Source organism: Acomys minous (assembly GCF_964271855.1).
Source record: "Acomys minous genome assembly, chromosome: 12".
Lineage (NCBI taxonomy): Eukaryota > Metazoa > Chordata > Mammalia > Rodentia > Muridae > Acomys > Acomys minous.
Window position 1 is genome coordinate 94,663,319 of NC_140493.1, and position 270,196 is coordinate 94,933,514.

At 48.4% G+C, this 270,196-nt stretch overlaps 7 protein-coding genes and 2 long non-coding RNA genes across 22 annotated transcripts; 4 read left to right on the forward strand and 5 right to left on the reverse strand.

Moving 5' to 3' along the window:
* Positions 1-9,039: 9,039 nt before the first annotated feature.
* Positions 9,040-17,690, reverse strand: LOC311578280. The gene is made up of 3 exons (XR_014772809.1): positions 17,616-17,690; positions 10,388-10,509; positions 9,040-9,606 (listed from the first exon to the last, which is right to left on the reverse strand). It is a non-coding gene; the product is annotated as an uncharacterized lncRNA (long non-coding RNA).
* On the forward strand, positions 11,876-21,792 carry RUNDC3A (RUN domain containing 3A). Of its 4 annotated transcripts, none has more exons than XM_084748080.1 (11): positions 11,876-12,238; positions 16,859-16,974; positions 17,372-17,520; positions 17,674-17,759; positions 18,437-18,526; positions 18,625-18,705; positions 18,857-19,022; positions 19,132-19,289; positions 19,934-20,071; positions 20,165-20,271; positions 21,217-21,792. In XM_084748080.1, the coding sequence occupies exons 1-11, from the start codon at positions 12,132-12,134 to the stop codon at positions 21,357-21,359; spliced, it is 1,341 nt and encodes a 446-aa protein (XP_084604206.1). In that variant the 5' UTR covers positions 11,876-12,131; the 3' UTR covers positions 21,360-21,792. The 4 variants fall into 4 exon arrangements, with proteins under 4 accessions (XP_084604206.1, XP_084604207.1, XP_084604208.1 ...); XM_084748081.1 differs by having other exon boundaries at positions 17,384-17,520; XM_084748082.1 differs by having other exon boundaries at positions 17,387-17,520.
* Positions 21,793-22,524: 732 nt separating this feature from the next.
* On the reverse strand, positions 22,525-26,842 carry SLC25A39 (solute carrier family 25 member 39). Its single transcript, XM_084748105.1, has 11 exons — positions 26,685-26,842; positions 25,833-25,932; positions 25,634-25,696; positions 25,452-25,496; positions 25,136-25,269; positions 24,207-24,274; positions 23,809-24,107; positions 23,437-23,546; positions 23,179-23,260; positions 23,019-23,099; positions 22,525-22,906 (listed from the first exon to the last, which is right to left on the reverse strand). The coding sequence occupies exons 2-11, from the start codon at positions 25,915-25,917 to the stop codon at positions 22,791-22,793; spliced, it is 1,083 nt and encodes a 360-aa protein (XP_084604231.1). The 5' UTR covers positions 25,918-25,932; positions 26,685-26,842; the 3' UTR covers positions 22,525-22,790.
* Positions 26,843-51,163: 24,321 nt separating this feature from the next.
* GRN (granulin precursor) lies at positions 51,164-57,620 on the forward strand. 3 transcript variants are annotated; one of them, XM_084748060.1, is made up of 13 exons: positions 51,164-51,483; positions 53,879-54,023; positions 54,143-54,271; positions 54,385-54,469; positions 54,868-54,977; positions 55,070-55,205; positions 55,287-55,396; positions 55,589-55,712; positions 55,841-55,968; positions 56,068-56,313; positions 56,511-56,744; positions 56,841-57,065; positions 57,164-57,620. In XM_084748060.1, the coding sequence occupies exons 1-13, from the start codon at positions 51,452-51,454 to the stop codon at positions 57,299-57,301; spliced, it is 1,842 nt and encodes a 613-aa protein (XP_084604186.1). In that variant the 5' UTR covers positions 51,164-51,451; the 3' UTR covers positions 57,302-57,620. The 3 variants fall into 3 exon arrangements, with proteins under 3 accessions (XP_084604186.1, XP_084604187.1, XP_084604188.1); XM_084748061.1 differs by having other exon boundaries at positions 55,290-55,396; XM_084748062.1 differs by lacking the exon at positions 51,164-51,483 and adding an exon at positions 51,504-51,527.
* Positions 57,621-57,704: 84 nt separating this feature from the next.
* On the reverse strand, positions 57,705-68,656 carry FAM171A2 (family with sequence similarity 171 member A2). Of its 2 annotated transcripts, none has more exons than XM_084748045.1 (8): positions 68,382-68,656; positions 64,705-64,932; positions 64,377-64,469; positions 60,785-60,943; positions 60,513-60,692; positions 60,223-60,339; positions 59,989-60,094; positions 57,705-59,644 (listed from the first exon to the last, which is right to left on the reverse strand). In XM_084748045.1, exons 1-8 carry the CDS (start codon positions 68,497-68,499, stop codon positions 58,198-58,200), a joined length of 2,448 nt encoding a protein of 815 aa, XP_084604171.1. In that variant the 5' UTR covers positions 68,500-68,656; the 3' UTR covers positions 57,705-58,197. The 2 variants fall into 2 exon arrangements, with proteins under 2 accessions (XP_084604171.1, XP_084604170.1); XM_084748044.1 differs by having other exon boundaries at positions 59,989-60,115; positions 68,382-68,655.
* A 3,586-nt stretch (positions 68,657-72,242) lies between these two features.
* ITGA2B (integrin subunit alpha 2b) lies at positions 72,243-90,292 on the reverse strand. The gene is made up of 30 exons (XM_084748033.1): positions 89,750-90,292; positions 88,191-88,312; positions 87,998-88,095; positions 87,729-87,891; positions 87,471-87,520; positions 87,200-87,245; positions 86,954-87,079; positions 86,605-86,652; positions 86,435-86,478; positions 86,220-86,273; positions 86,012-86,064; positions 85,669-85,880; positions 82,523-82,705; positions 82,218-82,263; positions 82,014-82,118; positions 81,871-81,926; positions 81,630-81,781; positions 81,373-81,498; positions 80,985-81,052; positions 80,714-80,861; positions 78,762-78,854; positions 78,466-78,545; positions 78,101-78,181; positions 77,607-77,706; positions 77,350-77,502; positions 77,122-77,250; positions 76,371-76,487; positions 76,023-76,124; positions 75,702-75,818; positions 72,243-72,479 (listed from the first exon to the last, which is right to left on the reverse strand). The coding sequence occupies exons 1-30, from the start codon at positions 89,935-89,937 to the stop codon at positions 72,423-72,425; spliced, it is 3,117 nt and encodes a 1,038-aa protein (XP_084604159.1). The 5' UTR covers positions 89,938-90,292; the 3' UTR covers positions 72,243-72,422.
* Positions 90,293-98,692: 8,400 nt separating this feature from the next.
* On the reverse strand, positions 98,693-169,635 carry GPATCH8 (G-patch domain containing 8). Of its 8 annotated transcripts, XM_084748023.1 has the most exons (11): positions 169,340-169,635; positions 155,667-155,741; positions 149,155-149,172; positions 145,845-145,917; positions 137,839-137,907; positions 129,275-129,319; positions 127,225-127,292; positions 126,529-126,615; positions 122,210-122,353; positions 109,006-109,136; positions 98,693-104,763 (listed from the first exon to the last, which is right to left on the reverse strand). In XM_084748023.1, exons 7-11 carry the CDS (start codon positions 127,249-127,251, stop codon positions 100,869-100,871), a joined length of 4,284 nt encoding a protein of 1,427 aa, XP_084604149.1. In that variant the 5' UTR covers positions 127,252-127,292; positions 129,275-129,319; positions 137,839-137,907; positions 145,845-145,917; positions 149,155-149,172; positions 155,667-155,741; positions 169,340-169,635; the 3' UTR covers positions 98,693-100,868. The 8 variants fall into 8 exon arrangements, with proteins under 8 accessions (XP_084604149.1, XP_084604148.1, XP_084604150.1 ...); XM_084748022.1 differs by lacking the exon at positions 137,839-137,907; XM_084748024.1 differs by lacking the exons at positions 137,839-137,907; positions 169,340-169,635 and adding an exon at positions 154,102-154,136.
* Positions 169,636-169,716: 81 nt separating this feature from the next.
* On the forward strand, positions 169,717-173,542 carry LOC311578279. Its single transcript, XR_014772808.1, has 3 exons — positions 169,717-169,760; positions 171,657-171,752; positions 173,347-173,542. It is a non-coding gene; the product is annotated as an uncharacterized lncRNA (long non-coding RNA).
* A 37,487-nt stretch (positions 173,543-211,029) lies between these two features.
* On the forward strand, positions 211,030-213,343 carry FZD2 (frizzled class receptor 2). The gene has a single exon (XM_084748065.1). The coding sequence runs from the start codon at positions 211,501-211,503 to the stop codon at positions 213,211-213,213; it is 1,713 nt and encodes a 570-aa protein (XP_084604191.1). The 5' UTR covers positions 211,030-211,500; the 3' UTR covers positions 213,214-213,343.
* The last annotated feature ends 56,853 nt before the right edge of the window (positions 213,344-270,196 follow it).

Here is a 270,196-nt window from a genome sequence, read left to right on the forward strand (position 1 = left end):
GCCCCCTGAATCAAGTGTCAATTGTCACATCTCCTTTGTAGTTAAGTGAGCCAGTCCAACAAGATGCTATTCAAAGTCCCATGGATAAATCAGACACTTTTATAGATACCAGATGACATTTAATGGCCAAGCTATCTTGTCCTCATGACTGACCTATGTCCCTTCTGCATAGAATTCTTTTTTTTCTTTCTTTCTTTTTTTTTTGTTTTTTTGTTTTTTTGTTTTTTTGAGACAGGGTTTCTCTGTGTAGTCTTGGCTGTCCTGGACTCGATTTGTAGACCAGGCTGGCCTCGAACTCACAGCGATCCACCTGCCTCAGCCTCCTGAGTGCTGGGATTAAAGACGTGCGCCACCACGCCCGGCTCTCTTTTTGTTTTTCAAGACAGGGTTTCTGTGTAGCCTTGGCTGTCCTAGACTCGCTTTGTAGACCAGGCTGGCCTCGAACTCACAGTGATTCGCCAGCCCCTGCTTTCCGAGTGCTGGGATTAAAGACATGCGCCACTGTGCCCGGCCTGCATAGAATTCTTACTGGTGGGTACCGATGTCTGACACGTAGACCTTCAGACTCTGTGCTAGCTCTAATCCACCCAATCCATTTGTTTGCTCTCCCTACACAAAGTCCTGTCTTGTTTCTTCCCATCAGACAAGACAGCGGCTACTGCCTGTTGTTTGTGATCTGTCTGTCTTTAGCTCAGACCACTTTGTCCTTCTGCCCTGTGCTGACAATCAGGTACTATTGCTTGAAGTCCGGTCCCCCAGGGGATTTCTCCTCACCACTGCCTCTTAGGGCAATCCGAGTTGTCGAGTTGTCGATGAGGGTCCTTTGAGGTCCACACCCAACTCTTTGAGCCTTTTTTTGTGTGAAGCAGACCTCTCTCTGTCAGCTGTTACCAGAGAATTCCCCAAGCAGCCAGATGAGAGAGAGAGAGAGAGAGAGAGAGAGAGAGAGAGAGAGAGAGAGAGAGAGAGGAGCAGGCCCAGCAGAGGATGTGGTCTGGGGTCTGGCTCCCTGTTCATGGAGTTTGCTTGTGCTCTCCCCACTCACTCAGGCCTCATATTGGATGTGACATGTGACCGCCAGACCTTGTGACTTGGTGTTTCTGAAACACACGGCTCGTTATGGGCAACTCCAGCCACTTCTACCTGAGCAATGACTGGGTCTCAGCAGCATCGCAAGTATATCAACTTGCTTGCTTACTTGCTTCCTTCCTTTCTTTCCTTCCTTTTTTCCTTTTCTTTCTTTCTTTCTTTTTTTTTTTTTTTCTCGAGACAGGGTTTCTCTGTACAGCCTTGGTTATTCGTTATTCTGGACTGTCTTTGTAGACCAGGCTGACCTTGAACTCAGAGATCCTCCTGCCTCTGCCTCTTGAGTACTGGGATTACAGGTGTCCGCCACCACGTCCGGCTCTTTTATATTCTTATAATTATTTGCTTTTCCAGACAGGGTTTCTCTGTGTAACAGAGCCCTGGATGTCCTAGAACTTGTGCTGTAGACCAGGCTGGCTTTGAATTTATAGAGATCTGACTGTCCCTGCCTCCTGAGTGCTGGGATTAAAGGCATGTCCCTCCACCGCCTGGCTCTTCCTTTCTCCCTCCCTCTCTCTCTCTCTCTCTCTCTCTCTCTCTCTCTCTCTCTCTGAAACAGGATCTTGTTATGCAACTCAATACTAGCAGGCAACCCACAAGGCTCCTGCCTTACCCCTGGGAGTGATGGGATTTACAGGCGTGGCCAAGCACATCTTGGCTACACCAGATTTTTTTTTCTCTTTTTTTAGTACTCTATCACTGCAGATGGCATGGCCTTGCTCCAGAGCCTCATAGGCTTGCCAAAGACTCCCCAAAGCATCCATATGAGTCAACGCTAGGTAGCATCTACTGGATTACAAGGACTCATGAGGCAGAGAAATAACATCTTGACCCACACCTGAAAAAAACGCACTTGTTTGGGGCCTCAGTGAAAGCCAGCAGACTTTTGAGTTACCCAGTCGGCAGGCAGCAGCTATATTTTCACGTATAGCCCTGTTCTAGCTCAGAGTCCTGAAGGAGCGTGCTAAACTTCCTTAATGGTAGGAAATCCATGATGGTGCCAACCCACCAGACCCCTGCGAATTACACAAAGACCCACGACTCTTGGCAGCAGGGCTGTGCCCCTCTAGCAAGCAGAGGCCTTGTAAGAGCATCTAGAAGGCCTCCTGCAAGACAGGCCCAGGCCACTCATCACCAGCAATACATGGCTGAGGAAGGTGTCCAATGGAATACCAGAGTGGTCCAGGGTCCCCCTTGGGCTTTCTTGAGGCAGAAAGCAGGAAAGCCTCCCAGGGGAAGTCACTGTGAATCCCTCCTGGTGTCTGCCCCCCCCCCCCCCCCCAGGGAAAGAGAACTGTTTAGAATCTTCCATCGCCAAATTAACAGGCACCTGCTGCTGACTTGGTGGCTCAGCTGGGGCTACTGCTTGGCTGTGCTCACCTCACCTGCAGCCACTTATCTGGCTTTTATAAGGTTGAAACTGGATGGGTCAGTTAAACAGAGACCTTGTAGGTGACATCGCTGCTGTGTCCCTGAGAATAGCAACTACCACTGCCTTCCACGTGAGACGGGGAGTTGTTTCTGATTTACTATTTCAGCAGGAGGGGCTGGCTTCCCATGTGTCCTTTCCTATTAATTTTTTAAAAATTATATTTGTTTTGTGCATGAGGGGCACAAGCCTGTCACCGTGTACATGTGGAGTCGAGAAGACAATTGACACCATGTGGGTTCTGAGGATTGAACTCAGATTGTCCAGCTTGCCAGCAATCCCCTTGATCTATGTTGTCAGCCCCTTTTACCTTTTTTTTTTAAAAAGATTTACTTATTTATTATTATGTATATGATGCTCTGCCTGCATGTACACCTGCAGGCCAGAAGAAGGTGTCAGATCTCATTATAGATGGCTGTGAGCCACCATGTGGTTGCTGGGAATTGAACTCAGGACCTCTGGAAGAGCAGTCAGTGCTCTTAACCTCTGAGCCATCTCTCTAGCCCCCACCCCCACCCCCTTTTTAACTCGTATTTCAAGAAACAGATGAGAAGTTTCTAGTAGCTGCTAAACACATTGATTCCAATTTTGTTTCAGGACCAAAGAAACATCCATCAAGTGAGTCTGTGGTCAGGTCTCTTCTGATGACCTCCCTCTGTAATATGTCCCTCTCGGCTGCCAAGTGTCTGTGACGGTATGTTGGTCCCTCAGTCTCGGATTCTATACTCAAAGCCTTGTAAAGTCTGGATAGTCTGAGCTGGGCGGTGGTGGTGCACGCCTTTAATCCCAGCACTCAGAAGGCAGAGACAGGTGGATCTCATTGAGTTCGAGGCCAGCCTGGTCTACAAATCGAGTCCAGGACAGTCAAGGTTACACAGAGAAACCATGTCTCAAGAAAGAAAGAAAGAAAGAAAGAAAGAAAGAAAGAAAGAAAGAAAGAAAGAAAGTAGATCTGGATATTCCCCATGCCCACTGTTCAGATAAATGGCCAATTGCACCTCAGGAGAACAGTGGGGTGTTAGCAACTTACTATAGTATTGGAACATTCCAGATGGGAACTCCTTCAATCAGTAGGCTGTGCATCTGACGCCTGGCATGGATCTGGCAACCAGGAGGGAAAGCTTGGGATTCGCCTTGGATTGCTGTCAGCATTTTGGTCTCTCCTGCTTGCCTACTTTAGATTATGTAAGGAAAGAGACCCCTTCTTTGGCAGTCCACCTGTTCCAGAAGGCATAGCCTCTTAGTCATGCTGGTCAATGAGTGTGTGTTTGTGATGACCACATGCTGTTTGCTGGTCTCTGTTCTGAGTCCCTGTCATAGCCACTGACTCCAGGAAGCCAGGGGCCCAGCAGCTCCCACTGCCACCTGCAGAGGACAGTTACCATGGAGCTGAGGATGCCAGTCGCCCTGCACAACTTATAACTTTACTGCAAGGAGTTTTTCTGAGTTCTTGTGAGAAGCACACTAGACAACAGGGCTCTCTGGTCTTATGTGATACCAGCTGTGTGGTGCACGCCCACCTCCCCTGCAAGAGCTAGAACCTCCCTAACTCATTAACTAACACTAGTGTTTTAACAATGCTACCTACCCAGGGACATACAGCAGCTGGCTTCAGGTGTCCTTGTCAAACCTTTAAAGTGTTATATCTAAACTTGGGTGTAGTGGTGCATTCTCTCTCTCTCTCTCTCTCTCTTCCTCTCTCTCTCTTTTTAAAAATATTTTTTAAAGATTTGTTTGTTATTTATACAACATTCTGCCTGCATGTACACCGGAAGACCAGAGGGGGACACCAGATCTCATTATAGATGATTGTGAGCCACTGTGTGGTTGCTGGGAATTGAACTCAGGACCTTTGGAAGAGCAGACAGTGCTCTTAACCTCTGAGCCATGTCTCCAGCCCATGGTGGTGCATTCTCACTTCAATTCTCTCTTACTGAGCCCCGTGTTCCACCTTCTGACTCCAGTCCAGCACTCCTGAAGTCCCTATCTGAGCTCTTCTGCTCTTCTGATGTCTGCTGGGATGTTAGTCAGTTCTTGCAGTGTGTCTGTGTTCCCACATCTGGGAAAGTTCCTCAACACTTGGCCCATAAGACATGGCCATAATAATTGCTCTAGAGCCAGGGAGCCAGGAGTCAGGTCTTGAAAATGGCAAGTATTACCTTGTGAGGCATCTTCCACCAAGGAGGAGGGGCCACTTCTTTGACTCCAAGGATTGGGAAGAAGCCTTGCTCAAGTAGCAGAATGTATAGACCCATACCAGGTCTTACAGTAGAGTCTGCTCCTTCTATTAGTCGGGTGTGCTGGGCGTGGTGGTGCACACCATTAATCCTAGCACTCAAGAAGACAGAGGTAGAAAGATCTCTGTGAGTTCGAGGCCAGCCTGGTCTACCAAGTGAGTCCAGGACAGCCAAGGCTACACAGAGAAACTCTGTCCTGAAAAACAAAACAAAACAAAAAACCAACAACAGCAACAACAACAAGTAGGCTGTGAGCTCCTGGGGTCTCATACTTTCTTTCTTTCTTTTTTTTTTTTTTAGACAGGGTTTCTCTGTGTAGCCTTGGTTGTTCTGGACTTACTTGGTAGACCAGGCTGGCCTTGAACTCACAGCAATCCACCTGCCTCTGCCTCCCAAGTGCTGCGATTAAAAGCATGTGCCACCATGCCCGGCTAATCCTAGCACTCAAGAAGGCAGAGGCAGATAGATCTCTATGAGTTTGAGGCCAGCCTGGTCTACAAAGTAAGTCCAGGATAGCTAAGGACACACAGAGAAACCCTGTCTCAAAAAACAAAACAAAACAAAACAAAAAACTAACAACAACAACAAAAGTAAGCTGTGAGCTCCTGGGGGGGTCTCATACTTTCAAAAATCAGATTACAGGATTAATTTTCAGCACATTCTGCTCCCATAGATGTATTTTCTTCAATTTTGCCATTGAGATTTATTATAGATAATTTATTAATACAGGAGGCTTTTCTATTCACCCATTCTAACTCCCAAATAAAAGACACAAAGATGTACTATATTTATTAATAAGCTATAAGCCCAATAACTATTCAGATTTCCCTTTATACTAATCCTTTAAGCTAGTCTGGCTACTTCCCAGGCACACACCCCAAGTTACTTGCAAATATTGGTCCTCTCAGGGCTGCATCTGCTCCAGAAGGCCGTGGTGTCTTTTCTCTCTTTCTTCTTCTCTCTTCTCTCACCTTGTGGTCCCTACTCAGACCCCAAGGCCAGGAACAGAAGCTCCACCTCCCTTTCTTCTGCTCAGTCATTGGCTGTCCAGCTTGTTGTTAACCAATCAGAGATAATTGGGGAGCAAAGTTAATACAACACAGATTGGTATATGTAAGAATTGAATGCAATCAGATCTTGGGGCCCAGAATTTAGCATTTGTATACATAGAGGAGAGAGAGAGAGAGAGAGAGAGAGAGAGAGAGAGAGAGAGAGAGAGGTGCAACAGATCTGATATGGAGATATTTATTTGGGGGAAGGAGAGAAGAGAGGAGTTAGGGCCTGAGTGGGCCATGAGGGGAGAGAGAGACACACAGAGACAGTGGAAGAGAGAGATAGAAGAAGGAAGAGCATGACAGACAGACACAGGGAGGGAGAGAGAAAGAGAAACTGGCTGTGGCTGGTGATGACATCAGAGGCAGACTAGTGGGGTTGCTAGACGCTAACAGTTGCCTCTCTCTATTACATGCCAACTTGCCATGGGTAAGGGTCCCACACTCCAGGGGTGCTAGCATACCATTTATCCCAGCAATGGAATTCAGATGCCATATAGATGATGTGTGATCCAATCCATAATTCTGTTCTGAGGGTTTTCCACTAAGACAACTTTGGATATCAAATGCTGTCATTTGGGTTTCCTCCTAGAAGTAGCATCTGAGCCAAGGAATCAAAGGCAAGTATTTACTTGAAAGTGATGTTCAGAATGAGACAGGAGCTGGGCGTGGTGGCATACGCCTTTAATCCCAGCACTCAGGAGGCAGAGGCAGGTAGATCGCTGCAAGTTCGAGGCCAGCCTGGTTTACAAAGCAAGTGTAGGACAGCCAAGGCTACATGGAGAAACCCTGTCTTGAAAAACAAAAAACAAACAACAACAACAAAAAAGAATTTGATAACTAGGGCTGAAGAGATGGCTCAGAGGTTAAGAGCCCTGACTGCTCTTCCAGAGGTCCTAAATTCAGTTCCCAGCAACCACATGGTGGCTCACAACCATCTATAATGTGATCTAATGCCCTCTTCTGGCATGTAGGAGTACATGCAGGCAGATCATTGTATGCATAATAAATAAATAAATCTTTAAAAAAATAATTTGATAACTATATAAATGCAGTTGAGAGTATAATAAAAATAACTAGTACATCTGGGAGTGGTGACGCACGTCTTTAATCCTAGCACTCGGGAGGCGAAGGCAGGTGGATCCCTCTAAGTTCGAGGCCAGCCTGGTCTATAAAGCAAGTCCAGGACAGCCAAGGCTACACAGAGAAACCCTGTCTCAAAAACAAACAAAACAAAACAAAACAAACAAACAAAATAAAAGAAACGAGGATTGGAAAGGCTATGGGGATACTCTTTTTTTGTGTGGTATCTGAGAGAAACAGCATGCATATGTTGTGAACATGGAGAAATGGATGTCTCCCTCACCCACTCCCTTTTTTTTTTCTTTCGAGACAGGATCTCTGTGGTGGTTTGAATAGGAATGGCCCCCCATATACTCACGGGTATGAATTCTTGGCCCATAGAAAGCGGCACGATTAAGAGGTGTGGCCTTGTGGAATTAAGTGTGGCTTTGTTGGAGGAAGTACTATGTCACTAGGAGGAGGGCTTTGAAGGCTTCTGCTCCCCTGCAGATCAAAATGTAGAGCTCTCGGCTCTTTCTCTGGCACTGGCACCGTGTCTGCCTGCACGTTAATGGACCGAACCTCTGAAACTGTAAGCCAGACCCAGGTAAATGCTGTCTTTGTAAGAGTTGCCATGGAAGCCGGCGGGCTGGGCCGGGGGGGGGGGGGGGGGCCGGGGGCGGGACGCACACCTTTAACCCCAGCACTCAGGAGGCAGAGGCAAGTGGATCTCTGTGAGTTCCTGGAGTATGAAGTGAGTCCAGGACAGCCAGGGCTACAAAGAGAAACCCTGTCTCCAAAAAACCAAAACCAAAAAACAAAAAACAGACAATATCTCATTGAATATGGAGCTTGCCAGTTCCACTAGACTATCTGTCCAGCAAGACCCGGAAGTCAAGTCATCCTGTCCCCATCTTCCCTCCTTTCACCAGAAATTAAAGGCATGTGCTGCCAGCTCATCTTTTTCCATGAGTGCTGGAGATCTGAACACAGTCCTCTTGCTTGCACAGTAAGTACTTTACCGACCGAGCCACCTCCCCAGGCCTGCGCCTGCTTCTTCTTCATAGTGTTGTATCCTATATTCTCTCTGAATATTAATTTTTCCTCTCACACTTGACACAAGGGCTGATGTTGGTATTTATCTCTGCAATGTAGCCATTGGGTTACAGGATCCTCTGAAGAAAAAGAAAGTATCAACCCCCCAGGGAGATGGATACTGTTGCTGTTGAGACTCTGACAGGATTGTTGGCTGAGGCACCTCAGCATCTTCAGGAAGCAGGACACTACATGTGGTGTCTTGTCAGGCAGAATCATGGCCTTGTTCTTGCTCCAACAGGTATGGAGAGCCGCTTGGAGGCCGATTGAGGAAAAAGGGCAAAACTTGCTTCCACGAGATACTGACCTTTCCCTCCAAATGTCTCTGGTGTACAGCCGAGTTACGACCCTGCTACCTGGGTCCTCAGACTCCACCACTCCCCCCCCCCCTCAGATTCTGCTGAAAGGAGACCGGAAGGCAAGGGGAAAGCAGAATTAATTTAGTTAGCCACCATTTATTCTATCTTCAGAGTTACTCTAGCACTGGACCTAGTGTCCAGTCCTGGGCTTCCTTCTGTCCTCTTGGAACCGTTGGAGACATCTCTGAACAGGAATGGTAGCTTCTCCTGAGAGTCTCAGCCATGCAGGAACCTCTGGATACGGTTCCCTGGGCTCCTTTGGTCTGCCTGGCTGCCGACTGCCGTTACTCCTTGTGCCGTCTCAGCCATTCTCTTGTTGTTCTTTCTATCTTCCAAACCCCGAGGAACCAGTTTCCTGTATTTACATGCCCTCTGCTGAGACACACAATGTCCCTCTGCTTTCCTGCCCCATCTCTTTTATACAAGATTATCATGGTAGAGTGGACACACATCCCATAGACACACACTGAAATAACACAAGAAAAATGCTGGGCGCAGTGGTGCACGCCTCTAATCCCAGCACTCAGGGAGCTAGAGGCAGGCGGGTCACTAGACAGCCAAAGCTACACAGAGAAACTCTGCCTCAAAAACCAAACCAAACCAAACCAAAACAAAACAAAACAGCAGCTGGGCATGGTGGCACATGCCTTTAATCCCAGCACTTGGGAAAAAGAGGCAGGTGGATCTCTGTGAGTTTGAGGCCAGCCTGGTCTACAGAGCAAGTCCAGCCCGTGCTACACAGAGAAACTCTGTGTCGGAAAAAACAAAAAAGAAAGGAAAGAAGGAAGGAAGGAAGAAAGAAAGAAAGAAGCAATCACTAGGTAGGTATAGTATCACAAGCCTTTAATGCCAGCACTCAGAAGGCAGGGGAAAAGCAGATTTCTGAGTTTGAGGTCAGCTTGGTCAACATAGGAGTTCCAGGATAGCTGGGTGTGGTGGCTCACGCCTTTAATCCCAGCACTCAAGAGGCAGAGGTAGGTGGATAGCTGTGAATTCGAGGCCAGCCTGGTCTACAAAGCAAGTCCAGGACAGCCAAGGCTAACACAGAGAGACCCTGTCTCAAAAAAAAAAAAAAAAAAAAAAAAGCAAACAAACAAACAAAAAGTGCCAGGACAGCCAGAGCTACATAGTGAGACCTCGTCTCACAAAAAGGAAGATGAGGAAGAGGAAAAATGAGCCACAGGAGGAAAACGTAGTCATAGCTTCATTCATGCTTTTCTTCAGTTCCATGGAGTATCAACAGGGAACGCGGTTCTGTTTTCCTGTGGAGCACATAGGTGATACGACTATAGAGAAAAGGAAGGAAGCTGTTACCATAAGTCGGCAGATGACAAAGAGCTGGTCACGCTTCAGTACAGAGCTGGGGTGCTGCCCAGTGGTGAAGTACTTGCCTTAGCTGTGTAAGGTCCTGATGTCAAACCACAGCACAAGGGAAAAATGTCTTACTAGGAACCTTCACTCATCAAAATGTGCAACGGGTGTAAAGGCAGACATATAGACTGATGGGCAGAGTAGGGGGCGTGGCTAGTCACTGTGTAAGACTGAGACCTCCAGAGAGCTCTCTAGTCTATTCCCGGAGTACCCAGAGAGAAACGGAGTCTGATGTCGATGCAATACACACAGGAATTTTATTGAGTCAATGTGCATCGAGGTCTGACAAGCTCTTTCAAGCTGCCGCCCTCCAAAAGCAGGCAGAAGTGTTTTTTATATCTTTTTGTAAAAGCAGAATTTAGCAGGCTAGCTAGCAGGGGTAAGTACATTCCAGGGGTAGGGGTAGTGGAATATTTTTAGATACAGCTGGACCCTCAGCGTAGGTTGGCTGGCCTTGAGTCAAGCTGGACCCTCAGCGAAGGCTGGCTGGCCTTGTGTCAAGCTGGACCCTACAAGGGGGCCAAACAGCTACAGAACACACATAGTGATTTGATATTGATACCTTGGTTCAACATCAATATTGCTTCCTGGCCCCTCCAACTGTTGGATATATGTTCAAATCATTTTGTGTGTGCACGGCAAGACCAGTCAACAGGGGAAAGATAGTATCTGACACTATATCTGAAACTCACTTACAGGGGACTACAGGTCTATGAATAAGCCTTTACAATTCTTCAAAGAAGACAGGGCATCTGGGGGTGTGGTCCCTGGCAGAGCACTTGCCCAGCAGCCGCAAGCCCGGGCCTCACTTCACAACACTGAAAACAGAGAAGAAAAAAGTCAGCCAGGCACAGCAGAAACGGCAGGATCCAGAATTCAAGGTTATTCTTGGCTTCATGTCAAGTTCCAGACCAGCCTGGGCTACGGAAGCCTATCTCAAAACATACAAAGGGGCTGGGCATGGTGGCACATGCCTTTGATTCTTGGTCTCAGAAGGTGCAGAAAGGAGGATGTCAGTGAGTCTGAGACCAGTCTGGTCCTACAAACAGAATTCCAAGCTAGCCAGAGCTACATAGTGAGAGACTGTCTCAGAACACGACACAACCACACCAAACCAAACCACACAAAAGCATTCAAAGGCGATGATTTCTAGGGTTTAACACCAAAGACACAGACAACAACAACAACAACAAGGCTGGATTGTGCTTAATGGAAAGTTAATTTTTTTGAGGATCCAATGACAGTATTGACAATTTTAAAAGACAACCCACAGAATGGAAGAAAATAATGCAAACCAGATCTGATAAGACTTTGGCGCATTCCACAACAGGAGCTACCCAACGGGCGGTGCTCAAATCCTGGAAATGCTTTACCAGGAATGGAGCAGGCGAGCAGGGACGCGAAGAACAGCATGGAAGCCAAAGGTAGCACAGAAGACAAACTATGCCTTCAGTTCTGCCCAGCTAAAAGCTAACCATCTTGACGCCCCCTACCCTCCCCGATGTCTGCAGCAATATAGGCTGCCAAAGGGTTGATCTTACTTAAACCCTACCGGTCATTGGGGTGACTGCCGCTGAGAACCCCCATGTAATAACTGCCAGGAACTCTAAATTCCTATCCTGAGTAGTTCCAGGCTCTGGCCTCAAATGGTTTCGCTGGGTTCCCCTCCTCCACCCCGAGAGAGATTGCCTTGCTTGGCTACCGCAGACCGAGTGCAACCCCCCGCAGACACAGGCGGACGAGGCCGCTTCTGTGGCTGCCTTTAGTTTCTGGGTTAGCACCTTAAAGCCACCTGCAGTCTCTCAATGTGGCCTAGCCCTGGCTGAAATGAATGGATAGGGAGCAGGGCTGGGATAAGGGCGCAGGAGGTGAGGGTCTACATTCTTTAAGCGACAATGGGAAATCAGAAATAGACACCACCGACATCAGGTCAGAAACAAGGGAAAAGAAGCGTCAAAGCAGAGACGCCAGGCGAGGATCCCCCAGCCTTGAGTGTGGGGGTGGAAAATACAATAGGGCCCTTCTCTACACAATCGTTGTCTCTCCAGGGGACCCCCTCAGCTCTCGCAGGGACCTCAGTCCTTCCCCTCCCCCAAACCCTGCGCCCTTTGCGGATTGGTCCTGGGCTGCCAGGGGGCGGGGTCCTATGTCCCTGACGTCACCGGCCGAGGAGGGGGGGCGGGCAGCTGGGGGAGGGGGAGGTGAAGAGCCCCGGCTCAGCACCTCGGAGAGCTCCCTCCCCGGCCTTGTTTTGCTCCGGAATCGCTGCCGGGGGAGGGAGCGAAGGGGCCTGGCACCAGGCATCGAGGCCGAGAGATGGCAGTGAAGAGGACGAAGGGCCCCTGGGGGCAGAAGGCACAGCCGTGATCCTGCGAGGGGGACCGGGGGACCGGGTGGGGTGGGGGGCAGCGGGTGGCGGCAGCAGTGGCCGCACATCTGGATGGAAGCGAGCTTTGTCCAGACCACCATGGCTCTGGGGCTGCCCTCCAAGAAAGCATCTTCCCGCAACGTGATCGTGGAACGCAGGAACCTGATCACTGTGTGCAGGTGGGCGCCGTTGGCGGTCGGGGTGGGTTGGTTAAAGAGACGGGTTGGGGCGGGCTGAGAAATCTAAGGGTTGAGCATGCCACCCCCCCCCCCCCAAGGATGCTCTGCAGTCGCTGAGAAATGGCCAGGCAGCGAGGGTTAGAAGGATTATGTTCTATTCTTCCCAGACCGGGAACCGGGAGGCGGGATGGACCGCTAGTTCTTATTCTTCTTGGCTAAGCTAGGCCTATGCCCGGCCTGGGGCATGGTGGTGGTGGTGGGGGGGGATGGAGAGAGTTTAATTGGCACTGCAGCTTCCTGTGAGAACCAGGAAGTGACATTGTGTGTGAGAGGGGGAGGGAAAGGAAGGCTGGCTCTCTTCCTGGCAGTGGGGGCAGGGTGGGCAGAGGGGGCGCAATGGGGTTGGGGGTAGATGTCCCCCAATTCCCCTCTTGCCACCCCTGTCAGCGTGGCTTCTTGGGATAGAGCTTTCCTAAGAGACTTTCCTGTGCTCAGCCCTCCAAGAACCAAGGACGGTGGCATTTCTAGACAGCTGCAGCCTGTAGCAGGATCGGCTGGGCACAGCAGCAAAGACCCCGAAACCCATCCAGTGAAAGTTGAGGGCACTACCCAGTCGTAGGGAGCATTCAAGGCCTAAGTGAAGAAGCTGGGGGCCCCTGAGTCCAAGTGAAGATTGAGAACCCAGATCCCTAAACCTCTGAGGGTGGGGCTGCTGTGAAAATTCTCATCTTTCTTGGCCACCAGGAAGGAATCCTTCCCACTTCAACCCGGCTGTGACTCACCCTCCCTGCCCTGCTTTGCCCTGCCCTGCCCTGCCCTGAGGACCAGAAAGCTCCCAGCTGTGCAGGCTCTCTCCTAAGCCCCCAGCTGTCCTTGCCTCTCCCTCTGGGGTCTCCATGCCAGCTGCCTTCTGCACCTGCAACCCCCATGCCTGCCATGTCCACCAGGTGCTGCACTCTCGGCTCACAGTGCCCCTGGGATTAGGACTGAGTTGTCCTTTATTGCCAGTCAGTCCCAGTTGCCTGCACATAAACCTCAGCTCCGATCTGTCTCCCAGGAGTCATGCCCACCTGATGCCCGGCCTCCCAACACCCAGGGTTCCTTTGGATTTCTGGACACACACCCAGCCTCGTGGCCTCTGTCTCAGAGCATCCCTTTCTGAGTGTCTTGAAAGCGCTGTGCACATCAGGCCCTGTAGGAAGGTGGCTGTGAGGTGTGAGAGGAACGTGTGCAGCCGTGACCTAGCCCAAAGCACAGCTGCCGGCTCTGCCCTCGTGCTCCAGATCCCTGCCAGTTGTGGTGTCAAGAGATGGCTGCCCGTGCAAGCACACAGCTTTTGCTTTAGTTCTTAGCTGGGCAACCTTGTGGCACTCTCTTAACTATTCTATAAGCCTTTGGTGCCTTTTTTTTTTTTTTTTTTTTTTTTAGCTTTTACATCTTAAGTGTAAAAGCCACACCAAAGAATGGGTTATGGTGTGTGCCACATTAGATACCAGCCAGTGCCTGGCACACAGAAATGCTTTATCTCAATGATACCCTTCTTGTCCCTCTCTTGGCTCTTGGCCATCTGGGTGCACCTTTCTCTTGCCTGCCAGGGTAGCCGGAGCTTTGAGTGTGTGGGGAAAGGAGGGGGTGCCACTTAGCTCGAGCTGGAGAAACGGAGGTTCAGGTGACTTGGACGTAGCTCAGACAAGGGACAGTTTAGGGGCCTAGGGCCCCCAAGGACCTGCTGCCTCATCACCGTCACATGGTTCTTGCAGCTCCCTTTAGCAGGCTCTGGGCTCCCCTGGGCCCTGGCCTCCCTGTCTCCATGGTAACCCACAGCAGCTATCCTCCTCCTAACCAGGCCCAAACCATGGGGTTCCTAGAGGCTCTGACCAGCTTTCAGCTCCCCCCAAGGACAGATGGCAGATGGCTGCCCTGCTGACCAAGCCCCAAGGCCTTTACTGCAGTCTGACCCGGAGGACCACAAATTGATGGTGTGCATGATAAGACCCCAGATAACAGCCTGGTCCCCGTCCTCACAGGCTCCCTCCTAGCCAGGCCAGGGTTGTCTTCTCACTTGGCCTGGGCCCAGCGATCCATACTCTCTCACCTTCTCCCATCCTTGTCTGGGCTCTGGACCAAAGCTGAATGGGGGGGGGGGGAGTGCTGATCTTTCCATTTGTGCCCAAGGAAAAGGGCTTTGAACCCAGCAGCCTGCCTCCCTCTAGCACAGGCCAACACGACCAGCCAGGTTTCAGCCTCCACTCCCTGATAAGCCCAAAGGAAGGGGATAGAGAGGGAGCCTTACTGGCCAGTGCTTCATGGCTGGAGGCTTCTAAAGCAGGTGATGGAGGGCAGAGGTCACTTAGAGCCTTAGTATTTGTATGTTTGATTTTGTTGTTGTTGGTTTGTTTTTTCCGAGACAGGGTTTCTCTACAGCCCTGGCTATCCTGGACTCGATTTTGTAGACCAGGCTGGCCTCGAACTCACATAGATCCTTCTGCCTCTGCCTCCCAAGTGCGGGGATTAAAAGCAAGTGCCATCACACCCAGCTCTGTGTGTGTGTGTGTGTGTGTGTGTGTGTGTGTGTGTGTGTGTGTGTGTAATTTATTTATTTTTACGTTATGGGCATTGGTGTTTTGATTGTGTGTCTGTGTGGGGGTATCAGATCCCCTGGAACAGGAGTTACAAACAATTGTAAGCTGCCATGTGGTTGCTGGGAATTCAACTCAGGACCTCTGGAAGCAGCCAGTGCTCTTAATCACTGAGCCATTTCTCCAGCCCTCCCACCCCACCCCACCTTTTTTTTTTTTTTTAAAGATTATGTCTCTCTATGTAGTCCTGGCTGTCTTGGAATTTACTATGTAGAACAGGCTGTCCTGGAACTTACAGAGATCCTCCTGCCTCTGCCTCCAGAGTGCTAGGATCAAAGACATATGCCATCATCCCTGGATAGTACTTAAAAAAAAATTATGTTTATTTGTCTGTGTATTTTGTGTGTGCGTGTGCCACAGTGTGAGTGTGGAAGTCAGAGAAAAACTGGTGGGCATGGGTTTTCTCCTTCCACCATGGAGGTCCTGGGATTGAACTCAGGTGGGCTGGGCTGAGTGGCATGCGCCTTTATCCACTGAGCCAGCTCCTTAGCCAACCCTTAGGAATTACAGCAGCCACGAGGAAGCCATAAAACAGAACAGAAAGACAAGGATGGAGAATTGGCCCAGTGCTTGCCTCCTGCCAGTTACATGACTCGGTTAGCCTCCTTATCTGTAATATAAGGGAGGTCGGCATAAGAGGACCTCCCTCCCAGGGCTGTGGTGAGGACCAGTGGGGTGCCACATACGGCAAATGGAGACTACAGCTCCAGGAGGCTTAAACGGGGGCTGCAAACAACAACGGGGGATGCTTGGATCCAACCCCTTGGCCTCACTTGCTACCTCTCTCCCTGAGAAACCAGTGCCTGGGTCCCCAAAATCCCTCCCAGGGACCCCTTGCCAGAATTCCTTCCCACCCAATGTATGTCAGACCCACACCCTGCGTTCTCCCCCACGCCCGAAGCTCTACCCTGCCTAGCTCTGGGCAGCTGGTGTGTAGGTGGGCTAGCTGAGAAGAAGGGGGAGGGGGGTTGCCAGAGTTGAGTGTCCACCTGGCCACACATGTATGCTGACCTTCCATGTGCTGCTCACATGTTCAGGGACAGGTGACCCACCCCCCACCCCCACCCTCCACCCCCCACCCCCCATTCTCCACCCCCCACCCTGAGAGATGAAAGCTCATTCCAAGAAGGACTGTTTCAGGGCATGGGTTCAAACTGGTTTCTGACTCTTGGTTGAACCTCAATTCACACACATGATAAATGCCACTCTGACCGGGCGTGGTGGCGCACGTGTTTAATCCCAGCACTCGGGAGGCAGAGGCAGGAGGATCTCTGTGAGTTCGAGGCCAGCCTAGTTTACAAAGCGAGTCCAGGACAGCGAGGGCTACACAGAGAACCCCTCTCTTGAAAACAAACAACCAACCCTCCTCCTTCCCCCCAAAAAAAGAAAAGAAAAGAAAGAAAAATGCCACGCTGAAGGATGGTAGGGACAAAGGGTCTAGGGTCTCTCCTTTGTCTTGTTTTTTCTTTTTCTTTTTTCTTTTTTTTTGGGGGGGGGGTTTTTTGTTTGTTTGTTTGTTTTTGGTTTTTTTTTTTTTTTTTTTTTTTTTGGTTTTTCAAGACAGGGTTTCTCTGTGTAGCCTTGGCCGTCCTAGACTTGCTTTATAGACCAGGCTGGCCTCGAACTCACAGCGATCCGCCTGCCTCTGCCTCCCGAGTGCCGGGCGTGCACCACCAGGCCCGGCTGGGTGTCTTGTTTTTCTACATTTTGTTTCATCCTGTCTCACACTGAGTCCCCGAAGCTTCCTTTCTCTGGCTAGCATCTCTTCCTTACCCACCCTGCCACCCTCCCTCTCGTTCCACGTAGTCTAGAATCTTCTGTGGCCACTCTGGTTCCACCTGCCCCCTCATTACACCCACACCCTTCATGCCCTCTTCTCTATTACTTCCTCTCTGACACCCTTCCTCTATCGCCCTGTTTGACCACCCCTCACCCCCACCTCCCCACCCCCCGCACCCTCACTTACCTCCACCCACACCAGGTTCTCTGTGAAAACCTTGCTAGAGAAGTACACGGCAGAGCCCATTGATGACTCATCAGAGGAGTTTGTTAACTTCGCAGCCATTTTGGAGCAGATCCTCAGCCACCGATTTAAAGGTAGGCCATCATCGCCTGCCCCTTCCAACCCCGGCCTGGAGCTTCTAGCCACCGCCCTGCTTGTAATATCCTCTATGGATTTCTAAACCCCATCCCTGGATCCAGGGCCTCATTTCTGGGCTGTTCAACGAACCTAAAGCACAGTACTGGGAGATCGGGGAGAGGGTCATCTGCCCACAGCTCCAACATTGGACATGCACCTCTCTGCTAGCAAGCCTGCTGCTTATGCTGGGGGAGGCAGTGTGTGTGTGTGTGTGTGTGTGTGTGTGTGTGTGTGTGTGTGTGTGTGTGTGTGTGTGTGTGTATGCTCATGCGTATGCATGTGAGTGCTTTATGATGACATGGACCCTTTCCAAACTCCTTGCTATCGCTGTGTCCCCTCCCTGCCCTGGCTCAGCTTGTGCCCCAGCAGGTCCAGTGAGCTGGTTCAGCTCGGATGGGCAACGAGGCTTCTGGGATTATATCCGGCTGGCGTGCAGCAAAGTGCCCAACAACTGTGTGAGCAGCATTGAGAACATGGAGAATATTAGCACAGCTCGAGCCAAGGTGAGGGGCTATAGCCGGTCAACACAGTGACTCCTGCTCTAGACAGGGGCCCAATCCTTACCCCTTGCCCGTGGGGCTCGGAAAGGGGATCATACCTGATGCCGGATATATAGGTCTCTCTGCGACAATTAAAAAGGTGATCGTGTTCTCCAGGGCAGGGCATGGATCCGGGTGGCTCTGATGGAGAAGCGTATGTCAGAATACATCACCACAGCTCTCCGGGACAACCGAACTACCAGGTCAGACCTCTCAGACAGCAGTATGCACGTTAATTGCCTTAAGTGCCCGCAGCGACCTTCAATACCAGGACTACAAGTTCCAGCATGCACCATGTCCCAGCTGACATGGTAACCGGACTACAGAAGCCTCAGTCACATACCATTTTACTTGGCCTTATGCCATGACCTACAACACACAGCCGTGCCAGCTCTGCAAATCTCTCTTCTTGGGTTCCCATATGCAGAGCTTCAGTGCGTGGAAGTTGAGTCGTGAGGTTCAGAGATCACAAGGCAGAATGTGTCAGTGCTGGGGGTGGGAAGCTACTAGGGCCACTCCCCCCAACCTGGTTATTTTCTTTATTACATTCTATCCCTCGTCTTCATGTTTCAGAGTAAGCTATCTGTGACCCAAGGTCTAAAGCTTTGCTCTCTGATTTAAAGGATCCGTGTAACCCAGTGCTTCATAGGTGCTGTTTAGCTTAGAGAACAGAAGAGGGTCGCTTGCATTGTGAGCGGTGTGGGGGCGGGGTCAAGTGTGGGGGCGGGGTCAGGCGCTAGTTTTCACTGAGTGACAGTCGAAGCGGGTGGTGAGCTGGAAGGAGTCATCTCCTTTCTCCAGGAAATACTAAGTAAGCCACGCAGAGGGTCCTGGGCATGGGGAGGCCCGTTGGGACTCCCTATGCTCTTCTCTCCTGCAGACGGTTCTATGACTCCGGAGCCATCATGCTGAGGGAGGAAGCCACTGTCCTCACGGGGATGCTTATCGGGCTCAGCGCCATCGACTTCAGGTGGGGTCTGCATGGCGGTGGTGAAGGGGACTTTCTCACCCACAACTGTCCAACGCCCCTCATTCCCTCCCCCCACCCCTGTGGCTCTTCTGCCCCAGCTTCTGTCTAAAGGGCGAAGTTCTGGACGGGAAGACCCCGGTGGTCATCGATTACACGCCCTACTTAAAATTCACCCAGAGGTGAGCAGCCCAGTTATTGGAGTGAGCGCGGAGATGGGCACCGGGAGGGCTCTGAGTGTTCTCCTGATACCGCTGCCCAAGGGTCGGAATTGGGGTGCTAGTGGGGCGAGGCGGGGAGGAGCCGGCACCACCCACTGCTCCCACTCCTAAGCTACGACTACCTGACGGATGAGGAAGAGAGGCACAGTGCAGAAAGCAGCACCAGCGAGGACAACTCACCTGAGCATCCCTACCTGCCTCTGGTCACCGACGAGGACAGTTGGTACAACAAGTGGCACAAGATGGAACAAAAGTTTCGCATCGTCTATGCGCAGAAGGTGCGCGGGGGCGAGAGCGGGGAGCTGAGAGCGATCAGGGCAGCAGGGGCTGGGCTGGGACTCCAGCTAGGACCCCTTTGGGCGGTCGAGCTGAGCCGACGCCCCGCAGGGATACCTGGAGGAGCTGGTGCGCCTGCGCGAGTCGCAGCTGAAGGACCTGGAGGCGGAAAACCGGCGGCTGCAGCTGCAGCTGGAGGAGGCTGCGGCACAGAATCAGCGTGAGAAACGGGAGCTGGAAGGCGTGATCCTGGAGTTGCAGGAGCAGCTGTGAGCCCGCCTCCTGCCCTGACCCCTCCCCCCACCCTTGTGAACCCCAATACGACTCCATTAGATGGCAGTGCTTTCCTGACAACATCCAATTTGCATCAGCCCGACCATCCCTTCACCTCTCTCAAGGTCCCGTGGTTGCAAAACTTTACCCCCACAACATTAAGACCCCGTAGCCTCCAGTACCCATCAGCCATTGCTACAGGGACCGCATGAATCACAGAGCTTGAGCAGCCTTCGGTTATATTACATGGTCCCCGCTGCTCAGGCATCACCCCAGTGACCCCTCTCCCTAACCCACAGTATTTCTCTTTCCTAAACCTGCCCCAGCCAGCTGGCACAAACCCCACCGTCCCTTTCCACTCCTCCCCACATCATCCCAGCAGGGCCATCATGAGAGCACTGATCATGGCCACCCTCTGCCCCCTTTTACAAACATGGCCATATTTCGGAGCCAGCCTCAGACTTGTGATCCTTCTTGCCTCAGCCTCCTTGGGCTGTAATTCCTGGATATGTGCATCATCCCTGAGCAGCATATATTCCCACCTCCGACTACTCGGGTTTCCTTTCTAGGCCCTGGCCCCCACCTTTGCGGAGTCTTGCTTCCCTCTCCTAGCCAGGCCTGATCCCCCTCCCCCTCCCAGGACAGGTCTGATCCCGGGTGACCATGCCCCCCTGGCCCAGGGTTCCAAGGAGCTCACCACACCCCTGGTCAACCAGTGGCCCTCCCTGAGTACACTCAATAGGGCTGAGGGTGCCAGCAACTCCAAGCTATATCGGAGGTAAGCCCCCAACCCAAGTGCTACCCCCAAATCCCAGTCCCAGGAAGCAGGGTTTGTGGGCCACTGTCTGCGCACTTTTCTGTTCTGCTCTAGACACAGCTTCATGGGCACCGAGCCGCTGTCCGCTGAGGCCAGCCTGAGCTCAGACTCCCAGCGCCTGGGAGAGGGCAAACGGGATGAGGAGCCCTGGGGCCCTATCGGTGAGCACCCCACACACACCTTGGCACTTGGAACGCTGCAGAAAAGGGAAAGGGGCGCTTAGTCTGGCCACGGCTGAAGCCCTCGTTTTTCTCAGCCCTTCCTGTGGAGCTTGGTTTGTCCCCTTGCTAACCCCTATTTCCATCTGTGAAATAGGAATATTGGTTTTAAAAAGAGCCTCCATTGTCCATGTATGGAGAGGGCTCAGCGGATTCTAAGTCTCAAGGGCTCCCTTGGGGGGAGCGGGGGAGCTTCTCAGCTTAGTTTGCTCTTACCACACATACAATGTGAACTGCCTGTCTGACCAACGTTCCCCCTCTTCTTTGGCTGCCAGGAAGCTCAGAACCAAATTAGTGGCTTCCTCCGAGTGAATGCCCAGGACTTCAACGCATGCATTTTGTGTTGACCCACCCACCCACCTCCTGGCCCCACCTTGGTTTCTCCCTAGTTTTCCCCTATGCCTGGACCTCTTCTTTTCTTAAAAAAAAAAAAAAAAAGACATATAACTATGCTGTATCAAAGAACATGGTTTTGAGACCAGGCAGGCTTTGGACATGTAATCCACCACACTGTGTTTGTGACTGTGTGTGTGTGTGTATGTCCCACCAGACTGTGAGCTCCATGAGAGCAGGGACCATGTCTTGTCTGTTCTTGTAGCCCAGAGTGTGAAATAGCAAATGCTCACTGTGTGCTTAATAAATGGACAGAGAGAGGCCGAACCTCAGGGGGAGACAGACATAGACTGATGAGTGGCTCATGTCTGGTGCAAGGTGTAAGGCATGCTCGACCAAGGTTTACTTAAAAATGGCAGACGCTCCACAAGAGGCCCAGCCAGAGTCTCCTGGGGGTGACCTGAGAACTGCCCCTTTACCGCCCATTCTTGAAGAGGACCTCCCCACACACACACAGCCTGGCTGCCCCCGGCCTTACCCACCCTCTCTCCCCAGGGAAGGACCCCACGCCTTCCATGCTGGGCCTCTGCGGCTCCCTGGCCTCCATTCCCAGCTGCAAGTCCCTGGCGAGCTTCAAATCCAACGAATGCCTGGTGAGCGACAGCCCTGAGGGCAGCCCAGCGCTTAGTCCCAGCTGAGGAGCAGCACAGGCAATGCCAGCCCCACCTGCCAGGGGCCATGGACTACTGCCACCCTTGAGTCCCCCAACCCAGGCAACCCTTCAAGAATGCCATCCACTTTGCCTCGGGTCTCTAGGGAAAGACAACCCAAGCCTCTTTCCTGCTCCAGCTTTCTGCCAAGTAGGCAGGAGCTGCAAGGGGAGGAGGTGGGGCTAGGAGGGACACCCAGGCCACAGGTCATCAGTCCCCTGGGGGAAGCCTCTCCACTCTGGTGGTTCTGAAACCTGCCTGGCTCCCTTTGCTCATCTTCCACACCTGCCTCAGGAGCAGGTGGTCCAGCCCTGGCATTCCTGCTGCCCTGCCTCTGGTCTAACTTGTGTACCCTCTGAAGTCACCCATCCTTGGTACCTATGTGGGGAAGAGATTAGGCAAATAAAAGCCAGAGGACTGAGGTGGTTTCATCTGTTGGGGGGCGGGGTAGGGCTCCATAACAGGGTCTCGTAGCCAAGGTAATGGTGCAGCAATTAGCATGTGCCCCGTGGGAGCACATGGGGGGGGGGCATAGTTCAGGGCGTGGGTGGGGGTGAAGCGGCGCTTCTGTAGGGCTGCCCGAGCTCTCAATCTGACCCCTCTAATACTTGCTCAATCCCTAGCAGAACCCTCTGCCACAGGCCTACCCAACTCCATTGTGATCCAAAGCTGTAGCTCATCCATTATGCCAGAACTGGCAAGTAGGCAACTCTGCCATGCCACCACCTTGGGGAGACGGCTCCTTGCTCTCACTCCATTCAGCAGGTCCACCATGAAACGTCCTTACTACCACAGAGGCAACCTCTCACTCTCATCCTTATCTGACTGGGTAACCCCTGAAGGGGGAAGCTTTTAAGACAGGGTCTCTGGCTGAACGGGAACTACATTGACCAGGCAGGCATCAGACTCAAGAGATCTGCTTGCCATCAACTCACTAGTGCTGGGATTAAAGGTGTGTCCCACCATGCCTAGAGTTGGTAGCTTTTTTTCCCCTTTGAGACAGTATCTTGCTATGTCATCCTGGCTGACCTGGTATTCGAGGTACACCTCCTGCCTCAGCCTCCCAAGTGCAAAATATTAAGTGTGGGTCACTGTGTCTGACTGGAGACCCCTAAACATACATACATACCCCGAAACACCCCAGTCACAGCAGTGCACAGAAGGTCATCATCTTTAGACAGGGAAAATACTGCTTGGCCCGAGATCTTGATTCCTCGGGGCCAAGCTACAACAAACATAAAGGGGGTACAGAGAAGGGGCAATTGTCAGATTTGGTCTTGGACTTGGAGGTGGCCGAGTGGTGGCCCTGGCAACAGCAGGAATCGCATGTGAGGACAGCCTGGACCACAGGATTGGGAAGGAAGGCACTTGGCTCAGTCTCCTGTTCCCACCCAGGCAAGAGCTGCCTGTCCCTCGGCTTCAGCGGCCCAGAGGCTGCTCCTGGTTGAGCCTCTGGAAAAAGCTTTTGCCAAACTCGTAAGTGCTGATCATGATGGCGCACGACGGCGCAGCCTTGATGATCCTCGGGAGGAAACCTGTGATGGGAAGATGGAGCCCGGTTAGGGGGCCACGGTTAGGAGGCCAGGGCCCCTCACACACACACACCACAGGGATATGCACATTGCATGTGCAGAGACAGGCACCCACCTGCAAACAGTCCCCTGGTGCCAGATTCGGCTTGGATTCTCCGAAGCAGGAGCCAGGTAGAGTCAAGTCTTGGAGGCCTCACTGTGGATTCAATGCACAGCTCAGCAGGAGCCAGCTCTGGGCCCCTGCCTGCCCTCCACCTTCACCAGCCCCAGCTCACCTCTTACAGCCTCCACTGCTCCTAGTGCCATCTGTCGCTGTGTCTTCACCACATCAAAAGGTAGAGTAAGGGTGGCAGCCACCTGGTTGAGCAGGGAGAGGGGCTCAGCTTCATTCCCAGACCCTAGGAGGCACTCGGGCATCTCAAGGGTGGCTGAGGAAAGGCAGCAAGCTCCCCCAGGCGGGCGACTCTACTGACTCTCACTCAGGGTCCCCTGGGACACCTCTGGTGGCCTCACCCCCAGTGCAGTCAACTTACCATTCCTGAGATGCCACCAGCCACAAAGCTGACGCCCACAGATGTCTGGTCTTTTGGTCTTAGCCCATTTAGCCAGCTCCTCACCAGCTCATAGTTGAACCAGTACAGAGCTTAGAAGTAGAGACAATCGTTACAGGAGGGAGCCAGGGGAGGTGGGCTCCAGACGTCTCCCCTCCCACCCACAGCCACAGCACCCCAGGTCCTCTTCAGGACTTAGTTCAGGGACACCTCGGCAAAACCTCCTCCCTGCTGGGCCCACCCTTATATAAGGAGGAACCCCTCGCGTCCATCAGTAACAAAGGAGGGACTTGGTTGTAGACCCCTTGATTATCCAAGGGGTCTTTTCCCTCTGCCCTGACCCTGAGCACCTACCTGAGAAGGGCACATCTCGAAGGGCTGTGGGACCCCAGCCCAGCCACAGTGAGCGCCAGCCCCCCTGAGCCACCGCAGCTTGGACACAGGTAGCCAGTTCCCGGTATGACACGTGCTGAGCCTGCAGCTTGGTCCGCACAAGCTCCAAGGGGCTAATCACCGTCACAGTGCCCATGCGGGCCAGGGCACCAGCCACCATGGGTGCGTAGAGGTCAGAGGTCAAAGACTGACCACAGAGGAAGGCCTTGAGCTGGTCATAGGCAGTGAAGTAGACGGCGGTCGCCGGCACAGTCATCACCCTGAGAGCGTAAGGAGAGGCCAAGCCTTTGGAGCAACCCCTTCCCAACCCTGGCACTAGGAGTCAAGGTCAGCAAACACCCCATGACTGGGATACTTACAAGGTGGCTGGGAGGCCACTCCACAGGGTCCTAGTGCCCTCGTGCCTTACAATCTTCACAAAGGCGTCCTGACAGCGCCAGCACCAGGCCAGAGGAAAGGGACATGAACAAGGTCTGTGACCGACTGGCCCGTAGTTCTCAGTCCTGAGAAGAGCCAGCTAGCCCCACACACGCAGATCCCCATTTGGTTATAGGCAGACTCCTAATCACCCCTTAAAACCTTAAGGAGGTAACCAGGAGTTAGGAGGCAGAGGCAGGCGGATGGATCTCTGTGAGTTCGAGGCCAGCCTGGTCTACAAAGTTGAGTCCAGGACAGCCAGGGCTACACAGAGAAACCCTGTCTCTCCCCATCGCCCGCCCCCTAAACACCTTAAGGAGGGCCAGGGTGCAATTCAGTAGCAGAGCACCTGACTAGCATGTATTGAGAAGGCATTACGAGGGCTGGGGAGATGGCTCAGCGGTTAAGAGCACTGACTGTTCTTCCAGAGGTCCTGAGTTCAATTCCCAGCAACCACGTGGTGGCTCACAGCCATCTATACTTGGATATGATGCCCTATTTTGACATGTAGGTGTACATACAGATAGAGCACTCATACATATGTAAAATAAATAAATAAGTCTTTTAAAAAAGAAGGTATTACATATGCCAGGCATGGTGGTTGCACACCTGTAATCCCAGCACTCAGAAGCAGAGGCAGGCGGGTCTCCTGTGAGTCTGAGGCCAGCCCAGTCTACAGAACTAGTTCCAGAACAGTCAGGGCCACACAGAGAAACCCTGGCTCAAAAAAAGAAAGCAAAACAAAACAAAAAAGCCTCCCGGGCAAGCCCCTCCTGCACTGCGCAGCCCCTCCCCCCATGCGTTGCGTTTCCCTTGCCTACAGCCTAGCCAAAAGCAAGTCCCTCGGGAACCCATCAGTGCCGCTCCTTACCAAGGTGCCAGTGAATCGAGTAGGATCCTGAAACCAGGAGGCACAGCGAGTACCGTTTGGGCACAGGTACAGGGGCTCCAGGACACCATTGCAGTAGAGGAGGCACTTGCCAGGGGCTTGCAGCGTGGAGGGTGCTGGGAAATGGAATGCGCATTAGGACAGGAGGGCCTGGCACCCGGCTGGGTGATACAGTTGGGTCGCTCCGTGACTAAAAACATGTCCTAGTCTATGACCACGGGTACCCCAGGAACTCTAGGGACACTGGAACACTTCCCTGGCTCTATCTTCCCAGCTGCCCGGGGCTTGGGGCACTCACATTTGGTGTAGCAGAGACTCCAAAATCTGGAGGGAGGTGTCAATTCTGAAACACAAGTCAGCCCTGGCGGTCAGAAGTGCACCCCCACCGCCCCACCCCACCCCCCACGGATTTCCATCTCTGGAAGATCCTTAGTTTGTCAGGCAGCCCCCCTCAATCTGGCTCCTGGCTCAGGTACTCACCTCCAGCTACTACGGAGGGCCTCTGAGACTGAAGGCGAACCTTCACCACATCCAGGGGTGTCACTGGGGAAGGAAGTAGGTCTGAAGGTTCCTGCAGGACCCCACTCACCATCTTCTTCCTCAGGACCAAACTGCCTCCAACCTCTAGCCCACATCAACTCCCAGCTGCCCACACCCCATCCGTCTCCCCATCTCTTACTGAAGAGGGAGGTGACCACAGCCCCAGCTCCTGAGGCCACCAGCTGCTGAAGGGGGCTAATGCCCCCAGGATCCTGATTATCCATCTTGGAGTTTCAATCCTGAAAAGAAACCACAGTCAAACGGGAGTTTACCTCCAGACACAAAAGGCCTGAGGAGGGGGGCTCAGCATGAGGTGAGGCGCTCTCCCGACATCACCGACAGTGCACTCATGGCTCACCCACAGCTCGCCTCCATAGCCTTTGAAATCTATAGAGGTATTCACTTTGTCAGGGGGAAACTAAGGCTCAAGAGATACGGTGACCTTCAAGGTTACGTCATTCGTTTGGAAAGAAGCTGGAATAGCCGTTGGCCAATGGCGAGTGGTGGCCAGTGCTATTTCCTCAACCACATGCTTACTAGGCACCTCCGTACTTCAGAGGCCAAAAGATCGAAACACCTTGCCCCTCCACCCAACATCTGGGCGGGCACATGAGCACCTTGGCCGAGGAGAGGTGGAGTTGGGCACGGAGAGAACGTGTAAACAAATCTGCTGATAGGGAGGAAGGCCCATCTTCCTCCCAGAGATTACTGACCCTCCCCCACTGCCAGCCCGGGCCCGACGAGCCATGAGCCGTGAGGCCTGGATGGGAGGACATTCTCTCCGCCTCCTCTCTCTTAAATACAAGCCGCGGGCTCAACAGAGGCGGAGGTAGAGGCCAGGTAATAAAACCTCGCTCTCCGAGACTCGGCCGCATTTCACGCCCAGGCCCAGCGAAAGGGACGCCCGGCAAGGCCCACCCCTTCCCCCAGCCTCAATTCGTCCCCCAGCCACGGAGCCTCGGAGAACCCACTCCAGTCCCAGCCCGCCAACCTGGCTCTGATCCGGTGCTTGCGCCGCGCCACGCCAGGGGCCTGGCGGGCCCATAGCGGCTCCGCGGCCGGTGCAGGGTCCGCGCGCGCCCGCTTCGCACAGCGGCCGCCGGGGAGAGCGGTGGAGCCGGCCCCGCCCCCGGCAGAGCCAAGCCCCGCCCCGTGGCCGACTGGCCACGCGCACGGAGTGCAACGGGGCCCGCCCACTCGCGGCCCTCCCCCTTCTCCCCCCCTCCTCCTTCCACCGGAGTCCCGCCCTTGCGCCGCGACCGCGTGGGCGGGTCCCCGCGGCCCCGCGCTCTCTGCTGCCCGCAGGTCAAGGTCGCCGAATTGAAAAGCGCGTGCACCGGGCTGCAGTAGCTCCTACCCTGCGCGCTCCCCGCAAGTGCGCTCCCCCCGGGAGTCCCAACCTGGGATCCCTGGAACTTCCCAGACCGCGTGGATACTGCTGCCCCGCGTCTTTAAAAAGGCGGTGGCCGCGGAATTGGGCTTGGGGGGGGGGGGGGACCGTCGCTTTTAATCCCAGCACTCGGGAGGCAGAGGCAGGCGGATCCCTTGTGAGTTCGAGGCCAGCCTGGTCTACAAAAGCGAGTACATGACAGCCAGGGTTACACAGAGAAACCCTGTCTCGAGAAACAAAAACAAAACAAATAGGCAGTGGTCACGGGGGTCGGCTCTTCAAGGTCATCAGAGAGTGCGACAGCAATGGGAAACATTGACCCACTGAGCTCCGTGGCGGGAGTTTACAATTTATGGCGTGTGTGTTGGCAGGAATTACCATTCCCCTAATTTACGGATGATGAAACGAGGTTGCAACCCCAGAACGCTTTATAAACTGCAGGGCAGCCGTGTTAGCTGACCTACACCTGGGCCCCTGGGCAAATCTGGAGGACTCGGGGGACACAGTAAAAGCCTAGAACTGGGAAGGAAACCACATGTTTCGCGACAGATCTCAAGACTTTTACGTTCTTTAAAGCGCAAAGCTTTAAAAAAAAAATAGTTATGATGACGACCTATGTCACCTTGGCTGTCCTGGAGCTCCCAATGTAGTCCAGAACGGCCCCTACCAAAACTTTTCATCGTAAGTCATTACTGACATAGGCGCCCGATTTTACAGAAAATGATACTCAAAAGTTAAAACCTCCCCCGCCTTCCCAGGTGCTGGGTGGGCTTGCGTGCAGAGCTGTTTCCGAGCCGCTCAGCACGGGAAACCCCACCGTCCGCTTCGCATTTGAGACTTTTCACAGTAGCGTGGCGCTCGTTCTACCAGGAACGGGAGCACGCGGCCGTGAGCCTACAGCTTTAAGGAGAATGGGCCGCGGCCTCGACGTCACTACCTTCTCCGCCCCTCGAGCCCCAACTGGTCGCAAAGCGCTCTGGGGCCGCCCAGCCAGCCCGGCTAGCACGTGGATTCCAAGCGGCCAACCATAATTGTTCCCTGAGAAAAAATCTTTCCGGCGTTTCCAGAGCTCGGAACCTCCAGCTTTGCGGGGCGGAGTGAGAGCAAGCGGGAAGTTAGGAAGGCAGCCAATGAACGAGAGGCTGAGGCGGGAGTCGCATCACGAGTTCAGGGTCCGGAACAGCCTGGGCTGCATAGTCGACCCTCCCTTGTCCTTCCAGTGCGCCTCTTACCCCAAACCTGGTTTAAAAGTGACACGAAAATCAGTTTATAAGCCAAATGGAAACCCCAACCCCTGCTAAGGCCCTCTCTCTCTCTCTCTTTCCCCTGCCTCCCTCCCTCTTCCCCCCCGGCCCCCGCCCCCGCCGCAGTCTCATTTATGATTTGGAGTTTTGTTTTCTGTTTTGGCTTGAAACGGGTCTCACGTAGCCCAGGCTAACCTCAGGCTCCTTGCCTCCCAAATGCTGAGTTTTCAGGCATAGAGGACCATAGGTCAGCGGGGGTTTTAATACTTTCCTCATCCTTTGCCCCAACTTCCAGCAGTTTACAGGTGACAGAGAGTCCCCTGAAATTACTCAAAAAGAACCTGCTCTCCATGAGGTCGCTCCGCCCTCCCCGGCGTGCTGCACCACTCTTAACGACTCGAAGTCCTTACTGGCTTACAATGTCTGCCGCCTGGAGAGGTTGTTCGTGGGTGATCAGCGAGCAGACTTGAGGTTCCCTCCCGGAAGGTTGGCAAGGTGAGACTAGAAGCTCGGCTGACCTTAGAAAGGCCCAAACCCTGGCTAGAGCAGGAAGCCTGCAGACCTGAGGAGGCAGTGCCTGCTGGCCAGGCTGCCTGAGTGAGCCACACTGTGTGCCTATGGGGGCCCTGGAGGCAGCCTGTGGCCATCGCTCAGAGGAAAAGGCCCAGGCAGTCCCTTTGCACCGAGCAGGCTGAGGAGAACAGGAGCAGATGGTGGTGAAAACGTGTCGAGCCAGCCAGGCAGCGGTCCGACACGCCCTTAAGCCCAGAAGCCCTGTCTCTTTTTTGTTTGTTTGAGACAGGGTTCCTCTGTGTAGCCCCTGCCTGTCCTGGAACTCATTCTCGAGACCAGGCTGGCCTCCAACTCACAGAGATCCGCCTGCTTCTTCCTCCTCACCAAGCGCTGGGATTAATGGTTTGCACCCAGCTGAAATCCTGTCTCAAAAAACCCAAAACAACAACAACAAACAAACAAACAAAAAAACTGGTATTAATCTTGCCTGGGCAGGAGGTAGTTTGCTGGGAGGCCAAGTTCCGACTGTGTAAACTCTGGTACAGACAGGAGCAGAGACCCCTCCAGTTTGCACCCACAAGGCTTGTGGAAACATTTATAGGTTGAGGCGGAATTTGGAGCAAGACCCCCCACCAGCACCTTTCTGTCTTAGGCCAACACTGTCCCTGTCTGGTGGAGCCTCCCAGCGGCACAGTGCTGGGCTTCTGTCTAGCCACTGAGTTCTGCCCACCCTCCCAAGGGAACCCCAAATTCCAGGCCCAGGGAGGGCTAACTGTAAAGTCTGACCAGTGGAAACTGAGGGAGCTTAGGGGCGCCAGAGGCACAGGGAGATGGACAAAAGTGGGTGCAGGGCTGTGTTCATGCACTGCAATATTGAGAGCAGCGGCCTCAACCTCTTGTTTGTTTTTATTTGTTTGTTTTGGTGTTTTGATAGAGTCTCTCACAACATAGCCCTGGCTGTCCTAGAATTCACTATATACACCAGGCTGGCCTCAAACTCACAGAAATCCACCCACCTCTATCTCCTAAGTGCTGGGGGTTTAAGGTATGAGCCAGCATCCTTGATCTTTTTTTGAAAACTATTTATTTATTTATTTTGGTTTTTTGAGACAGAGTCTCTCTGTGTTAGCCTTGACTCACTTTGTAGACCAGGCTGGCCTCGAACTCACAACGATCTGCCTGCCTCTGCCTCCCAAGTGATGGGATTAAAGGTGTGCGCCACCACCACCCTGCTTAAAAAGTATCTAAACCATAGAATCAGAAGTAATACAGAGTTGCTTTTGCTTAGTTTATTTTGAGAGAGAGAGAGAGGATCTCTCCTTGTAGACCAGGCTAGCCTAGAAGTCATTATGCAGACCAGGCTGGCCTTGAACTCTCAGAGAGCCATCCTTCTGCTTCGGTCTCCTGAGCGCTGGAATTAAAGGCGTGCGCCACCACACCCTGCACCCAAGGATGATTTTGCTTTGAGATTTAAGGCAAATGTTCATCTAAGACTGTAGCTCAGTGTTAGAGCATGCACTCAGCCTACACAAGAGCCTGGGTTCAATCCGCAGCACTACCAAACCAACAAACCAAACCAAAACAAAAAATGTTATTACGCAGCTTAGACCCACGGGCAACAGGCTTTCCTCTCACTCTGCTGGTGGCCTGAGGAGGTGTGGTGTGTGTGGCTGGCTCCCCAGTACTTCCTCTGAGAGACTCTACTCGGAATGTGGTCTGCAGAGGCTGGACCCCAGCAGGGCCCTGAAGCAGTCCTTCCGGGACTGGCCTCCACCCTGCTTCCAGCGTGCTGCCTGCCGGAGGGCAGATGTACCAGTGTCTGCTGTACCAGGCAGTTTAGGGGCATCTAATGACTACCAACATTCTGAAGGTCTAAACCCCGACCCAGCCAAGCCACTTAATTTCTTCGAGCCAAGCCTCACAGGAGCAAAATGATAGAGTTGTCCTCCATCATCGAAGCCTTGTTTGCAACAGTCAAAAATTACAGTAGCCCGGTGTGGCCCTGCACGCCTTTAATCTTAGCACTCGGGAGGCAGAGGCAGGTGGATCTCTGTGAGTTCCAGGCCAGCCTGGTCTACAAAGCAAGTCCAGGACAGCTAAGGCTACACAGAGAAACTCTGTCTAGGAAAAAAAAAATCAGTCTGGAAATGCTAAGTGCATGATCAAACTCACACACTGTGAAAGGCAGTCAGAGATCTGCATCCTGACGTAAAACAATATCAGAGGTAAAATGTTGGGGCTGGGATCGTGGCTCAGTGATAGGGTGCTTGTGAGGTCCCCGTTCCAAACCAGCATTGGAAACCAGAAAGTTAAACAAGCAGGATACCTTAGCACTTGCACTTAGCAGGAACGCCACCGCCCCCTAGGGGACATTTTTGAAATATATGAGGCTAAGTGCCGCGTTGGATCATCAAAAATATTGGAATTTTGAAATGTCCGGTAGTGTGTAGAACATTCTGATACAACATGAAATCTAAACAACAAAAACTCACATCTCTAAGTTTTCCTTCTTCTAGACAATCACATGCGTGAGAAACTTGTTCATAATTTTCAGACATAGATGACAATTTCATCCCAGCTTTTTGTGTGTGTATGATGTATGTGTGTGCAGGTGTGTGTGTATGATGTATGTGTGTGCAGATGTGTGTGTGATGTATGTGTGTGCAGGTGTGTGTGTATGATGTATGTGTGTGCAGGTGTGTGTGTGTATGATGTATGTGTGTGCAGGTGTGTGTGTATGATGTATGTGTGTGCAGGTGTGTGTGTATGATGTATGTGTGTGCAGGTGTGTGTGTATGATGTATGTGTGTGCAGGTGTGTGTGTATGATGTATGTGTGTGCAGGTGTGTGTGTGTATGATGTATGTGTGTGCAGGTGTGTGTATGATGTATGTGTGTGCAGTTGTGTGTGTATGATGTATGTTGTGCAGGTGTGTGTGTATGATGTATGTGTGTGCAGGTGTGTGTGTGTATGATGTATGTTGTGTAGGTGTGTGTGTATGATGTATGTGTGTGCAGGTGTGTATGTATGATGTATGTGTGTGCAGGTGTGTGTGTATGATGTATGTGTGTGCAGGTGTGTGTGTATGATGTATGTGTGTGCAGGTGTGTGTGTATGATGTATGTGTGTGCAGGTGTGTGTGTATGATGTATGTGTGTGCAGGTGTGTGTGTGTATGATGTATGTGTGTGCAGGTGTGTGTGTGTGATGTATGTGTGTGCAGGTGTGTGTGTGTATATGTGTGCAGGTGTGTGTGTGCAGGTGTGTGTGTATGTGTGTGCAGGTGTGTGTGTGTATGATGTATGTGTGTGCAGGTGTGTATGTATGATGTATGTGTGTGCAGGTGTGTGTGTATGATGTATGTGTGTGCAGGTGTGTGTGTATGATGTATGTGTGTGCAGGTGTGTGTGTATGATGTATGTGTGTGCAGGTGTGTGTGTATGATGTATGTGTGTGCAGGTGTGTGTGTATGATGTATGTGTGTGCAGGTGTGTGTGTATGATGTATGTGTGTGCAGGTGTGTGTGTGTATGATGTATGTGTGTGCAGGTGTGTGTGTGATGTATGTGTGTGCAGGTGTGTGTGTGTGTGCAGGTGTGTGTGTATGATGTATGTGTGTGCAGGTGTGTGTGTGTATATGTGTGCAGGTGTGTGTGTGCAGGTGTGTGTGTATGTGTGTGCAGGTGTGTGTGTGTATGATGTATGTGTGTGCAGGTGTGTGTGTATAATGTATGTGTGTGCAGGTGTGTGGGTGTGTGTGAGTGGAGGTCAAAGGTCAGCCAAGGATGTCGTTCCCCAAGTATTGTCTGCGTTATTATTATTATTTGGTTATTCAAGACAAGGCTTCTCTGTGTAGCCCTGGCTGTCCTGGATTCACTTTGTAGACCAGGCTGGCCTCAAACTCAGATATCTGCCTGCCTCTGCCTCCCAAGTGCTGGGATTAAGGGCATATGACACCACACCCGTCTTTTTTCAGTGTTGGAGAGATGGCTCAGCAGTTAAGAGCACTGGCTGATTTTCCCAGAGGACCAGGGCTCGGTTCTCAGCACCTGCACATCAGCTCACAACATCTGTAACTCCAGTCCCACGGGATCTGACACCTTCTTCTGGCTCCATGGACAACACACACCTGTGGTGCACAGGTAAAAAACCCAGACACACAAATAAAATGAATATGTTTGAATTATAATAAAAATTTTGTTTGCTGCTCATTGGATTTTCCAGGAATAGAACCACTCTGGACCTTAAGAAAATAGTGACTATTCTTTTTTCCCTTTACATTATAGCTTGAGCTTTACTCTGGTCTCTAAGTGTTAGAACTATGAATTTCATGAATGAGTGTTGTTTTGTTTGGGGAGACAGGGTGGCCTAGAACTTGCTATGTGGCTGAGGCTGTCCTTGAACTCTGGTCTGCCCTATTCCTCCTTTGCCGAGCTGTGGGATTGTAGGCATGTGCTACCTTGCCTAGCAGTTCACTAATGAGTGTTAAGAGCACTGGAGAGCAGGAATTACCAACAGCAGGCTCTGGGGCCTGGAGTGCGGCAGGTCCCTCCCTGCCCCACACAATGCTCCCAGCCTCTGGGAACAGCAAGTCCAGTTTAGCGGTGCGTGAGGTCCCATCATGCGTTTAGCAGTTCCTTTTCCGAGGGCATTCTGCTGTCATAAACAACGCCTCTTGAATAAGGTAGGAGGCGGCCAGTCACCATGGGCGAAGAGACAGGAACTGCACCTCTCACAAGAGTTGTGTTGAAGGAGAGCTTTCGAGAAAGGCTGTTGTGATGAAAAGCAGTTATGTATTAGTCCGGCATATTTGCTGTTCTACTTGGTTTGGCTCTGAGGTTTTTGTGGTTTTTATTTTTTTATTTTTCTTTTCGAAACAGGGTTTTTTCTGTGAAGCCCTGGCTGTCCTGGACTCGATTTGTAGACCAGGCTGGCCTCGAACTCACAGTTATCCACCTGCCTCTGCCTCCCAAGTGCCGGGACTACAAGCGTGCACCACCACGCCCAGGCCTGAGGCTTCACAGAGCTTGATCTTTGACCTCTCCTTGCCCTTCCCACTAGACTGAAGCCAGACTTTGCATATGCTTGGCAAGTGCCTCTCCCCCTGAGCTACAGAACCCCACTTTCTTCAATGGATGGAAATACTGATGCCCCTGAGCCATGCTTCCTTCTTGGGGTTGCTGAGGTCTCAGTGGAGAATGCTGGCTTGTGACCTGGAAAGGTGCCCTGTGTGGACAGCTCCTGGTCACATGCCTTCAACCTTCATTTCTCTTCTCAGTCTGCCCTCCTGGTGATGCTGCTGAGGTCTGGGAAAAGGCGGCTTCCTTGCCTGGGCCCCACCATTGCTTCAGAGATGGAGCATCAGGTTAGTCACAGGCACCCTTTGATGTCCTAGAACAAAAAATTCCCTCTGCTTTTAATGTGCTATTTTACAAGATTTCTTCACACCCATTATCCCATTTGAAATTCACATGACTGTGTGGAGGGTGTGCCAAGGTTGTTGTGTGCCCATTCCAGAAAGGAGGAAACTGAGCTCCCGGGGAGTTAAATGGCGTTGCGTAACAATTTCCTCTGAGTTGAAACGCTCTGGAGGCTCCCTAAGACTCGGGAAGTGTAAACACGGAAGTTCTATTTTTTTTTAAAATATTTATTTATATTATTTATTTTGGTTTTTCGAGGCAGGGTCTCTCTGTGTTAGCCTTGGCTGTCCTGGGCTCACTTTGTAGAACAGGCTGGCCTCAAACTCACAGTGATCCACCTGCGTCTGCCTCCTGAGTTCTGAGATTAAAGGCGTGCGCCACCATGCCTGGCTATTTATTTACTTATGTATATAAGCACTCTATTTGCATGTGTGGCTGAATAACAGACAAAGGCATCAGATCCCATTATAGATGGTTGTGAGCCACCATGTGGTTGCTGGGAGTTGAACTCAGGACCTCTGGACAAGCAGCCAGTGCTCTTAACCTCTGAGCCATCTTCTCCAGCCCTAAAGTCTTCGTATGTCTCAGGAAGTCCCGGAAACTTACCAGATTCACAAAGCTCCTTCCTCCCTAAGATTAAATAAGCAGTAAGGGCTGCTGAAAGGAGAGGAGGGGAAAGGGGGGGGGGGTTTGGAACAGAGGGAGGGGAGGGGACGAGGAGATTCAGCTTCAAACTGCCTTTAAGCTATACCGAGAGGTCCCTGGATCCAGCTTTTGTGAGTCATCCCCCATGCTGGGGCAGGCTTTTGGTGATGCAGCTGAGACATCCGAATCCTGTCAGTGACTCCTCCAAACTCATCGGTTTCCCAAGCTGTGCATGAGTGTGTTGTGAGTCCCCTATTCAGGGGGAGTAGATGTTTCCTTACGTCTCTCCAGGACTAGTGTCCCACAGCAACGACGATGCCTGTACTGGAAGGACCAAAGATGAGTTTGAGAGGGGCGGTTGCACGGCCCCTCCCTGCTCTGGGTACTGAGACACACAACTGAAGCCGGTCCATGTGAGGATGGAGCGTCTCCTGGGGGAAATCCTGATGTAGTCTGGGATGAGGTACCTACCTCCTTGCTATAGTGGTCACACACACCCTGTGATGGATGTAAGGGCCATGCAATCAATGCCTCATGAGCTACGAATAAAATGTCTGTCGACTGAAGCCAGAGATGGCCCTCGCCCTCTGCTTGATATGGGATGGCACGCCTCCTCCGTGAGTAGGGCCCACCTCATGAAGGCTGGGATGTCTCTGAAACAGATGATGAAGTAAAGAATGCATTACGGTCCCCAAAAGCAACACATACAAGAGGTGAGGGCGGCCAGCAGGCTGTGGCAGCAGTTGTGTGACCCCTGTTATGGACGGAAGGCGTTCAGCTGAGGCTAAGCTATCTTCCCAGAAGGGAGGAGCCACAACAGGAGAAGGACATAGACTTGTTACCCTCCACGTTAGCTTCTTGTGTGGAAAACAAAGTAAAAGGTGATGGTGGTGAGGTTAAGGTGTTGGCTTAATGCTCGCACCTGGGAGGCTAAAGGTGAAGAGAACGCTGCTTTGATGTTAAAGAGCCTTTCCTAGGATCCCAAGAGTTGGAACTTGGTGGGACGAGGCAGATGATGAGGAAAAAGAGAGGGGGGTAAAGGTGACATGAAATCCTGTCAACCTGGGTCAGCGTGCAGACTGAGGCAAGAGAATAGTAAAAAAAATAGCCCGATACAAGACATACCACAAAGTCAAGAGTGTTCTCTCTCTCAGTTGCGTGAGTTGAAAGAGTGTGGAACAAACAGTGAGGGGACTCTGTTGCAGCCTGGTTCGTGAGGCTGAAGGGTTTGGAGTGTCCTACTTAGGGTTTTTATTGCTGTGATAAAAACAAAAACAAACAAACAACAAAAAAAACCCACCACGACCTAAGCAAGCTGAGGAGGAAAGGGGCTGTTTGGCTTACACTGCCACATCACTGTTCATCATCAAGGGAAATAAAGACAGGACCTCAAACAGGGCGGGGAGCTGGAGGCAGGAGCTATGCTGCTAACTAGCTCGCTCATCATGGTGTGTTTTGATTTCTTGTTTTTGTTTTTGTTTGAGACAGGGTTTCTCTGTGTAAGAGTCCTGGCTGTCCTGGGCTCTCGCTTTTGTCGACCAGGCTGGCCTCAAACTCACAGCAATCCACCTGCCTCTTGTCCTGATTTCTTATAGAACCCAGGGCCACCAGCGCGGGGATAGCAGCACCTACAATGGGATGGGTCCTCCGCCTTCAATCACTAATTAACAAAATACCCTAAAAGCCAGGTAGGTGGTGGTGCACAACTTTAGTCCCAGCACTTGGGAGGCAGAGGCATCTCTGAGTTTGAGGCCAGCCTGGTCTACAGAGTGAGTTCTAGGAGAACTAGGGCTACACAGAGAAAGCCTAGCTCAGGAAAAAAAGAAAGAAAGAAAGAAAAAGAAAACAAAGAGAAAGAAAATCCCTTACAGGCTTGCCTACTGCCCGATCTTATGAGTTTTTTGTTTGTTTGTTTTGTTTTGTTTTGTTTGTTTTTTTTGAGACAGGGTTTCTCTGTGTAGCCTTGGCTGTCCTGGACTCACTTTGTAGACCAGGCTGGCCTCGAACTCAGAGTGATTCGCCTGTCTCTGCCTCCTGAGTGCTGGGATTAAAGGCATGCGCCACCAATTTTAGCTTGTGTCAGGTTGACATAAAACTAGCCAGGACTAGTGGCGTGCTTGCACACGCCTTTAATCCCAGCACTTGGGAGGCAGTGGCAGGCCGATCGCTGTGAGTTCGAGGCCAGTCTGGTCTACAAAGCGAGACCAGGACAGCCAAGGCTACACAGAGAAACCCTGTCTCGAAAAACAACAACAACAAAAACAAACATTTGATTTTTACCAATAAAGACTTGGTAGCTAGGTGCTAGCATGAAAGCCTGCTAGCTCAGAGAGGCAGAGGAAGCACCCAGCTGACCCCTTCCTCCTCCCAAAAAACAAGTTTCTTTGGTTCCTCCCTTCTATTTCCTGTGTGTCTCTATCTGTCCTGACTTCCTCTTACTCTCTATAAGTTTTTCCTGGGTTCGCTAGCTGTCAACTGGTTGCTTGCTCTGCCTCTTTTTTTTTTTCTTTTGGTTTTTTGAGACAGGGTTTCTCTGTGTAGCCTTGACTGTCCTGGACTCACTTTGTAGATCCGCCTGCCTCTGCCTCCCAAGTGCTGGGATTAAAGGCATGCGCCACCATGCCCGGCATCTCCTTCACCTGTGGAATGGAGCTCATGTTTCACAACCTTACAGGAGGTCTCTGCTGTGGTGCCGTACCGGCATTCACAGACCATACCTGAGTCTCATCTCTCTATGCCTCCTCTCAGCTGCTCTCAGCCTCAGCCCTATACTTAGGAGGACGCCACTGTCCACCATCTAGGTTACTCTCACCTCGGGGGACCACTCTGGCCACCTAGACCACGGCGGGGCTCCAAGCCTAGAGTCCACAGCAGTTCAGAGACGTGGGGTCTCAGCTCCCCTCAACAATCTTCACATTCCCAAGGTGAGGAAAATGTTCAACACACCCACGAAATTCATGACACAGGTAGGGACTTCCATTAACGCCTAGATCACTGATTTAGTAGGGACCACATTCTAGAAAAGAGTGTCTGTGTTTTGGTCAGAGTTTGCCGCCACCCCCCCACCCCCCACCCCCGCCCCTCAAACTTTACTAGAATTGGAGTTTACATCACTAAGTTTGTAGCATTTAATCAGAAAAATCTCTCTGTCCTAAATAAGTGCCATTTGCTCATCAGGCCGGGGAGAGGTCGGCATACCTCCAGGCTTTAGAGAAAGGGTGGAGCCTTCTCCTTTGGCCCTTGCCTGCTGAAATGGAAGGACAAGGGTACAGCTTTGGGTGCCACTAGAGTTCCCACCAGGTGTTCACACATGACAGGAGGCAACCCAGCACTTAGGCACTGCGGGTACAGTCATGAGTTAAAGTTAGGTAAACATGGCTGCCACTCTCACCATCCAAGATGGCGGCTTATGCCTGGACAGGCATATTGATCTCCTGACCCCGTCTAGTGCCCACATTCCCAGAGTATTTCTGTGTCTGGCCCTAGCCTGGTTACTGAGCTGCTCCCCACCTCACTCCAACCCAGTTCTGACATCCTTTCTTCCTAAAGAGGACCAGCTTTCTACAGCAGGGCTTAAGGTCAGAGGTCTTGGGAAGAACACAGCCTCTCTTTTCCTTCTTGCTTCGCCTGTTAGTCCTGTGGGGAGCTTGGTCAGGCTGGGGTAGTATCTGTCAGGTCTCTTCCCCACCCCCCACCCCCCCCACCCCCGCACCCACAAGAGGCTCCAGTGTTGACGGCTTGCTCCTTAGTTGGTGGTACTTGCTTTCTTAAGAGTTAATCCACGGGCTGGAGAGATGGCCCAGCGGTTAAGAGCACTGACTGCTCTTCCAGAGGTCCTGAGTTCAATTCCCAGCAACCACATGATGGCTCACAACCATCTATAATGTGATCTGATGCCCTCTTCTGGCCTGCAGATGTGCAGGCAGAGCGCTGTATATATAATAAATAAATTAAATAATTTTGGGCCGGGCGTGGTGGCGCACGCCTTTAATCCCAGCACTCGGGAGGCAGAGGCAGGTGGATCACTGTGAGTTCGAGGCCAGCCTGGTCTACAAAGTGAGTCCAGGACAGCCAAGGCTACACAGAGAGACCTTGTCTCAAAAAAAAAAAAAAAAAAAAAGAGTTAATCCACATCACCCGGCAGTTTAAGCCCAACACTTAGGAGGGAGAGGCAGGCAGATCTCTGAGTAAGAGGCTAGCCTGGTCTACAGAGCAAGTCGAGTTCCAGGATAGCCAGGGCTACACAGACAAATGGGATCATAGCTGAATGAATTATTAGCAGGTACGGTCCCCCCTCCCCCCGCCCTCTCTCTCTCCAGGGTCTCTCTGTGTAGCCTTGGCTGTCCTGGACTTGCTTTGTAGACCAGACTGGCCTCAAACTCAAAGAGATCCACCAGCCTCTGCCTCTCGAGTGCTGGGATTAAAGGCGTGCGCCACCATGCCCGGCTTTTTTTTGTTGTTGTTTCGTTTTTGTTTTTCTTTTTTCGGTCAACCCACAGCTTCTAAGGACACTGTACATCTCCTGAGCTCCCCAGGCCTTGCCCCGAGTCTCTGAGAAGTGACTTTCCTCGCCTGTGAAGTGAGGGGGAACCCTGGACCCCAGTCTTCCTTCCAAGCTGACTTTCTGAAAACATCTTCCGGAATCTTAAGTTTCCTTCCCTTCCCCTCCGTCCTCCCCTACCATGTGACTACATGACACACTTCATACGAAAGATGCAGAGTTCCCTGACTAGCTAGCCCTTTGGCTGTGACCTGTGCTACCCTGCATGCCCTGGGGCCAGGGCTGGAAGGCAGCTGTCTCGGTGTCCCATGAGGACAGGCGTTGGGGAACCAGGACAAGAACTGCTCACGACTCACATGACTCAGGCGAGAGAGGCCCAGTGGGGGATGGGAGGCTGCTTTTGTTCTCTCTCCAGCCTCAGCCTTCCTCAGTTAAGCTGCTACAGAAAATAAAAACACAAAAACCAAGCCAGGTACTAGGGGAGGCAGAGGCAGGCAGATCTTTGTGAGTTCGAGGCCAGCCTGGTCTACAGAGTGAGTCCAGGACAGCCAAGGTTATACAGAGAAACCCTGTCTCGAAAAACAAAACAAAACAGGGAGCCAAAATAATTTTAAATGCTTCAGATTTCTTCCTGTTGCTATGCTATTGTTGTATTAACTGTTTAGAGCTTTGGCATTGGAGCTCTAATTTATTAATCTAACTCTGGGTAAAAAAAAAAAAAATACCACTATATGATTCACTATCCTTTGGTTTGTCTTCTAAATATAGACTTCAAATGTTTCCCATGCTTGAATTATATACATCCAGTCGTCTGAACAGAGGGAAGAAGGCTCTCTTTCGTGATGTGTACTGATGCTGAAAATTAAGATCAAGTGAGTTTTGTTGTTGTTTTTGTTTTTTTTTTAGTTTTTGAGATAGGGTTCCTCTGTGTAGCCCTGGCTTCCTGGACTCACTTTGTAGACCAGGCTGGCCTTGAACTCACAGAGATCTGCCTTCTGAGCACTGGGATTAAAGGCATGCACCACCACTGCCGGGCCTGAAGTGAGCTTCTTCTATTTTTTTTAAAAAACAGATTTATTTATGTACAGTGTTTTTAACCCGCCGGTTCCCCTGCACGCCAGAAGAGCCAAAAGAGGGCACCGGATCTCATTATAGATGGTTGTGAGCCACCATGTAGTTGCTGGGAATTGAACTCAGGACCTCTGGAAGAACAGACAGTGCTCTTAACCTCTGAGCCATCTCTCCAGCCCCTCACGTGAGCTTCTTCTTCTTCTTTTTTTTTCTTTATTTTCTTTCTTTCTTTCTTTATTTTGGTTTTTCGAGACAGGGTTTCTCTGTGTAGCTATGACTGACTGCCCTAGACTCACTTTGTAGACCAGGCTGGCCTCGAACTCACAACAATGCTCCTGCCTCTGCCTCCCAAGTGCCATGCCCGGCTCTCAAGTGAGCTTCTTATACACACCAGTGTAGGCTCAATTTTCTTAACAAGTACACTTTATTATGGACTCACTAACAGAGCGCACCTCGCTTACAACCCAACTAACCCAAACAATAGGAAAAGGAGATTAAAGAACACAATAATGAAACCTTAAAGATATCAGTTCCAGGGAACAATTCTCCCAGAATAGTCAGCAGGCCCTCAGCAAACCCCCAAATCATCCAAGGTTGCTGCTGGGACCTGGAACAGCAGCTGCGGCCCAGAGCCTCAGCCGGAGCCCAAAGCCTTGAGCGTCTCTTTCAAAGTGTTGATGTCTGTCTTCTCTGAAGCCTCTTGTTTTGGATATATATATATATCCATATCTCCTCTCACAGTCTCTTTTAGGGTGTTTTCAGCTGGCAACATCCAAGCTCCCCCCATAAAGTGGTTCAACTTCTAAAGAGATAAACATCCTGCTCCCTCACTAGTCTGTTCCTCATCCCACACTTGGGATCAACACAAAAAAACATGTTTATCTCTCCTACACACCAGAAAAGGTTTCAACCTTGTGCTCAGACCAAGTGAGCTTTTGCCTGTCTGCTCTACAGGAGGTTTCTATCCTCCCCACATTACTGTTCCACAGATGTCAGAAAGATCCAGAAGTCTTCTGCCTTTCCTAAGCTCACCTCAAAGAATATTCATGCTTTTAACTCAAAGTTTCCCCCCCTAAGCCTCTGCTATGCTGTGGCACAAAGGTACATGTCTACTGCCTTTTCCTACAATGTATATTTCACTGAAAACTACAAACAGCGGTGATGCTAACGTGTCTAAAATGTATCTCCTTCTGTAAACTTTACAAGATTCTTCTAAGATACAGGAATCCGCCTCTCAGGTCAAGTGGGATTCAGGTAAGTACTGCCAGTCAGCAGCCTACCGTTTCCCGCCTACGGCCAATCTCAGAGTGTGGGGTCCTCCCCTTCTCCCTAGGCTTGAGACTCCCCTAACTACTCAATTACTACATTCTTGAGTCCAACACTGTCTGATTCTTGAGCCTTCCCTCCTGGTTGACATAAAATGCTTCCTACTGGGCTGGAGAGATGGCTCAGTGGTTAGGAGCACTGTCTGCTCTTTCAGAGGACCCTGGTTCAATTCCCAGCATCCACATGGCAGCTCACAACTGTCTGTAACTCCAAGATCTGACACCCTCACACCAATGCACATAAATTAAAATTAAATAAAATATCTTTTAAAAATGCTTCCTAGTGTCCTTGCCAACTTACATCTAAACCCTTCACCCAGGACCTTCCCCCTTGGGTGAGAGCTCCCTCTACCAACACGGTGCCCCCTCCCTCCTCCTCACATTTGTGTTGGAAGTCTCAGTGCAGGGTGACGAAGTCTGCTCGGGCCTCGTCCTTGGTCTCTGACCAGTGCTGACAAGCTGCTGAAACAGACTGCACCAATTTTGTGGAGTCAATCCTTGCTCTGAGGGGACTCCCCACCAGGTCACTGACTTCTACTGTTTCTGTGGGAATAGTTCATTCACCGTCCCTCCAGGCTCCTCTCTGGGATGCCTTCTGGAGAATTTCACATCCCCACACCTGCGCTAAGGGTTGCTAAGCTGACACGCCTCTGCAAGCAAACCTGGCCTTAATATCCCTTAAGTGACAGATCCAAAGATCCAAAATGAAACTTCTTAACTACCACCAGCATCATCAGGCAAATGGAACAAGACAATGTTCAGGTCTTTTCTCTTCTTTGCTCTCCCAAAGGTTTCAAATGTACACCTCAGGGAAAATGGAAGGAAGCGCTTCATGTTCAAGCTTTTCTGTTCTTAGCTCTAAAACTTCCCTCTCTGTTTTCTCTCCCAAAAGTTTCACATGTACACCAAAAGGGAATTTTCTCCACCCTACTTTGTCTTCTGTGTATATATATACACATACATATATATAACACACACATATACATGTGTATACATATATATATATATATATCCATATATAATGTATCCAGTATCCTGCTAGATTCCCTACATCCAAGACAGCGCCAAAGCAGCTACCCACAGTCTAACCTCACAGATCGTGCCAGCTGGACCTGCATTGTCCCTCCCAGCTGCAGGTGTTCTCAGATCCTGGACAGCAAATACAACAGCCTACTCTTCCCGGACCTGGTCAACATTTCAGCCTTTGGACTCTCTATTGCTGCCCCAGTGTCAGCAGAAAGCAGTCAAAGACGATTGACTTCTGCACCCCTCGTCCATTTATGATCAACAAAAGGCTGGAATGATGGGTTTCAGGCCCAGGACAAACAGCTCCAGATTTTCCCAGCATTCCTCAGTCCCTATCTGCTGCAGGGCATGGCTGACATACCCTGCCCACTACACCCAATGCTCCAAGGTAGAGCCTTTTCCTTTCCCTTCACCATGTAATCTGGCCATTTTTGTTGCTCTTGCTTTTTTTCGTTCTCTCTTCTCCCCTTACATGTAGCCAACAGCTGTTTCCAATGAACCTACATTTATATACTATGATCTACCTTACTGAAAAGCAGTACAATTTTTTGTGTTTGTTTTTTTGTTGTTGTTGTTGTTGTTTTTGTTTTTTGAGACAGGGTTTCTCTGTATAACAGCCTTGGCTGTCCTAGACTCTCTGTCGACCAGGCTGGCCTCGAATTCACAGAGATCCACCTGCTTCTGCCTCCCGAGTGGAGTGCTAGGATTAAAGGTGTGCGCCACCACCGCCTGGCTTGTCCTCATTTTTTTAATTATAGGAACAGGAAGGCATGCTGGCATGTTAGTGGGCTGCCTCTAGGCTGCCTAGCAACCTCTGACATCACCTGCTGGCCAGGTGTGTGCCAGACTATAAAAAGGCCAACCTGCTGGGCACGGTGGCGCACACCTTTAATCCCAGCGCTCAGGAGGCAGAGGCAGAAGCAGATAGATCTCTGTGAGTTCGAGGCCAGCCTGGTCCACAGAGCAAGTCCAGGACAGCCAAGGCTACACAGAGAAACCCTGTCTCTGGAAACCAAACCCCCTCCCACACACAAACAAAAGAAAGAAAAGAAAAGAAAAAAAAGGGTCGACCTGCCACCTCTCTCACCCTGTACTTGCTCTAAGGGTGCCCCTGCACTGCCCTGTCTCTCTCCTCTCGTGGCTTATTCAGGCCCTCACTCCTGTCCCCTTCCTATTCTCCACAAGTAAATCTCTCCATATTCACATCTGTTGCATGCAATCTCATTTTAAATATTTCCTTTGGCTTTTTTTTTTTTTTTCCGAGACAGGGTTTCTCTGTGTAGCTCTGGCTGTCCTGGATTTGCTTTGTAAGACCAGGCTGGCCTCGAACTCTCAGAGACCCACCTTGCCTCTGCCTCCCAAGTGCACCACCATACCCGGTTATATTGTCTTTATTTTTATTTTTGTGCATGAGCCATACTTACACTAAAGGAAATTTACTTTTAGAATTGGGTATGGCAGCACACACCTTTCACTCAGGAGGCAGAGGCAGGTGGATCTCTGTGAGTTTGAGGCCAGCCTGGTCTCCATTGTGAGTTCATGGCCAGCTAAGGCTACATACATCGTGTAACCCTGTCTCAAAAACAAATGAATGAATGAAAAATTCAATTTAACTGGATATTCTTCATTTTATATGACGCATCAAAATGCTAGGGGTTGTGGGGAGCTCCCACTCTGGTATAGAGACCGTTGAAGAACCAGGGGATGCTGGGAGAACGGGAAGGTCATAGGATGGAGGGCTGCATGGCCCTTACCTGGCCAAGCAGCTCTGAATGCTATGCTGTGCTGGCCTACAGGAAGCAGAGAGGAGAGGGGCGTGACCTCCATCATCCAACGCAGGATCACATTTCATCATCCTAGCATTTGTGCAGCCTCACTCCAGCATCAGGCTGGAAGTGGTCAGGATGTGCTAATAATGACAGAATCAGGACCGCATATTCACTAAGCATGCACTTGACATGGAGCCACATCCAGCCCCTATTTATAGATTCTGACCAGGCAAGGGGAAATACACAGACACACACACACACACACACACCCAAAAAAAGCAGAAGCCACAAAGGAAAGATTGATCAATAGATTTCAGACGAAGTAATGCCACAGAAACACAAGTGACAGGCAATGTCTACAAAATATGGAATACCCAGAGTACATAAGCACATTGTACATTAAAAGAGAAAATGCAGCCGGGCGGTGGTGGCGCACGCCTTTAATCCCAGTACTCGGGAGGCAGAGGCAGGTGGATTGCTGTGAGTTCGAGGCCAACCTAGTCTGCAAAGTGAGTCCAGGACAGCCAGGGCTACACAGAGAAACCCTGTCTCAAAAAAAAAAACCAGAAAAGCAGAACGAGAGAGAGAGAGAGAGAGAGAGAGAGAGAGAGAGAGAGAGAGAATGCAGGAACACAAAACAAAGGGTAACGTAGTGGTGGTTAACTGTGTGTACCACTGGATGTGCATTTTGAATGATGTTAAAATTAGGTTATTGGTTTCTGGGTAGAACAAATTGCCCTTTATCATGCAAGTGAGGCTCACTTAATCCCTGGACAGCCTTAACCACTCAAAAAGATGGGCCTGGATTTTCCCTCTACCATTAGCTTTCCTGAGATTTGAACCTCACAGCCCATGCTACAGGGTTAAGATGGGGACCGGCGATGTGGCTCAGTAGAAGAACATGTGCCCAACATCTCCCAGCACTATTAAAAAAAAAAAAAATATATATATATATATATATATATATATATCTCCAGGTGTGGTGGCGCACACCTTTAATCCCAGCACTCAGGAGGCAGAGGCAGGTTCATTGCTGTGAGTTCAAGGCCAGCCTGGTCTACAAAGTGAGTCCAGGACAGCGAAAGCCTGTCTCGAAACACACACACACACACACACACACACACACACACACACACACACACAGGCATACAGAAGCTCAGTGGGTCAAGAGCTTGTTGTGCAAGTGTGAGGCCCTAAGGGGTGGCTCTGCACATGAGTGGCAGTGAGGGAGGGAGGGAGACAGGTACATCCCGGCAACCTGCTGCCAAGCAAGTCTGGCTGAAATGGCTGCCTACTGGTTCTCTGGGAGATTAATGATTTATGAAAAGATTAGGTAAAGCTGAGCACAGTGCCACATCCTTTCAATCCTAGCACTTGTGAGGGCAGAGGTAGGTAGATCTCTGTGAATTTGAGGTCAGGCTGGTCTACAGACGTGAATACAGAAGTCAACACATTAGACCTGTCTTTAAAAAAAAAAAATGGCGACAGGTGTGGTGGCACACGCCTTTAATCCCAGCGCTTGGGAGGCAGAAGCAGGAGGATCACTGTGAGTTCGAGGCCAGCCTGGTCTACAAAAACGAGTCCAGAACAGCCAAGGCTACACAGAGAAACCCTGTCTCGGGAAGAAAAAAAAAAAAGAAAATGGATGAAGAGGATTGAAATTCTCACATGTTTGTTGCTGGTGGGAATAAAGTCACTTTTGAAAATGTTCTGATAGTCAAAAAGGTTCAACACAGAGTTACTATGTGACCTCAAGATTTTTCTGCTACCTAGGAGGAGAACAACACACACACACAAAGGAATACTCATAGCAGTGCTGTTCCCGATAGCCGAGACAGCCCAGATGTCCGTCAGTTAATGAGTGAGGTCTAGGAAGGACCAGCTGCCCTGATGGATAGCTTGAATACTTGAGTTTAATGGTTGCTTATGGGAGTGTAGGTGACTCAAAGACAACTGAGTCACCAAAAAGGCTACCCCAGTGTTTGAAACCCCTCAGGAAAGCCACACCTCTAGAGCTCCATGGTAGCATGACCTTGGGGAAGAATCCTCTGAATCTTGTAACTTTCAGGAATTTCCTGGGTCTTGTAATTTGTATTTTCTTCCTGGGCATCAGTCCGTGTTTATTCACTTCTCAAGTCTTCTGAGCTTTCTGTTTTCTTCTAAGAAGTGATGTTTCAGAAACCGGGAAGTAGCTATACAACATCCCAATAGTTTGGTTTTTAGCAATATTTTTATTCTAATCTATTTTATTTAAAATAGGGGTTTTTGTTCTTGTTGTTGTTTGTTTGCTTGAGACAGAGAGTTTCTCTGTGGAACAGCCCTGGCTGTCCTTGACTCACTTTGTAGACCAGGCTGACCTCGAACTCACAGAGATCCACTTGGCTCTGCCTCCCAAGTGCTAGGGTTAAAGGTTTATGACACCATGCCAGGCAAAAATATGCTTTTTATTTTATTTATTTATTTATTTTTACCTCTTTTTCGTTTTGGTTTTTTGAGACAGGGTTTCTCTGTGTAGCCCTGGCTGTTCTGGAACTCACTCTAGATAAGGCTGGCTTTGAACTCAGATCTGCCTGCCTCTGACTCCTGAGTGCTGGGATTAAAGATGTGCACCACCACTGCCTGGCTTAATTTTCCATTTTCCACAAGCACTTACAAAACCTGTATAAAACTAGAGCTCAGGGCTGGAGAGATGGCTCGGTAGTTAAGAGCACCGCCTGCTCTTCCCGAGGTCCTGAGTTCAATTCCCAGCAACCATACGGTGGCTCACAACCACCTATGATGTGATCTGACGCCCTCTTCTGCAGATAAAGCACTCATATACAGCAAATAAATAAATAAATCTTAAAAAAAAAAAAAACTAGGGCTGGAGAGACAGCTTAGCTGTTAGGAGCACTCCAGAGAGGCAGAGGCAGGTGAATCACTGTGAGTTTAAAGCCAGACTGGTCTACAAAGTGAGTCCAGGACAGCCAAGGTTACACAGAGAATCCCTGTTTCAAAAAGCAAGCAAACAAAAATTTATGCAGGTATAAATACATATAAAAATTTTTTTAATCTTTTTTTTTTTTTTTTTTGGTTTTTCGAGACAGGGTCTCTCTGTGTAGCCTTGGCTGTCCTGGACTCCCTTTGTAGACCAGGCTGGCCTCGAACTCACAGTGATCCACCTGCCTCTGCCTCCTGAGTGCTGGGATTAAAGGCGTGCGTCACCACTGCCCGGCAATCTTTTTTTTTTTTTTTTTTTTTTGCAAAGCTTACAAAAACAATATAAGTTCTAGAATATTTACTGACAAGATGGCAACCTGGGTACAGTAGCTGGAATCTGAAGTCCCGGCACTTACACTGGATTGGCAGGATCACAGTCAGTGAGTTCAAGGCCAGTCTGGGATACAGACTGAGTCTGAGGCTAGACAGACTCTGTCTGGGGTGGGGGTGGGGCAGAGCCTGTTGGTTCATGGCTATAATCCCAGCAGCTCTGGAGATGCAGCAGGAAGGGTCCAAGTTTAAGGTTTACATGGGGTACATCGTGAGTCAAGGGTCACCTGGAAAACTTAGGGAGACTCATTTCAAAATAAAAAGTATAAAAAATAAAAATAAAAATAAAGGACTTGGTAGGTGTGTGTCGGGGTGGGCAGAGGCAGGCAGATCTTAGTGAGTTCGAGGCCAGCGTGGTCTACAAAGTGGGTCCAGGACAGCCAGGGTGACATAGAGAATCTTGAAGTCTCAAAAAAACCAAATAACGGGGCTGGAGAGTTGGCTCAGTGGTTAAGAGCACTGTCTGCTCTTCCAAAGGTCCTGGGTTCAGTTCCCAGCACCCACATGGCAGCTCACAACTGTCTGTAACTCCAAGATCTGACACCTTCACACAAATGCACATAAATTAAAATTAAATAAAAATATTGAAAAAAAAACTCAAATAACGAAACAAAAACCAAGATAAACTGTGTAAGGTAACCCAGACCCAGAAAGACATACATGGTGCGTACTCGCTTATAAGTGGATATTAGTCATAAGTACAGGATAAACCATGCTTACAATCCACAGAGCCAAAGAAGCCAAGGAGGATGCTGAATATCAGAACAGGAAATAAACATCTCAAGTGGAGGGAGGGAGGAAACTGGGTGGGAGAGTGGGTGGAGAGGGTACCAGGGATGGAGAGCAGGTGTGTGTGTGTGTGTGTGTGTGTGTGTGTGTGTGTGTGTGTGTGTGTAGGACCCAGAGGGAATGGAAATCGATGGTGGGGGGGGGGGTAGGGGAGCATCTCTGCATGAGGGGAGCCTCCTGGGAGTCCATGGGGGTGACCCTAGCCCCGACTTCTAGCGGGGGTGGGGGGTGGGGGTGGGGGTGTTAAGGAGCATGAAGTGGCCACCCTCTGTAGCCAGGTGGGATTTCCAGTGGAGGAGGGGGACACAAACCCACCCCATAAAATCTTCGACCCAAAATTTGTCTTGCCTACAAGAAGTGTAGGGGCAGAGAGCGAGGGAATGGCCTACCAATGACTGGCCCAACCTGAGACCCAGCCCATGGGAGAGAGCCAACCCCTGACACCAGTAACGGCACTCTGCTGTGCTCGCAGACAGGAATCTAGCCAAGCTGCCTTCTGAGAGGCTTCATTACGGAACTGATGGAAACAGATGGAGAGACCCACGGCCGAACAGTAGGCTGAGCTCAGGGAGCTCTGTGGAGGACCAGAGGGAGCCAAAGGGGCCAAGAAGACCTACAGAGTCAACTAACCTGGGACCGTGGGGGGCTCATAGAGACTGCACCACCAACCCCAAGAGCATGCATGGACTGGACCTAGACCTCCTACATATATGTAGATGTGCAGCCTGGTCAACATGTGGGTCCCCTAACGACGGGAGTAGGGCCATCTCTGCCTCTGTTGCCTGCCACTGGATCCCACCTCCCTAGCTGGGCTGCCTTGTCAGGCCCCAGTAGGAGAGGATGCATTTAGTCCTGCTGCTGCTGCTGCTTGAGGTGCCCCGGTGGGTTGATACCCCTTGGGGGGCCTCACCTTCTCTGAGAAAAAGGAAAGCGGGGGAATAGAGGGAGAGAACATGAGGGTGGGACTGAGAGAAGGGAGGGGCTCATGTCAGGCTGTAAAGCTCCAGAGTCTTGTTTTATTTACTTCAAGTGAGGCAGAATGGGAGTCCGTGGGCACACTCGTGCCATGGCGCATGCGCAGAAGTCAGAGGCCGCTTCTGGGAATCATTTCTGCCTTTTACCTTGTGAGTCATAGGGGCCAAACTGAGGTTGTCGGGAAGTGCCTTTACCTGCTGAGCTTGCCAGCCGCCCCCCCCTTCATTTTTCTTACGAGCCAGCTCAGTTGGTAGCTCTTGCCCAGCATGCGCAAGGCCCTAGGTTTAATCTCAGCACCACAGAAACTAGGCGTTACCTGCACTACGGTCTGTTTGGGGGATACCATTATGAATGTCATGCAACACTATGGGATGTCATCAGGGAGCAGGACTATGTTAGCTTCTCTGAATCAGTTTTAACTTTTTGGGGCCCGTGCTAGGTTCAGTGTAAGAAGCCCACCATGAGCCGGGCGGAGGTGGCACTCGTCTTTAATCCCAGCACTTGAGTGGATCATCGCTGTGAGTTCGAGGCCAGCCTGGTCTACAAAACGAGTCCAGGACAGCCAAGGCAGTTACATAGAGAAACCCTGTCTTGAAAAAAAAACTAAAAAAAAAAGAGCCCACCTTGGAATTCCACAATTCAGTCCCACGCCTCTATGCAAGAGGCCCACTGTCCCGCTATGTACGAATGTCCTCATGGCCCTGGCTGGCCTCCTAGTCAAGCTCTCTGCTCCTCGTGGGGGACCTATCTTACCACTCTGAAAGCAAACACAGCTTTTCTTCCAAGGCCCAGCCTTGGGCTTTCCTAGAGCCTCTTGGCTCGTCTCCAGTCGCCCGCCTCTGTCTGGCCCAGGCCCTTTGGCACTGGGCAGTCTGGCTCTTGTTTCTGGCGAATCTGCTCTGCTGCTAAAATGTCTCCATTCACCCACCAAGACAATTCCTCGAAGGTGGGGCCAGCTGAAACGAGGAAGCTCCTTCCCCCACCACCAGCCCATGCCACACACTTAGCTCAAGCGCCATTGCCCTTACCTTGAGGTGGCTTTCAACCTTTACTAGAGGCTGCATTTCCTATCTGTACCTCTGCCCCGCCCAATGAGCCTCTTACAATTCTCCCAGCTTCAACCTAATGCACCGATTTCCCAAATCCAGATTTAAATCTCTTCTTCTCCCACCTTGAGCCAATCTCCTGCCTCCTCCCTGCAACCACATCTCTAGCGCCTGGTAATCGCCCCTGAACCTTTGTTAGATTTAGTCTAAGCCGCTCTCCCCACTCAACCAGCGGGACTGTTTATCTTCAGCCTCACAGCCCTCTTTCAACCTGTCCTGGCTGCCTAGCCTGAAAAGACAGGGAGTGTTCAAATGTCGCGATCCAGAAGCGGATGCTCTCCAATAAACGACCTTGAACGCGCGCCCTCGGGGCAGCTCTCTTTAACTGTTGGTGGCCCCAGGCACGTGGTGCCCCGTCTCTAGAACACCCCGCCAGGCGCCGCCAGGACCGGGAGAGAAAAGCAACCGAACAAGCAGGCGCAGCCTTGGCGGAAGGCGGGCTATGGTGTCATATGATTCTCTAATCACATGATCCCTAGAAATGGGGTGTGGGGAGAGAGAGGAAAGGGAGGAGGAGTGTGAGTTGAGTAGAAAAGAAACACAGCATTCCAGGAGAGTCCCGCCTCTACGTAGACGAGTAACCAATGGAAGCCCTGGATCTCCGACCCAGGGCTAATGGAAACTGAGGTGGGCGGGCCATCGCGCGGCCGAGCCTTAGTCCCGGAGCTGACCGCCAGATGCCTCCCAGGGAGTGCGGACCCCAACGCAGGTAGGAGGACCGCTTGCAGACGTCTCCGTGACGACTGTCCGAAGGTCTGGCCAGGCGGTTGTGCAATTGGGGTGTCCTCCCGGGTCTCAGCCCAGAGACAAGAGAAAACCTGCCTTTTGAAACTCCTCTAGGGGTTTCTGATGCACCAACAAGGGTTTATTTTTTTTTGGAGGGGGGGGGGCGTTGCTTCGTTTTGTTTTTGGAGGGGTGGGAGCAGTTGGTGTCGAGACACCCCCTCCCCCCCCCCCCCCAGTAAGAGGCTCGTCTTGCCCAGCATGTCGGAAAGCTACAGGCTTGTCTCCAGAGCAGGAACCACGCCACTCTTGGGCCAGCTTCTCTCTCCGTCTGAGCCTCCCACCTAATTAGACGTCTCCAGGTCCCGGCTCTTTATTTCTGGGGCTGCGAGTGGTCTCCGCGTCGGCTTGCAGTGGGTGGGGAATCTCCCGCCCTTGGTCCCAGAGCTCCGACCGGTTGAGAGAAGACCTGGGCGTGGTGGCTGAATCCCTGGGTTGTGTCAGCCTTACTTCCTTTCTTGGGGGCGAGAGAGCTAACTTCCGCCTCTCCCCGCCACTTTTCCTTGCTCCTTCTCATCTGGGTTGGCTCACCTTTTTTGGGGAATGCATCTCCCCTTGACACTCGGAGTTGGGGGTTGCCACCTAGTGGAAGATTTCGGAGCTAGGGTCTTCAAAGGCAGAGGTGGCCAGGGGCTCACCACTCTCAAGCTCTAATGAGAGGAATTGCGTCTCCCCTACCCCATCCTGGCAAGGTGATAGCCGCCGGGTCCCTTGAGTTAGGGAAAAGGACACTTGAAAAGACCTAGAGAGCCGGGCATGATGGCGCACGCCTTTAATCCCAGCACTCAGAAGGCAGAGGCAGGCGGATCTCTGTGAGTTCGAGGCCAGCCTGGTCTACAAGCGAGTCCAGAACAGCCAAGACTACTCAGAGAAACTCTGTCTCGAAAAACAAACAAACAAACAAAAGCAAAAAAGAAAAGACCTAGAGAAGGAAAGAGAGAAAAAAAGATCCTTCTATGTAGCCCAGGCTGGCCTCAAATTCACCCTGTAGCCCACTTGCAATCCTCCCACCTCAGCCTCCCAAATGCTGGGGTCAAAGGTATGGCTGCCACGCGTGGGTGGGATTTCCTGTCCTTCATGGCCATCGGTGTCCACACAGATTGCTGAATTAAGACCCAGAGAACCATCTCCGAGGCCCTCAACAGTCAATCAAAGTGGCACTTCCAGGACTAAAACCCAGCTGGGGACTAGAACTCAGCCCTGTTACCCATCCTGTTTCTATCCTGCGTGCTCCCCCCTGCCAGGAAATGCTCCCTGTCCAGGAGGGACATCTGTTGGCATCGGAATCCAGGCCCGGTATCCTCAGTCTGGTTTGATACTTGGGCGTGAAATTGAAAAGTGAAAGTGATTTTTAAAAAAAAAATAATTACTACTTTGCATCCTTGTTGCAGAGAAATACAGTAAAGAAAGGGAAAATGGCTCCCTAGAGGGTCTTTGAGCATTGCTGGCTTTGCTGCCCCCAGGCAAAGCAGTCATTCTGGCTTGCTGGGGGAGCCAGCTGAGCTAGGCAAAGGCCCGGTTAGGGAAGTGAGAGGGTGGCTTCCTGCAGCTGAGGCAGTGAGGCAGAACACTGATTTGGTCTTCCCACTTGCAGCTGAGTTTCGATTTCTGCGTTAGGGAGAGACAAAAGGGCCCTGGTGATGTTGGGGAGGGTTCATTGCAAGGTTAGCTTTCTGAGGCCGGCCCAGCCTCTTGTGTACCCTTCTTCCTGGGTGGGGAGGGCACAGCTGTGGCCGGGCGGTGGGGAAAGCAAGCCATTGGGCGCTGTACTTCTGTTATTCACCACTTTCTCAACCCCTTGGTTTCCCATATGATCATGTGACTGCTGACTCTGTTCTCCCCCCAAGGCTTTTAAGAGGTACAGGTGGGAGTTCAACACCAGGCCTGAAGATGGGGGCTGGCTGTCCTCCTGTGGCTACTTGAAGTCTCCCCTGCCTCCCAGTTAGCCTACCGCGGCCACCGCCCCCTCCACTCACCCCTGTAGACTCAGGTGTTAGGCAACGAGTTGACGCTTGTGTTCTTGTCCGCGTTCGTACTCACACTGTGTGCACGCTCGCACTCACTCATGCTCACACTGTGTGTATGTTCACACTCATGCCCACACCGTGTGCAAGCTGGCGCGTGCGAGATGCACACCGGTAGGACGCCGGCTCAAGCGGGCGCATCTACTTGCTTTCCCGTTCCCTTTTGTGGAGGAGATTCAATAAATCCAAGGCGTGACATGCCTCGGCCTGGGCACAGGGGGAGGAGGAGTGCATGGCCTTAGCCTAGGAAGTGGCACAGGCTTAAGATGGCTGCCAAACTTTTCTTGGCATTTGCAGGCCGACCATGTGGATCCTGGTGAGCTGGCTGGCCTTAGCGGCAGGGTCGGTGGCTGGAACATGGTGTCCCAATGGTCAGTTCTGCCCTGTTGCCTGCTGCCCGGACCTGCAAGGAGCCAACTACAGCTGCTGCAACCCTCTTCTGGTGGGTGTCTCGTTTCCTCGCTGGCAGCCTGGGCCTTCTGGAAGGCTAGCTACCTTGTTGTAACTGGCCAGGAAAGGACTGGCACAGGTCCTTTGGTTTATGTCACCTCTTCTTTCCAGGACACGACGTTGCCTACGCTAATGAGCCATAGTCTAGGTAATCCCTGCCAGATCCATGGTCACTGTCCTTCTGGCTACTCATGCCTCCTCACCGTGTCTGGGACTTCCGGTTGCTGCCCCTTCCCTAAGGTGAGGATGAAGGGGGAGGGGGGTTACTTAAGCTCTACATTTCCCCCTTTCCTTCCCTCTTCCAGTTGCAGCCAAAAGGGTCTTGCCTGTCTAAGTTTCTCTGTGTCCCATAGGGTGTGTCTTGTGGTGATGGCCACCACTGCTGCCCCCAAGGCTTCCAGTGTAGTGCAGATGGAAAATCCTGCTTCCAAAGATCAGGTGCTTTGGGTCACAGGGGATTGGGGGCAGGCAGGGAGGGGCAGGTGGGTGGGCATCCTGTGCTACCTGTGAAGTGCCCAGGAGCCCAACTGCCTGGGGTGGTGACCCAGATTCCTGAGCAGAGGGGCCCAGTTCTGGGAGTAGGGAGGGGGGGACAGACAAGGATGCAGAACTCCCGGTGTTGCAGGACATGGAAAGGCCGTGCTGGAGTGTTTTAACGCCCAGCCCACTTTCACTGGATGCCTGTAGGGGCTAGCTTGTGGGAAGGGGTGGGGGGGGGCTTGTGGGATCCTGGGAGATCACCTAAGCTCAGGTACCACCAGACCCCCTGCAGCTGTTCCCGTAGCTCCTTTAGTGATAACTGGATTTATGGAATCCTGGACTCTTTCCACCTGCAGATAACCTTGTGGGTGCTATCCAGTGCCCGGGTAGCGAGTTCGAATGCCCGGACTCCTCAACTTGCTGCATTATGGTAGATGGTTCCTGGGGATGCTGCCCCATGCCCCAGGTACAGATGTGGGGAAGTGGTGGTAACCAAGGGGTAGAGGCCTAGAGCTGGGGCTCCCAGAGGTGGAGTCAGAAACATCTGTGTCTTCTCAGGCCTCTTGCTGTGAAGACAGAGTGCATTGCTGTCCCCATGGGGCTTCCTGTGACCTGGTCCACACACGGTGCATTACATCCACGGGCACTCACGCCCTATTAGTGAAGTTCCCTGCGCAGAGGGCCAACAGGCCAGGTGAGGGGGTGGGAACCCCCCCTGGGAAAAGTTCCCCTCCACTTTGGCATCCCCTCCCCTCACACCTAATTCTTCTTTCAGCAGCTTTGCCTCTTTCCGTGGTGTGCCCTGACGCACAGACCCAGTGCCCTGACGATTCTACCTGCTGTGAGCTACCCACAGGAAAGTATGGCTGCTGTCCAATGCCCAATGTGAGTGAAGGGTTGGAGCCAGTCCGGCCTTACATTGGGCTGTCTGGAGATGGGGCTGAGCCGATCGTTTGGAGCCTCAAGGCTCGTGCTGCCCCCTAGTGGGGGATTGGAGCAATATCAGTCATCTGCCTGGCTTGCTTCCTGTGTTTGTTGGATACTGGAAATCAGAGACCTGTCCTTGTCCCGTGCTAGGCCATCTGCTGTTCCGACCACCTGCACTGCTGCCCCCAGGACACTGTATGTGACCTGATCCAGAGTAGGTGTCTATCCAAGGGCTACAGCACACACCTCCTGACCAAGCTTCCTGGACACCCAGGTACGGGGGGCACAGACTAGACCCCATTTCAACTGCCCAATAAAGATGACCTCTGCTCGGTTCTGGAATGGATATCAGGTGGGTTGAGATGGCTCCCTGCTGCTCCATTCTTGGCCGTCTTGTTCCAGTGCCTTCTGTGACTTCTGCCTACCTCCCAGTAAAGGAGGTAAAGTGTGACATGGAGGTGAGCTGCCCAGATGGATACACCTGCTGCCGCCTCAACACGGGGAGCTGGGGCTGCTGTCCTTTTGCCAAGGTACCTGGGAGCCGTGGACACACGGGTCCAAGCAAGAGGTTGGGGGACCTGGGACTGGCTTGGCTCCAGTTCTCATTGGCCTGTCTCTGCGCACCTTAGGCCGTGTGTTGTGAGGACCATATACACTGCTGCCCGGCAGGGTTTCTCTGTCACACAGAGACAGGAACCTGTGAGATGGGAGTCCTCCGGGTACCCTGGATGAAGAAAGTCACAGCCCCCCTCAGCCTGCCAGACCCACGAGTCTTGAAGAGTGACATTCCCTGTGACAGTTTCACTAGCTGTCCTCCTGACAATACCTGCTGCAGACTCAGTTCTGGGGACTGGGGTTGTTGCCCTGTCCCAGAGGTACATGGGTAGGGGGGCGTGGGGGGTGGGGTTGGGGCACAGCAGTGTGGAGGTGAGGACAGCATCTTGGCCTGGGCACTCTGCCTAGTCCAGGGTGGTACCCAGTGCTGTGACTTGTCTCCTGAAGGAGCTATGAGTGGGAGAGGGTGGACTCCCCAGTCTATCTGCAGGAACATTCTTCCTCTGCCCACCCCTAGGGCGTCTGCTGCTTGGACCACCAGCATTGCTGCCCTCAAGGCTTCACATGTACACCTGAGGGGTACTGTCAGAGGGGAGACACGATGGTGGCTGCCCTGGAGAAGACGCCTGCCCACCAGACCTCCTTGCCCCAAATAAGAGATATCGGTTGTGACCAGCACACCAGCTGCTCAGTAGGGCAGACCTGCTGCCCAAGCCTGAGGGGAGGGTGGGCCTGCTGCCAGTTGCCCCATGTGAGTCTCCACCCCCCCCACCCCCACCCCAGGAGAAGGGAGCTGTGTTCTTGGGATAGGAGTGTGGTGCTATTCGTTCCTTCCTTCACTCAACAGGCTGTGTGCTGTGAAGATCGGCAGCACTGCTGCCCGACTGGGTACACCTGCAACGTAAAGGCGAGGACCTGTGAGAAGGATGTGAACTCCCTGCTGTTGTCTATACGCCTGACCTTTGGTCCTAAGGCTGGAGATGTGGAGTGCGGGGAAGGGCATTTCTGTCATGATAACCAGACCTGTTGTAGAGCTAGCCAAGGAGGCTGGGCCTGCTGTCCCTACCTAAAGGTCAGTGCTACACCCCCCCCCCCCCACCCCTGGGGCTGAGTGTGGCCGAGGGCTGAGATCCACCTTGGGCAATACTCCACCCTCCTTTGACTCTCCAGGGCATCTGCTGCAGAGATGGACGTCACTGTTGCCCAACTGGCTTCCACTGTTCAGCCAAGGGAACCAAGTGTTTGCGAAAGAAGATCCCTCCCTGGGATATGTTTTTGAGGGACCCAGCCCCAAGACCGCTGCTGTAAGGAAGGGCTACAGACTAAACTCCACAGCCCTGGGGACCCCGTTCAGAGGGTATCTACCACTCAGGCCTCCCTAGCACCTCTAGTGATCTCCCTGACCTACTCACCTGTCACCAGAGGAGGTGGGGCATCAGACTAAGACCTTCTTTTATGCAAAGAAGGCTGTGACGAAAGCCCCATTCCAAACTGCCATTTCTTCCTTCTGATTTCTGTGGACCTTGTGGCCAGGTGCTCTTCCCGACCCACAGGTATTGTGTGTGTCTGTGTGTGTGTATGTGTGTATGTCTGTGTGTGTTTGCTGCAATAAAGTTTGTACACTTTCTTAGCAGTGTCTGATTTGGTGTGCCAGGGTCCATTCAGCGCCATTCCCCCCCCCCCATAGAAACACACACACATACACCTTTAACCTCACCAGCTTTGTATTTTTTGTTGTCCAGAGAGTCACCGTCACATTAACCCCTAGTCCCCAGGACCGCTCCAGCCACCAGCCCTGTGACATCCAAGCAGCACCCCTCCCCTCCCAAGGGTCGACAGAGATTGCCCCTCCCTTCCCAGCCCTCACCCTAAGCAGCTGAGGCTGGGTTGCCCCTCTGCTCTCCCACAATAGATCTTTCTATATACAGCCACGTTTATACAGGCACTGCTCCCCCACCCCAGCCCTCCTCCCCAGTCCCTATCATGGGGGACCGGGCCCCTCCCACCTCCCTCTTCTCGGAGGCCGAGGCCGATCCAGGGTCCCTTCCCAAGACACTTCCCCCAGCACATACCACAGATGGGCCCAAGCAGGCTCCTGAGCCCCTTCTCCTGGCTAAGAGTGCGTTCCCCCACAGTACCCTGGGCACACACTCTGGGAACCTGCACTGGTCACCGGGGAGGTGGCAAACCACCCCCAGGCCCGACTACTTGACGTTGAACACCATTAACGGCCGCTCCTCCCGCCGCTGCCAAGGGCTCTTCTTGTCGCCAGCCTCGTCCCCCACCTCCGCCCCCAGCTCGTCCTCCGGGCTGGTGAGCGAGTCGCGCCGCAGCTCGCTGGCGCTGCTGCGGGAACTGTCTCCACGACTGCGGCCCCGACCCCGAGGTACCGTGGCTGCCCGGCCCTCGGGAGCCACCACCTCGTCCAGCAGGGGCGTTAGCGAGTTGTCCTCTGGCGAGCAGAGGCCGGTGCGGCTCTCGCTGCTGCTGGGCTCCGTGTCCTCGCTAAGCGCCAGGCGCGGGGGTGCGGGAGGCGGCGGCACGGGCTGCTGCGCGCGCTCCCGTTCCTCCCTCGGGGGCCTGCGGCGCGCTGGCCGAGCCTCGTGCACGTCGACGCCGGAGTCCAGGCTGGCATCAGTGCTGCGGCCGCCGCCGCCCGCCTGCAGGTCGATGTAGGAGTGGCGCACTTGCGAGTTGGAACGCCCGTCCAGGGACACGAACCAGGCGCGCGGGTGAGGCTTCACGCCCAGTTCCAGCAGCTTCTTCTCCGTCAGAGCCTGCAGCTCACCGTTGAGCTGCGCCATGGTGGATTCGTTGAACAACACCGGGATGGTGACCGAGCCGCTGACGGGTGCCGAGCGCCCGCCGCCCCAGCCCTCGCCGCCACCGCCGTCACCCGCCGCACCCGCGTGGCCCTGCATCAGCGGGCGCTGGGGGTCGGGTTGGGGGAAAGGGCGTGCGGGGCCGGCGGCAGAGCCCTCCGGCGGGGTTGCCTCGTCGCCCACTGCAGTGGCGCCCGCCTCGCCGCCCAAGCGCACGTAGTGTGCGGGGATCACCAGGGTGGGCATGACGTTGCGGTACACGTTGTCCTTGAGGTGGTCGATGGAGCCGCAAAAGATGAGCTGGCCGGGCTGGCTGAGGGATGGCGGCCGAGCCAGCTGGTCCACCGACTGTGACAGCAGAAAATCGGGGGTCTTGCTCTCCGCCGCCCCCTTGTGGCCCAGGTAGTGGTCAAAGGACGGCGGTGGCGAGGGAGGCTCATGCAGGAAGGCCGCAGCCCCCGCAGGACCCCGCCGGTATTCATCCAGGCTGGCCTCCAGCCCGCTAGGACCCTCGACGGATCGGGCGCCCTTGAGCCCGGCACCCTCACCGCTGCGGGCACCAGGAGGCTCGGCGGTCGGTCGGCTGGTGGAGCGTGGTTTGGCACGGAAGAAGTCATCCCGGGAAGAAGCTAAGTCGCGGGAGCTGGAGAAGGCCGAGTGTAGGGAGCCTGGGGGTGGGGCCTCCGGGTCTCCAGACGAAGTAGGCTCTAGGGGTCCGCCGCAGATGAGATGGAGTTGAGACATCGACGTGGCCTGATCACGTTTGTTGTCCGAGGGGCCGGAGAGCTGCAGCTTGCGGTGCTGTTGTCTCGGCTTCAAGCAACGTCTCCTGGAGAGAAGGAAAAAGACAGGACCTCTGGAATGCTGAGGGCAGAGGGGAACTCTGTAAGCCTCATGGTTGCCAACACAAGGGATGAGGAGACAGCAGTGAGGTGGAGACTGGAGGATGCCCGGAATGGTCAAGAGAGATGATGGGGAAGCTGTTTGCAGAAAGACCTTACCATGTTCCCCCTTTCTCTAAAGCCCCTAATTTCTTAGCTCTTGCATTGCCGTTCTTTCCTAAAAGCACTTTGGGGGGATCTTTGTGAGTCTTTGGGACTCCAATGCAGAGCACAATAGCAGGCCTAGGGATTCAGTGACAGAAGGCAGGGGGTGGGTCCTAGGAGCACTCACCGGCAGTAGTAAATCAGTAGACACAGCAGAATAAGTACCAGCAGGGCCAGGGCTGCCAGGATGGTCAACAGGAAGATCGTGTGGTAGGTGCCAATGTCCTGGATGCCTGAGGTGATGGTAACCAGCCCTGTGCCAGGCAAGGGCTTAGGATGCCCTTGTCTTTACAAGGCCTGAGCTCTCTCAGCCTTCCCCGCCCACCACTGCCCTCTTCTCCCACTGCCCCACCAATCTCACCAGATGTAGGGGAGGCCATGGCAGCTACCCAGTACCCCAGCTGCGAAGAGATAAAAGTCCAGTAGAGCTGCCGGCCTTCCTTCCTAATCACGCCAGTGCCATTTCGTACCCACAGCCCTGGAAGAGGTCAGAGGAGCTCATCAGACTTAATGTTCTGTCACCTCTAACCTATGTGCGCTGCTCCCCACCCCCATCCCTGCCTCCCCTCGGGCGCGAGGGGGGGAGGGGGAGGGGGGAGGGGCGTTCTTTCCCCCAACCTCTAGCACTTGCACCCTGCTGCTAACACTTACCACTCTTGGGGTCAAACCTCCAGGCTGGAATGCTGGTGCCCACAGCCAGGGCACGAGGTTCTGAGGGCACTGGCAGGGACAGGTGAATGGGGCCCGAGAGTGGCACTTCTGTCCCATTGCCTGTCAGTAGGTGTACACTTACAGCAGCCAGGGGTATCAGCTCCAGCCAGGAACCGTTGCCTGTGAGAAGAGGACACTGGTCCTAATGGCTAAATCCCTAAGGAAGGAAATGGTCTCCCCCTCTACCTGCAGTAAGTAAGCACATGGCCTACCTGAGCTGGAGGCCTCAGTTCCCAAGAAGGCAGGGAAAGCCCGCATTTCCTGCTGGGTGCTGGCTGGTGTGAGGGAAGCCCAAAGCTGGCTGTATGTAGAGCTGACGGGCAGGCGGGCAGCTCGGCGCTGGAACTGCACCCAGGGCTGGGAGCGGGCACCTGGAGGGGAAGTAGGCACTATGGTAGCCTAACTCTCTGACCAAGTATCCAGAAGAGAGCCGGGTGGTGGCGGTGCACACCTTTAATCCCAGCACTTGGGAGGCAGAGGTAGGTGGATCGCTCTGAGTTTAAGGCCAGCCTGGTCTACAGTGTGAATCTAGGACAGCCAAGGCTATTCAGGGAAACCCTGTCTTGAAAAACAAAAACAAAAAACAAAACAAAACAAAACAAAAAAGGACCCAAAAAAGAGAACCAATGAGTTAGGCCAATTGAAAAGGAATGGTGGCAATATAGAGAGAACTGAGTAGCCACGGATTGTTAACTTAAAGGGATTGTGGTACTGAAACCTCCAGTCCTGGAGACCATATGACCTTCCGCAAATTACTCGCTTTCTCTGAGATTTCCTTATAAACCTCTGAAGTGACGTGCATCATGGGGCTGAGGAGAAGGAAGGCACGGTGGTTTAGAGGGTTCCTGTGATGCCAGCATCTACATGGCAGCTCACAACCACATACAACTCTGCTTCCAGGGGACCTAATACCCTCTTCTGTACATGGCACACAGACACACACTGAAGCATGTACGCGTGCATGTATGCACACGCATACACATTCGTGATAGTCGGGTTCCTGAGATAACAACAACGTCTTCTGAGTGGCAGGTGTTGGCTTAGGTCCCAGGATGCTGAGACTGAGAGAAGACCCCGGCCTTCATGCTCACGGTCTACGGTTCTTTATTCTTCTTCTTCGTTTCTCTTTTCATTTTGTTTTTGTTTTTTTTTTTCCAGGACAGGGTCTCACTATGTAGCTCTGCCTGTCCCGGAACTCAACAGAGATACGCCTGACTCTGCTTCCTGAGTGCTGGGATTAAAGGCATGGACCGGGCTGCATGGGCTGGGTTTTTTTTGTTTTGTTTTGCTTTACAGTTTCTCTAGAACCTTCTGCTATGATGGAAAGAAGGGTTTTGTCTGTGTCGCCCATCCACTGCCCACTGGATACGTGTGGTTATTGAACCTGGCCTGTTGGCACACGCGTGCACTTCGGCACATGAGAGCCTGGGGCAGGAACTGGGGTCTCAGGCCACAACTCTGAACTGCAGAGTTCTGAGATATTGTCTCAAAAATGAAAGAAAAAGTAGCTGAGGAACTGAATTTATCTTTTTTAAAAAGATTATTTATTTATTTATTTATTTATTTATTTAATGTGAGTGCTCTGCCTGCATGTACACCAGCAGGCCAGAAGAGGGCATCAGATCCCAGTATAGGCAGTTTTGAGCCACCATATGGTTGCTGGGACTTAAACTCAGGACCTCTGGAAGAGCAGCCAGCGCTCTTAACCTCTGAGCCATCTCTCCATGCCTCTGAATTTATCTTTTTAAAATCATTTTTCCTTTATTTTTCCTTGTATGAGTTTTGCCTGTGATGTATGCCTGTGCACCACAGGTGTGTAGTGCTCTTAGCGGCCAGAAGAGGGCATCATCAGATGCCCCAGGACAAGTTAGTCTGTGAGGCACCACGTGGGTGCTGGGAGTCCAATAGGACCCAAGTACTTGGAAGTGCTCTTAAGCACTGGACCATTTCTACAGCCCCAAAGCATTTTCATTTAGATAGACTCCATTAGCTTACAGTGGTGTGTGTGTGTGTGTGTGTGTGTGTGTGTTGGCCGGGACTGAGGGAGCAGATATATAAACAGAATTCCAATCCAGTGTGGTCATAGGTAACATTTATTAAGCTTCAAAATATGCTGGATGCTGTCCTAAGCAGTCTATGTATAGTAACCCCCTTAATTAGCCTAAGGCCCCTGAGGTATCAACTCCATTTTATAGATGCATAAATGGAACCAGAGCTTCAGCCACATACCAGGGGCACCATCCTGGAGCCTGGCCCTGTCACCCCACCCTCCTCCACAGAAGCCGGTCTCACTTTATTTCTAAATGTGGGGAGCCTGGCCCACCCTATGGGGGTTTTTAGGGTAAGGGAGAAAGAAAGTGGGAGTGACATTTCCGGACATGCAGGAGAAAAGGACCCGAGGTCACAGGCTACAGTGGGGTAGTGGCTGCTGCATCCTGGAAAGTATCAACAGCTCTCCCAGCGAGCTCGGTGCTTCCCACTGAGAGCTGTGCTAGCCGCCAGAGGGCAGCAGCAAGCACCGGGGCAACAAAGGTCCATTTGGCATTTTAGGTTCCTGGGAGGCATTGGAGGAGGCCTCCGGTCTGGCCTGAGCAAGATAAAGATGGCAATCAATTTGCTAATGAGGACTCAATAAGAATTTAAATTGAAGCCCAGCTGCGGCGGCAGCAGCAGTAGTGGCACTCGCCTTTAATCCCAGCACTCAGGAGGCAGAGGCAGGTGGACCTCTGTGAGTTCAAGGCCAGCCTGGTCTACAAAGCAAGTCCAGGACAGCCAAGGCTACACAGAGAAACCCTGTCTCAAAAAATATATATATATATATTAAAGTGGGCAGAGGACGTCACTGCTCCAAACCCCACTGTGGCTCAGTACTAAGGGTCAAACACCTTATATACAAACCAGGCCAGAAAGTGCCCTGGCCCCTCACTGCTCCCTTCTGTCTGTCAGCTCCACCCACCTCTCTCTCTCCCGAGCCAGTCTGTGCAGCCTGCTGCTCTCTTCGTTAGCCCCACCACACTTCCCCTAGAGGTGAGGGACATTTCTGCCACTGCCCCCCCTCCCTTGTTCCGTGACTCCCCCAGGATCTGCAGTGCTGTTTGTCTGTGTTCTCACTTGCCCATGACCACAAGGCAGGCTGTGGGTCTGTTCTTCCTCACCCTCATGCCCCCAGCCCCGGCCATCCGCATGGCACAGAGCGCATGCAAACTGTGAACGGGGACGGAAGGTCGGTGCGCAGGGACCACTGAGGATTGCTGCAAACCACGGGACAGGTGTCCAGTTGCCGTGGAAAACACAGCTGCCTCAGAACAGTCAGGCACCCAGTAGGTATACAACAAACAACATGCATATCCTCTGAAGATAATCGGGAAGTATTTATTGAACACTTGTTTTTTTTTTTTTCTCTCAGCACATTTGAGGTAATTTTTAAACTTTAATTTGATGAAGTAAGTATTGTCCTTCCACTTTCTCTCTCTCTCTCTCTCTCTCTCTCTCTCTCTCTCTCTCTCTCTCTCTCTCTCTCTCTTTCTCTCTCTCTCTCCCGGAGACAGGGTTTCTCTGTGTATCCTTGGCTGTCCTGGACTCACTTTGTAGAGCAGGCTAGCCTCGAACTCACAGAGATAGAGATCGCCCTGCCTCTGCCTCCTGGGTGCATCCTTCCATATCTTATACACGCATAAAGTAAGGTCCAGAGGTCAAGTGACTCGCCCCAAGGACACCCAGCTACCGTATGAAGAAACAGAGGGTTCTGCATTCAAGGTCAAGGAAGGGGCGGAGCTACAAAATACAGGGCAGGGTGGGGCTTACCTGGAGACCCTAAGAGGATGTGCACAAGTTCCTCATAGAGGATGAGGGTGGCAGGCCGCTCCGGGAGCAGATAGAGGCTGACCGATGCATACACTGTAAGACGGGTGGCCTGTCAGCTCTAGACGAAGCATTCCCTTGGTGCCCCCTTCATCTGCATCCCGGTGGCTTCATCTTCCCGCAACCCCCTCTGTACGCCCCAGCCCAGGCAGCAGCTGCTGGGAAGCTGACCCCTCCACCCCCAGGGACTATTTTGGGAAGGGGCTGATGGTGGGTCAGCTGCTGTCCTATTCCCCCGCTCCCCTCCGCCTCCACCTGCCCCTACACTCACACGGCAGCTTGTCAACACGCCACGGCACGGAGTTGGTGAGGAAACCGGGGCGGGCAGCGGTGACCAATACCCAGGTACCCAGGCGGTAACTGAGGGGTAGTGTGGCCACGCCCTCTGAGTCCGTAGTACCAGCAGCCAGCAGAGTGCGGTTCCCAAACACGTCTACTGAGGCCCGGGCCAGGGGCACTAGCTCCCCGCTCACATATACCTGTACCTTGATCAGGATCTCTGTGGGAAGATGGGGTGAAAGTGAGGAAGGAGGCTGCTGAGAGAGAGAAGATTAGGGGCTGACTCCAGCACAGTGCTGCGGGATCAAATCCAGGCTCTCTGTCAGTGGCATTGTGCTCTCTGCCAAAGCCCGCGGGAGTCGGGGCGTGAGGAGCTGAGGGGGTTACTTCTGTCTCATTTTTGCCCATGCAAAAAACCTTCATGCTTTCACATTTCTAAACTCAGGCGAGGCTATGATTGGTGATGTCATCGTTACAATTGATAGCACTTTTTTTTTCCCATTCTTACTGGTTCACGAAATAAGAATGCGTCTTACAGCTAGGAAAATGCAATATTTGCTAAAGTGTACCCATTTTACAGATAAAGAAAGTGAGGCTTGGAAGGGGTTAGGTTCTTACACTACAGTTAAGTGAGAAATCTGAGCTCCAAACCTAGTAGTCTACTCTAGAAAATAAAAATTTAGCCAGTTGACCTTAAGAGAACAGTGTCTTTTTTTTTTAAAATATTTATTTATTTATTATTACATATACAGTGCTCTGCCTGCATGTACAACTTCAGTCCAGAAGGGGGCAGCAGATCACATAGATGGTTGTGAGGCACCATGTGGTTGCTGGGAATTGAACTCAGGACCTCTGGAAGAGCAGACAGTGCTCTTAACCTCTGAGCCATCTCTCCAGCCCAAGAGAAGAGTGTCTTAAAAAACAAAACAAAACAAAACAAAACAAAACAAAAACTGTCTGTGGAGAGGAGAGAGGCCAAGAGAGAATAAGTCAGGGGAGAATGAGGTGGAGAGGGAGAAGGCAAGATCAAGTCTCCATTTGAGTTCTCAGGAAAGGGGGAAAAAAAAAATCAAAACCCTAAGAGCCGGTCATCCATGTCACTCACCCTCTTTCCTGGATCCCTTCCAAAATCTCTTTCCCTTCAAATTTAGGGATCTGCCCCAGCACCTAAGCCTAAAGGAATATCTTGATCTCTCTCTCTCTCTCAATGTCTAGAGCTGGTCAGCTACAGTCAGTCACCATGGCAACGCCCTCATCCCTCTCAGGAGATCAAGCAAGGAAGCAGACCCAGGCCCAAGGGAAAATAGTGTGCTGTGCGGGGGACTGGGAGGTATAAAACTTGTAGATTCCCGGGCTATCTGTGACCTCCACCTCCTGGGTATCCTGGCCATGCTGGCCCTACAGGTGGCGTGCTCTGGCCTTGGATGGGGTAATGGGGACTTTAGTTACTTTCACGGATCTCTGGATCTCCGCAGTTGGCTTCTGCCATCTAACCCTTCCTTCTCAGTACCAGCTTCTCCCTCAAGACCATGCCTGGCCTCTGCCTTCCTAATGAGTGGCATAGACAGCGAGGTTCAGTCTCCCAGGAGGCAAGTGGGGAATACACTGGGTGCTGGGGGCAAAACTCCCAAGTAGAGACGGAGCCTGGAGCTGAGAGCAGAAGGGGCAAGGGGGAGGGGTGTGGACAGCCACAGAACCTCAAGAAGGCCTTTCATGGAGCCTGACACTCAACAGTGACAGGTGTCTCATCTCAGGCTTCCAATGCGAAATCCCACGCCTGGCCCTGGTATCCCTTCCAGCTGTTCCCAGAGCCCACTTCCCTCTCCAGGCTAGGCCAGAGCTTCTCTCTTCAGGGTGGGGCACCCACTCTGCCCACTCCCACACTGGCTCTAGAGCAAGGAGTGGCAGCCTCCTGCCTCAGGAGGAATTCTGAGAAGCTAAAAAGGGCCTGACTGCTCCCAGCCTTATCCGAGGCGAGGAACAGCTGGAGAGAGCAGCTGGGCAGAGGGAGATCCAGGAGTCTGAAATTTCGTCACTTGAGGGAAGCCTTTGGGCTCAAGGGCCAAAGCCTCAGAAGAGGGGAAGGAGCCTGGGGAAGCGAAACAGAGGTGGGCAGGTAAAGCCCGAAGGAGCGCCAGTGCCAAGCTGGGAGGTGGGGCAGGTGTCTCGCTGACTGTTTCCCTTCCTCCCTACAGCCTGGGCTCCCAGCCAGCTGCCTGAGAGAGAGCCCCCTATTCCTGGCTCTATCCCAGCTAATTCCCGGGGCCCTCCCTCCCCTGGGGTGCAGAGCTTCTGGGGGGAGGAGCTTCCTAACAAGCTTGGACCTCTTCTCTGGGCAATCAGGGGAGACTGAGGCACAGGAAGAGCCCCTCTCCACCCTCGAAGGCTGACAGTTCATGCAGTGTTTGCATCTCTTCACTTTAGGCCTGGCTCATTCCAGGAGGAAATCCGACCTCCTCCCTTCCTCCGGACCCTACTTCCCTCAACCAGAACCAACCCCCCCAACCCCCACCCCCGCGTGCGCCTTTCCTGCCGGCTTCTGGTGGGGGCGGGGGCAGGGGGTTGGGAGGGCCGTGTAAGGAGCAAAGAACACCGTTCCGGGATGGAGCCACAGGCAGGGGAAGAACAGCAGTAGTGGGGTGGTGGCGCAGGAACCTGAAAGATGGGAGAGGGAAGCAGGAATGAGGAGGGTGGAGGCCCAGAGCATCAAGGAGTGAGTGAGCTGTTAAGTCAGGGTCTCCGGCTCCGATGGCAGGGGCTGGCTCTACCCCCACCTCGCACACCCATCTGGGCCAGGTTAGGCGTTAGAAGGGTCAGGGTCTCCTCCTTTGACGGTAGGGGTGTATAAGTGAAATGAAGAGAAGACCTGGAAGGTGGTAGGAGAGAGTAGTAGCAAGAGACGGGCTGGACGAGGACGCAGACACCTGCCCTCTCAGCTGGTACTGCCCACAGCTAGCCAGCCAGCTCAGCATGGCTCCACGACCACAGCCCTGCCATGCGCCTTGAGCTGGGAATCAAAATTACCTCTTTTCTCAGCAACCCCCTTTCACTGGAGCCCCTCCCTCCCGCATGAGCCTGATCAGTGTTTATTTGGTGCGCCCCAAATTCTAAACCTGGGGGGCTGGCTGGAAGCTGTCAGGCTCCTGGGTGAAAACCCCATTCGAGCAGTCAATCCCGCCCACAGCCTCACCCACTCCCCCCTTCTCCCCTCCCCCCCCGCCTTGCAGCCCGGCACTAAGCTCCCAGCCCCCGTCCGGCCCATGGTGGCAGCCGATGTCTGCGCCCCCACCCAGCCTGGGTCGCAGCTAGGGACCCGCGGGGGGCTGCGGAGCCGGCGCCCGCCCCAGCCCGCCCCTGGGCGGGTGTCTTCCGCAGACAATAGCTCTGGCTGCAGCGCCTCGCGGACTAGGAGGGAGAAAAACAAGTCGGAGGAGGCGGCAGCGCCGAGCCTGGAGACCCTCGCCCTCCCCATTGTGTCTCCCCAAGACCCCCACATCAAACAGCCCCCCGATCTCTCCCCCAGAAGCACCGATCTCAGGCCGCCTTCCCCCCAATCCCGGGAGCAGAATACACCCCAAAATCACTAGCACCATGAAGAGAGGGGCCAGCGGTGGCAGCCGATCACGGGGCACAGGCCCACGATCGCCCACCATCGCGGCTGGGACTCACCCTGCGGGCTGGGGGGCTCCGGTGGAGACTTGCCGGGAACCCGGGAGGCGCCTCCGAGCAGCAGCCCCAGCAGCGGCAGCAGCCGCGCGAGGACACCGGGGCCACTCGGCGGCGGCATCGCGGGGCTCGGCCGGGCCCTAGCGGTGCATCGCTGCCGCCCGGCCCCGCTCGGCCGGCCCCGCTCAGCCCCAGCTCTGCACCGCTCCGAGCGAGCGGCTCGGGCTTGGGCTCCCGCTCCGGCTGCGGCGCCCGCTCGGCGCGATTGTCTCCGCCCGGAGCGGCCGCCAGCGCCCCCTGTAGTCGGCGCCCGGCATGGCCGGCCTGCGGGCACCGCCCCCTCGCGGCCCGGCTCTGCCTGCAGCCCACCCGGCGGCCCCCACCCGGCAACTCAAGACTCCAAACAGCAATGGAGTGCTGTGATTAGGGGACAATCACCCGGGTTGGGCTTCGAGAGCTCTTGAGATGTGGTGTCAAGTGGGGGGGGGGGAGTGTAGGAAAATGGCTATTGCATGCTCCTAAGGGCTGTTATTAAAGAGAGAGAGAGGACCCCCTTCCTCTACTGGGAAAGCTCGGTAGTGTTAAGGAGGCTGCAGTCTCCAACATTGGAAAGCCGATGATCTACCGCTGTGTCTGACCGCCCCCCCCTCTCTGTCTCTCTCTGTCTCTGTCTCTCTCTCTTTCTCTCTCTGTCTGTTGCTCTCTCATACCTCACTTTCTAAAACAGGCTAGGGCAAGACAAGTTCCGTACAGCTTTCCGTCCTCACTCCTGTTTTAAACAGGATGCTCTGAAACTCACTAAATAACCCAGGCTGGCCTCGAATTCATGACCATCTTCCTGCAGTGCTGGGTTTTCACATGTGAGCAGCCATGCCCAGCCTCACTTATCCCTTAAAATGGCAAGTATAATAATCTACACCTAGGGGGCTGGAGAGATGGCTCAGAGGTTAAGAGCACTGCCTGCTCTTCCGAAGGTCCTGAGTTCAATTCCCAGCAACCGAGTGATGGCTCACCACCATCTACAGTGAGATCTTGAGAAGGCAGAGCTCTATGAGTTCAAGGCCACCAGTTCCTGGAACTCTAATGTAAGTGTGACAGGAACAGCAATGCAATCAATGGTGCTGTTGTTGGCTGGGGCAGGGGCTCAGCTTCCCTGGAGTAATAAGACCCTCTTCTTCTGGAGGAGTCACCTGGCTAGAGAGGTCTTGGGGAAGCAGGAGCAGCTGCCTCTGCCACAGAGAATCCCATTGGCTCCGGCTTCATGAACGACAAACTACATCTTTCTTAGCCACGAAACCCCACATTGGAAGACTAGCGCCTAACAGCCTTTTTCTCATCATTTCTGGTTGTCACCATCCCTCAGCTTCTGTTTCGCATGAGCTGGTCCTCCTCCAACCGCGCTCTTAACCCTCTCTCCGTTTTCTTTGCCCTGTCACCTCTTCAGCACAACCTACCTAGGAAGGGACCTGGGACAAGGACAGCCCCCCCCCCCCCCAGAGGACACAACAACAGGCTTCCCTCTGGTTAGGTCTCTCTACTTAATGGGCAAACCCACCAGGTCTTTCCCTCCCTCCCTCCCCCCCCTTACTTCCTCTTTTCCTTCTTTCCTCCCCCACTTCCATCTGCTTCCCTCTTCTTCCTCCTCCTTTTTGTCAGTGTCTCACTATTAAGCCTAAACCATCCTGGAACTCGCCCCCACCCACATACACACACCTCAGACTCCCTGCGTAGCTAGCCATGCGTAGCTGGGGTTGCATGTTAGCTCCTCTTTTTTAATAGAAATTTCCATGTAGCCACATTCCCCCGGTCCTGTGCTTATGTAACGACTTTTTTTTTTTTTTTGGAACCTAAGCACAGGCTTTAGCACTCATCCTTGCTGAATTTCATCCTGTTGGTCCCAACCCAACTTTACAATCTGTCAGGGCTGCCTTGAATCTGCTTCACTCACCCATTGCATCACCACTGTGGCCGCTGCAGCCAGGAGCCATCTGTGGGGCAGAGAGGGTTCTGCTACTTCCACTCCCCCTAGCCCTCTGCCCCCTTCCCAGTCTTATCAAAATCATCCAGGCCTCAATCCCAGACCCTACAATGCAGCTCATATTTCCCTTCAAACGCTTTGCTGAGTCAAGGCAGGTGGTCTGAGCCATGGAGCTGTAATGCCTGACTTGAGAGGGAATTTGGCTGGGGTTCAACGATCATGGCTTAATCTTTACTTAAATATTCACAGTCACCCAACTAGAAACCTGTTCTGGAACTTGCCGGGCATAGATGTCAAATCGATGTTTTCAGAATTCACTGTTCACCCTTCTCCGCTCTGGTGAGGCGAGTCTTATGCCCCTGTGAGTTCCCTGGATGCAGCATGGGTTGGGTTCAGTGTTCGAGGCACAGCGGTGGGAGTGTGTCTGCTCACCTGCCGCCCTGCGCCTCCAACAGATATGCACCACAGGGCCCTCCCCACCCAGCTACAAGCCACAGTGGGCCCCTCCTTGCCAAACTTGCTCCCTTGTCACCGGCCGAACTTTCAGAACACTTTGCCTCATGTAGGAGTGTGGCTCCTTTACTCCTCAGACCCCTGACTACCTGACTACGCTGGACAAGTTTAGAAAATGGCAACTCCACCAGCACCCACATATGTTTCCCTCTCTCTCTCTCTCTCTCTCTCTCTCTCTCTCTCTCTCTCTCTCTCTCTCGTTTTTCAAGACAGGGTTTCTCTGTGTCTCTCTGGATATCCTGGAACTCACTCTGTAGCCCAGGCTGGCCTTGAACTTGTGACCCTCCTGCCTCTACCTTCAGAATAGCTGGGATTACAAACCTGACCCTTTTCCTCCATTTTCATTCACAGCCTGGGCCACCAGTGACTACACTTTTATTTCTTGAATGTAGGTCCCATGGGATAGAGACTTAGCTTTATTTACTGCTCATCTCAGCTTTGAGATAGTCCTAGCATGTGGATCAGCAAACCCCATGGGGCTCCGGAGGAGAGGCTGACTTCTGAACCCATCTCCAACCCCCAGAGCTGGAGAGCTGCCTTCTACACCTCAGCCCCTTTCCTAGCAGAAGACCTGTCTCCTGGCATCAGGGTGGCTGCAAGGACAACATCTGCTGTCCCCTCTCTGGTGGGACACTGTCCTCCTCAAGCTGAGCCTGACTGGCTTTCTTCTGCCCCTTTTCAGAACACTTTGTAGACTAGGCTGGCCTCGAATTCACAGCGATCCGCCTGCCTCTTATAGGGGGAAGGAGAGGCAAGAAGAAGCAAATGTCATTGTCCCAGGTCTTGGATTATTTTGAGGTTTGTCCCTCCAGGCACAGCGGCACATGTCTTTAACTCCAGTACCTGGGAAGTTGAAGTAGATTGATCTCTCTGAATTCAAGGCCAGCTTGTTCTCCACAGGGAGCTCCAGGCCCGGCGGGGCTACATGGTGAGATCCTGTCTCAAACAAACCAAAACAAGAGCCTGGCGTGGCGGCGCACGCCTTTAATCCCAGTACTCGGGAGGCAGAGGCAGGCCGAGCTTTATGAGTTCAAGGCCAGCCTGGTCTACACGGCGAGTCCAGGACAGCCAAGGCTACACCGAGAAATCCTGTCTCGAAAAGCAAAACAACAGATACAAAGCTGTCCATCAGAGACCAAGCATTTCTTCTCCTGTGCTCCTAACCCCTATCTCACTGGCCACTGAGTTTCACGGGAGGCCCCTCCCACCGTTCCTCCCTTGCTCCCTTCCGCATGCCACCCCACGCTCTGTTCCCTGGCAGCCACCCTGTTAGTGTAGATTCACTGCTCAAACGACCTCAGCCTCAGTCCCCACAAACATCCCTTCAACTCCCCCACTATAGTAGCCTCAGACGTCAAGTCAAGGTAGCATGGTGGGTATGGAGATCAAGCTCTTTATTAGGCAGTAAGGAAAGGGGGCGTGGCCAGCCTGCTGGGAAGGAAAGGCCCCATGGGATGGTTTGAACCCATGGAGTTCTGAGCAGAGGCAACTGGCTGGAAATGAGAGGGGAAGCAGGCACCCAGCCTTCCCACCAGGACCGAGCTCTGATGTCATCACTCTTCCTCTTCCTCTTCTTCCAGAGGTGGTCGATTCCGCTTGAAGAAGCCAGCCTGGAAAGTGGGGGAACACAGGAGCTGGGGTCAGGCACAGGGTACGAACCCCCGAGACTGGAAACCTGCTGCCTTGAAACTCAAGTGGGATTTTTATTTATTTATTTATTATTTTATTTATTTATTTACTTATTTTTGTTTTTTGAGACAGGGTTTCTCTGTATAGCCTTGGCTGTCCGGGACTTGCTTTGTAGACCAGGCTGGCCTCGAACTCACAGCAATCCTCCTGCTTCTGCCTCCCAAGTGCTGGGATGAAAGGCATGTGCCACCACACCGGGAATTTTTTTTTTTAATTGGGAGATGTCGCCTCCATAAATTAAAAATAAATGATATTTTATTTATTTATACATGTGCATGTTTCAACTTCGAAGAATTGGTTCTCTCCACAGGTGGTGGCACTGCACGCCTTTCATCCCAGCACTTGGGAGGCAGAGGCAGGTGGGTCTCTCTGAGTTCAAGGCCAGCCTGGTCTACAAAGCAAGTCCAGGACAGCCAAGATAACACAAAAGAAACCCTGTCTAGAAAAACTACAAAACAACAACAACAACAAAAACCAATTGGTTCTCTCAGCCAGGTGGTGATGGCCCACACTTTTTGTCCTAGCACTCAGGAGGTAGAGGCAAGTAAAGTTCTGAGTTCCAGGACAGTCAGGGCCACATAGACAACTCTGTCTTGAAAAACCAAAAATGCCTGCTGGGCATGGTAACACACACTTTTAATACCATCACTCAGGAGGCAGATGCAGGGGGACCTCTGGTGAGTTCGAGGCCAGCCTGGTCTATAAAGTGAGTCTAGGACAGCCAGGACTACACAGGGAAACCCTGTCTCGAAAAACCAACCAAAACAAGCAAGCAAAAACAAAAAACAAACAAACAAACAAAAAACCAAACCATAAAAGAATTGGTTCTCTCCTTCTACTATGTGGGTCCCAGGGTTAGAACTCAAGTCATTAGATTTGGTGACAAGTACCTTTATCCCCTGAGCCATCTCAGCAGCCTCTGTTTTGTTTTTTGAGACAGGAGCTTGCGTGTAGCTTGCACTCCTAAACACTTAGGGTTACATTTTTCTCACCATGCTTGGCTTTAATTTTTCCATCTCTTCATAACTCACACCTCTGTTCCTCAGCACATAGAAGCAAGGGACCCTCTCAAGAATCAGGGGCAGGGTCAAGATCAGAGGCCCTTAACCTGTGGGTCACAACCCCTTTGGAAATCTAATGACCCTTACACCTAAGGGTCACCTAAGACCATCAGAAAACACAGATATTTACATTACAATTCATAACAGTGGTGCCGGGCGTGGTGGCACACGCCTTTAATCCCAACACGTGGGAGGCAGAGGCAGGCAGATCTCTGTGAGTTCGAGGCCAGCCTGGTCTACAAAGTGAGTCCAGGATAGTCAAGGCTACACAGAGAAACCCTGTCTCAAAAAACAAAAACAGGGGGCTGGAGAGATGGCTCAGAAGTAAAGAGCACTGACTGCTCCTCTTCCAGAGGTCCTGAGTTCAATTCCCAGCAACCACATGGTGGCTCACAACCATCTATACTGTGATCTGGTGCCCTCTTCTGGCCTGCAGGTGTACATGCAGGCACACATTCAGCAGAGCAATGTATAAATAATAAAATAAAAATCTTTAAAAAAAAAAAAAAACAACAAGGGGGCTGGAGAGATAGTTCAGTGGTTAAGAGTGCTGCCTGATCTTCCAGAGGTCCTGAGTTCAATTCCCAGCAACCACATGGTGGCTGAAAATCATCTATAATGTGATCTGATACCCTCTTCTGCAGATTAAAGCACTCATATACAATAAATAAACAAATCTTTAAAAAAACAAAAACAAAAAATAATAATAACAGTGGCAAAATTGCAGTTACGAAGCAGCAACAAAGGTAATTTTATGGTTGTGAGGTCACCACAACATAAAGAACTATATTAAAGGGTGGCAGCATTAGGAAGGTTGGGAACCACTGCTCTATGTCCCTGAGCATCCCAGCTCACTGAGGGGAATGACAGTGTGCAATAATGTCACAGTCAGCTTAAGCTGTCACTTTGACACAAACTTAAAGTCATCTGGGAAGAGGGAGCCTTAACTGAAAAAACTACCCAGGTTAGTCCGGCATGGTGGCACATGCCTTTTATCCTAGCACTCATGAGGCACAGGTAGGAGAATTCTCTCTCTGAGTTTCCAGGCTAGCCTGGTCTACAGAGCAAGTTCCAGGACAACCAGGGATATACAAAGAAAACCATGTCCTCAAAAAACAAAACAAACAAAATCACCCAGGTCAGATTAGCCTGTGGCCATGCCTTTGAGGCGTTTTCTTTTTATTGCTGGGTGGTGGTGGGCACGTGCCTTTAATCCCAGCACTCGGGAGGCAGAGGCAGGCAGGTCGCTGTGAGTTCGAGGCCAGCCTGGTCTACAAAGCGATTCCAGGGCAGTTAAGGCTTCACAGAGAGACCCTGTCTCGAAAAACCAAAATAAATAAATAAAATAAAATAAAATAATTACATTTTCTTTTATGTGCATGGCCTTTTGATTTTGCCTGCACACTACATGCATGCTTGGTGCTAAAGAAATTTGAAGAGGCTGTCAGATCCCCCTGCAACTGGAATTATATCGCCACCATGTGGGTGCTGGAACAGAACACTGGGTCCTCTGGAAGAGCAGCCAGTGCTCTTAGCTCATCCTTACAGCCCCTGTGAGACATTTTCCCAGGTGCCAATTGATGGAGGGGTCCAGCCCTCTGTCAGTGGTTCCGTCCTGGGGCTGTTGGGCCTGAGCTGTATAAGAAAGCAGGCAAGGAAGCGAGCCTGTACGCAGCTATCCTCCAAGGTCTCTACTTAGTTCCTTCCTGCCTTGGCTTCTCCGGTTGGCTGTAAAGTGTAAAACCAAATAAGCCCTTTCCTCCCCAGGTTTCTTTTGGCCATAGTGTTTTATCGCTGCAACATCCCTGCCCATAGCAGCCAGGAAGTTCAGAGGGAATGTCTCAGTTTCCTCTGACTTCCTTACAGTGGGGGAAGGGGTCCGAAGGCCTGGGGATTTCAGGCGTCCTACGTGGGGGTTGGATGGGTGCGGGGGTGGGGGGTGGGGAATGGGAAGGGATGGTACGTGTCCAGCTCAAGTCCTCAGAAACATGACGTTCTAATAGTGGATATGGAGATCAGACAGGTCCCGTGGCCTCCTGTGACCACCTGGGAACTCTTGTGTCTCCTCCCTTCCAGCCTCACCTTCCACATGGCCAAAACTAGCAGAGTCAGCAGCAGCAGACCGCCCAGCGCGCCTACCAGGATCCACCAGAGAGGAATGGCCCCGTCCTCCAAAGCCCGAAGCACCTGTGTCTGCACCTGAGGGCAAACCGGATGTCACTTCAGGGGGCTTGTGACCTGGGAGAAGGATGCCCAGCCAAGCCATTGCCTAGTACCAGAGAGACCCTGCCTCTCAACCTCAGATAGACCTCATCCTTCAATCCAGGGAGGCCCCGCCCCTCAGCCCTGGAGAGGCCCCGCCCCAAGCTGGCTAGGCGCTGACAGAGATCTAGGGTTGCTCACCAGAGCTTGCCCGCTGGGCAAACTGAGCACTGGCACCGAGTAAGGTAGGGAGGAGACGTTGAACCAGGCGTGCGACCGCAGCACAAACTGCTCCTGCGGCCTCTGTTGGAGGGTAGGGGTGACAGTCGCTTACCGCAGCCACTCGAGGCCTGCAGCTGGCCTCAATCTAACCCCACACCCCCACCCCGGACTCCCCGATTCTGAGTTCCGCCCAGGCTTTACAACGCTCCCGCCCCTAAGGTAAATCACCCCAAGGCTTGTGTGAACCGGCTCAAGCCCAGAGCAAACTCCTGTATCGCCTCCACAGGCCCCGCCCCTAAAGGCCCCGCCCCCAGCATCTAGCCCCACCTGGCGGAGGCTGGGCATCTGCAGCAAGGCGTGCACGGTGACCATGGCCCGCTGCCCGCGCACCATCTCCCTCAGCTCACATTCCACCACCGTACAGGGCGCTGAGCCGTTGCAGCTCTAGAGGGACGTGTCATAAGTCCTTAGTAGCCCCTGCCAATCATCCCCCATCAATCAAGGACCCAACAAAGAGAGGCCAGGAGGATCAGGGAGCGCAGGTCCCTTGGGGGAGCTTCTACAGTACGTTTGTTCAACAGCCCAAGGATACAGGGACGAAGCCTGAAGGCAGCGGTCAGCTGCGGTACTCGGTGGTTTTGTGACGTGGCTTTGGCATTTCTTTTTCTTTCCTTTTTTGTTTTTGTTTTTGTTTTTTTCTTGTTTGGGACAAGGTTTCTCTGTGTATCCTTGTCTGTCCTGGAACTCACTCTGTAGACCAGGCTTTTTATTTTTGGTTTTGGGTTTATTTTATTTTTTGAGACAGGGCTTCTCTGTCCTGGACTCCCTTTGTGATCCTCCTGCCTCTGCCTCGCAGAGTGCTGGGATTACAGGCAGGCCTCTTTTTTTTTTTTTTTTTTTTTTTTTTTTAGAGAGAAAGAGAGACAGACAGACAGACAGACAGACAGACAGAGCAGCCCACGTGTCCCCTAGCCTACTCTGCCAATCATCTCTCCCGCACTGCACCGCACCGCTCTCCCTGCCTCCCATCTCCTCGGGCTCCCGAGGGCCCCAGCTGGAGCCGGCTGAGCCTTCTCACCACCAGAACCGGGTCCCGCTGCCCTGGCTGCTCGGGCCCCTGCAGGACCGCCTGCCTGCGGTCGCGCTCGCGATTGTGATGGACCGAGGGAAAGGGAGAAGGGCTGGGAGTGGGTGTCCTCCAGACCATCTGGGGGGACAAGGGCACAGTGAATGCGCTTCCAGGGCCTGCACCCCACAGCCTGCTCTTGCCCTCTCACAGCTCCTTCCCTCGCCCCCGGAGCCTCACCTGAAGGGGATTAGGGGAGGGCTGTGAGGAGCAAAGGAGACCCCCCTGGGGCTGCACATCCAGGACGTAGAGCAGGTCCGAGGGCTGGGAGTGGCCTGGCAGGTGGATGACTAGTCGTAGGTCACTCACAGTGCCAGGGCCATCGTTGTGAAGCTGGGGGTGGAGACGGGGGGGGGGGGTGGGTGGGGTGGGGGTGGGGGGCTCAGCCGCCAGCCTGCATCTCCCAGGACCTTCGCACCCTATAGGCTCCGACCTACCTCATAGGTGTGGTCCACCCTGAGGACCGTACTGTTCAAGCCGTCCTGCTCCCTGTCACCTTCTTCTGCTGCCACCAACAGGGAAGCAGGGAAGGAGTTCCTGCAGGAGCCCAAGTCCCCAGAGTGCATCCAACTCCCCGAAGGACCTCCAGGACCCCCCCCCAACTGTACCCTTTTCTTTCTTTCTTTTCTTTTTTCTTTCTTTTCTTTTTGGTTTTTGTTGTTGTTGTTGTTGTTGTTTTCTGGTTTTTTGTTTTTTGTTTTTGTTTTTCGAGGCAAGGTTTCTCTGTGTAGCCTTGACTGTTTTGGACTCCCCTTGTAGACCAGGCTGGCCTCGAACTCACAGCGTTCCGCCTGCCTCTGCCTCCCGTGCGCCGCCACACCCGGCTTGTACCCTTTTCTTTTATGAGATGCTAGTCATGCTAGCCAAGCCACACCCCCACCCCCTCCTCGGAACAACTGGGTTCCCTCCACCGTTTCCCCACTGCTCTCACCCTCGAAGCTCCACTGAGGCCTTAGCGAAGACCGCCACAGGCAACAGCAGAACCTTGCTGTTCGGATTCTGGCTGTTCTTGCTGGAGGAGAAAAGGGTGAAAAGAAGAAACTGACGGGCCCGAGGCTTTTAGATGGCTCAGCGAGCGTTATTCCCACACCAAACAGCACACCATACTGAGCTTTGACCTGAGAAAGACCGTCCTCTAGGCCTTCTGGGCCCGCACGGGGGGGGGGGGGTGGGGGGGCAGGGGGGGAAGAAGGGGACAGCGCTCTTGGGAACGTCTTTCTATTGTGAAGGGTTTCTTCACGGACGGTCAGATGGAGGAAGCATGGTAGGAGGCCGCCATGCTGCCCAGCTCAGTACCTCCTGACCTGCAGCTGGAAGGACACGGACTCTCCCGCTTCTTCTAGGTTCTCCACACTCACCAACATCGTGATTCCCATCTGGAAGAGGGAAAATCCGAAGTCACTGCCCCAGGGTCCCCCCGGGCCCATCCCTCCTGCCCCAAAGCCACCGTTATTATCTCCCACCCATCTTCACCCCCCAAAAGCCTACCCACCCTAGCATGCAGCTAGCGTTAGAAGGCCTCCTGCCTCCCACTTGAGCCCCTGTCCTCCTGCCCCGCTCTGTCCCTAGGTCCGCGTCATTGGAGCCTTTACCCGGGTGTCCTTTTTCATGGGGTTGCCCAGCTCGCAAAGTGCCAGCCTGGACTCATTCTCCTTCTTCTGAATGCAGACAAGCCTCTCAAAGCCCTGGGGGAGAGGTGCAGAGACAGGTGGGACAGAGCGGCGTCGGGGTGGGGTGTCCTACATGTCCGCAGAAGCCTTGATGGCCAGTATTGGGGGAGGGTCCTGGGGGGATTTCAAGGGACTGCCACCTTCTATTTTTATATTGCTGTGTCATTTTACTATTTTTTTTAAAAAAGGATTTTCATTTTAGAAATAAAAACAATCTCACCCAGAGTGACCTGGTTGCTAAAAATTACAGGAACAAAAGCTAGACATGGTGGCGCACACCTTCAATCCCAAGACTTAGGAGGCAGAGGCAGGTGGATCACTGAGTTGGAGGCCAGCCTGGTCTATAGAATAGTTCCAAGATAGACAAAGCTACACAGAGAAACCTTGTCTCAAAAAACAAAAAAACAAGGGCTGGAGAGATGGCTCAGTGGTTAAGAGAGGTGACAGCTCTTCCAGAGGTCCTGAGTTCAATTCCCAGCAACCAAATGGTGGCTCACAGCCATCTGTAATGAGATCTGGTGCCCTCTTCTGGAGTACAGGTGTACATGCAGGCAAAACATTGTATACATAATAAATAGATAAATCTTTAAAACAAAAAACAAGGTGGGGTTGGAGAGATGGCTCAGAGGTTGAGTACTGGCTACTCTTCCAAAGGTCCTGAGATCAATTCCCAGCAACCGCATGGTGATCTATAATGAGATCTTCTGGTGTGCAGGTGTACACTGTATGCATAATAAATAAATAAATCTTAAAAAAAAAACAACCGCTGTTTAAAAAAAAAAAAGGTGGCACATACCTTTAATCCCAGCACTTGGGGAGGCACAGGCAGGCGGATCACTGTGAGTTCAAGGCCAGCCTGGTCTACAAAGCAAGTCCAGGACAACCAGGGATACACACAGAAACCTTGTCTTGAAAAACAAAAAGCAGAACCAAAACCAAACAACAAAAAATCCCCAAAAAATTAAAAAAACAAAAACAAGATGAAAGACACATGACTGACATACACCCTTGCACAGTTATGCATATACACACACAGAAATAGTGAATTTAAGTTAAATAAAATTTGTTTCCTATAAGTGCCTACCAACATTAGGGGGAAAGACTAAGCCTACGAATTGTATGTGGGGTGTGTGTGTGTGTGTCTGTGTGTGTGAATGTGGGAACCAGAAGTTAATATTGGGTATCTTTCTTTCCCCAATAGCTGTATAGTTATTGATTGAGACAGGGTCCAATGGGTGTGGCTAGCCTGCCTGGCCAATGAGCTTTAGGGATATACCTATCAGCAAATCCCTACACCAGGGTTCCAGGTTCACACAGCCATGCCTGGCTTTCCCAGTGGGTTCTGGGGAGCTAAACCCAGGTTATTCTCTTGGGTGAAAGGAACTTTAGCAGCTGAGCCATCACCCCAGCTCCTCAGCAGATATTAACATGATTCTAATTAACATTTGCTCCCCCCCGCCACCCCCCCCCCAGACAGGGCTTCTCTGTGTAACAGCCCTGGCTGTCCTAGACTCACTTTGTAAACCAGACTGGCTTCGAAGTCACAGAGATCCACCCGCCTCTGCCTCCCCAAGTGCTGGAATCAAAGGCGTGCGCCACCCCCACCCCCCACCCACCTGGCGCTGCTTCCTGAGCCTTTCGGTGATTTTGTAACAGGGTTCTAGACATTTGAACCACTAGCCAGTGTGTTTTTCATACGCACACCACACCTATATAATGTTGCTGCATCTAAACGCTGAAAACTTTCATACATCTTTAGAGCAAAAGCATGAGAGCAGCAGAGCTCTGGGTGGTGGGAAGCTGGAGGGAAGGCTCTCACACCTGCTGCCTGCAGGATGGAGGGCTGACAGCCGTGGCTCAGGGTGGTGCCTCACCTCAAGGTTGCTGAGAGCCTGCATGTAGTGGGCTCCTGGAGGCAGGTGCACAGCCAGCTCTGCCTCATAGGCCCCCTCGCCCTCATTGGCTGCATCAATCTTCAGCTCCAGCACGTTGTCGGCGCCAATTAGAAGTGGGGAGTCCCCCCTGTATGGGGGATGGGCTTCGTTTGGCACCAGAGGCCAGAGGTACAAGAGGGGACTCAGGTAAGGAGCGGGTCTCCTGGGGGCACTGAGGGACGGGGTGGATAGAGTGGGAGACCCCTCTCACACAGTAGCTGTGAGGTTGAGCTGCGGCACACACAGGTCATCTTCCCCGCAATCCAGGATGATCCGGGTCTAGGGGACACAACGGGATATGTGGGTGAGCTGAGGACTTATGAGGTCTCCGGGTCACCTCAGAGCTCAGAGAATAACCATGGCTCCAGGGGTCTCTTCAGACCTTAGAGAGTCGGGGATGGAGTGTGCCCGAAGGTTTGGGGTGATGCCAGAGGTCTGGTGATAGTAGGGTTTATGTGTCTACAACAGGGTTTGGGGGAGACTGAGATTTGGGGAATTTCATCAGGACTTGGGGGTGACCCCCAGGTTTAGGATTCATGCCTACGGCTCCTTCCTTACCAGGGATCTTACACCCTTCTTGCTTGTCCCACTGTCCCTACCTGTTCCTGGACATGGGTCTCTCCATGCAGCACCACGGCAGGTGTTACATCAGCCTCTTTTATGGGCAGCGACACGTTGAGACTCAGCACGATCGGGCTCAGCTTATCCCGGAAGTCGGCCTCATCCTACCATAGATGGCAAGAGCCTAGCTATCCTGTGGCTGGACCCACACTCTTTGCTGGGATCCTAGGGCTCTTTGAACTGCCTCCAGGAGAACCCTGCACACCCAGCTCCGCCCACCCTAGCCTGAGCATACTCGAAGGAAGGCCTTTACGGTGCGGCAGACGGGTCTGTCTCTTCCGCCCAGGTCCAGATCCAGGGTGAGGCTCGACTGTTGAGAGGTCAGGAGGAGCACCCGGCGGCCCTGCCTGGGCTTCTGCAGGTCCAGCTGCAGCTGTGCTTTTAGCTCTGCAGGGCAAGCAGAAAGGAGCCAGCTCTCCCTCTAGTGGAGACACCCAGACCTCCCTTCTTCCAATCCTCCCTCGGGGGCCACTCACGGAGCTTCTGAGGAATGTTGTGCCCTGTGGCTCCCACACACATCTGGATGTCGAAGCTGCAAAGACGGGGGTAGGTTTGTGGGTTGGGGACCTCTCTAAGGTCCCAAACCCTGCCAAGTCTGTGACGACTTCCACCTCCTCACCAGCTGACTGGTGTCTGGGTCTTTTCCAGAAGACAGTTCTTCAATGTAGGATTCAGGGAGTCTTGAACCATCAGATGGACCGTAGCCACCGCCACAGGCTGAGCTCTGAGGGGATCGGAGGAGGAGGAGGCTCACCACTGTGTCCCTCTTGACCCGGCTTCCTCTGATGAGGTGGCCCTTCCTACTAGCCAGTACACAGCTTACCTGTACACAGCCACCTTGCTAACACCATATGCTCCCACTATCAGGTCTATAGACATAGGGAGAAGGGTCAAAAGTGGCCATTAGAATGGGCATAGAGTGAGTCCTTATCCCCTAAAAAGTTCACCATCAGTCCCTGGAGGTTCAAGGTGTCCTGCCCCCAAACCCAAGCATCCCGGCCACACAGACAAGTTAGAGCCCACAGCTGGCACCAGGTCAAACATGGACCCCCAACTGTGTGTCTTTCCACATTCCCGAAAGCGCTCAAAGGCCTGTCTTGACTGGCTGGAGGCAAAATCCACAGGCACCTGGGTATCCATTGTCATCAATGTCTACAGCACCACGAAGGGAGAAGCCAAAGCAGGAGCCTGTGGGGAAGGGGCTGTCCAGGACCTGGGCGGGGCGTGGATGCAGTCCCTCACTGTGACCCAGGAACACCAGCACTTGGCCCTGACCACTGGGACCCCCATAGGGGGCAGCCACAGCAACATCTGGAAAAAGAGAGAAAGAGTGTGGCTGCTTGTGATTGGGTCTCCCCGGGGGATTCTGCCAATCTCTCCACAGATGCCTCTCTAGGAAGGTCCTGGGAGACCAGGAGGAGAGAGATTGGCCAAGTATGAACAACAGATTGTTATAAAAAAAAAAAAAACGCTCCAGCAGTCCTCATTGTCAAGGGAGATGCACTGATACGGTTCCATTTGCTCAGCCGGGTGGGTTGTGGTGGTGACACACACCTTTCCCTCCAGAGGCAGAGGCAGGTGGATCTCTGTGAGTTGGAGGCCAGCCTGGTCTACAGAATGAGTTCCAGGACAGCCGGGGCTACACAGAGAAACCCTGCTTTTTTTGTTTGTTTGTTTGTTTTTTAGAGACAGGGTTTCTCTGTGTAGCCTTAGCTGTCCTGGACTCACTTTGTAGACCAGCCAACAACAACAACAACAACAACAACAAAACAAAAAACAAAAGAAATAGAGGATTCTGACGCCAGGGGTATCCTCAGGTCCCATGGCCTCCTCTCTGTCCCAGTCTGTCTCACTCGGGCCTCATGGATTTCCTGACTGTTTGATTAATTGTTCTTGAACATTCTTGTCCCATGGCCAGCTTGGGGTCAGCCTGGCAAGACTATGTGGAGCTAATTCAGCCCAGGGTTGCAGGAGACACAGAACAGAGGGGGGCACTGTGACTTCCTACTATCCAGCTTCCCTGGGACCCTCTCAACTATCTTGCAGATTTCCCTATTGCACCTGTTTCTCACTTTCTCCATCCTTCCAGGCTGTTCGCCCACTTCCTTCGGGAAGGGACCCCCCGCCCCCTTTGCCCTCTTTCTTTCTGCTTTCCCCACGTGGCCTTTGACTCGGTTTCTTGTGCCTCTGGATGGCATGTCTGCATGCCCAGGCCATCATAGGGACCTTGCTCTGGACGACCCCTCCTGTTCCCCACAAGACCTTTTTCCTTCCTATTTATTACACTCCCCACCCTTCCAAATTAAAAAAGAAAGAAAGAAAGAAAGAAAGAAAGAAAGAAAAAGAAAAACACAATCTTTCCATGGCCCCCATCCTCATTTCATGGTGGTCTTTCTTGTCCTTTCAGAGTCATTGGTAAAAGAGTCATTGGCATCGGCTGTGGTGGCGCACACCTGTAATCCCAGCACGCGGGAGGCAGAGGCAGGTGGATCGCTGTGAGTTCGAGGCCAGCCTGGTCTACAAAGCGAGTCCAGGACAGCCAAGGCTACACAGAGAAACCCTGTCTCGAAAAACCAAAAAAAAAAAAAAAAAAAAAAAAAGTCATCAGCAATGACTGCTGAGTGTTTCATCTCTGTTCATACCCTGCCCCACCCCCACAGCCCCAGTGGTCTGGTTTATGTCCCTAAGCTGCCCTTCACTGGTTGGCTTTGTTTTTTGGCTTTTGGTTTTTTTTTTTTTTTTTTTTAAGAGAAGGTTCAATGTATCCCAGGCTGGTCTCCAGCCTCTCATTTAGCAGAGAAGACCTTGGACTTCTGTTCCTCCTGCCTCCTCCACTTCCTGAGCACTAGGTTGACTGGTACGCACCACCATACCTGGCCGGGGTTGGTTCATGTCACTGCCACCAATGAGCTCATTCTTGCTAAAGCCCGTGATGTTTATCCAGTCCCACCTAACTGTACCTTTTAGGAGTAAAGGGGCCACCAGGACCATCCCTTCCTCCTGCTCAAATTACTCTTTTAGAGTTTTTGGGCCACCAAATGTCCTGGTCTCTCTCTCCCACCTGTCTGAACATTGTCTGTTTCCCAGAGTCACCTTTCCTGGGTGTTTCCCTAGCTGCTCTTGCTTCCCAGGGTTCAATGCTGGGCCTCTCATATTTCACAGGCTGCAGGTCGCATCCATTCTTCCAAGTTCTCTATCTCACCCTCAGCCCTCTTTTGGGGAAGTGGGGAAAGTCAATCCAAGCAGCTCTCAGGATGGTTCCACTTAATACTCGCAAGCCCTTCAAGCTCAGCTAGCCCAAGACTGACCTAAAGACCTCCCTGCTCCTCACTCCCACTCAGGGTCCCTTTTCTTTCAGACTCTATATTTCATTTCCCACCCAGACCTAATAGTCTAAGCCCTAAATATCTGTAAAGTCACTGCAGGCATAAGGTCATTGTGAGCTGTCATGTGGGTGCTGGGAATTGAACTCCAGTCCTTTGGAAGAGCAGGCAGTGCTCTTAACCACTGAGCCATCTCTCCAGCCCCCAAATGCTGATTTCTGTATGGCCCCCTGTATCTGGTTGCAATCCTTGTTCTGAGACTCTCCTGTCTCACTATTGTATACACACTGCTTACCAATTGTCCCCTGATACGTCAATAAAGCAGTTTATAGCCAATCGCTGAGCAAGGGAGAGAATAGGGCGGGACTTCCTGCCAGTCAGGGAAGGAGGAGTTAGGAGAGGAAGTAGGGGATTTAGCAAAGGGAGAGGTACAGGTGACTTTAGGAGAGAGCTGGAGCAGAAAAGCTACAAGGTGCAAGTATTTCTAGGATGTAGGCTGGGAGGAAGCCAAATTAGCTTAGAGGGTTAAGAATGGAGTAATAACTGCTCAGTTATTGTGTTGTGAAGCTTGCTAAAAATAATATAATAGTCTGAATAATTTGTGCAAATAGGTTAAGAGGGTAGCTGGGTTAAGAGAAACTGAGAAAAAAGCAGTTTTGTAAAAATAACTTTAACAAGGTCATGGTATCTCTTAACGCCATTCTCCAAATGTTTATGCAGGGTCATCATGCTGGGGTCTAAACAAAGCGTCCTAATTGGACGCCTCGAACTCTGGTGTCCACTTTCCACTCGGCAGTCAAGCCTTTCCTAGCTCCTGCTGCCCAAAGTCTCCCTCTGTGTCTCAGCCTCCTTCTCACTGGCACTACAGGTTCCACCATCTGGCTTAAGTCTATCATTTTTTCCGGGCCTAATTCACCCTCTTATAGGCAAAGGCAGCTCCTCCACACTCACCATTATAACCATCTCGGTTGAGGTCACCCAGGGGTGCAATGGCGGAACCAAATCTCCCATAGAGATGAGTGCCAGTCAGCAGGAGAGTGGGGGAGACCAGAGTATGGAGGTTCGCAGGCTGTAGAAACAAGTATACCCGGCCCACCTCGGCCAGCTTGCGGTCTGCCCTGCGCTCCATGTACAGCGGAGCCCCCACCAGTAGGTCATGTTTCCTGTGGACCAACCAGATGGGTAAGGTTAGGTGCAGCTGAGGTAGGAAGATGCTGTGAATGAGAGGAATGCTTGGCCACCCTTGGCAATTGAGAACCCAGCTGGCTAAGGGCGGGGCGTGCCCTCTTCTCACCCATCCCCGTTGACATCAGTGACTGCCACCGAGTGCCCGAAATACGAAGCCGTCTACAAGATGAAGAGTATTTTAGTCTGTGCTTCTGCACACAGCATCTCTGTTAGACATCACCCTCAAATCCCATGAACTATCTGGGAGCGTGTCTTGACTTTGGCCACTCCCATGGGGCCACAATCCCCACCCACCCACCCACCCACCCACCTACCTGTTCTCCGGGCAGCCAGTGCAGATTCCGCAAGTTGGAGTTCAAAATTTCCACCTGCATGGAGGAATGCACTCAAGTGTATTGTTCATGCTCCCTCATGATCCTCCCATTCTCACTGAGAAAGGGTCAGGCAAGTGTGGGGGGGCTCAAACAAGAGGACTAGAGACAGGGGCCTCAGAATGTCAAACAGTGAAGAGCCGCCAGCCAGCACTCACCGCTCCCAAGGTCCAGCTCCAAGTAGGGGCACCCAACACGTACTCTGGGGAGAGCAAGGCTCGGCACATCAGATCCTTAGTACCCACTTACTCTAACCTCCCGTCAGGACCCAGGGGGCTTGCTGGGAGGTTGCTACTGCTCCGGGGGCTCCCCCACCCGTATTCCTTGCCTGTTGTGCTCGGATCCCCATCGAATTCGCCCACAGCCACCGAGTACCCTGAAGACACAGCACAGTTTTAGCAACAAGGAAGACCTCACTCGGGGAAGGGGTTTCAAAGAGTACCGAGGTCATAGTATAAACTGCATCCATTGTGCAGGAGGGGAAACTGAGGCGTACCAAGGTGAGAAGGGCGAGCCAGTGTGGATGGGAATTGGACATGTGTGGGGGAAGAGGCAGGAACAGAGGGCAGGGTGCCTTTGTGCTGGGGTTGACTAGCTAAGTTTGGCATAGAGGCTCCAACAGGGGCAGGACCTGATTCAGGGTTTTGGGAAGCCTGGAAAGGAGAGGTCAAGGTTACCCCGGTAGCCGTCAAACACTGGACTGTTGAAGTCGAAGGTGAAGCGCTGACCGGAAGCATACCACAGAAGCGTCCCCGGGCGGTAGCTAGAGATGATACTCGAAATTGGAGCCCAAGTCAGGAGACCTAGGAAGGACACAGGGTCAGGAGGTGTGGGGGTCCGGATGCCCGGATGCCCGGATGCCTGGGTCTCCGGGTCTCCTCAAACTGAGAGATAGGAGGTGGGCTGGATTACTGAGCACATACCTAAGAACATGTAGCCGCCAGGGGCCCCAAGCACTAGCTCCCCAGCCTGAAAGGGAAGTCCTGGTCGTGAGAGGGTCCCCTATTTCGGAACAACCCTAAACTGCTTTGCCTGCGTGATATTTTCATATTCATTTGTCCTCATTCTCCCCACCCCACCCCATCTCTTTTTAAGAGAAGGCTCACTTTGTAACTCAGGTTAGTCTCCAACCTCGCCATCCCCCTGCCTCAGCCTCCAGGCTAAGCTATCTATCGGCTTTTGCCCGCGACTTGCCTGGGTCACCGCCGAACTGAAGCCAGCTTCACAGTATCTCTTGTCTATAGCTACAGGAGGCAAGAGGGGAGGTCAGGCAAGGGGTCCGCTCCAAACCAGGAGCCCCGTTTGGGCAGGCGGGACTCTGCTGGAAGGGGCATGAAGGCGGGGCCCAGGGGACGTAGTGTAGCGAGGGGCGGGTCTCCCAGCGTGCGAGTTGGTGGCGGGGCGGGGTTTGCAGCGATCGGTGGGTGGAGCCAAAGGCGAAAGGGCACTCACTGAAACTGTTCTCGTAAACCGAGTTCGTGATGATGGAGCGGCAGGGCGAGTGCTGTGCGCGGGCGCCGCTTTGGAGCTGAGCCACGAAGCAGCCACCTACGGGGGTCTTCCCTGCTTCATCGTCCTGTTCTAGGACATTCCAGTGCTGCCAGGGGGCGCAAGCCTAGAGCAGAGCCACAGGAGAGTGGGGAAAGGACGCGATATTCGGGCTTCCCTCGAACGTGCCCCTGCCCTGGCCTTGCTCCCTTTGACCTGTCCACAGTGCCCACCACAATGACGTCATTCCAGCTGACGACCGATGCTCCAAGTCCTTGCCCGGTCTTGAAGGTTTGGAAAGATCGGGGACCTATGACTTGGGTCTCATCCTCTGGAGGAGAGCACAAGAAAGAGTGATGATGCTCTGGAGCTGGGCCTATCCACTTCTACTTGACTCCCCCTTTCCCCTCCACGCCTGAGACTCACTGAGGTCGAAGAGCAGTGAGTTGCACTCGCTGCCATTGGCCTTCCAGGGACACAGGAACACGCCTCCAGTCTCCACCTGACTTTCGCTCAGGGCCCTGGGGGCACCTACCACGATGGACACTCTGTGTAGGAAAGATGGGTGAGCACCGCTAAGGGTCTTTATCCTGCTAGGTGCCCACTACCCTAGCAGTACCCGGAAGGATGTGTGGCATAGGAGAAACTGGACCACTTTTCCTCACAGATAATCCCTTAAGGCCAGCCTCTTCATTTTAGGGGCAGCTGAAACTGGACTCTTAGGAAATTCACGGGGGGAGGGGGAGGAGGGGGGCAGACTAAACCAGTTGGTTTGGTTGGGCTAGGAAAGCTTTAATAATCCTTACAGAAAACACCTTATGCTTCAAACATTGATGCCCTCTCCCACTCCCTCCCAACAAAAACCAGACAAAATGTCTGCCTCGTCAAACAGACTAGATCCCTTAGTGAGAACAGGTTTGAATGGTGAGGATGGGGCAAGCTAGAGTGGGGATGTGTGGCGCTGAGGGAGTTGAGGTCCTAGCGGACCTAGGCTCAAATCAGCTCTGCCATATGTAAAATAAGGGTAACAGCAACCGATTATGCTGTTGGAAGAGTAAATGCAATAAATGTATAAGAGGTATTTAGTATGCCCTCAGCCATATGCTTTTGTAAAAATGTGTAAAAATGTGCATACTCCAGGATGCTTATTAAATTGTGCCCATGTCGGGGCTGGATAAGAGCACTGTCTGCTAATCCAGAGGCCCTGAGTTCAATCCCCAGCAACCGCATGGTGTCTCATAACCATCTATACGGGACTCTGATGCCCTCTTCTGGCATATAGGTGTATATGCAGATGGAGCACTCATACATAAAATAAGTAAAGTCTTTAATTTAAAGAAAAAAGAAAGAAAGAAAGAAAGAAAGAGCCAGGCGTGGTGGTCCTCTGCCTCCCATTAAAAAGGGATTAAAGGCATGTGTGCAGCGTGACACCCAGCCCAGGAGTTTCTTGTAATGTGGCTCTGGGTATTTAACTTGTGGTAGTCCTCTTGCCTCAGCTTCCCACGTATTGGGTTCACAAGGATGTGCCACCACACTCAGCCACAGACCGTACCTTTACGGTGTAAGCAACCCTAAATCCCTCCCCCCCCTTCCCCAGAACAGTCAGTACCACCACCACACCCCCCCCATTTGGACGGGGATGAGGTTGGAATGGAGAAAAACAGTGTGCATTGCATTGCAATAGGCACTTGCAACTTTGCCAGTCAGTTTAAGATGAGGAGAGAAGGGTAAAGCGAGTCATATCACTGACGCTTGGGGAAAGAGAAGACATCACGTTTACGTTTACCTTTGTTTGTTCGGCGTTCATCTTCTCCTTGCTAAATCCCGCCCTCCTCGCTGGAACCTGTTCTTTCCCCCAGCACTCCTGACCTCCACTCAAAGGGACCCTAGAACTCACCTTGCTCAGCTAGGTGATGAGAGAGGCCACAGAAGCAATGACAGGGGGGCAGACCTGTCTTAAGACCCACATCTCCTTCAGTGCTCACCTCCCGTGGTTGTTCTTATGAAAGTCCACAGAGAATCCAAAGTGGCTGCCATTGGGGCCCGTATAGACAGTCAGCTTCACAGGGTCCAGGTTCAAGGCCCGGGCTGGAGGAGCAGCAAAGGGTACCAGGAACAGTGGTGCCCACTGCAGAAACCAGAGGGCTTGCCACGCGCACGAAGCTCTGGCCATCTCCCTTCTCCCAAACCTCCGAGGCAGGAATGGGCCAGCTCTGTCCCCTTCCCCAGAGTTCCCCACCACAGGAAGTTTCTGCTTATCAAACTGGAACTCGAACAGAGTTACCGGCAGAGGGCAATAGCCCCTGGATCACGTGGTCTCCAGGGCTGCTAGGAAAGGGGGAGGGTCCACTCTGAGGATGGATGCTGATGGCTCAAAGCCACTGCTCTTCCCTTTTCTCCGGGACTGCTCATCTCCCAAGTCCTGTTGTTTCTGCTTCTCGGCTGCATGCATCTCTTACAGTCTCTTTCTTCTCCACTGTCACTATGCTAACCCATCCACGATCCTTTTCTACCTGGGAGAGCATAACTGGCAACTAGCTGGCCCGTCCTACTTCACCACGGCCCACAGCTGTACAGCGCTCCCCCTCTCGCGCCCCCCGCCGTGCAGGCCAACCCCGCCCCCCCCCCCCCCCCCGTAGCTGACTAGTCTGCCTTGAACGCTGTGACTTGGCCAGAGGTGAAGGAAGGAGTAAGGAAACTGCTCTTCTCTGATAAGACCTGAAGCTGCCATCGGTTCTGAATATGACAGTTGTCCACTTCCTCCTCCTAGAGCCTTTGGACAGCCGCAGCCAGCAGTATTTGTCCATCAGTTTCCTCACTTTTTCATCTTGAAGCAAGTTTCAGTGTGGCTATCCTGGTGCCTTCAATACTGGGGGGGGGGGGGGGAAAGGTCACAAATGGATGGATCTTGAGCTAAGTGGGGAGGAGATGGGGCTAAAATGGCATTCTGAGGTGTAACGTTCGCAGTCCCTGAGATGGAGCACAGGCTGTTCAAGCGAACGGCTTCACTCCTTCCTGAAGGACAGTGTGTATCTAACTGTACGTAAATAAATAGTAAACATAAATATAACCACCATCCAGAATTGGTTCTGGATAGAGTCACTGTCTAGGAAAAACCTCCCAAGTCCTCACGTTGGCACCATGGTATACCCACACAGGTACAGTCCCTGATGATACTTCTTACTGAATTGAGTACCAAATCCTTTGAGAGCGAGGGTCCTTTCTGCTGTCAGGGCCTAGCCAAGAGCCCAGCATGCAGTGTTGCTGAAAGACTGAAGTCTTCCTAAAGGATGGAAGAAGCAAACAATGACAAAGTGAAAAGGGTCAAATCCTGAGTAGGCGGGACCGTTTCTACGGATGTGGAGGGGATGCGGCGAGACCTGTTGGCCTTGCACGCCTCTTGCCCCAAAGCAAAGAGATAAAGGGACATAGCCAAATCTTCCTTTTAGTCTGGTTTTGTTTTTTGGTTTTTTTTTTCCCCAGTGCTAGGGACAGTCTCATGAATGTGGGACAAGCGCTCTACTACCGCTGAGCATATCCCCCAAGCTTGATCTTTACTTCTGATTAAATTAACCACTGCCTTATCCTACGTGACCACCCTATCCCATTTTGAGGAACTATTTTTTTTTAAACTCCTCCTGTTGTTGTTCATTTTAATTATCAGTATTATTAGGCCCTACCATGTTGGGTGCCACTTGTTGCTGTTAATTTATCAGTACAGCCTACTGTTCGTTATCGGGCCTATACTTATTATTACGGCAGGATTTTCTAACCAACCCGCTAGCAATCAGTGACGACACAAGACACCTGTTATATTTTAACATAGCCTTAGTTAACCTGGAGCAGGGCAGACACTAATACCCTAAGCTCCTTCCCACAGTGGGGCAGGTATCCGATCCCTGTCCCAATCCCATGCCATCTCCTTCTAATCATTTCTGTCCAGCTACCTCCCATCCATAATCCCTTATACTGGCTAATGTTCTTCATCTGGGCCAAATCCTCCATCCACACTGGCCGTGTGCTTCTCCTCCACCTAATCCATGGTGGCCTCCTTCTCCTCCCTTTTCCTCCATCTAACTCATGATGGGAAAGCTTTCTTCCCTCTTCTCCTCTGGTCTCTCTTTTTCTTCTTCTTCTTCTTCTTCCCAAGATTCTCTCTGTCTCCCCAAGCCCGGGGACCTTAGTCATGCCTATCTCATTTGCCCTGCCCAGATGTGATGGCTTTTTATTAATAATCAAAATACATCAGAACAACCCCCCAACAACCCCCCGGATCCCATTTGGAAGAACTATTTTTTAACTCCTTCCTTTCTGTACCTCAGCATCCAACTAAAAATGTTATCCCTCACTAAGTAAAAAGCTCCTTGGGTTTTATTCAGGGCTTTCTTCACTGGTGTGTTCCCACTGCCAAGTTTCTGATGGGTATGCAGTGCATGTACCAGCGTCTGCAACCCTCGGTCTTCCCACTGTCTTCAACTGAGTGGTTCTTGAGTTGCTGCTAGGTGTGTTCTGTGTAGAGCAATATGAACTGCTACCACATTGTAGTTGTTTTGCTTTAAAAAAAAATTTTAGCTAGGGCGGTGGTGGCGCACTTCTTTAATCCCAGCACTTAGGAGGCAGAGGCAGGCGGATCACTGCAAGTTCCAGGCCAGTCTAGTCTACAAAGCTACTCCAGGACAGCCAAGGCTACACAGAGAAAACCTGTCTCAAAAGGGGAAAAATAAATTTTTTTTTTTTTTTTTTTTTTTTAGAATCATGTCACCAGGTGCATATATCTAATCCCAGCACTTGAGAGGCAGAGGCAGGTGGATCTCTGTGAGTTCCAGGCCTGGTCTACAAAGCAAGTCCTGAACAGTAGAAACCCTGTCTCGAAAAACCAAAAATAAAATAAATAAAATAAAATAAATAAAAATTTAAAAATCACAGTTTAAAAATCTATCTTGTGTATATATGTGTGGGCATGTGTGTCAAAGCATGAGTATGGAGGTCACTACTTTTGAAAATTGGTTTTCTTCTAGCATGTGGGTCTCAAAAATCAAACTCCAGTTATCACAACAAGTGCCTGCACTCATTGAACCATCTCACTGGCCTTGTTCCCACTCCTACACACCCCCTTTTTGGCATTTTATTTATTTATTTATTTTTGAGACTAGGTTTACTAGGTTTCTCTGTGTAGCCCTGGCTATCCTGGACTCTCTTTGTAGACCAGGCTGGCCTCGAACTCAGTGATCTGCCTGCCTCTGCCTCCTAAGTGCTGGAATTAAAGGCGTGCGCCACCACAACTGGATACAGTCAGTGTTCTTAACCTCTGAGCCATCTCTCTAGTCTTCTTTTGGGCCTTTTTAAAAATAAGGGTCTCTGCCGGGCATGGTGGTGCACACCTTTAGTCCCAGCACTCGGGAGGCAGAGGCAGGCGGATCGCTGTGAGTTCGAGGCCAGCCTGGTCTACAAAGCGAGTCCAGGACAGCCAAGGCTACACAGAGAAACCCTGTCTCAAAAGACAAAATAAATAAATAAATAAATAAATAAATAAATAAATAAATAAAAAATAAAAATAAGGGTCTCACTTAGGCCAGGTTGGACTTAAACTTCTGATCTTCCTGCCTCTAGCCCTGTAGTAATGAGATGACAAGAACGCCATCACTAACCCTGGTTTAAGCACTAGAGTAGTTTTTGTTTGGTTTGGTTGTTTTTCAAGACAGGGTTTCTCTGTGTACCTCTCGCTATCCTGGAACTCACCATGTAGATGAGGTTTATATCAAACCCAAAGCCTCTGTTTCCAAAGTGTGGGTACTGAGAGCCTGCACCTCTATGATGGGCTTTTTGACTGTTGGTTTTGGTTTGGTTTGGTTTTAGTTTTTTGAGACAAGGTTTCTCTGTGTAGCCTTGGCTGTCCTGGACTCATTCTGTAGACCATGCTGGCCTCGAACTCATAGTCACCTGCCTCTGTCTCCTGAGTGCTGGGGTTAAATGTGTGCACCTCCACCACACCTGGTGACTGTTTTTTTTTTTTTTTTAAGATGTGTTATTCGACAGGTGTGGTGGCGCACGCCTTTAATCCCAGTGCTCAGGAGGCAAAGGCAGGCAGATCGCTGTGAGTTCGAGGCCAGCCTGGTCTACAAAGTGCATCCAGAACAGCCAAGACCAACATGGAGAAACCGTGTCTCAAAAAAAAAAAAAAAGATGTGTTATTCGTACATGTGTGCTTATCTGAAACATGTGTGTACAGGTGTCATGAAGGCCAGAAGGGATTGGATCACCTGGAACTGGGGTTATAGGCAGCTACGAACTGCCTGATATGGGTGCAGAGAACTGACTCTGGATCTGCTCTCAGCTGCCGAACCATCTCTCCAGCTCCACGCACCAGAGTTTTAGACGAGTCCTTCTTCTGTTCATGGTATAAAGGCTACAGAGACATCAGGTGAAGGTTCCTCAGCTTAGCCCCAGAGACAATAAAGCCCAGAACATTCAGGACTGCTACCGGGGACAGCAAGTATTCCTCGGAAAACAGAAATGAAGAAGCAACTCTATGAAATGGATACTACTTGGACTATTTCATAAGGGCAAAACCCAGCAGGATTCTGGGTAAACTGTCTGTGTGTGTGTGGAATGCCAAATGGCAGCAGAAGTAGGATTCAAACACAGGCTGCTTTGTCCTGTTGACACTGCAAGCCACGAGAGCAGAACAGGGCAGAACAGGAATGAGAAAGGGTAAGAGGACTAAGTGAAGAACGCTCATAAGGGCAGATGCCGTATGAGGGCAGGAAAAGCAGACAGGGAGGGACTCACATCACTGGAGGGTACACTAAGGAATTTGAACTTCAACCCATCAGAGATGGAGAACCTTAAATGTCCTCTAAATAGTCTCTCTAGGTCAATCATTGGGGAACTAGCTGGTTAGACTGCTACCGTAATACTTTACTGTATTAATTAATATAGAAAGATTATTTCATTTTTCTATACCTAAGGATTTTTGAGACAGGGTTTTGCTATGCGGACCAGGCTGGTCTGGAATTCAAGAGATCTGCTTGCCATTGCTTCCTGAGTGCTGGGATTAAAAGTGTGTGTCAACATGCCCAGCTATCTAAATATTTTAAAAGTTAGGAAATAAGCCGGGTGTGGTGGTGCACGCCTTTAGTCCCAGCACTTGGGAGGCAGAGGCAGGTGGATCGCTGTAAGTTTGAGGCCGACTGGTCTACAAAGTGAGTCTAGGACAGCCAAGGCTACACAGAGAAACCCTGTCTCGAAAAAACAAAAACAAAAACAAAAGTTAGGAAATAAAAGATTGAATCACCAGGTTTAGCGAGACGGCTCAGTAGGGGCAGAGGCAATTGCTTGTGGGCTAGATGATGTGAGTTCCATTTTCAGACTGTATAAGGAGGTAGGAGAACCAAGTCCTCTGACCTACATATGCTTGCTAGCATTCAAGTACAAAATAAAATAAATCAGGAATGAGATTGTGCTGGCTAGTTTTATGTCAATTTGCCACAAGCTAAAGCCTTAAGAGAAGGAAATGTCAAAGAAGAAAAAAATGACTCCATTAAAAAAAAAAGCCTCCATAAGATTAGACTGTAGGCAAGCCTGTAAGGAATTTTCTTAATTAGTGATTGATGAGGGAGGGCCCAGTCCATTATGGGTGGTGCCATCCCTAGTCTTGTGGTCCTGGGTTCTATAAGAAAGCAGGTAGCTGGGTGGTGGTGGCCCACGCCTTTAATCCCAGCACTTCGGAGGCAGAGGCAGGAGGATCTCTGTGAGTTTGAAGCCAGCCTGGAGTACAGAGAGTTCCAGGACAGCTAGAGCTGTTACACAGAGAAACCCTGTCTCAAAAAACCAAATCAAACCAAACCAAAACCAAGAAAACAGGCTGATCTGGGGGCTGGAGAGACGGCTCAGAGGTTAGGAGCACTGACCGCTCCTCCAGAAGTCCTGAGTTCAATTCCCAGCAACCACATAGTGGCTCACAGCCATCTATAATGTGATCTGATGCTCTCTTCTAGTCTGCAGGTGTACATGCAGAGTACTGTATACACAACAATAAATCAAAAAATCTTAAAAAAAAAAAAAAGGCAGGCTGAGCAAGCCTGTTACGTAGCAACCCTCCATGGCCTCTGAATCAGCTCCTGACTTCAGGTTCCTGCCCTGCACGAACAGAAAGTCAGATTCCCTTTCTTTTTTCTTTTTTTTTTTTTTTAAGATTTATTTATTTATTATGTATACAGCATTCTGCCTGCACACCAGAAGAGAGCACCAGATCACGTTACAGATGGTTGTGAGCCACCATGTGGTTGCTGGGACTTGCGCTCATGACCTTTGGAAGAGCAGTCAGTGCTCTGAACCTCTGAGCCATCTCTCCAGCCCCCAGATTCCCTTTCATGATGAACTGTGGAAATCCATTCCTCCCCAACTTGCTTTGGTCTAGGTGTTTCATCACAGCAGTAGAAACCCTAAGGCAGATTCAATAAAGAGCTGGGTTCCAATTTAGAATATGACCCTGGAGTCAGGCGTGGTGGCGCATGCCTTTAATCCCAGCACTTGGGAGGCAGAGGTAGGCGGATCTCTGTGAGATCAAGGCTAGCCTACCAATAATGCTGAGTCTAGGACAGCCTGAGCTGTTACACTGGCTGCCAGTGGTTAGAAGGGGACTTTGTGGAAAGGCCAGCTGGGTATGGCAGCATGCTGGGTTGAAGGTGGGGATGGCCTGAGCCAGGTACTGATGGTAAGAGTGAGACAGCACAGATGGGCAGAGTGACAGACTATAATCCATCAACTGGGAGGACGAAATCGGCAAGATGATACATCTACACAGCAAGCCAACACCATCCAAGGTGACACAGCAAGACTGTCTCCAAAAGCCAAGAGAAAAAACCAGCAGCTAAGAACAGAATCAGTACCCAGAAGTGGTCAAAGGTAATCCAAGAGGGTTGGTCCTTGGCTGGCTGGCAGACTGCTACCATTAACTAAAACACATGGGGGGGGGGGAACTGAGTCCTTTGGTGTTCAAACTGGGCTATCTTCCTACTGAACGTAGGTTGAGGATTGGTAATATGGCCACTTTACTATTCCATTAGCCCAGTGGTCCCAGAATCCCTGTGGCCCCATTCTGTTGAGGCTTCAGTTGATCAGCAACCACCAGGCTTCTATCATGGCCTGCACTGACCAAGGTAATATAGAGTACCCCGCCGGGCGGTGGTGGCGTGTAAGGAGCCAGCCACGATTGTGCCAGCCGCACCCAATAATGGCGCTGGTCTGTGTGCTGCTACCTGTAAACAATTGCCAGTACGCATGCGTTTGCTAGAGCTATCTCTAGTTGCCCCTCCCGTCAGGGGGACTATGCTAATTGCAACTACGCTTGTGTAGCTGTTGACCTATCTGCATTCATATGTTAATTAGGCATTCTGCCTGAACCTGTGAGGTGTTAACACGCCGCTTTAGATGGTATTTAAGTTCAAGCTCTAGGGGGGTTCGGGGTCTTTCGCTTCAGCTTCAAGGGGCGCTCCCAATAAAACGTGTTTGAGAAGGATCCTGTGTCAAGCGTCTTTCCTGCTGGCAGGAGGTCGCGTCAGTGGCGCATGCCTTTAATCCCAGCACTCGGGAGGCAGAGGCAGGCGGATCGCTGTGAGGTCGAGGCCAGCCTGGTCTACAAAGTGAGTCCAGGACGGCCAAGGCTACACAGAGAAACCCTGTCTCAAAAAACCAAACCAAACCAAACCAAACCAAAAATATAGAGTACCCGAAGTTGTTGGGTTTTTGTTTTTATTGTTGTTGTTAAAGGAGAGAGAAGAATTAGTGTCAGCCGGATGTGGTGGCACACATCTGTAATCCCAGCACTAGGGGAGGAGGCAAAAGCAGGCCTATCTCTGAGTTCAAGCTCTACAAACTGAGTCCAGGACAGCCAAGGCTACACAGAGAAACTGTCTTGAAAACAAAAAACAAAACAGAATAAAAGAACTAGCTTATCTTCTCAAGGCTTGCAATTTTACTGTAAGTAGCAGACATAAAATGAATGGTACTTGGGTTCTGAAAAGCTGGGAGGCTTACATGGGGCAGGGAGTTAGATCCTAATCAGGGAAGCCAGGCAGGAAAATGCTGCAGTTATCAACTATGAGCTGGTATGGGTGAGGTGGAGCTTTCTGTGGTAACAAGAAAAACAGTTGACAATGTTTCCATTAGTCAGTCATCAAGGGTGTAAAAGAGGGTGCACTTCCATGTTTCAAGGCTAGATGGCTAGCCAGCTGTGGTGGCACACTCCTTTAACCCCAGCACTCAGGAGGCAGAGGCAGGCGGATCTCTGTGGGTTCCAGGACAGCCTGGTCTACTGGGCTACAGAGTCTCAAAAAACAGAACAAAACCAACAAAAGACTAGATGGCTGAGCCCTCATCAGAACCAATGGACTTCACACTGCACAGGCAGTGCATACCTGTCTTTCCCACTTGCCACCTTCCTCTCAGAAATTTACTTCTCATTTAAACTGTTTCTTAGAGCACAGATCTTCCAAGCATACAACAGAATCCAAAGAAGGGAGGGAACAGACATCACTTAGCGCTGAAGGCCTGAGAAGAGGGAAGCCATCACTGGATGGCTTCCACGTCAGTTCTCCCTGCCCTGATGTGATGATTTCTTGGTGTGCATGAAGGCTTGTGCTGGCTTAAGGCTCATGGGCCAGGAGGAGGCACTCCAGCATCATAGTGGAGGTTCAAGGATTGAGGGTGGTAGCTTAAGCCTGTAGGTAAAAGACCAGGCATGTGCCTAAGACTGGGAAAACCATACAGAAATCTTCCTCTTGAGGTAAATCCTGATCCCTGGGCAACCTGAGCTCTGGCCTACAAGGATCTGTTATTTGATAACTTCCAACAGGGGTCTGTTTATAACCCACACCCCCACCTGCCCCAGCCTGAGCAAAAGAAGCAGCAATCACAACAGACTCTGCTGAGTTTCCACAAAGCATCGGTTTATTAGAAAGTTCCTTTCCCTCATTTTACAGCATATATATCTCTATCATGTGATAAAGTTAATACAATCTGTTATGCTTGTAAGGATAGGTTATTTTGTTTTTCCTCCCCCCCCTTAAGTTTTAAAATTACTATTCTGGAAGTTAAAGAAAACGGCCTCCAGGAAGGCAGAGAGGTGGCCAGAGCACGGCTCCATCTACAACCTAAGAGGAAGCAGCACAAAATGTTAATACTGTCTTATTTAAATATTTACACGGGCTGAAAGCAAGGAAAATGAGTCCCTTCACTTCAAACAAAATGACCTCATTTTTCCAGGACTGGTTATCCAAAAAGCTATACTTGTGAATGAGACAAGGAACACTGAGCAGGTGGGAGGGCTCAGCCAGGTGCCTCGTAACAGCCTCTTCCTTTTAGGGATCTGAGAAGGCATGAATAAGAGAACCTTAGCCTAGGCCACTGGGGTTTTCTGTCAGTTGACTGCTTAACCAGTTCTAGTCACAACAGAACTAACAAAGGAGATGAGACTGCATTACAAGCACCTTTGGGTCAGTGTTAGCTAGGGCTGAGAGCAAAAGGGGGAGACAGCTGGATGCACTTCTTCTGGTCAGTGTCATGGGAGAAAAGAAAGAAGGGGGAGAAAAAAAAAAAGGAACCTCTACTGCTGAAATCAAGCATAGGCCTGTGAAGCCGAGGACCTTGAAATATCTGCAAGTGTGGCCACCCCAACAAAAAGAGGAGAAAACTGTCCCAACTCTATTATCCTCTGGTCTACTTCTATTTTAGTTTCTAGCCAACCCAAAAGGCACATTAAAAAAATTGTCAGAGGGGGCTAAATACTAGGAAGGCAAATAAGACTGCCCGGAACGAGCAACCCAGAGAAACCAAAGGGTCCCTCTTCCCAGACAGTCACGAGTGTCACTGCTTCCAGAGAATAAAGCTGTTGAACCAATCCTCCCCTCTTCCATGGGCCACTGCAACTGAGCATCCTCCTGACCCTGCAGTGGTGTGCTGCTCATTAACTCAAAAACCCTAGTGCAGGACAAACCAATTACTGCAAATAACTTAACACTTTGGGGGCAGGGGAGTTTTAACATTGTTATAATCCTTAACTTCAAAAAATACAGGAGCTTGATAAAATATACATGCTTAGTCATTTTTGCATCTAGCAGAAAACAAATACTTTATTTTTTTATTTTTTATTTTTGTTTTTATAACCTTTAAGTTTAATTCAACTAGGGCAAACATATTTACAGAAAGCCACCAGAACAAGGATCACTTAAAGAGCTGGATGTAAAAATATTATTGCAGTATACTACAAATACGGAACCTTTTTAATATGGGCTACAAAAAGCAGCATTTACGTTTATAGAGTTCAGTGCAATTTTACATTTAAAAATCCTATAAATTAAGAAGAAAACATCAACATAACAGAATATACCCTTCAGACACAGAGCTCCTTTCTGGGAAGCACATGGGTGACCCTATGTTCCATTGAATAGCTTCTACTCATGATAGGATCTTTTCTGGGATATGTAGATGCCTCTTCTGGGATGAGGGGCATGAGGACAGTAGTGCCAGATGTGTGGCTCTGTTTGTAAGCAAAGTGGATCAAATTGCAGCCTGAGTTGCTTTTGGTTCCAGGTTAGACTCCCTCTTCCACCTCGCCTGGGATAGCATGTCACCAAGGGATGGTCAAAGACACTGCCCAAAGTGGTGGCATTTTCACAGCTGGAGAGACAGCCTGGCCTTCGTCGTGGCACTGAGAAGGCAGGACCAGATGGACCCATGGCAAGTGCTTTGGTGACGACCCATTAGAGGAGGAAAATGTTTTAAACTTACAGAGGGGGAAGAGCAGAGAATTAGAAAGTGGAGGGAGGAAGGAGAAGTTGCTGCAGAGGAGCGTGGGTAGCACTTACTGGTGTTCCCTAGCTTAGAAACACAGGAGGAGGGACTAATAGAAAGGGGTGAAATATCCCTGATAGTAAACCCAAAGCAAACCTCAAACCTAATCCATCCCTGCAAGCCAAAACTCATTTCTTTGGCTGTCAAGACACTGCCCGTTCCAGCTTTCAGTTGCTGGTATAAATGGCTCAACACCCCCAAGGGAAGAATAGGTCACCTTCCCTGGCTCAACTTAGGCTCCCAACTCCCAACTCAAGTACCATGGCTGGGAGGGTGCTGCAGGTCCTGACCTGAGAAGATGGGGTGAAGTAGTGGGTGAAGATGGAGGGCAGTGGCAGCTGCAGCAGCAGGCCGTGGAGCAAGCAGGGTAGGGTAGAGGGCGGCGTGCGGGACAGGGTGAAAGGTGAAGGGCCCAGGATGGATAGCTGAAGCAGGAATTATATGGATAGGGTGGCTAGCAAGAAAGGTGGCAGGGTGGCCAGGGATAATCGAGTGGGTGAGGTGGGACAAGGAAATAGGGGTCAGATGGGGCTGGGGAATATGATGCACTTGGGCCAGTGGCTGAGGGTGAGGATGAGGGTGAATGCCAATGGCGGCGGCGGCGGCTGCAGCATGGTGCTGCAGGATGGCATGCTGGACAGTTGTGATGGAGGTGGCAGAAGCCGTGGCTGGCTGCTGAATGTGGATAGGCTGCAGGGCTGGTGTGGCTGGCGCTAGGGCTGTTGAGGCTGGAAAGGCCTTTACTTGTTTGGCCAGAAGCTGCTGCTGGATGTGTTGCTGTGCAGCCTGCTGGAGCTTGCTGTACTTCTCCATCTCCTCAGGGGTGAAGGTGATGGGTTGGCTCTCTAGAGGAGCCAATGAAGCATCTTCAGTCCCATCGGTTGATTCAATACTAGGTTCCCCACTGGGAGGTGCATAATTGGGGAAGTGCTCAAGGTCTGGGGCTATAGGCAGCAAGCTGGATTCCACAGGGCCTGGTTGGCTGCCACTATCCAGAGACTCCAGGGTATCCCCATCACTGGGGTCAGGGAGGTAGTTATGGGAGATGGCTGGATCGCCAGGGTAGCAGTCAGTGTGTGCTGGGGTGCCTAGTGGAGCCACAGAGTGATCAGCAGTAGCTTCCTCAGACTTTGGCTCTTCTGGGGGAGGGTCTGATAAGGGCCCAGCTGTTTCCTCTGAAGAGAACTGATGCCCAAATGGGGCATCACTACCCCCAGGGGACCCTTCTTCTGGCTCTGACTGTTCCTGCTCTTCACCCCTTTCCAAGCCAGACTCTTCACATTTCTTATTGGGCTTCCTGGTGGCTGGAAGCTTCCCTATCAGTGGAAGGACAGGCTTATTACCAAGAGAAGGGGGGAGCTTAGGCCCGAAGTAACCTTGTGGGGGGTTCTTGTACTTGAGCCCAGCCTTATTAGGGGTGGCCAGCACCTCCTCACACACACTGGGCTTCCTCTCCACTTTCCTGGACTGGATCTTCTCTAGTAGCAGTCTGGCAGTAACAGAATTCTTATCTTCAGGGCTGCAGTCACTTTCTGATCCCCTTCCTGCGCCAGGATTGCTATTCTGGGAGGGAAGGCCTGCCCCTTTACTATCATCTCCTCTGCCATCTTCTTTCTTTCCAGGACCTTCACCCCGACCTGATCGGAAATAGTGGGGAGACTGAGAGCGGTAGATCTTAGAGCGGATGAAATCCCGGTGGCTAGAGCGCCTCTCCTCTGGGCTCTCATGACCCCACGATCCCTTTCTGGAGCCTGATCTCTGGGAAGGGCTCCTGGTACTACAGCTCCGGTCCCTGCTATAACTTCGGCTTCGCTGCCAGCTGTGGGCTGTGGTGCTGCGACTTCTCTTGCTTCGACTGCGGCTTCGACTGCTACTACGGCTTCGGCCCCGGGATCTTGATCGCTCCCTAGTATGACTCCGAGAGCGGCTTCTGGACTGGCTGCAACTGAGGCTATAGTCATCATCAGATGATGAGTATTTATGTCGTTTGGACCTGTGTTTAGAGCTGGCATAGTCTGAATCATCTGAATCATGAGAGCGCTTGGAGTGCCTTCGTGATCGGTCGCTATAGTCACTATAGCTATCATCAGAGTAACTGTGTTGTCTACTGTAGCAGCTCTGGTCTGAAGAAGCATCAGAGCTGCTTGAATAAGAACGCCGGGAGGAACGGTGCGAGGAATGGCGACGGCCAGATCGAGAACGACTACGAGAATGCTCACTGCCCGAATCTTCATCTTCCTCCTCTTCTTCCTCCTCTTCCTCCTCCTCCTCCTCACTGTACTGAGATGGAGACTTCTGGTGCAGCCTATGTGAAGAAGCATCATCACTCTCCTCATCGCCACTACTGGGTTGGCTTCGATGGCTAGAGCGGCTGCTGTGTTTGGTGCCAGATCTCCGCTGGCAGGATGAAGCTGGAGGCTCACCTTTGTGTTTCCTTCCACTGTGATCTTGAGAGCTGCTCCCACCTCCACCATCATCCTTCTTGCCACTGTTTCCTTCTTCAGCAGGGAGGGATCTCCGCTGGGAATCATCTTGAGCTCGGCGCCGGCGCCTTGGTGCAGGGCTGCCACTTCCAGGAGGCTCTGGCTTCGGTCCTCGTTCAGAATCAGCTGGGGCTGATGATTTGTTCTTCTTCCGTTTCCGTTTCTTACGCTTCTTAGATTTCTCCCCAGACTCGGCCTTCGAGCTCTTCTCTTCTGTGTCAGCCTTGTGTTTACGTTTGTGCTTACTGGATTTTTTGTGTTTCTTTTTCTTTTTGTGTTTGTGAGACTTGCCTGATGATTCTTTCTTGCTAGGATGGCTTCTTCCGGTGTCTTCAGTTTCTGACCCGTGGCTACCCATAGGCTCCTGCTTGTTCAGGCTGCTACAGGAAGCCCCGGCAGCAGACTCATCCACTCTGCTTTCTGAGGAGTGCACTATACTCTGCTCCCCCTCCTTGCTTTTGTTTGGCTCTCTAGGATCGAGGCTCTCGAGATGATCCTTTGAGGAGCCTCCAGTATCTTTTGGTTTTTCTGTTCCTTTAGCTTTAGCATCTTTGTTTCTTGAAAGTTTGAAGTCAAAGTATAAAGGATTACAACTGTAGGAAATGGAGGGCTCTGCTTTGGTGAAGATTAATAGTTCTGATGGCCACTGGAGGGCAGTGCTTTCATCCTTGCTCAAAACTGGAAAGAAGGGGCCAGTGGAATGCTTGGGCCCCTGGCCTGCTTTTGTTGCTGGGGTGGCCTGAGGAATTTCTTTAGGGTTGGATTCACACATCTGGCTCTCTGGGCTCTCCTGATTCTCAGCACTCTGCACACCTAAGCCCCCTCCTGAGCTTTTCTTTGTCTCAGTTTTGCCTCCAGCTTCTGAAGGCCCAGCCACAGAAGTTTCCTTTTGCCGCTCAGAAACTTCACTAGCTGCCTTTTCTGCTCCTTGGCTTGCTGCTGCCACCTTAATGCACCCTCTAGGCTTGGGAGAACTGCTTTTTTTGTTCTCTGGGGCATTCTTTGAGTGTGTACTATGGTCACCTTCCATTTGTTCACTGGCTCTCATAAAAAGTAAGAAGGGAAAATTAGGTTTGACTTTGCAGTGTGCTGGGGGGATATAGTGGTAATATTCTGGCTCTGTAGCCCCAGCTCCTTCTTCCCGCTTCATCCTTTTTAACTTGGATAGTGTTGAGGCAAGGGATCCCCCATCCTGAGGGTCTTCATCTTCTCTCTTTCCATCAAGGTTAGCACTCCCATCAACATCTCCCACCTTCTGCACTCCTTGCTCAGAACTCTTCTCATCAGCTTTCGTTCCATCTTCAGATGTCCCTTCCTCTGCATGGTCCTTGAAAACTGATGCTATTGATTCAAGTTTGACGGGAGCCTTCTTGGCAAAGGAAAATGATACTCCCAATTTTTGCAGTGGGGGCCCCAGATTATTCTTAATGCCAAAGCTGATACCTTGGGAGGCTAACCCAGGAGTCTGTGACAGTCCAGTGGTATTAGTGATCTGTAATGCAGTGAAGGGGCCCCCTTTATCTGTTGAGACGTCAGATCCAAGGCCACAAGAAGAAATGGCACTTGCACCACTGTTTGTTGATGACTCATCTTTATCCTCATCACCGCCATCTTCATCTACAGCCACAGTGGTTGGTCTGAACATGGGACCGCTTCCAGGTGCACTACACAGTGGTTCAGAAAGGGAGAAATCAAAGACAGGGATAGAGTTAGATATCTTTTTTTGTTTGTTTGTTTTTTGAGACAGGGTCTCTCTGTGTAGCCTTGGCTGTCCTATACTCACTTTGTAGACCAGGCTGGCCTTGAACTCATATCGATCTACCTGCCTCTGCCTACTAAGTGCTGGGATTAAAGGCGTGCGCCACCACACCCAGCAGAGTTATATATCTTATGAAATAGCCATCTTTTTATGTCCCTACATTCATCATCATGAGTAGGTCTCCAAGACACAAGTAGCTGGTCCCTAGCAATGTGTTCATGAATGGAACTTGTTGAGAAGAGGTAGGCAAAGGTTCATTTGATTAAAATATCAAGCTACTAAATTCCCACAGGCAGTTAGTGATGACTACTTTTTAAGCTTTTTATCCTATAAAAAGGCTGATCATATAACTCAAATTCTTTACCATACCATCTCACAATTCAATACCATCTGCTTTCATCTGTTATCAACCTTTTTTTTTTTAAATAATTAAATTTTTCTTGAAGCTGATGAGATGGCTCAGCAGTTAAAGGGCACTGGCTGCTATTCTTCCAGAGGTTCTGAGGTCAATTCCCAAAAAGCACTTGGTGTCTCACAACCATCTATAAAGGCATCTGATGCCCTCTTCTGGCCTGCAGGTGTATATGCAGGCAGTGCAATTATTGCCTTTGGAGGTCAGAGCAGTGTATGCCTTGGAATTGGAGTTATAGAAGGCTGTGAGCTGGAAATTGAATCCAGATCCTCCGGAAGAATATCTGGTGCTTTTAACTATTGAGCTACCTGTCCACTTTCAAGATTACATGTATTTATTTATCGTGTGTTGGGGCAGTGCATGCCAATGGCCTGTACACAGGTTAGATAGAGCTTGTTCTCCCCATCTACCATGTGAATTCTGGGATTTGAACTTGGGTTATTAGTCTTGGTCACCAGAACTTTTACCTACTGAGCCATCTCACTCCTTCCGATCTTATCTCTTTGTTTGTTGTTTTTTGTTTCTGTTTTTGTAGACAGGGTTTCTCTGTGTAACCTTGGCTGTCCTGGACTTGCTTTGTGGACCAGGCTGGCCTCGAACTCACAGAGATCCGCGTGCCTCTGCCTCCCGTGTGCTGGGATTAAAGGAGTGCACTCGGCTCCAATCTTCTTCTTTATTGTATCATCTTACCAATTGGCATACAATCACTTATGTGGATGCACAACCATTCCAAAGGTACTGTGCAAGGCAGGATGGCATAAGCCTGCAAGCACAGTACTTAGGAAGCAGAAACAGAGAGATTGCTACTGAATTCAAGGTTGGAGTAGTCTACACAGTAGGTTGTAGCTCATTCTAGACAACAAAGTAAGACCTTGCTTTACATATCTCCCCACAAAAGGGCTATTTTTTATTTAAAGAAAAAGCGTTAACTTTTCCTGCACTTTCAAATTTACATTAAAACAAAAACAAACAAAGCAAGCTGGGTGGCAGTTGTGCACATCTTTAATTCTAGCACTTGGGAGGCTGAGGCAAGTGGATCTCTGTGAGGCCAGCCTGGTCTACAAAACAAGTTCGAGATGGGAAGGGATACACAGCAGAACCCCGTCTCGAAGCCAACAAAAAGAACAATTCTCCCTTCCTGCATGCATGTGTGGTTATCTGTGCCATGCCATGGATATAGTGAGAGAGTTGGTTATTTCCTTCCACAATACAGAGCTGGTGACAAGTGTCTCAAATTTCATTTTTATTTTAATTTTTGAGACAGGGTCTCACTATGTAGTCTTGCCTGGCCTAGAACTAATTACATATACCAGGCTAACCTCCAACTCAGAGATCTTCCTGTGTGTTAGGATTAAAGGTATACACAACCACAGTCAGCTCAACTTTCATTTTAAAAAAGTACATATTGGGGCTGGGTGTGGTGGCGCGCACCTTTAATCCCAGCACTCGGGAGGCAGAGGCAGGCAGATCACTGTGAGTTCGATGCCAGCCTGGTCTACAAAGAGACTCCAGGACAGCCAAGACTACACAGAGAAACCCTGTCTCGAGAAGGGGGTTGGGGGGGGGGGCAGGTACATACTGGTTTTGAGGATCTGGTTATACAACCCAGGCTGGCCACAAGCCCACAGGGCAGTCCTCACTGCTCAGCCTCCAGCAGGCTGGGGTTCCATGCATGTACTATCATATACAGCTTCAAATGTATAGAAACCTCTACTGGACTACTCTGTGATTATATATTTTTAGAAATTAAATAGTCTTCCCTATCTCTTGGGTGACATCTAAACTTATGCTTTAGTTTTGTGACAGATTAGTACTCGAGTCATGGTGGAAGACATCTAAAGACCACAAGTGGATACATGATACTGGACTATACTGAAACGCACCCACACAAACGCACACACTATGATAGAATTTAATTTATAATCCTTCACACCAAAAGATTAACAAGAACAGGAGTTATAACAATGTGCTATAATGTAAGTTATGGGAATATGGACTCTTTTTTCCCATCAATGAATAGGAAGTACGGAGACGCTGAATAAAGGGATGATTCAGGTTTCAGGCATTAAAACACACAGCTCACAACTTAAACTTACTAATTAATTTTTTCTATACTTTTCGTTTTAATTTTTAAAAAATATTCTTTTATTTTTATTTTGATCAAGTATATAGTGCTCTGCCTGCATGTACACCTGCAGGTCAGAAGAGGGCATTAGATCACATTTTAGATGTTTGTGAGCCACCATGTAGTTGCTGGGATTTGAACTCAGGACCTCGGGAAGAATAGTCAGTGCTCTTAAACTCTGAGCCATCTCTCCAGCCCTATACTTTTCTTTTTAATGTATTCTTGTTATATTTTATTAATTGTATGTGTGTGAATGCACACAAGCCATGGTACATATGTGGCAGTTGGAGAACAACTTGTAGAAGTTGGTCCTCTCCTACTATTGTGTGGATTCTGGGACTAAATTGAGGTTTTCAGGCTTGGCACTTCTATCTACTGAGCCATACTGTTGGCCCCTGTCGATTTTTATATCATAGCTGACTGGGTGACTGAAGGCACAGAAAGCAAATACACAGAAATTATTTTATTATTTGGGTGCTCAGAATAACGAGCCCATAACAAGGATTCTCACAACAGGACTACTAAGGTGTTTTAAAGCCAGTGTTTACTGCCTATCTTGCCATATATGGATTATATATGGCATTTCCTGAATTCTGAACTCAGTAACTAAAGAAAATTAATTAGATAATCACTAGTTATGGGCTGTATTCAACTTGGGGGCCAAAAATGCAGAGACATGGTATTGGTGTTCAAAGATGGAACCCAAGTAGATACAGCTGGGAAGACATTTGTGTTCTGTTATAGTTACCTCACATCAACAAATAAATGATGCTGCATGTGCAGGGCCCAGTTCAGTGACAATACTTGACTCAGAATACATGTGCTAGGACGCTATAGGAGTAAAGTACGGTGCTGTGCTTTTCTACAAGGGTGTACTAGAGATCTCGGAATAGGTAACAGTGGTGCCACTTACTTATCACTCATTTCCAAAGTGTTATTGGGCATCTGTTAGATGTGTTTAGTGGAGTAAGTCAGCCACTCTTCAGAACAACCCCAAGGGCAGTTCTCTGCTTCCTTCCTTTCTCCTTCTTCTTTTCAGACAGATTCTCAGGTGTCCCAGAATGACCTAGGCTTCACCACATAACTAAGGATAGCCCTCTACTTCTGGTCCACCTGCCTCTACTTCCTGAGTGCTGGGATTACAGGCATGTGCCAAGATGCTTGTGTAGTGCTGGGGATCAAACCTAGGGCTTTATGTATCTTTAGGTAAGTACTTAGGTATACACCCAGTCCAATTTAAAAATGTTTTAAAGATTTTATTTTATTTTCATGTATGAGTGCTCTGCCTGCATGTACACCTGCACACAAGAAGAGGGCATCAGATCCTTTTATAGTTGGTTGTGAGCCACCAAGAGGTTGCTGACCCTCTGCAAGAGCAGTCGGTGCTCCTCATCACTGAGGCATCTCAACAGCCCCCCACCCCAATCTGGATACTAAAGAAAAGTCCAGGTTGGCTTCAATCTTGCAGCAATTCTCTTGTCTCCTCAGCCTAAGTGCTAGGATTATAGTCATGAGACATCCAGTGTTTGAATTATCATTTTAAGTACATAAATGTAAACCTTAAGGGTTCTACTTATGTACAGAACACTCCTGACATGAAATTCCCCTACCATTCAGCTTGTTTTCTTTGCTCTGCCAACTCATGGAGCCGCCGAAGAGCTTTTTCTTGTTTCTTCTCATCTTTGCGGGATCTTGAAGAGACATTTCGGGCAAATTCTCTCTGCTTGAGATCTTTTAATCTCTGAATTAACGAAAGAAAGAAACAGAAGCTGAGTGATTTTAAGTAATATACAGATGTGAAGGCAAAGACTATAGAATATATCCTTAACCAATGTTATAACACTAGCATGGAATACACTACTATACTCATGTGGTACTCAGAAACACCATGGCTGATTATTTTGAGCATGACACTTGGATTATAGGCATTTTGTAATTAGGACAACATGTCATTTGTCTTACTGTACATAACAACACGCAAATTTTAGACTACTGGAACGAAAGAGACCAATCACCTGCTCTTCCAGGATGCAGAACCAGACAAACAAATGTGAGATAAAGTATAGTAACACAGGCCGAAGTGAACAGAAAGGGGTTAGGTTGGTACAGAATATTACCCAAGGTGTAAGATCTATTAAAAAAAAAAAGCAATGTACAGCTTGCATGGGAGGTTATCAGAACCAGAGCAAACAAATACTTTCTTTCCCCACCATAAACAGGTGTAGGGTTTTGTCTGATTTTAGTACCAACAGAGGTTTCTTATAACTATTAAAGCAGGGATGTCTTTCAACCCTGGCATGTTCACACTCAGCCTGACCACTTTCATCCAGCCAGTCTGCTTAAATGAAAATAATTATGTAGCTTTTCATTCCTTCATAGCCCTGAGAGGAACACCAGGGATGAAGAAGGAGACTACAGGAAAGTTGAAGATTCTGTTACTTAAAATTCAAGTAATAGAATGGGTCTTTGTTTTCAGAAGCCACTCTGTAATTTCCCTCAAAACAAACAAACAAACAAACAAACAAACAAACAAAAAACCAGGAGACAGGCTGGTGACAGAGCCCAGACATACCCATCTGCAATGAAGACAGTGTAATACACTCCCCATAACATAAAAAGGGAAGTGAGGCCTACCTAGTAGACCATGCTATCCCTACAGCTCAAGAAGAGGGGGTTGACCCAATATAAAGCGGACATTGCTTTAGAAAGGCATGGTGTTCAACAGACAGTTATTTTCTTACCTAATATTTATGAAATCTGTTTCAAATCTTCTAGATTGAGAGAAAAGGGAAGACACACACAAAAGATATACAGCTAAAGACACTATAGAAAAAACTCACTCTTGTGATCTGGGCTCCCAAATTAGAAGGATTTGCTTTCAAAACATCAGCTGAAAATGTCACATCACAAAGAGAAGAAAAAAAAAAAAGTAAAAAATAAAACAAGAGTGGAAGAGAAAAAAATATAAGGCAAGCATTACTACATAAGATCTCAGTGAATCTACAAACGATTATGCTGAAAAATTAGGGACAAAAGCATCCACTTAACAAGGGTTAGGGAGAAGCAAAGAGCCCAAAAACACACATGTGTACACACACGTACATACACACACACACACATTTATGTCTAGATAAATCAAACTACCCTCTCTTTTTCTGTAATCATTTTCCTCAAGAGAAACAGTCACAAAACTTCAGGAAAGACTGCTGCTGTCTAAAAGCAGTGAGTCTGTTTTGGAGAACTCAATCAACAGCTAAGAAAGCTGTTAAGTCCCACATATATTAATATTTTTATAAACTCAATTTTTTCCCTCTTTCATACTAAGCTCACCACTTAACTATTTATATGCCCAACCTTCTTTTACTTTTAGAGAAGGTCTCACTGAGCTGCCTGGACTCACCTTACTCTGTGGCCCAGGCAGGCCTTGAACTCCTGCTTCAGCTAAAATTTCACACCTGCACCACCAGGCTCAGTGAGGATCAACTTTTTTGTTTTTTGTTTTTGTTTTTTGGAGACAGAGCTTTTCTGTGTAATCCTGGCTGTCCTGGAACTCACTCTGTAGACTAGGCTGGCATAGAATTCTCAGAGATGCCTGCCTCTGCCTCCCAAGTGCTGGGATTAAAGGTGTACACCATTACCACCTGGCTAAGAATCCCATCCCCCCACAGAGGGTTTCTCTGTGTAGCCTTGGACATGCTTTGTAGACCAGGCTGGTCTCAAATTCACATCCATCTGCCTGCCTCTACCTTCCAAGTGCTGGTACTAAAGGCCTGTGCCACCGCTTTTTTTTTTTTAAAGTTTTATTTATTTATTTATTTATTAAATATTGTAGTCTGCCTGCATGTACACCTGCACGCCAGAAGAGGGCATCAGACCTTATTATAGAAAGTTATGAGCCACCATGTGGTTGCTGGGAATTGAACTCATGATGACCTTTGGAAGAGCAGGCAGTGCTCTTAACCTCTGAGCCATCTCTCCTGCCCGGGAACAACTATTTTAAGTTGTATGAATTCCAACTTTTTCCTTTTGTGAGGGATGGGGCAGAAATGATTCACCACGACTATTGGGTCACTTTTTTTTTTTAATGGATAACCCCCTCCACCCCCGAACATTTAATAGGATTTCTTGCCAAAATTTAAAAAGAATGCAACGTGTTTCTCATGCCTGCTATCCTTTCCTCTATAAACCTCATTAAGTCCTTCTACATGCAGTCATTTATTTACTTCTTATAAACATTCCATCATTTTCAGCAAGTATTTGTTGAGCTACGCAACATTATTCAAAAAAATAGTTTTTATCAAAGCCTGGAGCCTCCACATCGTGTCAAACAAGGATCAGGTTTTCTTCCTCTTCTCTTTTCTTTTGTTGATCTTCAAAACAAGGTCTCATTGTATAGCCCTGGTGGGTCTAGAACTAAGCGAGAACCACTTGCCTCTGCCTCCTGAGTGCAGGGATTAAGGGAGTGGACCTTCGCACTTGGCTCTGTTAATTCTTGAAGATGAAGGAACAGGGCCAAGCTTATAGCATTCTCAACATTCTACCTAAAAGTCCTGCCACAAGTATACAGAAAGAGACAAAAGAGAATGTTGTCAAGGAGACAAATCTAAAGTGCAAGCTTCCTTCTGGGTCAAATGTACTTGGGTACTCTAGCAAGTACTCCTTCATCACTCTACAATCCTCACAGGGTAGAACAGGAACTTCACAAGTCTAGTGCAGGCTGAGTGTATAAACCTCCCCCACACACCAGTCTTCCAGATGGTGACATTCTGATGGAAGCAGGAAGACATACCTTTCTTTAAAAACAATCATTTATTTGTGTATTTATTTACTGTGCTTCTGTGTGTATAGGCCTTGGCAAGACGTGGCACTCCCCTCAGCCCTGGAGTTGCAGGGACTGGCCTGTGCCACAAGGCTAGCCAGCAGCACCTCCTCTGCTGAGCTGTCTCACTGGCTCCAAGACAAGGGCTAAGATACTATTTCCCTTATCTGACTACAACTCTTTCCCACTTGAGGTCAACAATTCCTTTCACCATGGCTCTGCTGACCCTGTCCCCTCCTAAGAACCCAGAATAGCACTCTACACTGTCAGCACCTTACCCTAGTCCTCATCTATGACTGCAGATCCTATTCTAAATACAGCTGCTACTGCCTTTCAGAAAGGTACAAGTATAAAACTTTAGTCAGAAAGACCTAGGTCAATCCACTAACCAACAGTCAACTGAGTTTGTATTTCATAGCCTCGCCTCTTTTTACTTTCGAGAAAAAATCTCACTAAACTGTCCAAGCTGGTTTTGAATTTATTCATTATTTTGTCACTCATGACAAAGCATCTAGTAGGTCATAACTGTTTAGACTACTATTCTTCGTTTGCTTACCTGTTTGCTTGTTTTTTAGGACAGGGTTTCTCTGTGTAGCCCTGGCTGTCCTGGAACTCACAGAGATCTAGCTTGCCTCTGCCTCCCTCATGCTGGGACTAAAGCTGTGAGCCACCACTACATAGCTACTACTTTAAAATTTATTTTAAAATAAACTTTATTATATAAAAAACTTGCAAATAAGTAAAACCATCACACACTCAAATTAACTACCATTTAAAGAAAATCCCCCTTAAAAAAAAAATCTCAAAATACAGAGACAAAACACTGGGGGTGGGGAGAGGCAATGGTAGGGCACTCCTTCAGCACTCAGGAGGTAAAGGCAGGTGTATCTCTTGAGTTCAAGGCCAGCCTGGTATACAGAGAGTGATTTCCAGGACAACCAGGGCTACATAGAAAAACCGTGTCTTGAAAAACCAATCTACCAACCAAAACAAAAAACAAAACAAACAAACAAAACCAAAGCAGCTGTGAGCTGCCCATAGTACATTCTTTTTTTTGGTTTTTCGAGACAGGGTCTCTCTGTGTAGCCTTGGCTGCCCTGGACTTGCTTTGTAGATCTGCCTGCCTCTGCCTCTGAGTGCTGGGATTAAAGATATGTGCCACCACGCCCAGTTCCGTAGTGCACTCTTAATCCCTAACCCATCTATCTATTCCCAATGGGTATCTCTTCAGAGAAATAAGAAGCCTAAAAGTCAAGAATTCCTTACTTCTACATAGAATTAACCCAATAACAATAAAAGTAATGAACAAAAACTTAATTCCCTATGTAACAGGGATCAAACTCAATACCATGCACATGTCTGAACTTAACATGTCATTAACAGTAGTTATATTTCTTGCCTAAAAGAACCATTTAAAGATTTTACTTGCTCCTGAAAGGATAAAAATTTTATAGTTAGTCATGGCAGCTAGCACCTGTAATCCCAGTAATTGGGAGATTAAGGCAAGGCTGTTCTAAGTTTGAGGCCATTCTCAGCTACACATAGACTAAGACACTGTCTCAACAACCAAACCAGTAATTCTTTTCTTTCCTTTCCTTTCTTCCTTTCCCCTATCCCCTCTTTCTTTGGAGAAAGAGTTTCACTATGTGACTCTAGGTGGCCTGGAACTTGCTATGAATATGAAGAACAGGCTGGCCTTGTACTCATAGAAATCTACTGCTACTAAGACTTGGAAAACAGTAATTTTTATAAAGACAAATGGCTTTCATCAGCCAGGTTTTCTAAACATGTAGATACTTCATGTATATGAGTGCTCTATCCATATGTACACCTGCACTCCAGAAGAAGGAACCAGATCCCATTGCAGATGGTTGTGAGCCACCAGGTGTTTGCTGGGAATTGAACTCAGGACCTCTGGAAGAGCAGTCAGTGCTCTTAACCTCTGAGCCATCTCTCCAGCCTCTTGCTTTTCTTTTTATTTGTTTTTTTTTTTTTTTTGAGACAGGGTTTTGCTGTGTAGTCCTGGCTGTCCTTGAACTCAGAGGTCTGCCTCCCTCTGCCTCCTGAGTGCTGGATTAAAGATGTGTGCCATACCACCTGGTTGATTTGCTTTTTAAAGTCAGTGTTTTTTTGTTTTGTTTTGTTTTTTTGTTTTTTTTCGATATAGAGTTTCTCTGTGTAGCCTTGGCTGTCTTGGACTCACTTTGTAGACCAGGCTGGCCTCGAACTCACAGCGATCCACCTGCCTCTGCCTCCCGAGTGCTGGGATTAAAGGTGTGCGCCACCACGCCCGGCTAAGTCAGTGATTTTTAAGAGAGAACATAAACATATTTTATATGTTTTGTGTTGTGTTGTGCCGGAAAAAGAAAAAAAAAGATTGTTTCTTATGCCTCAATCTCTTTCTGGATATACATGCCCTGACCTTCTTCAACATGCAAACATTCCTCCTCTCGTATCAACAATCCTATATACCAAAACCCTAGGCCTCCTTCCCTACTCATTTTAGCAGAAACAATGCAATGTACAGTGGCCACCTTCTGCCAGACTGAAGCAATCCCTCAAGTATTTAGCCAGTGTACCAATTCAGGCTTCAGGGTTTGATGTTTCCAGGACATTACTCGACGGTGGCAGGGAAATAATGCAAAGAGCCTCACAGTTAAGCGGATGAGACAGAACCGCCCATCTCAGTTCAGAGAGAGTACGTTTACACTCCTCCCACCCAACGAGAGACGCAACCTAGGGGCCTTACACATGCAAGGCAAGCATTATAGCACTGAGATCCATGTGTAGCTCAGCCTGTCTTTGACCCTGGCCTTCCTTTCAAAGGGTTGGACTTATTAGGTATATACCACCACACACAGTTCAAAGCTCTCCTCCTAGCATTGCCACTTAAACGTTTTTATTTAGGTTGCTTTAACCTTTCAGACTATAGAAGGACACAAGTTTCTTCTTAGAATTACTATCACAAAGCCTGGCATGGTGGTGCACACCTTTAATCCCAGCACTTGGGAAGCAGAGGCTGGTGGATTGCTGTGAGTTTCTGTTGTAGCCTTGGCTGTCCTGGACTCACTTTGTAGACCGGGCTGGCCTCGAACTCACAGCGATCCGCCTGCCTCTGCCTCCCAGACTACTGGGATTAAAGGTGTGTGCCACCACGCCCAGCCTAGTTTGCTATTTTTGTTTTATTTCAGCCCTAGGATTATCTTCCCTCATCCAACTGGCTATGAGACTATTCTGGGGGGGGGAACTCTCTCTCTCTCTCTCTCTCTCTCTCTCTCTCTCTCTCTCTCTCTCTCTCACACACACACACACACACACACACACACAGAGGACTGAATGACAAAAGCAAAAAAATAGTCAGCAAACAGTGAATCCTCAAGAGCAAAGCAGCTACTCCAAGCTTACTATTTCTCAGAACACACTTTAATCCAGAGGCCAATTCATTTCTGAGTACTGAGAGGAACCCAAACATTTTAGCTTTCTGGCAAGACTAAGTATGAAAACAATCAACTACGAGTAGGTAGTGCTATCAGAAATCCAGCCAGACAGTAGAGTGTGTTAGGGAAACCATGCATTCATTAGTAGTCTCTATGCTGTATCATTTGGATTAGTGAAATCACTCCTGGCTGGAGGAGAGTGCTGTTTCAAAGCTCAGAAAACTACTACTTTTATTCACAGAAGGAACAGACATAGGTATAAGACTTCAGTGTTCTTAGAACATGTAAAAAGTGCAGAAGTTTTCATATTAAAGTCATGCTGAAAGCATTCTTTCCTCTGAGAGAAAAATTAAGAGAATATTAGAAGCTGATTTAGAATGCTAAATTATGGCAACCAGATCAGACAATCACACAATGTAACTGCTAGCAAGTAGGTCCCAACACTGTAGGTTTGGAGACAGGAGACAGTTTCAGCACACCAGTGTCAGTCAGAACTTGGGAACACTGAAGGAATCGAGTAGGTCTGAGTAACAACCTCAGGTATTTAAAAGAATCAATGTCTCATGGATTGTAGAAGATGATGTGGAGCTCACTGCTGTTCAGAGAGTTAGCAAGAGACAGCAGCTACTAAGCTATAATCAAGGCTTTTAAGTGTAGGTCCAGTGTCGTCATGAGCAGTTCTAGGTGTTTTGTTTTGTTTAAGAGATGGGCTTCAAAGCATAGTAGGTTTACATCTGTAACCTCAGTAGAGGGATCAAAAGTTCAAATACATTGCCCCAGAACTCTAATTAAACACCACCACCAGAACAAACCAAAATCAATGAACCAAGCACAAACCCGGAAGAGGCCTCACTGCTGTGCTAGAGAAGCTGGCCTGAAGTTTCTGCCTCAGTAACTACAAGTGCATGCCACTGTATATGGCTTGGGTTTCTTTTTTCTTTCTTTCTTTTCTTTTTCTTTTTTTAAAAATAAAGTTGGGAACCAATTAAAATTAAATCAAAAAGCTAACCTAATGAAGATTTAAGTGAAACAAATCTGTTTAGTTAACTATGTTACAAGGGTTTCTGGTGACACAAACAGAAGGTAAGATAGGAGAAAACCCAAGTAGATTAAAGAAAAAAAAAGTATGACAGTAAGGCACCTTACTTTCTCCTTGTTGTTTGTCTGCAATACTGAAGAGCAAACAGGGCTCTGAGCTACCCCTGCAGGCCCACGCTCATTAGTAAGTGCTACTACAGACTTACTCTGGAAGAAGTTACTTGCAGTCTAACTCTGAGGCCTTTACATCTATCAGCAGACAAGTATTTTTAAAAGATGTATAAGATAATTAAAAGGGTAGGGACTGTGGGGATAGAAAAAGCTATAGTTTCAAAATTGACTGTAGCTTACAACTAAGCCAACAAGGACATGATCAGTGTTAATGTTTATTAAGTACTCAGACATATCAGAACTTAGTAAGGAATCATATGTTGGGTTATTTCTCCAAGAATCTGGCTTTGTCATATGAGATTTCAAAAGGTAATAAAACAGAGCACAAGAATTAGAATCACAATTCCTAACTTTTACACTTAGAAGGTTTAGCATCTTGGGGGCTGAAGAGATGGCTCAGTGGTTAAGAAGGCTGCCTGCTCTTCCAGAGGTCCTGAGTTCAATTCCTACCAACCACATGGTGGCTCACAGCCATCTTTAATGTGATCTGATGCCTTCTTCTGCAGATAAAGCACTCATATACAAATACAATAAATAAAAAATAAATCTTTAAAAAAGAAAAAATGTTTAGCATCCCAATTGTTTCTGTATTAATCACATCACAAAAATCTTGGAAAATTTGAGAAAAGCTAGCAAATAGAGGCATTTAACACCTTCCTTTCTTAATTCTCTAAAAAAAAAAAAAAATCACAAATAAGAGTACCATGCTGCTTTTTTAGAAACTGGACCTTAAAGACTGAAGAGATGGCTCAGAGGTTAAGAGCACTGACTGCTCTTCCAAAGGTCCTGAGTTCAATTCCCAGAAACCACACGGTAGCTTACAACCACCTATATTGAGATCTGGTGCTCTCTTCTGGCATGTAGGTGTATATGCAGGTAGAATATTGTACACTTAAAAAAGAAAAGAAACTGGACCTTAAGAAAGATGACAGTGCCGGGCGTGGTGGCGCACACCTTTAATCCCAGCACTCAGGAGGCAGAGGCAGGCGGATTGCTGTGGGTTCGAGGCCAGCCTGGTCTACAAAGTGAGTCCAGGACAGTCAAGGCTACACAGAGAGACCTTGTCTTGGAAAATAAAACAGAACAAACAAACAAACAAAAACAAAACAAAACCAAAAAAACAAAAACAAAAAAAGAAAGGTGACAGTATTTCCCAGGACCTGTCTAGATTAGTTTACCACCAATAAAGCCTTGTGGGTGGGGTGGGGGGTGAAGAGGGATTTTCTGTAGCCTTGGCTGTCCTGTAAATCCCTCTGTACACCAGGCTGGCTTCAGATGGTTGTGAGCCACTATGTGGTTTCTGGGAATTGAACTCAGGACTTCCAAAAGAGCAGCCAGTGCTCTTATCTGCTGAGCCATCTCTCCAGCCCGATCCTAAGGGTTTTTTTGTTTTGTTTTATTTGTTTATTTTTCAAGACAGTGTTTCTCTGTGTAGCCTTGGCTGTAGTAGACTCACTTTGTAGTCCAGGCTGACCTTGAACTTACAGACATCTGCCTGCCTCTGCCTCCTGAGTGCTGGGTTTAAAGCATGACCCATCACCACCCGGCCTTCTCCAAAGTTTCTTTGTTTTTTAAATGACTTATTTTTGTTTCATGTATATTGGAGTTTGCATGGATGAGGGACTGGATCCCCTAAAACTGGAGTTACAGACAGTTGTGAGCTGCCATGTGGTTGCTGGGAATTGAACCCTCGTCCTCTGGAAAAGCAGCCAATGCTCTTAGCAGCTGAACCATCTCTCCACTGCCACTCCCCAAAGTTTTAATAGGGAGACTTTGGTGGAAGACGCAGGCTAGGAATAGCTAACATGGAGGAAAGCACCCCAGAGTCATAATAATCCTGTGTGTCTTGCTCGAAGGCAACACACGGTGCTTGTATGATTTCAGAACCCCAATTTGAAAAACGAGGGCCCAGATGTTAAGTTCACATCCACTGAAGAGGAATAAAATACACCATCGTATCTCCTAGGAGGTATTATTTAGCTGTGCTGGAGCAAAGTCAACTAATTGTTCTTTATGATTTTTAAAGACAGGCCAGGCAAGATGAGTTAAGTGGATAACTGCAGCACACAAGAGGCTCAATCAAGAGGATCACAAACTCAAGGCCAGTATGGTTTTACACAGTGCACACCCTCTCTTCAAAAGAAAAAAAAAAAAGACAAGAAGGAAAGCATAAAAGAATCTGAGTGGAGAGAAAACAGAGCAGGGCGTGGTGGCGCACGCCTTTAATCCTAGGACTCGGGAGGCAGAGATAGGCAGATCACTGTGAGTTCGAGGCCAGCCTGGTCTACAAAGTGAGTCCAAGACAGCCAAGACTAACACAGAGAAACTCTGTCTCAAAGAACAACAAACAACAATAACAAAAGACTTTTGTTGATATATTTATAACATGCTGTTTTGCGATGCTATACTTTGTAGAAAGGCAAGGATACGAAGAAAGATGGCATTGTCTATTTCTCAGCAAAAACAAAAACAAAAATCAGTGCCATAGATCCTATAATTGTTCTTTTGTTTGCTTTGTATTTAGAGACAGAAACTTCTTCCTACTTAGTCTAGGCTGGCTTCAAATTAAAAATCTCCCTGCCTCCACCTACTAAAAACTAAGATCAGCTGGGCCTGGTGGCACTCACTTGTGGTCCCAGCACTCAAGGAGGCAGAGGCAGGCAGATGTCTATGAGTTCAAGGTCAGCCTGGGACTACAAAGTGAGTCTACTACAGCCAAGGCTACACAGAGAAACACTGTCTTGAAAAATAAACAAATAAAACAAAACAAAAAAACCCCTAGGATCAGGCTGGAGAGATGGCTCAGCTGATAAGAGCACTGGCTGCTCTTTTGGAAGTCCTGAGTTCAATTCCCAGAAACCACATAGTGGCTCACAACCATCTGTAATGGAATTTGACCCCCTCTTCTGGCATACAGGGGGTCCATATATACAGATAGAGCCCTCATACATAAAATAAATACAATCTTTAAAACAAAACAACCGCCCTCCAGGATCTCAGGCTCATGCCATGATGCCTAGGTCTTTTATGTAAACTATGTAAAGTTTACATAATTTAGGTATATGAATGTAATTTAGGTGAATGAATGAACTAACATGCATTTGTGAATCATACAGCTAAATATCTTTCCAAGTCAGGATTCTCAAATATGTTCTGTTGTTAGTGAACAGAATTTTTAAATTCTCTTTAAGAAATTCATAATTTTATGTATTAGATATGCATGTATGTGTTTGTTCTTGTGCATATGAATACTAGAGGTTGGTGTTAGCTGTCTTTATCACCTTTCACCTTATTTTCTGAGACAGGACCTCTTACTGAAGCTGCTAGTTAGTTAGGCTGGCTGGACACCCTGGGATATTCCATTCTTTGCCTCTCCAGCACAGAAATTATAGGCCCAGGCCGCCATGCCTGCTCTGTTCATGGGTGTTGGGACTCGGAAATTACAATATCATGCTATAAACACTTTACCATGGAGCAATCAGCCAAGCCTAGAGAAAACATTGGGGAGGAGTGTTTCATGTCTACTGTGTCTGTGTACATGGAAGCTCACTCTTCTTTACTCACTAGCCCCTTATATGCTGAGGCAGGGTCTTTCACTGAACTGTTATCATTTGGCTAGTCTGGCTAGTCAACTTGCTCCTGAAAGTCCCTGTCTCCTGGGACTGCAGGCATGCTACCACAGCTACCTGACTTAGAATGGTGTAAGAGAGCTGATCCAGTGCTCATGTTTGCACAGCAAGTGCTTTCATCTGAACCATCTCCCCAGATCCTTAATTTTATATTTTTATTATGATCATCTAAAAACATTTTTGGATCTAGATGAGCTCTTTATAAATGTTTATGCTATAACCAGAGACAAAAAATAATTAAGCAAGCATGAAGTGATAATATCACATATTTTAAGGTTTTTGATAGTTAACCTCAGCATCACTGACTGCAATTCTGAGCCTGGTAATTCTTTTACTTTGAGGTGTTTCTTGTGGACTGTAGAATATTTAACAGTATCTTTGAACCCACTGACTGGAACCCAAAAAGTGCTACCCCCTAATTAAGGCAATCTGAAATGTAGCCAGAAAACAACTGCTAAGTGCCCCTGGGGACAGAGTCTCTCCAGGCTGATAACTACTGTTATTGATTAGAGTAGTGAAGCAAATCCGTTTACATAAGTTATATAGGAGAATAAAGGAGAATGTAAAAAGAAAAAAGAGGGGAAAAAATTCAATGAATTAAAGCTGTAACTGCTTCTATTACATTTAAATTGAAAACTGGATCACTGAGGTATTAAATTAATGTCAGTATGAATTTTATTATTTTTTTTACATTGTTTTGTTTTTCGAGTTGGTTTTTCTGTGTAGCCTTAGCGGTCCTGGACTCACTCTGTAGACCAGGCTGGCCTCAACCTCACAGTGATCGCCTGCCTCTGCCTCCCAGAGTGCTGGGATTAAAGGCATACGACACTACCACCCAGCAAAAAGTCTTTCTTCTTAAAAAAAAAAATAAAACTACTTTGAACGCTGGGGAGATAGCCCATCCATCTTGTTGGTATGGTGGCATAATCCTGCAATCATAACACTGGGTGGGTATATGTGGAGGGCCACCCTAAACTCAACACCAGCTTCGTCTACATAGGGAAATCCTGGGCATTCAAAGACCCTATTTATTTATTTATTTGAACCTAAGAAGGTGGTCCTGGGTGCTATAAGAAAGCAAACTGCACAAGCCAGGAAGACAGGGCAATAAGCAGTACTTCTCTACTGCCTCTGTGCTAGCTCCTGCCTCCAGGTTCCTACCCTTACTTCCTTCCCTCAGTGATGACTTGGTATCTAGGAAAGAAGCCCTTGCCTCTCCACGGTGCTTTTGGTCAGTGTTTCCTCATGACAGAGACTAAGACAAAGTGGCTTGTTGTTAAGATACCACATATGTAGGATTTAGTCAGTTTGCAAGGTGTACAGAGTAATAAAATGACTTACTGATAGGAAAAAGTAGCTAATAAAACTTGAACTCTGACATTCAGAGGTTCAGAAAAACACAGTCTAGGATAACTTCAAAAGTTTAACATATTGAAAAAAGGGAGAAACTGACATAAAGCTCTCCCAAGAGTCTTCAGCTCAATCACCGTATTTTAAAAACTTATTCAAAGCCACTAACATTTCCTAAGAGTTAAGGAATTCACAACTTATTATTCGAATTAAAATGGTGATGGAATGACAGGGATGTTATCTATTAGGATAGCTCCCATGGAAAAGAATCAAGTGTATCAGGTGGCAAAAAATAAAGACTGGCTGATGAGAGAAGCCAGTCACACTCATAAACATCTATGGTTGTATAATGAAAAATCCTTTTCCTTACCTGCTTGTGTGCGTGATCGTAAGAGTTGATGTGGTTGTCAAATTCCTGGTGTTTCTGATACTGTTTATCACAGAGCTCACAGTAAAAGTTAGCTCTGAGGTCTTCCAAGGCTTTTGCAATTGCCTTTTCTTTGTCAACATAATCCTGTTAAGAAATAACCACAGAACAGTAATATTAAGTAAATAAGTTTATACAGCTACTTCCCAGAGAGAAAAACAGCTTTCCATAAAATTCACGGGCACTGGTAAGTGCTAGATAAAACACAAGGGGCAGAGCCGGGCGTGGTAGCGCCCACCTTTAATCCCAGCACTGGGGAGGCAGCGCCCACCTTTAATCCCAGCACTGGGGAGGCAGAGTCAGGTGGATCGCTGTGAGTTCGAGGCCAGTCTGGTCTACACAGCAAGTCCAGGGCATCCAGGACTATTATACAGAGAAACCCTGTCTCGAAAAGCCTAAAGACAAAAAACAAACAAACAAACAAACAAACAAAAATAAGGAGTATAATGGGGGCGGGGCGCTGGAGAGATGGCTTAACAGTTAAGGGTACCACCGCCCGTTCTGAAGAGGACCTGGATTCGGTTCCCAGCACCCACACGGCAACTCACAACTGCCTGTAACTCCATTTCCAGGAGATCTAAACGCCCTCTCTTGGCTTCTTGGGCACTGGCACATATGTAGTGCATATACATAAATTCAAGCAAATATTCAACATAACAACTTAAAAATGAATAAATAAAATAGAGGGACTTGATGACACAGATAACTGCTGTGTGGCTCTGGCTAGTTCAGTATTCTCTGGACTAGGGATAGCTTTGAACCTAAAGCACTCTCGTCAGCCTCAAGTGTATACACACCACCACTGACTTGATTAAAATTGTGTCTACTATACTGAATCTCCTTGTGTTTTGGTCAAGGACAAAATAGGGAAATAAAATTACGCTTTCTTGAACACTTGTTAGTATACACACTAATTGCTACCCAAACAAATTGCCCCTTTTGTGTGTGTGTGTTTTTTTTTTAAAAGATTTTATTTATTTATTATTTATACAGTACTCTGGCCCCATGTGTGCCTGCAGGCCAGAAGAGGGTACCAGTTCTCATTGTGGATGGTTGTGAGCCACCATATGGTTGCTGGGAATTGAACTCAGGACCTTTGGAAGAGCAGTCAGTGCTCTTAACCTCTGAGCCATCTCTCCAGCCCATTTTTGTTTTTTTCTAGACAGGGTTTCTCTGTGTAGCCTGGCTGTATAGATCAGGCTGGCCTCGAATTCCCAGCAATCCGCCTGCCTCTGCCTCCCAAGTGCTGGGATTAAAGGTGTGCGCCACCACACCTGGCTTAATTTTGTTTTTAAACTAGCAACTGGAATAAAGCATATACTAAACAACATCATCAACAGGAGTGAGATCTATCCAAAAGACTCACGAGGCAACATTTAATAATAATAAAAAATAAAAAGTAAAAAAAAAAAAAAAAAGAGGCAGTGTAGTGTGTCCTATTTAATAAAGGGGGTAGGGGGAGACTCCTACATGATTATCTTAGTTGGTTAAAAACAAATAAAAACCCGGCAAAATCTAATCCCTCTTCTGTTTTGAACTTCAACAAACAGGACAGAGAAAAATCCATTGAGAAGCCTTCAGTTAAGCAGCTGCGACTGACCCCTGCCCTTGGGAAGCCAGCTCAGATTACATGGGTTCAGGAAAGCTTGGGCTACATTAGTTGGACTTTGTCACCCATCCCCACCCCACACCCCCTCAAAAAACAAAGGAAAAACAAAACAAAACAAAACAAAACAAAACAAAACAAAATCATTTAACATCATTATGGTGAAAGAATTAAAGTTCCCTCTTGGAATCAGAAACAAAACAGAAATAATTACCCATGCTTTTTTGAGACAGGGTCTTATACATTCCTGCTTGGCCTCAAACATGCTACTTAGCCAGGGATAAGCTTGAACTGCTCCTCTTGCCTCCACAGTTCCCAGTGCTAGGATTATAGGCATGCACCATTACATGCAGTTTATATAATGCTGGGGGCCAAGCTCAGGGCTTCATGTAGGCTAGGCAAGCACTCTGCCAACTCAACAAATATTCAGCACCAACTTTAGTGTTTGAGAAGTCAGGATTGTTTTGTTTTGGGGGACAGGGTCTTGCTCTAAAGCCCTAATTGGCCTGGAACCTCACCCAGGGTGAGAGAGATCCACCTGCTACTACTTTTGAATGTTGGGATTAAAGGAGTGAGCACTGCTGTTTTTCTTAGAGAAAATCATGTTTTACCTTACGGCTTTCAAGATCTCTGATTCTGGTTTAGTCTGGTGTAGAGTATGTCTAGACAGGGAATTCTTTTGTTTTACTACTGTTCTTTTGGGCTTTTATTTTTTTCACCTTTTTTTTTTTTTTTTTTTTGGAGACAGGGTTTTTCTATGTAACAGAGCCCTAGCTGTCCTGGATTCACTTTATAGACCAGGCTGGCCTTGAACTCACAGAGATCTGCCTGCCTCTGCCTCCCGAGTGCTGGGATTAAAGGCATGCACAAGCATCACTGGCTTTAAATTTTGAGATAGGGTCTCAATACATGTCTCTGGCTGTCCTAGAACTCACGGTGCGGATCAGGCTTTCTTTGAACTCAGAGAGCCACCAGATGTGTGCCACCATGCCAGGCTTTTTCACCCCCTCTAACTGCTGAAAAATTCCAAGTCTATCATTTCTTTTTCCTTTTCTTCTAAAATTCAAGTTTCAAGTTAAGAGATTTTTTTTTATTTAATAGCTTGTTTCCTAACTTTTAGTTTTTACAATCCTTCTTTTTCTATCTTTGTTGTTGTTGTTTTGTTTTTTGAGACAAGGTTTCTCTGTGTAACACAGGCCTGGATGTCCTAGAACTTGGATTTGTAGCCCAGGCTCTTCTTAAACTCACAGAGAGCCGCCTGCCTCTTGGTTTTTCGAGACAGGGTTTCTCTTTGTAGCCTTGACTATCCTGGACTTGCTTTGTAGACCAGGCCGGCCTCGAACTCACAGTAATCTGCCTGCTTCTGCCTCCCAAGTGCTGGGATTAAAGGTGTGTGCCACCACTGCCCGGCTTTAGCAGATAGTGCTCTTAACCACTGAGCTGTCTCTCTAGCCTGCCTCCATATTTTATTAAAAAAAAAAAATCACCCCCTGCCCTGGCCCTGTTTTCATCTTAAGTATCACAAACAAGCAGGATTTCTCTTGTGTGACCTTGACTGTCCTGGACTTGCTTTGTTGACCAGGCTTGTCCTCAAATTCAGAGATTCACCTGCCTCTGCTTCCCTGAGTGGGCTACCACACCCAGTTTATAGGATAATCTTAATAAAATCCCCGCCCGGCCCCCCCTGCCCCCCCCCCCCCCCCCCCGGTTTTTGAGAGAGAGTTTTTCTGTGTCATTCTGGTTGTCCTGGACTCGATCTGTAGACTAAGCTGCCTCGAACTCACAGAGATCCACCTGCCTCTGCCTCTCAAGTGCCAGGATTACGGGCATATGCCACCACACCTGGCTTAAAATCTATTTCTTATCTTTTACTTTTCCAATCTTATGGTAGAAACCACTACAATACCTTGAAAGGAACATTAGCTTCTCTGAATGCTAGCTTATATGTCCTAAACTGCAGTTTGTTATGAATAACCCCTTAAAAAAGGAAATTATTCTGAACTGGGAGATGGGACAGTATTGAAAAAACTGGTTGCTCTTACTGAGAATCCAGGTTTGGTTTCCAATCATCTGTAACTTAAGTTCCAAGGGATTTGAAGCCTTCCTCTAGGCTTTGAGGACACCAGGCACAAATGTGGCACAGACATACATATAGATAAAATACTCATACACACACTATATGTTTAATGTGGTGAGGAGAGAACTGACTCCCCATGGTGTCCTCTATACTCCTTACACATGGCGTGGCAAGCACCCTGCCCCCTTAAAAAGAAAAAGAATCCAATTTGATGTCCACATACAGAGATAAATATCTGCTTTAGGAGTCAAAACACATATGGAATTGGCATTTCAGTTTTTACCAAGGCAATAAAAAGTAATTGTACTGAGTGGTGGTGGTGCACGCCTTTAATCCCAACACTTGGGAGGTAGAAGCAGGTGGATCTCTGTGAACTCGAGGCCAGCCTGGTCTACAGAGTTCCAGGACAGCCAAGGCTACAGAGAGAAACCCTGTCTCGAAAAACAAAAACAAAACAAAGATAATTGCAAACTGAGATTAGCACAAATCACTACCAAATGTAAACAATGCTGTCTATCACCAAAACCGAGCATCTCTTCTCTGCAAGAACGCTCTCAAGCAAGGACTCTGTTGTCGTACCTTGTACTTCTGCCTCAGCTCCTCTGTGTCTTCTTTTTCTACTTCTAGGACACGGCGCCTTTCGGTAGCGTCTTCGGCATAATCCAGCTTGACAAAATAGATATATTTATTCTTATTTCCTAAAGTATCCCAAGACTAGCTATGAAAACATCATCTGTACAAGTATAATGCTGTTTGAAAGCATAAAATAGGGTTTTCTCGGCTAGCTAGTTCTTGCTTTATCATCATGTCACAGAAAACAACAAGCAAAGAAAATTCCTTGATCTCTTTCCACCCAATAGACCCAACTGCTGATAACAAGATTTCAGCTCAATATTCACTACCAAAGAATTAAAAGTGAAGAGAATATTTCAGACAATAAAATGAAGGTATTGAAGATAATAGCTATATATAACTCTACATGGGCAAAACTTCTACCACACCAGTGTTTTAAGCATAGAGCAACACTGCCTATGAGTACAGAGCATGATCTGACTTTTCTGTACAACATTGGAAAAGTTCTCTGTAGGGGCATTATTTACATCTTCTGTGCTTCAAAAACAGCATATAATGAAAACAGAAAATACACTTTTAATTGGCTAAAGAAAAATTATGTTCCACTTGGCAAGTATATGCTTACACTGACATTTAAGTTTGAAATTAATGCCAATTTGATATATTCCATCAAATTAATGTTGCTTAATGAGACCAGTTTACCTCCATTTCCATTCGACCCATGCCCATGACGTCATACTTGACAACGATTGGAATAGGGTCTGTTCTCCCTGTAACAGGAACACAGACAGAATCAAGTTGAAGCAGAAGTTAGGCTCATAGTTCACTTTAAACATTAGGTTTGGGTGGTTAGATCTTGCCTTGGAGTGCAGAGACCAGAAAGCTACAGTGAACCAAACAAAAGCCATTCTCACAGCTTCCATCCAATCCTTCCTTTCCTGGGTTAAACCCAACAACCCACTTTGGTTGACCTTGCTGGAGAGAATTCCAGGTTACTATGGCAAAGCTGAGTGAACAGGGTACATCAATGGCACCAGAAAGTTTACAATAAAAAACATTACAGTTCCTTTTTTTTGTTTGTTTGTTTTTATAAGACAGGGTCTCATGTAGTCCAGGTTGGCCTCAAATTCACTATGTAGGTAAGGATGACCTTGAACTCCTGGTCCTCCTGCATACAATCACAACTTTCTCTCTTGACATCTTCCTGTCATCCCTTAAACTTATGTCCTTAGGGACAAAACTAGTTTTTACTTTAAAACTGGTGCCTGAGATCTCTTCCTGGAGTAAACTCAAAACTGGCTGTGGATGGTAACTGGAAAGCTGTGAAAAGGACTAGTTGCGAAGAAAATTGACTTTCAACTAATTGATCTATGCTGGAGATTTTAAAAAATAAATATATATTTAATCCACTCATAACCAGCCAAACAAAGCAAAATGGGGCAGACAAGCACTTTACTACCACAGCTGTTTTACATCACAACTTGCGCTGTTCATTGTGATGTAACTGAAAAGGACTTACCTTACCCAGTGTACACCTTTAGTGAAAAAACACAATGTTTACTTCCCTCATCATTTCACTCAGGCTGGTGTAAACAATTGTTTTTTTTGTTTGTTTTGTTTTTGGGGGGAGTTGTTGTTGTTATACACACACACACATATATAAATATAGATATATATATACATATTATACCTTTGGGCAAGAAATTTGAGTTTTGTCAGGCTAAACTTAGGTGTTATCAAAGAAAAAATTTAAAATAATTGGTATGTTTGGGTCCTGAAGCAAAATAAGAAAATAAGCAGCAACACTTGTGTCTGGGCACTATATATTTATGGAATATTTCCCCATAAATAAATTATATTTATTGTTTTTATCTTTAGAGCATACAGAATAACAAACCCAGAAATTTTGTTTGTCAACAATATTCCATTATTGACACTCAGAAGTTCAACTGCTTATCAACAAGATCCCATTACTGTTTTTAAACAATAAATAAGTAGAAAACAATCAATTATCATCATAGTTTGTGTGTTCTTTTTTTAGTTAAATAATGAAAACCCTTTACCAGGAAAACAAAACCTTGTAGAATACAGTCTTCTATTAGATGCTTTGAGACTGCTAGTCAAACAAAATATGTGGTATTCCCTTCTGCCCAATGGTATAATAAATAAGCAGTGACTGCAATCTTTAGCAAAAGGACCAAAGTAAAGACAGGTTATAAAAATGACTTCCTAGGTGCAATATCACTTTCATAACGTCTTAATCAGGGATTTACTGGTAAAAATGAATAGTCCAATGAGACAATTAAAAAGAAATATCAAAGAATTTTATTTTAGAATATTTTTTTGATTGGTCAGAATTTATTTTGGAAGAATCAACAGTTTTGGTACCTCTGTAAACCCCTGTTTATAAATTCTGCATCAGTACTTTTGCCTTCTAAGGCAGTCAAAGTCTGTTTTAACTTATTTATAAATTGCAGTAGCAAGTGCTAGTGCCCATTACACTGGGGTGGGGAAATCAAGTTTTTGACTATTAGAATTTAATATTGTAACTGATTCTTTTTGGTAGTTCTAACATATATATCCCTTCTTAACATCACCCTTTAATGAACAAGGATCAGACAAGTTGCATAAGGAAAGGAAAGGAAAATGAAAAGACCAAGCAGAAGGATGAGGCTACAACAGAGAAAGTAAGCCTAACATATTGGTGCACTGATGACAAAAGGAGTAATTCAGTCTGAAAATAAAAAATTACCACTGCTAAGTTTACCATCACCACAACAAGTCCAGGATCATAATGCTGTAAAAAAGAAACACCGTTTGTTAGGCAGAAATGATTAGGGTAGAAAACAGGCCTTCTAGCAGGCAGACGGACGAGGGTAAAGTACCAATTGGGTTTTGTCCCTCCCCCGATTTGAGTGAGGACAGAAAAGGACACTTTGTGCTACAGCAGCTGTTTCTGTACTGGCCAGATGGGGTGTGAGATTGTTGTGCTGCTACTTGAGAACATGAACAATCTCCTCTTCAATAACCCAGGGAGTGGGGGATGGGCGGAATGTCGGTCGGTTTAAAGGGAGAAAACTAACTCTATCTTCCAAGCTTTCGTTTAACTTAGTCATTCTGGCAAATCAGAATTCAGGGTCCTAAATTGAACTCTTAAATAAATCACAGTAGAGATTGACGGCTCAACCAGACACGATCAAGTCATTTTTTTTCCCCACTAAAAGAACTATAAGGATCCTAGGGAGACAGGGTTTTAAGACTGCTTTAAAATACTTAATGATCAGAAGTCTAAGAAAGCAACTTTAGATTGTCAGAGTTTAAATAATAGAGTTCTGTTAAGAATGAGTAAACTCTTAGCTATGCTCAGATCTGTGCTTCCTGTTACAAAGGACTTCATAGACTCAACAAAATATCCTTCTGCACGCAACTAAATCAGCCTTCAAAAAATAACTTCAGAAGAGAGGAAAAAAAAAGCCTCAAAAGAACCATCATTTATAATTTCTCTAGAGTTAACTAATAGAAAAGATCCAAATTACAAAACAACCTGAAGATGGAATGGATGCTTACATGAAATAGACTACTTCATTAAACTAGATTAATATACTATTAAAGAGACAATACAGGTAAAGGAAAAATCAGTGAGGAAAAAGACACCAAAGAATATAAACAGGAAGAAGTTACGCCATGTTTTGTTTTGTTTCCAAGACAGAGTTTCTCCGTGTAGCCTTGGCTGTCCTGGACTTGCTTTGTAGACCAGGCTGGCCTCGAACTCAACAGAGTGCTGGAATTATAGGCGTGCACCACCAGTGAGAGCCAACTTCTTTTTAATACAACGAGCTAAATTCAGTTCCTTATTTTCAAAGTGTGGAAATTTTTATTTAACTGCTATTAAATTATTAAGAACATTTTTGTGAGCCCGGCTGTGGTGGCACATGCCTTTAATCCCAGCACTCGGGAGGCAGAGGCAGGTGGATCGCTGTGAGTTGGAGGCCAGCCGGGTCTACAATGCGAGTCCAAGCCAGAAGAAGCCCTGTCTCAAAAAACAAGAACAAAACAAAACAGCTAAAAAAGAACATTTTTGTGCCTTTCATGGGCCCAACTTGAAGAAAATGACCTGTAAGCCAGCTCAGTGGGTAAGGCAAACATTTGCCCTGCAAGGTGCGAATATGATGTCTGGATACACATAAAGGAAGGAGAGAATCTACTTCACATTCAGACCCATACAGCTGAGTGGCCTTTCCGAGCAGATAACCATATTTCCTAAATAAGAGTGGTAAATGATATTTTGCTAATAAACTGGAAATTGTTTATATTTTTCTACTTATTGCTTTTTTTTTTTTAGTGGTGAGAATAGAGTCCATGAACTAAGCTATCACCCCAGCTCTAATGATCTATGTTTGCCTTTATTTTTATTGTGTGTGTGTTTGTGTGTGACCGACCGTGCCTTGGATGTGTGAGCAATGGCATGAGACACTAGAGCTCAAGCTCAGGTGTCCTCTCTGACTGTTCATCTTGTATTTTGAGACTAATTTCTCAGTGAACCTAGAGATCTCAGACTGACTAGCGGGCCATCAAGCCTCAGGGATCCTCCTGTCTCTACTGTCTCCATGTTGAAAGACATGAACTGGGAACCCAAAACTTAGGTCTACATGCTTGCACACAAGCACTTCACTGATTCATCTTCTCAGCTGCCCTTACATGGATATCTCTTGGTCAAAGAACTCTAAAAGAGCCGAGCATGGTGACTCACGCCAGCACTAAGGAGGCTGTGGGATGAGAACCACAGCAAACCCAAGGCTAGCAAGGGCTACATACATAGTGAGGTCTAGGCCAGGAAGAGCTGGAGAGGGAGAGGGAGAGAGAGACTCGGTCTTAAAAAGAAAAGCAGTGACAACCACTGCCATCACAACAAAGAACGTGCTTACAAAAACCTGGAACTCCATGATCAGAGTTACAGATCTAAAATTAATTCAGCAATAATGAGTATGTGACATTATTAGCTAATTATTAACAGACTGTATGCTTCACTTCAATTCTAAAGTCTGAATGGTAGAAAATATTTGGGGAGCTTGTAGCTAGTGCAGCAGTAGTAGTATAAAGACCTTAACAACCAAACGGCTTCCTGAAGCCCACTGACTGTGGAGGTGTTCCAAACCTCAACGACAAGCTCTTACTATTGCAGGATCATTCTAAAAACTCCAAAGATTTTCCACCTTCATGTGAACCACTTTCCTTGTGCTTTTCACTGTTGCCCTCCCCAACACACACTTTCATGAATTCCTTAGTACATTTTTTAGGGTTGTCCCCCTAAAAGGCTGGGCTATAAAAATCTCAGTTCTCCAAAAAGAGACAACAACTAAACAGTTAGTACCTTTTACAACTAGAGGAGGGTATTACCACTGTCTTCAGGACTGTCATACAGCTCAAAGGGGTAACAAAGCAAGCTTTATTAATTTAAATCACTGTACAGAAAGCTGCTCAACTCTAACATGGTTATAGCAAGGCTTCAAAACCTTGTATGTGTATGTGCAAGGGTGCACGTGTCATGTGCAGGTGCATGTGTCCAAGAAGGCCATGGGACAACTTCCAATGTTGTTCCTCAAGCACTATTCAGCTTGTTTTTGAGAATATGTCTCTCCTATGGAGCTTACCATGTAGCCTAGGCTGGCTAGCAGTCCAAAGGATCTGTATGACTCTGCTTCCCAGCACTGGAACTATAAGGGTGCCACATCCAGTTGTTTGCCACCTGGGTTCTGGGGATCCAACTCAGGTGCTTGCAAGCACTTCACTGAATCAGCTATTTCCCTTACTCAGCAATATTTTTAAAAAGTGATCTTTGCCAGATATGATGGCACATTTTTATAATACCAGGACCTGGGAGGCAGAGGCAGGAGGACAGCCAAGTCAGCCATGTCTGCACAATGAATACAAAGTTGTCCAGGGCTATACTGTGAAACCTTATTTCAAAAAACAAACAAAACATCAAAACCCGTAATAGGCACGTGGAGTTCCTTGCTTGAAACAGTCATCTACCAAGTGTTTCCTCAGGGTCAGTACACAGAAACTAATACAACTGTTGTCCAAGGGGACAAACTACTTCCCAAGCTAGCAGCCAACTTGTCACCACCAACCACGTGGTACAGCCATGAAAGATAATAGATTTGAGCAAGTAATGGAGTCGCATGTCAAGGCTCCATGGAGAGAGCTGCTGAGACCAGGCAATGTACGGAGGGTCAGAGTCCCTACAAAGAGGCCCTAGGAGGTCATCACATGAAGGTGAAGCCTAAGTTGCAATGGAAACCAGGGAAATCCTCAGAGTAAAGCTACAGGCATGGAACAGAGCTGGCCCAGAAGGGCTGTGTGTGCTCTAGGGGGCAGAGCTGTAGCAGCAGGTGATTCTGACACAGGAGCTCAGGCTGCATGGCTCCTCTGGACCTTCTCTGCTGTGCCCTCATCTCTCTCTTTGGAATGAACTGTTTACTGTCTGCCATTGTATGCTGACATATACATAGCTCACTTTGATTCTACAGGCAGAAACTGCCTATAGTCTCAGAAGACTTTTAAACTATGGTGAGACTGCTAAAGACTACAAAGACTTTTCATTTTTAAAAAAAGATTTGTTATTTATATAGCATTCTGCCTGCATATATGACTACACACCAGAAGAGGGCACCGACCTCCATATAGATGGTTGTGAGCCACCATGTGGTTGCTGGGAATTGAATGCAGGACCTTTGGAACAGCTAGTGCTCTTAACTGCTAAGCCATCTCTCAAGAGATCATTTCTGATCATGAAATGAAAACAAGACTTTAAAGATGAGAGTGGAATGTTATGATATAAAGAATTATGTTTATGGGGGACAAATACCTCAGCAGACAAAGTGCTTGCTGTGAAGCCTGTCTATGCTGAGTTCAGTCCTTGGAACCCATGTAGAAGTAAAGAGAGAAAAACTAAACCTACAAAGTTGTCCTCTGATCACACACATGCCATGGCAATTCTAACATACGCATCACACTCATGGCCCGCACCAAGGAGATTAAAGCAGATCCTTCCAAATCTAGGCCAGTCAAGTCTACATAATGAGAGTCTGTGTGAAGGAGGGGAAAAAAAAGAATGAAAAGATCAGGTACACTAGGGAGGCAGAGGAAGGTTTGACCTCTTCAGGTTCAAGGCCAACCTGGTCTACATTGTGAGTTCCAGGACAGCCAGGGATACACAGAGAGGCCCTGTCTCAAGGAGAAAAAAAATCAAATTTGCAGGGCATGGTAGCATATGCCATGGAGACTGGGACAGGATTTTGATTTTAGGGCTATTCCAGTGGATAATCTCCATGTTCATAGGAGACATTAAATGTTTTCTTTTCTAAAGAACACACCATGTTATCTATGTTAGTGATAATCTTTTGTTCTTTGTTGTTGGAGGCAGGTTTGCTATGTCATGTCCCCAGACTAGTTCTAAGCTTTTGATTCACCTTTCTCCTATCTGAGTCTCCCAAGTGCTGAGATTATGTTTGCCTTTACCTACTGACACTTCTGGCTTGGCCTCTGAGCTTTCTGGAAGTGTCGCTCTGGTCTATTCTAAGGAGTCAGCAAAGATACATAGGAAAAAAAAAAACCAAGAAAATTAACAACAAAGAACATGCAAAACCACATTACTAGTCCTTAGAAACTTATTGTTCAAGAAGGGTAAAAGAAAGCCGGGGCACCGGGCGTGGTGGCACACACCTTTAATCCAAGCACTTGGGAAGCAGGCAGAGACATGCGGGATCACTGTGAGTTCAAGGCCAGCCTGGCCTACAAAGCAAGTCCAGGATAGCCAAGACTACACAGAGAAACCCTGTCACAAAAAGAAAAAAGAAAGCCGGGCATGGTGGCACAGGCCTTTAGTCCTAACACTCAGGAGGCAGAGGCAAGTGAATCTCTGGGAGTTCAAAGCCAGCCTAGTCTACAGATTGAGTTCCAGGACAGGCATGGCTACACAGAACCCATCCTGAAAATCAAAACAATAAAAGGGCTAGAGAGATGGCTGAGAGGTTAAGAGCACTGCCTGCTGCTCTTCCAGAGGTCCTGAGTTCAATTCCCAGCAATTACATGGTGACTCATAACCATTTATAATGAAATCTGGTGCCCTCTTCTGTCGGTCAGGCAGAACACTGTATAGTAATAAATAACCAAATAAATAACCAAATCTTTAAAAACAAAACAAAACAAAACAAAACAAAAAACTCCCTGATGGAGCCAGTACAATGTTTAGGCATATCATATAGCATACTGATTAAAGGCACAAATTATTTATACATAAATAATCCAGTGGTAAAGCATTAGCCTAGCATGAACAAAGTCCTGGGTTTAATTCCTGAAACCACTAGATCAGTCCATAAACATAAATAATCTATTCATGAGGGCTCTATTTTTTTTTTTAAATGCACAGGTTTGGACATAACTCTACTACTTATGTGCTATAAGATCATGGACAAATTATTGTTTGAAATGAAAACTTCCTGTCAAGCATGGGGGTGTATGCCTGTGAAATAGGCACCCAGGAAGTAGAGGCAGAAGATCAGGGCCAGCCTAAATAACATAGAAACACAGAAAAACCTTTACTCAAAAAATAAAAGTCGATTTCCTGATCTTAAAAATGGAAATTTTATCTCAGAGACAGGAAAATACTGCAACATGTACAGGCTAGCTAGCCTGGCAATATGTAGAGGCAAACTATACCTCTGACCTTCATACACACGCCCCATACACAAACACACACACACACGCACACACGCACGCATGCGTAGTTCCCACGTAGTTCCTCAGGTACCACCCACCTTGTGTTTAGAGACAGGGTTTGGGTCTCTCCTTGGCCTGGAGGCTGATGGGTGGTTGAGGCTGGCTGGCCAGTTGCCCATTTGCCAGTTTCTGCCTTTCCAGGTGGGGTTATAAGTATGCACCCCCATAACCAGCTTTTTTCATGGACTTGAGGGATCAAACATTGATCTTCACACTTGTATGACATTTTAGTATGAGCTATCTCTGAAGCTTCATATTCTTTCCTTTATAACTAAAAAAATAGGAAGTAGAATGATAAAAATGTGCCTTCTACTTTTACTTGCTCAATTTTAATTTGAAATTACTTTATAATCATGTCATGAACTTACTACATATTTACTGTGTCTTCATATATCCTTTTCATTTAAATATTTTTACTATTTTTCGGTGTGTGTGTGTGTGTGTGTGTGTGTGCGCGCGCGTACGCGCACGCCCACACACACATATGAGACCAGCAGTGTCTGAATCCACTGGAGCTGGAGCTGCAAGCAGTTGCAAGCCACCTGATAGAAGTTCTGGGAATCAAACTCCAGTTTTCTGGCCAGAGTAGTGCATGTAGGCCTGGACTGTTGAGCCATCTCTCTAGCTCCTCAACGTACTCTTTAAGCATGATAATCCCTACAATGAGGCCGGAAGTAGACCCACAAACCTTTAATCCCATTACTTAGGAGGCAGGGGCGAGTGGATCTCTGTGAGTTTAAGGCCAGACTGGTCTACAGAGCAAGTTCCGGGACGGCCAGGGCTACACAAAGAAAACAAAACAAAAATTCCTATAATGAAAAACAAACCGTCTTTTTCCATTATGTACTTTTTCTCTACAATTCACCGCTCTCTTCCTTTTATGCCTCTCCAATCCCATTCTTTCTTTTTCTTTTTTTTTCTTTTTTTTTTTTTTGTTTGTTTGTTTTCCAAGACAAGGTTTCTCTGTGTAGTTCTAGCTGTCCTGGAACTAGCTCTGTAGACCAGGCTGTCCTTGAACACACAGAGATCTGCCTGCTTCTGCCTCCCAAGTGCTGGAATTAAAAGCGTGTGCCACCACCACGCAGCTCTTTTTTAGTTTTTGGAGACAAGGTTTCTCTTGTAGCCTTGGCTGTCCCGGACTTGTACTGTAGACCAGGTTGGCCTCAAACTCAGAGATCCATCTGCTTCTGCCTCCCGAGGATTGGTATTAAAGGCGTGTGCCACCACACCTGGCTTCAACCACTAAACTTTTAAGAGGTCTAATTTTTAGAGCTAAAGAAACGGTGGAAGGTGACAACTCAACAGTTTATAGAGTATTTGTTGCTCATGTAGATGACCAGGGTTCAGTACCCAACATCAACATGACCATTTGTAGCGTCAGTTCCAGAGGATCTAACACCCTCTTCTGACATCTGTAGACAACAGCCATGTACACGCCTGGCAGTAAATATTTTTTTAAAAAATTTAAACCTCAGCCAGGTGCAGTGAGTGGCACATGCCTGTGATCCCAGCACTCAGGAGGCAGAGGCAGGAGGATCAATATGCACTCAAGGCCAGCCTGGTCTACAAAGTGAGTCCAACACAGCCAAGACTACACAAAGAAACCCTGTCTTGAAAAACCAAAAATCAAAACAAAACAAAACAAAACAAAACAAAAACCAAAAAACAAACCAGGGCTGGAGAGATGGCTCAGAGGTTAAGAGCACTGTCTGCGCTTCCAAAGGTTCTGAGTTCAATTCCTAGCAACTACATGGTGGCTCCCAGCCATCTATAATGAGATCTGGTGCCCTCTTCTGGTGTACAGGTGCACATGCAAGCAGAACACCATATAGATAATAAATAAATACATCTTTTTAAAAAATTAAACCTCTTATGTAAGATTGAGTTCTAATTTTTATTTACTATTTGGGTTTATCTTTTTATCTATATTAACTAAATTCTATTAAGAAGATTAAAGACAACCAGATGTGTTGGTTTACACCCATAATCTAAGCATTTGGGAGGCTATGGCAAAAAGGTTACCAGTTCAATGCCAGCCTGGACTATATAGCAGAATTTTGCTTTAAAAATGTTAAAGGCAGGCTGGAGAGTTGCTCAGTGGTTAAGAGGACTTGATGTTGTTACAAAAGACTTGGGTTTGATTCCCAATACCCATTAAGGAGGCTCACCACTTAGAGCACAAGCACAAATGTGGTACACAGACACACATGAAGGCAAAATACTCATACACATAAGTCTAAAAAAGAAAGAAAGAAAGAAAAGAAAAGGCTCTTAGAACCTGAACCTGGCTAAATATAACTCAGAGATTACTAAAATTAGGCTTGTTTTTGATACATGTATTAAGACCTAGTCACTCATCAGGGAACAGAATCACTGTCTCCTAAACTATATGAACTCTGGTAAACTAAGTTATAGAGACAAGCTGGTCTCAAAGTATAGGCCTCATACAAGGAGTTTTGTCTCTGTACCTTCCAGAAGCATGGGTCAGAAATAGAAACCCCCACATTAGGCACAAGCCTTTCTGACAACCCATACCTGGCTTTGTGATTCAGAGGGGCTGTTTCCTGACCTCCCCAAATTCCTATTTTTGGTATCGGCTTTTTTCTGAAAGGAAAAAGGGTGTAAAGTAGATTTAAAGTCATACTTATACTTAAGTGGCAGATACTTAGTAGCTGTAGGACTTTTCTAAAACCATTTCTACTTATAAATGGAGCACACTTAACTTGGCCTGGAGCTCTTATCTATAATGCCAGCACTAGCAAGACCAGGACTGGAGGATCTCTGAGAGTTGGAGGCCAGCACAGTGAAACCTCATCTCAAAACAAACAAGCCAGGCAAATAGATACACAACTGTGATTCCAGCATTCAGGATGACCCAGAAAGATAAAGAGTTCAAGGCCAGCTTCAGCTATGTGAGACACTGTCTCTACTCACCTTCTCCCTCGCCCCACGCCCACCACCCTTGCAACTCCCATGAAAAAACACTAGTGACTATTTTATTAAACAAGACAATCAGATACATCTAGACCTTAGATCAACTTTTGGCCTATGATATGTACTTAGTGGTATTTCCATTTTTCTAAATTTCACAGGGAGAAACAAACATGCCACTCAAAAAACTGTATGTCACAAGAATATATAAAGAAAATTGATCAACAAGGCTGAGGATTTGGTCAACTGGTAGAGTGCTTGTCTAGCGCACAAGTCCTGGGAATGCTGAGTGTGGCGGAGGACACCTTTAATCCTGGAGTCAGTTCCAGGCCACTCTGATCTACAAATAGAGTTCTAGGACAGCCAAGGCTGTTACACAGAGAATCCTATCCCAACAAAACAAAACAAAAAAGAAGTAGTTGAAAAAGAGGAGAAGGAAAGGAAAAAAAAGGTAGCCACCAGCAGTACCCAGGAGGCAATGGCAGGAAGCTTGTCAAGTATGAAGCTAGCCTGAGTCACCGAGAAAGATTCCATCACAAAACCAAACAACACAATACAACACTGTCCCTACCCAAATGAAGTACTCCTACACAAAAGTAACTGAAAATCTTTATTCTCAGGAAGACCAAAGCACTTTAGGACAATCACATTCTTAATTCTGCTCAAGAAAAGAGTACGCTGAGCCAGGTGTGGTGGCACACGCCTTTGATCCGAGCACTTGGGAGGCAGAGGCAGGTGGATCGCTGTGAGTTTAAGGCCAGCCTGGTCTACAAAGTGAGTTTAGGACAGCCAAGGCTACAGAGAAACCTGTCTCAAAAAACAAACAAAAAAGTGTGCACAATGCCAGGTATGGTAGTTAACTCCTATAATCCCACACACCATGGCTGGCTGAACCAGGAGGATTGGTGTTAGTAAAGAAACCCTTCCCTTAGCAGGGCATGGTGGCGCACGCCTTTAATCCCAGCACTCGGCAAGCAGAGGCAGGCAGATCTCTTTGAGTTCCAGGCCAGGTCTACAAAGTGAGTCCACGACAGCCATGGCTACACAGAGAAGCCCTGTCTTGAAAAGGCAAACAAACAACAAAAAACCCTTCCCTCTGCAACCCTTCAAAGGGGCCCTATGACATGGTTCAGTAGGTAATCTGAGTTATTTCCAAACCTCACATGGTGGAAGAAGAGAACTATCTCCTGAAAGTGGTGCTTGAATCTACACATATTCACTATGGCATACATGTACTGCCAAACAACGACGTACACATACACATAAATAAAAACAAAGCCTTAAAAAAATAAAGGGCTGAGCCGGGCGTGGTGGCGCATGCCTTTAATCTCAGCACTCAGGAGGCAGAGGCAGGTGAATCGCTGTGAGTTCAAGGCCAGCTTGGTCTACAAAGTGAGTCCAGGACAGTCAAGGCCACACAGAGAAACCCTGTCTTGAAAAACCAAAAATAAATAAATAAAGGGCTGGAGAACTTAGCAGTTAACAACACTGACTGTTCTTCTAGAAGATACAGGTTCAATTCCCTGCCCTACAGTGAGGCTGACACCATCTCTAACTACAGTCTCACAGGACTCAAAGCCCTTTCCAGACCTCTGTGGGCACCATATATGGTTCCTGACCTAAAAAAAAAAAAAAAACCTTAACATCTCACGCAGTTAGTTAAAGAAACAAGACTGGGGGAGGTCTGGGAAATAAGCTTAAAAGGCAGAAACAATGTCTTTTTGAGATAGGGCTCACTATGATGAACTCAAGGTAATCCACCTGCTTCAGATTTCTAAATTTTCAGATTATAGGCATGGGCCACCAGGCATAGCCAAATACAATATGCTAGTAGCTCACTAAATACGTTAGCTGTCTAATGCTGCTGGTTTATCGACTAGTCAGGATGAGTTCTGAAATAGTATCAGCACTTGGAAGGCAGAGGCAGGTGTTTCGCTGTGAGTTCGAGGCCAGCCTGGTCTACAAAGCGAGTCCAGGACAGCCAAAGATACACAGAGAGACCCTGTCTTGAAAAAGAAAGAAAGAAAGAAAGAAAGAAAGGAAGGAAGAAAGAAAGAAAGAAAGGAAGGAAGGAAGAAAGAAAGAAATAGTATCAGACCCCATTCATTTTTCCCAAGACTGGAATTTTTTTGTTTGGTTTGATTGGTTGGTTTTTCAAGACAGGATCTCTCTGTGTAGCCTTGGCTGTCCTGGACTTGGCTTTTTAGACCAGACTTTGCCTCGAACTCACAGCGATCCGCCTGCCTCTGCTTCCCGAGTACTGGGATTAAAGGCGTGTGCCACCACACCTCACCTAGACTGGAACTTTTACTTTACAATTAAAACAAAACAGCCAATCTAATAGCTTGGACAATTGTAACAAAGAAGATATAAGGTGCTACTTCTGAGCTAAACATAAGGAAATATATTTCACAGCAAAATAAGAATTCCATTTCAAAGGTGCAAAAATGTTATAAAAGGATTTTAGAAATGCATGGAGTCTAACAGTCATAAAATAGAACTATAAGTTATTAATGTTTTGTTGTGAATTAATTATACCCTTCTGCTCCTGTAATATATAACGGTGTAAAATGTTTCCCACAAGCCTAGCTCTCTACTTCAGATGACAGACACCTGATCAACATTACTATTCTCTGTAGGACTTTACTTATTTAATTATGTATTCATTCGTTTGTTTGTTTGTTTTTTACCAACAGTGTTTCTCTGTGTATCCTTGGCTGTCCTTGAACTCAGAGATCCACCTGCCTCTGCCTCTGCCTCCTGAGTGCTGGGATTATAGGCTTGAGCCACTACACTTGATGTAATTGTTACTATTAAAAATAAAATCCTATGCAGGTAAATGTGGCCCACTCCAAACCAAACCAAACCAACCCCTCCAAACCAAACAAACCCAAAACAATTACTATGTGCCGTATACAGTTAAGGTTTTAAAAAAGCATTTAAAATATAATGAACACGGAGCTGGAGAGATGGCTCAGAGGTTAAGAGCACTGTCTGTTCTTCCAAAGGTCCTGAGTTCAATTCCCAGCAACCACATAGTGGCTCACAAACATCTATAATGTGATTTGGTGCCCTCTTCTGGCCTGCACTCACATATGCCAGCAGAATACTGTATAAATAATAAATAAATAAATCTTTAATATATATATATATATATATATATATATATATATATATAATGAACAAAAAGGAAAGATAAAATAATAATAAAATTCAAAAATAGGGTGGTGGTGGCATCTGCCTTTAATCCCAGTACTCAGGAACACAGAGGCTGGTTGATCTCTGTTATTTGAGACCAGCCTGGTCTACAGAATGAGTTCTGGGACAGGCAAGGCTACATAAAGAAACCGTTTCTTGGAAAAACAAAAACAAAAACAACCAAACAGAAAAATTCAAATACAAAAAGAAATTCAGTTTACAAAGTACAACTTTTGTATCCTGACATAGAGACCTTTACTCTAGAGTCAACATGCCCTATCCTCAACCTATCCAGTATGACCACTATATACACTGATGCCCCAAGAAGGATGGCATCACCTCTAAAAGCCTTACATGAGCTGAAATGGTATCTCAACTTTTCAAGGGGGAAAAAAAAAAGCTTGAAGAGCCCAGGTTTAAATTTTAGTAAATTACTATATGTTCGATATGTTACGAGTCTTAAATTCATGCTGGGCGCACACCTTTGATCCCAGCACTCAGGGAGGCAGAAGCAGGTGGATCAATGTGAGTTTGAAGGCAGCCTGGTCTACAAAGCAAGTCCAGGACAGCCAAGGCTACACAGAGAAACCCTGTCTCGAAAACAAAACAAAGCAAAAAACAACAGAACAAACAGAAGAGCCTAGGGTGTAGCTCTGTAGTAGAGCATGGACATAGGATAAACAAAATCCTTGAATGGATACTCAATACAAAACAAAGAAAGAGGAAAAAAAGAGGAGAAATATGCTATGATTAAAAAAATTAGTTGTATGTGTTATCACAATTAAATATAGAAGTTGGACATGGTGGCAAAAATGTGTATTCTTAGCACTTAACAGACCAAGACTGCAGGATCACAGTTCAGGGCCAACCTCAGTTACATAGCGAGTTCAAGGCTAGCCTGGGCTAAAAGGAGGCCCTGTCCTTACCCAAGAAGAAGAACAAAAACAATTAACAAATAAAAGCTATAATCTCAGCATTTAGGAGGCACAGCAGGAGGACGGGTACAAGAGCAAGAACAGCCTAGTCTACATATAAAGTTTCAGGCCAGCCAGGGCTATGTAACGAGATCTTGCCTCAAAAAACCAAATAAAAACAAAATTAAACTTCAAATAAGCTTTAACTTTCCCTTGCATATTTTTGTTTATCTATTCATTTATTTTTTGTCGTTCCCCCCCCCCCCCCTTTCAGGGTTTCTCTGTGTATGTGGTCTTGGCTTCCTGGAACTAGCTCTGTAGACCAGACTGCCCTTGAACTCACAGAAATCTGCCTATCTCTGCCTCTTGAGTGCTAGGATTAAAGGCTTGGGCCACCACCACCCCACTATTCCTTGTATTTAAATAAATGTATTTGTGAATATTCATGTGCCTGTTAATATGAAGTTGGAGATACAAAACCAATAAACCTAAATCATTTTTCTCAAAGAGCTCACTGGGTATGGTACTGCACATCCATATATTCCCAACACTTGGAAATTGGGGGCAGGAGAACCATGGGGCTTGAGGCTATCCTGAGCTATTCTAAAATATCTATCTCAACCTTCTTCTCAAGAAAGTAAGAATTTGCCAAGGCTACACAGAGAAACTTAGTCTTGAAAAGCCAAAAAAAGAAAGAAAGTAAAAATTTAAAGAGAATCAAATTTCAACTAAATTCTTTTTTAAAATCCTCAATCTCCAGGCAGTGGTAGTGCACGGCTTTAATCCCAGCACTTTCCAAAAGCAGTGGCAGGTCTATGTCTGAGGCCAGCCTGGTCTACCTAAGTATGAACCCATGTACCTATCCTGTGTGTGTGTGTGGAAGAAATTCACATAGTATGCATGAGACCCTTGATTCCCGTACCACAAAAAACACAAGAGATAAGAACACACTTCCCTCCCCATCCTCTAATCATAACATTTCTGACACTCAATATCAGTAACTTTTGGATCCAAACAAATTTGCTATCTTTTTTCTTCCTCCCCTTTCTTCAGTTTTTTAAGACAAGGCTTCTCTGTGTAACCTTCACCGTCCTGAAACTCGATCTTTAGGCCAGGCTGGCCGCGTACTCATTGATCTGCCTGCCTCTGCCTCCTGAATGCTGGGGTTAAGGCGTGTACCTAGCCTGTCTTCATTTTAATCTCTACTTTGGACCTTTACAAAACCTTTGTACTCTACCACACAAACTATTCTAAGTCATTTTTGCATTTCTGCAGCATATGCTTACACTTGGAAAGTAAATTTAATGACAGTCAAATGTTTGTATTATTTCTCCAGAGGCTAATGTTCAGGAAAAAAAACATTCAAAAATATATTTACTGATTATGTCCTATGTACCATTCCCAAATATAATTTATAAGTAAAATTTGGATTTTTTGTTTTTGTTTTTGTTTTTGTAAGAATGTTAAGCCAGGCATGGTAGTGCTTGCCTTTAAACCCAGCACTAGAGAGGCAGAGGCAGGTAGATCTCTGAGTTCAAGGCCAGCCTGGTCTACAGAATGAATTCTAGGACAGCTAGAGCTGTTGTTACACAGAAAAACCCTGTCTTGAAAAAGCATTAAAAAAAGGAAGGGCTAGGGCCAGGTATGGTGGTACATGCATTTAATCCCAGGACACAGGAGACAGAGGGAGGCAGATCTCTGTGATTGAGGCCAGCCTGGTCTACAAAAGTGAGTCCAGAGGCTCAGTGGTTAAGAGCACTGACTGCTCTTATAGAGGACCAGGGTTCAATTCCCAACACCCACATGGCAGCTCACAACTGTCTCTAACTCCAAGATCTGACACCCTCACACAGACATACATGCAGGCAAAACACCAATGCACATAAAATGAAAATAAATAAATAATTTTTTTAAAAAGAAAGAAAAAAAGTGAGTCCAGGGCTAACATTGAATTCATGCATGAAGCCACCGGTCTAATCCACAACACAGACCAAAAATAGTTTGTTAGTGTTTTGGTTTAATTTTGTTGTTTTGGTTTTTTGTTTGTTTTTCAGAACAGGATTTCTCTGTGTAGCCCTGGCTGTTCTGAAACTTGCCTGTAGACCAGGCTGGCCTCAAACTCAAGAGATCTGCCTGCCTCTGCCTCCCCAGCGCTGAGATTAAAGGTGTGCACCACTACCACTGGGCCTAATTTTTTGAGACTTAATAGTCTCACCAGGAACTGGGCAGTGGTGGCGCACACTTTTAATCCCAGCACTCAGGAGGGAGAGGCAGGCTGATCAATGTGAGCTCAAGGCCAGCCTGGTCTACAAAGTGAGTCCAGGACAGCCAACGCTACACAGAGAAACCTTGTCTCAAAAAACCAAAAACAACAATAATAAATAAGTAAATAAATAAAAGAGTCTCACCAGGTACCACAGGCTGCACTCAAACTCTTGCTTCCACCTCCCAAGTGTTGGAATTAAAAGGTGTGTACTACCACACCTGCCTGGCAAAAGCAAGCTACACTAACTGGAAGACTGTTGCATTCCCTGTTTTCTTGCTCACCCTTAATACACTAATTAGAGTTCAGCATTCATGTGAAGATCCACTTACAAATTCAAAGGATTATACACAATTATCTTCAAACCACCCTTTATATAAGGCCCTCTACGATTAGAGGCAGTTTCCCCTCCTTTCTGAGTTGGCATTCACCTCAAATCTGCAACCATCAATAGTTTCCCAATCAGAAAGACCTAAAATGTAAATACAGCTGGTTGCTTTCCAACTTGCAAGAAGTCAGAAGCAGACATACTGGCATTTTAGGTTGCATCCAAATGATTAGTATAGTTAAAAGGGAAAGTGCAATAGAAACTTTAAATCATGTATTTTCCAGAGTGGGATCTAAATCTGAGAAATGGCCTCTCCTTGGGCAGTCCTAGGAAATTTCTTCTTTCATTTCAGATTTCACACAGGTTAAGTTTCCTCTCTACTACCACATCCACTCTGATGACAAAGCAAAGGAGCCACAGGAAAATCACTGGTTTTAGGGAGAACTTAGAAGGACAAAAAATAAACCTGGCTGTTGAATGAGTCTCTTTATAATACAGTAGCCACAGGAGTATCACTGAAAGGCATAAAGAGAACACTCTAACGTATGTTCCTTGTAGTCCACCATTATCACCTCCACACACAAACCTCAAACAGGCTGGGCCATCCATAAGATGTACGGCTCTGTAAGCTTTAATGACACAGCAACTTATTCTTACCAATTATTGGCAAGTATAGAGGCTATACAGTGACTTAAGATAAGGCTGAGGAAAAACAGGCTATTCTAGCAGGGGATAAGATGGGGAGATTCAAATACTTGTTTTAAAAGACAACAAACATGTCTAGGTACAAGGTTTGCTTCATAAACATTGTTTTTCACTCTTCTTATCATCATCATCATCACCACCACTACCACCACCATCATCATCATCACTGTTGTCATCAATTTGGAAAATTCAAAAAACTTACCCTGAAGAGATTTTCCCAATCCCTGGCCCAGCTTCCACCCATGTTTCTGGAGTAAGCGGTGTCCAATATTATCCTGACAGACAGAACAGAGAGACAAACCAAAAATATTCCAATAATATATTCTTCCCTTCCTAGTTACATTAAAATAGATGATGAACAAGAGATAATTCTACCTATATGCATGCAAAAAAGGTGCTAATAAAAGGATAAATGTGCCAGTAAAAGGGACATTAATGTAAAAAGAAATGCTGGCTAGTATTTTATATGGGAAGAAAATGGGGAAAGGGTTTTTTCTGATAGTGTGCTGGGCAACTTCTGTACATAACACTTTGAAATGAGAAAGAGGGAAGGAAAAGGGGGAAGAATTCACTTATGAAGTTTTAAAACTAACATTAAAAAGCTTAAAATCAAGGTATTTATACAATCATATCCACCACCTAGACAGCACCACTTTAAGATTTTTTTTAAAGAAAAGAAAAGAAAATCTGCATTGTGTTTAGTTATTTTGTTTATGTGTCAGGCTTTCATGACATAAAGTAAGCTATAAGTGTAAGGCTATCCCAGCACGAGAAATGGAGACAACCACCAAATCCAGGCTAGGCTTGATTTGCTATAGTATATATATATACAACATATAAATATAACCAGCATGCAGCCAATAGTAAACTGAAAACATTGAGGTTAGTAAAACAAGAAGTTAAATCAAGTAAACAAAAAATAAAATGAGCTCAAGCACAGACTGAGTGATGCATTTCAACGTGTAGTCTAACAAAAATGCTAAGATGTTAGAATGAAACAGGCCTAGCAATAAGTCAACAGTAAAGAACCATTAGTGCATGTGGGGTCAACATACATAATGTCTCATCTGAAACAGTATTTCAATGTAAACTGTATGGCAAGATACCAGAAACAACAATTAAATGTCAGCTACCGCTTAAGAGTCAAGAAATCAGAAACTTCATAGTCCTCTGCTTCTCTACTTTTAAAACTACTGAGCAGTTGCAAGACCATGCTAAAGAACTACTGAACACCAAGAAAAATAAAATGCTACCAATCAAGAAAAAAGGTAAAGGCTGGGGGGGGGGGGGGAAGGGCTGGGTATGGTGGTGCACGCCTTTAATCCCAGCACTCAGGAGGCAGAGGCAGGTTGGTCGCTGTGAGTTCCAGGCCAGCCTGGTCTACAGAGCGAGTCCAAGATAGCCAGGACTATACAGAGAAACCCTGTCTCAAAAAAACTGAGGGGGGGGGCCTAAAGGCTAGGCTGAAGTCAGAGGAGAGCAGTTGCCCAGTATGTACCAGGCTGAGTCCAATCTCCACTACCATATACACAATTAAAATAAACCAAAATAACCTTCAATATATAGTCCATGTAATTTGTAATAGTAATCTAATGTTGTCACTTGGAATTAATTTTATTATACCTGAAGTCAATTAGTGAAGCCTCCTAAATCTACTTACTTTCTTTTCTTTTTCTTTCTTTCTTTCTTTTTTTTTTTTTTTTTTTTTTTTTTTGGTTTTTTGAGACAGGGTCTGTGTAGCCTTGGCTGTACTGGACTCGCTTTGTAGAACAGGCTGGCCTCGAACTCACAGTGATCTACCTGCCTCTGCCTCCCCAGTGCTGGGATTAAAGGCGTGCGGCACCACACCCAGATTTTGTTTGCTTATTTTTCAAGACAGGCTTTCTCTGTGTAGCCCTGGCTGTCCTCGAACTCACAGAGAACTTCTTGCCTCTGCCTCCTGAGTCCTAGGGCTAATGGCTTGCACCACCATTTCTGGCTTGTTTTTCTTTAAAGGAACAATTTCCTTCCACAAGTTTAAGACAACATGCAGCTGAGTGACTGCTGTTTTTACTGGTGGAGGTGGGATTTCTGATTTCTCAGGCAAGATCTCATTAGTGTAGGCTGGTCTTAAGACTTGCTATTAAAAAAAATAAAAAATAAATAAATAAAATAAAAGAAAGGCTTGCTATTACATAAACATTTGATGCTCCTGCCTCTACTACCCTAGGGCTGAGGTTACAGATATACACCATGAAGCCTGGTATATGTAGTGCTAGAGACTAACCCTAAACTTCATGAATGCTAGGCAAGCACTCTACCAACTGAATTATATCCCTAGTTCCCTTTATGTTTTTGTTTTTTCTAGGTAGGTCTCCCTTGAACTTGTGATCTTCCTGCCTCAGCCTCCTAAGTGTACCACCATGCCAGGATTACTTAATTTTATGGGGCTTTAAGGTGTTTTGAAAATCAAAAGGCACTACTGTGATATATGATATGCTCTCACACACATACATGGTATATTAAACGGGCACTATAAATTATTTTTGCTAAAAATAGAAAGAACTAGAAAACAGACTATCTGCAATCCCAAGTGATGATGCTCACATTATTAAATATCAGAAAATTTTAACTGGACACTGTTCCTGCTCCTCTTCTCTCCTACATTGCTAAGAAAAACATAATCTTACCTAATACTGAGTATGTCTTACTATAAATAACTTCATTATTTAAAAAAAAAAATTAGGTCAACCATGTTTAATCACATCTGTAATCCCAGAACTGGGGAGGTAGAGGCAGAAGACAGTATATCAGGAGTTCAAGGTCATCCTTGGCTACATAACAATTCAAAACCAACCTAAGCTACATGAGACAAAAGAAAAAAAGGCTTCGGGATTTAGTGCAACTGTTCAGTACTTTACCAGCATGTGTGAGGCCCAGATTTGAGCCATAACACCTCAAAAATGTTTAATTAAAAAAAATAAAACAAGATCACATGAAAGCTGAGTACAGCAATAAACTTTTATTTTTCCTACTATCAAATAAATTTATCTATGTGTAAGTACCTCTGGAAATGACAAGGATAGCAAAATGAGTACTCTTCAAGTACGTAGCTGAGCCTGATATGGTGGCACACTCCTGCTAAGGCAGGAGGATCACTCCATCCAGTTCAATCACAGAATAAAGAGTGAGATATTATCTATATAAAAAAACAAAAACAAAAACAAAATCTAAACAATTAAACAATTGCAGTTTATTGCTGTTTATTTGCTTGCTAAACTAATGTTGTAACTGTACTTGGCACAAAGATTTAGGTATTAAGTAATGCTGACAAAAATTGTTGTCCCTCCCCCAATTTGTTGTAATTTGTTGTTTTTGTTTTTATTGTTTTAAGAATTCAACCTTTGGCCATGTGAGATGAGACATTATGTTGACTGTGTTATATTATGAATGCACTAAAATAAACAGACAGATGAAGCAGTATGCTATTTCCAAAAGCAGTGCAAGTGGAGTGAAAGCATTTCCATACGAACCTGGCTTTAAAAACTGGGCTGTCAAAAGAACAGTTAAATGTAACACAAAGTAAGAAACTGTCCATCACTAATGGTCGCTTTATTTTTTTTTTAAATTTTTTGTCTTGTTTTCAATTCACTGCTTGCAAGTAATGTATTTATTAAAGAAGACGGAAAGCATAAGTAAAATCACGAGTCAAGACCAGCTGAGAGATTCAAGAGCAGCGTGTTGTGACTGACAACAGTGAAAGGAAAAGCAAATGTTAAAGGGAGAAAAAAGAAAAGTTCAGGGTCATACACATTAGCACCACTTTTACAACACCACTCAAGAGGTTGGCTGTCACCTCTGGGGAAGCTACTGTGAAACAACAGTGGCATGACTCTTCTGAACCTAATGTGAAACTGTAACTTAATATACTGTTCTCAACTTTCCTAAGTAGGAGCAGAGAAGGGAACGTCCAAGGCTATAACCTATGGCACGTGGCACTGTGTCTTTCTGACTGAAAAGACTGTAAGGCAAGCACACTCTTCCCCTCACTAGCCTGGGCCTCTCCTATCATTTCAAACTATCTGCTTTTAGAAGAAAAGGCTGCCGTGCGGCTTGTGGCTCTCCACAAAGTATTCAGTATGATCGCTTCCCAAAAAGGAAAAAAGAAAAAATATATAAATATAGGTGGTGGTGGATATGATCAAGAAATACTGTACACCTGTAAGAAATTGTCAAAAAAAGGGGGGGGGTGGAATACGTTTGCTTGTTTTTAAAATTACTGTGTGTTCTCGTCATGCCTGGAGCTGGAGTTAACAGGCATCTGTGAGCTTCCCTGATGCTGAGAATTAATTAGGATCTTCTGTAAGAATAATATTTTTTGTTTGTTTGTTTGTTTTTCCGAGACAGGGTTTCTCTGAATCACTGTAAACCAAGCTAGCCTCGAACTCAGAGATCCTCCTGCCTCTGCCTCTCAAGTGCTGGGACTACAGGCGTGCGCCACCACGCCCGACTATAATAGTCTTAACCACTTGGGTCATTTCTCCAGCCCACAGAATAAATTTTAAAAAGAAGGAAGGAGGGAGACAGGGAGGGGAGGGGAGGGGAGGGGAGGGGAGGGGAGGGGAGGGGAGAGGAGAGGGGGCAGATATGGTGGCACACACTTTTAATCTCAACCCTTGGGAAGCAGAGCCACACGGTTCTCTTCAGTCTACAGGCAACCTGGTCTACACCACACATCCTGTTCCAAGGACAGCCAGGGCTACAATAGGAGACCTCCGTCTCAATAAAACAAAACAAATTTAAAAAGTGAAGAGGGAAAAAACCCAAAAGACGCAGCAGACTTGAAGATGATAATATAAGGGAACTACAGCAGAATACTTTTACAGTAAGGCTTGTCCCTCTCTGAACTATAAATTTTTACCATCAATACACAGGGGCTCAACTATTATCCTACAGAAAACAAGTAATGTATTTTATTTAGGACTGTGCTTTTGTGGTTTTGCCATCCACACATGTGGAGTGCCATGGCTATTTATAATGGTAGATTGACATAAAAGCTTAAAGCTCCAATAGGTAATCATGACAAATAGAGAAAATAAGCACTAAATATAATTCTAAAATTGTTAACTATTGGAAAAATATTTTGTAAAAATCAACAATTCAGCCAGGCCTGGTGGCGCATGCCTTTAATCCCAGCACTCAGGAGGCAGAGGCGGGCGGATCTCTCGGAGGAAAAAAAAAAAGAGATGTTGAAAATGTGATACCAATGTCAAAAAAGCAAAAAAAAATAATAATAATTTAAAAAGGCTGAGCGTGGTGAGTTCGAGAGCCAGCCTGGTCTACAAAGTGAGTCTAGGACAGCCAAGGCTACACAGAGAAACCCTGTCAGAAAACAAACAAACAAACAACAACAACAACAATAAAAAAAAACCTCATTAACTATTTCAGACAGTCCTCAACATTTTTATCTATTAATTAAACGCAAAGTGCAAAACCTTCCCAGGAACTGCTCTCTGCTCCATGGGACTATATCCCACCACAGAAACAAGGACCATTTGGCAACAGCTCCAACAGCGTATGATGGGAGCCTGGCAAAACACAGATACAAATTTATTTTATTGCAAGAGCTAGCTCTAAGTTTTGATACTAGAAAATGGAATCTCGTATCTCAAGAGAAAACCACTTCAGATACATCAGTGACTACATGAATATTAATCCCATACTCAATTTTCTTTTAGTTGACAACCACATTCAATTTATATAATTTAGCCCATTTTCATGAGGACAAGACTGTACTTCTCTTGAGTGGGTTGTAAGCTTTGCTGATTGTGTATCAGAAACTCTGTAAGCAAGAACCAATGCTACCAGGTGAACCCATGCAAAGAACAAATTTGTAAAACTTCCCCAAACAAAAAAATCTATAGCTCACTACAGATGACAAATGAAGACTGGGGAGAAAAGCCATAGAGTAATGCTACACCATCCAGCTCCAGAAGCATATGGTTATTGTGCAGTCCACAACGGTCACTGCTAAGAGTCAAATTAGCAGTCCCACAGAGTTACATTTTGGAACTAGTGGAGTCCACAGATCTAAACGGATATGCAACATAACAAAACTCCAGTTATACACGTACTACTAAATTCCTACATAAGTAAACAAAACGTTGGCACCTAAATAGAGTTTGAAAACTTAACACTAATTTTTAAAATCCACTTAACCTGACAACTACTAAAGTCAGGATTTTTATTAGTCAGGTAGAATGAACAGCAACTAGTGCCTGGTGGAAACTGTGCTTCCAACTGTACCAACGACAGCATTTTCTTCAAGTCTATGATGCAGGTGCTCTGTCTCTTGTCCAACTTCATTATCCCATCTGATTTATCCTCTTCAAACTAAGATAAAGGTCATAAAAGATTGTATATCCTAAATTGTACCAAATGATTCTTATAATTATAGTAGAATCTAAGATTGGGCTATAGCTTTAGATTATATTTAGTTTTGCAAATATCTTAAATGTATGGGGGTCGCAATTGTGGCCTGGACTTCAAAATCTCATAAACTAACAACTCTGAAAGTTGAAACTAAAAAAGTTGTTTGTGGTTAAAAACAACAACAACAAAAAGAACCAAAAAACAAAAAACGCTGCATTTTATTTTGTCACTATAATTCAGATTATCAAGTTATCTACCAACTCTAACGTAATTTTCTTAGAAAATGCTTTACTCTTGACCAGAAGAATATCTTATTGGTTGAAATAAAAGAAAACAAATATTATAGCAAATATTATAAAATACTTTATGAATCTTAGAATTTGTCTTTAACATTTGCCTACTGAAATTAAATAACTGTGTCACCTCACTAACAAATCCAGACTTCAGAAGTTTACCTAACGTATAATTCATTAACATCTTTGGATCTCACTTCCCATTTTGCTGGTTTGTATCAAATATGCTCTATTATGAAACAAACAGCCTTAATTCCATACTCATAACAGCCTGTCACAGAGGCATGTTCTTGACACAAACCTGTGCACACCTCCAAGCTATGAGCCACTGTGGCTTAGCTTTCTTAGGCATTTAAGTGACTACACCCTAGCTCCTGCAGTGATCTGTAGACTCCCAGAGCTGTGTGTCCAGCCACTTTTGAGTTGCATGCTGTAGCAGAACAGTCAGCACCTCTCAAGATATTGCTGCAGAGAAAGATCTTAATTCAGCAGAGATTCTTTTCATGTTAGAAGCAACATTGCCCCTTAGAACAAAAGAGCTCAAAATAGCCAGCCAGCCCAATAACTAAATACATTCTCCTTGTCTGCTGGGCATAGGGGACTTTTGTCCTTGGGTGAGAAGGAACACTACCTACTTTGATGTCAATCATGTATGAGTTTTTTTAAAACTTCAATTTTTATTTCCAAATTATTATGTCAGCTGTTTTCTGGGTCCCCTTTTGTGTGTGTGTGAGTCCTACTTCTTTTTAACACAATGCATCCTACAAAGGTCTTCCTACTATTATTTAAACTAATTCACAATTAGTGCCTATGTTTATAGATTCCAGGAATACTTTTTCATTAGAAGTATAACCTAATATAAAATATATATCTCCGACCACACATTTATTTTAAAAAGTAAAGATCCGGTCTGAGTACAGTATCATTTGTTATTTAAAATTGAGCAGATTAACATTATCTAATAAACAAGACTTAAGCCAACTCTACTCTTACTCACTGAGATTACTCGGCAATGATTACACAAGCAGACTATCTTGTCACAGTGCTTTGCTTACCAATACGATATGTCCAAGAAAAAAAATCCTGGGCACTGTGAGGAAACAGTATCATTAGTCTCATGTCATAGGAATAGAATAAAAAAATTTATAATGTGGGCCTACACAGAATTTAAAAGTGCTAAATGTCAATGCTTTTTAAAAAATATTGAGTACAGTAACAATGAAGCAGGCTACTGATTCAGGCTAATTAAACTTCCTGTTATTGACAAATCAAAGTACTCAATAGAAATAACTTATCCATGACCCTCACAGAATATGGTACTGGGGACTTGTTAGTGGTAATTTGTTCTTAAAACTCTGATTCAAAGAAATATTTTTAAATTATTTAAGTACAATCCATGTATCTTGCCTATGGGTCTCATTATAAAATTCTGCCTGATGATAAGGTCTAAAAAAGAACAAGGCATACACCTTGCTGAGCTTTAACTTAGCAAAGTGGGCTTGGCATTTTAATCTTAGGTTAAAATTCAAGACTGGACTTTCAGTACATTATCAGATGTGAACTCTCCCTCTGCAGCATTATCACATGCGTCATCAATTACTGCCATGCCTAGTCTAGCATCATGCCAGCACATTAAGACAGAAAGTACTGTATGCAGTGTTCACTGGACCAGAAAGACAGAAATAAGAAGGGGAGGTGGGGGAGAAAGAAACCCTAGAGAAGAAATTAAAAAAAGGCAGACCGTGCAATACAAACCAGATCATGGCTGCTTAGCTAATATGGGCCAACTGCTGTGGAAGAAAAATGTCGAACACCCCAAGTTGTGTAAATTTCTGTAAACATCTAAACATACACACAAACACACACAACACCAACCTAATTAGGAACATAAATATATGTTGATCCTTTACTATGTCATAGCTTTGAAAAGAAAAGGCAAATTATCTATACTTTCTAAACTGCTTTGTTATTTCACAGGAGGAAAGGAAGCTAGTATTTCTAAAAGGGACATGGGGGCCTATTTTGACTGATATAAAAATTAGGATTCCCGCTGGGCGGTGGTGGTGCATGCCTTTAATCCCAGCACTCTGGAGGCAGACGCAGGCAGATCGCTGTGAGTTCAAGGCCAGCCTGGTCTACAAAGCGAGTCCAGGATAGTCAAGGCTACACAGAGAACCCTGTCTTGGAGGGGGGGAGGAATAGGATTCCCTTTCTGACTTTTTATCCATTCAAGTTCTACCAATGCCTCAATGAAATCCTTTTAAGTTGTACAAGTAAGCACAAAAATTTTTTAAAGATTTATTTATTTTATTTATTGCATATGAGTGCTTTATTTGCAGAAGAGGGTATCAGATTACATTAGATGGTTGTGAGCCACCATGTGGTTGCTGGGAATTGAACTCAGGACCTCTGGAAGAGCAGGCAGCGCTCTTAACCACTGAGCCATCTCTCCAGCCCCATAAGCACAAAATTTAAATTCTGACAATAACAAGCTTAGACACTTTAACAATGGACAGTTACTTTAAAATAAAATTTTTAAATGTTCAAAACTTAAGACTTTCTGTTTTTGTTTTAGAAGACAGGTTTCTATCTGTCCTAGAACTCACTCTGTAGACCAGGCTGGCCTCAAACTCATACAGATGTGACTGCCTCTGACTCCTGAGTGCTGGGATTAAATGTGTACGCCATCACCACCAGGCTCAAGATTTTTTAAATTAAGAGACAGAGAAAATCTCCTTGTTCTGTGGCTTGGTATCATTACTGTCATAGACTACGAAGTGTGAAAAGACAAAAATAACTTAACTTTTGACCTGGAAAACAAAAAGCAAAAGACAAAAAAAAAAAAAAAAACCAAACAAACAACAACAACAAAAAACACTAGCCATTTCTTAGCTACAGAGACCAAGCTTGCACTGTATCACAAAGGTCTAGCAGTTTATTGCTTCTTAGCTATTTCTACTGGAACATTTTATAAATCATTATGTTGCCCAGAAAAGGTATTAAAGGATCAAAATACATTATACTCCTTTGTTCCATTTATACAAACACTACTCCCAACTTTCTATCCTTTATCAAAGTTTAGTATGGGTCAAAATGACATTTTTCTCCATTAAATCCTAACTTTTTACTGTGTTTTACACTAATTTTCCACCATTATTAAATCACACCCAAAAGTCCACCTGATTACTCTAGGGCATGCAAGACAATGGCTCTAAACTGTACTATGAGTTTTATGTAAGTTTAACTTCACTCACATCAAGTGTCACTCGAGCTCTGCCTAGCTAACTGGGTAAGGCCCAGAATAAGCACAGTCATCTTACCGATTCTATAGGCTTGTCAAGGGACGCCTGCTCAATCTCCAAGTGTCCTTCTTCATACTGATCAAAGTGATTACCCTGGGGGGGAAAAAAGTCGTCATTTTTCAAAAGTAATCAATTACAAAGTGAAGTATGGTCCACCCAACTACAAGGTATTTTTAATATTTTTCCAACAGAAAACTCAAAATTGTACTACAAATTGAGACTCTTTATTAAAAAAAAGTCGCAGCCAGGCATGGTATCACACGCCTTTAATCCTAGCTCTCAGGAGGCAGAGGCAGGCGGATCACTGTGAGTTTAAGGCCTGGCCTACAAAGTGAATCCAAGACAGGCAAAATAAATAAATAAACCCTGCCAGCATAGGGTGTAGCTCACTGGCAGACCTCTTAATAAGTACACATAAAGTCTTAAGTTCATTCATTTGGACAGGAAAGATGGCTCAGAAGCTAAGTCTTGCTGCCCAAAGATGCTGCCCGATGCCCTGAGGTTGAACTCCAGGAGCCATGTAAAGGTAGAGCGAGAGACCCATAAAGTCATCTTCTGACCTCTAGATGTAAACTATGTCATGTGAGCCTACATGGTGGCACATGCCTTTAATCCCAGCACTCGGGAGGAAGAGGCAGGCGAGGACAGCCTGGTGTACAAAGTGAGTCCAGGCAGCCAAGACTAACACAGAGACCCTGTCTCGAAGACGAAAAGAAAAAAAAAAAAGAAAAAAAAGAAAAGAAAAGAAAAAAAGAAATTGCCTAATAGGCCTGGCACCATGGATGCCAGCACTTGAGAGGCAGATCTCTGATTTTGAGGCCAGTCTGGGTTCTGGGACAGTCAGAGCTATACAGAGAAACCTTGTATTGGGGGTTGAGGAGGTTGCCTAGTATGCACAAGACACTAAGTCCAACCACCAGCACAGGAAAATAACAAAAAGGAAGGAAGGAAGGCAAGCAAAGCAAAACAAAACCTAAAGAGTCTACGTACTGGGTTAGAGAGATGGCTCAGTGGTTAAGAAGACCCAAGTTTGATTCCCTTCCCTGACATGTTGACTCAGAACTACTACAACTCCAGTCCCAGGGAATCCAAGGGCAACGACTACCCATGTGGTGTACAGGTACACATGCAGAGAAAACACCCAATCACATTATATTTAAAAAATAAAAAAATTAAAAAAAGGGCTGGAAAGATGGCTCAGTGGTTAAGAGCACTGCCAGCTCTTCCAAAGGACCCGGGTTCAATTCCCAGCACCCACATGGTAGCTCACAACTGTCTATAACTCCAAGATATGACATTCTCACACCAATGCACATAAATTAAATTTTAAACAAAATATTCTTTTAAAAAAGCCTACGACTGAGAGTCTGGAACAATAGCTCAGCACTTAAGAGCTCTGGTTGCTCTTGCAGAAGACCTGGATTCAGCTCCCATCCCCCACGTGGCAGCTCACAACCATCTATAATTGCAGTTCCATGGATCCAGCATCCTCTCCTGGCCTCCTTAGACACTGCACATGCACACAGGACAAATACATACAGGCAAACCATTCAAACAAATTTAACAAACATATAATAGAGATGCAAAGAGTCTACGTCTAGGGGCTGGAGAGGCTGCTCTGAGATAAAGTATTTGCCCAGAATACAAGAGACCCTACATTTTATCACAAGCCCTGGGAATTAAAAAAAAAAATAAAAAAGGCTAAATCTAGAATTCTAAACCTCCTTCCCCTTAACAAATGTCTAAATTAATTAAAAACATCCATGCTTAAACTGACAGCATCAGGCAGACAATGAGTTGTGCCCTCTTACTTTCATAACCAGCATTTCTTTTTAAATAATGTTATTATGTTTACTTCTTATTGTATGTGTGCTTGTGTGTTCATGAATGTGCCATGCTACCCATGTGGAGGTCAAAGGACAACTTCCAGGAGCTGGTTCTTTATTCCACTATAGGGGTTCTAGGGTTCAAACTCAGGTCATCGGGGTTGTCTGCAAGAGCCACTGTGTTGGCTCTGTGTTTCTTTTTGCTGTTGCTGTTGTTAAGATATATTATTACTGCCAGCTGGAGTGGTGGCAACACACACCATTAACCCCAGCACTGGGGAGGTGGAGGCAAGCAGATCTCTGAGTTCAAGGCCAGTCTGGCTTACAGAGTGAGTTCCAGGACAGCCAAGGGTACAAAGAAATCCTGTCTGAAAACAAAACAAAGATGTATTATTATTTTTAATTATGTGTGGGGGCAGGTGCTCATGGAGGCCAGAGGTGCTCGATCTTCCTGGAGGTGTGAGCTGCCTGACGTAGGTGCTGGTACTGAACCCGGGTCCTCTGCAACAGCAGAACATGCTCTCTATTTCTATTCCTTTTCTTTCTTTCTTTTTTTTTTTTAAATGCTCTAAAAAGTAAGTCATAGCTAGGTATGGCGTACATCTAGAATTCCAGGAAGCGGAAACAGAAGCAGGACTGATAGATAGTTCTACCCCAGCATCCTTAACAGGGTCCACAGCAAAACCCTGTTCAAAACTCAAGACAAAACAAAACATCACAATAGAAGAATGTACATAAAAGTTGTATCATACTGTTTGAGTTGCCAGCACTGTTTTGCAGATGAATCTGCTGAGAGATAAATGTGCCCTTACAATGTTATATGTACTCATAGTCAAGCAAACTATCATTGTAATAAGACAAAGTAGTTCAGGCTAGGAGGTTATCTCTAATTGCAGGTTTTTCCTGGCCTACCTGCTTCATAAGGAAAGAATAATTCATAATACAGGATTGTATCAAATATTAATTTCCTGGTCCAGTTCCTTTTTTTCTATACTGGGGATATATGTGTATATTTAATGTTACACAAGCGGGGTTTTTGTTTTGTTTTTTGCTTTTCAAGACAGGGTTTCTCTGGGTAGCCTTGGCTGTCTTGGGCTTGCTTTGTAGACCAGGTTGGCCTCAAATTCAGTGATCCACCTGCCTCTGCTCCCAGTGCTGGGATTACAGCGTGTGCCACCATGCCCAACTTACAAGTAAGTTTTTAAAAAGAAAGAAATTCCTGTTGTGTCATGGTTCTGGGGAAATCATACGCAGGTTCTCTTACATTCTAAGCAAGCACTCTACCATTCAGTTCCATCTCCTAAAAACAGGATTGAGGGATGGTGGTAATAACGCCCTGATGGCCTAGAGCAGTGGTTCTCAACAGATGGATTGCAAGCCCTTGGCGGGGAAGGGGTGAATAACTTTTTCTCAGTGGTTGTCTGAGACTTGGATAAACACAGATATTTATGTTACAATTCAAAACAGTAGCAAAATTACAGTTATAAAGTAGTAACAAAAATTTTTATGCTTAGGGGTCACCACAACATGAGGAACTGTATTTGAAGGATAACAGCATTAGGAAGCTGAGAACCACTGCTTAGAAGGCAAAAAAGCACTTAGTGCAGAAAACTGATATCCTGAATTCAACATGCAGTAAAAAGAGACCATCTCCTAAAAAAACTTGTCATCCTAATTTCTACATACCTGCTGTGGCACATACGTCCCCAAACATACATACATAAAAAAATAAAAATTAAAAAGTAATGAAAATGTTACATGACCAAAATCAATGGCCTCAAAGTGGGTTTGTTTTGTTTTTGTTTTTTGAGACAGGGTCTCTCTAATTATTTAGTCTACTGAGATCAGTAGATAAGACTGGCCTCCAACTCAGAGATTCTCCTGCCTCCACCTTCTTTCCCACCCCACCCCCAAGACAGGATTTCTCTGTGTAACCTCTGGCTGCCCTGGAATTCACTCTACAGACCAGGCTAACCTCAAACTCAGAGGTCTGACTGCCTCTGCCTCTCCAATGCCGAGATTAAAGATGATCATACCACCGCTGCCCAGCTCCGCCTTCATCTTCTGAATGCTGGGTTGATTAAAGGCTTGAGCCAGTATACCTGGCCTCCCGATGTGGTTTTTATTAGTTTTCAGCAAGTTAATTTTGGTTCATTTTTTTTAGTGTGTGTGTCTGTGTGTGTGTGTTGCACGAGCACTCACTTGCAGGTATGATGGGAGGTGCAAATCCTCATGGCTTTCATGCAGAGGTCAGATGCTACTGGGAAGGTGGTTCTCTCTTTGCACTTTATTGTAGGATTTGGAAATCACGCCCAGGGTCTCAGGCTTCCCAGCAAATGCACTGGCTAAACCATTTCACGGGCCCAGATTCTACGTTTCTGATGAATGATGACAATTATTAACACAACTGTAAACTTTCTCCATCTAGATGAGGTCTAGCCAGGTTTAAAGTGATTTTCTCTTTGACTTGTCTCTTAGTCTACCTTTAATATGACTCTGGCTAGTAAGTGGCAAACACAGGTATTTGTCTTTCCCTGCTCTCACCAACTAAAATTTGTTTTGTTTGTTTGCTTCCTTGAGACTGTCCTTGGACTTACTCTAAAGAGCTGAGAATGACACTGAACTTCTGATCTTCTTGTACCCAAATTCAAGAGTTAGGAGTCACTAGCATATGCTACCACACCCAGCTTTCTTTTTTCCACTCAGTTTATCAACATTCCTTAGGGATTGTCTAATGTCTCTGAGCTAATGTAGTAACTGTGACACTACCTCACAAGTCAAATAACACACTGATCTATCTTTTACACTGTTTTTTGAATTTCTCTTACACTCATTTGTATGGGCATATGTACGTGTACGTATCTGCACATGTGTGCCACAGCACTCATATGGAGGTCAGAGGACAACTTGTAGGAGTCAGTTCTCTTCTACTATGTGGGTCCTACAGGCTGTGAGGCTTGCTGGCAAGCATCTTTACCCACTGAGGTGTTTGCTGACCCCAATTTGGACTTTCCTTCTTTCTTTCTTTTTAAGATTTATTATTATGTATACAGTGCTCTATCTGCTTGTACACCTACAGGCCAGAAGAGGGCATCAGATCACATTATAGATGGTCATGAGCCACCATGTGGTTGCTGGGAATTGAACTCAGGACCTCTGGAAGAGCAATCAGTGCTCTTAACCACTGAGCCACCACACCAGCCCTGGACTTTCTAAATCTAAACCATATAATGATATCAGAGGTAAAGACATGCACAGCTCAGTTGAAAAGTGTTTACCAAATATGCACAAAGCTCTGGGTTCAAGCTTCAACACCACATAGACTAGGTGTGGGGTCATATACCAGTAATCCCAGCACTTAGGAGGCAGAGGCAGATCAGAAATGCAAAGCCATAGCAAGTTCAAGGCCAGTCTGGGATATAGGAGACTCTCTCAAAAAGAAAAATTTACAATATGATTTTGATTCCACCTTCCAAAGATGAATAGAAGGAAGGAAGGAAAACAAAACAAAACAAAAAAATAAAAATAAAAGCCGGGCGTGGTGGTGCACGCCTTTAATCCCAGCACTTGGGAGGCAGAGGCAGGTGGATCACTGTGAGTTCGAGGCCAGCCTGGTCTACAAAGTGAGTCCAGGACAGCCAAGGCTACACAGAGAAACCTTGTCTCGAAAAAACAACAACAATAATAATAATAAATAAATAAATAAATAAATAAATAAAAGTAAAAAACAAAACAAGCTGGGAGTGGTGCTGCACGCCTTTAATCCCATCACTTGGGAGGCAGAGGCAGGCAGATCTCTGTGAGTTTGAGGACAGCCTGGTCTACAGAGTGAGTCCAGGACAGCCAAGGCTACACAGAGAAACCCTGTGTTGGGGCGGGGGGGGGAGATTTTTAAGCCAATGGGCTGGAAGAATTGCATTTGCTGCCACCTCCACGCTGAGTCCCATTCCTAGAATCCACATGGTAAAAGGAAGGAACTATCTTCTGACCTCCACATATGCACGTGCCCACACTCATCACACACACGTCATACATAATTAGGTCAAACCTTTTAACTTTGAAAGGTTAACTTAGTCAGTAGTGTGCTTGCCTAGTATGCACAATGCTCTGGATACAATCCCCAGCACACATACAGTGGGCATGGAGGTGCACAGTGCTAACCCAGCAACTAAGATGTGGAAGATTAGGTGGCCAAGCTTACCATTGACAAACAGTTCCAGTGAGACCCAGTATAAAAAGAATTTTTTCTTCTTTGCATAGGGCTCCTAATTATAATGCCAGCACTAGGTATGCTGAGGAAGAAAGACTGCCAAGAGGCCAAGGCCAAACTGGGGTACATAGTAAGTTCTAGAAGAACCTGAGTTACGTTGACATGATCTCTCAAGAAACAAAACCAAGGGCCAGATTTTACCCCAGAGGCAGCCTAGCCTACACAGGCTTCTAGGCCTATATACAAACAGAACAGAGTTGGATTTGTAGTTGGAGTTAGGTTACATAACAGCATTAAGACCAGGTATGGGGCATGTATCTACTCAAGCAGCAAAGAAAGGGGGATTTAAGAGTTTAAGACCAGCCTGGACTGATCCCTATCTCAAGAAAGACAGAAAAACAGAAAAGGGAAAGGAGAAGAAGGGAAGAGACTAGAGTGGAGAAAATAAATGAAAGAATCCTTCAACACTACTCTATTGAGAACTCTATAATAAGGCAATAGTGCTCTGCTAGATAATATAAGGTCTAGTCTAAACAAAAATCTCATTCACACACACACAAAGGGAAAAAAAGTAAGAAAGAAGAGAAAAAAGGAATACAAGAATATCTTTTTCCTCCCTCTGATTCTGATGGTATAAAAACCTTGAAGCTGGGCGTGGTGTCACCCATGCCTTTAATCCCAGCACTCAGGAGGCAGAGGCAGGTGGATCTCTGTGAGTTCGAGGCCAGCCTGGTCTACAAAGTGAGTCCAGGACAGCCAGGGCTACACAGAGAAACTCTGTCTCAAAAAAACAAAAAAGCAACTCTACTCCATAGTACTAGATACATGAGCACACAAAACCTATTCCTGTGACCTACATAAACAATAGAGCTCTTTTCAAGTAAACCTCTTCTGAGAGTCCTATCCTGTTATCACAGATAGCTCACAAAAGATGCCAGGGGTCACAATCCAATGGTAGGATCCTTGTGTATCTGGCAATTTTTGATAGTTCCAGTATAAGGGGAGGGAAGGAAAGAAAGCCCCAAAAAGGAATCCTATAATCATACTACATAAAAGTAACTAGGTTATGTCCCCATGTTGGTGAGAAGGGCAGCCAGGCTAATTCTGCTTAGTAAACACCAGGCTCCCAAACTGTTCTTCCATCTCCAAGCCCAATACTGAGGAGGAGGAAGAGGGGTGCCCAGGCCCTTCAGGATACCTTGGACAGGCCTACACCTGTCCCCTGGTACTGGGCCAGCCCTTGGTCTGACAGCAGGATACCCACATTAGTCTTACATCCTAGTCTTAGCAGTCCCAGTTCAACTGACTACAGAAGAGGTGCATAAATACCACACCAAACTGAAATGCAGACTACAGTGCCAGATTATTTTCAGTTCTTTTTGTTTTTGCTTGGTTTTGGTTTGCTTTTCGAAACAAGGTTTCACTGTGTAGCCTTGGCTGTCCTGGACTCTCTTTGTAGACCAGGTTGGCCTGGAACTCACAGCGATCCACCTGCCTTCCTCCTCCTGAGTGCTGGGATTAAAGATGTGCGCCACTAGGCCTGGCTTTACTCATCTTTAATCCCAGTTCAAAGGCAGCCTGGTCTACAAAGAGAGTTCCAGGATAGCCAGGGCTACACAGAGACACCCTGTCTCAAAGAAAAAGAAAGAGGAAAGAAGAAGGAGGAGGAGGAGGAGGAGGAGGAGGAGGAGGAGGAGGAGGAGGAGGAGGAGGGTGGGGGAGGGTCAAAACCCAAGGCTGGCAAGACAGTTCAGCAAGTAAAGGCCCTTGCTGCCACAGCTGTTGATGTCCCTTTGATCCCTGAGACCAACATGGCCGAGAAACTCTCACGAACAGTCCTGACTTACACACACACCCCACAGCACATGAGTGCCATGTGCATATGCGCACACCCAAGCACACTCGTGTGTGTGTGTGTGTGTGTGTGTGTGTGTGTGTGTGTGTGTGTGTATGTGTGTGTAAGCAGTCTGGCAAGGTACAAAAACCAAGATGTATTTGGATTTTCAAAGAAACAACAGTATAGCTGGATGTGGTGGCACTTGGGAGGCAGGGACAGGCGGATCACTGTGAGTTCGAGGCCAGCCTGGTCTAGGATGCCAAGGCTACACAGAGAAACTGTCTGGAAAAACTAAAACGAACAAAACCATAAACGCAGGATGTTTGTGATAGTAATAATCTATTGCAGATTTTTTAAAATAAAAATTATTCCCACCAGGCCTGGCACATACCTTTAATCCTACCACTTGAGGCAGAGGCAGGCATGTCTCTATGAGTTTCAGGCAGCCAAGCCTACATAATGAAGCCCTGTCTCAAAAAAAAAAAAAAAACCCCAAAACAAACAAATAAATAATTCTAATCTCAAAAAAGGAGGGAGGAAAAGGCCTACTGGCTCATGCTGCAATTCCAGCACTTACTTGGGAAGGGAACTACTGTGACTCTAAGGCAAGACTTGACTACAAAGTAAGGCCCCTGACTTTCAAAACAAAGGGGAAAAAGAGGTATTTGTTTTTTCATCTTATCACACTCCTGTCCCTGTATATTGTTTTAACCTTTTCTTTATTAAAAATCCAATGCACATAACAAGAACCACCAGTTCCCTCAGATATAAGTATCAAAGACTATCTTGACACTAGCATTTAGCCACATCACCACTAAAGTCTGCACAACCACAAAACGCTAAGCTTAACAGCACTTTACAGCTACATAGCAATGTATAGCTAAAACTTTAATGAATCTTGAAATCTAAAATATTGTCTTATCATAGGTTACCTTATCATTTTTCATTAGTTTGTGTACAAACTATGTGAACAAATATTTAGTAAATGCAAAAAGAGGTGATGTCTCACTCAGAAACTGAGGTCAGATTCTAAAGGAGTCGTTAAAGCTTTATTAGACAAACAAAAATCAGTCTGGATCACAACAAAGGTTTCCAAAGATAAAATGTCACTTTAAGAGCTTCAGGTTTAAAGCCGGGCGGTGGTGGCGCACGCCTTTAATCCCAGCACTCGGGAGGCAGAGGCAGGCGGATCGCTGTGAGTTCGAGGCCAGCCTGGTCTACAAAGTGAGTCCAGGATGGCCAAGGCTACACAGAGAAACCCTGTCTCGAAAAACAAAACAAAAAAAAACCAAACAAAGAGCTTCAGGTTTAATTAATTCAGTTGTACAGCACTTGCCTACATGCACAGGCCTCGCGTTCAGTGCCCAGCACTGCCTACCTAAAGCCATGGTAGCGCAGGACGCAGTCCCAGTCATCCAGAGGCCAGGGCAGGAGGCCTGCAAAGCCAAACAGGACCTGCCTAGACAACAGAACAGTCAGAGGCCAGCCTAGGTAACTTATAAGACCCTGTCTCAAAACAGAAAGTAAAATACAGAGAGCTGGGTGTAATGCTACACGTGTACCATCTGTAATCCCAGTACTCTGGAGGCATAGGCAGGAAATCAGGAGTTCAAGGCCATCCTGGGCTACACAGTGTATAGGAGGCCCTGATTGGAAGGTGGAGGGTGCAGAGAGCTGGGAAATATAGTCAATGGGAGAGTAGGGAGAAAAGTCTAAAACTGAACAAAACAATGTATCCTTTATGGCAGTGAAACTTACCACTGTCAGAAGCCAGCCCAAAAACTCTTTAAAAAAAAAAAAGATACAGATCTGGACAGAACAGAACAGAACAGAACAGAGAAAAGCTGCAATAGTACTGCCCGCCTAAAAAGTTACTATTTGTGTGACCTCCATAATTCATGATTCAATTATACTTGTGTAAAATATAAAATTCAGGCTAGAGATAGTTCAGTTAGTAGTAGGAGTCTTGCTCACACAAGACCCAGGGTTCAGCCCAGAGCTACAGTACAACTGGGCAGGGTGGCACATGCCTACAATCCCAGCATTTGACAGATAGAGGCAGGAATATAAAAAAATCAATGTTTCTGGGCTGGAGAGATGGCCCAGAGGTTAAGAGCACTGTCTGCTCTTCCAGAGGTCCTGAGTTCAATTCCCAGCAACAACAGGGTGGCTCCCAACCACCTATAATGAGATCTGGGGCCCTCTTCTGGAGGGCAGGTGTACATGGAGGCAGAACACTGTATACATAATAATAAATAAACCTTAAAAAAAAAATTCGATGTTTCTCAGCTAGTGAGTTTGAGGCCAGCCTCACTATGTGAGCAGACCCTGTCTTTCAAATTAATAAATACAAAGATAGTAAATAAACCTGCCAGTGGAAAAACTGATCTTGAATAGAGATTCCAGAGTCAAGACGTCAGGCAGCAAGATTTGTCCAGCACATGAAGGCGCTTGCCATGTAAGCCTTATTACCTGACTTCAATCCCAAAAGTCCTCATAAAGGTGGAAGGAGATAACTGAGTCTATAAAATAGTAATCTGAGGCTGGGCAAGGTGGCACACCCCTTTAATCCCAGTACTTGGGAGGCAGAGGCAGGTGGATCACTGTGAGTTCGAGGCCAGCCTGGTCTACAAAGTGCATCCAGGATAGTCAAGGCTACACAGAGAAACCCTGTCTCAAAAAACAAAACAGAAAAAAAGCAATCTGACCTTACCTTCACACATGCACTGTGGCAAGCATGCCCACACAACACACACCAATGGGTAAATAAACAGCAGAGGGTTGGAGAGATGACTGGGCATTGAGAACATACAGTACTCCTGCAGAGGACTTAAAACTGTGAGGACGCCATGAGTGCAGCTCTCGACGGCCTCTACTCCACCTCCACCCTCTTCTAGCTGCCATAAGCACTATTCTTACAAGCACAAACCCCTCACAGATATTCATATAAACATTTTTTTGTTTTTGTTTTTCCAGACAGTTTCTAGGGAAAGGGTATAACAGCTCTAGCTGTCCTGGAAATGCTCTGTAGACCAGGCTGGCCTCGAACTCAGATTCACCTGCCTCTGCCTCCCAAGTGCTGGGATTAAAGTCGTGCACCATCATACCCAGCTAAAAAGTTATTCTTGTTAACTTGCCTTCCATCCCAGGCAGAGGCAGGCAGATTGCAGATCATTGTGAGTTCAAAGTCAGCCTGGTCTACAAAGTGAGTCCAGGACAGCCAGGGCTGTTACACAGAGAAACCCTGTCTCGAAAAAACAAAATAAAAAAAATGATGGCCTGCCTCTGCTTCTGAGTGCTGGGATTAAAGGCGTGCGCCACCACGGCTGGCCTGACACTGGACATATTATACTCCAGCCCTGAAGTATTTCTAAAGGAATGTTTTTAGAAATGATAGTTTAAGGGCTGGACTGCTCTACTGAAGGTCCTGAGTTCAATTCCCAGCCACCACATAGTGGCCCTCAACCATCTAGCATGGGGTCTGGGACAGCCAAGGCTACACAGAGAAACCTTGTCTTGAAAAACAAAACAAAAAACCCAAAAGCCTTTTATTATATTTATTTCATGGGGGCTGTCAGAGGACAACTTTTGGAAACTGATTTGGCTTTTCCTTCTACCTTGTGGATCCCAAGAATCTAACGCAGTAAGATTTGATGACAAATGCCTTAACTCCTTGAGCCCTCCATGGCTGTTGTTTTTCTAAACTCATTTTTAATTTCCTCTTCCTTTTCAACCATCTAAAAATCAGGTGAGTTTTTTTTTTAACTTTTTAAAATTATTTTTCTTTTTTCAAGACAGTTTCTCTGTGTTAGCCTTGGGTGTTCTGGACTCACTTTGTAGACCAGGCTAGCTTCGAACTCACAGAGAGATCCACTTGCCTCTGCCTCGAGAGTGCTGGGATTAAAGGCGTGTACCACCATGCTCGGCTAAACTTTATTTTTTAATTTATTATTTTGTGTATATATCATGTGAAAGGACACACATGTCTGGCCCAGACAACTTTTTGGAATCTGTTCTCCTTCCATCTTCCAGGGACCAAACTAAGATTCTCAGGCTTGTGGGGCAAGGATTTTTTTTTTACCCACTAAGCCATCTCATTGGCCCATAAAAATCAGATTTTATATTAACTAAAGCATCAAGAGGCCTTCCTACTTAGTTTCTAAGTAACAACACTTACACACTGATATCCAATTTTCAAAATCTTCCTTTAAAATCCTGTTTGAGCCTGCTGAAAGAGATGAAGGCCATTTTCCCTCGAAACTTAACTGTCTACACTGTCTGTTTGCAATTTATTAGGTCACCTTGAAATTATCTTCCCTGAAAAGCATTTGAAGGTTTCCACCATCAGTATGTCTCCTAGACATTTTAAATTAATAAAAACCTGCTTTATAGGCCTTGTTACGAAAAAAATAAAAATAAAAAAACAAAAAAACAAAAAAAGTATTCTTGGGTATCAAATGTCCAAACTGAACTGCCTCAAACTTCTGAAAACCTGCAATACCTCTTTAAAACACCTTGAGATGCTGTGCTATGCTGCAGCTTAACGGCACATGACCACAAAGCTTTTCAGCAACCCCCAAATGCCTTACTGCTGCAGGACTCTTCTCATATCCTTCTACACACAAAAATATTAAACAGCATTGATTTAATACTGTTAAACTGCATTGTAAATTTACCAACCCAATCATCTCCAAGGATTCAAACCCCTCAAACTGCCTTCTGATAGACAGCTAAGAGTATCCCTGTGTTGCTTTAGTAAATTCAAAGGAATAAAAACTTGAGTTCTGAGGCTCATCCCTTGACCCAAATTGCTGTTGCCAAGAGATGCGGTAGTAATGCAGTGATTTTCAAGTGAGGATGTCTCTTACCTAGAAATAGCCGAAGGCTACTAAATTCTTTATAGTCTCCAATTATTTCTGCAATAACAATTTCAGCAGCTAAAAACCGAATTATTCTAATTCGGCCTTTATGGTTGCTTGTGGGTTTGTTGTTGTTTTTCTTAATGCCTGCCACTGTAAGGACATCTTTTCCAGAACATTTGCAAATGAAGAAAAGAAAAAAAAAAAATCAAGGTTTAGGCAAGAGTTTATCTTACGCTTGGAAGGGCCATTATTATTATTTCGCTTCGTTAAAAAATCTTGGTCGGATTCGAAGTTAAGTTTACATCGGCCCACAGTCTTATACCTTTCAGTTTCCCAGTCCAATTAACGACCTGAAAACAACAGCAGTATTTATGCCCCGAGAAAGCCCAATGCTCGCCTAAACAAAAAGGCGTCTGATAAGGGTGAAGACAAGGTTAGTCAGCCGATAAAGGGCTCGTTTATCACAATGAGGAAAAGAAGGAGAGAAGATCGGGGCGAGCAAAATCCAAGGGTTCGTTCGGTAGCCCTGGCCTGAAAGCCGCTGCCCCCCCACCACCACCTCCGCCGCCCCGCCGAGCCTTCCCGACCCCGGGGGGCCAGCCCTTGCGCCTGCACAGCACCCCCACCCCACCCCGAGCCGACCAAAGCACAACCCCAACAAAGCGCCCAGCTGAGGAGCCGAGAGCCAGCGGGGAAGAGAGGAGGGCACCCCGAGTTGAAACAGGCAGAACGAACGGGATGAAGCCGGCGACGCGGCCTCATCTCCGGCCCCGAGGCCCCGAGAGGAAGGAGAGGCAGGAAAAGAGCCGGCTTGCAAGGCGGAGCAGAGCGCAGAAGGGAAACAGGACCGGGAGGCCGGGAGGCAGGCGGCCCGGGGCTCGCGGCGAGGCCCGCCAAGGCGGAGGAGGGGGGTGGGGGAACGGGGAGGGTGGTCCTCGGCCGACGCCCGTGTTTACCTGAAAGTCTCGGTCCTCGTTGAAGCGGGAGAAGCGGTCCGCCATTTTGCCGCCTTCACTCCTCCTCAGGGCGACGCTCTCCGGTTCGCTCCTTCCCTCCCGCGACACCCGCCCCCTCCCAGTTTCCACGCCTCCTCCCACGCCCACCGGGCGCGCGCAGCTGGACGGGGAGGGGGTCGGGCTGGAAGGAGGGAAACAAGAACGCGTCCCGACGGGAATCCCGACGGCGCAGGCGCTCTGCGAGCTCGGAAGGCGGAACTTTTTCCCCCGTCGCCCGGTAGCGAGCACGGCCCCGAGCGACCCCAAAAGCGGGCCGCGCGCATGCGCACTCGCACCGGAGCGCCGCAAGCGCTTCCGGAGGGAAAGATCAGCGGGGCTGGGCGTCGGAAGGGCTGGGGAGTGTCCGCTTGCTCCTTGTCCCGTAGTTTTTCTTTCTTCTGCTCATGTTTGTGTTCAAGCCCATCCTGTGTTTGCCAAATAGTAGTATACAGTAACATAAGCTTTAGAGTTTGAATGCTCTAAGTGTTTTGGTTTTCCTTTGTTGTCTGTCGTTGAGCCTTTTGGACAGGGTTTCTTGTAGCCTGTGGTGCCTGCCAAGAAAACCCAGGCTCGCCTCCCAAGTCCAAGGAGGGTATTTTAAAAATTGATTCGTAATAGCATCACTTAAGAGGTAGGAGCCCGGGGCCATGGTGCACGCCTTGTTATCCCTGCGCTCTGGGGCAGAGTGCAGAGGCAGATCGCCATGAGTTCGAGGCCAGCCTGATCTACAAAAAACGAGTCCAGGCCAGCCGAGGCTACACAGAGAAGAAACCTTGTCTCGAAAAATAAAAATAAACAAACAAAAAAAGGGGTAGGTAAAGTCTCTCTTAGGGCTTCCATTCCAGGTGGGAAGTCAGATAACCAATAAAACGACTTAATATTTGGAAATTTTTCTTTTGGATTTATTTTTCGAGACAGGGTTTTTCTACATAACAGAGCCTTGGCTGTCCTGGACTTGCTATGTAGACCAGGCTAACCTTGAGGGTGTGGGCTACCACACGCGGCTAATAGTTCTAAATATTAACCAGTGTCAAAAAACTAAAACTAGGTACTCTTGAGTCTGAGGGGAAAGGATTGGGAGTTCAAGCACATCCTTGACTATACAGAGAGTTCAAAGCTAGCCTGGGCCACATAAGACCTTCCCTCAGACAACAAAATCTACGTGAAACTTCAAGTGGGGGAGGAAAAAGCTGTAATGAAGATGACCTCTGGCCAGGTGGGGTGGTGAGTGCCTGTAATCCCAGCACTCAAGGAGGCAGAGGCAGGCAGATCTCTGCTTTTAAGGCCAGTCCGGTCTACAAAGCGAGTCCAGGATGACCAAGGCTACACAGAGAAACCCTGTCTCAATACTAAAAAAGGAAAGAAGAAAGAAAAGGCTGACCTGTCTTAAAGCTACCTAGAAATCAAGGCTTAAAAAGGGATCCACAATCTTGGAGAAGAGAGAATCTTTTTTTTTTTAATTTTTATTTATTGTATATGAGTACTTTATCATCAGATCTCATTATAGATGGTTGTGAACCACCATGTAGTTGCTGGGAATTGAATTCAGGACCTCTGGAAGAACAGACGGTGCTCTTAACCACTGAGCCATCTCTCCTGCCCCGAGAAGAGAGAATCTTAAACACATGACTACAAAGAGTTCGACTTTTTTTTCTTTCTTATTATTCTTCCCTCCATATATGTATGCTGCTCATGTTTGGAGTCGTCATCTTATCCCCTGAAACTGGAGTTACAAACAATCATAAACGACCCTGTCACCGCTAGAAACGAGCCCAGATACTAACTGTTCAGCCATGTCCCCAGCTGCTATCTTCTTTAATTGGAGGTGGGGGTGGAGTGGAACTTTATGTATAATGACTCATTTTTTTGTTGTTGTTGTTGTTTTGGTTTTTCGAGGCAGGGTTTCTCTGTGTAGCCCTGGCTGTCCTGGAACTCACTTTGTAGACCAGGCTGGCTTCAAACTCAGAGCAATCACCTGCCTCAGCCTCCCGAGTGCTGGGATTAAAGGCATGCGTCACCACACCGGGCTATGTGTGACATTTTTGCCTACATTTGTGTATGTGTATCAGCTCTTAACAGCAGAGCCATCTTCCTTGGCTCCCTTCACCTTATTTATTTTTTAAGACAAGGTCTCTCTTAAAACCTGGAGCTCTCCCTGGTCTGGCTACCAAGCCTCAAGGGTCTGTACCTGCCACTGGGGGGACAGGAAGGTGTGAGCAGAGCTGAAACACAGGCAGCCCAGAGAGCAGTTGGAGCCTAAATCAGTCTCTCCATTCAGGTAGCAGCTGGAGGTTTTCTCGAGCGATGCTAACCAAACATGCCCTCTGGGGCCAGCCCCAAGCAAGGAGACAGTGGGCTGAAATGAGAGGATCTGGTAAGAACCATCTGTCTTAGTCATTTGTTCTGTGGCTGTGAAGAGACACCGTGACCAAGGCAGTTTTCAGAAAGCATTCAATTTGGGGCCTCACTTAGAGTTTCAGAGGTTTAGTCCATTGTCATCATGGTGGGGAGCATGGCGGCCTGCTGATAGGCGCTGAAGCCGAGAGCTACATCCCGATCCACGGGCAGACAGAAGTGGGGAGGGAGAGGGGAAAAGAATGGGGTTGACGCCGGCCTGGCCCTGGCACGAGCTTTTGAAACCTCAAAGCTACACAAGGTGACATACTCCCTCTGTCAAGGCCACACCTCCTGGTGCTTCAGATCCTTTCCAACAGCTCTACTCCCTGGTAACTAAGCATTCAAACACACGAGCCTATGGGGACCACTGTATTCAAACCACCACACCAATATTCTAGCCAGAGAGTCGGATTTACCCCCAGCAAGCCGTCATAGGCACTCTTCCTGGGAACCCGGCTTACAGAACAAGGTCTTCATGTAGCCACAGGGAGACGGAAGGAGCCTCATCCCAACATAAAAGCATGTTCCTGCCCAAGTACCCCATAGAAAAGCCCATCGTTCTGGAAGCCCATTCACAATAATCAAAGACTTAAGAAAGGCTGGAGAGATGGCTCAGCAGTTAAGAATGGTTACTGTAAGCCCGGCGTGGTGGCGCACACCTTTGATCCCAGCACTCGTGAGGCAGAGGCAGGCAGATCCCTTGTGAGTTCAAGGCCAGCCTGGTCTACAAAGTGAGTCCAGGACAGCCAAGAATGCTTACTGCTCTTGCAGACGACCCAGATTCGGCTCCCAGCACTCTGATGCCCTCTTTTGGCCTCCATAGGCACTGCAGGCATGTGGTGCATATTGTGTGACGTTATTCCTCAGGGAACTTGAATAAACATCTGCTCACCCCAGATAAGGAACTGAGATCAGACCAAAGTACAGATGCCTCCAAAGTCCAACTTGGTGAACCAGTGCGTGTAACTGGAGCTACCTACAGACATATGGGTGAAGGGTTACTGTAGAAGGAGAAATGACTCAGAGGCAACTGCTCACAAAAGCTGGGAATTTCCAGCACGTTGCACCACTTGCAGGCAGCTCTGCTGGTCCCTGCTTCTTCCAAGTGGTTTGCCTTGTCTGAGTCTCTTCTAGGCGGCTGGTCCAGTCTTAGCCTGTTCCTCAGCAGTCCTGACTACATATATATGCTAAGGGAGGGAGGAGTCTAGTGAATTTCATCAGTTTTAGGAACTTTGTGAAACTTTCTAGTTGTAGCCGGGCATGGTGGCACACACCTTTAATCCCACCACTCAGGAGGCTGAGGCAGGTGGATCGTGAGTTCAAGACCAGCCTGGTCTACAAAGTGAGTCTAGGACAGCCAAAGGTACACAGAGAAACCCTATCTCGAAAAACCAACAAACCAAACAAACAAACAAAAAGAAACTTTCGAGTTGTTTACTCCCTGAACTAAAGGAGCTTCCCTGAGGAGTTGAAGGGTTTTTGTTGTTTGTTTTGTTTGTGTTTGTTTTTCTTTTTTCTTTTTTTTTTTTTTAAGAATGCATATTTATTTTGTCTTTTTTTTTTTTTTCTAGAGCTGAGGACCCAACCCAGGGCCTTGCGCTTACTAGGCAAGCACTCTACCACTGAGCTAAATCCCCAACCCCTGTGTTTGTTTTTCAAGACAGGGTTTCTCTGTGTAGCCCTGGCTATCCTGGAGCTCACACTATAGACCAACCAGGCCTCAAACTCAGAGACCTGCCAGCCTCTTCCTCCCCAGTTCTCTGATTAAAGGAGTGCAACACCACTACCCAGCTGGATTGAAGATTTTGTTTGTTTGTTTGTTTCCTTGGTTTTTTGTTGTTGTTGTTTTTGTGGGGGGTGGGGGGGTTGAGGGGGTGGGGGGTTGGAGGAGTGGAGGGCAGTTCCAGTGGGCTTCCCAAAAAAGTCACACACACACCCACTGGAACATTTGCCTTTTTTTTTTTTTTTTTTGATTGAAGGTTTTATCTCAGAGGACACTGCTACCTATTGGCAGTGTACAGATATACATGCAAGCAAGCAGTCATAACATAAAATAAAAATAAATGAATCTTTTAAAAAGAGAGGGAGGCTGGGCATGGTGGCACACACCTTTAATCACAGCACTGGGGAGGCAGAGGCAGGCTACATAGTGAGTTCCAGGCAAGCATAGTGAGACCTTGTCTCAATCAGTAAGTAAATAGACACTCTGATTCTGCCGTTTCTACATTTACCAGCGAGAACTCTTTCAGGACATCACGTGAATTCATAGCTGCTAATATTCAGTCCTCTTTTGTTTGGCTTTGGTACACTGTAAGCTTTTGTTTGGTTTTGGTTTTATGAGACAAGAGTTTTATTATGTAGCCTAGACTGGCCTTGGACTCTCTGTTAACCCCAGATAGTCTCAAATTTCTCAGCTTTCCCAGTGCCAGGATTACAGACAAGTATCACCAGGTCCAATTTCATTATCCTTTTCTGTTTGGTTGGTTTTTTTTTTTTTTTCTCTCTCTCTCTTTGAAACAGGGTCTCACTGTGTAGCCTTGACTCTCCTGGAACTCACCATCTAGACCAGACAGGCTTCAAACTCACAGAGATTTGCCTTCTAACCTGTGGGATTAAAACACCATCATTGGGCCTGGTGGTGGTGGTGGCGCATGCTTTTAATGTCAGCACTTGGGAGGGAGAGACAGGCGAATCTCTGAGTTCAAGGCCAGCCAAGGCTACACAGAGAAACCCTGTCTCAGGAAAAACAAACAAACAAACAAATGACTAATTTTTTAAAGATTTCTTTTAATGTGTGTTAGTGTTTGTCTGCATGTGTGAATCTGTACCACATGCCTGCAGTGCTGAAGAAGGCCAGAAGAGGGCGTATGGTTGCCTGGAACTGGAGGTACAGCCAGTTGTGAGTCACTATGGGGGTGCTGAGAACCCAACCAAACCAAACCTTGGTCCTCTGTAAAAGCAGCAAGTGCTCTTAACCACTGAGCCATCGTTTGAGCCCCCATGTTAGTATTTTTACTTGAATGATCCCACCGATGGTTATGACCACAGGAAGATAGGGATGGCAATGGCTTTCCCACATTTTCCAAGTAACGAAACAAACAGATTTATAGGACTCAGTAATTTGCTAGTAAGAAATAAATAGAGGGGACTGGAGAGATGGCTCAGAGCACTGACTGCTCTTCCAGAGGGATCCAGGTTCAATTCCCAGCAACCACATGGTGGCTCACAGTTGCCTATAACTCCTGCTCGAGGGGATCTGACAACTCTCACACAAACACCAGTGTAAATAACATACAAATAAACTTGGCTTTGTTTTTGTTTTGTTTTGTTTTTCAAGACAGGGTCTCTCTGTGTTAGCCTTGGCTGACCTGTACTTACTTCGTAGACCAGGCTGGCCTCAAAATCACAGTGATCTGCCTGCCTCTGCCTCGAGTGCTGGTATTAAAGGCCTGCACCACCACACCCAGCATAAATTGATTTTTTTTTAAAAGAAAGAAGGAGGGAGTGATGGCAGATGCCTTTAATCCCAGCACTCGAGAGGCAGGTGGATCACTGTGATTTCGAGGCCAGCCTGGTTTACAAAAAGAGTCCAGGACAGCCAAGGCTACACAGAGAAACCCTGTCTCAAAAAACCAAAAAAAAAAAGGACAGAGAGAGAGAGAGAGGTCCAGAAAAGCCAATAAGAAGAAAAGGGTGACCAAGGTGGAAATCATGCAGCAGGTCATCGACTACATCTTGGACCTGCAGATCGCTCTGGACTCGCACCCCATGATCGTCGGCCTGCACCACGAGAGACCTGGGCAGAACCAGATGTTCAGGACGCCACTGACCACCCTGAACACGGACATCAGCATCCTGTCCTTGCAGACAGCTGAATTCCCTTCTGAGCTCATGTTGAATGGCAGCAAAGTACTCTGTGGCTGAATAAGTAGCATTTGGGGACTTTTTTTCTTTTTCTTTTGCCCAAAAAGAAGTCTGCACGATCTTTTAAGACTCTTTTTGTTAGCTGGGCAGTGGTGGCACACACGCTTTTAATCCCAGCACTCGGGAGGCAAAGGTAGGCAGATCGCTGTGAGACCCTGTCTCAAAAAAAAAAAAAAAAAAGGAAATAAAAAAGAAAAAGAAAAAGAATACATAGCACCAAACCAACTTCCAACAGAGCTCTGTGAGTTCAAGGCCACCCTGGTCTACATAGAGAGTTCCAGGATGGACTGGACTACCCAGAGAAACCTTGTCTCAAAATCAAAACTAAAAACATTTGCTCAATGTCTTCCTCCTTTCTCAGCTGTAAACCATCAGTATTCTAAGCCTCTCAGCAGAGCCCATTTGCAGAAAAAGCCACGGGCTTGAACAATCCTAGTGTTCCAGGTTTTACTGTATCAGAGTTTAATCCCACCCGAGGCACCCCTGTAGCTACCCATAATAATCTCACTTATCAAAAGAGAGAAGGTTGAGGTTCAGAGGTTAAAATAGCTCAGGCCGAACATCCACATGGGTTGGGTCACGCTCCAGCGCCAGGGGATCTGTCGCCCTCTGCTGGCCTCCGTGGACAACTGCACTTTAGTACACATACATACCCTCATAGACCTACATACATTCTCCTATGAAAAATAAGTTAAGTAGAAGCCAGGTGAGTTGAGCCGGGCGTGGTGGCGCATGCCTTTAATCCCAGCACTCAGGAGGCAGATACGGGCAGATCGCTGTGAGTTCGAGGCCAGCCTGGTCTACAAAGTGAGTCTAGGACAGCCAAGGCTAACACAGAGAGACCTTGTCTCGAAAAAACCAAAAAAAAAAAAAAAAAAAAAAAGAAGCCAGGTGAGTTGGCGCTCTCCTTTAATCCCAGAGATTGATCTCTGTAAATTTGAGGCTAGCGTGGTTTACAAAGAGAGTCCAGGACAGCTAGGACGACACAGAGAAACCTTGTCTTGAAAAAACAAACAAACAAACAACAACAACAACAAAAGAAAGAAAGAAAGAAAGAAAGAAAAAAAGAAAGATAGCTCTGGCTATCTTAGAATTTGCTCTATAGACTAGGCTGCCCTCAAACCCAGAGATCTGCCCGCCTCTGCCTCCAGAATGCTGGGATTAAAGGCATAAACCACCACTGCCTCCAGCCAAATCTTTTCCTTTCTTTCTTTTCTTTCTCGAGACAGGGTTTCTCTGCTTATGTAACCTTAGTTTTCCTGGACTTGATTTGTAGACCAGTCTGGCCTAGAACTCACAGAGATCTGCCTGAGTGCTGGGATAAAAGGTGTGCACCACCACTGCCCCCCCAGCCAAATCTTTTGTTTGTTTATTGATTTATTTATATTGATTATTTTGGAATCTCACATCATCCTGATTTCGTGTTCACCTCCCAGTCCTTTTGTGTCTACTCCCCTCCCTTGTACCTGCCCCCCCAGAAAAAAAAAGGGGAGAAAGAAAAAAAAATGATGTTAGGAGTTTTGTTTTGTTTTCCAGGTGTAATGGCTCACAGCTTTAATCCCAGAAATCAGAAGTCAGAAGCAGGTGGATCTCTGGTAGATTTGATGCCAGTTTGATCTACATAGCTCCAGGCCATCCAGGGCTGCATAATGAGACTCTGTCTCAAAGGAGCATGCTCTAGAGGGATGGTTCAGTGGCTAAGAGTGTTTGTTGCACAATCATGAGGACCAGAGCTGAGGACCAGAGCTCCAATCCCAGAATTTACAAAACAAGCCAAGCAGTTTATGGATGTCTGCAACTCCCGCTCTAAGAGATCTAGCGCCCTCTTCCGGCCTCTCAGCGCGCGTGCACGCACGCATGCTCGCGTAAACACAAAATCACACTTGCATGAACACATGTACACATACTCAAGCAAACACATATAGTCACATAAATAAGTAAAATAAATCTTTAAAAAAATAAGTGTTCGCCGGGCGTGGTGGCACACGCCTTTCATCCCAGCACTCGGGAGGCAGAGGCAGGCGGATCGCTGTTGAGTTCCAGGCCCGCCTGGTGTACAAAGTAAGGCTAGGACGGCCAGGGCTACACAAAGAAACCCTGTTTCAAAAAAAAAAAACAAACAACGGGGGCTAGAGAGATGGCTCAGAGGTGAAGAGCACTGAATACTCTTCCAGAGGTCCTCAGTTCGATTCCCAGCAACCACATCGTGGCTCACAACCACCTATAACGTGATCTGATGCCCTCTACTGGCCTGCAGGTGTACATGCAGGCAGAGCACTGTAAATACATCTTTAAAAATAAAATTAAAAAACAAGGCAAGCCGGGTGGTGGTGGCCCGTGCCTTTAATCCCAGCACTCGGGAGGCAGAGGCAGGCGGATCACTGTGAGTTTGAGGCCAGCCTGGTCTACAAAGTGAGTCCAGGACAGCCAAGGCTACACAGAGAAACCCTGTCTCGAAAAACCAAAAAAAAAAAAAAAAAAAAAAAAAAAAGACAAAACAACACTAAGGGCTGGAGAAATGGCTCAGCAGCTAAGAACACTTGCGGCACTTCGACAGGACTTGAGTTTAGAACCCAACACCAACATCCAGTGACTCACAGTGAAACTGTCTTTTAAAAATGGTTTTTAGTCGGGCGTGGTGGCGCACGCCCTTAATCCCAGCACTTGGGAGGTAGAGGCAGGCAGATCCCTGTGAGTTTGAGGCCAGCCTGGTCTACAAGGAGAGTCCAGGACAGCCAAGGCTACGCAGAGAAACTCTGTCTCGAAAAACCAAAAAAAAAAAAAGTTTTTTTAGATTATTACTATGGGGGGGGGGCGGCTTGTTTTTGGTTTTTTCAAGGCAAGGTCTTTCTGTGTAGCCTTGACTATCCTGGACTCGATTTGCAGACCAGGCTGGCCTCGAACTCACAGCGATCCTCCTGCCTCTGCCTCGGAGTGCTGTGATTAAAGGCGTGCATCACCACGCCCGGGTCCATCCTCCTTTTTTTGAAACTGGAACTACCTAAGCAAACGAAGCTGGCCTGGAACTCACAGCCTCAGTCGGGAAGGTGGGGTGGGTGCTTGTAGGGGGGGGTGTGGTGGTCGACTGCAGGTCTCTCATTCCACTATGCGGTTCCCTGGGATTGGGATCGAACTCGAGTCCTCGGCGGACTCCGGGAGTAGAACTCGGGTCGTCTGGCTTTCAGAGCAACCATTTACCTGCTGTGCTATCCGGCAGCGCAGGCCACAATCAATCTGAAACTCAGGTCGGGCACCAACAGGGATGCAACGTCATAACTGGCTCTTGTCTAAAGTTTAAGAAGGCCTTAGAAGCCCCCGTCTCCCGGCCGGGCGTGGTGGCGCGCGCCTGTAGTCCTAGCTGCTCAGGAGGCCGGGGCGGGACTGATTTGATGTCTGAGAGTTCGAATACGGGCACAGCCTAATAAAATGAGGCTACCCTGTGTGAGTGTGAATGGTGTGAAACAATTGGCATCCTGCCTCCTTTTTATTTTTATTTTTATTTTTGAGCCATGAGCGACCTGCATACTGAGAGGGCGTTTCAGAAGGTGGTACAACCTGGGTAAAGAATCGCGGCCGGGAGACGCCATATTGGATGGGAAACTAGGATTTGACAGGGTGCCTGCTGCCTTAGCCTGACCCAGGGAGGCTGCAGGGAAGGTCCTCCACGTATTCAGCTTCGGGATTGGGGAAACAAAAAGGGGTCTCCTTGGGGCAGACGTGTTGTAGCCTGACACAGAAGCGTGTTTACGGAACCCAGAGGCCAGGGAGAATTCGCCTGTACTGTCTCCTACTGGCCAGGCGGCGGCAGTGCAGTCATCTTCGCCGCTCCTTTCCTACCCCTGGAGATGCCTGAAATACGGATTTCCGGCTGTAACGTCTCTCTCAGAGAACATGCTAGCAAGTGCCTCTCTCTCTCTCTCTCTCTCTCTCTCTCTCTCTCTCTCTCTCTCTCTCTCTCTCTCGGATTTCCGGCTGTAACGTCTCTCTCAGAGAACATGCTAGCAAGTGCCTCTCTCTCTCTCTCTCTCTCTCTCTCTCTCTCTCTCTCTCTCTCTCTCTCTCTCTCATCAGCTAGGATGTCTGAGAGTTCGAATACGGGCCCAGGGCTTCGTGCATACCGGGCAGGCATTACTAACTGAGCTACATTCTAAGCCCAGTTCCAGTTAAAGAAAGACAACGCCTGCAAGATGGCTCCACCGGTAAAGGCGCTTTTCTTTTTCTTTCTTTTCTTTTTTTCTCTTTTTGTTTGTGTGTGTGTGTGTGTGTGTGTGTGTGTGTGTGTGTGTGTGTGTGTGTGTGTGTTTCGAGACAGGGTTTCTCTGTGTAGCCTTGGCTGTCCTGGGCTTTCTTTGTAGACCAGGCTGGGCTTGAACTCACAGAGATCCACCTGCCTCTGCCTCCCGAGTGCTGGGATTAAAGGCTGCCTCCCGAGTGCTGGGATTAAAGGCATGCGCCACCACACCCAGTGGTAAAGGTGCTTTTCCACTAAGCCTTGATGGCCTGAGTTTAACCCCTGGGACCCACATGGTGGAAGGAGAGAGAGAACTGACGCCCATAAGTTGTCCTCTGACCTCACCAACACACATACGCAGGGAAATTATAAGATCTTTTTTTGTTTTTGTTTTTTGAGACAGGGTTTCTCTGTGTAGCCTTGGCTGTCCTGGAGTCACTTTGTAGACCAGACTGGGCTCGAATTCACAGCGATCCGCCTGCCTCTGCCTCCCGACTGCTGTGACTAAAGGTGTGTGCCATCATGCCCCGCTAAGATTTTTTTTTTTTTTTTAAAGAAACAATGGGGCTGGAGAGATGGCTCAGTGGTAAAGAGCACACAGGCTGCTCTTCCAGAGGACCCAGGTTCAATTCCCAACACCCACATGGCATCTCACAACTGTCTGTAACTCCTGTTCCAGGGGATCTGACACCCTCACACGGACATATATGCAGGCAAAACACCAATGTACATAAAATAAAAATAATAAATATTAAAAAAAAAAAAGAAACAATGAGCCAGGCATGGTGACGCACGCCTTTAATCCCAGCACTTGGGAGGCAGAGGCAGGTGGATCTCTGAGTTTGAGGCCAGCCTGGTCTACGAAGTGAGTCCAGGACAGCCAAGGCTACACAGAAAAACCCTGTCTCAGGGGGGAAGAGAGAGAAAGGGAGAGAAAGACAGAGAGAGAGAGAGAGAGAGAGAGAGAGAGAGAGAATGTTCCTGTATGTGTGTGTGTACATATATGTATTTTTGTGTAGTGTGTGTGTGTGTGTGTGTGTGTGTATAGATAGGCACATATGTGGAGGTCAGAGGACAACCGGCAGGAAGTCGTTTTCACAGCTGTTTTGAGAATTCCTTCTGTGTGGGTGTGGGGGGAACTGAACTCAGGTCATTAGGTTTAGCTGCAGGCTCCTATATTCACTGAGCCAACTCTCACATCCCTTGTGATATATTTTTTAAAACGTTTAGGAACTTAACTCCTCGCTGTGCTGCACGTCTGTGTGATGCAGAGCTTGAATGCAGGCACCCACATGCCACAGCACAAGCGTGACGGTCTGGTCCCAGGCTGTGCTCTCTCCGTGTCCACCTTGAGATCCAGGGAGCGAACTCTAGCTTTCAAAGCTAATCTGCCCAGAGCTCTCTTGCTGGACCAGTTGTGAGTATTTTAAAGAAACAATAGGTCTCCGGTGGCTTAACACACACTGTTTAATTTATTGCTGCTCTTCTAGCTGCGTGACTTTAGGCCTGTGACCTAAATATGTACCTCAGTCTCCTGGGATGTAAAATAGCACAGTTCTTGGTTGTGTTTGTTCTCCAAAGGACTATGGGGGAAGGTGCGTGCATTTATCTACACCAATTGTGGGTAATTAAAAAAAAATAACCGACTGGTGAACAAATTTCATGGTTCCCAGTGTTTGTAGCCTCCTGCCTCCGCTGCTCAAAACACGGGCGCTACAGGCGTGCTCCACCACACCCCGCCCGCTGCTATTTAATGCACGTTTATTGAAAGATCCCACGTGCATGCTCTCCCAAAGAGTGCGGAGTGTGGAGAACCAGGTAAGGTTCTTTCCAAATCACCTCCCTCACGTGTCTCTTGCGGCTGCCCTTCAGGCCCTCGGTCCAGCAGAGGGCGCTGTGGTCTCAAAATGCAGTTCTCAGTCCTCCCTTTGGCTGATGCTTCAGACCCTTTGTCCCAAATAAGGCCTTTCTCGGAGCACTCAGCAAACCTCATCCGCCCTGCAGCTTGCTCGGGTGTGAACTTCACCTCGCTTGCTCTGAGAATGAGATTGCTGGAGCTCCCAGGCCGCCTGGTCTTTTACTTTTTTTTTTTTTTTTTTTTTAACCTTAGACACTTCATTGCTGCTCTGTTTCTGTTCCAAACTCCACGGTGGCAACCTCTGTCTTAGAATTCAGGACACCCGCGGCAATCTTTATGACAGCGCGGCTGGCTCCTCCAAACAAAAGTCATTTAAAGGCGGACGTGGTGGCGCACGCCTTTAATCCCCGCACTCGGGAGGCAGAGGCAGGAGGATCTCTGTGAGTTTGAGGCCAGCCTGGTCTAAAAAGCCAATCCAGGATAGCCAAGGCTACACAGAGAAACCCTGTCTTGGAAAAACGAAAAAAAAAATCTATTTTAACTTTCATTTATTTATTTATTTTGGTTTGTATGGTTTGGGTTTTTCCAGACAAGGTTTCGCTGCTGTGCGTAGCCCTGGCTGTCCTGAAATCACTCTGTAGACCAGATTGGCCTCAAACTCACACACAGAGATCTGCCTGCCTCTGCTTCCTGAGTGCTGGGATTAAAGGAGTGCCCACATGCTCAGCCTAACAATTAAAAAATATTTATTATTAAAATTATGTTTCTTAGTGTTAATTGTGTGTAGTCAGTTCTCTCGTTTCACCTTTTACACGGGCCCTCGGGATTGAACACGGTCCCCAGGGTTGCATGCCAGCTGCCTTTACCTCCTGAGCCATCTTATGAGCCCTGCTCCGCAATATCTTGGTGTTTCTGAAACAGGGCCTCACCATGTAGCCATGGCTGTCCTGAAATCATGTATGGAAAGAAACAGGCTGGCCTCGAACGTCCAGATATCCTTCTGGCTCTGCCTCCCCAGTGCTGGGGTTAAAGGTGTGCACCAGCACACCCAATGGCTGTCCAAAACCTTAACCACTTGTGAAATATGAGTCACGGGTACACAGCTGATCCAAACTGAGGAGTGCTGTAAGAACAAAACTAACTTCCAAAGACAGCTTGAAAGAAAAAAATTAGCAAAAAATAAATAAATAAATAAAATAAAATAGCAAACTGAGCACTAATTACTTTATATTGATTACATATGGAAATAATTTAGATCACTGAATTAAATATTATTAGGATAAATCTCACTTGTCCTAATTTTTTTTCTTTTTTACTGTTAAAACATGTGGCTACTAGAATATTTTAAATATCACGGGTGTCTCAAATTCTTTCTCCATGAGTCGGAGTTACTCTGGGAGCTAGCTGTCTGCTCGCTGGAGACAGACGGGATGATTCAAATATGGGCAGCTTACGGGATCCAGCAGAGCTATTTCCAGTAACCATGTGGGTACCAGAATCTTCAGGGGCTGAAATCCTGTACATAAAATGATGTGGTATTTGGGTACAGCCCATGTAGATCTTCCTGGAGACCAACAGTTCCTCCTGCCTATAAGGGCTGGGTAAATAACCGTTACTGTTTATGGAATAATAACAAGGGGGAAAAAAAAGGTTGTTAAGTGCAAACACACACTTTTTGTTCTCTTAATATTTTAGAGCTGTGGTTGGTTGAGTCCTTTGATGTGGACTCTGGGGTTAAAGGGCAGGGTGGGGTGCCGGGGGTGGGTAGGTGTGTGGACTGTCGTTTTAAGATCTGTGAGTGCGGTCTACGATGGAGAAGAGCGAACTCCTAGGGGAAGGATACTGGTAGGTTCCAGGGAGTTCTAGAAGTCCAAATATGGTTCCGGGCCAGCACGGTGTGAAGGCAGTGGGTCTTGGCAGCACGGAATTCCAGATTTCCCAGGGTGGGAAGGATTAGGCTGCGGCAGTGTGAGGTCAGGCAGGAGATTGGCCACTGAACGACAGCAGCCAGCTTCCTACCTCTGCACTGGTCCTTCTTCCAGACTGAGGGGAACAGCGCTGGCCTGGAGGGATGCTGTGAGCGCTCTCCTCTAGGATTGGCCTGGAGGACAGCTCTCCAGAGAGCACTTCCTGTAGCCTTACAGTTGCTTCCTGCCCAAAGTTGCCAACACTTGACTCCATTTACTGTCTTCCTTCCAGGGGCGTCAGGTGGTCATGAAGGCTTCACAGGCCAAGGGGCCCCCCAGCTCCTCAGCAAGCTGATGGACCCCAGATGTCTAGTCCACTGGGGGCCTTCTGAGGCACTGGCCCCCCTGAGGTGGGGGTAGGGGTGGGGGCCGGGAGGGGGGGGCAGGTTTGGAGGAAGGAGCTAAAGTTTCACTTCGCCCTAGGGCAAGGGCGTCAGGCCCGTTCATCCCTGACCTCTCCTATCCTCACCTCTGCTTGGGAATTTCTGAAGAGATGGTAGTCTTTAAACCCCATAGGAAAGAATCCCGAGGAATTCCTGAGGCCCTCACACACCTCTTCTGTCAGAGAAGTTTTCTCCTGTTTCTGATTTGTGAGACCAGGTCCCAAGGCTGCAAGGTTTCATTGTTGTTATTTTTATTTACTTATCTATTATTATCAATATTATTATTATTATTATCACCTTATCTAATATAGTGTGTGTGTGTGTGCGTGCGCGTGCGTGCGTGTGTGTGTGTGTGTGTGTGTGTGTGAGGGGCGTGCACCAGCACCCATAGGAAGATTGGAGAACTTCTAGGAGCTGCTTCTCTTCTTCCAACCACGTGGGTCCAAGGGATCCAATTCTAGTTATCAAATTCGACAGCTTCTCTACGGCGCAAGGCTGAGAGTTTTGAGAGCCCAGCAGAGACTGACAAAAGGAGCCAGGTCTCAGCTGAGCATATTGCTGCACACTGTAATTTCAGCACTCTGTTGGCGGAGGCAAGAGTGGGCCACATAACCACACACACACACACACACATACACACACACACACCTGCCCACGAATCAAAATTGAAAGAGTCCAGCATGGTGGCTCATACCTGGGATCTCCGCACCTAGGAAGCAGAGGCAGGAGGATCATCATGAGTTCCAGTCCAGCATGAGGTGTAAAGTATGAGATCCTGTGTCAAAATTAATTAATTAAAAAATAAAAATAAAAAAAGAAGACCCATTGCTGGGCACCTGATGGCGAACACCTTTGATCCCAGTACTCGGAAAGGAGGAGACAGCCTGGTCTACAAAGCGAGTTCAGAACAGCAGAAGCTACGCAGAGAAACCCTGTCTCAGGGGGGGAAAAGTCCAGAAGCCGCCAGACCTTTTTTTTTTTCTGTTTCTTAAATCTACACAGTGTCCAACAAAGCTGGCCTTAGTGGCGCACGCCTTTAATCCCAGCACTCAGGAGGCAGAGGCAGGCGGATCGCTGTGAGTTCGAAGCCAGCCTGGTCTACAAAGTTAGTCCAGGACAGCCAAGGCGACACAGAGAAACTCTGTCTGGGGGGGAGGGGGGGACAATATCCAACAAAATAGGCCAGCCTATCCCCCATGGAGTTCCTGCAGGGCCTCAAAGTTAGATGCTCACCACCATCTCTTTTTTGTTTTGTTTTTGAGACAGGGTTTTTCTGTGTAGCCTTGGCTGTCCTGGACTCATTTGGTAGACGAGGCTGGTCTAGAACTCACAGCGATCCGCCTGCTTCTGTCTCCCAAGTGCTGGGATTAAAGGTGTGCGCCACCACGCCCGGGGCTCACCACCGTCTCAATCAGCAGCTCCTGACTTCTTCCACAAAGCTGTACTAAAGGCTGAGATGACCTCAGGGAGGCTTTAGCTCCTTGCCTTGCCTTGCCTTGCCACATCCTTTTATTACCCAACAGGATCACAGAGTGCTGTACACCTTGCTCCACTCCTCGGAAAGACCTTAAAGACTTGAGAATTTCCTCACAAGATAGGATCTCTTCTCTCAGCAGGACAGACACTTACGTCTCTGTCCGCGAAGAAAAGCCTTGTGGCTATGGACGCCCTCCTCCAGGCCTGCCGAGTGTCCACCGCACCGAGGGCTCCCCCTAGTGGAGACAAGAAAAAAACCTACCAGAGACTTGAAGGGAATGAAGCTTAGACCCTGGAAAGAAGTAATGGGGGGCGGGGGGGGGGGGGTCAAAGATTGGCGACCTTTTTTCCCCTCCATTAATTATAGTTTGGAGGTGGGCAGAAAAGACACACGGGATCCTACTGTCTCGTTTTCAATTGTCAAGCCTGGCCCACCCTCGAAAATTCGAGAGATTGAATCCTCCATTCGTCAAGTTGCGAGGAGAGAAAAGCTTGAGTCCCACATGCAGCCTCCTCCCTGCCACCCCCCCGCGCGCCCGCCCTCACCCACCGCACCACCTCACCACTGGATCTCTTAGTAAAAGCATCTTTCCCTTTGGTCGTTTTTTGTATCACATTTAAATGCTAGTCTGGATTGGGAGGCGGGGGATGACCTAGGGAGGAGGAGGGTGGCGGCAGTGCGGGTTTGTGATGGGGTCCTCCTGCCTGAGCACGCCCAGCCTCCTTCCCTCCTCGTCCCCATCCCCCACCCTCCGAATTCTTGGTTCGGCCGCCTCTACGCGCTTTCTTCTCCGGAGAACCTCCCGGAGTCCCCGCTAGGACACGGGGGGGCAGTGACGAGAAGAGAGGAGCTGGGAGACTCCGAAAGGTTGAAGGCAGGGTTTACGGGGTGAGGACCCGCGTCCCTCCAGCCTTGAGGGGCGTATGCAAAGAATTGCTAATTGCAACTAAACGAGGCCTCGGCGTGGGGGAAGGGGCAGCCCCGGCTGTCAGGGGCTACCGTCTCTTTGAGTGCCCGGGTAAGGCCAGGCCAGCCCGCTCTTCTCATGTAAAGCAGCTTTTTGTCTGGGGGAGCCAGGGCTGGGGCCAGGGGCTGAGGAAGGGGCCCAAGCCTTTGGCAAGTTTCTTGTTCTCCAGAAAGGGAGAAGGGTGCCGAGGCCTCCTCGGAGTGAGAACTCCCCACCTCCTTGTCCCCTCTCAAGCTTTTTTATGTGGGGGCTGATGGGGTGCTGCCCAGCAGGAGAGGGTGGGCCTAGGATCCTAGCACACCCCCCCCCCCCTTGCTGGGCTGTGGGAAAGAACTGAACACAAAGAAAGGGGCTGGCCCGGTGAGTTGGGAGACAGGGCAGCTCTGATCCAGAGACATCTTGAGCTCGGAGCATGGAAGCCCCTGCTCCACAAAGGACATCCTCCCTCAGGACATCTCAAAGGATGTCTTCATCCGATTGTCTGAATCTTTCTCACCCCCTGAGTGAATCCTCCCTGTTTGTCCTGCGAGGTGGAGCTGGGTATTTAGCCTGCCTTCCTAACAGCCTATCAGAAGAGATATCTTTGCTCTAAACACAGGACTTGAGCTACAAGCCCGTAGTCCCAGATACTAAGATGACTGGGGCAGGAGGGTCACGCGGCCCAGCAGCTAGAGCCCTGCCCGGGGAATTTAGTAAAACCCTAACTAACATCAAAGCAATAATCCCGATACTGATGCTTCCTGTTAGGTCCATATAGGTTTTAGTATGACTGATGTGATGGTTTTGTTTGTTTGTTTCAAATTTTCTTTTTAGTTTTTCCGGACAGGGTCTCCCTGTGTACAGCTCTGGCTGTCCCGGACTCGCTTTTTGTAGACCAGGCTGGCCTCGAACTCACAGCGATCCGCCTGTCTCTGCCTCCCGAGTGCTGGGATTAAAGGGTGCGCCAACCACCACCACCACCACCACGGCCTGGCCGATAGGTTGATTTTTGTCCTGAGTTAGGATCTCACTATGTAGGCCTCTAAATCTGTGATTCTCCTGCCTCAGTCTGTTTCATAGAGGCCCGGCGCCATGCACTTTTAAAAGTCACTGGGCACAGTAAAGCAGTACTCAGGAGTCAGAGGCAGAAGGATCTCTGTGAGTTCAAGGACAGCCAGGGCTACCCAGCGAGACTCTTGTGAATATAGAGAGGCACAGTGTAGCTCAGTTGGTCAGTGCTTGCCTAGCACGCACAAAGCGCCACATATAACCAGGTACAGTGGAGCATGCCTTTAATCCCAGCTTTCAGGAGGATCTCTGTGAGCTCAAAGCCTGCCTGGTCTTCATAGAGAACCCCTATCTCAAAGCAAAATAATACAAAACAAGATTCCACTACTTATCCCATGCCCAGTGTGGCCTCAAAGCTCTCATCCTACAGACTAGAGAAACAGAGCCCGGGAGAGTGAGCCAAGCCTTGAAGGACAGACATAGCTCAAGCCCTTAGGAAGATGGACAGAATCACCCGGGGAAGTTGTTTCATTTTCCTGCAAGATGTCCACTACGTCACGAAAGCCAGGCTCCTTTTCCTTCCTCAGCCTTGGTCCTCTATGGTCTGTCTCCTCATCACCATATGTCACTCTGTCTGGGCCCCTCAGCCAGGCGGGAGATGCTGACTTCCAGCCTGCCAGATACCCAGGGCTTCTTGGTCTCAGAGTACCTCTGGCCCGAGGGGCTCTGGCAAAGGGCCAGTGCCTTTCTCACTGCCGGACTTACTCCCCACAGGCCCTAATCCATCTCTCCCAGCAGGAAGCCCTTAAACTGCCTTTTCAATGGCCTTCCTCAGCCTGCTGTGGGCTCGGTGCCTTTCTATACCACCCTTGACAGGAGCTGTGTTACACAAGCTGGAGGGAACTGCCCTTGGAAAGAGGTCATCTTGCCTCAAGCAGCTTCCTGCTCCTGGCTGGATGCCTCTCTTCTCCTGTGCCCTGGTCCTCCCTCTGGGGTCACCACCCTTCTAGTACCCTGCCTGGGCCTCTCATGGCACAGAGAGCCCTGGCTAAAATCACACCAAAGTCCCACACTGTTCAGGGGGGTGTGGAGAGAAGGCTACCGAGACAGCGGGCAGGGCGCTGAGGTCTAGGGGAGTGTGGCAGGGAGGAGTGGCCTCTGGTTGTGTGCCATCTGTCCTTTTTGAGGCCACTCTCCATTTTTCCTGATTCTTCTAGCCCATCCAGGGCATTTCTCAGGCCGTGGTGACACTGCGCAGATAGCATTGGGAGAATAGAGCCAAGCAGAGGTGTGACAGGGGCTGGTGGCACAGCTCCTTTCTTTCTCGGAGGTATTGATAATTTGCTCATCAGCCCTGGAACGGAGACTTGACAGCACGGATCATTCTGGAATGGGCTTGCTTTCCAATCCCTAATCCCATGACTCCAGCAGGTTAACTTGTAATGGTTTTGAGTTTTGCTTTGGAAAATATGATTTTTCTTTTTCAGGCTAGAAGTGCTGGCTCACATCTATAACTCCAGGGCTTGGGAAGCCGAGGCAGAAGGACTGCCAAGAATTAGAGGCCAGCCTGGACTACGTGGTGAGTCCCAAGCCGGCCCGGATCGTAGAGTGAGAGAGACCCTTTCTGTAAAGATAGCGTATGCGTGTACACTCTCTCTACCCTCATCTTAATTGTGCACCCTGGTTTCTCCAGTGTCTGCGCAGGGGTCTTCCCACCTAGGCCCCTTTCAGCCTTGCCTGGAAATCTGCAGCCTAGGAGCGGGTGGAGAAGCTTTGGGGGACGCAGCTGCCAAGAGGTCTGTGTGTAGTTCAGATTCCTCCCATTCCAGGCTCCACGGGCTCCCTATGGGAAGGGCTGAGATGGGAGGAGCATCCTTGGGGAGAAGAAGGATGTGTTTTCTTCAACTGACCCCCAACCCACAAGAAGGACCCTCCTCTCCGACCTTCCTGGACCAACTGCCCCACCCCCCAGCTGCCCTCACTTTAAGGCCCCTCCCAACCCCCGGGAGGCGGGGCAATATTCAGGGCTGAGCTATTTGCCTCCTCTTGAGTCTCTCCTCCAGCTCCTGGGCTTGTCAGGGAGGGTATTTGGAAGGTGAATGAGCAACCACAGCCTATCCTTCAACCGCCCCCCCCCAAACCAAGGTCTGCAAAGTTTTACTTTAACCCAACAGTGGATTTGTCATTTTCTGCAGTCAGCCCCTAGGCCGCAGAATTCCTTAAGGGTTATCGGTGTGACCTGGCCCTGGGAGAAGGCAACCTGAAACTCCTGTCCTGCCTCCCTGGTTACTTCAGAGAGCTTAGAGTCCATGCACTTGCCTGTCTCCCTGGGAAACATCCGACAGTCTCTTCCTGACCCAGGCACTGGAGGGGAAACAAACATTGGAGGTGTGGGTTGAGCGTCCATCAAGTGATTGGGACACTTTGTCTGACCTCCTCAACCTTTTGAGGGGGAAGATTAATGTCTCCATTGTGTCGTAAGTGACCTACCCCAGGAAGGACCACAGTAGCCCTTGAGGTAAGTCTCTGCTGTTGAGCCTCAGTAGTCTGAATGGGAGGCCGGGTGGATGGAGGGGCTGTGAACACTTAAATGGAGTTGAAGTATTGTGAAGCTGACAGGTAAGAAGAAATTCCCACCACCACCACCCCCGACACACACACACACACACACACACACACACACACACACTCTCTCTCTCTCTCTCTCTCTCTCTCTCTCTCTCTCTCTCTTTCTGAGACAGGGTTTCTCTGTTACTCAAAGCCTTGCCTGTCCTGGACTTGTAGACCAGGCTGGCCTCGAACTCACAGAGATCCTCCTGCCTCTGCCTCCCGAGTGCTGGGATTACAGTCATGCGCCACCACACCTGGCTGACTTTTCTCATCTTCCTCTTCCTCTGAGAGGGAGGTGACAAGGTTAAGGAGGGAACAGATTTTTATTTGAGCAGGCTGAACCATCCAAGAGTAGAGCCTGATGTTCCAGGGGCCTGTTGGGAGTTAGCCAGAGCCACCCTTTGGATTCGAACAGTTCTTCCCTGTGATGTGGGTGTAGTATGCTCATTCCCCACCCCAAGGTTGATTGAGCTGCCTCTGGAATTAACAGAGCAGCTCCCGCTTTAGTGCCGGCTTCCTCTAAGGGATCTAAATCTCAGCTAAGGTGGGCTGTAGACCTGTTGGAGCATGGTCTGGTGGGGTGGGGGTGGGGGACTGGGGTTCTTTTTTTTTTTTTTAATATTTATTATTTATTATGTGTACAGTGCTCTGCCTCATGTACCCTTGCAGGCCAACAGAGGGCACCAGATCTCATTATAGACAGTTGTGAGGCACCATATGGTTGCTGGGAATTGAACTCGGGACCTTTGGAAGAGCAGCCGCAGCCAGCGCTCTTAACCTCTGAGCCACCTCTCCAGCCCGGGGAGTGGGATTCTTACTGCGGACTGTCACCTCCCCATTTGCCTAATAAAGCAAGCTATACCTGGGCTGGGCTGGCAAGAGGTAGGCCTGGCAAAGGTTCTCAGGCTTTTGGGGACAGAGAGGATCTTGGGAAGGAGAAGTGGACAGGACCAGAGAAGGAAGAAGAATCAGCCATGGGATAGAAAAGAGCCGTGTGGTCCCAGAGGTGGAACTCTGTAGTTCCACATAAAAGAAATGGCCCAGATGAACAACTTTAGCAAGTATTTTTGGATTAAGGATGGGAGGAGACCAAAGAAAAATGATTTAGAAGCAGATGGCCTGGGATGGAGGCTGGGATACAAATGAAGATGGCTTAGGAGGTGATGTCTGCCTTGCCCCAGGTGAAAACGGGCTCTTCTAAAACACAACAGGTGTCTGTGTGCTTTTTATTATGATAGCGGGCTAGATATTACTGCCGTAATAATTATAAGCTGATAATAAACATTTATTAGGCCATACTTCTAACAGCAACAACCCCCTCAAGCCATTCCTTTTCTTACTGTTACACAGAGATGCAAGCCTTTACCAGTTGGGCGTCTCAAAGCTGGTTTCTTTTAAAGCTAGGCAAATTCCCTATATACTGGAATTTCACAGCCTGCAGATTCTTGGAATTCTCTCTTTAAAAAATCCCAGTTTTTGTTGTTATTTTGTTTTGTTGTAAAGGGAAGGAAAAGCTAGATTCCCACCCACCCACTTTTTTGCTTCTTTGTTTGTTTGTTTGTTTGTTTTTTCCAAGACAGGGTCTCTCTGTGCAGCCTTGGCTGTCCTGGACTCGCTCTGTAGACCAGGCTGGCCTCGAACTCACAGCGATCCGCCTGCCTCTGCCTCCCGAGTGCTGGGATTAAAGGCGTGTGCCACCACGTCCGGATATCCCCCTTCCCTTTATCTCTGTCTAATACTAAGTATTTGATTGACAGCTGGCAGAACTGAACTTTACTTTGGATACCTTAGAACTCCTGTCAGAGGAGGAGTAACTCGGTTCCTTCCTGAGAATCTTCTGTGGGGCCACAGAGGATCATTCCCACATCGGTGGACCTTGGCTTAAGGGCACAAGAAGTCAAAGCCCCTAGATAGGGTCTGGCCAAGGTGGGGATGCTCCTGTCATCTCAGTGCTCGGGGAGGCAGAGGCAGGCGGACCTCTGTGAGTTCAAGGCCAGCCTGGTCTACAAAGTGAGTCCAGGACAGCCAAGGCTACGCAGAGAGACCCTGTCTCAAAAAAACAAACAAACAAACACAAGAATGGTGATCCCCACGAAGGATGTGAACACTAATCCTAGAAGAGGAGCAGGGCTGAAGCATTGAGTCACGGGCTTTCCAGAGACACTTGTCACGATGGCACTGCTGGCCGCAGAAGGACCATGATGAGGTGGGATGGCGGATGGGCACGTCTACATAGTAGCCATTGTCCAATAGGAAACAATGTCCTGACAGCTCTCTGACCTGGAATGAGGACACGAACAAGGAAGCCTTTCTTTTGTTTAGCTACTCTCTTTCTTTGGTTTCCTCCTGGTCTTGATTGTAACCTAACTTGGCGGCACTGTTGAGAAAATTGTCTAGGGTAGGGGCTGGAGAGATAGATCAACAATTAAGGGCACTTGCTCCTCTTCCAAAGGACAAGGGTTGGATTCCCAGCACCTATATGGCAGCTTGCAACTACCTGTAACTCCATTTCCAAGGGATCCAGTGCCCTCTTCTGGCCAATATTGGTACTACATACATGTGGTACACAGACATATGTGGACTAAATACTCATACACATTAAAAAAATAATCTTTAGGGCTGGAGAGATGGCTCAGAGGTTTAGAGCACTGGCTGCTCTTCCAAAGCTCCTGAGTTCAATTCCCAGCTGCCACGTGGTGGCTCACAATCATCTACAATGAGATCTGGTGTGCAGGTACGCATGCAGGCAGAACATTGTATACATAATTTTATATATATATTGCCAGGTATGGTGGCGCACGCCTTTAATCCCAGCACTTGGGAGGCAATGAACGGCAGATCTCTGAGTTTGAGACCAGCCTGGTCTACAAAGCAAGTCCAAGACAGCCAGAACTACAATGAAACCCTGTCTCAGGAAAAAAAAAAAATCATAATCTTTAGGGAGCTGGAGAGGTGGCTCAGTGGTTAGGAGCACTGGCTGTTCTTTCAGAGGACCAGGTTTGACTTTCAGCATCCACATGACAGCTCATGGCCATCCATAAATCCAATCCCAGCGGGTCTGACAGCCTCAGTGGGCACGGCATACAACTGGTACACACATATTATTCATGCAGGCAAAACACCCATACACATAAAAGGTAATCTTAAGAGTATTTTTTAATCTTATAGGTATTATTAGGCCCTAGGGGATCTTTCGCAATGTTTGCTTGCTGTCCAGAGTGGCCCGAGTTGTAAAAGTGATCTATCGAAGTCCGAAGTCCCCTGGGCCTGGGGAGAAGGCTCAGCAGTTAGGAGGGAGCCCTACTGTTCTTGCATCTAATTCTGGTTTGTTCTCAGCACCCACATTGTCACCCCAGTGTCTGGGGAGCTGATGAGGACCTCGCCTGGCCTCCGTGGGCCCCTGCGTGGATATGGTATCTATGAACTCACCTAAGCACATACACAGAATACATAAATAAATATTGCTGAGCCAGGCAGTGGTGGCGCACGGCTTTCATCCCAGCACTCAGGAGGTAGAGGCAGAGGCAGAGGCAGAGGCAGAGGCAGAGGCAGGAGGATCTCTGAGTTTGAGGCCAGCCTGGTCTACATAGTGAGTTTCAGGACAGCCAAGGCTACACAGTGAAACCCTGTCTTGAAAAAAAAGAAAGAAAGAAAGAAAAAGAAGTCTTCTTGTTGTTTGGTCTTCAAGACAGGGTTTCTCTGTGTAGCCCTGGCTGTCCTGGAACTCACTCTGTAGACTAAGCTGGACTTGAACTCAGGGATCTACCTGCCTCTGCCTCCCAAGTGCTGGGACTAAAGGTGTGCATCAACATGACCCAGCCTTAAATAAATCTGAGAGCTTGGAGTCCTTTAAGGTTTAGTGCGGGTTCCTTTTCAGCCTTCGAAGGTGCTAAGTAAGAAATGCTTTTGTCCCTGTCTTTGCAGGAGACAGTTTCATTCAGGGTCACTCACGGGAACTGCCTGCCGTCAGTAGGGAGACAATTTTTTTTTCCTGTGCAATTAGTGTCGGGCCCCAGCAGAATTTACCTTACACATTTGATCCCTATACAGTTTCACCCCCATGGGATTGTAGTCTTCTGTGTTGTTAAGGTTTGATTAAACCTTAGTCTTCTAGTTCGTGTCATATCACAGGATTGGGCTAGTTCCCAGAAAAATATCTACTAATCAGGAGTCTCTGAGATTTTATTCAGGTCAGTTTTAATTCGCCTCAGTCTTGGAGGGAAAGGAGAGCACGGAGATGGTTGGGTGTCCCACTGGGTCCTAAGTACAACCGAAAGGGTAGAGGGGAGTCTGGGTGTTTGGTTTCCCTGGATAAGGGGGGCAGGGAGGAGCTATGGCTGTCCCTCCTCTAGCGCCGGCTCTTTCCTGATGTGGTTTGTGTAAAGGCTTTTGGGACTGAGTCAGAATCATACCCGGGCCTCATGGACCCATGTAGCTTTTGTTTTTGTTTTGCTTTGCTTAAAGATTTTTTTTAAAAAATGGGGCTGGAGAGATGGCTCAGTGGTTAAGAGCACTGACTGCTCTTCCAGAGGTTCTGAGTTCAATTCCCAGCAACCACATAGTGGCTCACAACCATCTATAGTGAGATCTGGTGCCCTCTTCTGGCATGCAGGTGTACATGCAGATAGAGTGCTCATATACATAAAATAAATAACTTAAAAAACAAAAGTTTGTTTTTATTCTCTGAGTTTGAGTATTTTGGTTGCACGTATGTATGTATGTGTGCCATGCGTGTTCCTGGTTGCCATCTGCCTCTGCCTCCTGTGAGGGGTTAAAAGAACAAGCCACCACACTTGTGTTGGGGATAGTCTCTTGTATACTAGAGCCAGGCATTGTGGCGCATGCCTTTAATCCTAGCACTCAGGGAGGCAGAGGCAAGCGGATCTCTGTGAGTTCAAGGCCAGCCTGGTCTACAAAGTGAGTCCAGGACAGCCAAGGTTACACAGAGAGACCCTGTCTCGAAAAACAAAAAAAAAAAAAAAAAAAAAAAAAAGATTGTCTCCCTGTATTATACAAATGCTAACTTCTGTGCCAGCAGAGAGCTGAGTACAGACAGGACTTTGGTTTTTTTATTTTTTATTTTTTTTGTGTGTGTGTAGCCTTGGCTGTCCTGGACTCACTTTGTAGTCCAGGCTGGCCTATGTAAAGTGAATAAATAAATGAATTTTAAAAAACGAGAACTGACTGGTATTGTTTTAAAATTATATTTATTACCTGTATTATCAGGATGCCTGGCTAGCAATCAATTAACACACTGACACTTGTTTTATATATATATATTTTGGGGGGGGGTTTTGAGACAGGGTTTCTCTGTGTAGCCTTGGCTGTCCTGGACTCGCTTTATAGACCAGGCTGGCCTCGAACTCACAGCGATCCTCCTGCCTCTGCCTCCCAAGTGCTGGGATTAAAGGCGTGCGCCACCACGCCCGGCTACTTGTTATATTTTAAAATAGCCTTAGTTAACCTAGGGCAGGGCAGACATTAATCCTCTAAACTACTTCTCATAGTGGGGCAGGTATATGATACCTGTCCCAATCCCATGCCATCTGCTTCTAATAACTTATATCAAGCTACCTCCCATCCATAATCCCAAATACTTGCTAATGTTCTCCATCTGGACCGAATCTCCATCCACATCAGCCACATGCTTCTCTTCCGGCTAACCCATGGAGGCCTCTTCTCCTCTTCTCCTCTGGGGTCTCTCTCTTCTTCCACTTCTTCCCAGGATTCCTCTCTCTCCGTCTCTAAGCCCGGGAACCTTAGCCACACTTCTGCCTCCTATGCCCTGCCCAAGTGGGATGGCTTTTTATTAATCAAAAAGTGGGTCACAGAGACAGCAAGTAGTAGTTAGCATCAAAATACATTAGACTGCTTGCAGGCCTTTAATCCCAGCACTTGAGAGGCGGAGGCAGGTGGATCGCTGTGAGTTCGAGGCCAGCCTGGTCTACAAAACGAGTCCAGGACAGCCAAGGCAGTTACACAGAGAAACCCTGTTTTGAAAAACAAAACACCAAAACATTAGACCATCTCCCAACAGACTGGCCAACAGCTGAGACAGGAAGGGAAAAGCGGAACTTTCCAGAGTGAAAGTCTCTGGGAAAGAACACTGGCTGGGAGTTCTCCAGCCCGACACAGGAGGAGACAGGTGCGGGACTAAGAGAGTGAGAGGCAGCCAGCCACGTGGCAGAACATGGATTAGTATAATCGGGTTACAAGAGCTAGTTGGGAATAACCCTAAGCTAAGGCCAAGATTTCATAATTAATAAAAAAAAGTTTCTGTGTCATTATTTGGGAGCTGGCTGGCCAAAGGAAGTCCCGTTATATACCTGGTGGCTCACGTTCTTAAGCATCACCCCCAAAGGAGAAGAAACAAGGGTGGATTTTGACTCTTAAATTCCAGCTGGGTGTGGTGGCAAATCCAGAATGTGCATCAACCTTATTTGGAGATTATATGTTTGGATCAGCAGGCAGGGCCAAGAAATGGGCTCTGTCTTCTCCTTCTGTGATCCTAACGAGTGTAGACTAGGAGTCCCTAGTGGAGCCGCTGAGCTCTTAAAAAGGTTCTCCTTAAAAGCCAGCCAGGCCTGGTGGCGCACACCTTTAATTCCTGCACTCGGGAGGCAGAGGCAGGTGGATCTCTGTGAGTTCGAGGCCAGCCTGGTCTACAAAGTGAGTCCAGGACAGCCAAAGCTACACAGAGAAACCCTGTCTCGAAACAAACAAACAAAAACAACAAAGAATAGTTGTATTTGTGTTGAGCAGATTTATTAGTTCTTCCTTCTCACCTGTCCTAAATTTGGATGCTGAACCCTAAAAAAGTAAGATGAGGGCTCTGCCTAGAACCCCAGAGTCTAGGGATTAGCCCCCGCCCCATGTCCTACTGAGAAGGCCCAACTGGAACCCGCAAACCAACAGCGTGAACATCCCTTCAAATTATGACTGTTTTTTCCACTCTGATGCGGAGGCTGGGCATCTTTGGGATCCTATTTCCACTGTAGAGACTTGGCTAGAGAGTCTCATAAACCTTGAGGGGCTTAAGCTTGCGGGCAGAAGTGACCAGAGAAGCGAGAGAGGGTAACAGCTGCACAGGACATGGCTTTGAGTTCCCACTAGAACCCAGCATCCTCCACAAAGGATCTGTTCAAATATCTGCGGTGCATGTATTGTGTGTGTAAGTGTTCAGGTGTGAGCCTTCCAACCACTGTCTGCGCAGCCTACAGTGCGTGTGTGCGCATGCGTGAGGAAGCCAGCAGGGGACGCCCAGTGCCTTCCATGACAGCTCTCTACCTTACTTATGTATTTTAAAAATCGTATGGGCTCAGCAGCAAATGCATCTTCCATCAAAAGTCACATCCTGAATTCCTCCCTGAGGACCACATGGTGGGAGGGAGACAATTCCTGCAGGTCTTCCTCTGACCTACACAGGCTTGCTGCCTGCTGTGGTGTTCCATAGCAATTTCCTCCTAGATAAAACACGCCATCCTGCAGGGAAGCCCCTCAACATTAAGGAAGTAAACAACTCAAAAGCTTTAGGAAGTCCCAGAAACTGACCAGACTCACTAGGTTATATAAGCAATAAAAACTGCTGGGAGAGGGGCTGGAGAGATGGCTCAGTGGTTAAGAGCACTGACTACTCTACTCTTCCAGAGGTCCTGAGTTCAATTCCCAGCAACCACATGGTGGCTCACAACTACCTATAATGTGCTCTGGTGCATTCTGTATACATAATAATAAATCTTAAAAAAAAGGGAGGCAGAGGCAGATGGCTCTCTGTGAGTTCGAGGCCAGCCTGGTCTGCCAAAGGGAGTCCAGGACAGCCAAAGCTACACAGAGAAACCCTGTCTCAAGAAACCAAATAAATAAATAAAAGAATAAAGAAATGTAATAAAGATATTTTAAAGGCCACCAAAAATTACATTTAAATTCATTTTGAATAATAATTTAACAAAATCCATTTTTGTTTTTATTTATTTATTTTTTTCAAGACAAGTTTTCTTTGTGTAGTCTTGGCTTCCTGGAATTAGGTCTATAGACCAGGCTGGCCTCGAACTCACAGAGATCTGCCTGTCTCTGCGTCCTGAGTGCCGAGATTGAAGGCGAGTGCCACCATCACCTGTCATAAAATTAGTTTTGCAATATTATTACAAATTTACTTGGTGTGGTGGCACATGCCCTTAGTCCCAGCTCTCAGGAGGCGGAGGCAGGTGGATTTCTGAGTTTGAGGCCAACCTGAGTCTACACAGCAAGTTCCAGGACAACCAGGGCTTTGTAGAGAGTCCCTGCTTCAAAACAAATAGCTATACAACATATATATGTATGTATGTATGTATAAAGTTTATTTTGTGCACATGAGCATAAAAATTGGAGGAATAGGATCCTTGCAGGAGTTGGTTTTTTCACTTTGTGGGGACCTAGGTATCAAACCCAGGCCCCTTGATTTTTTCAGAGGATCTCACTAAACCGACCGAGCGCTCACAAATACAGCCGGGGGAGTAGGTGGCGCAAGCCTTTAATCCCAGCACTCAGGAGGCAGAGGTAGACTGATTGACCTGAGTTCGAGGCCAGCCTGGTCTACAAAGTGAGTCCAGGACAGCCACGGCTACACAGAGAAACCCTGTCTCAAAACCAAAACAAAACAAATACAGCTGGACTGGTGGGGAAGCCACTTCGGGTCCTCATGCCTGCATGCACGGCAAGCACTTTACCTAAAGTCATTATTTTTCCTCTCTATCCTCAGATATCTTCGCTCGGTTCTTACCATCAGTTTAGAGAGCCCCTAGATAGTTAAATAATCAGGAAATATCCCAGCTCCCCACTTCAGTGTCCCCCCCAACTCCAGATCTCAGAGACAGAGTTGGCTCAGCCAGGACAGGGATGAACCAGCTTGTGTGTGAGGACCTTGCACACCCAGGAATTGGGGCTCCGGACCCCCTCAAGAAGTGTGGGCAGCCGGACAAAACATCCAAACTTCCCCAGGCCAGCGCCTGCTGGAGGCTCCTCCCACAACAAGAGGTGGTTTTCATGTTGGGGGGGGAAGAGGCCAGTTCCCCATCCCCACCCCCACCCCCCCAGTTATCCCCACAAAGCATAGTCCAGGGAAGGAGGCGGAGTGAGGGGGGGGGAGGGGGTGGGAGAGCCAGGTCCTCGCTAGTAAATCAAAGTTGCTTTCCCCGCTGGAGCTGCAGGCCTGCTTTGATTTCTTCCTCCCCTCCCCCCTCCGTGTTACCCCCACAAGCCCAGCTCCATGGTTTCAATTCCACCCTGAAAAGCGGTGGGGCCTCCTCTCAAACCCGCCTCGCTCCTCCAACTCCCAACAACAGCTTAAATTACAGGAAAGAGGGAGGGGAGGGGGTGAGGTGACCCCCTGCCTTGAGGCAGAGGAGAGAAATCCTGGGAGAACGGAGGAGGGCGAGAGGAGAGGAAACAGAGTGAATTAGGAGATGCCCCCCTCCCTCCCAAATGGAAGAGTAGTGATGTGAGGGGGGCCCCTCCCCCAAAGAGTAAAGCCGGCCTTCCCAGCCGGCTCTCCCGCGTCTACAGCCTATATAATGCAGGTTCCCTCTTCTTTGTCCTCTTGGTGTGAGGTTCTAGAAGGTTCTGCGAGACAGAATGCTTGATCCACTTATTACTATGAACCCTAAGAAGGAGACCGAGCCCACGAGCTTCACTCCCCAAACCTCGCCTCGATTTCTGAGCGTCCTTTCTGCCACCCACACTTGTTTCTGCTCAGGCCGAGGGCCCAAACTAATTAAAGCCCTTAATTAATAGATTCTCTGTAATATCTGTTTAATCCTTTTATAGCCCATTTTGCCTTCCAGAAACATAGGGGTCGGTGCCGGGGAGGTGATGCAGGAGCTAAGCAGCCTTGGATTTTGGCAGGACTGGGGTGACGGGCACCGACCAGAGAGGGCTGGAAGCGGACGTGCCGGAATTCTAGGCCTTCCGTTATTCCATAGCGGGTTTCTGCCTTTATTGGTTCTTCAGGGTCTTTCAGTTAATTTTATTTTATGTGTATTGGTATTGTGCCTGCCTGTAGAAGCCAGAACAGGCTCACAGATGGTTGTGAGCTGAGAAGCAAGCCCTGGGCCCTCTGGAAAAGCTCAACTTTGGAACCGTCATCTCTCCAGCCCCGCGACAGACAGGCATTTTATGCTGGCCAGGATGGCCTCAAAGTCCACGTGTAAATGAAGATGCTGTCCACAGATCCTTCCACAGCTTCCTGCACGGTGGGACTGCAGGCAGGAAGCGCCTCTCCTGAGTTAAACCCAGGTGTCTGTGGATGCCAGCCCGGCACTCTGCCAGCTGAGCTCAGCCTCTTTCCTCCTTTTTTTTTTTTAAATGTGCATTGGTAGGTTTTATATTTAATATAAAGAGAATGATAACAGATAATAAAACAATAGGGTACCAGGCAGCAGATATTATGTTTTAGAGGAGTTTATTAAATGAACATGGGGGCGGGGGGAGAAGGAAAGGAGGGCGGGCGGGGGGGGGGGGGGGGGAGAAGGAAAGTGGGGGTGCCCCCAGAGAGAGACAGAGACAGAGACAGAAAGAGGAAGTATGAGAAGAGAGGGGAGACAGAGAGAGAGCCATGAGGAGGGTTTGTCCTTTTATCTAGCCCTGGGCAGGGCCACGCCCCGTGGCAGGTAGGCAATGACATCACAGGTAGTCAGACTAGAGCCGAATCCTAACAGTATGTCTGTGTGAGGGTGTTGGATCCCCTGGAACTGGATTTACAGATATATATATATATATATATGCAGGTACACCTGCACATCAAGAAAGGGCATCAGATTTCATTACAGATGGTTGTGAGCCACTATATGGTTGCTGGGAATTGAACTCAGAACCTGTGGAAGAGCAGCCAGTGCTCTTAACCGCTGAGCCATCTCTCCTGCCCCATCTGTGCTCAGTCTCTAGAAGACTTGGGGTTTGTTGTTGTAATCTTTTTTTTTTTTTTTGAGACAGGGTCTCACTATGTCGCCCTGACTAGCTTAGAACTCACCATGTAGACCAGGCTGGCCTTGAACTGGCAGAGCTCCCACTTCCATCAGCCTCCCAAATGCTGAGATTAAAGCTGTGCTCCACACCCAGCCCAAGAACAGAGTATTTTTGGCTAGAGAATAAAACTCTTTAAGGATTGGAAAGTATCTGGAATGGTATTTTCTTTCTTGCTCCCTTGTCATATTTCCCAAACAAATCCCTGCCATCCCTCCCTCCTTAGGGTTGGAAGGACCTCAGGAGGGAGGCTACTGTGGAGGGAGCTCCCCTTCTGCCGGTGGCTTCCTGCGGAAGAGGCAGTTTCCCAAGAGTACCTGGCCAGAGGAAAGAGAGGGCCCTGGGCAACGCCCCTCAGGATCCATAGCTGCACCGGGTCTCTATGTTGCCTTTTGAGCATGCCTGTGGGATGCAGGCAGTCACTGGCAGGCTGTCACTCACTCAGGTGTGTGTGTGACACACAAACCTGTTAGCTTCTCAGGGAGACTCTTAGTCAGTTCCAGAAATCCAAACACAAGTATTCTCACAGCACCTCCCTAACCTCCGCCTGTGGTTTAGAATTCTTTCTACTTTTAAAAGATTTTGTTTATTATTATTAAGCCTGGAACTTGCTTTGTAGATCAGGCTAGCCTCCAGCTCTCTGAGATAGCCCACCTTCTGCCTCCCACGTGCTGGGATTAAAGGCATGGGCCACCATACCTGACTTTTTTAAATTTTATTTTTTATTTTTTTGGAAACAAGGTCACATGTAACCCAGGCTAGCCTCCAACTTGCTATGTAGTTGAGGCTGCTCTTGACCCCTGATGCTCCTGCCTCTGTCTCCCAAGTGCTATGACTACACGTATGTACCATCACACCTCTGACTCAGAGCATCTGCCTTACATAAAGCAGGTGTCCCATAATTTGTTGGATTAAAAAAATAAATTAAAGCCGGGCATGGTGGCACAGACCTTTAATCCCAGCACTCGGGAGGCAGAGGCAGGCAGATCGCTGTGAGTTCGAGGCCAGCCTGGTCTACAAAGTGATTCTAGGACAGCCAAGGCTACACAGAGAAATCCTGTCTCAAAAATAAAATAAAATAAAATAAAATAAAATAAAAATAAAAAGTAAAAAAACCTGTCTCAAAAAATAAAATAAAATAAAATAAAATAAAAATAAAAAGTAAAAAAACCAAATCAAAATGAAACAGAAAACCCAACCATCTCCCGGCTCGGCAGCTGGAGGAGCTTTCACCAAGCCTGGCTTGAGTTCAGCCCTGGGAATTCCTGTGAGAGGACAGACCGAACTCTCAGAAGTTACCCTCTGTTGTCTGCATGCACACTGTGGTACATGCACCTACATAATAAATGGATAAATAAATAAACGTAATGCTAGCCGGGCATGGTGGCGCACGCCTTTAATCACAGCAGGCGGGATCTCTGTGAGTTCAAGGCCAGCCTGGTCTACAAAGCTAGTCCAGGACAGCCAAGGCTACACAGAGAAACCCTGTCTTGGAAAAGAAAAAAAAATAACAACACATATTAACCAAATGTTTAGCCTAGTTCTAGGTCAAGGAAGGTCTACATGACATTTCACAACTGAAGCAAGGTAAATAAAGCTTCCTAGCTGAGGTTCCCGGATCAGGGAAAACAAGCCTTGTGGCATTCTCTTGTCTAAAATCTGCCCTGGTCTCATTCTTCCTCAGTTTCCCTTCTTGGCCCTTAAAGGCTGGCATCTCAGACACACCAAACCGGAAGGTTAAAAGTTCTATTTCTTTTCTTTTTAAAGATTTACTTAATTATAGTGTATGCAGTGCTCTGCCTGCATGTACCTCTGCAGGCCAGAAGAGGGCATCAGATCTCATTGTAGATGGTTGTAAGTCGCCATGTGGTTGCTGGAAATTGAGCTCAGGACCTTTGGAGTAGCAGACAGTGCTCTTACCCTCTGAGCCACCTCTCCAGCCCCTATACTTTTTATTTCTATTAAAATCAATGCTTGTTTTTCCACATTAGAGCCAGGGATGGAACCAGTGTCTCTCACATGGTAGGTGACCGCTCTCCAGGCCTGAAGTTACAGGGTCTTTTTGTTATTGGGTTTTTATGTAGCCCAAGCTGACCTCCAGCTGTCCACGTAACTAAGGGTGACTTTGCTCAGTCTGAAGGGAGCTTTTTTTTTTTTTTTTTTGGTTTTTCGAGACAGGGTCTCTCTGTGTAGCCTTGGCCGTCCTGGACTCACTTTGTAGACCAGGCTGGCCTCGAACTCTCAGCGATCCGCCTGCCTCTGCCTCCCGAGTGCTGGGAAGCTTTTAAAGTTTCAATGTTTGAGCGAGACCATGCTGGGCTTGCCGTTCTGTGCCTTACCTGGTCCCCAGAGACCCACCCTAGATGTAGATCTCCGCAGCCCCGCTGTGCTCCTCCAAGCTGCCCAAGCACACGACCTACAACTTACATGTAAATCCTATTCCTTTGCTGGACTCTGCAGTGTGTGCGGCCTCCACCCACAGGCCTGGCCTGTATGCGAGGTGCCCACTCAGCCTCCTCGGCCACCGTGCCCCGCCCCCCATGCACACGGGGCTCTAACAGGGCCAAGGACCAGGGCATCCGGCCTGTTGCCTCGTCCATCTATTCTACCCCAGAATGCTGCTGTGCAGGCTGATCATTCCCTGCAACCCCTGCCTATTTCCCCGAGAGACTGTGAATTCCTATCCCTGCATCCGGGGTCCTGCGGAGCTGATCCCTTCTCTCCTTTCTTACCTTGTCCTCAGTCACTCCTCCCAAGCATAGTGCTCCCACTCTGCCTGATTCCCCTCAGGTGCCCTCCCCATTATACCTTCCCCAGGGACCTTTGCTCCATAGTGCCGAGCCCCCTGGGGTTTATCGATCCATGCTGGTGACTGTGTGTGTGATGAAGTGTGAAACTCTCCCATCAGAACCTAAGGGACCAAGGCCAAGGTTGGGTCGGGTCAGTATGTATATATGTATGTATGTATGTATATGTGTGTATATATGTATGTATGTATGTGTGTGTATATGTGTATATGTATGTGTTAGGTGAATAAAAGCGTAAGGGCTGTGTGTAGGAGACAATATAGCTTGAGAGAGTGAGGTGTGGGTGCACACCTGTGATACCAGGATTTGAGAGGCAGAAGCAGGAGGATCAAGAACTCAAGGTCGGGGGCTGGAGAGATGGCTCAGTGGTTAAGAGCACTGTCTGCTCTTCCAGAGGTCAGGAGTTCAATTCCCAGCAACCACATGGTGGCTCACAACCATCTATAATGAGATCTTGTGGACAGTCACACATGCAAGCAGAACATTGTATACATAATAAAATAAATTAATTAATTAAAAAAAAAAGGACTCAAGGTCATACTCCACTACAAAGCAAGTGAGTTTGAGGGCACAGTGAGCTGCATGAGGTCCTGTTTCAAAACAAAAGAAAAAGCACAGGCCTGAAGTCTGTGGTATTCAGGAGGCCGAGGCAAGAGCAGAGGTTTATGGGGTTGTCTGCCCATCAAGTGAGTTCCAAGATACTCTGGTTAATGAGATCCTGTCTTAGACAAAAAAAGTCATCCAGGCGCAGTGGCACATGCAAGCAATCCCAGCACTCAGGGAGGCAGAGGCAGGTGGATCTCTATGCAGTCGAGGCCTGCCAGGCCTACAAAGGAAGGACAGGACAGCCAGGATTACAGAGAGAAACCCTGACTCAAAAAAACAAAACAAAACAAAACAAAAAACCCTAAAAATAAATAAAAATAAAAAGTCACAAGAGAGGGATGGGAAGATGGCTCAGCCACTAAGAACACAACAGGACCAGAGTTCAGTTCCCAGCACCCACATGGTAGCTCACAATCAGTTCTAGGGGATCCAGTGCCCTCTTCAGGCCTCTGCGGGCTCCAGGCATGCATGAAGTACGCTTACACACATGCAGGAAAAACACTCATACACATAAAATATAAATAAGGAAAATTTTATTTTAGCAAAATAGCTTGGCCTGGTGGCACTTTTTTATCCTAGCACTTGGGAGGCAGAGGCAGACCCCGGTCAACATACGGAGTTCTAGGCCAGCCAGTAAGGTCCTGTGTCAAAACAAAACAAATTTTATACACACACACACACACACACACACACACACACACACACAGAGGAATGTAGCTTAGTGGTAGAGTAGTTCTTTAGAATGTAGAAGACTTTGAATTTAGATCTCTTTTGTTTTTTGTTGCTGTTTTGGTTTGGTTTTTGGTTTTTGGTTTTCAAGACAGGGTTTCTTTGGCTGTCCTGGACTCACTTTGTAGAGCAGGCTGGCCTCCAACTCACAGAGGTCCACCTGCCTCTGCCTCCTGAGCCGGGATTAAAGGCGTGTACCACCACACCCAGCTCTTGTTTTGTTTTCTTGAGACAGGATCTTGGTTTTTGCTCCTGCTCCTCTGGAATTCATTACATAAAGCAGGCTGACCTCAAAGACATCAGCCTGCCTCTGCTTCCCAACTGCTGGGGCTAAAGGTAGGTGCCACCATGTCCCAGCTCTGGGGCTGGACAGATGGCGCAGTGGCTAAAAGTAAGTAGTGCTTTTGTAGGGGACCCAAGTTCAATTCCGGACACTGCCATCAGGTGGCTCACAACTGCCTCTATCTCCAGGTTGTCCAGTAAATCAGCACCCTCTTGTGGACTCCAACGGTACCTGCATTCAGAGTTGCATACACTCATACAGAGACACAGACACATAGTTAATTAAAAAGAAAAATAAACAATACTTGAAAAAGTTTTCAGCTGGAGTCCAGCAGTAGGGGCGCACACCTTCTTTAATCCTAGCACTCGGGAGGCAGAGGCAGGCAGATCTCTGAGTTCAAGGCCAGCCTGGTCTAGAGAGGAAGTTTCAGGACAGCCAAAGCTGCATGGAGAAACCTTGTCTTAAAAAAAAAAAAAAAAAGAAAGAAAGAAAGAAAAAAGAAAAGAAAAGAAAGAAAGAGAAAGAGAAAAAGGAAAAGAAAGAAGAGCTGGGTTAGGTGATAGCACACCTTTAATCCCAGTACTGAGAGGCAGAGACAGGTGGATCTCTCTGTGAGTTCGAGGCCAGCCTGGTCTACAAAGCAAGTCCAGGACAGCCAAGGCTACACAGAGAGACCCTGTCTTAACATCCACCCCCCAAACAAAGAAAAGAAAAAAAATAGACAAAAAAAAATTTCAGCTCTGGTTCTTATTATATAAACTCGGCATTAATTCTTTGCTTATAAACACAGATCACTGCCTTTGAGGTGAGCACACACGTGGCTTACTAGACACTCAACAAGTGATGTCCAAGGATATTTAAATGAATATTTAATTCATGTAGCTTTTGATTTTGGAAGGTGCTTTATGGTTATGGAATTAATATTTAAAGTGATATAAAAGTGTTTGTGTGTACGGCTGGTTTGCTAGCTTGTATGTTTGTGTACCATGCACGTGACTGGTGCCCAAGAGGCCAGAAGAGGACGTCAGATCCCTTGGAACCCCAATTATAGACGGTGCGTGAGCTGCACGTGGATGCTGCGAACAAACCCGGGTTCTCTGTAAGAACAACCAGATCTCTGTGCTCCTCAGTGCTCAACCATCTCCTCAGCCCCAGCCTGGAACTGTTTTTATACACCAGGCTGGTCTCAAACTCGGAGAATCCAGCTGCTTCTGCCTCTCAAGTGCTGGGATTAAAGACAGGCATAATCCTGACTGGCTCTCGTTTTTTTAGATTTTAAACTTTTACATGTATGAGTATTTTGCCTACATGAATGTCTGTGCATCATGTGCATGCTTGGTGCTTCCCGACATCAGAAGAGGGTATCAGACCCCCCCCCCCAACTGGAGTAAGAGACGATTGTGAGGCAGAATGTGGGGGCTAGTAATTGAGATGGGTCCTCTGCAGGAATAAGTGCTCCGAGACATGGAGCTAGCTCTCCAGCACATTAAAAAGATTTATTTTTGTATATTTAGTTAGATAGATTTTTTCTTTTCTTTTCTTTTCTTTTTTTTTTTTTTTTGCCTGTTGTTGTTGTTTTTGCTTTTTAGAGAAAGGGTTTTTCTGTGTAGCCTTAGCTGTCCTGAATTCATTTTGTAGACCAGGCTGTCCTCGAACTCACAGAGATCTGCCTGCCTCTGCCTCATGAGTACTGGGATTAAAGGTGTGTACCACCACGCTCAGCTATAGGGTTTTTGTTTTTGTTTTTTCCCAATACAGGGTTTTTCCTCTGTAGCCTTGGCTGTCCTGGAATTCACTCTGCTGTCCTCAAACTCAGAGATCTGCCTGCCTCTGCCTCTGCCTCTGCCTCTGCCTCTGCCTCTGCCTCTGCCTCTGCCTCTGCCTCTGGGAATAAAGTCATGAGCCACCATCGCCCAGCTCCTTTTTAATTTTTCTTTCTTTTAAAGATTTATTTATTTATTATGTATACAGTGTTCAAGAGGGCATTAGATCTTATATAGATAGTTGTGATCCACCATGTGGTTGCTGGGAATTGAACTCAGGACCTTTGGAAGGGCAGCCAGTGCTCTTAACCTCTGAGCCATCTCTCCAGCCCTGCCCCCTTTTTAAAAAAATATTTATTTATTATGTATACAGTGCTCTGCCTGCATGTACACCTGCACACCAGAAGAGGGCATTATATCACATTATAAATGGTTGTGAGTTGCTGGGAACTGAACTCAGGACCTCTGGAAGAGCAGTCAGTGCTCTTAACCTCTGAGCCATCTCTCCAGCCCCTCTTTTTAATCTGTCAAAGATATCTATTTATTTTTTTATGTGAGGGCATGTGTATGGCAGTCTGAGAACAACTTTTTGCATTCGGTTCTCTTCTTCCTCTGTGTGAGTCCCTAAGAGTGAACTCTGACCATCACTGGCTGGACGCGCCTTTGCTGGCTAACCCCTGCAGAACACTTCCTCATCCTGGCGTTACACTGTAAGATGAGTTTGAGGCCAGCCTGAGGGATCGAAGGATGCTGTGTGTCCCTCTCAGCACATGCAGCAACCATGTTGGTCCATCCTGAGTATAAAGAATGCATTTTCCAGGTCCCAGCTGTGAGCCTCAGTGGAGAGGGAGGGAGAGAAAGAGACCAGGGATCGGGAGAATAATGTGCGAATGAAATATTGACCGACTGGCCGGGCAGTGGTGGCGCACGCCTTTAATCCCAGCACTCGGGAGGCAGAGACTGGAGGATCACTGTGAGTTCAAGGCCAGCCTGGTCTACAAAGTGAGCCCAGGACAGTCAAAGCTACACAGAGAAAGACTATTTTGAAAAAAACCTAACCCCCCCAAACAATAATAATAAAATTAAATTAAAATTAAAATTAAAAAATTAAAAAATGACCGACTGCATGTAAAAAGGTCCTTTATTTCCACTTCTCAGCTACACCCCTCTGTCTTGGATTGGTCCAGGGGAATAACTGTAATCAGGCTGGCTCCCCTTGGGCTGGAAATAGGTTTGTCCTAGAAGGAAATTGAAGATGCATAATTTACACCAGAGAGTCATTCTCAATTTCATAATAGATTGTAAATATCCTGAATGGGGTATAGGAGCCTGTCTTACTTTTTTTTTTTTTAATTGATTTTGTTTGTTTATTTTACACCTACATGTGTTTTGCCTGTATGGGCATCACACTCATGTAGTTCTAAGGAGGGCCAGAAGAGGGCGCCTGATGCACTGGAACTGGAGTTAACAGAGGTTTGTGCCGCTAAGTGGGTCCTGGGAATGCAAGCCAGGTCATCTGGATGAGCAGCCAGTGCTCTTAACCTCTGAGCCATATCTCCAGTCCCAGAACACGTTATTCTTAAAAAGAGAGGACAGAGCCAGGCGTGATGGCACATGCCTCAGGAGTCTGGGGCAGGAGTGGATCTCTGTGAGTTCGAGACCAGCCTGGCCTACAAAGTGAGTTCAGGACAGCCTATTGCTACACAGAGAAACCCTGTCTCAAAAAACAAAACCAAAGTTTAAAAAAAAAAAAAGAGGGGACAGGGAAATTATTCAAGGACGCTGATGGTGGTGGAACATGCCTTTAATCGCAGCACGTTTAGAAGAAGGCAGATCTCTGTGATTTGAAGCCAGTTTGGGCTAAATAGAGTTTTAGGTCAACCAGGATTATCCTGTGAGGCTATTTTTTTGTTGTTGTTGTTTTGGTTTTGTTTTTTAAACTTCAATAAAGAGCATTTTCAAGTTGTAAAGAACTTGAGTGTTTTCTTTCTTTCTTTCTTTCTTTCTTTCTTTCTTTCTTTCCTGCAGCCATCCAAGGCTGGCCCTAGAACGCCTGGTAATTCTCCTGTCTCAGTTTAGGCTTCTGGGATTACAGGTGTGAGCTGCTGAAAATTTACAGTGATTCTTCTGGTCAAAAAAATTAAAAAATTAAAAAAAAAAAAGAATAAAGCAACAACCTCTTTTTAACCCTGTGAAGCCAGGCTCATCAGATCCTCTTCTCTCCTTAAATTGCTGTTTAGCTGTTTCTGAGCGCCGCCCAATCCCAGGTGCCAGCAGGGGCCGCTTGCCTGGCCGGGAGGGTTTGGCCCCTACCGAGAAGCAAAGGCGGCTCTCCAAACTCAATCGTCTTTCGTCTTTTCTTCTCTTTAAGTCCTCCTCTTTCTCTCCAGAGAGACAACAGAAATAATTGATCCATCATCCAGTCCCAGACACAGATTGCCATGCAAATATCCCCGCCGCCTTTCCAGACCTCAAAGTTACAAACCCAGGGTGTTGGGGGCGGGGGCGCGTTTCTTCGGGCCACCCCACCCCTCCTCAGGCAGGTGAGAGGCAGAGAGGGGAGGAAACTCTCCACTACAGCCCCAGCCTCCTCCCTCGCCGCACACACCATCTTTCTGGTGTGGAATCACTTAAAAGTTTGGGTAAAACTCCCTTTTGTCCCAGGGGATCAAATCTGGAAGCTTTTAGGAGGCGGAGCAGGGATGTGGAGGAAGAAAAGCACATTCCCCAAAACATTCGTCAGACCTAAGAGAGTCGTTTCTTTACTCAAAACTGCCCATCACCCCCCGCGCCCCCCCCACCGCCATTAACTTTCGATTAAGACCTCCTCCTTATGGCAACTAAACTTCGCTTTGCATAATTAAGATTTTCCTCGGAAAGGGGGGGTGGGTGGTGGTGGGGGGTGGCTGTGGATTGAAACTTCAGCTCCGGGCCTTTCTCCTTCGCCTCACCCCACACCCCCGCCCCAACCCTGAAGCCTGGCCTCTGAGTTCCTGAATTTTCTCACTTTGAGGTGCCACTGAACACAAAGAACCATAATGGGATCCTTTGTGCTCGCTATGGGGCAATTACACCCCGGAGTCCCGGCCCCTTTAAGAGTCTCTTAAAGAGACAGGCTCTCATTTTTTTTTCCAGAGGGTTACTTTAGGGTGTGTGTAGGGGGAGGGGCGAAGCAAACTTCTAGGGGTCCTCGTTTAGGGTGAAACGACAACTTTACCTCAACTCTCTGAGAGGGGTTGAGAGAAGTCTTTGCAAGCTGTTCGCTTACGTGCTTTTAAAACACGCCTTTATATTTATGTGTCTTAGGTTGAGATCTTTCACTTGAGATTTTTTTCATAAGTGGGAATGAAAAGTGGGGTGGGGGCGGTGAACGAGGACGAGAGCAAAGAGCTCCTGTACCTCAAAATGCTTCGGCTTCCGGCTACAGATCAAGCTGTTGCCTGGGTCGGACTCCACTCGGGGAAACCTTGTCTCCGGATCGCGCCTCGGTGACTCCGGAGAAATCGCGGACTGAGCAAACAGCCCCTAATATAATAATAGCTTGTCTCTTTAAAAAAGCAAAAAGGGGGTGGGGTGGGTAGAGTTTTCTTGGCATCTGGTTTCTGATCTCATTATGTCGCGGTCCACCAATCCAGCCCTCGGGGCTGGTCCTCGAGTTTAAATCTGATTGGCCGAGAGCACATTTTGGGACGGTGCAAAGCTCGACGGGGCGGTTTCAAGGATCCCTTTTGGGAAGAGGGGGGCTGAGGAGAGGGCGGGGCCGTCAGCGGGGGCCCCCTTGAAACCGACTAATTGGGATCGGAGAGGCCGAGGTGAGGGCTGAAGGAGGCACAAAGGAGTCGCTGGGTAGAGGAGGGTGGGGAGAGGGGAAGCCCAGAGGCTAGAGGAGGAGGAAGAGGAGCGAGGGCACCGGTGCGCCGTGTCTCCGGCCACTCAGTCCGACCGCGGCGAGCCAGCAGGCGGGTGCGCCGCCCCCTCCCCCGCCCGGCCTCCCCAACTCTGCGGCCGCGAGCAAAGTTTGCAGAGAGGCGCGGGAGGCGGCCGGGCAGCCAGGCGGCAGCGGGGAAGGCGCGCGGTCTCGGGGTTGGGGGCGGGGGCTGGGGGGCGCCCAGGAGCCGAGTGGGGGGCGGCGGCCAGCATGCGGGCCCGCAGCGCCCTGCCCCGCAGCGCCCTGCCCCGCCTGCTGCTGCCACTGCTGCTGCTGCCGGCCGCCGGGCCGGCTCAGTTTCACGGGGAGAAGGGCATCTCCATCCCGGACCACGGCTTCTGCCAGCCCATCTCCATCCCGCTGTGCACGGACATCGCCTACAACCAGACCATCATGCCCAACCTTCTCGGCCACACGAACCAGGAGGACGCGGGCCTAGAGGTGCATCAGTTCTACCCGCTGGTGAAGGTGCAGTGCTCGCCGGAGCTGCGCTTCTTCCTGTGTTCCATGTACGCTCCGGTGTGCACGGTGCTGGAGCAGGCCATCCCGCCGTGCCGCTCCATCTGCGAGCGCGCGCGCCAAGGCTGCGAGGCGCTCATGAACAAGTTCGGCTTCCAGTGGCCCGAGCGCCTCCGCTGCGAGCATTTCCCGCGTCACGGCGCCGAGCAGATCTGCGTGGGCCAGAACCACTCCGAGGACGGAGCTCCTGCGCTCCTCACCACCGCGCCGCCGTCTGGGCTACAGCCCGGCGCTGGTGGCACACCGGGCGGCCCCGGCGGTGGTGGCGCGCCCCCTCGCTACGCCACTCTGGAGCACCCTTTCCACTGTCCACGCGTCCTCAAGGTGCCATCCTATCTTAGTTATAAGTTTCTGGGTGAGCGTGATTGTGCCGCGCCCTGCGAGCCCGCACGACCCGACGGCTCCATGTTCTTCTCGCAGGAGGAGACGCGTTTTGCCCGTCTGTGGATCCTCACCTGGTCGGTGCTGTGCTGCGCTTCCACTTTCTTCACCGTCACCACCTACTTAGTGGACATGCAGCGCTTCCGGTACCCAGAGAGGCCCATCATCTTTCTGTCCGGCTGCTACACTATGGTGTCAGTGGCCTACATTGCGGGCTTCGTGCTCCAGGAGCGCGTGGTGTGCAACGAGCGCTTTTCCGAGGACGGGTACCGCACGGTGGTGCAGGGCACTAAGAAGGAGGGCTGCACGATCCTCTTTATGATGCTCTACTTCTTCAGTATGGCCAGCTCCATCTGGTGGGTCATTCTGTCCCTCACCTGGTTCCTGGCAGCCGGTATGAAGTGGGGCCACGAGGCCATCGAGGCCAATTCGCAGTACTTTCACCTGGCCGCCTGGGCTGTGCCGGCCGTCAAAACCATCACCATCCTGGCCATGGGCCAGATCGACGGCGACCTGCTGAGCGGCGTGTGCTTCGTGGGCCTCAACAGTCTGGACCCGCTGCGGGGCTTCGTGCTGGCCCCGCTCTTCGTGTACCTGTTCATCGGCACATCCTTCCTGCTGGCCGGCTTCGTGTCGCTCTTCCGCATCCGCACCATCATGAAGCACGACGGCACTAAGACGGAGAAACTGGAGAGGCTCATGGTCCGCATCGGCGTCTTCTCGGTGCTCTACACGGTGCCCGCCACCATCGTCATCGCCTGCTATTTTTACGAGCAGGCCTTCCGCGAGCACTGGGAGCGCTCGTGGGTAAGCCAGCATTGTAAGAGCCTAGCCATCCCGTGCCCGGCCCACTACACGCCGCGCATGTCGCCCGACTTCACAGTCTACATGATCAAATACCTCATGACGCTCATCGTGGGCATCACGTCGGGCTTCTGGATCTGGTCCGGCAAGACCCTGCATTCGTGGAGGAAGTTCTACACGCGTCTCACCAACAGCCGGCATGGCGAGACCACCGTGTGAAACGGCCTCGCCTCCTGGGCGCCCTGCTCCCCCAGGTCCGGACCGCACCGTGTCCTCCTTCACTCCGGAGGGGGTGCACCCTACGGACTCCTATTTTATTTCTTTTTTAAATAAAGAACAGTAAAAACCATTTTATTTTAGGTCGCTTTTTAAAAAGAACTCTGCCCAACACCCCCTTACCAGGTTTGTAATTAAAACTGTAAATAGTCTTTGTAAATTTAATTATATATTTTCTATTTAAAAGGAAAAAGGAGGAAAAAAAAAAAAAAGATCAGCGAGGGCGCCGGGACTAAAGAGTGAGGTGGGGGTGGGGGAGGAGGTCTCGCCTTTTCTAAGTGCCCTTTTAAAAGCCGCCCCGTGCTCTGGTTCGAATTTTTTGGTACTTTGGCAGGGCTGGGCCTGCTGGGAGAGGCACCTAGCCTGTTCGCTGTTTTTGTTGGCTTAAAGGAGTTGGGAGTTAGTTCCACTCAACATCTATAAAAGCCAAATTTGCAAGCCTCCTCGCCGACGCGGGGCCTGTGGAAGCTGTTGGATATTTTTTTTTTAACAAGACTTGGAGTCGTTTTGTTTTATTTTATTTCCCCGTTCTCCCCGCTCCACCACCACCCCTTTCTCCCTCCTCGTTTATCCTGAATCCCTTCACTCGATTATCTGGAAACCTCCCAGGCCAGATGTAGACGTGGAAAAAACATACCGCTTTTAGGGAGAGGGCGGAGACGTGGGGAGCAATGGCCTCCATACACCCCCCCCCCACACACACACACCACTCCCCTGGGGAGACTGAGATCCTTATGTGGTTTCAGCTCTGGCCCACGTGCTGAGAATGGGTAACAAAACGCGTTGTGAAGTGTGTTTACACACACACACACACACACACACACACACAGTACACACACCATTTTTAAGAACGACCCTCTTTCCCTGGATTTTAGGGATGCCACTAGCCTCTGAATGTGCACTTGCAAATCCTTGAACATCTGTTGCGCCTGGGTTCCCTTCTCGCCCGGCAGTCGGCTGTGCCGCAGTGGCATCCAGGTTAGCAGTCTCTCCAGTTGGGTTGTGTGTTATGTGTGGAGTTTTGGTGGTGGTGGTTGTCCTTGTGTGTGTGTTTGTTTTTTCCTCCTCAAAAGCAATAAAAATGGTTTGAGTTGGAGGGAGGGGAGTGGATGGGCTGGTGGGGTTTTTAGTTTTTCTTTTGCCAAAAGACGGGCCTTTAAGAAAAAGAAGAAAAAAAAAAGTTGTTCAGGGAAACAACAAAAAACTAGTGGATAAGTTTGCTTTCTCGAGGGCCTCTCTGGGCAGGCTCTTTGTGGCTGTGGGGGTGGGGTTGAGTGTTTACACGACAGTCTTTAACATAAGGCTGATAGGAGGCGTCTAGCATGTTTCTTGCCCCTGCACACAAATCAAAGTAAAGATTTTCCTTAAGTTAGCTGTCTGGGGGCGGGGGTGATATACAAAGTACCTTTGCTGGTGTGAGAAATCCAGTGTCCAGCATCCATCAGTTTCTTCAACTCTGGAGTGTACTTTAGAGTTTGAATCCTACAGGAGGTGCCAGGAAGATCTGTGGGCCAGAGCTCTGCTTTCACCATCTCTCTCCGGTTTCTTGATAATAGTGCAAATTAAAACCTAATAATCATCACAATAAAGTTCATTTAATTATCTTCAGAGACCTAGCCCTTTAATTGTATTTAACAGAGTTGTAACTCTTCCCGAGCCCCCCCCCTCCTTTAACCAAACCACGCCTCCTCCTCCCCCCCTCTCCCCTGCACCTACTTGGTTGGGGGTTGGGTAGAGTGGGCTCCTTGCCCAAGGCCTCGATTGTTTGACTACATAGTTATGGGAAAATTGATTTCTTATCATCTTGTGTTGGCGGACGTGGGGACAAGGGAGAAAGTGAGTTGGAACCCAAGTGTGTGTGTGTGTGTGTGTGTGTGTGTGTGTGTGTGTTAGTTTATGTTGGGGGAAGGGAAGTGGAAAGGTTTGGTAATTGAAGTCATGTGTGGGGCTTTGCTTGCAGTTGTACTAAAGCCTAGGCATTTCAGCAGAGCGCCCCCCCCCTTCCCAAAATATACAGTCTCTCTCCATAGTATTTGTGCTAAATTCACTATGTCTCGATATGAATTTGACTTAACTATCAGAGTAGTGGTGGGGGCAAGAAGCAGTTTCACTGCTCCCCCCCCCCCCCCCGCCCAATCCCCAGGGCTCTTCCACATCTAAAAGAACCCCAGAAAGATTATAGAAGAGCCTTACAGTCTGTATAAAGAATCAGTGAGTGCCTTTCCTGGCGATAAAGGTGAGACCCCGGGGACCCAAGTACAATAGGAAAGGGGATGCTGGTTTCTGCTGAAGATTTGGGGAGAGCCTCCCCCACCCCTAAGAGTACAGAAGTTCCCTGTGCTTCTGTGATATCCACTTCTGTACCGTCACAGGATCAAAGAGAGGTGAGCTGGCCACAACTGCCTTTTCTTTCCCATTCCCTCCCCCTACCTCAGGGTCTCCTGCCAACATAGGGGTGACAGAGCTTGCAACAATGGACAAAGTGGCTTCGTGACAGGGGTGGGAGGTGGGAAGGAAAGATAAATTAGCCTCCTGGAGAGCCACAGATCCTAAAACTGTAGCGACCCCTGCTCCTTTAAGAGGTGGCCAAGGAACTGAAGGGCCAGGAAGGGAAAACACTCACTGGCCGCCTTATCTCACTCCCACTGTAATAAAGCATCTTTGAGAAGGGAGCTTTAGGCCAAGGTGTGAGGGAACTGTAGGTTAGAAAAGGCCTTAGTGGGAACCCCGGCTGTCAACTGCCTGAGCTTTAGGCCCTACCTGGAATCAGTGTCTCCATTGTTTGGAAAACTGAGTTAAAATGCGTGGACTTAGCGGTCCGATTTCTAGGTCCCATAGGGCGGGAACTACTTTCCATCCCCTCTGGGAGGAAGGCCTTGTATCTGATGGAGGGTACGACTGAGAAGGAGAACTCGGTGGGTCACAGGCCACACAGGTGATGTTTCTCTATTTTCCCAAGTCCTAGGGCAACGTGGCTGCGTCAGGTCAGCGTGGCCAGGTCTTTCCTTGAGACTCCCACTCCTCACTGTTTAGACTGTTGTCCACCCCCCCCCCCAATCCTGGCCTTACCTCAAAAATATTCCCATTGTTATAAACTCTTAGTCCTTTAAGAGAAAAAAAAAACTTTAAAAAATTAGCCTCTAAAAAGGCCACTTGAAACCGGGCAGTGGTGGTGCACGGCTTTAATCCCAGCACTCAGGAGGCAGAGGCAGGTGGATCTGTGTGAGTTTGAGGCCAGCCTGGTCTACAAAGTGAGTCCAGGACAGCCAGGACTATAAAAGAAAAACTGTCTTGAAAAACAAAAACAAACAAACAAACAAAAAAACGAAAACAAAAGGCCACTTGAGTTCCCCAAGACCAAAGGGCTGGAGAGCTGGCTGAGTGGTTAAGAGCATTTGTTGTTCTTGCAAAGGGCCCTGGGTTCAATTCCCAGAGCCCACACAGAAGCTCACCACCTCCTTAGGTAACATCCAGGCAAATCATTCATACATACAAAATTAATCTGAAAAAATTTTTCTTTCTTTCTTTTTGTTTTTTCTTTCTTTCTTCTTGTTTTTGTTGTTTGTTTGTTTGTTTTCTAGACAGGGTTTCTCTGTGTAGCCTTGGCTGTCTTGGACTCGCTTTGAAGACCAGGCTGGCCTTGAACTCACAGAGATCCACCAGTCTCTGCCTCCTGAGTGCTGGGACTAAAGGTGTGCACCACGCCACCATGACTGGCTTGAAAAAAATTTCTTCAAAAAATAAAAACTTTATCAAGACAGATTCCCCCACAAATGTCCCAAAGATTGAATATTAGGTTCTTTTCAGTGGGGCTGTACCTGCCAACTCCTAGATTATTAAAAAGGGGAAATGGTCCCCAACAGGGGTTGGGACTCATGATTTGGGTTGGATTCTGGCTAGACTGCCTGGATGCTCTGGAGCAGGCACATGAGTTAACGGAGCCATGCTCCTGCCACTTCAGTTGAATCGTCCCTTCTGCGGATTTACTGGTGACTGGTTCACCTCCTGAACCCCTGAAGTCAAGCCTGTGGTGGCAGACTGCACTGTACAGAAAGGGCCCGTGCATAGCTCTCTGTGGGGCTGGAAGGCGGGAAGGAGCCCAGAGGCCTGCTCACATGAACACACAATTTTGTATTGACGTTTAGGAGGATTCTGGACCATTTGGCTAACCACCCCTGCACACACACACACACACATGCACACGCACATACACACACACACACACACACCCCTGCCTCCCCCCCCCCCCCTTCTAGTTGCTCTCATCTCTGCTGTGGGAATCAAGTGTGATGGACATGGTTGCTCATAACTGTCATCCCAGGAGGAGTGAGCCTAAGGCTGAGGACTGCCTGGGCCACAGCGTGAATTATGGGCCAGCCTGGACTACAATGAAACTCTCTTAAGACAACAATAAGCGCACACACACACACACACACACACACACACACACACACATACACACACACATACACACACACACACACACACCAGGGGGGGGGTGTGATTAACTGGAACTACAAAAACAGAAACACCCCCAAACTAGATGGTTCTCTTTGGGTGGTGGGATCTTCCACTCTCAGGCAACAAATTATCAGCCATAGCAGAGTGTGGTGAATGGGTAATATATTGTATTGGGGGGTGGGGGGTGGCGGCAAAAGGCAGCTCCCTGCAACTATGTCTGCAGAGACGCCTGGGTGAGGCAGATCAGTCGTGGTGCACACTTCTGCAGATTTTTCTCACCTCTGTCTGGTGTCCCGGGGGGGGGGGGGGGGGAGGTAGAAAGGCCATGGCTCTGGTCTGCCGAAGGTAACATTGCATCAGGTGACACAGCCAGCCCAGAGTGCATGTCCAAGAAACACTAGCACTTTCCAACGACTTAGGATAAATTCCAGAAAGTAGAGTTACTGGGCCAGAGAGCACACATTTCTTGAGGACTTGCAACCTGTTGTTACTGGTACTTTTCACAGGTTTAGAATTATTTCCCATCATCCCAGGTTCTATCTCTGATTCTGCCTGGTAGCCTCCTGACTAGAGGCTGGAGGGGCGGGGTGTGGGGGGGTGGGAAGGGGGCAGCGTTTGTCTCCCTCTCTGATGAGGACACAAATGTCTTACTTGCCTGAGTGAGCAGGACACACACCGGGATGGGACGGTCCCCTCCAAAGGCTTTGAAGCCTTCATCTGTGCCTCCCCCTGTTCCTCCTGAACCTCCTGCCCCACTCCCTAGCCTAAGAGCGGTCCCCAGCCACCTTGCCCGGACTGGCTCCTCCAAACCCTCTGCAACGCACCAGATTTTTGCAAAACAGAAGAGGTAGGGCAAAGGGAGTGGAGATGAAGACGGTAGGGACTCAACCCGCTCAGACGTCGCAGTTTAGAATCTTGACTGCCAGTTGCCTGGAATGTCCCCTCTTTCCCAGTGAGGCTGGTCGAGCCAACCTGGGCTGGGGGGGGGGCCTGGGGGGGTTGGGGGGGGGGGCTGGGGCTGAGCTCTGAGCCCTTTGTTCGAAAGCCAAAGCTTTGCGTAGGTCCCAGCTTTCCAATCTAGCCCTTATAATTAGCCCCAATCAGAGTGTTTATCTCAGGGCCTAGTGCGGAACTCAGAGTCCCTTGATTTCATTCAAAACCTGGGAAGGGGTAGGAGAGGGGGGAAGGAGCCCTGAAAGAGAAAGGGATAAGAGGGATGAGGGGGCGCAAACACCCCCTCTTTGGCCATGGCGGGTGTGTGTGTCAGGATACCATCTCAGGATAGCTGATCCCCAGAACCCCCAGCATCCTGACTCAGGGCGGGCTCTGTGGGTGGGTGGGCTTATGTCAGTCGGAAATGGCTCGGATATAATTAACAGGACTAATCGCCCAGCGGGAGGGAAGGGTGCCGGCCAGAGCCCTGGCTCCCCCAGGAAGCTCTGGCTACCGTCCTTGTTCCTCTCCTGAAGGGCCCCCGAGGAGGGCCAAGCCGGCCCCCGAGGAGGGCCAAGCCCTGCAGCTGCCGAGGCTGCAGGAGAAGGCCGAGTGTGGACCGGGGAAGGCATGTGGGAAAAGAGGCGGCTTAACTCTTATCTCTGGCCTTCCCGGGTGACAGAAAAGAGCGGGCTAAAGTTGAAGAGCTGGGGCTTCAGGGGAGAGCAGAAATTGTGAGTGGAAAAGCTAGAGAGAGAATTCCCAGCTACTGCTCCCAGGGGACGCTGGGCATGTCCCTGTCCGGTAGAGGTGCCTTGTAGGGAATTCTACCTCCAAGGACTTAGTGCTGCTCTGTGCCAAGGGAGTTCCCAGCGAGCGCCTCAGACAGTGTGGAGACAGCTCACAGCTCCCTTGGTTCCGTCCTTCCGTCCCTTCCGAGTCAGGCTGGGCTGACAGTGTGGTTGGTTTGGGAGGAGAGTACAAGCTTATTGTGAACGGGGAAGGTGCTGAGTTCAGTGTCCGGTGCTGGAAAACAAAACAGCCAAACCCTACCAGACCCCTAAGAATGGCAGAGGCGGGAAGTCCTTCACTCCCATAGCGTTTGAAGCATAAGCTGGATCTCACCGCACCGTCTCAGACCAATCTGCCTTTTTGCTTTGCAACATATACTCCCTGTAACTTAAATGTCCTCTCCCTCCTCTCCCCTCCCCCCCCCTTTCTGCCTTCCTCTCCTCTCCCCTCCCCTCCCTGTAGCCCACAAGGTTCTCAGAACAGCCTTTGAGTTGGCAGACAGCCATACGCCACACAGTTTTTCTGACACCTGTCCCCTTTGCTATGTTTGCTGTGTCTTTATCTCTGTAGCCAGAGGCTAGCAAGAGGCCCAAGACCACAGGCTCTGGAGCCTGTCTAACAAGTGATATGCGTGTGCGTGTATGTTTTATGTATGCACGTGAATGTGTGCACGTGTGTCTATGTGCATGGGTGTGTATCTGTGTGCGTGCAAGGGTGTCTGTGTGTTTGCCTGTGTGTGTGATGAAGATTTTTTTTTTTAAGTCCCATCAGCTTAATAATAATAGAAAGCCCCAAAAATGGAAAACTGAGGGCAAGGGAAGTGGCCCCTAGGGAGGGGCATAGGGATCCCTGCTCACAGCCCCAGGCATGGCTGCAGGCTTCCCCCCTCCCATTGCTGTTGTTGATGAGGTTGGGAGGCAGCGATTGTCCTGAGGGAGCCGCGGTCATCTGAGTCAGGACCCTTACTTCTGGGGTGTGCTCAGTTTCTGCAGTTTGGATCCCCAGTACCCAGGTGAAAAGCTGAGCCCAGCTCCTGGGCCTATAACGCCAGCACTGGGAGTGTTGGGGGTGGGGACGTTGGCCGGGGTGGGGTGGGGGGCGGCAGGGAGGATCAGCAGTCTAGTTAGAAAGTGGCTAGCATCAGGTTCAGTGAGAGGCCCTGTCTCAAGGAAATAAGGTAGAGTGATGGATAAAAAGATCTGATGTGCTCCTTTAACCTCTCGAGTGTGCACACCCCTACTCACATGTGTGCATACACACACACACACACACACTTGAAAATATGTTGGCAAAGCTTAACTAGGACAGAGAATTCCAGAAACCTACACAACCTTCACCGCTAATGAGAATGTTAAAAAAAAAAAAAAAGTTTTCCTATCAGCCAGAGTAATTATTCAAATACCTGATCAGCATGTCATGATTTCCAAGTAGCTCATTAATTGATGAAGGAACCAAAACTCTGTTATAACCTGTCCACAGGGGAACTCAAAGCAGAGACGTGCCTGGGCTATCTGGCCTGCTGAAGTGAGTGGTGTAACCCGTGCCTCGCTGGGTAATGTCCACCGGCTCTAATCAATCACACCCCTGCCAGACTATCTGCATTTCTGTGGGGAAGAATCACTTGTATTATTATCAGCTGTCTGAGTGGTAAAATTGCTCAAGGTCAATAAAGCATGCAAGGGCACGTAGCGTCTTTTCGCCCATCGCTAAGCCCTCCTGGTTTTCTCTCAGAAGCTCTGAGCACAGGAATCATCTCCATATGACAAGTGTCACTCATTCCATCCCATAAAAGAGCTTTAGTTTCAGCTGGGAGCTCGGAGGCAGCCCTTAGAGACAAAGGCAGTAAACCTTCCTATAGAGGAATTTCAGTTCAGAATATGGCTGCTCTGGCAAGAGATCACATCCAAAGACCTTCTAGATCTGGGCGACGCAGCTCGGACACAGAGCCTCTTTTAGTTGCAGCCCTCAGGAGACAGAGGCAAACAGTTCTCTGAGTTCTAGTCGCTGGCGTTGTGGTGAGACAGGGAGTTGAGAGGCAGGGTGCCACGGAGTTGAGTCTGTGGCAGTTCAGTACGTGAAATTTAGAGGCAGTTTTCACCAGGAGGGTTTTACGGAGACAGGCTGAAGAGAGAAGGAACTGGAACACGGGTGAAGACAGAGGAGCCAGAAAGCGGAAAGGAGCCAGAAGAGTTAGTTTGAGGCAAGGCAGAGCAATTCAGTGAGAAACTGAGAGAAGCCAGATTGAATCAGCCAGCTTGGAGAGGAGTTTGAGCCACAACAGCTGAGTTGAACCAGCCAGCCAGAGTTCAGAAAGAGCTAGAAAGGGTGAGCTTGTTCTGCAGTAAGTCTCAGAGGCTGAAAACATTTAGGCCTAGATAAGATTGTACGGAGGCTAGAAGCTTCTAGGACTAGGTTAGCAGAAGGAGGCAGTAAGCCTCTGAGACAATTACTTCAGGAGAATAAAAGATTGCTTTTCCACCTTCCACCATTCCCAGGCTGGTGAAGCTTTTGATTCTTTTTTTTTTTTTTTTTTTTGTATTTTTTTGTTTGTTTTGTTTTGTTTTGTTTTTCGAGACAGGGTTTCTCTGTGTAGCCTTGGCTGCTCTGGACTTGCTTTGTAGACCAGGCTGGCCTCGAACTCACAGCGATCTGCCTGCCTCTGCCTCCCAAGTGCTGGGATTAAAGGCGTGCGTCACCACCGCCCGGCTTGCTTTTGATTCTTATCCTCCCTCACCCCAGACCTCTGGTTTGTCTCCCCTGCCTTTTTAAAACTTATCATCATCATCATCATCATCATCACTATCATTATTATTAATTTTTTAATGTTTATGGGTGTCTTGCCTACATGTATGTCTGTGCACCATGTGCACGCCTGGTGTCTTTGGAGGCCTGAAGAGAGCGTCAGCTCCCCTGTAACTGGACTTACACACACTTGTGTTCTGGGTCCTCCCAGGTCCTCTGGAAGAGCAGCCAGTGTGCTTAACTTCAGAGCCATCTCTCCAGTCCTTCCCTTGCCTTTCTTCCTCCCACGTCACCATTCATGTCTCCTTGAACTGTGCAGTCACCACTTATTGTCTATATCAAACACTATACACCTATAGCATTAGTAATATTAATAGTGGTATTAAGTTAGGCAGTGGCTGTGCACACCTTTAATCCCAGCACCCAGGAGGCAGAGGCAGATGGGTCTCTGTGAGTTTGAGGCCAGCCTGGTCTATATAAAGAGTTCCAGGACAGTCAGGGTTACGTAGAGAGACCCTGTTTAAGAAAAAAAAAACAACAACAAAATATTAATTAATAGCTATGAAATGAGTAATCTCTTTAACTTCAAATTGTAACGTCTTTAATAACAAGCTCATAGAAGCTGGATCCAAGAACACTGAGTGAGCCAGAACAGAACAAAGGCATTTAGAATCTGTTTTCCTTTTTTTTTTTTAAGATTTATTTATTTATTATTATGTATACAGTGCTCTGCCTGCATTTTACACCTGCAGGTCAGAAGAGGGAATCAGATCACATTATAGATGATTGTGAGCCACCATGTGGTTGGTGGGTATTGAACTCAGGACCTTGGGAAGAGCTGGCAGTGCTCTTAACCTCTGAGCCGTCACTCCAGCCCCACATTCAGACTCTTAACCGCTAACCAGAAACAGCTCAAGTAGTTATTTCTTGGCAGTCGTGGCGCATGCCTTTGATCCCAGTACTCATGAGGCAAAGGCAGATGGATCTCTGTGAGTTCAAGGCCAGCCTGGTCTACAGAGTGAGTAGACCAGGACAGCCAAAGCAACACAGAAAAAGAAACCCTATCTCAAACAACAACAACAAAGTTATTTCTTATGTCAACCATAATGAATCGTGCAGCTACCTAGAGTACTGGCTTGAGAAGGGTACAGAAGCATCTCTTGGTTTAGCAGGACACAGTGCTGGGATCCACTAGTGATGTCTAACTTGGCCACTGAATCATAGCTTCTAATAGTTTTCTTGCCTGTTGAGTATTTGTTAAGCTGGCTTATACCATACCATCTCCTGGCCAACTTCAAACATTGTTTATGGCCCTCTCTGTGTGTGAGAGGATCTTCCTGGGTAGCCCGGGCTGCCGTGGAACTTCCTTGTGTAAACCAGGCTAGCCTCAAACTCAAAAGAGCTTCACTGCCTCCGCGTCCCAAATGTTGGAATCAAAGGTGTTCACCGCCATGCCTGGATGTTGCCCTTTCTTTAAAGCTTATGTCGTCCCACACCCCCACACCCACTAGGCCCTGGATCATCACCCGCTTTTAGGTTTCTAATTACTCAAATTGTGATTCCAGATACCTTATTCCCAGCTCTCCAGTGGAGAGAAGGGTTCTTTGGTCTGATCTCACGCCACAGACTCAGAAGCTGCGTCTTTGCAAGGTTCCCGGGAACTTGTTGACACATTCAAAGGTGAAGAACTTTGGTCCAGTGGCACCTTGCTGTCAGCCAAACCCGCCCTGCGTCAGTTCATCCGCCGGTCATCTTCCGGGAAGGTGCTGGCTTGAGGTCTACGTTTTCCATGGCAGACTCTGACACTCACCCCAGCAGAAGCAGGTGTGTTCACGGACAATTTCAACCGAGGCATGAGGATTTGAAACGATTTCGCCCCCCACACTGGAGAAGCCCTTGCGGAATTCTTTGGCCGGTTCTCTTAGGGTGTGAGGACCCGACAGTGGGGCCTTCTGACCCACACCGCTAGGGCACAACATTGGTCCTTTCCCATTTGGGAGACTCTAGAGTCCTGCCCAAACTTTCCCGTGACCTTGAAGTCCTTTGCCCCGTCCCATGGGGGCGCAGAGAGGTGGGGTGGGGCGCAGAGGTGACGAGGAGAAATGCTTGCTAGATCTGAGGGCAGCTGCTGAAGCGGAGTTTGTTGAGCACTGCTCCGTGCCACGGGCTGGAGATTAGGTAAAGGCATTTGGGGGCTGCCTTTTGGTTCTGCCTTTGCGTTTTTAAGAGAGGGCTTCCCTGCGTAGTCCTGGCTGACCTGCCGGCTCACTTTTGTGGACCTCCTGCCTCTGTCTCCTGTAGGCTAGAACTACCGACAGGGGCTGCCTGAGGCGTCTTCATTGTTGGCAGTGCTGGGGATTGGACTCAGGGCCTTGTGCATGTTGGGCGAATGTTCTACCACTGAGCTGCACCCCCAGGCTCTGCCCCCTGCTCCATGGGAAAGTGAACACAGGAACAGGTCCTACATTTAAACTCACGTGATGCAAAAGGCAGACACAAGAGTGGTTCAGGAAAAGTGCATTCCGTGCAGAGGGAACAGCCCACTGTGGCCTTGAAAAAAGGAAGGCTGTGTCACAGGTACATGAGGACGTGCTTGACACAGGCTTCCGAGGGTCCCCACGCACGTAGTTTACACATACACATAACACGTGTTTAAAATAGAAAATAAATATATGTACTAAAATTGGTTCTCTCGGGCAGGTGGTGATGCCCGTGAATTCAGGACCAGCTCGGCCTACAGAGTTCAAGACAGGCAAGGTTGCACATAGAAACCCTGTCTCAAAAAACCAAAAATAAATAAATAACAGTAACGCTTAAAAACAGATCTGCTAACTTCGCTTTGAAAGAAAACCTGAAATGAGAAGAGGAGAGCCCCATCGCTAGCGTCTGAGCCGGATCCCTTTTCAGACCCTCTTAACAAGCCGCTCGCCACCAGGGAAAGCAGTGTCTTGAAGCACTAAGGAATGTGTGTTTAGAAGGCTGAATGCAATGTTGTGGGTGTGATTCTCCTCAGTCCAACTTCCCTCATTGAAGGCGGGGACACACACACACACAGACACACACAGACACACACACACACCACATAACCCGGACGACATGACACGGGATGACAACGATGCCTTAGGCTCCCAAAGCTCCTCTTTACACAAGGCCTTTTTTCCTGTAATAGTAATGACATAAGAAACACTAAGGAGAGAGCTGGGCGTGGTGGTGCCACACACGCCTTTAATCCCAGCACTCAGGAGGCAGAGGCAGGCGGATCGCTGTGAGTTCGAGGCCAGCCTGGTCTACAAAGTGAGTCCAGGACAGCCAAGGCTACACAGAGAAATACTATCTTGAAAAACCAAAAATAAATAAACAAAAAAGAAACACTAAGGAGAGGCTGGGGTGGTTAAGAGCACTCAGTGCCCTTTCAAAGGTCCTGAGTGCAGTTCCCAGCACTCACATGGCAGCTCACAACTGTCTGATGCCGCCTTCTGGTGTACAGATGCACATGCAGACAAAGTATCTGATACATGAAATACATAAATAAAAGGAAGAGGAGGAGGAGGAAGAAGCACTAAGAGATGGCTCCGCAGTAAGAGCAATTGCTGACCTTGCAGAGGACCTGAGTTTGGTTTTATCACACCTGTAACTCCGGCTCCATAGCATCCAAAACCCTCTTTTGGTTTCCTTCAACTCCTGCATGAATATGCAAATACACATAGACACATATATGAAAATGAATTTTTTTTCTCAAGTACAGAAGGGCTGGAGAGATGTTCGCTGGCTAAGGACACTGGCTGCTTTTCCAGAGGACCTGGGATGTCTTTGCAGCACCCCCATGGCAGCTCACAACCTTCTGTTAACTCTAGTTCCGGGGAACCAGATGCCCTCTTCTGGCCTTTGAGGGTACTGCACACACTTGTTTCACAGCCAAACCATTCATATACATATAAAAGTATACATTTAAAAATCTTAAAACATTTTTTTTTAAAAAGCACTAAGAAGTGTGTTTTATGAAACACAAAAAGTTGAGTCTAGAAACCACAATTTAAAAAAAAAAGGCCAGGGGAAATTTACACCGACTCCCACATACATTTGGGATCCATGGCTTCCTTCCCCGTCAGTGGGTGACTGGATTCCATCCCCACCAACCCTGTACAATTACCAGGAGAAACAGGGATGGTCAACAAATCAGCTTCCTGGGAAAGAACTCTAGGTGAGGACCTTTGTTCTTCCTTATCTAAGACATGGCTAGAGCTGAGGGCAGACTGACGTGCAGTATGTAGCCAACCTCACCACACATATGTGTTCTTTTTGTTGTTGTTGTTGTTTTTCGAGACAGGGTTTCTCTGTGTAGCCTTGGCTGTCCTAGACTCACTTTGTAGTCCAGGCTGGCCTTGAACTCACAACGATCTATCTGCCTCTGTCTCCTGAGTGCTGGGATTACAGGTGTGCGCCACCGTGCCCCGCCAATGTGTGCTCTTGTTGAGCACAGCTGTATATGTGTGGGTACATATGTGCTAAGCCTAGGGGACTCTGCACATCCCTAGGTCTCAGGAGAATCTTATTCCCTTCTCAAAGAAAGAGGCATGTGGGGAATTGGAGAGATGGCTCAGAGGTTAAGAGCACAGGCTGCTCATCCAGAGATCCTGAGTTCAATTCCCAGCACCCACATGGTGGCTCACAACCATCTATAATGAGATCTGGTGCCCTCTTCTGGCCTGAAGGTGTACATGCAGGCAGAACACTGTATACATAATAACAAATAAATAAGTCTTTTTTAAAAAAGAAAGAAAAGGGCTGGAGAGATGGCTCAGAAGTTAAGAGCACTGTTTGCTCTTCCAAAGGTCCTGAGCTCAATTCCCAGCAACCACATGGTGGCTCACAACCATCTCTAATGAGATCTGGTGCCCTCTTCTTGTGTACATAATAAATAAATAAATCTTTAAAAAAAAAACTGTTAAGAAAAAAAAAGGAAGAAAGAAAGAGGGATGTGGTTTCATTGGCATCCTTTTGACATTCATATGGAAAACTTCTTTTAGGGGCTTAAAAAAAAAAAGCAGGGTAATCCAGCTGGTGGTGCATGGCTGTAACCTCAGAATTTGGAAGGTAGAAACAGGAAGACCAGCAGTTCAAGGTCATCCTCAGCTACATAGTAAGTTAAGGCCCCCCTAGGATACCATGATATTCTGTGCAAAAAGCCCGAGAGGACTAGCAAGGTGGCCCCGTGGGTAAAGGCACTTGCCACTAAGCCTGACAGCTTGGGTTTGATCCTAATATTTACTTGGAGAAGGAAAAGACCAAGCCCGGCAGGTTGACCAACCCCAGCACGGTCTACAGAGTGAGTCCAGGACAGCCAAGGCTACGCAGGCATGCCATGGCAAACTTGTGCTAATCTTTACCTCTGCCACATGCAAGGTACAGATGAAATATAGAAGGGACTATGTCTCTTTGCCTTGTACTATACAGTAGGCATGGTGCTTATGTGACCTGTGGGTCTGGAAGTCTTACGGAACCACAGCCCATTTCCTTTAACCCTTTCAGCTTACAGGGGGGAACAGACTGGAACATTCGATGTTATCACCACCTTCTCTTCATGTCCCGGTGTCACCATACCAAAACTCTTGGCTTCAATCTCTGTCATTCCCTGTCAAAAAACTGGGAGCTTCTTCTTGGGATTTATGGATGCACACATCTGTGTGCACAGAGGCACAACCCCCCCCCCAGGGGTGTCAAAGGCGCTGTGGGAGTGTGCTGAGGAATCAAGTCCCTTTATGGGCCATGGAAGACTTTCTGGAAGAAATAACATCTAACAGAGACTTGAAGGCTGAACAGTACAGGGAGCAGTCGCCTGTGTGACAGCTCCGAGGCAGGAGAGGAGTGTGTTCCGGAGGACCCGCCAGACAGTCAAAGCAGTTCCCTTTGGCTGAGCACAGAGGTCAAGAGTTGGGGAAATGCCTGCAGGACCAGGTTGGGCAGATTTTGAAGGGCCTCGGGAGTTCTAAGAAGGTGTCTGTGATCCCAGCACTCCAGAGGCAGAGGCAGGCGGATCTCTGTGAGTTTGAAGCCAGCCAGGTCTACAAAGTGAGTCCAGGACAGCCAAGGCTACACCGAGAAACCCTGTCTCAAATAAAATAAAATAAAATAAACAAATAAATAAATAAATAAAGAATAAAAATGTGTCTGTGTCAGTCAGCTTTCAGTTACTATAACACCTGAGATATTCAGCGGGTGAAGAGAAGAGGTTCACTGGGCTGGGCGATGCATGTCGTTACCCTAGCAACTCAGAGGGTGAGGTGGAAAGATCACAGGCAGAGGCCCTGACCAGTCACAGAGTAGGTAGGTAGGTAAGGCTCAAGGCCAGCCCTGGTAACTTAGTGAGTCTCTCTCTCTCAAAATAAAGAGAAAAGGGCTGGAGATGAAACACTTTGGATTGGCAGGGCACTTACCTAGCTGGCATGTGCAAGGACCTAGGCCCAATCACCAGTACAATAAAAGACAGACAGACAGACAGACACTCACACACGTGTACACACACACACACACACACACACACACTCACACACACACACAATGTTCATGATCTGTCAGCACTGTTGGTCTTTGTGTATGTGTTTTTAGGATTTATGTTTATGAGTATTTTGTCTATAGATACATATAGGCACCACCTGAGTACCTGGTGCCCATGGTCGGTATAGGATCCCCCGGGTCTAGCTTTGGATGACTGCAAAAGCACCATTTGGGTGCTGGGAACTGACCCTGAGTCCTCTATAAGAGTAATTAAGTGCTCTTCTTAACTGCTGAGCCATCTTTCCAGCTTCAGCTTCTGTTTTGTTTTGTTTTGTTGAGATAGGGTCTCACTATATTATCCTGGCTGGCCTGGAACTTGCTATGTTGACCAAGCTGGTCTTGAACTCACAGACATCTGTCTGCCTCTGCCTCCTGAGTGCTGGGATTAGAGATGGAGGCCATTGCACCTGGCAGCCCTGTTGTTTTGAGGCCTGTGGGAAAGCAATACATCTTATCAAGGAGCGCTTGGTATAGGAAAATGGCTCTTCCCATGACTGGGTGTGAAATCATCCCATAACCAGAAGACCGTCCACTGAGGCCCACCTCTTAAAAAGCATCCACCAGCTCTCTGTAACTCCAGGCTGAGGAGGAAGCTCCTCAGTGGCCATTCTCAACCTGTGGGGTGTGGCCCTTTTGGAGCCCGACCGACCCTTTCACAGGGGTTGCACATCAGATCTCCTGCATATCAGATGTTTACATTATGATCCATAACGGCAGCAAAATTACAGTTCTGAAGTAGCAATGAAAATAATTTTATGGTTGGAGGGGGCGTCACCACAACCACAACATGAGGAGCTGCATTAAAGGGCTGGAGCATTCGGAAAGTGGAGAACCACTGTCCTAATAACACATTAGCCTGTGGGGACCATGGGAGATTCAAGCCAGACTCTCAACTTCATCCAGGAACCAAGGCTGAGGAGGTTTTTTTTTTTGTCCAAGAAGGAAACAATGAGAAATTGGGTTAATTTATTTATTAATTAAATTTGATTCTATATCAGTTTTTCTTTTCTTTTCTTTCTTTCTTTGTTTTTTGTTTGTTTGTTTGTTTGTTTTTGTTTTTTGAGTCAGAGTTTCTCTGTGTAGCCCTGGCTGTCCTGGAACTTGCTCTTTAGACCAGCTTGGCCTTGAACTCACAGAGATCCACCTGCCTCTGTCTCCCAAGTGCTAGGATTACAGGTGTGTGCCACTGCCGCCGGGCTTCTAGGTCAATTTCTAAGACGCTTTAGTTTTCAGGAAGGTACGCACATGGTATAAAAGGGCACATGACGAGAGGCTGGGGAGATGCCTTGGCTGCTAAGAGGGCCTGCTGGTGTTCAGAGGACCGGGCTTTGGTTCCCAGCTCCCAGAGATGCTAATGAGCATCTGTAACTACAGTTGCAGGGGATCCTTTGCCCTCTTCTGGCCACCTCAGGTACTGCATGCACGGAATGTGGATCTACATGCAGGCAAAACAGCCATACACATAAAACAAAGAAATATTGTAAGGGGAGGGGAGACATAATGAAGTAATAATCTCCATTTCTCTCCTGTCTCTCAGCCACAAGCTTTCTATAGGTGCTAGATTTTTTTTTTCCTTTTGAGACAGGGTTTCTCTGTGTAGCCTTGGCTGTCCTGGAATTCACTCTGTAGACCAGGCTGTCCCGGAACTCACAGAGAGATCCACCTGCCTCTGCCTCCTGAGTGCTAGGCTTAAAGGCGTGTGCCACCACGCCTGACTGGTGCAGCAGGATTTAAGATCATCACTCTGGCTCAGTGGAAAGCAAGCTCTAGATAGCCATGCCTGTCCTGGATGGACTTTACTATGTAGATCAGGCTGGCTTTGAACTCACAGACATCAGCCTAGCCTGCTTCTGTCTCCCAAGGGCTGGGATAAAAGACGTGTGCCACCATGCCCAGCTGGTTACTTTTCTTGGTGCTGTGACAAAAAGCAACTTAAGGGAAGAAAGTTCACAGTCTGAAGGATGCCGCTGAGGATGATGGCGAAGGTGTGGCAACAGGGGTGTGAAGCAGCAGGCCTTGCTGCATCCACAGCCAGGAAATAGAGACAGAGGAACGCTGGGGCTCCTGCCATTCCATCTAGAACTTCAACCCATGGGACGGTGTCCCCCCTCCCCCTGCCCCCACGTTCAGGACTGGTCTTCCCTTCCCCTGGAAACACTCACAGATATAGGCAGAGGCATATCACCTAGGCCATTCTCAACTCAGTCAAGCTGACGATGGACGTGAAACACCATGGCAGCTAAGGGAAAAGGATGCCACTGTGTGACTCCCCTAGGAGAACCTGGGGACTGACTGGACATGGGTTATGGAAAGAAGAGGGTACTTTTTTCCATATGGTACTGCCTGTTGCTAGCCAAGGAGAAGCTGAGTTAGCAACAGGAAACTCCATGATCGACACAGCTACCACCTTCACCAGTGGTTTCCCCTTCACTCCATTGCCCTTGCCTTGAGTTTTATGGGGGCTTGTGATCTGCTTTGACCAACAGATAGCATGTAGCTAAACCAACACTTCTAGTGTTGGGGACAATAGACCATATGGCCAATGTTCAGCCATCTTGTCAGAGCCTGCACCTTTAAGTCTCTGCTTTTCCCAGATCTTTCCCTTCACTAGAAACTAGCTGACCCTGTTGTGGGTCAGCAGTTAGACTAAAGACAGACAGAGATGGAGGAACCCTGTTATAGTTTAGCAGTTAGACTAGACAAAGAGGGAGCCAGATACCCTGTGTGGCAGGACATTATGACCCTGCCTGGAATTCCCTGTGTTTTGAGAAAAAAGCCTGCAGCTGGGTTGCTATAGCAATGTGCTTCCCTGCCTTCTGACTTATAAAAGCTGCTGCCTGACTAATAAAGTTTGAGAGCTTGATCAGCGTTTAAGACTTGCTCTCCTTCTTTGTGTCTTGCATTTTATCATATAGGTAAATCTCCTCTCGAGCTTTAGTCGAACCCCCCCACCCCACCCCACCCCCACACACACAGGTCAGGGCAAGCGGGGGCCCAACGTGGTTTTGTTTGTTTTGGTTTTTCCAGACACAGTTTCTCTGCATAACAGACGCCTGGCTGTCCCGGAACTCCCTTTGTAGACCAGGCTGGCCTCAAACTCACAGAGACCCACCTGCCTCCGCCTCCCAAGTGGTAGGAAGGATTAAAGGCACGCTCTACCACTGCCAGGCTCTAGGCTGGCTTCTTAACTTGGAGATCTGCTTGCCTCTGTCTCCTCCAAGTTAGGATTAAAGTTGAGGGCCACCATGCTTGGAAGATTCCTGTTTCTGATACAAGGTTGCATACAAAGTAGCTGTTCACTACAGGCCAGAGATGCCAATGGCTGAGGTTCACTGGATAGAATCTTAAGTGAGCTCTAGTCCCTAGTCCCATCAAAGGGGCCTGGTTTCTCCGTTTTGAGGGAGGAGGGTCACACTTATCTTCTCCCTCCAACTCAGAAGCTGGTTCCTTGGCCGCTGGTAGAGTGGGCCTGGGGATATGTGATGATGACCAACTAAGAACTTGACAAGAGCCAATTGCGGTGGTGCACACTGCTAGGATTTGCTGAAGAAGACAGAGGCAGGAGGATCGCAAGTTTGAGGACAGCCTGGGCTATACACATTTTGTGTGTGTGTGTGTTTTGAAGACAGGGTCTCTCTGTGTAGCCTTGGCTGTCCTGGACTCGCTTTGTAAGCCAGGCTAGCCTCGAACTCACAACAATCCGCCTGCCTCTGCCTCCCGAGTGCTGGGATTAAAGGCGTGAGACACCATGCCCAGTTTGGGCTACACATTTTTAATTTACTGGGCGGTTGTGGTGCATGCCTTTAATCCCAGCACTCGGGAGGCAGAGGCAGGTGGATTGCTGTGAGTTCGAGGCCAGTCTGGTCCACAAAGTGAGTCCAAGACAGCCAACGCTACACAGAGAAACCCTGTCTCAAAAAAAACCAAAAAAAAAACCAAAAAAAAAAAAAAAAGCTTGACAGAGCCATCACTCTGTGTCACCATGGAGAAATGTCTGCGCCTACAAGGAAGACAGAAGTGACGTGCAAGGGTAGTGTGATTGATGAACAAGATTCTGAGAGGGTGTTTGTTTGTTTGTTTGTTTGGCAGAGGCCTGAAGAGGAATGAGTGTGCTTGTATGCACCTGAAAGCGATGCTCTTTGACCCAAGTGGCCTTCCTCCCCTCCTCTTCCCTCCCTGAGGACCTGTGCCAACTCAGGCAGTTAGAAAAACCAGCCTTGTTCTGTCCCCATGTTGTAAAACACCTACCTGGCTTCCATACAGTCTGGGGTTCCCCTGAGCAGGGACCTCCCAGGCCTGAGGCTATCTGGGGATCCTCTACACAGACCCTGCTATGTCTGGCTCCCTTTGGAGCCTCTTTTGCAGTCTTGTTTCTTGCAGATCTGAAGAGGTGAAGGATCTTTCTTATGTCCCCAACCCAAGCCTTGTCACAGTGGAGCCCAAGGTGGGACTTAGAAACTCCTGTCCAACTTTCCCAGGTTCCAAGTAATGTATCTGAGGCCAAGGCCAGAGAAATGGTGTGCCCTGACTGAGATGAGGCCAGGTCTATTTCTGACCTTTAAGGCAGTAGCACCCTGCTCAGCCCACAACCCCTTGCAACTGCCCCTCCTCCAGCCCCACACCAAAACCTCTCTTCTCTTCCCATCCTGTCCTTCCTCAACTTCCCTCTAGCATATGCTCAGTGGTAGGATCTCTCTCTCTCTCTCTCTCTCTCTCTCTCTCTCTCTCTCTCTCTCTCTCTCTCTGTTGGTTTTCTGAGACAGGGTTTCTCTGTGCAGCCCTGGCTGTCCTAAGCTCACGTTGTAGACCAGCCTGGCTCAAACTCCCAGAGATCTACCTGCCTCTGCCTCTGCCTCCCAAATGCTGGGATTAAAGACGTGCACCACCACGCCCAGCAGGTGTGGTGTTTTGAATGAAAATTACCTCCCTAGACTCAGGGAGTGGCATTTGGGGGTGTGTGTGGCCTTGTTGGAGGAAGTGTGTCACAAGTGTGTCACAAGTGTGAGCTTCGAAGTCTCAGAAGCCCAAGCCAGGCCCCGTGTCCCTCTCTCTTCCTGCTGCCTGTGGGTGCAGGTGTAGACCTCTCAGCCGCCTCTCCAGCACCATGTCTGCCTGCGTGCCGCCATGCTCCCCACCATGAGGATAATGCACTAAACCTCTGAACCTATAAGCCAGCCCCAGTTTAATATTTTCCTTTGTAAGAGTTGGTATTGTTGTGCTCGCTTCAGCAGCACATATACTAAAATTGGAACAATACGGAGAAGATTAGCATGACCTCTGCGCAAGGATGACACGCAAATTCGGGAAGCGTTCCATATTTTTAGTAAGGGGAAAATGAGAGGGAGGGAGGAATGGGAGGATACAAGGGATGGCATAACAATTGAGATGTAATATGGATAAATTAATAAAATATATTTTTAAAAAAAGAGTTGGTATTGTTGGGCCGGGTGTGGCGGCACATGCCTTTAATCCCAGCACCCGGGGAGGCAGAGGCGGGCAGATCGCTGTGAGTTTGAGGCCAGCCTGGTCTACAAAGTGAGTCCAGGACAGCCAAAGCTAAACAGAAAAAGCCTGTCTCAGAAAACAAAAACAAACAAACAAAAAAAGAGAATTGGTATAATCTTTGTGTCTCTTCAGAGTGATAAAACCCTAAATAGGACAAATAAGCAACAAGCAGCCTTCCCTAGTGAGTGTGTACCTGAAGCACTAATGGAGCACGTGAGGGACATGGACACTCCTCACAACTCACACCCACACACCCACCATCACGCTCAAACTTCCACGAGTCCCTCTGTGGTCCCCAGATCCCCAGATGGACCCTCACCATTGTCTGCAGCTGGCATAACTCCGGCAACAGATACTGGACAGATGCACACCCCTTCCGGCCCTGGATCCAGAGGTGGAAAGCAGAGGACAGGCCTAGAGCTGTTCGCAACAGTCAACCTGTGTCCACATGGGACTCCGGCCACCGGGTCCCCGAATGTACCTCGGCTTCTCCGTGCCACCCTACATCCCCCCCTCTTGGGGGGTGGGGGGCGTCAAAGCCGGGCCCTCTGCGGTAAAGTTAGGCAAGCGCTTTACTGAGCTGCATCCCGGGCCTCTCTCTCACTCTTGATAAGAGCCTGTTTGTACAAGTTCCTGCCTGGCCACAGGGTCTGAAACGACACAGCCGGATCTCTTTATTAAACACTGGCTGATGCTTATCTTTTCTCTCAAAACAGGCTGTTACCTCCTTCTGGGCCGTGCCAGCCGAGGGCACTACCTGGTGAGACAAATTAGGTAACACTGAGCAGACAGAGCCCTGGTACCTACTGCTGAGAGAGCGCTCAGCACTCAGGGGGAGGGGAGAGGTGCAGGGGGAGGGGCCGTGAGCAGGGTCAGAGAGACCCCTTAAAGTCCCTTCCCGCTTCCTGTCTCTCCTCACTCCCCTTCACCCCCAGCCCGGAGCCCCAGCCATCCCAGTGCCCCCCACCTCTGGAAAAGCCGAATTGGGATTCGATCCCCAGCCAGTTGCTGAGTTCCGGAGCAGCTGTCCCAGGCTTGGGGAGGGGGGTGGGGAGGGGGGTCAGGAATGCTGGGGCTGAGGCCTGGGCCGCCCCAGACAGAGGCGGCTCTGAATTCTGGGAATGTTTGTGCAGCTGGAGCCCATTAGGGGAGGGAGCCGGGCCGCTTATTAATCCCAGCCTTGTTCCCCGGGTGGGGCCAGGGCCCCCGCACACGAGTGGAGGGGGAGGGGGGCTTTGTTGGGAGAGGTGGGCCCCGGCCCTCAGGCCCCTGCTTGGTTGTGTCTCAGATAGGAGCCTGGACATCTGCACCTCCCACCTCACCGTACTAACTAACGTCTGTAGAGCCAGGTGTGGGCACGTGTGAGGGGCCTCTTGGGGACGTGACCAGGTCCGACAGAAGAGCTTTTACTGGGAGAGGCAGGAGGTATTACTGGTCCTGAGAGGGAGCTTGCATATTGCTTATTTCTGGGGCTCCCTTCTTGCCCTCCACAGAGTTCTTTCTAACTGGCACCCCTGGGTAGTAGTGGAGAAAGGGGGGGGGCATGGGTTCAAGTCTCAAGTGTTTGAATGTATTCACGCAGCAGTTCAGGAGAGAGAGAGGGGAGGTGGGGGCAGGGTGTCTGCATACAGCCAGGAGGGTGACATCTTGCTAGGACTCCAGGTTTGTGCAATGGTTGACCTGCTCAACACACACACACACACACACACACACACACACACACACACACACACACAAACCACGGCGCGCGCGGGCTCTTAGGTGTAGGCTGGGATAACAGGGCCGGGTAGGGGGGAGTGGGGTGGGAGGGTGGGGGTGGGGCGGGGCGGGGCGGGTTTGGTTCTAAGTTGGCACTGCTGGAAGCTGGGAAAAGAAAAAAGGCCAGGCATGGGTTCCATCTCTACAGGTGAACCCTGAGCCCGTGTGTATGTGGGTGTGTGTGTGTGTCTGAGGCATCCTTCCCCACACACTAATTGGGATAGTCAGTCCTATGCCTGTCGCTGTTTTGCTGGGTCGCCAGGCCGTGGCCCCCCTCCACCCCTGCTGCATCCCAGCCACTCTAAGCTTCCCACTCATGCTCCTTGCCCATTAATGCATCAAACCGTCCATCATGCTTAAATGACTGCGAGCCACATGCTCCGTGTGGTTACTGAGGCCGCTGGCCGGTAAAGCAGCTCGTACTCCTTCGGTGTCCAGTGAGTGGGTCAGTCTCACACCCAAATGCAGTGTAAATGTGAAAAGTGCTCAAGGGGCCCGAGGCTATGGAGTGTGTAGAGGAGGTGTCCTCGTCAGGTTTAGGATGGTATTTGGGAAGGCACCGTGCACAACAGAAATCCCAGCTCAGATCTCACGGGGCGGAGCTGAGCCTCCTTTGTCGTCACTGCACTCAGGTGGCTCTGTCCCATCTCCAGCTGGGGAGAACTGCAAGCAGTTTCAATCTATGTATATGACTCTTCGCAAAGCCATGCAAGTGTGTGTGTGCGCGCACATATGCACATGTGCCCTGTCTCCACTAGGGGGCAGAGCGGGGGTGAGGCTCCCTGGGTCAAAGGCTGTGCTGTCTCTATTTCACACTGGTATGTCGAGAAGACACAGCATTTCCCTTCCATGGGGAAGCCTCCGGTCTCCTCCTACACAGAGTGGCAGGACCTGAGCCCCTAGAATTTTATGGGCCTGCTTCTTATTTTCATATTGTCCCAGTTTTCTTCCTTTCTCTTTCTTTTTTTCTTTCTTTTTTTTTTTGGTTTTGGTTTTTTTGTTGGTTTGTCTTTCAAGACAGGGTTTCCCTGTGTAGCCTTGGCTGTCCTGGACTCGCTTTGTAGATCAGGCTGGCCTTGAAATCACAGAGATCCGCCTGTCTCTGCCTCCCAAGTGCTGGAATTAAAGGCATGCGCCATTACCACCCAGCTTTTCTTTAAGCTTTAAAAATAAAAAAGATTAACTTATTTATTATGTATAAAGCATTCTGCTTACACGTACACCCACATGCCAGAAGAGGGCAGCAGGTCTCATAATAGATGGTTGTGAGCCACCCTGTAGTTCCAGGGAATTGAACTCAGGACCTCTGGATGAGCAGCCTGTGCTCTTATCCTCTGAGCCATCTCTCCAGCCCTTTGTTTGTTTGTTTGTTTGTTGAGACAAGGTTTCTCTGTGTAGCTCTAGCTGTCTTAGAACTCATTTTGTAGACCAGGCTGTCTCAAAATCAGAGACCTGCCTGCCTCTGCCTCCCAGCGCTAGGTTAAAGGCGTGCATTACAGTGCCCAGCTTCGCCCACAGTTTTCTTTAACAAGCAATTCTGATATTAATTCCTTGCCTCCATGACCTGAGACGCAAGTGTGGGAGATCCTTGAACAAGGAGCAGTCAGCTCAAAGACTGTGGAGGAGACAAGTGACAATTGGAGGCGTCACTGGGGAACTCTCAGACGGAAGTCCCTAGTCCACGCCTGTCCCTAGGATTTCAGTTATCTTTCTAACAGCCAATCTTGGTGTTTGGTGGGTCCTGTCCCACTTGCTCCCCTCGGGAATTCTCTGATATTCTGAAGGGGCCCTATTGACACTGGAGATATTTGGGACTATAAACTTCCATAGCAAGGAGGGAAGGAACGCCTCTGCAGGCGTAACCATGCCAAAGTTCTGGGGATCGCTGCGGCAGAGTCCTCTTCAGTGCTGCCCAGGGCCCCTCATTAGTTAGTGCCCTCTCTCTCTCTCTCTCTCTCTCTCTCTCTCTCTCTCTCTCTCGTATTTTTGGTTTTCTGAGACAGGGTTTCTCTGTGTGACAGCTCTAGCTCTCCTGGAACTTGCTCTGTAGACCAGGCTGGCCTCAAACTCATAGAGATCTGTCTGCCTCTGCCTCTGCCTCTGCTTCCCTAGTCCTGGGATTAAAGGTGTTTACCACTACCACCCCCTGCCCAGCTAAGATTTCAATTCTCTAAAAGCTAAATCCTTCAAAGCTAATCCTTCTCTAGGGCCTGGTTTTGGTGCCTCCCTCTCTGCTCCTCAAACACAGCACAGGGGATTTTTGTCACAGCCTCTAAACTACCCAATACCTGACAGACTTCTCCTGTGAACCTTTCTGGAATTACCCCCTTGCATTAGGCAGCCCTCACCCCTGGATGGAGATGTGGTAGGGCCTAGTGAATTCAGGGCAAAGGCAGGGAACTCAGCTCTCACTTAGGGGCAGTAGAGAGTAATAGGACGAGTGACAGGGAAGGAGAAATGTGGCATTAACTAAAGGACACACTTGAGAGGATCCTCTGTATGGGAGTGACACAGAAAAATGACCCTTTTCTAGACCTTGGTGCCCTGGTGCCTGCCTGCCTAGTGAGGACAGTGGACTGAGGGGTTAGGTTTGTGCGGGCTCCTGTACCATCTGCTGTGTGACACTGGACAAGGACATAACTTCTCTGGAAGTTGGAAAATGGTTAAGATGGCACCAGGTGCCGGGCGGTGGTGGCGGTGGTGCACGCCTTTAATCCCAACACTCGGGAGGCGGAGGCAGGAGGATCGCTGTGAGTTCGAGGCCAGCCTGGTCTACAAAAAGCGAGTCCAGGACAGTCAAGGCTACGCAGAGAAACCCTGTCTCGAAAAAACAAAAAACAAAACGAAACAAAAAAAGATGGCACCAGGTAAGTCCTAAAATCCCTACAAGCCAGAATGTTCTAAGACTTCCTGGCCAGCCCTCTCACCCCTGCTCTCTCTCCCTCAGAACCTCCCCCTTACGGCTGACCTTTCTTTTGCCTCCATTTGGTTTCTCTTGAGGCAGGTGGCCCAGCCAGCTGTTTGGCCTTTGCAGTGATGAGGTTCCACCCACAGTGTGGGTGGTACTCGGCGTGGGAGTGGGTTGTGACCCAAGGAGGCGCTGCTGGCTGAGGGTGCCGGCTGGGGTTTGGGGTTCAGGTTGGGGGTTTGAGGGGACTTAGGCTGTCCTCCTTAGGACCCTCTATTAGGCAAACATGTGAGGGAGGAGAAGAGACGTCATGGTTCAGACTGCGGTGGGGCCCCGCTCCCGTGGGGGAGGTGGGGAGGTGTGGGTCATGGAAGCAAAGGTTGAATTGTTCTCCCTTGAGCTTGGGGAACGCCGGGCCAGGCTGGGTGGTTTCTGCAGCTGCTGGATGGGTGAGCTTATTGCTGAGGAGCTTGGGCCGTGTGGGGATCGCAAAGGACAGCTGGGTTGTCCAGGAAACCGAGCCTGACACCAACCCTGAGCTGCTCCCTGTCTGCCCCCAAAAGGCTGGCAGGAAGGGGCGCTTCATCTACCCTGAGGAAGAGGCTAGAGATGGGAAGCAGAGCCTAAGGGAGTCCCGGGGTTCCATGCAGAAGCCTTGCACGGGAGCCAAGTTGGAAGCGGGGGGGGGGGGGGGGGGCCCTGGAGAGATGGCTCAGCGGTTGGGAGCACTGACTGTTCTTCCAGAGGACCCGGGTTCAATTCCCAGCACCCACATGGCAGCTCACAACTGCCTGTAACTCCAAAATCTGACACCCGTAGATATACAATGCACATAAAATAAAAATAAATAAATTAAAAAAAAAAAAAAGAAGTTGTAAGCCAGAGGGGCGGTCAGGGGTTCACGGCCAGCCTCATCTACTTTGTAAGTCTGATGCCAGCCTCCTTGAGGCAGACCTCTTTCAGACAATAAAAAGAGAGAGGTGGAGGGACCTGCCTGAACAGCCCTTGGACTAAGTGGCAATAGGGCTGTGAGAAGGCTGGAGGGAAACGCTCCACCCTTGTTTATGGGTTTAGCCTGCAATTTTTTTCCACCATCTTTATCCTTATGGTCTCAGATTTCAAATTCTGCCATGCCAAGGAATTGCCTCATGGCTTTTTATTTTTTATTTTATTTTATGTAGTATTATTGTCTTTTGAGATAAAGAGTCCCCTGAAGCCTAGACTGGCCTCGAACTCACTACACAGCTGAACTTACTAGGTAGCTAAAAGTGACCTCGCATTCTTGATAGTCTCACCTCCTTCTCTCAAGTCTCGGGGTCCCAGGTGTGTGCTGTGCCCATCCTGGGTGGCCACTGGCCCACGTGTTCATCCATTGCTTCACTTTAGGAACTGGATTAGATCTGGGTCCTGAGAAATTTAATTTCCAACAGGTTCTCAGTGGCTACTGCTATGTGGGGTCTACAGGCCATGTGCAGCCCCCCACCCCCAGCCTCCCCTCTCAGCTGTCACACCCTTCTCCCTACCCTACCCTCCACAAGCCATGCCAGCTGTTAAAGGCTATCACATGGCTGTAGTGGAAGTGGGCCAGGGTCAGTGCCTCACAGGAGCCCAACTGGGGAAGGTGTGGAGCTGGGCTCAACTTGGCTGCTTCTATGGGACCCAAGTCCCTGTAACACACAGTGAATACCAGCACAGTTAAGGCTGCAAAGGGTCTCTGTTTCAGAACAAAACAAGAGTAAAACTAATATATATATTGCATCATGATTTAAAAACCACACTGGAAGCTGCTTGAATAGCTCAGTGGCAGGGTGCTTGGCCAGCACACTTGACACCCTGGTTCGATCCCCAACACTGCCAGAATAATAACAACACAATGACAACAACAACCTGTGTTTTGGTCGAAAGTAATTCTTCTGGCCGCGGCTTTTGCCCTCTACTCGGAAGGGAGAAGCAGAAGGACTTGAAGCCAGTCGCTCAGGGAGCAATGTAAGCAGCGTCGTCGGAGTGAAGCCATGGCTCTTGCTAGGCGTGCTGCTGCCGCACGCCTTTAATCCAAGCACTTGGGAGGCAGAAGCCAGCCAGGGTTACATAGGGAGACCCTGTCTGAGAAAAGAAAAAAACAACACAAAACAAACAAACAAACAAAAAACCTTGCCTTTCCCTCTCTTAAAAAAATTATTTTTTGGGCTGGAGAGAGATGGCTCAGAGGTTAAGGGCACTGACTGCTCTTCCAGAGGACCTGAGTTCAATTCCCAGCAACCACGTGGTGGCTCACAACCATCTATAATGAGATCTGGTGCCCTCTTCTCTAGTTGTACATGCAGATACGTTATATACATAATAAATAAATCTTTTAAAAAATTATTTTTCTTATTTTATATGTGTGTGTTTGAGTATGTGGACCTGTACCATGTATGTGCAGATGTCCATAGATGCCAGGAGAGGGCTTCGCCCCCCCCTGGAACAGGAAGTACAATCCGCTGTAGGCGGTCCAATGTGGGTGCTAGGAGTCAAACCTAGGTCCTCTGCAAGAGCAGTAAGCGCTTTTAACGAGCCATCTCTCCAGACCCTACATTTTGAAAAATTGTATTTACTGTGTGTGTGTGTGTGTGTGTGTGTGTGTAGGCCACAGGATAACCTCTAGCAGTCTGTTCTCTCCTTCTACCATATGGGGACTGAGCTCTCAGGTCGTCAGGTTTGGTGACAAGGGCCTTTTACCCACTGAGCCACCCTGGCAGCCTAAGTTGCTTCCGCTCTGTGTCTCACTGTGGAGCTGTGGCTGGTTTCCGACTGCTTCTCAGACTGATAAACTCCACGAGGCAAGTGCTTCTTCTGATTATTGTTCACCCTTGTAGTCGAAGAGCCAACCACCGAGCTGACACGAACCAGGGACGTAACATGCATCTGATGTGATTTATCTGTCAGCCTATCACCAAGCAAAATACCACAGGCTGGAGTCAACAGCCAGGGGCTTGTGACCCACCTGGCCCCAAAGGAAAAAAACAAACAAACAAACAAACCACAAACTAAATAAATTAAATACAGGCCCAAGCACAGTAGTGCCTGCCAGTAATCTCACCACTCAGGAAGTTGAGGCAGGCGGATTGTGAGTCTGAGGCCAGCCTGGGCTACACAGTGATGCTCTGTCTCTGAGACCTAAAACAAAGCAAAGAATCTAGCCGGGTGAAAGAGGACAAAGGCCTCTTAGGATGCGGCACAGGGAGAAGAAACGAAGGGGGAAGTGCATTTATGGGGAGGTCAAAGGGTCAAAGGGTATCATTTGCCTGCCTTCCTTTGCAGGCTTCTCTGCTCAGCATCCCTTTTTCTTCTTACCCACAGCCCTCCTGCTTTGCCCCAGGAGCTCAGCTGGTTTATTTTTCCTGGGCGGGCTTCCTGAAAGGGGAGCCTGGCTTTCCTGACACATGAAAAGTGTCTCAGACTGCTGTCTGACCCTTCCTGCGGAGCCCAGCTCCGGGGGATTTTGTTTGACAAGCAGTCACGCACGTGGACACAAGCAGATATCCCGGCACATGGCGCACACATGCACCCAGGGACCCTGGGGTGAGCTGGGGTGGTGCAAGCACAGGCACACGTGCACGCACTCATTTAGAAGATGCACACACAACCAAATAGCGCCCGCCCGATGCCTGCGCCCACGTGTAACTTGCTCTGAGGGGACACTGTTGTGAATCCCTAAGTGTGACTATTGAAGGCCGGAGGAAGAGCCAGGGGTGGACATGGGGGTATGAGTGGAAGTGTGAGTCCCTGAAGCAGCCGGGGACCAGCAGCAACTTCTCCCTGAGTCACAGAAAAAGCTCCCGGGTCAGAGAGACCACCCACTGTGGTGAAGTGGATTGTCTCCCACCCCCAGCCCCCGTGGGTGGGAGGGATTGTCTGTGTCCTCAGGGCCCCTGACTTCAGGCTCTCTCCTAGTTCGGCTTACGCCATCTGTGTCTCCAGCAGTAGCAAGGCTCCTGGGAAATACCAGTGGAGCGCTCCCCTGCACACGCACTTCCTCTTGCTCTCCTAGCCACTGGGCCAAAGCCCACACAACAGGCCCAGGGCCTGGCCTGCAACATCAGCCTTCTGGGGACTGCTTAGACCACACTGAGGCCGGCAACAGTAAAAGTCAGCACCGGCACATCTGCCAGATGTGTCAGGTACGGCATCCATGCAATCTCATTCCTCTGGGTATTGAGTGAAGAGCCTTCCAGCTACTCCTTGGCAGATGGGGGAAACTGAGGCTTAGAGAGAGGGATGCAGAAACCTGTTCCATTTGTAGAGCCGAGGAAGCCAAGGGCTGGGATTTGGTCCCAAGTCTTGTTTGCGGCAACCCAAGTCTTGACCGGGCACCATACTGCCCCCTACCTTGTTTGCCTCATTACACCTTGAGCTCTGATGTTTTCCTTTCTTTTCTTCTTCTTCTTTTTTGTTTTTTGTTTTTTCGAGACAGGGTTTCTCTGTGTATCCTAGGCTGTCCTGGACTCCCTTTTGTAGACCAGGCTGGCCTTGAACTCACAGCGATCCACCTGCCTCTGCCTCCTGAGTGCTGGGATTAAAGGTGTGCACCACCACCGCTCTGCGACTCTGACGTTTTCAAGAGAGAGCTGAGGGGATGGCTCAGTGGGAAAAGGGCTTCCATGCAGACAAGAGAGCTGGAGTTCGATCCCCAGAACCAGCATGAAACAAACAAACAAACAAGCAAACAAACTGGTATACCTATGAACTCAGAGCCAGTCCCTCTCTTACAAAATAAGAATGAAGCCTGGGTGAGGAAGAGACACAACATTGTCTTCTGGTCTCCAAACTCTCATGTGCACTGTCCCTCACCACCACCCCCGCCCCCCAATAACAATAAACCACTGGGTTCGAGGCCAGCCTGGTCTACAAAGTGAGTCCAGGATAGCCAGGACTGTTACATAGAGAAACCCTGTCTCGAAAGAACCTAAAACAAACAAACAAACAAACAAACAAACAAACAGATCCCTGCGCTCGCCCACAGCCCACTCACGCCACCCAGATCCCTGCGCCCGCCCACAGCCCACTCACTCCGCCCAGACCCCTGCGCTTGGCCACAGCCCACTCACTCTGCCCAGAGCCCTGCGCTCGTCCACAGCCCACTCACTCCGCCCAGACCCCTGCGCTCGTCCACAGCCCACTCACTCCGCCCAGACCCCTGCTCTCGTCCACAGCCCACTCACTCCGCCCAGACCCCTGCGCTCGTCCACAGCCCACTCACTCCACCCAGACCCCTGCTCTCGTCCACAGCCCACTCACTCCGCCCAGACCCCTGCGCTCGTCCACAGCCCACTCACTCCGCCCAGACCCCTGCGCTCGTCCACAGCCCACTCACGCCACCCAGATCCCTGCGCCCGCCCACAGCCCACTCACTCCGCCCAGACCCCTGCGCTCGGCCACAGCCCACTCATTCCGCCCAGACCCCTGCGCTCTCCCTGCCAGGCTGCACAACTCCTTTCTTGCTTGCCACCCCTGCTTACTCTCTGGATCCCTGGCTTGTCCCTCGGTCCTCCCCATCAGCTTCTCCCTCCTCTGTAAACCCACTATAGTCCTGTAGCCCTCTCCCGTCCTGTCCTCTTGTCTTCCTCTTCCTCCGTAACATCCAGGTAACATTCAGCGTGAGCCCAGGGCCTTCCTCAACTCAGGCACGTGCTATACCCTTGAGCCACACTCCCAGCCCCAATCTGTCTCCTTAAGCCCAGTCTGGTTGAATTTCTGAGATCCTAGTCTCTAAGTACGACGTTGCTTCTGCTTCTCTGAGCCTTGACCAGGATCCCTGCCTCTGCTCCTGTCCCCGGCCCAGCTAACATCATGACGCTAGCGTTATGCTGACGGTGGCCTTCCTTGTAACTCTTGAAAAGTTCGTGTTATTCATTTATTTATTCCAGAACTATCCATTGAAAAACTTAGAAAATGTGAACGCTCTGCTGGGTGCTGAAGCTCTTGTGCAGTTTTCACTTTCCACCACTCTGAGCCCCGGGGGAGGGGGAGGGGGTGGGAGAAAGCAATCCCCAGCAGAGAGCTTGCTGTAGGAGCCTCGGGGTGCTGCTCACCATTTGTCACCTTGCTCCAGCCTTGTCCTCATTACCCCTTGCTCTGGGGCCTTGCACCAGAGCTGTATGAAACCCCATTGAATCTAAGGCTAAATACATAAACCAATAAAGACAAAAGTAATATTGGTCTTGTCATTTTAGAAGTTGATTTCTTCTTTTAAAAAGATTTATTATTATTATTATTATTATTATTATTATTATTATTATTATTATTATTATTATTATCATTAAACTTATGTATATGGGTGTGAGTCTGTGTATGGGTTTGGACACAAGAGTGCAAGTACGTGTGGAGGCCAGAGGTTTTGGATCACCTTGGAGCTACAGTTACAGGATGGTGTGAACCATCTGCTATAGGTGCTGGGAACGGAACTTGTGTCCCTAGCAGGACACACACACACACACACACACACACACACACACACACACACTGCACACTGCCAGGTAAATGATCTATTAGGCAATTTTCTTGGTTTATAAATATTTACCATTTTTGTCTATGACCTCTTATTTGGATTCTTGCCTTAAGTTCTGCAAATGTTACTTTAGGCCAAGGCTAAAGAGCTGGCTCAGCAGTTGAGAGCACAGGCTGCTCTGCCAGAGTTGCTTGGGTTCCTTTTCCCAGCGCCCACATGGCAGCTCCACCGTCTGTAACTTAGGTTTCAGGGGATCTGATGGCCCCTTCTGGCCTCTATGGGCACCAAACATGAATGTGGTACATACATGCAGGCAAAATGCCCATACATGTTAAAAAAGCAAAGAGAAAGTAGGAGAAAGGGAGAGGGAGGAAGGAGGAGAGAGAGAGAGAGAGAGAGAGAGAGAGAGAGAGAGAGAGAGAGAGAGAGAGAGAGTTAGTTCAGCAGGCATCCAGCACTCAGGAGGCAGAGGCAGGAGGATCTCTCTGAGTTTGAGGCCAGCCTGGTCTACAGAGCGAGCTACAGGACAGCCAGGGCTCTGTTACACAGAGAACTCCTATTTCGACAAACAAAAAGGCGGCAGGCTTCAGTAAGCCAGCCGGATAGTCTCATCACGATGGGTTTTGACCTATCAGCTCCGTGACAGAGCAACTCAAAAGGGAGGAGATTTATGGCAGTGAGTGTATCGGGCTGGTTATGGCTTCAGCCCATCCTGGTGGGAAAGCAACGGCGGAGCAACTCAGTCTGTGGCGGTGGGAGTGTGAGGTGGAGGCTGTTCACAGCATGGTGGACCAGGAAGCCGAGTGCGCCACAGGAATCAGGGCCAGGCTATAGCACTCATGACCTTTTCCACCTAGGATTAGCTTCCTAGAAGTCTAGAGCCTTCCAGAATAGGGCTGCTAGCTGGTGAACAAGTGTTCAAGCTACAGCATGGGACCCTCTCTGAGAACTTCTGTGGCTTCTGTCAGTCTTTGTTCTTGAGACAGGGTTTCCTCTGCGTAGCCTTGGCTGTTCTGGAACTCGCTCTGTAGCCCAGGTTGGCCTGGAACTCACAGAGATCTGCCTGCTTCTCTGCCTCCCGAGTGCTGAGCTTAAAGGCGTGCCCGGCTGACTTCTGTCATTCTTTTATTATTATTTTGTTGTTTGGTTTTTCAAGACAGGGTTTCTCTGTGTAGCTTTGGTTGTCCTGGACTCACTTTGTAGACCAAGCTGGCCTCGAACTCACAGTGATCTGCCTTTCTCTGCCTCCTGAGTGCTGGGATTAAAGGTGAGTGCCAGCACACCCGGCTTTTTTTTTTTTTTTTTGAGACAATATCTTACTATGTAGCCCTGGCTAGCCTAAAACTTGTTACATAGACCAGGTTGACCTCAAATTTAGAATTATCATCCCTGCTTTGGCCTCTTGAGTGCTGAAAGTAGAGACGAATGCTACTACGCCTGGCCGGGTCTGCTAAAGCAGTCAATAAAATGTATCCCACAATAATTATATTATACACACCATGCTAACACATAGCTTATATTTAGTATCTACCTGCCACTATATTATTAATCAAGTGGTTGGGGACACTCACAGATCCTAAATGAGTAGGAATGGGCTTCTTCAACTTGAAGCTCTTCTAAAAAAAGAGGGTTCCTTCCGTAAGGGGAGACTCTTGGGGTCCACACTTCCTCCTCAGAGAGCAACGCAGGGCTCAAACTTAATCCATCCACGTGGCAAACGCTTCTTGACCCGGGGCACTTCAGTTTAGCCATGCCCTTGGCACAGTCCTGTCCCTGAATGCTAGCAGCAGCTGTGCACCGGGCCGGGCACCATCTCCATCTGTGGGAGAGCTGGCTAGTCTTCCCAGCACACCCCAGAGTGTCTGCCCAGGAGAAACCATGGGAACGGGCTGCTGGGGAGGGGGGTGGGGGGTGGGGGGAGGGGGGGTGGGGGGCAGAGATGGCTGGATCACAGCTCTCAGGACCACCCACCCTGACCTCCTCTCTTATGATTATTAAAAACATATTATTTTAAGGGATTAGCAACTATGCCAGGGATGTGGGTTGCTCACCCTCCGTCGGACCAATGGTTTTAATCACCAGTTGCAGCCACATTAATGCTGCTGACAAATCATTGGTCGGCAAAGGTGAGCTGGACATTGAAGGAGTGCTTAAGTCCTGACAGAAGTACCTAAATCAAAGGGGCGTCTCACTCTAATCAGGGCCAGTGCCTTACGGCCTTACAGACAGTGGCTTGGGGCTGAGCGTGTGGCTCAGTAGCACAGTACTTGCCTGGCAGTCTTGAGGTCCTGAATTTGGTGGCTAGCATGATGAGGAAGAGGAGGTGGGTGGGGCTTTAGGCTAGAGAGTCTATGCCCAGGTTTTCTGAATGTTAACATCACATGGGGAAAATGCCAAGTCAGACACACATAGCAGGAAGCTCACCTCAGCCTAGCCAAGTGCCTAGGTCGCAGCTCCCAGTAAAGACCTAGTTCTTGCCTCACAAGCGTGTGCACAGGGCCTCACAAGCGTGTGCTCAGGGCCTCACAAGCGTGTGCTCAGGGCCTTTTCCACATTGCCTCTCATCGGGGACAATAGCTAAATTCACGTCCAATCTTCTATCCCAGCTGGCCTCTGGTTTTGTGTTTTTGTTTTCATTTTTGTTTGTTGTTGCTTTTATTATTTTATGCACGTGGGTGTTTCAGCCTGAATGCATGTCTGTGCGCCACATGCATGCCTGGTGTCCGTGGAGGCTGGAAGAGGGTGTTGTTGGATGCGCTGGAGCTGGAATTAACAGACAGCCGAGAGTTGCCGTGTGAAGTGAGCTGCCAGTGTAGGTGCTGGGGCTTGAACCCTGATCCTCTGCAAGGACAGTCAGTGCTCTTAATTGCTCAGCCATCCCTCCAGACCCTGGCCTCTTATTTATTTGTTGTTGTTTTTTTTTAATTTTTATTTTTTATTTTTTATTTTTTTTAGCAAGGACCTCTAAAGGATTATCAGCTAAGGAGGCTACAAGGTGGCCGTGCGTGTATAAGAGGTTCCTTTTATCTGGGGACGCTAAGACAATGAGCCGAGAGGTCCGCTCCTTAAAGAGTGTGGCCTAGGATGAGACACAATATAAAGGATAAATAGAAGCAGATGAGGTGGTGGGGGGAGGGATAGGGTGAGGGGAGTCTGGAGACCCCTCCGGGTTTTGTCAGACGCCGCCGTATAAAGGCAGCCGTGGGCCCAGGTCTGTGCTGTTGCCGCAACTCATGGTTGTAATCTTTTATATTCAGTTGCTTTAGCGAAGCCCTGGCTCCTTTGCGCGCGTGCGCGCACGCGCACACACACGCACACACACACACACACACACACACACACACACACACACACACACACACACACACACACATTCCCTTTGTCTGGCTCATTCTCGCCTTTGTTCTTGTTCTAAAAGAACGGCTCAGGCCAACAATTGTCTCCACTTCACCCAGGGCGGGGGGTTTTTTTTTTTTTCTTTTTCCTGGAGAGGGTCCTAGGAACTCAGACTCCACCTGGTCCGTCAATAGCATCACCAACCTCCCCCCCACCCCACCCCCAGTATCTAGACAGAGCTCTTCTCTCTGAGTGCTCACCCTGAGTAGGCACCTGGGATGGCTACAGGAAACACAAGATATGCTGGAACCTGCAGCAGCTTTCAGGGCGGAGGGGAAAAAAAAACCGGTGCAAGCGCCCAGAGCCAAATGAGGCCAAACGAAAGAACCGGTGGCCAAGCACATGTTTAGTTAATTGGGCAAAGAGAGAGAAGGTATTTGGGCATTTGGCAGACAGGGCATTCAGGTGTGAAAGGAGCTAGGGCTGGCCCACTTGGGAGCTGCAGGGTCCTCTGCACAGGGGACAGCGCAGCCTTCTGTCCCCTGTGCCTATGTCCCAGCCAGAGGTAGCAGTGTCCTAGAGGTAGCTGTCATGAAACTGTCCCACCTTCCCAAGCTGGTGCTTCTGAAATCTACAGGCCCCAGCCGTCTCTCCCTACCGCATCCCACACAGCCAGCAACAGCCAAACCATGTCTGTAATAAACACCACGTAAGGACAACAACCGCCAGAAAACTCTAAAGGAGCTTTGATGTCGGGGCCAAGGGTTTGACTAAACAAACTGGAAGCGATTTAGCTGGAGAAGGCTGGCAGCTCCTCCGGGGGAATGGAGTCAGCCTGTTACAAATGAGGAAGGGGGTTCTCAGCCCCATCCCGACCCAACCAGTCCCTTCAGAACGGCCGAGGTGGCTCCCCTGTGTCCCTCTTTCCTCCTACCGTCTAAAGGTGCCGAGCAAACGCCAAGCTATGAAGCAGTTGATGAGGACAGTTCAGGCCATGGCTGTGCCTTTTCTTGTTTACCCTCGGGCCCCAGAACTTACATCTATTTCCCACGATGTCGCCTTCTCCAAATCCAGGCCTCCTGAAAGGTTCTTTATAAGGAGTCGCTGATTTGGGGAAATAATCTTTTTGTGTGTGTGTGTAACTTGTTTTGTTTTATTAAAAATATTTTATTTAATTTTTAATTTATGTGCCGTGGTGTAGAGGTGTCAGATCGTGAAGTTACAGACAGTTGTGAGTTGCCATGTGGGTGCTGGGAATTGAACCTGGGTCCTTTGGAAGAGCAGGCTCTTAACCGCTGAGCCATTTCTCCAGCCCCTTGTTTTTTGTTTTTTGTTTTGTTTTGTTTTTTTGAGACTAGGTTTTTCTGTGTATCTCTGGCTGTCCTGGACTCACTTTGTAAACCAGGCTGGCCTCGAACTCACAGAGATCCCCCTGTCTCTGCCTCCCCAAGCGCAGGGATTACAGGTGTGCCGCCACTGGGTCTGGTTTGGGGAAATAATCATCATTTCACATCCTCAGCCCAGGTGCAGCAGTGTCTGTATTGAGAACCGTCACCCCTGGCTGAATAGTGGGAAGTTTATCCTTGAAGCATCATTGATTGCCGTGTCCCGTCCCCCACCCCCCACCCCCCACCCCCCCACTCCCCCCCTGCTCCCCTCCCCCCATTCTCAGAGTGATCCAGTGAGGGCAGGATCTGCACCTTAGCCATATGTCAGGTCTGAGTTGTTTGTTTGTTTTTTCTTGCTTGCTTTCCCCCTGGTTTTCCAAGACAGAGTTTCCCTGCACAGCCCTGGCTGTCCTGCACTCCTCTGCTGACCAGGCTGGCCTCGAACCAACAGAGATACCTGTCTCTGCCTCCCCGAGCGCTGGGACCACAGGCATGTGTCACTTTGGTCTTGTTTTGCTTTGTTTTGTTTTGTTTTTGTTTTTTCGAGACAGAGTTTCCTTGTGTAGTCTTGGCTGTCCTAGACTCGCTTTGTAGACCAGGCTGGCCTCGAACTCACAGCGATCCACCTGCCTCTGCCTCCTGAGTGCTGGGATTAAAGGCGTGCGCCACCACGCCCGGCTGCATGTGCCACTTTGCCTGGATCCTAGTGTAATTTTTGATAGGTAGTGGAGTGCAGAGAGAGAGAGAAAGAGAGGAAGAGAGAGACAGACAGACAGAGACAGACAGACAAAGAGACAGAGACAGAGACAGAGACAGAGACAGAGACAGAGACAGATAGATGTTTGTGTTCTGCCTGCCTGTCTGATTGTCTGCTTTTGAGACAGTGTCTCACATGCATCCCAGGCTAGCCCCAGCTTACTATGTCTGAGAATAACCTTGAAATTGTGATCCTCCTGCCTCTACATCATATGTGCTGGGATTACAGGTTTGTGGTACCAAACGTGGCTTATGTGATGCCAGAGCTCTGACCCAGGGTTTCACGCGTGCTCAGCAAGCACTGTGCCTGTCGGTCTGGATCCCCGTGCCACGTGCCTGCTTGTGGAATGAACAGAGCTACAGACGGTTAAGGTCCTTACAGCGCAAGCGTCAATTCCCTCTGAAGAAAAGTAGTATCTAGCTTACTCACAACTGTTTTACACACACACACACACACACACACACACACACACACACACACACACACTGGTACAATAAAACGGGGCTGGGGATATAGCTCATTGGTAGAGCATTTGCCGAGCACTCACCAGGCTCTGACTGGGATCCCCAGTACCACAAAAGAAACCCAGAACCCAGCAATGTGTGTGTAGAGCAGCTGGCCCAGGGTCTAACACGCAGCAGGCACACCACAGCTAGTGGCTTTTCAACTAGTCTGCCTCTGATTTCCAGCAACATTTGCATTCATGAACGTACAGGGGCTTTGAGGAAAGGCTTGACTCTCCTTCTGGGGCCAAGATTCAGGTAGGAAGGCAATGAGGCTGCATTTCAACAAGCCTAAGCCACCCTGGCAGTTTGTGATGGCATTGAGGAGAGAGGGAAGGAAACCGCGGCTTTGTCTGCACTTCAGGAGTTCCACAGCCCTGCACGAGGATCCGAGCTTCGCTCTCTCGTTCTTACTCAGCTGGGATGTCCCCTTCATGTCCTCTCCCTGAAGGCCTTCTGCCTTCCTGCTTTTTTTGCTTTTTTATCTTAATTATTGTTTTACATTTAATCACCAAGTCTAAGGTAATAGGATCCTAAAAGGGTTGATGAGGTCTCCACAAGCCCGACTTAACCTCACAAAGGAAACCAAACCAAATCAAGGGAGTGTCTCACAGAGGTTCACACACACACACCCCACACACAAACACACACACACTACACACACACACACCACATGCAAACACATACACATATCACACGCAAACACACACACCACACACACACACACCACACACACACACACCATATGCAAACACATACACATACCACACGCAAACACACACACACTACACACACACACACCACACTCACACACACCACGTGCAAATACACACACACCACACTCACATATACACACACACAAACACATACTCACACCACACACATATACACACACCACACCCAAGCATACACACACATACATTCACACATACCCCACACCCGAACACATACATACACACATATATACCACCCCACACACAAACATACATACACACACACACACACACACACACACTCACACACAGAGTCCATCACACTAACAAAGAACACCAGGAGCATAAGCATGTCTCTCATGCTCACTGTTGGATACACATACCACACTGACTCAAATGCAAGCATCTACACACACACACACACACACACACACACACACACACACACACACACACACACACACAGACCCACACAGACCCACACAGACCCACAGGAGGCTTGATGACTCTATTCCCAGCCTCACCTGCCAATCCAAACCCCCAAATCTGTCTCCAATTATCTGGCCTGTGTTGGGAGCAACAGGCGACCCAGAATGCCTCAGTCCTCTATGGGAGATGGCGCGATTCTCTAGCCTGAGTGTCAGCTGGGACTAGGCAGGTAGAGGTGGGCTGGGAAGGGGAAGAGTGAGGTCAAGCGCTGCCTGCAGCAGCCTGGGCAGCCCTGTGGATGAGCCTTTCCACTTTGCCCCAAACTCTGGGCAGGAAACATTGCTGGGGCGACAGATAGGAGCATAGGTTGGTGTCCAGAGGCCCAGTAGTGACCACGGACGACAGCCCAATGCGGTGACAAGCATAGCGGATTGGTTTCTAGGCCTAAGATGAGAAAACATAGGCTTTAAATCTCAAGTCTACAGTGAGCCAGGTGGTAGGATTTTCAACCCTTTGAACCTCACTTGGAAAACAAGAGGGGAGACTGAGAAAGTAAGATTGAAAAGTTAGGGTCAGCCGGGTGTGGTGGCGCACGCCCTTAATCCCAGCAGTCGGGAGGCAGAGGCAGGCGGAACGCTGTGAGTTCGAGGCCAGCCTGGTCTACAAAGCAAGTCCAGGAGAGTAGAGAAACCCTGTCTCAAAACAACAACAACAACAACAACAACAACAACAAAAAACCACAAAAAACAAAAAACAAAAAAACAAAAAAAAAAAAAAAAAAAAAGAAAAGTAGTTAGGGTCAGACTTGAGAGATGGCTCGGAGGTTAAGAGCACTTAACTGCCTGCTCTTCTAAAGGTCCCAAGTTCAATTCCCAGCAATTATAGGGTGGCTCACAACCATCTATAATGAGATCTGGTGCCCTCTTCTGGCCTTCAGGTGTACATGCAGGCAAAACACTATACTTATAAATCTTAAAAAAAATTAAAAAGACACCAAAAAAAAAAAAAAAAGAAAGAAAGAAAGATGAGGGTCAACCTGGGACACTTAACAAGGACCTGACTCTAAACTTTTTGTTTTGTTTTGTTTTTGAGACAGGGTCTCTCTGTGTAACCTTGGCTGTCCTAGACTCACTTTGTAGACCAGGCTGGCCTCGAACTCACAGCGATCCGCCTGCCCCTGTCTCTGCTTCCTGAGTGCTGGGATTAAAGGCGTGTACTACCATGCCCAGCTTCCCCCCCCCATCTCTAAACTTTTAAAAAATTGTTATTCCCTGGCATAGTGGCACACACCTTTAATCCCAACACTCGAGAGGCAAGTGAATCTCTGAGTTTGAGGCCAGCCTGATCTACAGAGTAAGTTCCAGGACAGCCAAGTCTATACAGAGAAACCCTGTCTCAAAAATAAAATAAAATAAAATAACATAAAATAAAATAATTTAAATTATTTTATGTGTATGGGTGTTTGCCTGTATATATGTCTGTGTATCACATGGGTGCCTGGTGCCTATAGAGGCCAGATCCCTTGGAACTAGAGTAAGGTGCCATGTGGGTGCTGGGAATCAAACCTGGGTCTTCTGCAAGAGCAGCCAGTGCTCTTAACTGCTGAGCCATCTCTCTAATTCTCCTCCTTAAAAAACAAAACAAAACAATTATTTACTATTACTTGGGTGGGGGTGAGGAGGTGAAGGGGTGGGCGGATGGGGGGGTGGGGGGTTTGTTTGCCCGTAATGTCTGTGCCCGTGGAGGCCAGGAGAGGGTGTCTGAGTTCCCAGAACTGGACTTACAGAGAGCTGCTGACTGCCAAGCGGAGCTGCGAATCAAACCCGGGTTCTCCAGATGAGAAGCCATCTCTCCAGCCCCACCTCTTTTTTTTCTTCTTTCTTTCTTTCTTCTCCTTTTCTTTCTTTCTTTCTTTCTTTTTCTTTTTCTTTTTCTTTTTTTTTTTTGAGACGGTTTTTACAATGAAGCCTTGGCTGTCCTGAAATTAACTATGTAGACTAAGTCTTCTCAGTGCTAGGATTAAAGGTGTGTGCCACCAAGCCTGACTCATAATTTTTTTAAGGCTAAAAAAAAAAAAAGGTTTTAAAAAAAGGTTATTTTGGGCTGGAGAGATGGCTCAGAGGTTAAGAGCACTGACTGCTCTTCCAGAGGTCCTGAGTTCAATTCCCAGCAACCACATGGTGGCTCACAACCGTCTATAATGAGATCTGGTGCCCTCTTCTGGCCTGCAGGAGTACATGCAGACAAAACATTGTATACATAATAATAAATAAATAAATCTTTAAAAAAAAAAAAAGGTTATTTTAAAAGGGCTGAGTGTGTGTGGTTCTGTGGAGGCTTATGTTCCATAAGAACTATACTATAAGAACAGAAGAAGAAGACGAAGGAAGAGGAGGAGGAGGAGGAGGAGGAGGAAGAGGAGGAAGAAGCTGGAAAGATGGCTCAGTGGTTAAGAGCGCTTGTATCTCTCCCTCTCCCAGAGGGCCTGGGTTCAATTCCCAGCACCCACACAGTGACTCACAACCATCTGTAGCTTCAGGTCCAGATCTGATGCCCTCTTCTCACCTCCACAGAGACCCATACAATAAAGTAAAATACAATAAAGTAAAATAGGCCATCTACATGAGTAGCATGGGGTCAGGGAAGAAGAAGAAGAAGAAGAAGAAGAAGAAGAAGAAGAAGAAGAAGAAGAAGAAAAAGGAGGAGGAGGAGGAAGAGGAGGAGGAGAGAACATGTGGGTGAGGGCAGTAACACCTTGCAGGGTGATTATTTGGGACAGACGCCTGGAGAGTTTGGGAAAGCAGATGGCCATACTAATGGTGTGGTTGGCAGGTAAGTGGCTGATCTTCGCTTGGCTTTTCCCTCTGCGCCACTTGGGACCCCTGGCTCCTCCATCCCTCCGTCCTCATTAGGTAGCACGGCTCGCCCTCTACTCAAGCCACCTCCATCTCCTGCATGGTTCCCTTCACCCCAGGAATACTCCATATAGCTGGGGCGGTAGGAGTCTCGGCAGAGTGGCTCAGCGTATGCTTCTGGAAGGTTCCGCCACAAAGCCGTTTGCTCTCCTCGGCGTCAGCCTCTGGCGCGTCTGCAACTGCAGTCAACACTGCTGTGCCGACGGCTTCCTTATGGCTCTACCTCAAACTCCTCCACCACATGGGCAGTTCTCAAAGAACTGAGTTCTGTCCCACCCCACCCCCCTCCGTCCCTCCCTCCACCACCACCCCCCACTCCCACCCTGAGGGAGTTCTGGGTCACCTTCTCAACAGCCCCAACCAGTCCAGGTCCAGGCTCAAGAACGTGAGGAGAACAGAACTGTGTGACCCTTAGGAAGTCCTGCTTGATGAACTGTCCTGGCCTCAGGGTCCCCACCATGAGTCAGGTCTCAGCTGCCAAATCTCTCTCTTCTGCCACAAGAGGGCAGGGTTCTTTCTCCTTTCTGGCTCCCAACACACACTTCATCTGTCTGTCTGTCTGTCTGTCTGTCTGTCTGTCTGTGTATCTAAGGCTCCATAGTCTAGGCTGTCTTTGAAGGCCCGATTCACCTGCATCAGCCTCCTGAGTGCTGAGATTATAGGGGAGCGCCACCACCACACCCAACTCCACGACAGAAATTGTTCGCACGTGGGGGCTCCTAATATGGGGGTAAAGGGACACTGAGCAGTCTGCCTGGAATTAGGAGGTGGGAACACCGCCGGCCAGCATGCCTTAGAGGGTCATGTGCAGTCCTTTGAAGGCTTTGAGAGCCGAGGGCTGAGCTTCCAGACTGCCACAGGCGTGAGTCACAGTCTAACAATGATCTCGGTTAAGTGCTGCCTCTCCCCAGGCTGGCCTTGCCCACAGCTGCATGTGGCCTGCACTCTCGTGGGGTGCCCCTTCACCTTACTGTCCGTGAAGGCTTCATGCCCTGGGTCATCACCATTACATTCAGTATGGTTAGTCTAAGGGGGGGCGGGGGCGGGGGACGCTGGCAAAGAGAGGGAGCAGAGGTGGAAAATGCTGAAATATTTTGTTCGGAAAGTTAGGTCCAGAGTTCTTGGAAGATTAAGAATGAGGGCAGAAGAACAAGGGAGGACAAAGAGCTGAGTCTGTGTGGCAAAGACAGGTCTGAGGTGCCGCTGACAGAAGATGTCAAGTATGGCCGTGTGCTCTTAAAAAAACTCACCGACAACTACATTTTAAAAGGATGAGTCGGGGCTGGAGAGATGGCTCAGCAGCTAAGAGTGCTCATGGCTCTTGCAGAAGACTCAGGTTCAGTCCCCAGGACCTACATTTAAGAGGCTGACAACTAAAAAAAAAAAAAAGAGGCTGACAACTAAGGGCCCTGTAGCTCTAGTTCTTGGGGGGGGGGGTTGGTGGGGGGGAATCTGATGCTTTCTGGCCTCTGAGGGGACCTGCATGGATGTGGTACAGATAACTCCCACAGGTACCCACACATCCACATAAATAAAATAAACATTTTTAAAAGTTTTAATTGGCCGGGCGTGGTGGCGCACGCCTTTAATCCCAGCACTTGGGAGGCAGAGGCAGGTAGGTCTTTGTGAGTTCAAGGCCAGAGTGAGTTCAGGACAGCCAGGACTACACAGAGAAACCCTGTCTCAAAAACCCAATAAATAAATTTTAAAAAGTCTTCATTATTGTTGTTGTTTGTTGTGTGTATGGTTTTGTTTGCTTGTTTGTGTGTTTGTTTGTTTGTGTTTCTCTGTGGAGCCCAGGCTGTCCGGGAACTCTCTTTGTAGGGCAGGTTGGCCTCAAACTCGGAGATCCACCTGCTTCTGCCTCTGGAGTGCTGGGATCAAAGGCCACCAGGTCCTAAAGTTTTTCTTTGTTTGTTTTTTGAAAGATGGAGCTACTTTCCTGTAGTTTCCAGCTACTAAAGAGACTGAGGCCAGAATATAACCTGAGACTAAGAAGTCCAGGCCACCCTGGGCAACATACAGACCCATCTCAAAAAAAAAAAAAAAAAAAAAAAAAAAAAAAAAAAAAAAAGAAGAGAAAAGAAAAAAAGAAAGAAACAATTAACTTTATGACATTTCTCCTATCATATGTGTATAAATATAAACCTCGTTTTGTTGTTGTTTTGAGACAGGGTCTCATATTAGCTGGGTGGTCCTCAAGCACATTACGTAGCTAAAGATGATTTGGAATTTCTGATCCTCCTGCTTTCACCTCCCAAATGCTGAGATTACATGTGTGCGCCCCCCCACACCCCTATGCCCTACTTACACTGGGTTGGGGGATCCATCCCACAGCCTGAGCATGCTAGGCAAGCACTCTACCAACTGTGCTCCCCCCGCCCCCCATCCTAGGGCTGTTTGCTGTTGTTACTTGGAGGGTCTGAATAGAAGACAGGCAAGTCGGTCCCCAGAGGGAGGTCACACCGCTGTATAGGGTGAGTAGGAGATGCCTAAAACGATTAGAAGGACCTGGCTGCCCCAGGTTGGAACACATCTGGATTTGGACTAAAGTAACCTCTGGGCAGAGGATGAGATTGGAACCAGTCCCTCCTCTAAGATCCAATCTATTCCTGATTAGTCAGCTTTCCTAGGAGCCCCAGTCTCCACGCCAGATACCCCGAAACACCATCACCTCAAGTGACCTCTCCCACTGACTCAGAATGCACTTCCCAGCAGACCATCACCCTGAAAATGTACACACGTCACCGAAGCATCTGCCTTCGTTTCTGGCTCATCAGGTCCTTGCCTTTCTTTTTTTAAATGCCCATTTCTAATTTATGCTTTTTTTTTTTTTTTTGGCATCTTACGTATCTTTTAACTCTCTGTAAATCCATCGCACAGCAAGGCCAGATATAAATATTTAAAAACTACAGTTTGCAAGGCGCTCTTGTGTACATCTTCTCGTTTGATGTTCACACCGAGGGCGGAGAAGGTGCAGCGCTCTCTATTTTTAGGTAAGGGAGATTAAGGAGCCTGGTCAAGATCATCTGGCTGTCAGAGGGAGAAGCAAGTCTCCTAACTCCAGGATGGATCTCGCTCTCCCGCTGCAGATGTGCTGGGAGCGAGCGCTGGAAAGGACCAGCGCTGCTTGCTTCTCCTTCCAGCTCTGTCAGCCCACACAACACTGCCCGTCATGGCCACAGGCCTGTGGCAGAGAAGCGTCTGTGCTCAGCCTCTCTGTTCACTCCAGAGACACTGGGGCCTTCAGGGGAAACAGGCAGCGTTCTGTTTCTTTTCTTTCTCATTTATTTGTTTGTTTGTTTATTTATTTATTTATTTATTTATTTTTGAGACAGGATTTCTCTGTAATCTTGACTGTCCTGGACTCACTCTGTAAACCAGGCTGGCCTCGAACTCACGGGGATCTGCCTGCCTCTGCCTCCCGAGTGCTGGGATTAAAGGCGTGTGCTACCCGCCCAGCCTTCTATTTCTTTTTTTTTTTTTTCCATCTGCATGTATTTCAAACCCTTCAAGTAAACGAATGCTCTTCCTCCTGGCCGTTATACATACATGCACGGCGCCTTCGCTCACACGTGGGCAGTTGTTGTCATGCCTCGGTACGTGTGCTCTGTGGCGTGTTTGCAGGGGACTGCGGGGTGGGGCTCAGAGTTACATTCTCCCGACTTTCCGTGAGTCTGAGGGGTGGCTATAGCAGTGGAAGTGGCAAGACCCCAAACAGTCCCTCTTTCTCACACAGGGCAGACGCTGGGGGTGTGACTTAGAGGTAGAGCAGCTACCCAGTGTGGAGGAGACCTTCACTTCCATCCTCAGCACCACATAGGGAAAATAAATAAATAAATAAATAAATAAATAAATAAATAAATAAATAAATAATGCAGGCTTTGTGGCCCTGGCCTGTATTTCCAGCTACTACTTGGGAGGTTGACACAGGATAAGAAGTTCAAGTTCAGCCTCAGCAACTTAATAAGATGATGTCTTTTTTTTTTTTCTATTTCCTTTTCTTCTTTCTTTCTTTTTTGTAGACAGGGTCCTAGAACTCACTACGTAGACCAGGCTGGCCTCAAACTCGGAGATCCCCCCTGCCTCTGCCTCCCGAATGCTGGAATTAAAGGCACATATTACCAAGGCCTTACAAGATGCTGTCTTAAAATTAAAAAACAAAACAAAACAAAACAAAAAACAAAAAAAGTGTGGAGCTAAAGAGGTGGCTCGGAGGTTAAGATCAGGCACTGTTCTTCCAGAGGACCAGAGTTTGATTACCAGCATCCACTTCAGGTAGCTCAACTCGAAGCTGTATTCCCAGCTGCAGCTCTGGCCTCACTCACACAAAGCCACACACGGACACGGACAGCTAATCAACGCCATTAAAAATGCCCAAGAGGGGCCAGGTGTGGGGGCGCACACCTTTAATCCCAGCACCTGGGAGGCAGAGGCTGGCAGATCTCTATGAGTTTACTAGTCCAGGACAGCCAAGGCTACCCAGAGAAACCCTGCCTTGAAAACACACACACACACACACACACACACACACACACACACACCAGGTATGATGGCACATGCCTTTAATTCCAGCACTTGGGAGACAGAGGCAGGCAGACCTCTTCAAGTTCAAGGCCAGCCTGATCTACATAGCGAGTTCTAGGCCGGCTAGACTACACAATAAGGCCCCTGTCTCAAACAAACAAAGCCCAAAACATAGAGCCTAAAGAGAGCTTAGTCAGCAAAGTGCTTGCCAGGAACAAATGAGGACCTGACTTCAGATCCTAGTTTTCTCTGTAAAAGTCAGGCGCAGTGGCATTGGGTCTTTAGTGTCAACACTATGAAGGCTGCCCAGCCTGCCATGTACATAACCCACACACAGACAAACACAGCGTGGACATAATTAAAAATCAAAACAGGGCCTGGAGAGATGGCTCAGTAGTTCAGAGCGCTGGCCACTCTTCTAGAGGATCCATGGTGGGTTCCCAGTATCCACCAGTCAGCGCGCCACTGGAGCTGTAATGCTAGGTGATCTGATGCCCTCTTTTGGCCACTGCAGGTACTGCATGCGTGTGGTGCAAACGAACATGCAGGCAAAACTACCAACACATATAAAAAATTTTTTTAAAAAAAATGAATACACACACACACACACATCTTAAGGAATGGAGAAATGGTTCAGCAGCAGTTGAGTGCTTTCACTTGCTGTTCTTCCAGACGCCAGGAGTTCTGTTTCCGAATCCACGTTGGGCAGCTTATAGCTCTAAGGGGAATTTGATGTCTCTGTCCTTTGCAGGCATCTGCATTTGTGAGTGAGGAGGTATGAACACACGAGCATGCTTAAACACACACTCGCACACACACACTCACACAACTAAGATTTTTTTTTTAAGCGTCGAGCCAGGCCTGGCGCTCTTACCTGTACTCTTGGCACTTGGGAGAACGAAGATGAGGAGTTCAAGGTCATCTCGCACTATATAGCAAGCCTGAGGCCGGCCAGGGCTGCATCCGACAGAGGAAAGGGTGAGTGTGCTCCGGGATGAGGCAGTCAGTGCTGGCCTCGCACAGGTGGTGGGTACAGGACACCCGGGGAGTAACCCAGTGTGGTTAGAGTGTGAGGTAGTGGAAAAAGGACCTGAGAAAGTAGACAGGAGCCGTATCACAAGGCCCTTAAATTCCAAACGAAAGAATTTGCACTTCATTTAGTGGGCCTCTGGGAGCCTCCGCAGACGACTGGATTAGAGCTGTGCTTTAGCAGGAGAGCATGGCGGCACAGCGCAGGCAGCGTGAGTGGGAGGCCTGGTTAGCTAAGTGGTACAGGCATGGGCCTCCTGGAGGATGGATTCCCAGATGTTGGAAGGCAGAAGGAAACCCACTTGAAAGTCCAGTGCAGGACTGGGGCTGTGGTCCAGTGCAGGACCAGGGCTGTGGTCCAGTGTAGGACCGGGGCTGTGGTCCAGTGCAGGACCGGGGCTGTGGTCCAGTGTAGGACCGGGGCTGTGGTCAGTGTAGGACCGGGGCTGTGGTCCAGTGCAGGACCGGGGCTGTGGTCCAGTGCAGGACCGGGGCTGTGGTCCAGTGCAGGACCGGGGCTGTGGTCCAGTGCAGGACCGGGGCTGTGGTCCAGTGCAGGACCGGGGCTGTGGTCCAGTGCAGGACCAGGGCTGTGGTCAGTGCAGGACCAGGGCTGTGGTCAGTGTAGGACTGGGGCTGTGGTCCAGTGCAGGACTGGGGATGGGGTTCAGTGTAGGATCAGGGATGGGGTTCAGTGTAGGACCAGGGATGTGGTCTAGTGTAGGATCAGGGCTGTGGCCTAGTGTAGGACCAGGGATGTGGTTCAGTTGGTACAGTGCTTGCCTTACAAAGCTCCAGCTCAACCATTAGCACAGGCTAGACCAGGCAGGCGGCACACACGGTATCACTAGCATTCAGGAAGTGGAAACTAGACTGGCGAGGATGAGGCCATCCTCAGTAACTCAATGAGTTTGGGTAGCCTGGGCTACAAAAGATGCTATCTAAATAAACAAGTAAGCAAATAAAGACAAATGCTTTCATGTTGATTCCTTCTTTGGTCTGAGGAGAAAGGGACAAAGAGGGGCCTTTGGGTGCTTCACAAGCTAGTGGAGGAGGAAGTTTAACGCACATCGGTCAGGGCTCACCGGTAAGGTAAAGTGTTCTGGGCCACAAAGCAAGAGAGATGAGAAATAGTTCAGATCTTTTACATGGAGAAGGGAAGTGGGATTCTAATTCTTTTTGTTGTTGTTTTTAAGATTTATTTATTATTATACAGTCCTCTGCCTGCATATATACTTGCACACCAGAAGAGAGCATTAGAACTCATTATAGATGTTTGTGAGCCACCATGTGGTTGCTGGGAATTGAACTCAGGACCTTTGGAAGAGCAGCCAGTGCTCTTAACCTCTGAGCCATCTCTCCAGCCCCTAATTCGTTTTGTTTTGTTTTGTTTTTGTTTTTTGTTTTTTTGAGACAGGGTCTCTCTGTGTAGCCTTGGCTGTCCTGGACTCACTTTGTAGACCAGGCTGGCCTCGAACTCTGATCCACATGCCTCTGCCTCCCAAATGCTGGGATTAAAGGCGTGTGCCACCACTGCCTGGCTCCCTAATTCTTTTTTTTTTTTTTTTAAACAAGCTCCACTTAAATTTAGGGGCTGGAGAGATGCCTCAGATGTTAAGAGGGCTGGCTGTTCTTCCAGAGGACACAGGTTCAATTCCCGGCACTCACATGGCAGCTCACAGCTGTCTGTAACTCCTGTTCCAGGAGAGCTGGCACCCTCATACAGACACACATGCAGGCAAAACACCAACACACATGAAATAAATAAATCTTCAAAAATATTTTTCTTTTAGATTTACTTAAAAAAATTTTTTATGTGTATGAGTGTTTTGCCCTCATGTATGGATGGATATGCACTGCTTATGAGCACCACAAAAGCCAGAAGAGGCCATCAGATCCCCCGGGACTGGATTTACAGATGTCGTGAGCCGCCTTGTAGGTGCTGGGACTTGAACCTAGGTCCTCTTGAAAAGCGCTCCAAGTAATGCTGGCAGATAGCCTGCCTGTAACCACAGAAAGCTCAAGAGGTGAAGACAGGGGCTGGACCAACCAAGTCAACGAGCTGTGTATCGAAGTGAGATTCTTTGGTATAAGGTGGAGAGCGGTTAAGGAAGAATTCAACCCGTGGCTTCCACAAGCATGCTCACACACAGGCATCCGCACACATTGGGATATGTACACCCATGTTAAGAAGAAGAAGAAGGAGGAGGAGGAGGAGAAGAAGAAGGAGAAGAGGAAGAAGAAGAAGAGGAAGAAGAAGAAGTAGAAGGAGAAGAGGAAGAAGAAGAAGAAGAGGAAGAAGAAGAGGAAGAAGTAGAAGAAGAGGAAGAAGAAGGAGAAGAGGAAGAAGAAGAAGAGGAAGAAGAAGAAGAGGAAGAAGAAGAAGAAGAGTGGGTCATGGTGTCACATGCTTTTAATCTGAGAGCTCCGGAGGCAGAAGCAGGCAGAAGTCTGTGAATTCAAGACTAGAATGGTCCACCACAGTGAGTCCATAGTGACTTTCAGGAGAGCCAGAGCCATATTGTGAGACCCTGTGTCAGACAAATCAGACTGAATCCCCTAGCCTACCAACCAACCAAAATAGCATTGCAGGCAATCATATCTTATGCTTCATGGTCTTTATTTGTCTTGGGCAGTACGAGAAGCAGAGTCCTGGACACACTGGGAAAGTACTCTACCCCAGCCCCCTACCAAGGGCAAGGTCTGAGTTTACCAGGCTGGCCTAGCATTTATGATCTCCTTGTCCCGGCCACTCAAATACCTGGGATCCTAGGCCTGTGCTATAAGCTCTAGATATATTTTATGTTCATCTGGCTCCTTAATTTCTAGGGATGAAATTCCAATCAGCCTGTCATGAAGCAAACAGTCTCTCTGTCTCTCTCTTTTTTTCCTGGTGTCTCTGTGTAGCCCTGGCTATCCTGGAACTCCCACCATGGCCTGGTCAAACAGTCTCTCTCTCTCTCTCTCTCCTTATTTATTTTAATCATATAAGTACTCATCTGTATGTACACCTGCAGGCCAGAAGAGGGCATCAGATCCCAGCATAGATGGTTGTGATGCACCATGTGGTTGCTGGGAATTGAACTCCGGACCTTTGGAAGAGCACCCGGCGTTCTTAACTGCTGAGCCATCTCTCCAGCCCCGCACCCCCCACCCCTAACAGTCTCTTGCCCATAGCTGAGGTCATAGTATCTGCAACATGTCTACCTTCCAACCATTACACACGACCTCAGGTGTGGAGACACTTGGGCTGTGGGTCTCGGAAACACAAGGGCTCACGACCAAGTCTAACCGTCCTGAGCTCTGCTTTGTTGGGTTACAGAGTTTAATCTTGAGAAACAAGCAAGAGACCAGACAAACACAAACAGCACTGCATTTCCCTCTAACTTTAACCTTCTAAGGCAAGGTCAAGCAACGTCAGCCCTGCTTGACCTGATGAGGATGGTCAAGCAATGAAGATGGCGTCTTAGATGGTACAGTAAAACATGGTGATACACATTAGGCACGAAACAAAATGATAGTTGGGCAAGGAAAGGGGCCAGCAAGATGGGAAAGTGGGTAAAGGTGTTTGCAGCCAAGCTTGGTGACCTCAGTTAAGTCCCTGGTACCCACATGGGAGAGAACTGATGCCTGAGAGTTGACCTTTGACCTTCACACACAGGTCATGGCATGGACCTCCCCTCAACCCAGATAGATGATAGAAAGAAAGATGATCCATGGATGGATAGATAGATAGATAGATAGAAGTTGGGAGGGCAAACTGCAGCAGAACCTGGCATGAAATGGTATCTGCTAACTGTTATGCATGTATGAATTTCAGAGGCCGGGGCAACACTCATTATCATAGTCCATCAATGAAAACCACCACAGCGAGAAGCCATACTCCCACCCATGGATGGAGCAAAGCTCAGAGCCATTGTGGTCCATCTCTGGGCTGGTGGGGGTGTGAGAGCATCCTCAGGTGGCCGCGGACGCCGTTGTAAGCACCGTTTGTGTACAGAGCGTAGCGATGTTGGATGACATTACAAATTGCAGACAAACAACTTCAGTGCTGGGAAGCTGTCCTTCCGAACCACGCATGGGCAAAACCACCGAGGCACCACGGCATTTACTGAAGCTTCAGTTGTGACTGTATGAGAGGAGTTGGAGCCGGGCGTGGTGGCGCACGCCTTTAATCCCAGCACTCGGGAGGCAGAGGCAGGCGGATCGCTGTGAGTTCGAGGACAGCCTGGTCTACAAAGTGAGCCCAGGACAGGCAATGCTTCACAGAGAGACCCTGTCTGGAGAAAAGAGAGAGAGAGAGAGAGAGAGAGAGAGAGAGAGAGAGAGAGAGAGAGAGAAAGGAGTTGGTCAAGTGGCTTCTGGTCAGGTATTGGGAATGGTGACATGGTCTCATCTGTATGATAAAGTACCCTGAGCTGGGCTGGGCTCAGTGGAAATAGTCCGTGCCTGTGATCCCCAGCCCCACAGAAGTTGGGTGAAAGGTGGAAGAAAGCAAGAGGGCTAGAAATTTCTTTTTCTTTTCTTTCTCTTCTTTTGAGACAAGGTTTCTCTGTGTAGCCTTGGTTGTTGTGGAACACTCTCTCTCTCTCTCTCTCTCTCTCTCTCTGGACCAGGCTGGCCTCGAACTCACAGAGATCTGTCTGCCTCTGTCCTCCAAGTACTGGGATCAAAGGCGTGTGCCACCACCACTTGGCTAGAATTTCAAAGTTGTCCTCAAATTCTCAGTGAGTTTGAGGCCAGCCTGGGCTACAAGAAACCCTGCCTCATTAACATAAAAAGAAAAGCATATGGCTGGGAGGTGGTGGTGCATGCCTTTAATCCCAGCACTCCGGAGGCGCAGGCAGGTAGGTGGGTCTCTGAGTTTGAGGCCAGCCAGCCTGGCCTACAGAGTGAGCTCCAGGAGAGACAGGGGTACACAGAGAAACTCTGTCTCGGAAACAACACAGAAAAAGCATGAAAGATAAACAATCTTGAAATATCTGGAGTAAGAATAGCGGTTATCATATAATAAAATTTGTATGGAAAGTAAAAGATAATGTGTGGGTGTTTGTATGCAACCATCTGGGTGAAAAAAAATACACACACACACACACATTTGCTTTTAGAAACATACACTACTTCTAGAAGTCAATGCTAGGAGAACCGGGAAGCTGCTGAGCAGGTTCACTGTATGCTTATTTATACCTTTAAGAGCGCACACCACGTGCAAGTAGCAGTTGTAAACGTTAAAACACAGATTAAAACAAGAAAGAAAATGTCAGGAGGACCGGTTTGTGTTCCGGAAGCTCCAGACGCTTGAGATAGTCCACAGCGCCCCCTGCTGCTGATGGTGAGCATACGCTATGCAGAGCCGGGCTCGTGAGTGACAAGGCAGGGAGGGAGCAGGTGCTGAGGGAACACCAAGACCTTTAAAAAGAAGAAAAGAACAGGGGACCTTCCTGGAGCTCGAGAAGATTTAGGAAGGGAGGGATGGGGCGCCCTGGACACACTGGGAGCCGGCAGTCCTGGCTGGAGCGCAGACTGCCTTCGCCAGCTGCGTGCCTCGGGACACGTGACCCTCTTAATAAGCCTCTGTTCTCGGCCCATAAAATGGGTTAATAATACTTACCCTTAGGGCTGTGGTGAAGATCAAATAAGGTACGAACAGAACAGTGCTTCGGAGTGAGAAAAGTGCCATTAAACTGCTAAGGTATTATTTTTAACTTTCTCTCTCCACACCCCACACCCCACCCCCGCCTCATTTTACGAGGTAATAAGAGGCAGACTAGGGCAGCGGTAAAGTTGGGGGCTCGGGAGCCAGAATGGCCAGTATTTGAAGTCCAGCTCCTCCACCCACATCTGAAGGGACCTAGGGACCTAGGACTCAATTTGGTGCCCTCTGTTTTACATGTGTGAAGTTAGGGTTGACAATAACGTTTTCATAGGATTCTGGTGATTAAGTGACTTGGGTCCTATAAAGCACCTGCTATTGGACCCGGCCCACACCGCGTGCCCTGTCAGCATCTCCCATTACTGACGTCTCCAGGTCCTTTTCTGCCGTGTCCACGTCCATGTACTTTGTATATTGGTGTCTGGTAGCCGTTAGCAGGCAGCGTTATCTCACAGGTGAAGAAACCGAGGCCTAGAGGGTAGACATGGCTTGACCCAAACCATATGACTGGTGAGAAGTCTTGATTCTTCCAAGCTGGGAGGGAGTGGCGGTGCACGCCTGTAACCCCAGCACTTAGGAGGTGCAGGCAGGAGGAGCAGTGTTTAAGGCTAGCCTTGGCAACCCAAGGACCTCTCTCAAAAACACTGAAGAAAAATATAAGTAATAATTCTCTTTTCTTTCTTTCTTTAAAAAAAAAAAAGATTTATTTATTTATTATGTTTACAGTGCTCTGCCTGCATGTACACCTGCAGGCCAGAAGAGGGCACCAGATCTCATTACAGATGGTTGTGAGGCACCATGTGGTTGCTGGGAATTGAACTCAGGACCTTTGGAGGAGCAGCCAGTGCTCATAATCAGCCCAATACTTCTCTTTTCAAAGAGCTGTTCTATTTTAGAGGGGCCTCAAGATGAGTCTTCCCTCCTTAAGGACCAAGTGGCTTGTCCAGTCCCCCAGTCCCAGAGATCACAATGACATCAGTGTGTCATGAATTCACGCTTTCTTTCTTTCCTTTTTTTTTTTTTTTTTTTTGAGACAGGATTTCTCTGTGTAACCTAGGCTGTCTCTCCTCGAACTCACAGTGATCTGCCTGCCTCTGCCTCCCTGGGTGCCGGCCACCACAGCCTGGCGAACTCACGCTTTCTAATTCTATAGACATCCGCAGACCAAGGGCCGCTCATCCCAGAGGTGGCCTCTCTTCCTGCAGCTGCCTGCTTAGGTTTTGCCAAAACATTCCAACCCTGCTTCCATATTTAAAAATCCATCTGGTCTTTGTCCTGAGCATTTTCCTTTCCATTTTAAAATGTCACTGTCCCTCTGAGGAAGAGCCAATCCATGTGTTTTTGATTCATTTAAACTTAATTTCTCAAAAAAAAGGGGGGGGGAGGGGTCCCGATGTCCTTGCGTTTCACACATTTTCAAATGACAGGAAATAGAGAGAGGCCAAGTGTGGGCAGACTGGGCAAAGAGACCTTAGGCAGTCACTGGCCTCCTGAGCCTGGCTTTTATTTTCTTATTCCAGTGCCAGCTCCAGCCAAGGTGACAGTTGTGACACTTGGGCCAGGCAGCACTAAGAATGTAAGAAAGGAATAAATGCACCTGGCCCCTGCAAGCTTGGCTAGGTGTGCAGTAAGGTCACATTAAGAAAAGAAGAAAGAAGCAACGGGTCTCTGGTGTTTCCTGTCTGTTAGGGTTTAAATTCAAACAAGCAGACAAGTAACACCAAACGGGGTGGTCTCACGGTGTAGACCAGGCTGGCCTTGAACTCACATCCTAGGGATAGGATTAAAGACAAATTATCACCACACCTGCCCTTGCCTGTTAACAGCTTGAGTCTGAAAGGTGCCACACTGGCTCGGGATTGGAGAGCCTTTCCCCCCAGTTGGTAGCATTGTTGTGGGAGGCTGTGCAACCTTTAGGAGGTGAGGCCTAGCGGGCAGAAGTAGGTTAATAAGGCCAAGCCTTTGACCACAGCCTGGTCCTGGTTCATTTATGCATTTATTTTGTGACAGGGCTTCTCTGTGTTAGCCTTGGCTGTCCTGCACTCACTTTGTAAACTAGGCTGCCGTTGAAGTCACAGTGATCCGCCTGCCTCTGCTGGCCTGGTCCTGGTTTATTGAAGCTGGTCTCTCAGCGTTCTATTTCACTATAATGGGACTCACTCGTCACAGGTGCTCCCACTGTTGTGAAGTGAGCTGCTCCCTCAGGCCTCTGCCAACAGGATGGCCTGCAGATGCTCTGCAATGCAGAGCCAGAATAAACCTCCCTTCCATTCCTCTGTTTCTGGCAGGTATTTTATCACAGCAACATGAAGGTGATGGATACACTGGCTGTCTAATTGTGTGACCCAGTAGGAGCTCCATCTAACATACCTATTTATAACGATGAAGCAAAAACACAGACTGGCTGGGCAGTGGTGGTGCACGCCTGCAACCCCAGCACTCTGGGAGGCAGGGGCAGGTGGATCTCTGCGCATTCAAGGCCAGCCTGGTCTACAAAGCGAGTCCGGGACAGCCAAGGCTACACAGAGAAACCTTGTCTCGAAAAACCAAAAAATAACAAAAACAAAACAAAACAAAAACAAAAACAAAAAACAAAAAACACCTCAAAACCCAAAACCAAAACAAAACAAAACCCCCAAAACAAAATGAAACAAAAGCCTAAAACAAGCAAACAAACAACAGCAACAAAATAAAATAAAAACACAGACTGGAATAACTCAGGGGACAGAGAATAACAGAGACCATACAGGCTGTGGATCAGGCAAATCTGGGGTGAAAGTTTGGATCTAACAGTTAGGTGCAGGAACTTTAGGTAAGTGAGTTTATCTCTATGAGCATCCTCAACAAACCACTCCAGAGAGCTGGAGAGATGGCTCAGTGGTTAAGAGCACTGGCTGCTCTTCCAAAGGGCCCGAGTTCAATTCCCAGCATGCACATGGCAGCTCACAACTGTCTGTAACTCCAGTTCCAGGGGATCTGATACCCTCACACACACATACAAGTAGGCAGAACACCAATGGACATAAGATAAAAATAAATATGTTATTAAAACAACAGCAACAAACCACTCCAAAGACTGCTGTAAGAAGTAACAGGGAAGCAGGTGCATGCTTTTAATCCCAGAACTTAGGAGTTGGAGACTAGCCTGGTCTACAGAGTGGGTTCCAGGGTAGCCAAGGATTCACAGAGAAAAAACCAAACCAAATATATGGGTTTAGTGCGGCAATTGGTAAATGGTTCATAAATAGCAGCTAATGGCATCAAATATTTGAGGAGAAAACCCTGGGAGTTGAATTCCCTTTTCGTTATCATTTAAAGCTTGGTCCCAGCCATCTCTCCACACCCTGCAAGGGCCAATAGCCAACAATAACTGAATAAGAACGTGACGGTCTAAAATCATCAGCAGATGTCGTTAAAGAGGAACTGGAGAAAACGAGAAACTGTAGTGGGGGCTGGCGAGATGGCCCAGTGGGTTCTTGCCACCAAACCTGATGACCTGAGCTCAAGCTCCAAAATCCACATAAAGGTCGAAGAG

What these genes read in the sequence shown, in the direction of transcription:
- RUNDC3A (XM_084748080.1), top strand. Translation starts at nt 12,132, where the DNA reads ATGGAAGCGAGCTTTGTCCAGACCACCATGGCTCTGGGGCTGCCCTCC. An exon ending in CCTCAGCCACCGATTTAAAG is followed by an intron (nt 16,975 to 17,371) that starts GTAGGCCATCAT and finishes GCCCTGGCTCAG; the next exon opens with CTTGTGCCCCAGCAGGTCCA. An exon ending in AACTCCAAGCTATATCGGAG is followed by an intron (nt 20,072 to 20,164) that starts GTAAGCCCCCAA and finishes GTTCTGCTCTAG; the next exon opens with ACACAGCTTCATGGGCACCG.
- SLC25A39 (XM_084748105.1), bottom strand. Translation starts at nt 25,917, where the DNA reads ATGGATAATCAGGATCCTGGGGGCATTAGCCCCCTTCAGCAGCTGGTG. An exon ending in TGTGGTCACCTCCCTCTTCA is followed by an intron (nt 25,697 to 25,832) that starts GTAAGAGATGGG and finishes TTCCTTCCCCAG; the next exon opens with TGACACCCCTGGATGTGGTG. An exon ending in GAGTCTCTGCTACACCAAAT is followed by an intron (nt 25,270 to 25,451) that starts GTGAGTGCCCCA and finishes TCCATTTCCCAG; the next exon opens with CACCCTCCACGCTGCAAGCC.
- GRN (XM_084748060.1), top strand. Translation starts at nt 51,452, where the DNA reads ATGCCTCCCAGGGAGTGCGGACCCCAACGCAG. An exon ending in GAGTGCGGACCCCAACGCAG is followed by an intron (nt 51,484 to 53,878) that starts GTAGGAGGACCG and finishes TGGCATTTGCAG; the next exon opens with GCCGACCATGTGGATCCTGG. An exon ending in GCAGAGGGCCAACAGGCCAG is followed by an intron (nt 55,206 to 55,286) that starts GTGAGGGGGTGG and finishes TTCTTCTTTCAG; the next exon opens with CAGCTTTGCCTCTTTCCGTG.
- FAM171A2 (XM_084748044.1), bottom strand. Translation starts at nt 68,499, where the DNA reads ATGCCGCCGCCGAGTGGCCCCGGTGTCCTCGCGCGGCTGCTGCCGCTG. An exon ending in GGAGCCCCCCAGCCCGCAGG is followed by an intron (nt 64,933 to 68,381) that starts GTGAGTCCCAGC and finishes ATCTTCCCACAG; the next exon opens with AGATCCTGATCAAGGTACAG. An exon ending in GAGGTTTGACCCCAAGAGTG is followed by an intron (nt 60,340 to 60,512) that starts GTAAGTGTTAGC and finishes GACCTCTTCCAG; the next exon opens with GGCTGTGGGTACGAAATGGC.
- ITGA2B (XM_084748033.1), bottom strand. Translation starts at nt 89,937, where the DNA reads ATGGCCAGAGCTTCGTGCGCGTGGCAAGCCCTCTGGTTTCTGCAGTGG. An exon ending in ACTGATGTCAACGGGGATGG is followed by an intron (nt 85,881 to 86,011) that starts GTGAGAAGAGGG and finishes GTTGGTCCACAG; the next exon opens with GAAACATGACCTACTGGTGG. An exon ending in CCTCCCCTAATCCCCTTCAG is followed by an intron (nt 77,251 to 77,349) that starts GTGAGGCTCCGG and finishes TTGTCCCCCCAG; the next exon opens with ATGGTCTGGAGGACACCCAC.
- GPATCH8 (XM_084748019.1), bottom strand. Translation starts at nt 169,384, where the DNA reads ATGGCGGACCGCTTCTCCCGCTTCAACGAGGACCGAGACTTTCAG. An exon ending in ACGAGGACCGAGACTTTCAG is followed by an intron (nt 155,742 to 169,339) that starts GTAAACACGGGC and finishes TTTCCCCCCCAG; the next exon opens with GGTAATCACTTTGATCAGTA. An exon ending in TGGGTCGAATGGAAATGGAG is followed by an intron (nt 126,616 to 127,224) that starts GTAAACTGGTCT and finishes TATTTTGTCAAG; the next exon opens with CTGGATTATGCCGAAGACGC.
- FZD2 (XM_084748065.1), top strand. Translation starts at nt 211,501, where the DNA reads ATGCGGGCCCGCAGCGCCCTGCCCCGCAGCGCCCTGCCCCGCCTGCTG.